Source organism: Antedon mediterranea, chromosome 11 (genome assembly GCF_964355755.1).
Source record: "Antedon mediterranea chromosome 11, ecAntMedi1.1, whole genome shotgun sequence".
In the NCBI taxonomy this organism is placed as follows: domain Eukaryota; kingdom Metazoa; phylum Echinodermata; class Crinoidea; order Comatulida; family Antedonidae; genus Antedon; species Antedon mediterranea.
The window spans coordinates 4,380,384-4,591,093 of record NC_092680.1 but is presented as its reverse complement, the minus strand read 5'-3'; the positions used below and the strand labels follow the sequence as shown (position 1 = coordinate 4,591,093).

General features: G+C 32.9%; 8 protein-coding genes across 11 annotated transcripts; 3 read left to right on the top strand and 5 right to left on the bottom strand.

Moving 5' to 3' along the window:
* Positions 1–12,113: 12,113 nt before the first annotated feature.
* On the bottom strand, positions 12,114–17,566 carry LOC140062234 (uncharacterized). The gene is made up of 3 exons (XM_072108355.1): positions 17,506–17,566; positions 14,117–16,989; positions 12,114–13,991 (listed from the first exon to the last, which is right to left on the bottom strand). The coding sequence occupies exons 2-3, from the start codon at positions 16,961–16,963 to the stop codon at positions 13,962–13,964; spliced, it is 2,877 nt and encodes a 958-aa protein (XP_071964456.1). The 5' UTR covers positions 16,964–16,989; positions 17,506–17,566; the 3' UTR covers positions 12,114–13,961.
* An 828-nt stretch (positions 17,567–18,394) lies between these two features.
* Positions 18,395–21,569, top strand: LOC140062715 (high affinity copper uptake protein 1-like). The gene is made up of 5 exons (XM_072109032.1): positions 18,395–18,552; positions 19,048–19,251; positions 19,907–19,979; positions 20,452–20,623; positions 21,089–21,569. Exons 1-5 carry the CDS (start codon positions 18,550–18,552, stop codon positions 21,288–21,290), a joined length of 654 nt encoding a protein of 217 aa, XP_071965133.1. The 5' UTR covers positions 18,395–18,549; the 3' UTR covers positions 21,291–21,569.
* Positions 21,570–23,477: 1,908 nt separating this feature from the next.
* On the bottom strand, positions 23,478–79,238 carry LOC140063103 (dystrobrevin beta-like). 4 transcript variants are annotated; one of them, XM_072109541.1, is made up of 17 exons: positions 79,052–79,238; positions 56,261–56,365; positions 52,339–52,419; positions 51,842–52,055; positions 50,981–51,066; positions 50,461–50,615; positions 49,022–49,121; positions 47,798–47,964; positions 33,704–33,828; positions 32,035–32,115; positions 31,340–31,430; positions 30,369–30,656; positions 29,582–29,816; positions 29,249–29,317; positions 28,793–28,952; positions 26,338–26,480; positions 23,478–25,936 (listed from the first exon to the last, which is right to left on the bottom strand). In XM_072109541.1, the coding sequence occupies exons 1-17, from the start codon at positions 79,092–79,094 to the stop codon at positions 25,914–25,916; spliced, it is 2,166 nt and encodes a 721-aa protein (XP_071965642.1). In that variant the 5' UTR covers positions 79,095–79,238; the 3' UTR covers positions 23,478–25,913. The 4 variants fall into 4 exon arrangements, with proteins under 4 accessions (XP_071965642.1, XP_071965639.1, XP_071965641.1 ...); XM_072109538.1 differs by having other exon boundaries at positions 26,342–26,480; XM_072109540.1 differs by having other exon boundaries at positions 26,342–26,480; positions 29,249–29,314.
* A 3,067-nt stretch (positions 79,239–82,305) lies between these two features.
* LOC140062743 (monocarboxylate transporter 2-like) lies at positions 82,306–92,264 on the bottom strand. The gene is made up of 6 exons (XM_072109068.1): positions 91,949–92,264; positions 85,060–85,356; positions 84,132–84,430; positions 83,493–83,718; positions 83,017–83,160; positions 82,306–82,575 (listed from the first exon to the last, which is right to left on the bottom strand). The coding sequence occupies exons 1-6, from the start codon at positions 92,076–92,078 to the stop codon at positions 82,340–82,342; spliced, it is 1,332 nt and encodes a 443-aa protein (XP_071965169.1). The 5' UTR covers positions 92,079–92,264; the 3' UTR covers positions 82,306–82,339.
* A 2,213-nt stretch (positions 92,265–94,477) lies between these two features.
* On the bottom strand, positions 94,478–101,753 carry LOC140062742 (uncharacterized). The gene is made up of 4 exons (XM_072109067.1): positions 101,678–101,753; positions 98,226–98,936; positions 97,494–97,587; positions 94,478–96,352 (listed from the first exon to the last, which is right to left on the bottom strand). Exons 1-4 carry the CDS (start codon positions 101,682–101,684, stop codon positions 95,704–95,706), a joined length of 1,461 nt encoding a protein of 486 aa, XP_071965168.1. The 5' UTR covers positions 101,685–101,753; the 3' UTR covers positions 94,478–95,703.
* A 1,066-nt stretch (positions 101,754–102,819) lies between these two features.
* LOC140062570 (uncharacterized) lies at positions 102,820–118,011 on the bottom strand. Its single transcript, XM_072108837.1, has 6 exons — positions 117,836–118,011; positions 116,117–116,403; positions 115,820–115,895; positions 105,742–106,152; positions 104,482–104,584; positions 102,820–104,063 (listed from the first exon to the last, which is right to left on the bottom strand). The coding sequence occupies exons 1-6, from the start codon at positions 118,008–118,010 to the stop codon at positions 103,403–103,405; spliced, it is 1,713 nt and encodes a 570-aa protein (XP_071964938.1). The 5' UTR covers position 118,011; the 3' UTR covers positions 102,820–103,402.
* Positions 118,012–125,625: 7,614 nt separating this feature from the next.
* LOC140062891 (uncharacterized) lies at positions 125,626–139,742 on the top strand. Its single transcript, XM_072109278.1, has 7 exons — positions 125,626–125,746; positions 127,729–127,878; positions 129,774–130,054; positions 131,470–131,536; positions 135,647–135,706; positions 136,359–136,458; positions 139,305–139,742. The coding sequence occupies exons 1-7, from the start codon at positions 125,677–125,679 to the stop codon at positions 139,615–139,617; spliced, it is 1,041 nt and encodes a 346-aa protein (XP_071965379.1). The 5' UTR covers positions 125,626–125,676; the 3' UTR covers positions 139,618–139,742.
* Positions 139,743–203,412: 63,670 nt separating this feature from the next.
* On the top strand, positions 203,413–210,352 carry LOC140062633 (uncharacterized). Its single transcript, XM_072108932.1, has 4 exons — positions 203,413–203,436; positions 204,257–204,346; positions 205,295–205,464; positions 207,937–210,352. Exons 3-4 carry the CDS (start codon positions 205,302–205,304, stop codon positions 208,944–208,946), a joined length of 1,173 nt encoding a protein of 390 aa, XP_071965033.1. The 5' UTR covers positions 203,413–203,436; positions 204,257–204,346; positions 205,295–205,301; the 3' UTR covers positions 208,947–210,352.
* The last annotated feature ends 358 nt before the right edge of the window (positions 210,353–210,710 follow it).

Below are 210,710 nucleotides of genomic sequence, written 5' to 3'. Positions count from 1 at the left end.
AAATTCATAAAATGCAATGCTTGCACTTTCCTTCTGATTTGCAGGCTAAATTATATTAGGAAATGGACTATTTGTGACTTTGTATACGATTATATGTATTTGAATTTCAATGGCTACCATTTTTATTTTTGGGCGCCATTTTGGAACTCACCTTATATAATATTTCCTGAATCGGTTTTACTGACCTCAGAAATTCTTTATTCAGTACATTATTTGTCTATTTGTAACTTTTACAGCCAGAGATATATGATATACCAATTTACTGGCAGCCATTTTGGATTTTGGCCGCCATCTTGGAAAATCGGAAGATGATCGGGTGGCTCCTAGGCAAAAATCAATTAGTACGTCTAAAAGAAGCCTCATGCCAAATGTGGTGCTTATGTCCACCGTGTAACGTTTTAGTCGCTAAGCCACCTGACTACCACAGAAAATATGCTTTTCATGTTTGGAATTTCACAGAACAAAGGATTCTATTCACGTGGTAACAGTGAAATTGAAAACGCAGATAGCGTTTGTTATACAAAATAATTAATATAAACTTACGTTGCATATCAGTGCAGAAAATGTATGTAACACACTGTTACATAGACTTTTAAAAGCATTAATTGAGGGTAGTTTTGTTCATGGAGGTATTTATATTATATTTATATTTATACCATGGTTTGTTACTAGAGTAGGCCTACTTGGGGATATCATTTAATATCATAAAACCCTACCGGGCGATACCGGGCCTAGATTAGTAAGACCTCGAGTATACAACAACAGTAGGCCCTATACAATTTTTCTCATCGAGTACCGGATTTATGAATTCATGCCTTAGAAAAAACTATTATGCGCATTAATTCTCACCTAAATTATTGAAGTTTGATGACTAACAATAAGACCTCGAAAGAACAGATCTAAGACCTAAAATATACGAAAGGACATTGCTATTTGCACGGCGGCGCATGCAACGCGATATTCTTCATCGTTGAGGTTATGGAGTTAAAATGTTAAAACATACCTTGTGTTTAAGTTATCATTTTTGTTCTTTCTCTAAATCAATACACAATTTGATGTACACCGTAATTGGATTGCCTTAACATTTTGAGTATTTTTTTTAATTGACATAGAACAACTAAAATAACTAGTTAAAAAAAAACAAAACAAAACAGTATCTTAAAAGAAAATATAAAAATATAAGAGGTTAAAAAGTTACCTTTCCAGTTTAGTTCTTTTCACTAACAGTCTCTTCAGAAGAATGACTCTCTGTCACTAAACAGATTGCCCTCTAGAGGGCCAATTCTGTTTAAATTTAGGGTGATATCATTTCTTCTTTGTCGGATCCACATATTCTTCTATAATCCGATCTTAAGTGTTCGATTTTTGTCAATTATTATATGCCCATTTCTGTTTATAGCGTGATTACTGGTTGTGTTGATGCAAAATTCTTTTAACATATTTTCTGACTCTTTGTGATAAGACGAGGAAAGTAGGATAACCAAACCGTTTATATTCCTGATTGTATCTTTCTTTTTAGATTCTTCTGTTTGTTTTACTTTCATTTGCTGTTTAGTTTGTATAAATGGCCTTTTAGGGTATCCGAGTGCCAATGTGATTTATAATATTCTGTTTTCGGTCCCTATATTCATTATAATATATACGATCAAACTGTGTATCAAACAGCCATTTTAAAACAAAGAATATAAATTATACACCAACGTATAGTGTTTACAGTAAAGAAAATGTAACTTCTTATTGTGAATCATGTATTCAAATGCAATCAAAAGGAAAAATCAACAGTATTGCTAATAGTCAACATTGCAAAATAAATGTGTGAACTTGCTGAATTCGTTCTCACGATAAGCAGACAACGCCTTAAGCTCTGTCTACACTATCAAACTTTATGTGACAACAAGGCCATATACATGGCTGCAGTCGCGTGCTCAAGTTAGTGTTTACCGACCAACCGACCGACCGACATAGTGAGCTGTAGAGTGATGTGATGTGATGTGATGTGCCCATATATGGATATGATGATGTCATATCACTACCATATTTCGAAATATCAATACCATATTTTGTCAAAATATTTTGATAGTAGACAGATGGAACATTTGGTAGTTTTGTTACACATTAAACATATTGAAAATCAAAATAAAGCGAGCTTGCCCTTTTGTTCTACGCGAGGTTTACGTCCTCGCTGAGCTCGCCTGCGTTATCATTTGACAGATGTACCGCCCCAGTCATTGGTTTGTAGTTCAAACGTTTTCACAGGGACATTTTACTTTAAATAATATTATCACCGGTAAATAATATATACATTGTATATTATTCTACAATAGAAAGTAGTAAATTACATAAAGACATGTATGATTACGTAGGCACATACATAACAATAATACCGCACAATTAATTTTGTTTATTAATTTACTCCACAATTTCAATATTATAAGTTTTGTTTTAATTACTAATTTGATTTGCTTTTACATTCTATGCATCTTTATTGACATATGTATTCAACTCGGTTGAACTGATACCTTCTTTTATGTAATGTAATAAGTTGCTACATAGATTTAACATTTGATAACCATGCAATATTATGACGATGGCAATCTATAATAATTTCAATACAAAATATAATTTATTATTAAATTAATCTCTATCCTTACGTTGACCATATACATTATATTATAAACACTATTATATCCATATTGAACGAATCATCAAGCATGTTATTTAACATAAACTTTCTAGATTATTGAATATTATCTGCCATTAACAATGTGCATATCGATAGAACATGTGTGTAGATAGTAAATAACTAACATTATAAACTATTAAAAGCTGTAGCAACTTCTCAAACACTTGTCTGGGTGAAACTGATTGGTCTACTGCAGGTAAAACTGAACTGCAAAATTAACATTCATAAATAAAATTATTAAATAACACACAATATATTGTGTACGCCTATTCTGGATTTATAGGCTGGTTAATTAAAAAAGATGTGTTAAATCTCACCAAAAGAGAAAATACTAAAGCAAAACAATAAACAAAATATTACCTTTGATTTACTATACACAGTGTGATATTCATCTACTTTGTATTCATTCAATGGAGAAACATTGTTACTTGAGCCAACAAGATTCACCAGACACATCGTTCCATCCAAAGAACTACATCTTTCACATACTGGACCAAAAAGATACTGATCATGAAAGTAATCCGGATTAAATGTTTGTTTGATTATCTCTTCAATGAAAGTATGCATTTTCCGTAAGATATCGACTGATTTACTCGGGATTACTTTGGACACTGAAAGTTTTAATAGATTTCTATCATATAAGAAAATACTGCCAGAAGAAATTGTTTCAGTGTTTATTTGAAACAAACATGTTTCACTTGCTCTGAAATGTGCACAGTTATAATAGATCCTTATCCAATCAAAGGTTTCGCAGAATTTTGGAAGAAGTCGAAGAAATATAAACTCTAGTAAAAATTCACCAAAATCGAAATAAAATATGTCCGAATTATGATAATTATAATTAAATTCACATTGTTGTAAATCAATTTTGGGAAATTTACAAGGAAGACAAAATGTCCCAACTTGATCAACTTGATTAGTTATTGTAAGTGGAAACATCAACTGTGTTCCAACCAAGTACCGAATAACATAAGGATAAACTCTCCAAATTCCTTTCATTCGGCAAATGTGTTCTAATAACCTGCTATCAATAATCCCTGTTTCTTGTAATCTCTGCCAAAGATCAGACACGGCTCTGTTTCTTCTGTGTGGTTCAGGTACATTCACTAATAATTTCAGAATGTCTATTAATATCTGAGGATCACAAACAACATAATTCCGAAGTAGTTCATCAAGTTCATTGTATATGATATCTCCAGATTTATCAAAGAAATTCAGAAGTTGACGCATCTCATATTTCACAAAGATTTTGCTTGTCAAATTTAATTCATCTTCAATATCTTTTATATTCACAATAATGCACTGTCTATGTCGAAATCCATTTAGGGTGTTTTTAAATAAAAGATATTTGACAGAAAAGTTTTCGCTAAAGTATCTTAATTTCGTAAATTCATTATATATTCTTTCTCGCAAGAAATTAAGTTCTTTATCAAGATTGAGTGAGTTTTCAATAAAAAAGCAAAGTCGTCCACTTGGATGAAAAGCAAGCAACCTAGAAAACCTTTTGTAAAGATGTGCATTTACAATTTTCTCAAAAGTAGAAAACGCATTTTCATCACCTACACTTCCTCTTCTTGTTCCTACAAGAAACACTACAACATTCTCAATATCAACATGCATAGCAATAGATTGTAACCAGAATTGTAGCCGTTTAATGTATCTATCAGGATTAGAAATGGCTTCTACAGCGTTGAAAATAACCAAGTATACGCCTTGCTTTGGCATAAACAGATGGTGTGTATTATAGTACATTTCTTGTCCTGCAAAATCCCATAAACTTAGCCTGGCATCAATGTAACATTCGTTTCGAAGATCTGCTTGTATTGATTTTTTGATATGCACTACTGGTATTGATGACGTAGTTTTTACTTTAATGTAACATAACAACTCGTAGATAATAAATGCAATGATTGGCGCAAAAAATGAAAATAAGTTAAATAAATACAGTGATTTGGAAAGATTATTTCTATCACATAAATGAATTAATGTTCTTACATTTTCAAGTCGCCAACCACACATCTTTGATAAACACAATCCCGTTATAAAGCCAAACGATTTCTTTATAAAGTAATTTCTAGGTGCATACCCGTAAACATAAACCTTTCTAGCAGTTATAAGCCCGCATATTAATAGAAAGATTATTGCCGTAAAACAAAATATAATACATATGTTAACTATATCGTTTCTTCCTAAGTATGTTGCTGCAATGATACAGATTATGATAATTATTAATACAATAATATACTTCCTTCGACTAAGTACAAATATATATTTGTGAATGCTCCTAAAAATTGCAGATATAATAACTCCAGAAATTACCAACTCAAGGTATTTTATATTGTAAATCAACGATAGTTTTTCCAAAAAAACTTTAAGTGAGATAGTTGTCTGTTTTGGATGTACCATGAAGCACAATGCTAAACAGATACCAGTCCTTCCACCCGTACCCATAATCACACCGGTGAGGAACGAACCAATTCCATACATGCAAACGACCGTAACAGCAGTCACGTAAATCCATATATTGTACTGTATGCTTTGTAAATTTGTAAACAGTTCATTTAATTGTGTAGCGCTGTCTATAAGGACCATACATATTGAATATCCACAACCAAAGCGATATGCACTATGGAAATCACATATTCCCATAATACAAACGATGTATAACCACACGACTGGCCCAAAGCCGAAGGTAAAACCTCCAAAACACAGTATAACAGTAAAAGGAACAATATACAACAATAAGTAAAATGTGTCTTCCAATATTTTTCGGATCTTTCCTTGTGCATTATTTTCTACCAAACCACTTGATTTATTTTTACCCTGTTTAAGCACACGTGATACTGTCCACCACGCCGCTGAACTTTCATAATCTTCAAGTGGAGTGCTGGTCACTTCACACCATTTACTATTAACATCACTAACCTTCGCCTCAACGGTGTTTGTTTCTATTCCGATTGTACTAGGCTCTTCTGGTCGGAAATCTTTTCCCTGTAAACGTCTGCAAGTTGACGTTTTTCCGGCACCATGATCACCCAGTATAAGAACTTTGGTTCTGTTAAAAGGTACTTTTCCTTTTTCTTGAGCTTGTTTGTAGGTTTCTTTAATCTCAGTATCATCTGCTAAAACTCGCAAGTTGAAACTACGTTTGAAAGATTCAGTATATCCTTTCCAATATTTCAATATTTTGCTATCCATCTTATGGTTAATTTAAATTATGTGAATGAAATTGATTGCTGCTCGCCGGAAATCGTGCTTAAATAAAAAAAGGATACACTTTTATAATAATACTGAGCTGCATAACACTAGTGCTTGTTTTAGAATTGACTGTGTATCTCAGCCATAATAATTCATAAGTCGGATTTTGCCATTCATACATGCAATCGTCTATACTCTGTATTATAATCGTACTGTGTGTATTATTTGTAATCAACAAAATCAGTATTGTATTTTTAAAGTTCAGTATAACCTTGCCTGAAGAAAAATGCTTTAATCCTACCTGTGATTCAAGGACCGTGAAGTATACTTTTGTTCTTCTTTGTATTCTGTATATCGTTTTATAATACTATTGAATATAACTTGACAACATACATGAAGCATATAAAATACTTCCTCCCTTCACGTATGTCTTCTCCATTTTCCAACGTAACTTATCGAAAACTGATTTGCCTTAGCAAAATCTTGGTTTGATAGGCATATGTTAAGTTTGTAAATCACACTATTTCTCTCCACTAAGACTAATATTCTAATAACGTACAGTAAATACATTAGGGAGGTTTCGCAACCTTACGAATACGATAACGAAAACGGATACGTCATACATTTGTGAAACTTTTGAGCTGATCCCCATTTCATATTCGTAAAGCGTATTCGTGTTGACGAATATCACCAGTCATATTCGTAACTACAAAACGAGTATAGTTTTTGATCTATTTTGCACATTTTGCATTTGAATCAGGAATGATTCATGATTATAATTTAATTATACTTTTATTGAAAGTAATTTACTAAAGTAATTTACTAAAATGCCAGGTCGATTTTGATAAATAGCAGTTTTTAAGGTCCTCACTCGCTTTGCTGTTACGCTAGGCCTAGGCAGCCAAGCACCAAGCAACACGTACCTGCGCTTCGCTCAAATTTACCGCAGTCATATTTTGGAAGGCGCCCTCAATATTTCGTTGCCATGCGAAACAGATTTTTACTGGCTTACGAAAAACGAATACGTGTGCGTTACGTATCCGTTTTCGTTATCGTATTCGTAAGATAAACCTCCATTTTACACTCACCTGACTAATTTATCTTCAAATGTATCCTTTCAAATTTATTCTTTCAAATTCACTTGTTATATAACGTGTACAGTAAGTTGTATTTAGTAAATAAACTATACGTTTGTGTGTAACCATTCACAAGATAAAATCATTAATGACATATTATTGATTGTAATATCCATACAATCCCTCTACGGTAAGTAACTGCAATCAAATAAGTGTACACGGCGTATGTTATGGAAGATGTATTAATACTATGTTAGTAAACATCGGAAAAGTTAGGGTTATGTGCAATTTAGAATATACACATAAATCTATAATTGGAACTGACACCATAAATGTCGGTTGGTCGATAAACACTAACTTGAGCACGCGACTGCAGTCATGTATATGGGGCCTTTTCTTTCTATGTTTTGGTTTCAATAACAAGGTATTTCTAATTTGATGCGATGTTCAAACTATATTACTCATTATCATGATTTTCAGGGTATGCCATGTGCGATAAACCAGGTTAGAACACAATGTAACATCTATTTCTATGTAGGCCTTATATAATAAAAAAATACATTTTTAAAAAACACTTAACTCACCGTATTCTATACAATGTATCAAAATCGGTATGTATGATATACAACTGACCGCATATCTACAGTAGTGATAGGTACCAGCTAGCAATCTGAATACACTTAATTAGGCATTAATTCTCGAATCTTGACTAGGTGGTTATCGGTCTGCTACATGTAAAACTGAACTGCAAAATTAAAGCATTTTAAAACTAAATTAGCTTATGGCTAAAATAAAGTATTGATTGTGTGAACTTTACAAAATTTTACCAGAAGACTGCTTGTAGCAGTACATCCTCAGTAGTCTTTGTGTAATTGTTATTTAAACGTTATTAGAAACGTCACTGAGACCTAAAACATTACTGTGTCCAACCCCAATATTTCCATTCACTTACAATAAAGCCTACTACAGTAACAAAATTATGAAATGTTTAATATGTCTGTTTCAACTTAACAGGCTCCCATAACTAGGTCTACGAGGTCTTAAAAAAAAACTTTTGCACAAATTAAAATAAATACAATTACCTCTCGTTCACGATAAACTTTGTGGTATTCATCTACTCTGTATTCCTTCAAAGCAGAAACAGCTTTACTTATTGCAACCAGATTTACCAAACACATCGTTCCATCCAATGAACTACATATTTCACATATTGGACCACAAACATACTGATCACGAAAGTAATCAGGATTAAATGTCTGTTTGATTATTTCTTCAACCGAAATAAGCATTTTCTGTAAGATATTTACTGACTGACTCGGAATTTCTTTCGAAACTGAAAGTTTGATGATATTTCTCTCATATAAAAAAATACTATCTGAAGAAACTGTGTCAGTGCTTATTTGAAAAAAACATGTTTCACTTGCTCTAAACCGTGCACAGTTATAATATATATTATTCCAATCAAACACATTGCAGCATTTTGCAACAAGTCGAAGAAATACAAATTCTAATAATACCTCACCAAAATCGAAATAAAATATGTCAGAAGTACGATCAATATAATCAAGTTCACGTTGTTGTAACTCAATTTTGGGCAATTTGCAAGGAAGACAAAATGTTCCAACTTGATCAACTTTATCAGTAATTGTAAGTGGAAACATAATATGTGCTCCCACCAAGTACCGAATAACATAAGGATAAACTCTCCAAATTCCTTTATTTCGGCAAATGTGTTCCATTATTCTACTGTCTAAAATCCCTGATTCTTGTAATCTCTGCCAAAGATCAGACACGGTTCTGTTTCTTCTGTGTGGTTCAGGTACATTCACTAATACTTTCAGAATGTCTATTAATACCTGAGGATCACAAACAACATATTTCTGAAGTAGTTCATCAAGTTCATTGTATATGATATCTCCAGATTTATCAAATATGTTCAAAAGTTGACGCACCTCAAATATCACAACGTTTTTGCTTGTTAACTTTAATTCATCTTCAATATCTTTTATACTCGTTATAACTGACTGTCTATGACGAAATCCATTCAACGTGTTTTTAAATAATAAGTATTTTAAAGACAATTTTTCACAAAAGTATTCTAATTTCTTTACTTCAATATATATCCTTTCTCGTAAGATGTTAAGCTCCTTATCAACTTTGAATGAGTTTTCAATAAAAAAGCAAAGTCGTCCACTTGGATGAAAAGCAAGCAATTTTGAAAACCTTTTGTAAAGATGTGCATTTACAAATCTCTCAAAGGTTGAAAACGCCTTTTCATCACGTACACTTCCTCTTCTTGTTCCTACAAGAAACACTATAACATTCTCAATATCCACATGCATAGCAATAGATTGTAACCAGAATTGTAGCCGTTTAATGTGTCTATCAGGATTAGAAATCGCTTCTACAGCGTTGAAAACAACCAAGTATACGCCTTGCTTTGGCATAAAAAGATGGTGTGTATTATAGTACATTTCTTGTCCTGCAAAATCCCATAAACTTAGTCTGGCGTCAATGTAACATTCGTTTCGTAGATCTGCTTCCATTGATTTTCTAATATGCACGATTGGTATTGATGACGTACTTTTTACCTTCATATATGAATGCCACTCGTAGATAATAAAACCCAAAATCGGTGCCACAAATGACAACATTTTAAGCAAATATTTTGGAAGGTTATGGTCTTTCTCTAAGATAGTGAGATGGTTAAAATTGTCAAATTTCCAACCACACATTTTGCCAATATATATTCCAGCAATAAACCCAATCACCTTTTTTAAAATGTAGTGTTTGGGGAAATACCCATACGCCACAAATTGCCTTCCTAAAAAAACTCCACACAGTACAAAAAACACGAATGAAATAAAGCAAAACAAAGTAAATATGTCAACAAAATTTTGCCTTTCGAAATATATTGCTGTTATTATCAGCATTATGTTTAGTATAAATACAAGGAATAACTTTTTTCGACTAAGCGAAAATATTTTGGTATGCATAAGTCTAAAAATAACTACTAAAATAACTGCAGAAATTACAAACTCAAAGTATATTATATTGTGAATAAATGATATTTTTTCTAAAAAAACTTCAATAGAAATAATAGTCTGTTTTGGATGTACCATGAGGCAAAAAGCTAAGCAAATACCAGTCCTTCCACCTGCGCTCATAAGTACACCAACAAGGAATGATCCTAATTCATACAAAAAAACAACTATAACAGCAGTCATATAAAGCCAAATATTGAACTCAACGACAGGTTGCTGAGAAAACTGTTCGTTCAATTGTGTAGCACTGTCTATGAGTACCATACATATAGTGTACCCACAACCAAAGCGGTAGGCACTGTGAACATCACAAATTCTTGAAAGGTAAATAATATACAACCATGCAACCGGTCCGAACCCGAAAGTAAGTCCACCAAAACAGAAAAGTACAGTCATGGGAATATAATATAACAGCAGGTAACGTATGTCCTCAAATATTTTTCGGATCGACATATTTGCATCATTTTCAGATTGTTTACATGTCTTTGGTTGCTTATTTTTACCTTGCTTAAGCACACGTGATACTGTCCACCACGCTGCTGAACTTTCATAGTCTTCTAATGGAGTGTTTGTTACCTCGCACCATTTACTATTAACATCACTGACTTTTGCCTGAACCGTGTTTGTTTCTATTCCGATTGTACTAGGCTCTTCTGGCCGAAAATCTTTGTCTCGAAAACGCCTGCAAGTCGAGGTTTTCCCGGCACCATGATCACCCAGAATAAGAAGCTTTGTTCTGTTAAAAGATACTTCTCCTCGTTCTTGAGCTGTTTTGTAAGCTTCTTTAATCTCAGTATCATCTGCTAAAACTCGCATGTTAAAACTTCGCTTAAACGATTCAGCAAATCCTCGTAAGTAATTCAATCCTTGTTGTTCCATTTTACCAGACTATCTCTAACTTGGCTAAGTAGCATCAAATATTATGCTATATAAAATAATTCCGTATCACATTAACATTACCAAATAATAGCAATATTTCAATCTTTAACCCTTTGAAGGAAGACGCGAGGTTTCTACCCCAAGTGACTGACGCTAAATAATGTACCGGTATTTAAAAAAACTGCAATTGTTGATTTTATTTTGATGTGAAATGTTTTGGCCTTCCGAAAAAAAAAGCATTTTTTTTACCTAGGTCAATGGTCAAATTCTCAAAAAGTGCAATTCAGTTACTCCAAAAAGTCAACCTGAACATATACGGGCCTCGCGTCCTGGGACAGTAAATTACCCCGTATGGGATATGGGCCACGTCTTCAAAGGGTTAATATCACAATAAAATATCATTAACAACAGCTAACGTGTTATCAATCATAATTAGTTAGCATTTAGTAGTTCTTACCGTGTTACTTTGACAGTATTGTATTGTCAGTACCTCTAGATTGTATTTCAATAATGTTACTTGAACTGGTAATCGATTGCTTCTTTAAGTTCCTGATTCAGTGATTTCAAGAGTTATTCTAGGAAACGATCGAGTACAGTCGTCTGATTTTCGCTTTACATTTTTGTGTTACAGTATACTACAGTATTATAAAAATAATCTGTATACATTATAAACATAACAGACACTCCGAGTCAATAGAACAAAGAACAGTCTTACACTGCTTTAGTTTTATTGAATTCCGCAATGAGAATTACGTACGTACTCTCTCAATAAAGCTAATACCAGCATAAGTAACAAAGAAGCTCAAGATAGTGCCTTTAAAATTTATCTTTAGAAACTAAGTTTTACAAATTGTTGTTTTGTATACAATTACAGAGGAGAATCTTATAGACAAAGAGTCTAATATCGGAATCCAATGCTATCCAATAAACATGCAGTATATCGTATAACATATAACCATAGGCCTAATGGCAATATTTATTTATTTGGAATTACACCTTTAGATCGGTGGCACACTTAGCACAAAGGTGCATCCTTTACAATAACAATATAAAATATAACAATTAACAGAAAAGTAAAAAGGCAAAAGCAACTATCAACCCCTATCCTACCCCCCGCCCCCCCCTCCTCCAATTTACATCGATACATACAGTAGATCATTACTTTACACAAATGAATACAAACAAAATATAGTAAAGGTGTATTAAATAAAATCACCCGACTAAACACAGGTTATTACGTATTTATAAGACAATTGTTGAAATATAAATTTTGACAGGTATTGAAAGAGTGTTGCCCACTGTTAGTGTTCTTGTTCTTGGGGAAAGTCCCATTATGCCTTTCTCTGTAACTATTTACCAGACTAGGCGTAAAATCATTTCCATATCTAGCATTCACAGAAACTTTCATCATCACATCGTCATTTCGCGAAGACGACATGGAGTACGTGTGTGTCTCCACATCGTCAAAACGTAATATAACGCATGCGCATCATCTTATTTGTTAAATATTTGAAATTTCCAAAAAATCATATTCAAATATTTTCGGCTAAAACTAGTCAATCGGATAAGAGTATGCACCAAGAATTCTCGTTGTCAAATCACGTGAATTGTACGCGCTTGCCCAGACGGAGTTTACAAGCTCAAATAGTATACGTATGAAACGCCATTATGCCAAAATATTTATCTTTTTACTAATATCAAGTCCCAGACTCACACTATTTCAACGCATATCGTAATGATTTAATTCTTGTATTATTTTTTAACATGTCACGCTAGCTATTATTTGCTACTATCTCAGTGTTTGTAATGTATGATTGTTGCTGATATAATTGATTCTTTACTCAATACTCATACAAAAATCGATGCTCTACAATCTCCTTTTAAAGGTACCATACTCTATAGTATAAAGTTACAAAAGGAAAGCTTTTTATCAGACAAAAGTAGATTGCCCTAAATTCTTTAGTATTGTTATTCAACGTTTTCTAATAAGCATGCAGTAGATCTTACCATGGACTAAAAATATAAGGATACGCTTCAGTCTGACATGAAACGTTCAATTCCTTCTGCCGACAAACCGCTCGCAAAGTTATAAAATAAACAAAGGCTTCTTGATGGCGAATACGCTGTTAAGTTAAGTCGACAACAACATCATACAGACATTTCACAAGCAATCTGCTTCGATAAAATCAAACAATACGGCAGAAGCAAATGTTTCTGATAAAGAATTCAACTATAACGAGCCTACTACAGTACTGACTACCACTTCACTATATCACTAGGCCTACATGGAGATTCATGAAAAAACAGCTGCTTAGCCATATTATATTTAAAACATTATTAGTGTTATTATATTTGTTGTTGTTGTCGTAGTCGTACGGTGGAAATCCCAACAAAAAACTAAGTTATAGGTCGTTTGTATGATTTTTAATAATTAATGAAAACAACTGTACAAGACATGAAGCTGTTGGAAAAAATGAGCTTAGATCAGTTTCAATTGCCTATAGAGACTTTTTGTATCGCTTATCTGCCTTTTACCTTTTAACGTTAAAGGTGTGTATAAAATAAATAATGAATGTAGCCTACGTTTTGTATTCGTTGGATGGGGGGGGGGGGGAGAATATGTTTATGAATTAAAAGATTGACTCAATATAATATCAGGTTGATATTATACAAATCGGCTCCGCCTTGTTAAATATAGCAATATTTGAACTTATGAAGTATTCTCCGCCATCCAACTTATAGGCCTGTAAACATTCATTATTTGGATATTACTATATTGGGCACAGAACAGCAGTCACAGCAGTACACAATCCCGACAATGTATATTCTATACCAAGCTTAGCTATAAATATGCGCTGTGCTTTTATTTGACCAAGAAACAAAAATACATTTTTATAGTAGTCTATTTAATATTAGTTTTTTTTCAAACATTTGATTATTCGGTATCAAATGACATAAAATGGGCAAACTGATTCACTTACACCCTAATTATTATACAGTACCGCCTGTATGTAGGCCTAGATATCTACTCTGTATATAACTGATTGCATAGAAAATACATGGCTGTTTATTGATTGGCGCTTATTGGTCTCTACTGCAGGTAAAACAGAACTGAAAAAAGAAGAAAAAAGCATTTAAAATAAAAATCCAAATTATTGTCTGTTTAGGCACACATATACAGTAATTAAATTCATTGAAAGATGGCGTAAAAACAAGCAAAAAGTATTAATAGTTACCTCTGGTTTACGATAAACTTTGTGGTGTTCATCTGGTCTGTATTCATTCAATGCAGAAACATCTGTACTTATTGCAACAAGATTCACCAAACACATCGTTCCATCCAATGAACTACATCTTTCACATACTGGACCACAAACATACTGATCACGAAAGTAATCTGGATTAAATGTCTGTAAAATTATTTCTTCAATGAAAGAATGTATTTTCTGTAAGATATTAACTGATTGACTCGGAATTTCTTTAGAAACTGATAGTTTGATGAGATTTCTATCGTATAGAAAAATACTGCCTGAAGAAACTGTTTCAGTGTTTATTTGAAAAAACAATGTTTCACTTGCTTTGAAATGTGCACAGTTATAATATATTCTAGTCCAATCAAAATCTTGACAGCATTTTGCAATAAGTCGAAGAAATATATATTCTATCAAAACTTCACTAAAATCGAAATAAAATGTGTCAGAAATATGATCACTATAATACATTTCAAATTGCATTGAATCAATTTTGGGCAATTTGCAAGGAAGACAGAATGTTCCAACTTGATCAACTTGATTAGTTATTGTAAGTGGAAACATCAACTGTGTTCCGACCAAGTACCGAATAACATAAGGATAAACTCTCCAAATTTCTTTGTTTCTACAAATGTGTTCCAATAGTCTACTATCAACAATTCCGGTTTCCAGTAATCTCTGCCAAAGATCAGACACGGCTCTGTTTCTTTTGTGAGGTTCAGGTACATTCACCAATAATTTCAGAATGTCTATTAATACTTGAGGATCACAAACAACATAATTCTGAAGTAGTTCATCGAGTTTATTGTATATAATATCTCCAGATTTATCAAAGAAATCTAAAAGTTGACGCACTTCATATTTCACAAAGATTTTGCTTGTTAACTTTAATTCATTTTTAATTTCTTTTATACTCACAATAACAGAATGTCTATGTCGAAATCCATTTAACGTGTTTTTAAATAATAAGTATTTCAAAGAAAACTTTTCACAAAAGTATTTCAATTTCGAAACTTCACTATATATCCTCTCTCGTAAGATGGTAAGCTCCTTATCAATTTGGAATGCGTTTTCAATAAAAAAGCAAAGTCGTCCACTTGGATGAAAAGCAAGCAATCGTGAAAACCTTTTATAAAGATGTACATTTACAAATTTATCAAAAGTAGAAAACGCATTTGCATCACGTACACTTCCTCTTCTTGTTCCTACAAGAAACACTACAACATTCTCAATATCAACATGCATAGCAATAGATTGTAACCAGAATTGTAGCCGTTTAATGTGTCTATCAGGATTAGAAATCGCTTCTACAGCGTTGAAAACAACCAAGTATACGCCTTGCTTTGGCATAAATAGATGGTGTGTATTATAGTACATTTCTTGTCCTGAAAAATCCCATAAACTTAGTCTCGCATCAATATTTGTTTCATTTCGAAGATCCGCTTTCATTGATTTTCTGATATGCGGTATTGGTATTGATGACGTAGTTTTTACTTTGACATATGAGAATAACTCATAGACAATAAAAGCAACAATTGGTGCAAAAAATAAAAACAAGTCCAAAAAATACCGTGATTTTGAATGATTATGGCCATCAATTACATTAATTAAATTGATTGCATTTCCAAATCTCCAGCCACATATTTTTGCTAAACATATTCCAGCTATAAAACCAAAAGATTTCTTTAAAAGGTAATTTTCAGGCACATACCCATAAGCCATAATCTTTCTTCCTAATATAAGCCCGCATGTAAACGAAAATATAAGTGCAATAAAACAAAATAAAATACATATGTCAACAAAATGGTTTCTTCCGAAATAAAACGTTGCTGCAATGATAATCATTATGTTAAGTAATAATACAATAGTAAACTTTCTTCGACTGATTGAAAATATTTGTGTGTGAATTCTTCTATAAATTACTGTTACAATGACTGCAGAAATGACGAATTTAAGATATAGTTCGCAAATAAATGACAGTTTTTCTAAAAAAACGTCCATAGAAATAATGTATTGTTTTGGATGTACCATGATGCACAATGCTAAACAGATACCAGTCCTACCACCTGTACTCATAAGCACTCCGACGATAAACGAACCCAATCCACACAAGCAAACAATCATTAGTGGTGCTGTAAAATAAACCCATGTATTTAACTCCATATTTTGTAAATATTCAGTCTGCTCGCTTAATTGTGTTGCGCTATCTACAAGGACCATCACTATAGTGTATCCACAACCAACGCGATATGCACTGTGGACATCACATATTGTCATAATACAAACGATGTATAACCACACAACTGGCCCGAATCCGAATGTAAACCCACCAAAACATAGTATGACAGTAAAAGGGATCAGATACAACATTAGATAACAAGCGTCCTCCAGTAGCTTCCGGATTGATAGTGTATTTGTGTCAGACGAATCAAATGCCCTCGATGTCTTAAGTTTGCTCTGTTTGAGCACACGTGATACTGTCCACCACGCTGCTGAACTTTCATAATCTTCAAGTGGAGTGCTGGTCACTTCACACCATTTACTATTAACATCACTAACGTTCACTGTAACAGTGTTTGTTTCTATTTCGATTGTACTAGGCTCTTCTGGTCGAAAGTCTTTTCCTTGTAAACGCCTGCAGGTTGACGTTTTCCCGGCACCATGATCACCCATAATAAGAAGCTTTGTTCTGTTAAATGGTACTTTTCCTCTTTCTTGAGCTGTTTTGTAAGCTTCTTTAATCTCAGTATCTTCTGCTAAAACTCGCATGTTAAAACTCCGCTTGAACGATTCAGCATATCCTTTCAAGTAATTCAACACCTTTTTATCCATTTTCCTGGTACTGTATGTATATCTTTCTATAAACAAAGAAAAGTTCATAGTTCAATTATTATAGAAGAAATTAATTAGTTGATATGCCTATATTCTATACACCCTACAGTAAATGCAATTACGACGACCTGATGTAGAGATTATTATTGTTATGATCTGCAAAAAAAAAACTTAGTGTAGGCCGCATATTAGGTTCATATCTTTAGTAATGATAATATTTTATTCTGACCACACTCCTTTTTTTTCAAATATCTTTTTTTTTCAATAATAATATTACAAAAGAAATAAAATTATACTTCTTTCATGTATTCATCAGAATTCAACACAAACATTGTAATAGTTTTTAATACCAGACCCGAATGATGAACATTTACTTCCTTGTTGTACAGGTAGGCCTAACCGGATATATTCGAGGACTCAACAATCAATATACCTATGCTAATAAGCCTACATAACTTTAAATAACTGGTCCATTCTCTAACATACATTCGTAAGTTAATTTTTACTAAATTATTACAATAAAGGTTATGAGAATACTTTACCGATATGAAGATATTGATCGGTGTCAATCTTCGCCTTTCCACCCTGTCACGAAACGTAAATATATTCGGTTGTAGTCGACCTGCTAAATGACTGCGCCCTCTCTTTATACGCAGTAATAAAAAAATAGAAACAACATTTTATGAAAATAACATACCGTAAATAGATATTTTAAATAACAAAACAAACTTGTCGTCATCAACTCTTCGTCAAAATGGTTTCCTTTTCATGACATCGACTATGATTGTTCTTTGTAATATATATGCAGCATTTTTTGGTTGGTTTGGTTAGTCCTACCTATTTCCGATATTACCATCCGGTTCATGATATATTTCTTTAAGAGTTTTAACAAAAATGTTCTTATATTCCTTATGTTTTTCATTCGTACAATTCCGTCGCAATTGAAATATGAAACATGCTTCTATTTTTTTTCATGAAACATGAATTATTCATATTTTAGTATTCAATTTATTGAAAATGCATCGCTTTACCTATACGGTAAAGGAGTTGCCAATGGAGTACCAGAAATGACCGATGGAAGTTTGGGTCGCATAAGTATCGAGAACGTTTTCTATTTAATATGAAAGGTATAATATAGCCGCGGGACGAATGGTACAATAAGTGAGAATTTGGCATTAAATGAATTAGATGAAAAGAAACTAATTTCATAATTATTCAAAGTATTACTCTACTACTACTCTGGTACTAACCTGGGAACATATAGGCTTATTAAGCAAATAAAATGTAAGAAGAAAAATAAATAGACCAATAAAAGAATGAAGAACTACAGGTTGTTGTTTACGTCAGAGTAAATCACGTGAGCATTATCAACTGCTTAACATTTAGGTGTTCTATTATTGTGCTCGCATTGTCTGTTGCTTCTGCCGAATTGTATAGGTTTTGACACGGTATGTGCTTTCATTGTTTGTATTAGAATTACTGAGGCATTTTAAACTAAGCTTCAAAACAAGTTGTTATTAAAGAAACATACAGCCTAAAAACAAGAGTTAAACAATTTGGATTACGCATGATAGTAGACCTACAATATGGTAAGTTGAGTAATAGTTGGAAACTATCAAAATACTCTATTAAAGTATGAAGTTCATGAGGTTTGTTTTAAAATCTTAGGCCTGTGCGTGATCTCAGGTCATTTCCTTATGGCTGAATCAACAATGCTACATTTAGTGTTACGCTTACAATACTGTATGTGGATTTTACCTAAATGTTACATTAACCAACTCAGACTAAATATATATCAGACTTGAGTTTATGTATAGTTCTTACTTCCATTATTTATTTTCTGAGCCACTGCTGTGTTACAAAAAGTCAGGTCGGTTAGGTCTAACAAAATACAATAAAACGAAAAATTGCGCCATCAAAACAATGCAGACAATACTTTTGTGATCTGCATTGTCATGTGGTTAATTTTCCGACGATGCATTTCATTAATAATTATGAATAATTATGAAGACAATTGTTTGGTAGTACGAAATTCCAATACCCAGTACCCAACTTACAGGTTTATATCTTCAAAACTTTTTCAGCAAAAGGTGACAGAGACGATGCACATGATGTCCGATGAACCCGGACATCATAATATGATGACCACCGGCATGATGAACGGTGCACATGGTGGACACCATGCAATGACGACACACAACCACAACCTCCACCACATGGGAATGGCCACAGAGGATCATATGTCTCACGATCCCGGTTCTTCTGATCATTCATCTGGTGGTCACAATGTAAGTAACCATACAATATGAAAGCTTATGAGTTAATGATTGTGGAGAATATTTATATTTTATGATTTAAAAGATTGAATGTATCTAACGAGGCGGAGTCGAGTTAAATAAGACAGTCGACAGTTTAGTGGCAACAGTTTGGTGACTTAAATAAAAAGTTGTAGAAAGATGTAAGATTCACTATAGACAACTCAGTTTAATTGCGCATAGACGGAATGGTGTATGTCTTTTAATGTACAGTAGTATTCACAATATTAAAACACATATTTGTATTGGCCCGATATTTTCACCTCATGTAAGGTACTGAACACTATTAATCTCTGTCTACACTATCAAACTTTATGTGACAAAAAAATGTGATGTGCCCATATATGGACATGATGATGTCATATCACTACTGTACCATATTTGAGCATCAACTACCATATTTGGGCACATCACACCTTTTTTTTATGTTAAACTAGTTTGATAGTGTAGACATATAGCTTTAGCAGGTATTATCTGGTTGGACTCGAACTGTGGCGTGGCCATGGAATAATTATGTCCTTATTTAAAATTGTTTATGCATGCCACGATTGTGTACATTTTACATAGGCCACTGTATTTTATAATATTTTTATCTCATGTTCACTCCCATTTTTCTTGAATAATTCAGGGATATTTTACCATTGGCGAGAAAGTGATTTTGCTGTTTCAAAATTTCAGTGTAATCGAGGACGATATAGGAAGTAAGTAGTCTATCTTATTCGTTTTATTCATTAATTCTTCTTGAGCTTTCTACTAAAAACTTGATTTAAAATGGTGATGCTATATAACATTGAACAATAAGCGTCACGAACATCCAGGGACGCCGTTGTTTAATTGTTTGCATTCTCGTTCACAATTCAAAATATTATTTCTATTTCAGCAGCCACAATACACAAAGACTAAACAGGATCATACTGCAGCCATTACGTTCAATAGAACATGAACCAAGCCAGCCATTACGTGTACTGATAAATCCTATAATTTGGTTCAGTAATTGAAAGATTGTACACAAATGTAAAACATGTCAATATGACAATTAACTAATTTACGTTTTTTATATCAATTTGTGTTCTATTCAATTTTAAATTTTTGTTTATTTCCTCAATTGGTCTGATGTACTTGTTTTTAGTTTTGTTTTATTTTAAAGTTCAAAACATGTTTGTTTTGTTGTAGGTTTTATCGCGGCATGTGTCGTCATCTTTGTAATTGCCGCTCTCTACGAAGGTTTGAAGGTTTTCCGGGAAATACTCATTCATCGTTATTCAAAACAACGTGGATACGAAGCCACCGATCTTGAAAAGAGTGGAAGCATGACCCCGCTTGCTCAATTGGATGACGAATATGGGTAAGTATCGATTTATTATCAATATCTGGATAATTCATTTGGGTTATCGATTCATTTTTTATAGGCCTACCGTATTCTCTTTATTATTAGTAATTACACTTTTAATTTTGAAACTCTTTTGCGTGTTGAAGCATGGAGTAAAGAATCTTTACTCCATGGTTGAAGTATGTTAGGCCTAATTCCTGTGTCAAATTATGTTGGTCAAGTACGTTGTAGGGCTACTTTTACTCTATGTCTTTCTTAATATTGTAATTACCGTAATTACAATTTATACTACAAGTTTCAGGAATTGGTTATTCTTCTTTTGTAAATTCGACACTAGAAATATGTTGCGTAGCGGATCTATATTATTCTTAATTCGAGAGAATGTATGTAGATATGATCTGACTTTTAGTGATGAACTATAGATTGTACAGTATAAAAACAATACACTAAAAATTTTTCTTCGTTTTACTTCTTACACAGGTCAACAATGTGGAGTGCTTGGAACCTTCTACAGTCGTTGCTTCATATCGTACAAGTGACTGTGAGCTACATGTTAATGCTGTTAGTGATGACGTTTGACGTCTGGATCGGGCTTTCTGTTGTTCTCGGAGCAGGATTTGGACATTTCCTCTTCGCCTGGAAACGCAAGACTACAACTGACGTCAACGAACATTGCAACTAATTTGGTTGAATGAAATCATAGGTGATTTACTAAAATGTTACCAATACTATAAACATAATTAATGTATTTAAATAAAAGTAAATATTATCTGTATCAATTTAAATCATAATTCGAGTAAATATATGCTTGATTAATTTAATAGCACCGCTTGTTTTCTGTTTCAATGTATTCATGTTTCATATAATAGGTTATAAATTAGGCGTAGGCCTACAATGAATGAGAGTAGGCTACTACAATAATATCCAGATAAGAATAAAAGTGATACACTTATCGTGGCTTGCCATAGGTTCATTTTGTTGAGACTAAATACATTGCTGGGGTTTCGAAAATGGCCGAATTTCTGCCTTTTTATTTGTCGACTTGAAATGGTCAATGGCATTATAAGATGATAATATAACAATGTTATACGTACAAATAGGCCTAATAATTATACAAAATATTTGAAAAAAATCATTTTCGAAATTGGCAATTTTTTGACCTTTCCATATTTTTTTTACTGGTTACTATAGATATAGTTATGATTGACATGCGAAGACACATTAGTTGACTCTGCGCATGTGAATTATGATATAGTAAGCAGTTATTTCAATAAAATAAAAGGGTCGAAAATTGTCATCTAGACGGTTTTTTTTTTAAAATGGCCAAAATATCGTTTTTTTAAATTCAATTTGTATGCAATAATGTTGCCATATATGCGTATATACTGCGTTATCATCATCTAATAGAGTCCAGTACGCAGGTAAAATTTCTAAAAATGACGAATAACGCAATATATGCGTACTGTATATATGGCAATATTATTGCATAATAATTGAATTTTAAAAGTCGATATTTTGGCTATTTTTGAAAAAATCCCTGTACTATTATAGTACAGGGACATTTTCGAAAAATGACAAAATTTCCACCCTTTTATTTTTTGACAAAACTGGTTACTATGACTATAAGATGATGATAACTCAATATATGTGCATATATGGCAATAGTATTGCATGATAATTGAATTTTATAAAGTCGATATTTTTGGCCATTTTTGAATGGGAAATTTAAAAAAAATGGCCGATTTTCGACCCTTATATTTTTTGTGCTATCATAACCATATTTGACATAAATGGTTACTATAGCACAATTATTCGAAAAAATGGCAAATTTTCGACCTCTTTATTTTTTGTTAAAACTGGTTACTATAGCACAATTAACATGCGCAGAACCCATTATTCGTCTCTGCGCATGTTTATTATGCTATAGTAACCATTTATGTCAAAACTGGTTACTGTAGCACAATTGACATGCGCAGAACCCATTATTCCTCTCTGCGCATGTTTATTATGCTATAGTAACCATTTATGTCAAATATGGTTATGATAGCACAATTGAAATGCGCAGAACCCATTAGTCGCCTCTGCGCATGTTTATTATGCTATAGTAACCATTTATGTCAAAACTGGTTACTGTAGCACAATTGACATGCGCAGAATCCATTAGTCGCCTCTGCGCATGTTTAATGTGCTATAGTAACCATTTATGTCAAAAAATAAAAGGGTCGAAAATCGACCATTTTTCGAAAATTTCCCTGTACTATAGTACAGGAATTTTTTCCAAAAAAATGGCAAATTTTCGCTCTTTTTATTTTTCGATAAAACTGGTTACTATAGCACAATTAACATGCGCAGAACACATTAATCGACTCTGCGCATGTTTATTATGCTTTAGTAACCATTTATGTCAAAACTGGGTACTGTAGCACAATTGACATGCGCAGAACCCATTAATCGACTCTGCGCATGTTTATTATGCTATAGTAACCATTTATGTCAAAACTGGTTACTGTAGCACAATTGACATGCACAGAACCCATTAGTCGCCTCTACACATGTTTAATGTGGTATACAAACCATTTATGTCAAAATATAAAAGGGTCGAAAATCGGCCATTTTTCACAAATTTTCCTGTACAGGGATTTTTTCCAAAAAATGGCAAATTTTCTAACTTTTTATTTTTCGATAAAACTGGTTACATAGCACAATTAACATGTGCAGAACCCATTAATCGACTCTGCGCATGTTTATTATGCAATAGTAACCATTTATGTCAAAACTATACTATTGCCATATATGCACGTATAGTGCGTTATCATCACCTTATAGAAATAAAATAATAATATAAAAACAAATATAAAAAAAAGAAAGATATTTTGGTCATTTTTATGGCCAGATTTCAGTAGTATCAAGAAATATTTGTCTTGAGATTCACAATTTTAATACATTATATTTACATGTGTCCTGTACACAGATTTATTAAATAATGATAATTAAATTGGCGTCCTACATCATAGACCTACGTCTATGTATTCAAATAACACCCTTCGTACAACATTTATACATGGGTATCTGCTTTCTGTATAATTCCGTTTAAATTCAATATTAGTTATTCGTTACAAGCTGGTATGTATTATACAATTACAATTGTATTACATTCCTCAACAAATTTCCAAATAAACAAAACGTTTATTAGTCTCAAGGTTACTTTGATAATTCATAAATAAAAAAAAGTACATTAATAATAACCTACTGGGTAATTTATTAAATTTTTTAATTGCATTATTATTATGCCTAGTTGGCAACTGTTTTAAACGCCTAATCAGTAATTTGTCATCATATCTAGGCATAAAATCTGACAAATTTAATTTATAAAGCCATGATTATGAAATTGGACTTAACAAAAGCAGTACATTTGCTCTCAAACTAATAATAAACACGTATAACATGACATTCCGATCATTTTCGGCAGAAGCTGAAATGATATTTACATCTTTTTTTTAGTATCTGATTAAAAAAATATCAAAACGATTATTGCTGTTACAACTTAGAGCACACTATTACTAATACTAGCTGCTTACACAAACTCAGCACTTGCATAAAATATAAACAAAAAAATAACAAACCTTAAAACATACATGTAGTCACTAAACAGATATACAACTAAAAACACACAATGATGTTAAAACAAAACAATTTAAGTATATATTTAGTACAAAGGCGTTCTTATGTCGAATATTATTGAACTTATGATTATGATTTCTTTTATCACAGATGGAGACACTCCATTTGATTTGTATCCGAGTAAGGGATTGCCTACCATAGAAATAGTGACAGTCCTCATACAGCATGGTTCATCATTATCATTGCAAAATATGGTAATTTGTTTGTTTACCCAGCCCTGGCTTATAAGCCCAGCCTTAAGTTCATGCTCCATTGATTTAATGTAAATTTAGAGATGCTAAAGTTAATAATGATCTTTTATCACCCACACTTCGATTGCTTTCTTTAGCCCTACACTATGCTTTGTTTGATAGTTAATGTTTTAAAGTTTTTATATTGTTGCTTATTGTATTTTAATTCAATTTAAAGAGAACCCTTATTATCAATGATATTGGAAAACCGGTATGGGTTATCCTCCCTAAAGGTGGTTGATAACAACAAAATTAAAGTAATAAATAAATATTTTGGCCTGAAATCCATAAGGTCATCCCTATAAACTTAATTTACTTTGATAGTCGGTCAAGCATTTTATCTGCATTCATCAACAAGGATATTCTAATTATTTTACGTAGCTAATTCTACCTTGTTTATGCAAAATAACACTATAATTATATTGACCATTGATTCTGTTTTATGCAGCAGCTTTCTGCGAATTAAAACTTATTCATATATAAAAAAACAGATAAAATTATGAATACAATTACGGTATAACAAACGGGTGAAATCTATATATATAATTAAGGTATAACAGTACAAATTATGAATTTATATAATATGATTAAGGTATAAGGACAAAAATACAGTAGCAATAATTATTAAATTATGAGATTTATACAAATATATCTTCTCACTAGTCATATTTATAATTTAGAGCATTTTATATTCAACAGTTATTTTGTCAATTCAGTAACTAATCATCTAACTGTATTTTATATACACATTGTAATTCATTTTTACATTTCATATTATGGCTGGTCATCTATACAGTATGAACTAGCAGTTTATATATTACATTAAGTATTCAAGTATTTATTATTATGACATAGTATTCACAGTACTTAAAATTATAATTATAATAACAAAGTATAAAGATGATCTGTATCAGGGAAGAGTGAAACCGTAATACGTAGCCGTAACATCGGCAAGGGTTCTAGTGGTAGAATGAGTCTTCTCGGATAAGGTCTATAAACCATAGTTCCAGTGTACACAACTCATGTTTACTTTAAAGAACCTAGTACATCGTTGCAGACGAGTAGTGGTTACCCCGGTGTACTAGTTCACACACAGCCACAGATCACAAACTCATCATACTATACACTGGGCCCTCTGGGAGAGAGGTCTTGGACTAAAGAGGCTACCCAGTATAAAGATTAAATAATAATAATAAGCTTTCTAATCTTGGGTTGGTTTGGTTTGGATTTGCTGAAGAGGAGGCAGAACATTAAGATGACTCCTTCTGTTATTTCAAAGCAATTAAGTGTCATCTTTTATCTATCGGTTTATCCATCTTCTCATGTTATCTTCCCAGTGAGGGTTTGCTCCTTCATCGTCAGTTTTCATATTAGTGTCATCATCTGTCACTCCGTCATCGGTCTGTCTTCTGATATTCTGTAAAATTAACAAATATCTATTTGAAAATATAGCAACTTGAACACTTAGGTTGACCTCATAACCTAGTCATTATAACAAGGTTATGGAGAGTGAAGCGGAGTTGGCTTGGCTACCAATCCAAGGGTCCTGGGTTTAAGTCCTGTAAAGGATTTTTTCAAATGACAAATTACAACTCCACTCCCAAAGACTTTTAATAAGACTTTGTTTATGTAGAGCATCTTGTGTATACGTTTGTCTTGTGTATACGTTTGTCTTGTGAATGGGATTTCCACCTTTCAGAAGGTTAAGAATTGTGGCAATAGTTAAATTAAAAGTTAAATTGATATATTTGCTAAGCTTGTTTGATAATCTGACCCCCAACCAATATGACTCTGAAAACAATAAATGTTTGTACAAACCTACCCGTCCTGCATCTAAAAGCTCATCATCAGTATGACGAGGCAGCTCGTCATCTGTACGCATCACATATTCATCGTCCGTACGCACTATACTCTCATCATCTGTCCGGATGTATGAATCTGCATCGTCAGATTGTAGATATCTGTTCAAAGTAGATGTAACATTGAAAAAACACAAAACTTATAGACTCCTATGGAAGGTACATACTTTAATTATACGAATATTATGATTGTCAATTTAGACAGAGAATTAGGGAAGGAGGACTATTGAAAATTGTGATGGAAGGAAGATGACGGTAGATCAAGAGGAAGGAAAAGGATGCTTGATAGATTAAAAAATAAAAAGAAGAAGAATTAGAAAGAGAAGACTTTCATGGACTTGCAAAATGGCAGATGAAAAGGTAGACGAGGTATGTAGGTATTATGATCTTGTTGTTCAAATTAATTCAACTCTCAAGTAATTTATTCTATAGAATAACACCTTCTAATCAATAATGGCTGTTAATAATGAAAGAATCAATACTAGGTAACATTTAAAAATGATCAACAAGGGAACAGTAAATCAAAAAGGTATACATGCATATAACAAATATAATACTATTAATAAGTAACAGTAATACATATTGTTTTTTTTTATTATGATTGGGAGGCTAAAAACTAAATGTCACTTTCTCTTGTCTTCATAATATACTACTTTTATGAACTCTATTGTAGCAAAAATTGTTAGAATTTATATAGTTACTTCATTAATATTGTATAGTAAATATAATATCATTTTTACAGACATTATTCATAAATATAAAGGCTATTTTTATGCCAAACAATGTAGTTAAATTATCAATAGGTAAACAAAAATGGTATATTTACTAAGGTTTATTTGTTTAATTATTCAGTTCCAGGTAAATGAACCGAAAGGGTTAACATTCTTTTAAATAAAAAATCTAACAATAATAGATGTTAACCCTGTTGTATTTTGAAACAAACTGACATCTATATTAAAAATCTTAAACCATGCTAGCATTTCGTAGAAGTTAACAGTCCATACTTCAATCAAACAGTTAATATATATTAACAGTTATCAGTGCAGAGTTGTTAGCTGCATTCAATAATTAAATAAAGTTATAGATAATACAGTATCATTTTATATAAATTGTTGTTAGAAATAAAAATTAAAAAGTTTATTAACGTATTATTAACTTTAAAGATCACAGCAGTGTTATTCAAATTCTATTCCAATGCAGCCTACTATGTGAGGCTTGTGTGATTATCAATGCAACCCATGCCACTTACGAATCGGAAGATTGAGGATCAGAGCTATAAGTTCTCGTCTCTTTTACAAGATGTATTTCGACATAGTTTCTTATACGTCTCCTAGGACGCAAGACAACTCTACTCAAACAAAGAATTACCATAAAAAAAGAAAAGAAGCATAAAAAACATTTACTGTGTTGTACAAGAACTGTGTGCAATCGCAGCAGTATATAAATCTTGCACTAATATATAAATCATCAGTTATTCAATGAGAAATGAAGAAAGTGATCGAAGTTTATTGACAAATCACAAGTAATATTAGTATGAAGTATGAAATAGGTGCTACAATAGAAAACACATCATATGGCATATTATCAGACTGTACTGTACTGTACTGTACTGTACTATATTACTGCTGGAATTGGCACATTATAAATTCGTATTATATCATTATTATAGGTACTGTAACTACAGTATGTAGTAATACCAGGGAAAAAATGACCATATGACCAGATAGGAGTGAATTTCACTCTTCCCTGATTTAAATATTGTGTAAAACCATGCTTAAGTTTAATCACACCCTTTCTTTTCATTTTTATTTTCTGTAAAGATGCTTTATTGGAAAATAAAAAAAAAGCATTATTAAACCACTGAATATTTTTTGGTAAATTTCATACCAAGAATTGATTGATTGATTTTGATTCCTGTACGTTTTAGCTTTTTTTGTTGGAGTGGCATGCTTAATCAGCAACAGAAGCTGTTGGCCTCTTTTGCCACTCTTTGGCGCAATCTAGCTATTTTTTGTCTTGTTTTATTTGTATGAATGTGTTTGCCGACATTAATAAATATATAAAGAATGGATGGAAATATATTTTGCAATATGTGAAGTAAACAAAGCAATAATATTAATAAGAGTAAATTTTTGCTAAATATTATATTATAGGCTGCATGGAAATATACTTGGTCATATTATAATAAAATAATAATAATATAACAATTTATATAGCGCACATATCCACTAAAAGTGCTCAAGGCGCTAATCACAACACTGTTTGTTTATGCATTAATAAGGACACAATTTGTTTTTTTCTTTTTTTAATAGTTTACTTCCTCTCTTTGTTTTAATTTTCTTTTTTAAATGACACTGTCGAAGTCAAAACAAAGAATAATAATTAGTATTATGAATGATAGATTTGATACTTACGAATCAGATATGTTTGATGTTGGTCCTGATCTCATTGTCTTTGCATCTTTTCTCATGTTAATCTGTGCTAGAAAATCACCATCAGCCCTTCTGGCTCTGGGAGATGAATTCCAACCCACTGAGGAATCTGGTGTTTGAGGGCTGTTCCTTGTGTTGCTGTCTGCAAAGAAATATAATCATATTGGAGTGGAGAATAAACAACCTGATTTGGTTACGTTCTACGAATTAACAAATCTAAAAAGTGATAATTTATGATGATATTATTGTTATTCTATTTTAGTGTTCTCCGAATATAGAATCATGTCAAGCGGAACACCAAATTATTGGTATAAGATACTGTGATATAACTAAATCTACTAAATACAAATTATTCATTTATGGTATTTTAAGGGAAATCAATTTGCCTTGAAGCGTATTAAATGCTGAGATCCAATTGTCTCACCAATTTTAACTTACAGCTAGACTGCCTTGATCCATTGTTGACTTGCTTTGTGTCTTCATCTTTCTCGTCATCATCATCAGCTTCTTAAAAAATACAAGTTTTAGAAATTATATAAATAAAATGTATTTTTAAACAATAAATTTGTTTATAAAGCTTTGTTTACACTATCAAACTAGTTTGACAAAAAAAGTGTGATGTGCCCTAATATTGTAGTGATATACCCAAATATGGTAGTGATATGAAATCTTCATGTCCATATATGGGCACATCAAATTTTTTTTCACATAAAGTTTGATAGTGTAGACAGAACTTTGGGAGAGGCATTGTATAATAACATAAAACCTCACCAGAATTGAGCTCCTTAACCAGTGATGACATCGCGTTTGTAACAGAATCTGCAGCTACAAGAAGATCATTTCTTAGGTTTCTTGACGTCTTCCCCGAAGACGCGTCGTATGAATCCTTTCTGTCACTGTCACTTCCTATAGAGTCGGCTTGACTTGATACCGAGGAACGATGAGTAGGAGTTGATACACCAGGGCGTGGACTGTTCACTGGACTGGTCTTAGGTGATCCTTGATTCTATACAATTTAGACAAACAACAATTAATTTTAAGTATCAAAGTTTGGTATCAGTGATCTAAAGCTCTGACTACACTATCAAACAAAATGGGATGTGCCCATATATGGACATGATGATATCACCTCCATATTTGGGCACATCACACCTTTATTGTCAAACTAGTTTGATCGTATAGACAGAGCTTACACATACACATTGAGGATATTGACAAAACTGTGTTCAATTTTAAAGAATTATTTATCGTATCAAGGTTTAATTCGTTTGTGTATTAGACTATGTCAATCAACTTATAACCAATAATGTATGGGCAACTATAATTGTAATACAAAATATTACAACATATTTTAACTGACAATTACTGTAATTTAAAGACTGCAATATAATATATATATATATGGTAAACATAATCGGTAGTTGTCACTTCTTGCAGATGGTGTGACGCACCTTGAATTAAAGTATCGTGTGGATGATCATTGGAAGTAACATGCGAAAAATGTAATTTAACGTTTGACCTAAACATAATTATTGACTACTTAATTGTACTTCTATACCTTAAGAAGTTTCATGAGTCCTTCCAGTTGTACCATCAACTCTCGTCTGCTGTCCTGCAGAGCTGCCATTCGCAACTCCAGTTCATCCTTCCTCTGACGCAATAACCGTAACTCCGCTAGCAACGTGGGGTTGCGATGAAGACTTGTTGATTTGACTGCCTCTTCATGTTCTTGCTTTAGTCTCTGTATCTCCTTCATGATCTCGCGATTCTTAGCTTCCAGTTGAGCAAGCAACTGGCGTTGGCTGCGATTAGTATCTAATTCTGACGGAATTTCAGATGCAGAAACCTATTTCATAAAAAAATATCTTTAATACATCATACTATAAGAAGATCCATACAATAAGAACGTCCAATATTAGATTTCAGATAATTCACTTGTTATGCATAATTCTTTAAAAAAGATTGGATAAATTTGAGTAAAACAATTTTCCAAAAACCCAGATACAAGATACTAAAATGTCTCATTTCCAGGAAAGAAGGATTGCTGAGTATTGAGAAAGCGGTATGGTGTAATGGTAATGGATAAAGGACTATAGCATATGAGAGGCATTGGTTCGAGACCCTGCTATGCTATAATGTTGTATTGGCAAAATAGTTTACTCTCTTTGCTTCGTCCATTGGATAGGATGTAAAGCTGTTGGTTCTGGGTACTTACACATTACATTATGTGTAAAATACTATTAAAAAAAAGTAAGGTATAGTCGTCGAGTGTCCCACTGATCAAGGTGCTGGATCATTTTGGCCCATTGGGTGAACAGTAGTACTGACGAGGTTACCCATTAAAAAAAAAAAAATCACATTAAATAAAAAAAAAACCATTGAACTATTAAATTGAAACAAGAAAGACCAAAAAAACATCAACTAAAATATTAAAAAACAATTCAATCATATTAATAAACATGTAAAAATAAATGTTACTACAACTAAACATTTAGAAATATCAAACAAACAGACAATTAGGCAACTTACAGTGTTTTTAGCAGAAGCCAGACATGCAGTGTAGCGAGCTATTAAGCGATGCTCATCATCCAATCGTGTTGGATCACTTGTGTTGTTCAATCTGCCAGGCAAGAAATATGAATTATTTTTTATTCATGATGATATCAAGCACACTTGGACAATAATCATTCATTATTTAAGATTTTATCACTAAGGCAATTTAAAGAGGTTTTGCAAGGTTCAAAGGTCAATTCTAGCCTTTTGTTTGATATTTAAACTGTTGTAAATGTCATCAGAAAAATATTAAAACAATCATATTGAATTTTAGTTGGGATACAAGTGAATTACTGATTGCTTTTATTTTTAACAATCTACGAAACACTTTTGAAATAACTGTACTAATGATTTAAATATTGTTGTTTTGTGTTGAAAAGATTTACAATTTTACACATATTTATTTATTGTGTAACAATAACCTAAAGCTCTGTCTACACTATCAAACTTGTGAAATTAAATGTGATGTGCCCATATATGGACACGATGACGCCATATTACTGCCATATTTGGGCACCTCACACTCTTTTGTCGAACTAGTTTGATAGTGTAGATAGAATGCAACAAAAACATAAAAATTATGATTTTATTTTAATAAATTTATACCCCTTTTCTTTTACACATTCAAAAAAATATATGTATGGAATAAAAAAGGAAAATAACTGACTAACCTTTTTAATTCTTCTTCATTGGTTGATAACCTATTTTGATCAGCATTTTCATATGGTAACACTGTAGCTGGTGGAGCTGGTCTGTGTTATAAATAAACAATCATTAAATTAATATCATTTATTACATAAAAAAAAATTGCTTGAAATTGGTGTACCGCAAAAGCTAATTTTACTAATGTTTATTCGAAATGAAACCTTTAAAGATGTATGTCTCCAAAAACATGAAAAATGAAGATTAATAAAATCAGACTTTAAATATGCCATTTTGCAGTTTTAATAAAAGTTATTCACTTCTGTTAAAAAAAACTAATAAAAATAAATATTTAACTTATTAACTTATGTTTAATTTTACCCAAAAGACCAGCTTTTGGTCAAAGTGAATAACTATTGTGTGACATTAAAATGGCATATTCAAATAAAAAATTGAAGAAAAAAAGATTTGTAGGGGAAAATATCCTTAAATAATATGGTTGTTCATAGCAGATTCATCACAATTTTCTCATTTTTCACTTAAATATTACTGTAGAAAAACAATTTTTTAAAGGTTCATTCGCATTGTTGGTGAAAACAACCTTTCTGACTTTTACTGAATAAATAAATAATAACCGTATTGACCCAGGAACTTCTTTTTACTTTCATCAAGTACATTTGGCACAAGACTCCACACATGGGAATGACTTTAATGAATTATTAGAATCTGACATTTGCAAATATGCAAACCCCTTTCACTTGAGTAGAAACGAATGCATTGTACGGAAAAGTAAATTATATTAGAGGGAATCTAAATTGTACTCGTTTAAGAACTATGACATTTCAAAGTTTTTAATTTATTGATTTTGATTCTATGTGGAAATTAAAACAACTATAATTTATGATTTTAAAAAAGATATGGAAACAATTACCACGCCCAATAGTTCTTATGTTATTGGATAACTAACCAGTTTAGTAAGTAATTCAAATTAAATAGCACAGGGACATGTTTTGTTTCTTATCCATTGTGCAGACTTACTATATAGAAATACATAAAATAAAATGAATGAAATGAAATAATTCAAATGGGAAACAAGGTACCAACTTAAGCTCTGTCTACACTTTCAAACTTTTGTGACTACAAAAAAATGTCATGTTCCTATCAATGATGTCATATCACTACCATAATATGGGCATCACTACCATATATGGGCATATCACTACCCTAATATGGGCATCGCTACCATATATGGGCATATCACTACCATATTTTGGCACATTATACTTTGTTTTTGTTAAACTAGTTTGGTAGTGCAGACAGCTAGCTTAGATAGAGGGGTGGCAAATAGTTTCACACTCTCCTAATTAAAAAATGGTTCAGAATTATATTTATATTCTTCTTGATCAATTACATGTCATCAAATAGGCAGTTTCATTAAAGAAGATTTATTAGCTAAAACAAGCAAAAATGGTAAATGAAATTTTTTTAAATTTTCTAAAGCTCTGTCTACTCTATCAAACTAGTTTATGTGATAAAAAAGTGTGATGTGCCCAAATATGGTAGTGATATGCCCATAGTAGTGACATGACCATATAAATCATGTCCATATGGGCACATCACATTTTTGTCACATAAAGTTTGATAGTGTAGACACAGCTTTATACAATGTCTTTTAAAAAATCGTAAAAAAGCAATTACACAATGTGTGATAAATCCAGCGGATGCTCAGGTTCGTCTGGATAACGAGGCAAATTTGGAGACCGACTCGGGGAAGATTTAAACGGCTTCTTCAATGCTTTGCCTACTTTCTTTGCTGGAGATTTCTGAAAAGAGAATTTGAAATAAATAATGAATTTAGTAGACTTTATTCAGTGTTATAACTTCATCACGAATATGCCAAAATAAAAGTAAATAAACAAACTTTAACCAAGGCAATCTAACAGGATGTAGTATCGGACAACAAAGGGTTTACCTGTGGCTGCGACACAATCAGGTCCCCGCCCCCCTACAGACACCTCGCCGCAGAGAATATGTACATAGTACAGTGCTGTTCAGTAATTGGTATGTGTCGCATAGGATTAAAAGAATTCCTATCTTGGTAAGGCGAGCTCAGTGTCCTGTTGTTAGATTGCCTTGCCATAACCAACATAACAATTACCATTCATTTCTTTCAAGTATTGAGTATGAGGAGATTTTTTGGCGATGAAAAAATGCTGGTATTGAGACAGATTCAAAGGGAAAACTCCACCAAATGAATGTGCATTATATAGCAGACTGTAGCACATTCAATCAATCATTGCTGATAGTGCTGATTTTAAACATTTCAACTACATGCCACTAAAAGAGCCAATTCAGATGCTCTGTCCACAACAGTGGATGAACTAGTACAATTGGGTATTAAATCCCCTACTTATTTAAACAAATTACTAGATTCTTTAACACAGGAATTTTGTATAGAATGGACTTATAGGAACAGTTTATAGTCCTTGCAGACTGCGAACAGAACCATGCAGTTATACTTAGTCAGCCTTATATATTCTGGATTACAGTTCAGTGTATGATACTGAGTGTGACAAACTTTGAATACACTAGAATTTTGAATTGCAGTAGAGTATTGTGCTATCACTGAAATGTTTGCATGTACAGGAATGTCTTAAATGTAATTATAATAAATGAAATCTCATTTTCTATCTTGTTTTCTAATTACACAAACAATGCTAAAATCCATACAAAAAAAAAAACCATAACAAAATTCTCATCAGACTATTCAATTTGTATATCTAAAGAAATATGTTTATAAAAGACACAAACAAATGCGTCCCTTACTATTATGCTATATTCCTCTCACGTAATACTTGGTATCTTAGCGTGATTCAACGCAACGCAGCGACGCAAAGTGCTGTATTGCATAATTACAAGTGGGAACCGACGACAACAAACATTGCTACGGGAAATCAAATCAGACTGATTTCACGCAACCATGGAGTACACTGGAAAACATAGAACAGCATATAGCCAAATACATGGGGTAAACTCGGACAAAGTCTACGGCAACTTGACGCGCAACTAATCAGATTTGATTTCACGCAGGCGGGGGCAAACACAATTACGGGAAGGGCAATTTCTTACGTTGCATTGCTAGTGGGAACTATACTGTACATTACAGAAAATCATGTAAAATAAAAATCCCATGATAGAGAATTCAATTAAAGTTTTTTTTTTTTGCAATTGCCTTGCCTGTTTTTATAAAAACTTGGCAACACATACTAATTTGGTCCGTTAAAAATTACTGAATTTCATAGACAACAGTCTATACATGTTGATATCATTATCAAATGTGTTTCTGAGGTGTTATTGCATTTACTGATCAAGCGAGTCAATAATTCTTTCATTAAGACTACTAAAGGAAAACAGACATTAATCTTTAAAGATGTTTTATCCCCCAAAACATGAAAAATGTTTATTATAAGTCTGATTTAGTTAATCTTTAAAAGATTAACTAAATCAGACTTATAATAGGTTATTTTGTAGTTTTAATAAGTTAATCACTTCTGTCAAAAAAAAAAAAAATTATGTTTAACTTATAAAATGGTTAAAAGGGTTAAATTCAACCAACAATCCATTGGCAGTCGTTTTGCTTTAAATTACAGTTTTTTTAGGTAAATTAATTTTTTTTAATCCAATTTTTGGTCAAAGTAGATACAGTATTATGTGACATTAAAATGGCATATTCAACAACAAAAATGTTGGGAATATTCAGACAATCTTTAATAATGTTTATTATCCATTTAATAAATTTCCTATTTAGAGTGAGGGGTTCAATGTGTCTAAATTAATTTAAAACTGTGTACTGTATATAGTTCTATTCTTTGATATAACCTCACACCCTGAATTAGGCTAAATTCTGACTCCATAAGAAATATTTGGACCTCATTGGAAATAAGTCACAATCCTACTACAATCACAGCCTTTTTTTAGCTCTCAGCAATACAATCCCAATAAAAGTTAATTAAAAAAGAATAATTTAAACATTTATGAAATGCAATTAAATAGAGAATAACAAATAAATTCCACCACACTCTAATCATACCTTATAACTTTCCAATGAAGGCAATCCTTATAAATATATGTATTGCTCTACTACACGAGAGGATACTTAAAGTGTCAATGTATTGCAATTTAATTCCTTTTACTGTCTTTACTACTTATTAAATTAAAAGCTTTTTAATGATTTTCTTGTGGCCTAAATCCTCCAGCTACAATAGTCTAGAATAGCCAACGATAATTACTATTTACACAGTACATCTTTCAATACTATCAACGGTATGGTTCTTATTAACATTGACACTGTCAATGGCATGGTCCTTGCCACTATTCTAATAACAGTTGTGAAACCAAACACTTTCTCACCCTAATTACTGTAAAGGTGCCAATTTCAAGATATTGTATATTTTATTAATTGCAAGTGAGGTGAAGAAAAACAATACAGATATAGATAGAGATACAAAGATAATAGTTGATGATATGACACGTTAAGGTTAATTATGTAAATGATATCATTATATAGAAATAATAGGCATATCATCATCTCATACTGTAGATACTGTAGGTGCAGTTACATTATTCAATAACTTCACACAGATTTCATATCTTTCTTATTTTTCTACAATTTGTGACGTTTTGTCAAAATAATGCATTATTACTTTAAAAACATTAAACCAGGTAATTCCTTGTCTTAAATGTACATTCATTAATTGTCTTTCTGTTTTTGCCCGACTCTGTTGATACAAATTGGGGGAAACCAGGTATTTTCGCTGAAATGTTGGAGTCTTCCATTTGTTTTGGCCTGAAGTAAAACAAAAATGCACGTTGGGATTTATAGCGGGATTTATTTGTCACTTTTTTAACCGTTTAAAGACGAAAAAAGTTATCTCTATAGAACCATAGTATTTATTTTTACATTATATGTAGTTTGTGACCTTAAATTAAATTAAATTAGATCTAAAAACATAAGGAGTGGGACTTTAATAGAAAAAGAAAATAAGTGAATTCAATGTAGGCTTATGAAACTGAATCAAATTAAAAGAAAACAAATATATAAATATTTCAGTATCTGTCACAATGCATTAAAATTAATCCTAGTGCACAATTTATCTCTTTATTCACTTCTCCTTATTTGAATAACTAATAGCTTTACTGATTATCATTGATTAATTACACAATAAACCTATCAGGAAACAGTAATAAATAAAAATAAAAACACCTAATAAATACTAATGTGTATAGTACAGGATAAATTATTTCATTCTTTAGTTTGTATTGGCCCTACTTCTGTGCAAAAACAATGGGAAACAAAGCTATTTAATTCTATACAAACAGTAAACACATTTGCTGTAAAGCATATACTGTAGTAGCAATAGTACCATTCCTATTAAGGAGACACCTCAAGGACTAAAAAAAAAAGTGTCTTCCTGTATAGGGTTAGCTGTAGTGGTATTACATCCTTTCACGACAAAGAAGGGGTACTACTGTATTCTGAAATAGATCTGTAATTCAATTTCGTAACATTACAATATATAATATTTCAGAAAAAAATACAAAACTATAAAAGTAAATAAAATGCCAAGAATTTCAACGGCAAACTTTATTACTGCAGACGACTTTAAATAAAATACAAATATATAATTCAAAGGAATAAATTGAAAGGATTTTTGATGATTGTATTATTGATGACGAGAAGTCAAATTTATGATAATATGAAAATGACGATGATGATGATGATGAAATCTACAAAATTATAAAATAGCATTTTGGAATGTTTAGATTCCACTCTAGCTGCTAAGAAATATGAAAACGAAAAAAAAACCTGATTTAAATCTTTATAATTACCATTGAATCCTGTCTCTCTTATAAGATCCATATAATTTAAAAGCAAATTTCCCAATAATGACTTAGATCAAATGACTAAAAGTCCTGCTTCTGAGAAATATCAAAACTGGTATGTACAGCAAGAAACATGCAACGTAAAGATACGGCGAGCTATGGACACGTTGAAATTATGATAGCTTCACTTAAAGCAATTATCTTCAATTAAACTTACTCTATATCAAGTTAATACTCAGGTGACGCTAAGTGCTCTGTTGTATTGTGTCACTGGCTTGGATGTGATATTGACAAGAAAACAACAATATTGACATGTTGACTTCAAACTTAAAATATGAATATATTTTAGAAGGAATTATTCTAATATTCTAAACTGTATTAAAATTTGATTTATTTAATATGTAAATGAGTTATGTAAAGACTTGTACACTACTTAGTAAAAACACTATTTTGATGAAGCACTGCCATGGCCAACCAGCTAATAAAATAATTATATTCATTATATAGTTGCAGCACAAGTACATAAAAATATCCGAAATTACTGTAAATAATTATGTTGAAAAGGTTTAAGCACTTTACAATTATTCTAATTATTAATATATGATTTACCTATACAGAGCTGGAAAAGAAAAAAAACTAATATTTGCAACACCCTCCCCTCTACTAATTGTGTTTATTAATTTCTTATAGGACTTATAGGCAATTATCTGATTTGATGGTACAGAAACGAATTGTACAATGTATTCTTAAAAATAGAGAACAATATGCAGTACAATATAGACATAGATATATTTTAAATTTTGCTCCAATGTATTTACTGTACTCATCAATAATTGTAACTACGATCAATTTTCATAACATGCAATTTGAGATTAACTATACATTCCTTCATATCTATGTCAGTACACAGTCTTTTTACAACTAATGTTATATTTTGTATAATTATTCTTGCAATACAGTTGGTCTTCTACATGGATAATTTTTTTCAACAGCGAGCAATTACAGGATGGATAAACTATTTGATAATTTATAATTTATAGACACATAAGTCAGGATTGAACCCGGGACCTTGAGATTGGAAGGCAAGCATTAACCACCAAGCTACAGTTCCACTACAGTTGACACTGACATCGTCTATGTCAATGGATTATCAACATTATCTATGTCAAATGAATTTTGACAGTACTGATGAGTAAATTGTTAATAAGCAGATCTAATCAGTGAAGCGAGCAATATTGATGTCATTATGTAATTCATTTTACAATATTATAATTGTAAAAGTTCAAAGTTCACTTTCACATTCTGTATATAATTACCAAAAATGAATAGTGAAGGCAGGAAAATTGAAATGAACTTCAACCTGATTAAATAATTAGCACTATCAAGGAAAAACTGGTACTGTACTGTACCTGTGTACACAGTTCCCGAAAGTGGACAGCTGAGGAGTCATCACAATGTAGGCTATAGGGATAAAATTATACTTAAAATTCTTAAATATCAAATATCAATTTACTTAAGTGTCTAAGAGTGTCTTACTACAGTGCGATTAATTAATATGATAACCACTGGATTTTAATTTCAAAATGTACAGCCCCGTCTAAAGCTCTGTCTACACTATCAAACTAGTTTGACAAAAAAAGTGTGATATATAATATTTTAAAACACTATATAGATAAAATATATACTGTAATACTATACCTTGACATGGTGCAGCACACAATAATATTGCATCTAATGCCAATATACAGTGTGTGACAAGTATGCAAAACCAACTGATACAATTTATTAGTTGTAGATTTTGAGTTTATCAGCTTTTTCTTTTCATCTTAGCACTACTAATATGTTCAGCCAATCACAGAACACGCCTATACTAATTACTGAGACTGGTATCAAACTCAATCACCATGGTAACAACTAGTTAATTAGTGTTTAGTACTCCTTTTTTTGTGAAAGTCAAATGTCTAAGGTTAACTGTCCTGGAGATTTCATGGGTATAATTCTGGGTCTAATTAGGTGATCATTTTTAGAATAAAATGATCACCTATTGTTATTGTATAAAATCTTTATTATTCTTCTTTCTGTACACTTTTTGTTCGTCAAATATCTCAAAAAGTTGAATAGCAATGATCACAAAAATTTTACAATGTCTTTCAAATACTTTAACTTAGCCATAATAAGCTTTTCAGCGTGATCACTGACCCGTGACGTCACGTATACGCGATTTTGTGAAATCACATTATCAATCATATATCCATAATTCATTATCACATATTTAAGAAATTCACTACACGTAAACTTCAGGTCAAGGTAAAAATATTAGCAAATAAAAACGCACGCGCACGTATAGACATGCGCGTGAAATCGCGCGTTAAAAATTTAAAAGGCTCAAAATTAAGTTTTGATCAATTTAGAGCATGAATTAGGCCATTTGCGTGTTTCAAAAAATTACTGCGCAAAAACACGTTTTTGCGCGCGCGATACTTAAAAAGCGTAAAAATACGATTTTTTTGTAGAAATCGCATTCTACTCACCATCCTTAGTACATTCACCAAATTTGAGTCAGTTCCGACTTAAAATAACGCTATACGAGCACGTTAAAAATGACAAAATGCGCACATTTATTTCACAAAAGTTCTGAAAATGGTGAAAAATATGTCTTTTTTAAAATGAAAATAACTCTTCAGAATGCACGATGACACCTAAGTTTTTTAACTTATTCGTGAAGCCATTGAGTTGTAGATATAAATGTATATACACATTAGACGTAAAAAATGGTATTACGTCATCAAATGGCCACTTGAATTTAACAATTAGGATTTTTTTCCGTTTTGTTTAGGTTATCACATTCAATAGAGCGCATCTCCGCTATTTGACCTCGATTTTCGCACAAATTTCAGTGTGTGCTTGCTTAATTATTTATCTTTCTCATAAGTTGTCAGTGTTGTCATTTTGATGACGTCATCACGCGTAAAAACTTGAATAACGTAGGTCGTGTAATTTCACCTTCGCCGTAAATTTGAATATCTTACAGCTCTTCAGAATTGAAGGTTACCTTGACGATTATAATTTATTATGAAAGCTGATGAAATGTAGATATGAATTCATATAAAAACCAAGCGTATCAGATGTTGTGACGTTAACATATGGCCAGATGAAGTTAAAAAGTAGTTTTTTCATCTTTTTCGTCAAAGTTATACAAATTTCAAAGAGCGCGCACAGCGCTTCTACGTGCCAGATTCTCTTCCAATTCTTATATTTATTTGCTCAATTTATTATCTTTCGAAATTGTCATCTTTGAGTTTATTTTGATAATTCCATCATACCAAAAAATTAGAACATGATGTGTGTCCCGTAATTTCACCTATGCTACACTGTGTATAGATATACAGTATATACTGTACATATTGTATATGGGTGTTTCCATAAATAAAGGGGCCAAGGTGTGACATTAGGGTCAGAATTTCAAAGTGTGACATTCTAAGTCTAATAATCAATTCTAAATAGTATATCATGTACTTGAACTAAAAAAAAGAAGCAAAATACACATTAAATCTGTTGTCTCTATGTAACAGCATTTATATAGTATCAACATGCATAGCAAATTTCACGTGTAACGGAGACACCAAAATCACATTATCTACCCCTCTTATAAGTTATTATTAATAACCTAAAACTGTTTAAATTGGATTTTTAAATAGCTTTTGGGAACATCTTCAATGCAGAAAAATATTATTTAAATCACACCTTTTCAAATTTAAAAAATAGCTTATGAAATAATTATGCAAAGCCGTTAAAGTTGACTTAATTTCTATATAAAAGATTTGTAAAGTCACTGCTGTTTAAAAATTACATGTAAACAATACAGAAATGAACAGAATATACCTCAAGTATATACATTTACTAGCAACAAGTCAAATCAGGATCATACCTCCATGTGGAAATAAAACAATATGGTTCATGAAATATAAATGGAAGATTTCACGTGTAACGGAGACACCAAATGTTCACTTTAACTCGTCACAATGTTTTATGAAATGGTTTTGATATGCAGCCATTTTTAAAGTGTAACAAATGTGGTTACTACTGCATACAATTGATAAACTGGTAAAAATAGTATATCAAATACTATCTTTTAATCAATAAAACAATATAATTCATGCAATAAAAAATTGAAGTTTTCACGTGTAACAGAGACACCAAATAGTTCACTTAAATAAGTCAACAAGAACTACTACATTATTTTTAAAGTGTGACAACTGTAATTACTACTGCACACAACAAACTGCTAAAATATACTATTAATAGTCATTTACAGTAAAATCATTGAGAATACATTTGGATATACTTCGCATTAACACTCTTGTTCAATCATTAAAACGTATAATCTATATAAATTTACGTGAGGGAAAAATTTGGTAAATCGCGCATTACTTCTAAAATGTTTACTCAATGGTATATAAAGTTGGTTCGTACTTTCAGTGCTGATTTTAACCACCTGATGTAACCCTGTTTAATAATTTAATTTCAGTTATGTAATTTTTTTTTACGCTGAAATTACTGTATATTCGAGAACCGTCTGTGGGCTGATGTTTCTTTGGTTGGTCTTTTTGTTGATGCGGCATCTCTATTTTTGGGGTTAAATGCAGTTCTCAATTGGAACGGTAACATTGTTGATAAACTGCTGATCTGTATAGATGAAAAAAATGACAATGAAACATTAGATTTGCCCATCTGGGTTAAATTTGATTCATCATCATATAGAAATATAAAGTATATAATTAAGTATTTTTAATATAAATTATACCAATTTAAATAAAAATAAATATATCTATTATTATTATAAAATATGTTAGGCCTACTATACTAAAGAAAGTGTTTTCTTATCTTATGTTGATGGATTATAATATTTATTATTATTAATTATAAAACAATAAATGAACACTGTATATATTTGTCTTTCTTGAGTTATGCTCATAAATTGATTTGACTAAAACTATTGCTTTCTTTTCAGATTATTAGTTTAAAATATTAATTTTATTCATCAAATATTTATTATTATCATTTTATTATTATAATAAAATTAATATGTTACTGATAATTTTGTCTTAGTTATACTGGGTATAAATGTTTTTTACGTATTATTTTTAAATGTTGTAAAATGTCTGTTGACTTTATTTCTCATTCTTTTATAATTGTTTTTAAACCACATCGGGGAAAACAGTAGACTAGTTATAATGTTGAAGTCTATGGAATATATTTAAAACGAAGAGTAAATAAAGGTTCCCCATTAAACTAAGCGCGATCTCTTTGTAGGGAGCCGACGAAGCAAGCATGTGGGTTTTGGCCAACAAAATAAAGGTTCACCGAACCATGACCGAAATAATACCAGTCACCCAATTTGAGCACCGGGAGTCGCCGAGCCAGCAATCACGTTGGTTTTCAATAAAAATTAAAAAATAAAGGTCCATCAAACTGAACAGCTAAAAATAAACGCGATCTCAATTTGGAGGAGAATTTTATTAGCCAAGCACGTGGTGTTTCGGAAAACCCTATTAATAATCATCGTACATGGAGTATATACACTCTCGCTGTAGAAATACCGCCGGAGTCGCCGAGTCAGCTAAAAAATAAACGCGATCTCAATGTGGAGGAGAGCTCATTAGCCAAGCACGTGATATTTCGGAAAACCCTTAATAATTATCGTACAGACCTGTAGAAATACCAGTCACCCCTTTCAGCTTCGGAGTCGCCGAGCCAGCTAAAAATAAACTTATCGCAATGTGGAGCAGAGTTCATTGCCCAAGCACGTGGTAATACTATCCTATTACTATTAGGAGAACCTATTGTTCTTTGTTGTTTTGATTTGATTTCGTTCATAATAAATTGTTATCCACAGCCTTGCGTTTATATTATATGTAATTGTTTTTATCAATTTAAATAAAGTTATTAATTATTATTAAATTTATAAAACCTTAGTATATCTTCCGTAGATTGTAATTGAAACAAGTTAAATATTCCCTACACATCAAGTGAAATCGCCCAAATATGATAGGCGCGCATACGCGACAACCAAGTTGCTTGGACTCGCTCACTATAGTGGAGGGTATTTTAAATGTATATTATAGTAAACATTTAATTCATATTTTATCTTGTCGAATAGCAACGTTAAATAAATAAACAAAATTATGTACTAATATTACACATTATTTTGTGTAATATGTTTTTTATTATAACTGAAATGAACCAAATACAATTCTTTTTTTTCCTACTGTAACAAATAGAATAGTCAAAAACGACGAATTTGTTTTTATTCTGAAAGTGGTTGTAAACTATGGACTTTTATCCCTATTTCTTGTGACAATAATTAAATAAATTTTTATTTTTCTGTGTCATATAGAAGCAATAACCAAATAGCAAACACATAATGTAAAATTTAAAGATTTTATGGTAACTAATTGCTAATTATTTGCAAAATACTACACCAGTATAAGGTCTAGTACACTACGTAACAAGACACGGCGTATCTTCTACGATGTTACGCTGTAACCTGCCTAGTGGAAAATGTTTTGCAATTTTGCTCATTAATTTGTTAAATATTAATCAATTATAGACATATCTGTTCATTGGGTATACATTATGAAGCTGCTATGAGATAAACAACATTCCTACCACATTAAAACAAATATCAACTATATAGTATCAACAAACTACCAACGTAACCGTGTCTCATTGTGTATACGACACCCAGTTTTTGACTATGATGTTGACGTAGAGTACGAAGATAGTTTTGGCGTTTAATTTTCTTGTATTTTTCATTATAACCCACTATTTTCTAAATTCTAAAAACTAACAAAATAAAAATACACAAAACTTACATGCAATGAAGCGCGTAGAAGTTATTTACAACGTAACAGTTGAAACAACGTAACAGAGGGACACGAAAAGTCTCTACCGCTGTAACTCGAAATTAGCGCGGATCCTAGCGATGATTTTTTCGCCGAGACTTTAGTTCGCCTGCTTCTTGAATCACGTGACCTTCAACTTCAGAAATAGCTCTCGCGGCGTTTACCACCGATGGTCTATGAATAACTACGTAACGAATATACGAGACACGAAATGTTCTAAAAAAATAGTTTTTCGTCTGTAACTGACTAAATAAAATCGCCATTTTGTAGAACATTGTGTAAGGTAAATTTCAGTGATCTGTTGTAGTGAATGTAATTCGATTTTCGTCATTATAGTGGTACTTCTTGTGTCTGTTCACTAATAAAGATCGTACTAACAACGTAACAAAGTGAGACACGAAATGTTACGTTGTGATGCTGGACGTCGCGGACCGTTGTGTGGAAAACAAAAAATCGTGGGAAATTGTAATTAGCTTATATTTAACGTTGCTTTGTACTCTATTGTGATGATAAATAAATACAAAATAACTATTGCTGTAGTATATTTTTTAAACTCTGATATGTCAGTGTATTTAAATGTCACACATATTTTAATAAAATGAGCTAGACACCACGATATATTTTTTTTAAAAATCGTTTTTTTTTGCAATTTTTTTTTTCCAACATGTAATAGTATTAACCCATATTATTGTTCTATCATATGATAAAATCATTTTTTAAATAACTATTACCAATTTAGAGTAAACAGCAAACTAACTATCACCAATACTAAAATACCCACTGGCCCCTTAATTTATGGAAACACCCATATGGCATATAATAGGCACAACTCAGCGATATAAGATTATGCATCATGTCATAGGATGGCGTACATCAACTTTTTACGATCGTATGTTAACGTACATGCATGTTTAAAAAATGTTAATTTCATTAAAATGATAACAATGATCACCTATAATTCGTCAAAGTGACGAATTAAATTCTAGTTATCAAATTCTATTAATTATGAATAATATGATTTAATAGTGTGATTGGAATCATATTGGAACTAGGTGGTCCTGCTAGGCAGTTTAAATTTAAACATTCTGTGTAATTACTTGGGAAGGTCTAGACATTAAGTGAACTCTCTATATAACGAGGGGGAGTGTCTGGAAATATGTCTTGAATGTCACCAAAATAGTAGAACACCTATTAGGGGGAGACTTTCAGGACCCAACAAATTATCTCCTGTATATTGTCCTCATAGGACAATATATATTATATATATATATTTCTCCTCCTTCTTTTCACAGTAAGGTGTTCCCTTAATACACTGAATTGGGTGTCAAAGGGCTGGTTTTTACTATAATTAAACTTGTACAGACCTATTAACAAATGTAATTAAATTTCTAAATAAAGAAACACTATTATCTTTTTGTGATGTGATAAACTAGTAACTAGGCAAAAAAGTTTAGATGTGTAAAAACCTTTAAACAACATACGGTAGCTGTGATCTTGTCAATTACATAACTCCATAATATGTCTTTGGCAACTTTTAAATCTTCACTATAGAAACCATGTATTAACCTTTTTGCCTTTACAATTGTAAATAGTTTTATATCTCTTTTCTTTCTTTTTGTTTTTCGTTTATATTGTATTTTTGTTATAAATATGTTAATACTGAACCACTTTGGAAATCAGTACATTTGTATTGAAAGTGTATTTCAGTTTAAAGAAAGAACAAATAAATAAAATAAGCCCTGTCTACGTTATCAAACTTTAAGTATGTGACCAAAAAATGTGATGTGCACATATATAGACATGATAATGATGATCATATTTGGGCACATCACACTTTTTTTGTCAAATTATCATAGTGCAGACAGAGCTTTCGATTTCACTTTCTTGAAAACAAAACATTGCCAAGTAAAAAATTAGGATCAAGATTGTAGAACAGGTATCGCCAATAGAGGGGGTAATGATCAATATCAGGAACTTTCAACATGCAACGCTGGAATTTAACTCTACAATTTTTGACAATAGAGGGTGCTGTTCTGATATTTTAATATGTCTCACATGTACCGATATTCTTCTAAGATGTGACATAACAATAAATTATACATGGAAATTAAAAGATGTTCACTTTGTGAGTGCTATTCCCTTGAATATTATAAGAAAGCATGCTATAGTTTTAAGTGCAGAATTGAAAAGACTAAGAATAGCAATAACATGTAAATCAGTCCTAAATTCATAAGTACTAAAGATGTAGGCCCAAATGTTGGAATTGATTGTGTATTTTATGTGTACTACTGTATGATTTTTCACGCAGCTGCTCTAGCCCGCTACGTCACAAGAGATGAAAGCAAGCAGTAATATAGTATTAGAGACGTTTTTGCTAAAATGGAAACTCGACTATAATTTATAGGTCCCAGCTGCTGGACCCATAAAACGTCAACAAAAAATTATATTTATTCATGTATAAAAAAAGAAAATAATTGTTTAATTATAACTCAAAAACTATTGTCTGACAGACAATTTAAGTATTTTTGCTTTAAATTACATTTTTTTTCAGGTAAAATAACTAATATGTGACACTAAAATGACACATTCAAAAACAAATTTGAAATAAAAAATATTTATCAGAGGGACAATATATCTTTAAAACTGTTACGTCAATAAGCGAGCAGCGTTTTTTGTAAGAAATATATTATGTTCATCTTTTTAAATTTAGCATGCTGTAGGTTTTATATCTTAAAATGACAATATAAAGAAAGAATATGATCAATGAATATGGTATTAACATATTAAGGGGGAAAATCCCAATAGACCCACTAGGACGCAACGTAACGGCGTAAGCTCAACTCCAGCGAGTAGACCTGTGACAAAGTGACAGTTCTGAAAATCCATTGCTTGTGATTGGTCCAATCCTTTTAGTGTGCTTACAACTTTGGGTATGCATCTCGGTAGGAACCAAGAGAAAACCTAAAGTTACTAGTAAACTAAAGAAGAAAATACTTTCACTTACCCAAGATGTATGCTCTTTCATTTGGTGATCCTGAGTGTGACCTGCACATACGTTGCCTCTCCAAAAACAGTTTTGACAAAGTTGAAAGTTGGAACACCGTTGGCACTTGTATCGGAAGCCCATCATGGACTCGCGGTGGCAGTAGTTGCATTCAACGGGATGAAATACTTTGAAAAGACAAATATAAACATTTATAATTGGAGATTTCAAAAGCAATTAATAGTGAAATATAATAATAATCAGAGTACAAAAATAATAAATTAAAATGTTGCATAATGTTCAAAAAAGATTAATAATTGATTTACACTTTTAAATTGTGTTTATTATTAAATATAATATGTATTATTGTATAAAATTAACTGTAGTCTTGTAAACATACTCTGATCTTGTATACACAAACGGACATGTTAAAGTATTTGATGAAACATCAAAGACATAAATAATGCTAATATGGCAGTTGTTTGATTAAAGTATAAACAATTCTATCTAATAATGATATTTACATCGTAACCAAGAAATAAATCTTTCAAATTAAACAATCTGCAATAATAAATGTAAACATTCTCAAATGTAATTAACAGAAAACGTAACAGTATTTGAACTTGTCACTTAGGACAAGATAGGTTATCCACGCAAAATTATCGTTATTCATTTCATTTTTACATTTCTTGAAACGACTGCCTTTCTAGTTTATTATTAATAATAATACTATATGTATGTTACATGTTATCTTGGCTTATACCTTAAATTATAATAATTAATGCCATAGGAAAATTTCCTGTAAATCAAATTGTAAGTCAGGGGCGGTTGTGTCTGGGGTGCATTCTCCCTCTTTTTGACAGCTAAAATGAAATAATAATTTCGTGATATCTACTTTTGACAGACTATAGTATTATGTTAGCATTTCCCTGTTTGAAAAATCTTTCATTCGCCTTTGTCAGCACTGGAAATGGTATCATTTATTTTGTAGAGAATATGAGGTGAGTACCATGTTCATTCTGAACATAGGGGAATGGAGCTGTTAGGAGCTCATTGTACTTATAAAGCCTCAGCATTATGTGTTAGGGTGGCCAGTTCCTTTCCACACCACCTATCTTTTCAACCAGGTACTCATTTACAATATCTGAGTGAACTGGGAATTGAACCCGGTCTCTCTGTATGATAGTCAAGTGTCATAACCACTCGGCTACTTAACCCAAGAATATAAAGAGATATAAATGTTACCATTTTCTGCTGTTTCCATCTTGTGCATCAATGGTAACCACATAATACTCTGCGGTGCCTGCTCTCCCATGAACTTGTCAAGAAAATCATTTAAATTTATCTGATAAAAAAAAATATTGAATTAAATTTAAATTCAATATAAATTTGTGTGTGGTATAAACTGGTAAAATATATTTAACCATATTAAAATATAAAAATACTATTAATAGCAATAGATAGATTGAATCTTTTCATAAAATAAGACATTTAGACAACTCAACGTATTTTTCTCTTTGCTGTTCTTCTTCTTTCTATAATACATTGCATTAAAATATACAATTATTTTCTTGTTATATTAATTAAGAGGAGAATATTCATTAGCGACAAGTCATAACGGATATGCTAGCTAGAGAACTTGTTTTCTTAATTGTCAAAATAAAGAAATATCTATTTTTAGTACTTACTTGATTTAACAGAAAATATAAAGATTACATATATTATTTTTGTACTGTATGTTTGTTGGATTGATTTTGTATGCTTGTCTATATTATATTTATTTTAAGAATACACTTATGTATGAACATGGTGCCACTGTTGTAAAGGTTTAGAGGCATATTAATAGACACAAATAGTAATAGCATATGTCACATTGTTGCACTAGTAATGTATTCACCAAGGGTGCATGAGATACATTGTCAAATTAGTGTGGAATTACATTTTATGTCAGGTTTACATTCACAGACACAGTTCTCTTGATGTATCATACTCTCAGATAAAAGCAATGCATGTTTCATATTGTAAGGAACGTTTCATAAATGTGTTTAGGTAAAAGGTATTTTATTTTTAGCATGGATATTCAAAATACAGTTAATACTGCAATCAAGGTAATTAAATTCTCAATAACAGCATTAACCAAGAAAGACAATTAAACTAAATTTGTCAACAAAAAATCTCATTCTTTATACAACACAATTTGTTATTTAAACAAACTGTCCAACTGCTTATATGCATGGCCATTGTCGTTTTTTGTTTTTATCGAAATTCCACAAATGATGGGCTATGCTCGAAACATGTCGTGTTAATAAATTTATATTGAGGCAGTTTAACTCGAATTTTGAATATATTTTATATTTGTCAAAATTTCAGTTTAAAATAAATGGATGTGTGGACATTTCTTGAATTTATATATAGTTCATGTGTAATAATGAATATAAACACAAGGAAAAAGAAACCAATCCTATATAGAAAAAAAAACTCAACACACTGCATTGCAGGTGTAGTGGGACGGGAGTGGTATGGGATGTAGCATCAAAAGTATCTGATTGGCCGATGTGATTCAGCCAAATTTGATGGTCCCTTTCGTGACAATGAATGGTTTTTTTATTCTAGGGTGTGTGAATAACACAGTAACTAAAATGTAAAGAAGTTTAAAACAATTATTTATATTAAACAAAACTTACAGGTCCATTACATATTGCCTTTGATATGCTGTCATTGTAGCCAAATGATGGTCCCTCAAAGATAGCTGTTGGTATAGCTAATAGATACCTAATATAGTCATCAAACTTGGAGTGAACTAACATCCCAGATGGGTCAGAGATCTGCTTAAAAATATCTGAAAATAATATAAAAACAATAGAAGACAATGGTATTAAAGATATATTACTTTACTGAACAAATAATTGTTACAATGTTTTTGTTTTATAGTAAAAGTGAATAACTTTTAATTCAAACTGCAAAATGGCATGTATTATTCAAATGTTGATTTTATTCATATTTATTTTTCATATTTTGGGGAGCAATTTACAGTGTTGCATTAGTTAGAATGCAACACTAGTTTAGTTCCACTAAAAGGAAATATACACTTCCTATAAAAATAACTAGTTTGATAAATACAGCTTTTTTTGCATTGGAACATTGTTTAATTTTGTTTGACTTCCAACACAAAGGAGTTGATATCTTTAAACCATCATTACTTACACCTGAGTTTGTCTGCAAGCTTGCCAGCGGCCACCGTGCTGAGTAACACTTTCACTGCAAAAACTGGAATCTTTCCAGAACCATCTCTGTGAGAAAACAAAAATGAAAGTCAAATAATTTACTTGTATTGCTTTTAATAAGATTTTGCCATTTGTGACGAACTCAGAACTAGTTTTGTAGTCATGTTAATAGATTATGCAATACAGAAATATTTAAAAGTATAAGGTACTGTAGTATAATTATTATCTTCAAGCTTAGTTGGAAGCTGAGAAAATGCGGATTAGGCCTTCTACGGACAAATGGCAGCAAGTCCTCACTTGGTTCCACTGTTTATTCACTAATGCAACACTCTATATTTTCATGGAAGCAGCCATGAGATGATCTGGGTCTTTGTGGTTAAATAAAGTTAAGCTGAACTGACTCTCACTCTGCATTTGAGAAAGAGCTTTAACTCAATTGTTTGTTTGTAGGCAGTCTGAACCTAAAGGGTATACCAATATGTGTAATATTCTATCCTATTACGATGTGTGCTGGTTTCTATTGAATAATTTTACCCTTGCTGTAACATGTTAACTGCCAGTGACGAATATACTCGTTCATTCGCATGAGCCAGACTCAACTTTATCTTGTAATGTAACTCTGCAAAAATGCTGTTAACATGACCCAATAGGAATAGTGTAAACATTGATAGTGCTGTGTTTGGGGATAGTAGGAACTGTATTTTTGCTGTGGAAACGAAGTGTCATGGCTCTCTCTTTCTATTTCCTTCGCGTAAGAGACAGAACCAGAAGAAATGTTGTAACTCTGGCAGTGAACATGTTAAAACAATCACTCTTTTGTTTTGTTACTATATTGACTAACTTATCATAGGCAGCCATTAAAAAGCTAGTTAACATTCTGATAGAGCTATCAACGTCGATCGAATGTGTTGTTGGTAGTCTTTTGTTTAATTGATAGTAGATACTGGAAATCACATTCTCCAAACTGCTACGACTTAAGTCTTCAGAGATAGACATCTTGTTTAAACCATTCTCCCTAAATGATTCTATAATATTCCAAAGGTCAACTACATTTACTGAAAACAAGAAAAGAAAAACATGTAACTTTTATTAATGTACACTAAAACCCTTCTTCAGGACACTTCTATTCAGGGAACACCATATTCAGGGGACATTTTGTTGTGTAGGTAATATATTTTGAATATTTTTAATATGGTTTTACTGTACTGTACAGTTATGTATGTCCAAGTATGGATTTATTTCAAGAACCTCTTTGATTTTGTTTTAATAAGGAAGGTATCCGTTATTCCCAAATCAACTCAAGTTTATACGGTTACATTGTACATTCAGTTTACTTACAATTGCACTGTTTCTGAATAAACCTCAATTTGCATGCCGTCCGGTATGTGGCAAACTTTATGGCATCAAAATCTTGATTTCCTTTAAAACAAAATAAAAAAGAATGTTTATTTCATTATAAAAAAACACATTTAATGCTACAAAGTCTTCAAATGGAAACTGTAAAAAATAAAACCTACATAAAAGGTTAGAACATTTTTTTAATTACCAGAAAAACTCTTCCAGATGGTATTAGTCTAGACACATGGTAAGTCAACTTTACTTTACTTTATTGATGAATATGTTCCATAATAACGTTTTATAATGTTTTCACCAAACCATGAAAGCCCAGTGGTCCAATGATAGGATGTCTGCACATTAAACTGAAGACTTCAGGTTCGATTTTTTCTCATTTATATTACAGATTTTCTTATCTTATTATTTATAAATCAATTCCAAGTATATCACTTGGTGGTTTATAAATTGAATGTATAAATATTATGAAATATTTGCACACTAGACAAGCCAACTGACCAACGAATCACTAATTCAAAGAAAAGTTACAATCAATATTTGGAATGCAATTGCAGCCATTAAAGCCTCATTACAGAATAGACAGAAGACTCATTACCAGACATCACAATGTATGGAAATCCTTCAACTTTAATGAAAACTCAAATTATCTATCTTTACAGAATATAAACAGCTTTGAAATAAAGACTAATTTAAATTCTATAATTACATATACAAAATACAATTGACCAAATTTATTGATGCTAACAAGAAGAAATAAATTGAAAGCAAGAAAATCAACAAACGACAAATAATATCAGTAAAATTTGGTTCTTAAATGTGTAGTCATGTTTATTTTCATAATGGAAAAAAATACTGTAATGGACCTCTGTCTACACTATCAAACGTTATGTGACAAAAAAGTGTTATGTACCCAAATATGGTAGTGATATGGTTAAATATGGTAGTGATATGACATCATCATGTCCATACATGGCTAAAAATAATAGCGAGTATTCAGTATTCCAGAAATTCCAGGTGTGCTACGAACTCGTCAACATATTTAGGTGTGCTGTTTGTATCTTATAGTGTAGAAGAAGAAAATTACCAAATCTAAAGTTGGCTGTAAATGGCACACCTCAAGGCTATTTTACGTGTGCGAAGACGTGTTGTCGCATATTATACAGTACACCTCAAAGAACAAGGCCTGCCAGTACAATGTTATCAATTGTAATTTCAGTTCTAATTTCTACAGTTTATAAACTTTAAATACAAATTTATAGGCAAATTTCTAATTATGTATTAAAAATATCGTGTATACTATTACTATATTAAAAAATAAACCTGCAGTAAATTTTAAGAATGCTAATGTAGAACACGAAGAAAAACGTCAATCTGCCTTGAGGATAGAAGCCGATAAATATTTATGATAAATCAATAAAAATAGACAATGATGGAAGAAAGTAGCGAGTAACTACTGCAACTCAATTTAACGATGTACTCTGATATACTGTAATAATAAAGAACAAAGAACGGTATACTATGGATTGTGAGATAATAAATAAATTCCTGTCATTTGAAAGTTATTAAATTAAAGAAATGGTCTTCTGTAGCACGACAGACAGATGGACAAAAGCTGTCAAACTGAATGGATACCAAGAAACGGTGTAAAGACACCAATAAAGATGGCACCAATAACAAATACTTATAGTAAGATGGCACGATGAATGTTCCCACCCAGTTCAAGGTCGAAGCCACAAGTACGGTTGGTAAGGTTTCAACCACTTTTTCTCAGGACTTTGATACCCAGTGCCTTGAACAGAGATTGTTCCATTATCTTGCGAAAACCATACCATTTATTTTATGTGGCTACATCACTGCAATTGGATTAGAACAGCACAAAATAGACAGTTTATTGAGTCAACTTGGAGAGGTCTGCCCTCCATTGGGTTGAAATGGCTCTAGCAATGATGATTTTCAATTCAATTCAATTCAAGGAACATTTATTCACGTCCAAAAGACAAAAGTAACAAAAACAAAATGGCAAGTGATAAAACAAGAAAATGGACGAAGGCAAATCCCAAAAAGATTACAATCTTGTGACGGGATTGCCTTTACAAAATATTTAAATAAGAGAAGGAAAAAAAAAAAAAATATATATAAATAAAGAAAATAAATTAATTAGACAATAAAGAAATACAAAATATATATAAAACCAGTAGATAAAAGTTGGAATAAAAAATAAAAAAAGAACAGAAAAAAGTACAGCTGCATGGCATATAGCGAATATGATGACAATTGAATAATAAAGATAGCAAGTCACGGAACATGGAAAAAACGACCATATCAATCATATCGATCAGTAATGAGACAAAAGGTAATTTTTTATGTTATTATTAAATGAATAGCGGTTGGCAGCACAGGAAATTGAGGGGGGTAAATTGTTAAACAATAGAGGTCCAGAATATCTAATGCTATGTTGAAAATAATTGGTGTTATGGTTAGGGATATATATGTTATTTCTTGTTCTAGTATAATATTTATGAACGGTATTATTAGGAGCGAAAAGGTCGTTTAGATGGCAAGGGAGAAGTGAGTGAGTGGCCAAAAAAACAAAGACACCTTGCTGGGATAGGTTAATGTCCGAAAGTTTGAGAAGATTGAGTTTGGAGAATAAGTGGGAGGAATGTGACAGTGGATGAGCGCCAGATATAGTCCTGATAGCTTTTTTTTGTAGGATAGAGAGTTTAATGATGTTTGAAGGGTAAGTGTTGGCCCAGACAATGTTACCATAGCTCAAATAAGGAAGGATGAGTGTGCAATAAAGGGTCCTGAGAATATTAGTTGGGAGGAAGGAAGAAAGCCTAGAAATGATCCCAAGGTTCTTAGACACTTTGTTCTCAATTTCTTGGATATGGGGTTTCCATGAGAGAGAGTTGTCGATGATAATGCCAAGAAATTTATTATACTTAACAGAGGGGATTTCTTGATTATCAATAACGACTTTAAATGGGGACACATCAATACCTCTAGTCAACTGCGGGGTTCCGAATAGGATGTAACTACATTTATTATGATTGAGGGAGAGTTTGTTGGCAATAAAGTACTGGGACAAGGGGATAACGTTGGTATTAAAGGTGTCAAAAAGAGTTTGGATATTTTTGTTGGCATGAAAAACTGTAGTGTCATCAGCATATAGAAAAAAAATTTAGCAGGTTTGAGGTTCGGTGGATATCATTAATGTAAAAGGTGAACAGAAGCGGGCCAAGTAAGGAGCCCTGGGGAACGCCACAGGTGATAGGGCAAAAATTAGAAATAGAGTTAAAATATTTAGTACATTGGGAGCGGTTAGTGAGATAGCTTTTGAAAACGTTTAAGGCGGGTCCTCGGATTCCATAGTGAGACAATTTAAAAAGAAGAATATTATGATCAATGGTGTCGAAAGCCTTGGAAAGGTCGATGAAAAGTCCGATTCCAAATTGATTGATGATAATGATGTGTAATGATAAAGATGGATTAAGTACAGTATGATAAAGTGATAATAATTGAATAGGACAGATGATATTTTGATATTTAAATATAAATTTTAAAGAAACTTTTCACCAAGCAAGAATGGAAATGTTTTAAACGACTCAATGAAAAACTTGCAAAGGCAGATACGATAAACATTCCTTTCAACAATAGTAAAACGTTTGGTGTAAATAAATCCTAAATTTATCATATAAATAGAACAAAGAGAATAAAGATGATTGTTATAATATCAAAGAAATATTATATCTATTTTTATGAAAGTAATTATGAAATTCTAATCCAAATCAACAAACTCAATGACTATATGACCATGAATTATGTAAAATATGTAATGCGTCCTTTGCATTTCATCAATTTTCCATTTATTTAATTAATATTCCAAGCAATCTAGTATACTTACTCATCTCAGTTAGAATATGCTTAGGTCCACTGCTTTTCCGGCTATTCATGGTATCCGAGGAGTATGAACTGCTACCTTCCGTGCTATTATTCCGATGGATTGATCCTATGGGAAAATGAAACGTGACAATTATAGTTGGAGCACGACATCGCAAAGTTGTCTGCATGTTGTAGAGGTATACTGATGTTGTTACACTGTATAAGGTATGCTACAGAATGTTTCTATTAACAGCTCTATGGTAAATGCCAAATGATACAATCTAACATAAGATCCTCAGTCATAATTCAATGTTAATCTAACCATTGGACAGAAATACTTTTGGGTCCATGAAAAAATGTTAGAAGCTCAAGTAGTACACTTCAAAAAATACTGTTCGAATACCTTAAATTCTACAACTGTCAAAATAATATAAAAATATATAATTTACAAAACACTTAACTGATAAATTTTAGGCCTACTGTACCTTGATACATATTAAAAGTCATTTGGTAAAAATGCTGAGACATGGAGCTATATAAATCTAAAGATTAAAACTGTACAAATGCAAGGCGTCAAATGCAATGTCAGTCAAATGATGAGATTTTAATAAGAGATTCCCTTGTTTCTTGTACACAATACTCTTAGATATTTATAAGCGGAGGATCTGACTATTTCCTTTTTATTAATGACTGATTATTACATTGATTATAATGCATCCTTTCTCTTTAGGATGTAGTTTCGTTACTATGGAGATGAATAATTACTTGCATGATGTCGACTAATCAAGTGTTTTGTCATTGAAATTGTTGGTGTTTACTTGTATTTTGAGAAAAATGTCTCAAGACAATTTGCTGTTTTTATATCAATTTTCTAAACAGAAAAAAAAAAAGATATTGTAAAATGTAGTATTTATCGCTCACTGGTAATGTTAAATCCTTTGCTCAAATATGGTAGTGATATATGCCCAAATATGGTAGTGATATGACATCATCATGTCCATATGGGCACATCACATTTTTTTGTCACATAAAGTTTGATAGTGTAGACAGAGCTTTAGGCTTTGAGAGCAAGTCACTTCAGTCACAATACCTAAATACATTGCCAGCATACACTAAATTAGAAACTATTACCAGCTTTTGTTATGCAACTTTGTGAAAAGTACAATACTTGAATTACATTATAACAATGTATTTTACCAAAGACTTGTGTCCAAATTTAACCTAAATTTGGAGGTGGGATTATACTCATGCATGGGATTATACCAGGGAAGAGTTGTAATTAACACCTTACAAAAGTTTTACAAATGGACTGTTTTGGACATACATTAGAACCGACAACATCTATAAAGCGTGGTTCCCACTAGCGACACAACGCAAGGACGTAACGCAACGCAAGTGAATTGACCAATCACAAACGATGGCTTATTCGCTTGTGATTTCTAACTGTCTATAACTTCGCTTGTCATTGGTTAAAACGCTTGCGTTGCGTTTACCTCCTTGCGTTACGTTCTAGTGGGAACCAAGCTTCAGTATCTCACTATACATTCTCAGTCTCGATCACAATAGAATGGAGGTGATCATTTATGGCGCAATAAACTTGGTCAAACACATTTCTATTTTTATAATTTATGTAATAACATTATAAATTCAAGTAGATTGACATTCTTGTTACAATATTCTTTAAACTATAAATATAACGATTACTGCATGCAGCTGTGTTTCATAGCAGATTTCATATTATTAATTTTTTTGAGTAATAATCATATGAATACGACAGTATAGTATACTTTCATTAAATGTTTATTCATGCGTGAAATTTATGTGAAAATAATACAAACATAGTGGTGATGATGAAGACTTAGGTCATGTCTTAGTCATAAGATTAACATTAAATGAATGAATATAATTTTTTAGGCAATTTTGTTTGATTTATCAGTCAAAATACACTCATTCTACACTGTGGCTTCTCAACTTATGATTAGCATAGCAAATGCATGCCTTCACTTTCAGTTCAAATACAATCATTATTCATCCAAATCATCAATAAACAACACATATGAAAGGGACATGGAAATTCGGGGACACATTTGGACACAACACCGTGTCCCTTTAATAGGGGTGCCTCTTGAATTGGGGTTGGCTGAAATGAGATTAGTTACCAGCACAGTAGCAACAGTCACTAACATTGAATTGCCCAATATGCCATAGAATATACAGCATTCAAGAATTTACTATATTCTAAATGTTTTCGGCCAAAAACTGTAAACCTAACTTCAATGGATGTCGTCAACATTTTATTAATTCACATGAAATCGTTGTTCTGATTTTGAATCATGGGACAATTGCTACACGGTTATCTGCTTACTATTACTGCTTGTATGTGTATATTGGCCTTAAAGCTGGCAAGCCAATAACAGTCAGCCATCTCCACCTATTGATACTATGATATTGAACTGCGGTATAATCCATTCACAGGGTAGAGACAATCTAAATGTATTGGACAGTATCATCCTATTGACTTCCCTATCTTCACTTACATTTAAGGCCAGGTTTTATCATTTGGAAACAAGACTTGACAAAAGTTATTGTGCTAGCTACCAGATGCAATTTAATTAATTTGAACTTTCAAAATAGGTGGGAGAGTTGAAAATGAACGGTCAAATTAAAGGAATCCTTAAGCTCGGTCTACACTATCAAACTTTATTTATTTATTTTATTTATTTATTTATTAAAACTAGTTTGACAAAAAAAGTGTGATGTGCTAGTGATATGCCCAAATAGGGTAGTGATATGACATCATCATGTCCATATATGGGCACATCACATTTTTTTGTCACATAAAGTTTGATAGTGCAGACAGAGTAAAGAAAAGTATGAAATCCTCGATTCAAACAAGTGTGCATATTCTTTGCCTGTGAACTGTTAAAATTAACCAGCAAAGACCTTGTATAAGAGCTCATCATGTGTCCACAACTCAACATGCGGCAAGTGCTTCACTTGAAAAGGAGATCTGATTGTGCACTATACAGGGGCTTAACGATAACGCATGGATAACGAATTAAGACGCATAAAAAGTATGCTTAAGATGTATCACAAGTGAAAATAATGTACGAAAAAGAGGCAATATTTAATAATTCAAGGATTTTACAATATTTTAAAGTATCTACTTGTAGTATTAGATCTTGGAATGAATGTCACATTCTGTATGTCTTCAACAATACAAAATATATATTATATTCTAAAAAAAAAATGGTTTATTTACAAAATTGAAATATATATATTATCCATTCCTGTCAGTGACTTTCTGATTCAAAAGATAGCTTTCTCTAAACACAGTAATTTAACCTTCGCAATACTAGACAGGTTTTGGGTTTGATTTCCAGTATTCTATAAAATTAATTACTAAACAAAAAAAACCTTCTTAAAAACTGAGATTATAGACAGTGACACAATACATAATCACTGACTGTCCCTTATGTATTACATAATAAATAAGATAGAATTTTAGAGTATCATTGAAAGAAAGAAAAAACATCTTAAAAAAAGGAAAATAAAAAAGATCAGTTGTATGCTTCTTAAGATTGTTTAAGGAATGTTTTTTAACTGGTAAAAAAAAAGAGAAAGTTTTGGGGTCTGGTATTGGAGAGTACAGTAATATTGCAAGAAAATCATACATTAACCCCTGTCTACACAACAAATGGTCAAAAACAAGATTAGCTATAATAAATACATAAAAAGAAGAAAACCTTTCAGTTGAACTATTTTGATTTTGAAATGTGAATGCAGTACTATTCTGTTGGAACTATAAACATCATGGAGGGAGGAGATGACAGTGAAAGGCGTTAAACGTACGTTAAAAGAAATTTACTTTACGAAAAATGTCTTGGCGACATGAAGGTGTTAAAACACTTTCTGAATACTCATGAGAAAACTATTAACACATAAAACAATTTGTAAATGAACAACTATACCATTGAAGATTAGCAGTAACAGAATGCTGATTAAAAACATAAATTCACTTCAGTTTCGCAAGCAAATTCATAAATACAGTACTTGACCAATTAATAAATAATAATTAACATAAACAGAATGAATTGCAATTTACATGTTTTGAACTATAAACGTCATGCTTCTTCCTAAATCGACTGTTTTGGTCAAGCAAAACAAATGTACAGTAGTACTGTGAAATACTGTAAATGATAGTCAGGATTTGAAAAAAAAAGACTAGATTGGCAACCCACTGCTATTCCAGATAGGGTACTATATTATTGTGCACAACAGATTAAGTTATACAGACATTACAATCCTTTCGTTTTCCCGGGGGCTTCCTAAAATTTCATCAAATCTCCCAAATATTAATAAAATCTCCAGACGCCGCTGGTTTTGCTAGAATGTGCAATGCAACTTTCCGTAGATTGTTTTTTTGATGAGCTTTAAACGTGTACAATCTGTTAAAAACTTGTCAAACTCATTTAAATGCGTCATGAATTCTTCTGAACTCCTGAAGAAGGAAAAATATGGGAATTTAAGTATATAAGTAATACATAGCAAACCTTTTTTCAGGGTTTAGAACCTTTTTCTTTCATTCAGTGGACTTTTTATATCCCTTTTTTCACTTTCACTAGGGAGTCACCATATAAGTTATTACATTGGAAAACTACTAAAAAGTCTGCCTGGCTTTTATAGCCTAATTTTGAAAAATGTTGTATTTGGCCATTTTAAGGAAAATTCATGTTTTTTTATTGCGATTTCTGTTAACAATATTTGACAACCAACCAGATATTATATTTAAAACTCATGCCTGTACCTGAGCTTTAAGTAAGTCAGCATAATATAATTATATTTTTTTTTATATAGACTAGGATAAAATAAATTAAAGTTAAGACCATTTTTGGATAAACTCTTTCATGCATGATAAATGACTTGTCTATGGTGACAAATGAGCATAATCTTCTTAATAGAAACATGATAAATTATGTACAAGTTGTCATGGTTACGACAACATTACATTAAACAATTTACGCCTTTTGTAATGAAGTTTGTTGAATGTTTACAGTAGTTAGTACAGTACTCATTCACATAATGCATTATCATTAGAAGTAATATTAAATTGGCTCAGAAAATAAAAATGTGCACACAAAAATAAATTATGTATTTTGCGTTATTGTACCTTTTTTTTCAAATAACTTCAAATGCAAAAATCTGCTTTAAAAAAAATGGAGACTATTTTTTCAAGAGTATCATCAAAATTATGATCATTTTCATTTCATTTATTTGACAATAAAAAAAACATGAAAAACATGAAGAAAAAAAGCGACCTACAGACTACAGTAAAACTCAATGAGTCAGTAATAAAAAAATATATAAATTTGGTAATTATGAAAAGGGGACTGGAGACTGGTAAACTGTGTGTATTGGAGAGTGCAAAGGGATCTGAAGGAGATACAGTATACAGTACGTATTCTGTGTACAAACAATACAAGAATGGCAATGCAGTCTTTTTTCAGCATAATTTAAATCTTATGACTAAAACTTGATTATAACATAATAGATCAATAATAATCCAAGATACATTCTACAGTACATTTGCTGTTCCTAATAATTGTACATGATAATCTATAGTGATGTTAATTTAGTATTATATTGCAAACATTATTGATGATGAGTATTGTTCTTTTTTTTAGAAAATGGGAGAACATTAGAGATTTATTGATCGGTGTATAAATACAATTACCATCAAATTTAAATCGACGCCAGCGTAACGAGGTGTATTATACACACAATTTCAATGTCTTGGGTATTTCATTCATTCATTCAATCTTTTATTTCGGAAACTCTGGTCCATAGAAAGTAAAAAATTACATACAGGTATAAATGAAAATAAAATAAACAAGACTATAATTACTACTACTCATCTCAGGATGACATTCCACCTGGAGAGCATCTTCGACTTAACTAAGACTTAATTAAAATGTATAATAATATAAAATTCCACTTTCTTTAGTTGAAAATTATCATTTAGTTGAGTTTCTCCTTTCTAAATTTGATTAATAATATACAATAGTTCAAATTATGACTTCAATTCATATCAACAATTTATGTACATTTTTTTTAAATAATAAGAGAATACAGTACAGGTTTTTAAACAAATATTTTATAGGAGATATATGGTGACATACACACAAATTTCCATAGTAAATTGAACATTATATCTCTCAATATTTTATATATTTTACTTTATCATTGATAAAGGAAAATTATTCATTTGTGAAAGATTGAAATTTTTTTTTTTTTACTTTCGAGCATTCCATTTTGATCCAACTTTTTGGTCATGGTTGGTTAAAATGGTTTACTTAAAAAGAAACATATTGATTTTGGAAAGTAATTTTTGAAAGTGGAAAGAAGGTATAATTCTTCTAGGATCTTTAATTTTATATTTTGATTTTGTTTTGGTACATATCCCTGATATCAAAACGGATAAGCAAAACTGAAGGTCTGTCTACACTATCAAACATTACAGGTATGCTACAAAAAAATGTGATCGTCAATATATGGATATGATGATTTCATATATCTACAATATTTAAGCATATCCCACTTTTTTTATCTAACTAGTTTGATAGTGTAGACAGAGCTTAAAGAAAGCAAAAACCTCAAATGCTGTAGCAGCACAAATGATGTTGATTGCAGGTCATACTAACGAATCCCACATGGTATCGTTAGTTTCCATAATTTAAAAATACATAGAATTATTGATCATTGTAAGTGAACGCATTCTGATAATTATAACTGAACGCATTCTGATCACCATCATTTCCCTATTGTATTATATAGTCAAAGGCATTCATGCACAAATGATCATTAGACCTAAAACATAATGATCTTTTTCTGTGTCTTGTCTTTGTGAATGTTGACTTTAAATTACGGTCGTCTCCAGGCCTGGTGATAACTATAATGTCTTGGAAACATCAATGGCAAAGGTTTGAATGAACCTCCTTTTTCCTGAAGTGTCATTTTCAAACATGATACTAGCAGCAAAAGTGATCTATAGATCTACAGATTGTTGCTCCATTTGAGTGCAACAAATGAACACTAACTGTAATGTGAACATTGACTTTAAATTATCATCTCCAGGCCTGAACTATACAGTCAGGGTGTCCTGGAAACATCAATGGAAAACATTTGAATAAACTTCCTTTTTCCAGAAGTGTCCTTTTCTAACATGATTATTGATACTAGCAGCAAAAGTGAACTATAGATTGTTGCTCCTGTGAAAAAAAAGAGCACTACTGTAATGTGAACATTGACTTTAAATTATCATCTCCAGGCCTGAACTATACAGTCAGGATGTCCTGGAAACATCAATGGAAAACATTTGAATAAACTTCCTTTTTCCAGAAGTGTCCTTTTCTAACATGATTATTGATACTAGCAGCAAAAGTGAACTATAGATTGTTGCTCCTGTGAAACAAAAGAGCACTACTGTAATGTGAACATTGACTTTAAATTATCATCTCCAGGCCTGAACTATACAGTCAGGATGTCCTGGAAACATCAATGGAAAACATTTGAATAAACTTCCTTTTTCCAGAAGTGTCCTTTTCTAACATGATTATTGATACTAGCAGCAAAAGTGAACTATAGATTGTTGCTCCTGTGAAACAAAAGAGCACTACTGTAATGTGAACATTGACTTTAAATTATCATCTCCAGGCCTGAACTATACAGTCAGGGTGTCCTGGAAACATCAATGGAAAACATTTGAATAAACTTCCTTTTTCCAGAAGTGTCCTTTTCAAACATGATTATTGATACTAGCAGCAAAAGTGAACTATAGATTGTTGCTCCTGTGAAACAAAAGAGCACTACTGTAATGTGAACATTGACTTTAAATTATCATCTCCAGGCCTGAACTATACAGTCAGGGTGTCCTGGAAACATCAATGGAAAACATTTGAATAAACTTCCTTTTTCCAGAAGTGTCCTTTTCTAACATGATTATTGATACTAGCAGCAAAAGTGAACTATAGATTGTTGCTCCTGTGAAACAAAAGAGCACTACTGTAATGTGAACATTGACTTTAAATTATCATCTCCAGGCCTGAACTATACAGTCAGGGTGTCCTGGAAACATCAATGGAAAACATTTGAATAAACTTCCTTTTTCCAGAAGTGTCCTTTTCAAACATGATTATTGATACTAGCAGCAAAAGTGAACTATAGATTGTTGCTCCTGTGAAACAAAAGAGCACTACTGTAATGTGAACATTGACTTTAAATTATCATCTCCAGGCCTGAACTATACAGTCAGGGTGTCCTGGAAACATCAATGGAAAACATTTGAATAAACTTCCTTTTTCCAGAAGTGTCCTTTTCTAACATGATTATTGATACTAGCAGCAAAAGTGAACTATAGATTGTTGCTCCTGTGAAACAAAAGAGCACTACTGTAATGTGAACATTGACTTTAAATTATCATCTCCAGGCCTGAACTATACAGTCAGGGTGTCCTGGAAACATCAATGGAAAACATTTGAATAAACTTCCTTTTTCCAGAAGTGTCCTTTTCAAACATGATTATTGATACTAGCAGCAAAAGTGAACTATAGATTGTTGCTCCTGTGAAACAAAAGAGCACTACTGTAATGTGAACATTGACTTTAAATTATCATCTCCAGGCCTGAACTATACAGTCATGGAGTCCTGGAAACATCAATGGAAAACATTTTAGGAATAAACTTTAATTTTTCCTGTGCTCTTTTCAAACTAGAGATTTAGCAGAAAAGTGAGCATAGATTTTGGTAAAAATTCTGACTTGGTATCTAGTTTGACAAAAAAAGTGTGATGCACCCAAATATGGAGTGAGTGGCCGAGCGGTTAAGACAGTGGAACCGTAATTACGTAGCCATGACATCGGTTCTGGTGGTAGAACGAGTCTTCTCGGATAAGGACTATAAACCGTAGGTCCAGTGTACACATCTAGCTCGTGTGCACTTTAAAGAACCTAGTACATCTTTCGAGACGAGTAGGGGGTTACCCCGGTGTATTAGTACATTACAGCCACTGATCACCAACTGGGCCCTCTGGGAGACCAGTCTTTGACTGAAGAGGTTACCCAGTATAAATATACATTCAATCAATACTGTATGCCTAAAGCGTGGTTCCCACTAGCGACGCAGCACAAGGACGTAACGCAACGCAAGTTAATTGACCAATCACAAGCGATGGCTTATTCGCTTGTGATTGCTAAACTATCTATAACTTCGCTTGTCATTGGTTAAAATGCTTGCGCTGCGTTTACGTCCTTGCGTTACGTTCTAGTGGGAACCAAGCTTAAACATGGTACTGATATGACATCATCATGTCCATATATGGGCACATAGCATTTTTTTTGTCACATAAAGTTCAAGCTATAGTTCCTAGTTGTTGGTTATTGTTTGTAGGAATTGACTATTTACCTTTCTAGTCTGCTTTCCTTTCCATTAATTTTTCCAGTTAAAAAAAATTTTCCATACTTTTTATTAGCATGGCCAATGAATATTTTCTTTTTGTTTTAAGAGAAATAATAATAATATTTAACCATTTTAAAAACTTCTCAATTACAATTGTTATTTGTGGTACCTTGTAAAGGACCAAATTCGGGTCTTGGTTGGGTCAGTATCTGAATACACGTATCACAAAACACGAAAAACGTAGATAGTATAAAACTAACTATATCAATGATGAAAACTATTAAATAAAATCCAATAATCAAGAAAAATGACAACCACTTCACCTTACTGGGGATGAGGTGAGAATAATAGTTTGTTACATTTTAACGCCTAGGAATAGAAATGTGATCAACTGAAAAATCATTTTAGTGTTTAAATTATGGATTATAATAGTGTGATCCTATTAAGGTCATACTAATAACTACGGTATAGGAAACCTACTGACTGTACATTACCAGCTTGCTGAAATATTATAAATCTCTATAGTCAAATTTTGTTATGTGGGTTTACAGTGATTTTAAAATTAACAATTAATTTTAGGTAGTTGGTTGTTCAAAGTTTCAGGAAAATGATGGTACAGTATATCCTTATGTTTATAGATTTAAAAAAATTAATGTGACTAATTGCATCCATGATATCAGTGTCAAAAATATGTTTTTCATTACAAACAGTACAGTAGCACTCAGTAGAAATAAAATAAATTAGTACAAAATACAGTTGTTTAAAATCAACAATTAGAGCATACATTAAGTATGACCTGAAGATGAACTCTCATAGATAATAAAACATCCAGTTATATAAACCACCCTAGGGACAATGACTCAACTATAAAAATAATTATCAATATAATAAAACAAATAAAAATAATTATAAACAACAATCATACTGCACCTTCATTTAATAGGAAACAGGAAGTGAAAAAGTAATATTAGATTTTAAGCAAAAAGATATACAGTACTGTACCGTACTTGATTTTAAATTAAAATGGCAATTATGCGCTGACTAATATTTGTCTTTGGGGTACAGTACACAGTTATTCATATAGTCTGTAGTTTAAGAAAATAATGACAATCTAATGATATGATACAGTTTTTATCTTTACTAGAATGGCGCTTAGATTTTTGTTTTAGTACACTACTAACTATACATTTTTGTTACCTTCCATAACAATTTTCCATTTAAAATAAATTCTTTCTTAAAGTAATTTATAATTATAGTTTGAAGATGTTCTATTTGGGTGGATTCAAATGATCATGAACCCAAATCTCAATAAACAATACTATGGAACTACTGTAATAGCAACAAAAATATGTACAATTTGCCTATAATATATAATATCTACAGTATCTATAAAGAATGATTACAGTTTTACAGTACAGTACTTGTTTGTTGTTTGTTGAATACAAATGATCACTACTACATGCATCATCCATAGATGGTTTATCAAAATGATCGGAATTGTACTGGGAAAGTTCCACATTTGAGAATTAGCTGCCATCTTGGCTCCAATATGGCGACCAAAATGTTGTCTAAATTCCCACACATTCGCTACATTTTGTTTGTTGCACACATCCATTGTACTGTATATGTACAGTCAGATATTATATACAAGATAGATGTAATGTGTACACAATTATTTGATTGCATTGTTTGGATATACAAAAAGGGAAACATCATATTATGATGCTATTGTTTTGTTTATGAATGTAATTAGTAATGCAATTACTGGAAACAACAAGTACCATCAACCTTGGCTATCCATCAATTAAGAACACCCGACACTCGTTAGAAATTAGAATACTGTAATTATGAATTTTGATGATATTCAACCAAAATGTATAGCTGTATAGATTTGTTTTAAAAAACCTGTAGAATTAACCAATACAAACAAATATTCTCTATTGTATGGATGATGAAGTATGACATTTTGGAGAGATTTAGTATGAGCATACTATTACTAGGCCATATATGGTCATCACATTAACATGTCTGTACTTATATAATACAATTACTTCTCCTAATGTACTGCACTATTTCGCTATTGTTTGAATTACAAATAATACATTTTTCTACATTTCAAAAATATACTGATGACTCAACAACAGCACAGCAACACACAATGGACAAACCAACCTAGATTTAAATCAAAGCCAAGCTAATGTTGCCAATTCATTCTGTATAAATCATTTATTTTATTGCTCTAAATTTATGTGAGCATACCGACAGTACTAGTATGTTTAGAATAGACAATACATGTCCTTAGATGAAAATAATATAATTTCAGGACATTAGATATAACATTGACAATAATAGAAATAATCTAAAAAATACATCAGTTGAAAATATCATATTATATTACCTTACCATTGTTTTCGGGGTCGATTTCATATATACATTCGAAATCTGCTATCATTTTCATATATTAAATCCGAGTAAACTGTATATTCCAATTATTGTGTATTGTTTAGGCCTCTTTGATGGTACTACCACACTCCTACTTCTACGACTCCTCCTCCTTCTCCTCACAGCCTCATCATCGTTGTCTTGCTTGATATCAATTGGCATAAACCTACTGTAGCGTGCATTTTAATAATTTGCTCATTTGTGAAACGACTGAATGAGCTGACTCGTTGGGACTAAACAGTACAGAATGTTAAATCAATAGCTTCTCTGTATCTCAACTGTTATAATGGGTTTCTTCTACTGGTAGACGGATCATTTCAATACTACGCCATCCACAATCAACACACACAATCCGTTAAATTAGCATGACTACCATCGCATAATGCATTTTAACTAAATTACCTAACACTTACTACTTTATTCAAAGAATAAATAATAAGCTGTTGGATAGATAAAGGGTACTCTGTACAATTAAATTCTCAGACCGGCATTGGAATAACGTTGCTCAAGAGTTGATTCAGCATTAAAGAAGAAAGTAACAAAAGAAGGTTATTACGCAAATTTTATGATGAAAATTCAAATAAGCGTGTGTATTGAATTCAAAAACGTTATTATATAAATTGAAATATAGTAATAAAATAGCATAGTTAATAATTGAGAAATACAGGTCAACAGTGTTTCCTTCTCATGTAGAAGGTACAAACTAATAATCATCAAAAACATGAAGTTACAAAACGGTAAAAACGGTACAAAATGGCGCTATTAAATACAGCAACCTACTTAAGATTGGTAAAAAAAATCAATATTAAAAATGTTAAATCCCTCCTTATATAGTTCTGGTGATGGAAAAAGTCTTCTTGGAGGCCTAGAACACATGACCCATTTAAACTTAAAAAGCATCCCTGATAAGAAAGGGATTTCCCCAATCTTCCATTGAGTCCCTCATTCTGATGGCATGCTGATTCCTAATAATACGCTTATAATATGATCATAAACGATGTTGGTTAATTTGTGGACACACAATCACAAAAAACGAAAATTGTAAAACATTAAAAATGTTTGAAATACTGTATTTTACGATGGATTTTTTTTTTTTTTTTAAGCAATTTAAGGTTTAAAAACCTATAAATGTCTAGTGTAAATTGGGAAAATGGAATAAAAATTTCTCCCTATTCTATATAATTGAAAATTCTTCTTTTATTTCTGAAACTAATAAACCCTTCTAACTATTGGTAGAGGGTCATTAACCTCACTTAATGTATACTTATTACATATTATTATTATATTATTTTTAAAAAATAGGAAGAAAATTAAAGATACTATTACTAGTGAGAATTTGATACAGTACAAATCTCACTTACTTGTTCATCAGCTATATATTCATTGATTATTCAACTGTTAAAACTCACTTTTGAATAATGTATTAAATATGAGCCGCAAAGTGGTTTCTTAAGCTCTGTCTACACTATCAAACTAGTTTGACAAAACAAGTGTGATGTTCCCAAATATGGTAGTAATATGCCCAAATATGGTAGTGATATGACATAATCATGTCCATATATGAGACATCTTAAATAGACAACTGTCTAGGTCCAAATCTTAAGATATTCAGAGGAGATTTGAAAATTATGACGTAAAGAAATTGTACTTAAATATTAATGCATTTTACTGTTGAAAGTGGTTTAGTTCAGAATAGTGTCTCAACTTAATTTAGAATTCTTTGTAGTTTTGTGCAATGTTAATAATTTTATTTGTAGTATATACAATATATATTTTTGATTTTTTAAACATACTGTAAGTGGAGCATTATAACTTTATAGAGAATGTGGTGGGGAGAGGGGGGAGGGGAGAGGGAGAAAGAGATAAATAAGCATCAAACAGTATACATTACGAACTTCTGTCTGATTTGATATTAATGATGATAATTGGTAATGGTATGCAAAACAATATTTTTGAATAGGTAACAATTACAAGACAAGAAAACTAAACAATAATAATAATAATGAAACAAGTGCCTATTATTGTATGATTGTTTATTAGAAAATGTTAGCTTTATTAAATTATATACACAAAAAAAATGTTTGTTCTTGCATAAATTTTAATTCATTAAAAAAAAGGTAAAATATGATGTGAGTAATCTTACTAATTTTACTATGATGTGCTCAACTGCAAATTTTTTGAAAAAGTAGATGGTACAAAGTAATAAATACTGCAGTGTATAGTAATTCAGAAAATAAAAACAAATATATTTTGAGCCATAACAACTTAGTATCAGAGATCATCACGGCTATAACGAATTTGACACAAACACATAGGAATATTCTAATTTACATTTTTACATGACATGAACTTTGCGTACTGTTATGCATGGATAATTTACTTGTACTATAGAGGGTGACAAACATCTTTCACACAGGATTCCTTTGTTACATTGAAATAAATTATTAGTTAAAAATAAAAGAAAATAAGTATTTAGATTTTTTTATTTAAAAAATTCAATATTAGTATTTAATATCAATTACATTGTAGTATTATAACAACCATGGATAAAATGTTGAGAATTATCATAATGAAATGTAATTTTGTAATGATAAACATGTAAAGAGATCAATTTTGTACTGCAGAATTACAAAAATGATCTCTTCTCCAGAAATGGGTTTTAGAAACAACAGGTAATTAATATTATTACAAAATTGGGTAAATCACACTAATATAAATTGAATTTGCATTTTTCAAAAATCTAATAATGGAGACAATAGGTTAATAAACTTGACAATGATTAATTTTACAAAAGTAGTGTGAAATACATCCTTATACTGATAGCACTTTAGTAGCCTATAGTAATCAACCACAACAACAACATGATAAAAGATGACCAACATTGTATATCATTATTGGCCAACTAGCGCTAAACATGTGCTAAACACCTAGGCGCCTAGGTGTTTAGCACATGTTTTGTCTATTTGTTTTGTATTTGGAAACAATTTAAATGAATATTGAAAAACTATTTAAAAAAAGACATTTATGTGTCCACTATTTTCATTTCATTTTCTAAAGAGCCACCGGATATAACTGCTAGTGTTATTCACTACTGAAAATAGCAAAATTATTTATTTTAAGTTTTTAATTTATGTACGTAGCATTTTACTAAATATATCCGAAATACATGCCTGTAGCTGAGCTTAAAATTGATCCTTATTGAACTGTTCACCAACTCAACAATTATTAGTACAATAAATAAATTATACACTAAAATATAAAATACAAACGAAAGAGTAGCAAAATTTAATATTATAATAACAATATAGGTTACTAATTGAATGGCAAACAGTAAGAGGAAATTGATCCTTGTATTAATGGCACCCAATAGCTGACACAAATGGGTTCATCAACCACGACAAAATGCAATATCAAAATAAATGAAAATAAAAGAGAATCAATAGCATAATTTCCTGTCAAAAGTGCTAACGATTTCACTGAATTTACCAACGAAGAATGGCGCGCTATAAAAAGCGCCGCTCTCTACGTCAATAAATATAAATTCAGGATATTATGAGTCAGGTCATGTCGACAACAGACGTACGTACGTAGGATGTGAATTAGGACTCTGCTGCGATTGACTAAAATAATTATAATTTAAATCTTGCATTCGTATCATATTGACGATATAAACAAAAATAGACTTTAAGGCTGAATTATTTATCTGCTGGATGGAATGACAAAATATTTCAATTTACTGTAGTATGGCTGATGCATTTACTTGTAAATTTAAATTTTTAGCCCATAAAATAAAAATAAATATCTTTTATTTTCTGTCTACCACCAGTGCAAGTTTTTTTAAAATTATTTATCTACTGGATGGAATGACAAAATATTCCAATTTAGTATGGCTGATGCACTACACTACAGTATGTGTAAGTTAATTTTTTAGCCCATAAAATAAAATAAATATTTTATATTATATTGTCTGCCAGTGCTAGGATTTTTTAATAAACATACAGTAATTAATAATTCAATTATAAAGTACAGTACAGTTTTTTTTATTCTCTTTTTCTTTTTTTTACAAAAACTTCAGTTATAAATATTATATTATTGTTAAATTTTACATTAATTATGTTAATTTATTCAACTTGTATCCTTATTTGGTCATTTTAGAGGTTTCTCAGCACTAATTTATGTAATGGACAACATAAATGTCAAATAAACACATGTATTGTAACACTGAGTCTGCATTAGACAGATCAATTCCACATAATTAGATTATACAGTAATGAATCAAATACTTAATTAAAATAACCTAAGACACAATGCTACATACTACACCAGTGTCAGTTATTGTTGATATTGCTGAGGCAATCCAATTTATTCAAGTGATACACTATCCATGTTAAGTCAATAAGTCATGACACATTGTATTATCATTTTTGTGTTTTTATTTGAATAGCATTATACTGTATGAATAAACCTTTGTTAAGGCCTCTATTTAGGGAACACTTTTAGGACCAACAAAGTTTTCTCTTAAATTAGATAGGTGTCCCCTGAATGAAGGTTGGCCGTAGTGTAAAAAACACATGTACAGTATTTCTATCTAGATTCTTTAACAGAAAAGTGTGTCCTTAATAGGTGTCCCCTGAATAGAGGTGTCCCGTGAATAGGTGTCCCCTGAATATTAGGTGTCCCGTGAATAGGTGTCCCCTGAATATTAGGTGTCCCGTGAATAGGTGTCCCCTGAATATTAGGTGTCCCGTGAATAGGTGTCCCCTGAATAGAGGTGTTCCGTGAATAGGTGTCCCCTGAATAGAGGTGTTCCGTGAATAGGTGTCCCCTGAATATAGGTGTCCCCTGAATATGTGTCCCGTGAATAGGTGTCCCGTGAATAGGTGTCCCGTGAATAGGTGTTTCGTGAACAGGTGTCCCCTGAATAGAGGTGTTTCGTGAATAGGTGTCCCCTGAATAGAGGTGTTCCGTGAATAGGTGTCCCCTGAATAGAGGTGTCCCGTGAATAGGTGTCCCCTGAATAGGTGTCCGTGAATAGGTGTCCCCTGAATAGAGGTGTTCCGTGAATAGGTGTCCTGTGAATAGGTGTTCCCTGAATAGAGGTGTTCCGTGAATAGGTGTTCCCTGAATAGAGGTGTTCCGTGAATAGGTGTCCTGTGAATAGGTGTTCCCTGAATAGAGGTGTTCCGTGAATAGGTGTTTCCTGAATAGAGGTGTTCCGTGAATAGGTGTCCTGTGAATAGGTGTCCCCGTCCCCTGAATAGAGGTGTTTCGTGAATAGGTGTCCCCTGAATAGAGGTGTTTCGTGAATAGGTGTCCCCTGAATAGAGGTGTTTCGTGAATAGGTGTTCCATCAATAGAGGTGTCAATACAAAGTACTAATAAATCAAATTTCCATGAATAGGGGTGTTGAAAAGGAGGGGTTCTACTAAACCAAATGTTATGTAATGTGCACATAGTACTACTGCAGATACTGCAATCCGAGTGTAATATTAATAAAGCCAAAAAATTACACATGAAGTGGGAATGATGCCTTATTACTGATTCCTATTTGTCTTTGTGAATGCTCATTGTGAAGGAAAGATTGCATCTCTCTCGAAATGTTATTCTTTTTTATTGTCTACTGAATAGCCTATTATTTTTTCCATAAAAAGAATTACAGATATGCAGTAATTTTAAACAGGCTCAATGTAAATTTAAATTGGCAATCTCTGTGGACATTTGAAAGTAGTCTGAATCTAGAGAAGGTACAAAAATACATTTACAATCAGAAAGCAGAACTGTTTGATTTTTCAACTCATCGATTTGAGATTTAAAACACATGTCAATACAACAAATTACAGTACTCCACTTCCTCTTAAAAACAAAGGTAATGTGGTGACCATGTACAGTACATTCCATGACCAATTAAAAAGAATAGAATTTTGTTGTCTGTAGCTAATACATTGACAATTATTAATGGGCAAACCATTTTGACCAATGGCCAGTAAAACCCATGATGGGCCTGTAAAATCACCAATACACCAACTGGCCCATCGGTTTTGGTCAGGTCAATTTTTAGAAATTTCATACTGTATGAAATTATACCTATTTTCCTAAATTTACAAAAACAATCCAAGGTTTTGTTAAAACTACCACCATATCCTCGGGTATAATCCCACTTTGGGTCTACTTTATGTCTAAGTTTCACAAACTAAACAATGTATTCCTGGATATAGTCCCAGTATTGACTTTTGTTCTGGTTGTGTGTCTCTATTCAGTTCATATGCTTTGCCTTTCCAATCATTTTTTCATGAACCGGGGTTTTCTTGGGTATAGTCTTCACCACAAAGTCGGCCCAATTGCGTGTCCTAACAAGGTGGGATTATATCAGAGGATATATACGGTAATGGTTTAGTCAATTTGGATCAGTAGTTAAAATTAACCTGAAGGACTACACCTACTTTTAAAAGAAGGAGATGGGATGATTTTAAAATGTGAGGCATGTTTGCAATTATTGTACTGTAGAATGTACTAAAACTGCTTTGTCGATAAATTATTGTCATTTTAACAAAAAATGTCAGCTGTAATTTTTCTTATTACTGTATGGAGGGTTCAAAATCTATTTTAATATCCTTTCAATGTTAATGATGTGTCATAGGGCCCCTTGAAAACGCAGTGGTATACTGAGACTGCTACTACAAAAAGTACAAGAAATTGAAAAAAGGTAAATAAACGACTTGAGAAAGAAGCATAATGTTGTTTGTATGTATATATGTAATGTAAACTCAAAAACAATAATAGAATACAACGGTACATACAGACTACAATTCTCATCCTGTGTTGCTTGAAAAAATCAATGACAACCATTGATTTTAAGATTGATTTTCATCAAGTCAATACGTATTACGTTTATGCGTTACATCGGTAAACTAACACTCATACATAAGAAATTCGTTTGAACATAACATTAATTGCGGTATTTAATGCATGAATGTTGTCAACTATTACTGTCTAGATTATGTACAATAAGACTCGCCAATACATTACTATTATAATGTTTATTTTGTGTTGTACAACCATGAATAACGTCGTACCTGTGAAATACTACACGTTTTATAATGTATTCATACAATATCTAATAGTTAATACTGGAAAACAACGTCAATTACCCTACGGTATGCACTGTCATTAATGCTAGGCCAACTGTGTCATGCCGATTTATTATGGATGGGCGGTTGCACCTATGTTGAACACCGGTGAAACCTGATATGTAGCAGCCTGTAGGTAGCTATGCGGGTAGATAATTGGCCACTGAACTGATTGCATGCACTAGATGCACTTTATTTCCTACCGAGAGCTTTCAGATCACCTGTTCTATAAATACCACTTACATCTTCAAGAATGCTAGTGGATGCGGAGATAAACAAAGTCGTTTTAGCCGAGATAAGCGCTTGAAATACACGGACACTTACTACAGAGGAAAAGATACAAAAAGCATTGGCTTCGACTTCAAAATATCTATCTGTACAAAACCATGTTTTTCTATTAATTCCTCTTCACTGTACTTGCCCTTACTTTTATTTTTACACACAGTTCTAAACCTTTTCCTGCCTCAACTGATATCATTTGGAGTATTAGAAAAACTTTCATTTTGAAAAGAAAAAAAATTGTAATGCAATAAAATTTAGAGTAAAAATGTATCAATAGATTTAAGAACGTATTAGACTATTATTACATGTGTTAAAAAATATATTTATCTCATTCTCACTCATCTAAAATAGTATTTTGTTACCCAAAAAATGTGCTTGCGATTTCTTCACTACAGTATTAGAAAGAAAATAAAATAAAAATAAAACAATCAATCTTCATACTGTCGGCCTACCGTATGGTTTTTGGAAGAGAGACAATAGGCGTAATTACCAAATTGCAGTAATTACCAAATTAACATGTTTTTCACTTTAGACTTACATGAACAATAGAATCAAAATTAATGTTTACTTCATTTTTCTTGAAATTGAATCAAAATTATTGATTTCAGATATTCAGATAAAGTAAAATTTTTCATTTAAATCTAAAAATGTTTATCTGATAGAGGCTACATTTAAATAATTAGTGAGGATACTGTAGGTTGTAACCCTAAATAATATGAAATAAACTAAGATATTAAACATCATAATAAATAAACCACTGTTAATTACAGTGTCATCAATTAGTCCATTTCTGCCAGAATTTTGTGGCCAGCTTCTTAAATCATTAATTAATGAAAATTCACAACCTACAGTACTGTAGTGTAAGATCTTTGAAAATCTAAAAAGAGACAAATGTTTAATTAGGAGTAAAAAACAACACAGATAATGCTTATCTTACCTGGAAATTATTATCAAGACGTAACCATTAAAGGTAGATGACATACGACATGCAAATGTTATCCTCCGAGGCTGTATTACACTAATACTTTCTTTACATTTTCTACTGAATACACCCATCTATAACGAACGTGTACAACATGATACAAAACACAGCGCCTTGTACAAGCCTCAAAATAATATCCAGAACAAATACGAAGTTTAACTCGCAGAATACATTATGAATTCTTAGAGGATCTAGTTGTCATAGTACCAAGATTTCGTTTTTTTCAATTTACGAATATGATGAAATTGACGATAATAAATTGTTGAAAGAATTCATGAAAAATGATAACAACCTGTTATGCTAGCCATATGCTACATGATCTCTCAATGTTTTATGGTCTAACGTGACAGACTGAAAAATCATTACATGCATACATACTACTAAATACTAAATAATGCTTTTTTTTTATAGTAGCTAAATTTATTTTTAGTTTAATATTACATCAAGTGCATCAAATGTCTACAGCAGTATTTAAAACAATAATTGTTTATATCTTCTGTCTATTAAAATATTATTGTGTAATACAATATTTAATAATAATTTTTTTTTAATTAATAAAATAAATTTTTTTTTTTCATTTACATTTATTTTGAAATTCAAGCATAAAATGCTTACTTTTTATTATTTATAAAAAAAACTGTGTTGTACTGTTAATACAACATTGTTACATCTGCTGATCTGTGCATCATTTATCAGTGTTGATTAATTGGTACTGTAAAGTACAATGTCATAAAATGTATTTAGTTGATAAAGGATGATAATAAAGAACCATCAAGAATTTAGTCATTCAAGAGTTTAAGATAAAAACAATTAGTTTATCAAAATTATGAAATAACCTAGTAAAGCAAGCAATGCTGACTCAGGTGACCCAATACTGCACACATACAAGTCTGTAAAGTACTGTACATGTTACCTACAGTACAGTATAGCATTAATCTTTAAAAGAGATAACCGAAACAGCATGTTTTCAAATAATTATTTTGGTATTTTATTTATTATCTAAACTGTAATTACAGTATTAATTAATACCATTAATGGTATTCTATAGGTAACATTATTCTGCTGCAAAGTGTATAGGTTTTACTGATTATTAGTTGTCTATCTAATTGTAATATAGTATTTAATTTTAAACACAAACATATTGCATACAGTCTATATAATAAAAAAAGAATATGTTCTGGTCAAGAGGGACACAGAAGCATTAACGCTTTAAGTTTAAGTCTAAAAATCCAGGTAGATCCAGGTAGGTACTGTAGATAATCTAAAGTACAGTAACCCCTATTAAGATAAAGTACACATTTGAGATCAAGTGTCTCCTTGTGGCCCAGCATAGTGTATCTCCTAAATTGGTGGCCAACCCTTAAAAACCATTATCCCTCGTTAGTGTCTTTTTAATATGGGATCTCACAAAAGGCAATCCTATGAAAGAGGTCCATTACCAACACATTAATGAATATGTAGTTTGTAATCCAATTCAAATAGGAAGCATAGTGATATCAAGTATGCAGAGAATGCAAAATATGGGCTTTATGGATTCAGTTATCAATTAGGAACATAAACAATTTTGTGTTAGCACATGATGCTTCTTTAATGGCTACAGTAGGTTAGGTTTTAACCAAATAAACATTTAAGGTTTAAATGGTTTTAAAGGAAGCTGAAAAAAATCAACTTACACTTAGATTAATTTTATTCTAAATAAAATGGGAAAATTATTTGTGACGATTATCATCCAATACCAATTATCACTGCTGATTTTCTTTTTTTGGGGGGGGGGGGGGGGGGTGGTGGTGGGGGGAAGAAACGTAGAGGGTTAGTTACATTCACAATAATTGTTCTATTTCACGGAACGGAAAATGGCGCACACTGTGTTGTTAAATAATAGAAAATCATGAAAAAATTGAACAGGCCAGTATTTATTACGGACAAATGAACAAGTGTGAATCTTTATGTTCAGTTTTTAAAATGGTGTAGCCGATTTATAGGAGGCGGCCGTAAACATTATGTCTAAGAAAAATAAATTATTGACCTTAATGATCACAGTCATTCTTGTCCTCACCATTACTTATTACCTATTTATATTATACCTAGGCCAGTCTCTAGCCTGTAAGAGGCCCCTAACTAGTCTATAATTATATATCCTAGGCCTATATATTTTGAGCGATGGTGCCTTTTAAACGAATCAAAATGAACATGATTGATAAATATTTCTGTTGTGTTGTTGTAATGGCTTATTGATATTTAATAATGATGGATGCTTGTTAAATAATTATCCTAATTATAGTAATAACAGCTTTTTATACTGTAAGGCCTAGGCCTACAGTAACAGTGAGTGAAGCCTTAAGGCTTACGCTAGAAGTAGTAGTGGGTACTGCCTAGGCCTAGATCCCTAGCTCAGCAGGGGCCTAGCTAGGCCTGGCCCTATAGATTATAGGCTAGACAAGGCCTAATAGGCCTAGGGCCCAGGCCTAGCTAGTAGGCCTACTACGAAAGGCAAGTTCTTCGTCTAAATTTAAAAAAAAAGGACTTACCTTTAGCTCCAGAGCCTAGGGTTTTATCTCTGACTTCAGGCATTGTATCTCTATTTTTAGCTCTATTTATAAGCAGTGATGTTTATAAAAGACCAGCAGCAAGGAAACACTAAAATCGAGGTAAATAAACCAGTTTTTTGTCTCACAAACAAACCGATCCTCTTTTTTTGTTTTCTCTTTTTTCTATTTTCCGATCACCCCCTCTCTCGGCGACTGAAACAGATATGATATGCTGCCCTCTATCAAATAATATTTTTTAATTGCCCAAAAATCAAGAGGCATTGTATTATACTAGATGGCACGCTCGCTTCGCTCGCGTACCATCTAGGTCGTGCCCACAGATGGTTCTCGAATACACAGTATTTCCAGCGAGAAAAAAATGGAGATTTCAAATGTACGTACCGCAGGACTATAATACATTGTCGTTTACAGAAACGAATAAATATACACAATGATTTATGTAGTCAACCAAAATTAGCACCCTGGGAATTACTTCCGAGAGAGAAACAAAATGAGTCAAATTTTTTTATTTGGACTCATTTAAACAAACCCAATTTGTGTTTTGTATGTAACATTAAGGGTTGAGGGATGGGGGAAGAAGATAGGTACAAAGAGGAAACATTTTAAAATATATTCTTATCCACTCAGTAACGAAATATTGTTTTTAATGTTTTATAGGCCTATAAATAATATACCACTAAATACAGTAAAACATTTACGATTTAATACGGTACTTTGTTAAAACTCTCACTGTCATAGTCGATTGAAATAGTAAAGTACATGTAACGATACACCACTACGACGTTTATATATTTTTAAATTATTAATTAATACAAACGTTGAGAAGCAACTGTCAGTAATAACGTTTATTTATTTGTATATTATATGTTTATAATCTAACAGTAGGGCCTACCCACACTCACAGTAATAAAGTTTATTTGTATATATTTTTATATTACATCTAACAGTACCAACACTCACAGTAAGAAATTTGCGATTCAAATTGCGATCAAAAGTGGTTAATACCTTAACAGTATTGTACAGCATTGCAATACTATTTATGTTTATTCTCCAAGGGGGCCCATAAATCTAAATCTATACCTTTATGGTTAAACCAAATAATTTGGAATGTTTATTTGTATATTATATGTTTATAATCTAACAGTAGGGCCTACCCACACTCACAGTAATAAAGTTTATTTGTATATATTTTTATATTACATCTAACAGTACCAACACTCACAGTAAGAAATTTGCGATTCAAATTGCGATCAAAAGTGGTTTTAACCATTAAAATACCTTAACAGTATTGTACAGCCAGGGAACTCCCTGGTACAGCATTGCAATACTATTTATGTTTATTCTCCAAGGGGGCCCATAAATCTAAATCTATACCTGTATGGTTAAACCAAATAATTTGGAATGTTCCATTCATCACAAATCAATACATTTGTAAAAACGTATATTAAATGTATCAAAATAGTATTTTTTAAAGAAAATCGGCCTGTCTTCAACATTATGATGCTGTACTCGAACTGTTCAACCGGTTTTCAGCTATTAAAAACAATTACCGTAGGAGGAGATAGGAAAATGCGAAGCCTCCTCGCATTTTTGTGGCGGGTATTTTTCAAGATGGACATCCATTAGACAGTGTATACCACGATCGGAAAACACCCCTATTTGGGGCAAATCGTTGAACCTAAATTCGTTTTAATCGTCAATAACTAATTATCTAACTTAATTTAATTAGTAAACAGGGTTACATCAGGTGGTTAAAATCAGTACCGAAAGTACGAACCAACTTTATATACCATCGAGTAAAAATTCTAGAAGTAAGGCGCGATTTACCGAATTTTGCCCTTACGTAAATTTATATATAGATATATAATTATATATTGGTATTTAGAAGTCAATTTCTGATAAACTGAACGAGTGTAAAAATCATATCATTATTTATCTCAAAATAACACAATATTCGTAGTAAAATGCTACACTGTGTAGTCTGAAATGCATGGTCTATTATGCTTAGTTGAACAGAATAAAGCAGTGACATTGTTTGTACCTCATGAATGAAAGTCAACGGCAAGTTCAATACAGCATAGGCCGCGCCTATGAACAAACACTGTCTTTAAAAAATTCAACTCGCTCCCCACCTTTTACACACAATTGATTGTTTACAATGACTATCACAACCATAATGTAAAAGAACCAATAAATACGGTAAAACACTTTCTGACTATATGCTCTTATCAAAGCCGAGATCTTGACGCTTCGTAACACCCTAATTGATCGCTATCTCGAGGTACAATATTCCATTATTGTAATATCTAGCTGCATCAACAAATGTTCTCTAACACTTTTTGAAGAACACATCCTTCCAAAAATATATTCAACACCAAAATGTCAAAATTGTTAGGAAAAGTACTTTGCGAATTGTGTTTTTAACTGGGATAAAATATGGCAAAGAATATAAGATAGACTGCTCCAAGAGACTCAATTTAATGTACAATATGGAAAAAGGTGGAATTAATTATCCTCTCTTACTTACAATTAAATATTACGACAACAGACTTCCACATAATCTTTGAGTTCGAATGCAAAAATAAAACCCATACGAAATCCATTAATAACATTATAGCTATTACTAAACTTTGTATTTAAAAATTTGTATTTGGTTGTAATAATGATATGTTTCAGATTTTGCACTGTGAACTTAGAATTCGCAAATACCCAATCGAAGAAAATCAATAGAATTTTTAAAAGAAACTACCAGCAAATTTGTTCTGATCATTAAGGGTTAAGACAATTCTGTAGTGCATACTCCAATAACCGAAGTACTGCCTAGTTGAATTAATGATCTACAATCAACGATCGAGATTTAGAATTTATATGAAGATTTATTTATTATCATTAACTCAAAATAATGTATATATGTATTTAAATGTCTTGGAGTAGAATTGTGGTGATTTGTAAACAAGGTGAAAAATCAAAATGAAATAAATGTGTTTGTGGATATGTAGATGTGGGTATGCACGCACGCATGCATGCATGTGGATGATGTGCCCATTAAAGCCAGCCTCGCAAGTAAACCGTATATAGTCGAAGATGACATGAATACGGATGATCATGCTCTGTATTTTGAAAGTATTATTGTCTTTTTCCGTGTCACTAATTTTGAGCAATTGATGTCAATTTCCTTCTTTTGGACAAATAAAATAAAAAAACTATGATCTATGAAAATCAAGTGTAATACTTTATTATTTTATATAAAAAAATAATCACTTTGATTTATATTACAGTAACTCGGGATATTACTTCTTTTGAGTATTCTGTTGGTTCTTCTTCTGATCGGTTTACTATCATTTGATTGTATTGGCAATCCGTATTTTCGTTCGAATTTCTTCTTATCATATTCTTCTTGTTCAAATGTACCGCAGCGAATAAAAAAAATGATGAACATGCGTAGAGTGCACAACAAATGAAGAACGCACTATTGTAGGATCCTTTGATGTCATACACATTGTCTGGAAAATAAATATATAATACAATATTATTGTAAAAGGTGAAGTATTCTCATCATCCTCATCGCCGTATTACCACCAATCCACTGTGAAGTGTGAGCGGGCGCGTGAAGAGCGAATTCAGTGAATGAAATTGTTTTGTGCGATTATATGTTAGGTAGTCGCTGCAAACACGGATAATGAACTGTATTGTCAAATATGAGACACCAAGTGCCCTCTTTAGACCATTCATTACGACAATACTCCTCTAGCCTATTTAGTGGAAATTGACGATTCACTGCGGCCGTTTAATTGAATTTCGGTACACAATATTGTCGTAATGCGTCTTTGTTCCTTACATTTTTCTTCATAATAAAAGAAACAACTAGATGAATGACTGCTGTTTTCTGCATATTACTATGTATGGTTATATATTTCACTCAATACCCCCTTTGAAAATCTTACCTGTGATATAGGGTGCTGACAAAGCACACATTCCAAAAACTAGATATACTAGACCGACACTCTCGACGCTTGAATGTACTGGAGCAATCTCAATAGGAGCTGAAGCAATCAACACAAAGATAATCCCACGAGAAACACTAAACACTGATGTAAATAAGTGTAATAAAAAAGATGAAAAAAATAGCTCAATCAATATAATTTTACCAGTACAATTTCTATGACATGTAAGATAAATCGAACACAAGCAATGGGTAATTGTAGGCATGTCTACACTGTGTTTAGAAGTACAACTGGAAATTAAGCTTCAAAAACCTCGTTAAAAGGAATTTGTCATTATATTATTATTTTTAGATTGGCGCATAATAAATGGACGTTATTGAATAATTTATGTTATAGCAACAGATAAAATCGCCTATGGCGTTTATACAATGATAAGAAATTATCGAAGCAATTATGTTAAATTAAAACATATTTACCAATTAGTATAACCATAATAACTGTTGCGTTAATTGCGTATGGCAGCGACAGCATTGATGATGCTGACACAATGTGACCAATAGCGTACAGTGACGTAATGGAGATCGGCAACCATTGCGATAATAATGACACAGATACTCTGGCAACTAAGTCACCAGCACCCATTGTGCTTAATATTAGTGAAGTTTGTGTTCCACTCAATCCAGATTCTGTCAAAAAACTACCCTGAGAAATCAAAAAAGTAAGTTATATTATTTTAGGTGGGCATGGGCGGTCATGTTTTTGTTTCTCACGAACATTTTCCCCCGGCCTACTTCCCCTCAAAGTTTCCCCACTTTTTTCCCATTTCCCTTTGACTTTGGACACTTGTCCCTAGACCACTTCCCTGGACATAACATCGCTCCAGACATACCTCGCCCGCAAACATACCCCAGCTTGTTTCATCTTTGCTGCTTAATATTTTAATGAGGGACTATCGCGCCCTGGAGAAAAATAGAATGTTCACAAGCAATACTGAATACTGGTACTGTATATGGGCGTCGTCAGCAAAATCTTGGAACTATGACATGATTGGTACAAGGTATTGCTAAGTAAAGAAGTCACCATGTGACAATGTCACATATATACAAAATACTTACTATGCTGACAAAAGAAAAAGTCGTTGCAATTCCACTCATTGCGTATGAACATACCAGGCAAAGAAAGGCGGGTATTCTAACCATTTCAATATACTTCTGAAATAACGACATGTTTCTTCTTGTCTTATTTTCTTGTTTTTGCGTTACTATATTACGAGGAGTACCATTGTCTTTTTTCTCTTTGAATAATGACATGCATGGAATACATACTATTGCGAATACTCCCGATAAAATGCGTAATGATATACGCCACTGGAATGTTGTGTAAAGCCACTCAAGACACGGTGAAAACAAAACCCCTGTAATATATAAAAATAAACATTCATAAACATTCTTAACACAAACTAAAAAACAAAAACAAAAATCTGTAGTGCTCTTGGTTGATTGACAGCGAGCGACATCATTCTTCAGCTGAGGTCCACTCAGCCACTTTGGCATTTTAGTACACAAACAGAAGGAACAAACATGGTCATATCTTAATTCAACAGAATACAATCGGAAGGGATGTTTAGACAAGGAGATACACAGATGTCCACATACAGTTAGGATAGTCATTGATCTCGAAATGGCTACATTGATACGAATTAATGATATTAATAACATTTCTGAAAAAATAATTTTATATAATTTCTCTTTATTGTTTCACTCTTTTTTAAACATTGTCTGTCTTTGTATTGTAAATTTAACGTTTTTATGTAATGTCTTTTATGAATGTCTTTAATCAATTGCTTGAAATATATACCTGCTTTTTTTATCCTGTCTAAATATGTTTTTTTAAAATAAATAAATAAGTGGCATTGTTCAAATAAAACACTATGTATTCTGTAAAATGTTATGGAGTTCGAAGTATTTTGCACTTAGACAAGAGAAATGATGATAAATACGGCAAAAATCCCCCATTCAAAATGCTTTTGAAAATATACTTTACCTATGCTAGAAGCTGTCATTGTTATACCGATACACCTTGTCGATTTGATACCTTTGTAATATTTCACTATCATGTCAATTGTCACCAAGTGAATAGCATTGCATCCAAAACCATACAGCACTCCATACGTCAAACATAACATCCATATTTCTTGTACAAACGACGATGTTAAGAGACCAACACAGCATAGTGTTATTCCTAGAAATCCGGCTGGCCGGTCTCCAAACCGCTGAAATATCCAAGTTACAATTAATGACGATACGGCGTAGAAAGCAATAGATACTGATCCCGGCAAGGCTAGGTTAAAAAAAAAAGATTGTTGTTAATGCAAATGATGTTTTTTTTTTTAACTGAGGAAGATTGGGAGAACTGAAGAGGATTGGACAAAAATGAAGAAGATTGGAAAAAGGAAGAAGATTGTGGAAAGATGACATGGAATTGGAAAGAGAAATGGAAAAACTAAAGAGGAATTGAAAAACTATAGAGGAATGGAAGACTAAAGAGAAATGGAAGACTAAAGAGGAATGGAAAAGTAAAGAGGAATGGAAAAACTAAAGATGAAAGGAAAAACTAAAGATGAAAGGAAAAGCTAAAGAGGAATGGAAAAACTAAAGAGGAAAAGAAAAACTAAAGAGGAATAGAAAAACTAAAGAGGAATTGAAAAAACTAAAGAGGAAAGGAAAAACTATAGAGGAAAGTAAAAAAAGAGAAATGGAAAAACTAAAGAGGAATGGAAAAACTAAAGATGAAGGGAAAAGCTAAAGAGGAATGGAAAAACTAAAGAGGAATGAAAAAACTAAAGATGAATGGAAAAACTAAAGAGGAATGGAAAAACTAAAGATGAAGGGAAAAGCTAAAGAGGAATGGAAAAACTAAAGAGGAATGGAAAAACTAAAGAGGAATGGAAAAACTAAAGATGAATGGAAAAACTAAAGAGGAATGGAAAAACTAAAGATGAAGGGAAAAGCTAAAGAGGAATGGAAAAGCTAAAGAGGAATGGAAAAACTAAAGAGGAATGGAAAAACTAAAGAGGAATGGAAAAGCTAAAGAGGAATGGAAAAACTAAAGAGGAATGGAAAAACTAAAGAGGAAAGAAAAAACTAAAGAGGAATAGAAAAACTAAAGAGGAATAGAACAAGGCCAACGGCCATTAAGTCGCGTGCTACAATGCATAGTGATACCGGACCGACAGACAGACCGACAGACCGACAGACAGACCGACCGGCATAGTGAACTATAGAGTCGCGTCCATGCGACTAAAAACTAAAGAGGAATTGAAAAAACTAAAGAGGAAAGGAAAAAACTATATAGGAAAGAAAAAAAAGAGGAAAGGGAAAAAAAGGAATGGAAAAACTAAATAGGAATTGAACAAGGCCAACAGCCATTAAGTCGCGTGCTACAATGCATAGTGATACCGGACCGACAGACAAACAGACCGACAGACAGACAGACCGACAGACAGACGGACCGACCGACATAGTGAACTATACTGACCGAAATTACTGAACATGTTTAAAAATGTTGAAATGTTTAAAAACATTTATATTTTTTTAATTTACACGTGCGTAGCCTGTCACTTTTGACGTGCTCGTATAACGTAATTTCGAGTTGAAAAGTAAGTCAAGAAAACAGAAATCGGGCAAGAAGAGTGCGCAATAACATTTAACGCGCAGTGCGCGCGCAAAAATCTGCGCACTCATGGCAATTTTGTAAACGCTTAAAATTGCCTGAAACGTACTCTTATTTCATCGAAAATAAATTTTGAAAATTTTAAGCGCGCTTACGCATGTGTTACATGCGCTACGCACGTAATTGTATTGCCATATGATGATTTATGCCCTGAAATTTATGAGTACCAAATTTTATTTAATTGTGATTCATGGTTGTTAAGATATGATTACAAACGTGATTTCGTTAAATCGTGCGTAGACCGCGTAATTTTTTATTGCGCACCGTGAAAACATAACCACATCGATTCCTGGCCATAAGGAATATTCTGTGAAAAATTGACTTAGCTAGATTAAACTGATATCAAGATAAGGTCATAAAGCGATAAAACGCATAGTGATACCGGACCGACAGACAGACAGACAGACAGACCGACAGACAGACCGACAGACAGACAGACAGACAGACAGACCGACCGACCGACATAGTGAACTATAGAGTCGCTTCCACGCGACTAAAAACTAAAGAGGAATGAAACAAGGCCAACAGCCATAAGTCGCGTGCTCTCAGAAAAAAATGAACTTTCAAAAAGTAATGTACATCAAAACAGTTCAAAAAGTACAGAAAATCGATAAAACGCATAGTGATACCGGACCGACAGACCGACCGACCGACATAGTGAACTATTGAGTCGCGTCCACACGACTAAAAATTAAATAGTAATTGAAAAACTAAAGAGGAATGGAACACGGCCATATACATGGCTGCAGTTGCGTGCTCAAGTTAGTGTTCACCGACCGACCGACCAACCAACTGACCGACCGATAAGTGAGCTGTAGAGTCGCGTTGCACGCGACTAAAGACTAAAGAGGAAAGGAAAAACTAATATATAATATATATATATATATATATATATATATATATATATATATATATATATATATATATATTTTGACAAAATTTTCTGTTAGAGCAAATAGGAATGTATATATTATGAACTATTTGACACCAAAATTAATACTCTATGACAAGCGGTTACAAAGTTATAGACTAATTAAAATGGCAGCCATTTTGGACGCCATCTTGGATTTCTCGGAGAGCACAAGGAGGATTTTTCAGGACTTTTAGTATGATGTTCCAACCGTAGTTCTGGACCTTTCCTGAAAAAATTAGCTTGTTACCAGAAATGTCCGGGTCTGCCTATACTTATGAACTAATGCTCTTGGACTATAAATATGAATAGAAAAACTAAAGAATTGAAAAATCTAAAGAGGAATGGAAATCTTAAGAAATTTTCCTCTGCGATTTGTGGATATTTGAATAATAATTGATATTAAGAAGAAATTCCAAAATGACATTCAAGCGTGTGTGTCTAATACAACCGATGTAAGTGTGATTCTTGAAGATAGTGTAGAAAACTATTCTCATCTCAGAGCTGTACTTGATTTACATGCGCAAGTTCAGAAAAAAACAATTAGGCAAAAGGAAGCTAAACCATGGTATACAGATGAAATTCGATCTGAAAGGAAAATACGTCGTCAACTTGAACGTAAGTGGATGAAATCAAAGCTTCTTAAGGATAGACAGGAATACTGTGACCAAAGATGTATTGTAAATGGACTGACTGAAAAGGCCAAGACGCGGTATTACTCTAGTCTGGTTAGTGACTGCACAGGTGATCAAAAGAAACTTTTTGATTTAGTAAATAAACTTTTACATCGTTCCAAGTCATCAGTCCTTCCTTCGTCTGTCTCAGATGAAGCTCTTGCTGAAAGATTTTCTGTATTTTTTATAAATAAAATTAAATCAATTCGTGATTCACTAGAAAATGAAAATACTGCAGAAGTTACAACTGCTTCTGATAAATGTATAAATATAAATAAATCTTATGATTTAACTAGGTCCATACAACTTTCTCAGTTCGAACCTGCAAGTGAGGAGGAAATTCTAAATACTGTCAAAAATTCTCCCTCAAAATCGTGTGCACTTGACCCGGTACCAACTTCACTGATAAAGAAATGTACTTATGCATTTATTCCATTAATCACACATATTGTAAATAAGTCTCTTGAAAGTGGTTCTTTCCCAGAGTCTCTTAAAGTCACTCATGTTCGACCCACATTGAAAAAAATATGATGATACTCAGATTTATATTTCTTTTAAACCTACAATGACACACATTGACATTTGTTTGGAACTGCTCCAACATTGTATCCATGAAAAACAACTTTCTTAAATTAAATGATGAAAAAACAGAATATATTCTCTTTGGATCAAAGCTGCAGTTGGAAAAACTGCCACCAAGTTTTATTTACATTGGTGAAACCCAAATAGACCCGGCTAGGCAGGTTAGAAATCTAGGGGTTGAAATGGATGCGGGTATGACTATATCTCATATCTCAAAAACTATTTCTACGTCGTCTTTTCACTTACGAAACATCCGAAGGATTCGAAAGTTTATTAATGAGGCAGCAGCTAAACAACTTGTTCATGCTTTTTGTCACTTCACGACTGGATATGGGAAACTCATTGCTATATGGGCTACCACAAAAACAACTCCACATGCTTCAGCTGATTCAAAATACAGCGGCACGAGTTGTTAAAAAACTACCAAGATATGCACACATATCAAATACCTTGGAAACTTTGCATTGGCTTCCTGTTAGGTACCGCGCATTGTTTTTAAAATATTACTCTTTGTTTTTAAGTCTATTAATGGCAAGGCTCCTGAATATATTTCTGACATGCTAGGCTGTATGTTCCCAGACGGAATCTGCGTTCTAGTGATACGCTGCTTCTACATCAACCTAAGTCTCACCACTCATGGGGAGACAGAGCTTTCACCGTTACTGCTCCTCGTCTATGGAATGCTCTACCGAGCTCTATCAGATTTTGCAAAACTGTTGATACTTTTAAAAAATTATTAAAAACACATTTATTCATTAAGGAAATCATGAGGTTTCTTAAAGTTCTAGAATATTGTATAGTATACTTTTTCCTGACCAGCATTATATTTGGGGTGCCTCTGTCTTGGTTGTTGTCTCTGAGCACCCGGTCGTCTGTGGCAAGGCAAATGTGTATCCTGTTCCTTTGTTTGGTCACCTAGGTAGGGGTCCGGGACCGCGACAGAACGAGAACGGATGGGGACCCTCCAAAGAAATTGCATTTTATTTGTCAGGCATTTGTATGATTTGTTTTATTTTTTTGAATGCGCCTTGAGCACTCTTGAGTCGTATGTGCGCTATAAAAATCTTGTTATTATTATTATTATTATATAATAAAAACAATAATAATAAACAAAAAAGAAAAGCAAACATGTAAGCGGTTTTTCCAAATAAATACACCAAAATGCAAATCCCAGGCCATTTTGTCCAACATACAGTTTTTTGGTTTTTGTTTTGCTATAATACTATTTTGATTTATTAAAAACAAACAAAAAATTTACAGGCCACGATACAGAATGTGTGTGATATTGTTTGTTATGATACCCTTTGTCATGTCGAACTTGTTATACAAAGTCGTTTGGTCTGTCACATCATTCCACTAAATCAATGTGTAATAGTTAATGTAATGAGTATATTACAGGTTGTTTTGGCTAGACTTTATAACAAAATAAACATTAATAGTAATTGCGTATACCTAATCAGTAGATGTAGGATGAACGTGACTTATCACATTGGTATAATCTCAGTGTATATTTACTGTTGAAAAGGATAAACAACATGAACTCACCTTTTCACGTGTTGATTGAATTTAAATGACCTATTGTGTATTAAATGCGATATGGCATTGTGGAACATAGTTCGTGAGCATGAAGTGTTGACTATACCTGTGCATAAAAGTCTCTTTTTTTTAAAGGAAATTATTATTATCAAATCCTCTCGAATGTGTTCATGTAATGTAGAGCTTGACAGTCGTAAGGCATTATTATTATTATATTTATTTATATTCATCTTTATTGGTGTAGTTTTGCCACCTTTTTGCTATTATTTTTCTAGTTTTCCATTTCTGTTCTCATTTTTAAAGTTGTCTATGTCAGCTTTTCCTGTTTTGACTCATTATCGCTATTAACAAAGGTTTAATTAAAAAATATTAAATTATTGTATTGAATGAATACTTAATTATACATACAGAAAATACACGATTTACATATAATATTGTTAAACATTGTGCTATTACTATCTATCTACTATGGAAACGATTTCAATACAAATTCCATCATTAAAAGAATCAATTTAGTACAGTAATTGGGCATGGTTCTCAGGGGGCAACGCAATCACTCAACTGGTTTGTGATTGGTCAACTAACTTACGTTGCGCCTACGTAATTACGTGCGATTAACTAGTAAGTTGCGTTTTTATCCTGATGGAATGGAACTTAAAATAAAATGTATTGGAAAAAGAACTAATCCTTTCTTAAGTTGTGTTTTGAAATAAGCACACTTTCGAAAAACTGGTTATATGCCTAATCAGGATCTTCAGAAGGGTAAAATTGGGTAGTGATGCACATGATGTAGTGAGGTCATTGTTTTGGACAAACTGATTTTGAAAGGACATCAAATTAACGTTTAGTGTAAAAAAAAAATTGTGTATAGGCCTAAGTATGTAGGGAATCAGGGCCATAGCCAACAACAGGTGCTCGCTCGTCTGAAATTTTCAATTTTAACCCCCAACCCTAATTCTCCAGCACAGATCGTATGTCTGTTGTCATCTGCGGCCTTGGGAATCAAGCTACCCGACATAGCAATACAATACTGAGATTTAAGAGGTTAAGTAAAGACACAATAGCAGTGGCATTATGTTGGATTTGAATTAGAAATTGCAAAGAAAAAAAAAACCTGGCATATACACTCCTTTTACAATAAATATGATATACCAAGTTCCACACTAATGCTTGGAATCTTAATACGATAAATGTTTCAGTCGTAGGCCTACTATGCAGTACTGTACGTGCTCGACCAACACACGAATATAAACGACAAAATTAGCATACGGTTTTCTACAGAATACCTTTACTATACACCATCCACTCACCGTTTCCCGCTGGCGCCACAAACTGATGCTCACTCTCCCCTCCCCAAACTTTCTTCATCACTGTTAAGCTTAACCAGTCCGTATAATGATATGATAATCAACTTAGATGGGGTTTGTATCCGTAGATTATAATATCAATATAATAACACACGCATATCGCCAAAACAAGTACATAATGTTAAGCCTACCTGCTTCTGTAGCTGTTGAATTAAAGCTTTCCTTTAATTGAATATGTAGTAGATTGTAGCTATACAGGTAACCGATTATGTTTAAATGAAGTAGAAACCCAGCTAAAACAATGAGAACGCCCCAATTCATGCTGTCTGCTACTACGACAGAATGCTCCGTATTAGCATCTCAACAGACTGCTGTATTTCACTTGATTACAATTATAGTAACAATCAGCATTTTCTATCAATTCTGTGATTGGCTGAAATAACACAAAGGCTCTATCAGATGAAAACAATCGATGCATATTTGTTTATTTCTCTATGCCACCGTTATTTTTTTTTGTCTTTAAAAGAATGTTTTCGAAAAGGGTTATTATAATATTATTATTAATCATCATACAGCTTCTTAGTTCACACTATATATAGTACACAGCGCAAGTGCAAACGTGCAGGAGAATTGTCAAGCTGCAGTTCGAATAGTCCACCGCTTGTAAAAATTGTCAAATTAATTGCGTTGCGCTTACGTCCGTACGTTGCGTTCTAGTGGGAACCACGAATGGACGAGAATGAATGACGGTGGATCTCATCAAATTATAATTTCATAAATTGTATATCCCTCTCACAAAAACAAAAGAGGATGCAGATAGGAAGGGGACTATAAAAAATACACCAATTTACCGAAAATATGAAAAAAATCGACTTTGGTTTTAAAAAGGAAGGGCCGCATTTACAACATTGTTGATTTCAAAGGTCAAATCATTATACTTCGAAACATAACGGTAACGGGACAGGTGCGGGACATGTCAAATGAACACTCCATAGCAATGTCAATAATGTTATGAGTGTTAATGAAATGAATGTGCATAACTCTAAATTTGTTTCAGGTATTTCGTAAATGATTAACAGAGATTGACGTATTACAAACAACATGAACAAGCAAAGATTGCATTGAACAAAAGATAAGAATAATATTAATAGGCCTTAAGAGTAGTGGAGTTATAGCTTGGTGGCTAACGTACTTGCCTTCAAATTCCAAGAGTAAACGGTTCAATCCTTACCTAGTGACAGCGTTGTAACTCACAACTCTTTCATCTCCACTCCCCCTAGGCCTAAAATGAAACTTATTTTAAAATTTTAAAAACTTATCTATCCCTGTAATTGGCGAGTTTCTCGCTGTTGGATGCGTATGAAAAAATACGTCAATATACAACTGAGCTCAATAAAAACAAATGAGATGGATTGAAACAGTACCAGCGACATACCAGTGATAAAAACAAAAACCCGACATAAAAAGTGCATTTACTAATTCGATGCAATTAACTTGTTTTTTATTTGCACATTCAAAATGAATCATCTTTGAAAAAAGGGTTAACGATGCTGACCTATCAGGATGTAAATCCCACTTTGAGAATTTAGAGTGCTGCGGTATATCCGTATCCCGTGTTTATAAGAATTTATTAATGTTAACTTGGTATTGAAATAAATCAAATAAAAACAAAAATAGAAACCTATGCAACAGCATTGCTAATACCCCAACTTATGTTTAGACAACGGAGAAATTGACGCCACTCAAGCGAGTTGACCAATCACAAGCGACAGTTTGAATAATCAATCGCTTGTGATTGGTCAAATTAAGTGTGTTGAACACAACGAGGTCATGAACTAAGCCCCTTTAAAAACGTGGTGCTTTAACAATGTTAGCATTAATAAACAATTTATATAATTTCAAAATCTTTAATGTAATGAATGTCACAAACCTCTTTTAATTTAGCAGCTATCTTGATAATGTTCTTGCTATATATTATAACGTATATTTTAAAATTTAATATTTGTTTTTTTTTAAATTAATTAATTTAAAACATCTGTACAAAGTAACATTATATTAGTATTTAATAATGGAAGTGGCAACACTAGACACAAATTAAGTAGGCCTAAGCATAGTCCTAGTCGTAATCTACGAAACGTGTATGCATTTTTACGAGACTACTTTTAATCGAAGCAGAATAAAAGCTTATTTAAACTGCATTTGTTCGTTTAACTTTTAAATTATGCTTTAGTTGCACCAATTTAATTATACTTAACAAAACCAAGCTTACCTTTCTTTAACTTTAAGAATGCGTTATACAAAAATGTTATAGTTAGGCCTACCATGTGTAAGTATGTTTATTATGATAGTATAGTTTCCATGACGGCAGCGCGTGCGCACGCTGTTCTGGATAAACTGCGCACGTCGCCTAGGTATATAGAGTATCACGGTGTGACGTCACAACGATAGAGAGCGCTGCATGGTTGCTAGCCAACCAAAACATGCGTTCAACGCTACAATGTTGATAAACTGTAAAGATCTGTATTTCTATCAAATTATGTATCTTAGCTTGATTTTTTTTAACTTTAACTAAATAAATTATTAAAAACAAATATTTAGTGATCTTTTGAAATTTTAGTTCGTTTTTATTGAAAATTATTATATATATTATGACTAATTCAATAAGACTATTCCAAACCATTGGTGACCTTGTTGGAGTCACTCAGGGCAGGTTGAACGCATTTTTGGTTGCGCTAGCAACCACCACTCTATCATCGTTATTAAATATTATAATAAATAGCAAATTATCATAAATAAAGTATATGTAGTGGCGCTATTTATAATATATGTTTATATACCAATTGAAGTACAGTTATTATTGCATAAATAATCTTAAACCGAATGGAAGAATGTAGAAGTGAGAAGTAAGATGTTATATAATCAAAATACTATTTTTTATCTCGTTTTTATTTTTTTTATCTTATCTCACTTCTAGTATTAGCGTTCACTATTATAGCGGTAGTTTCAGTAATTATAAACGTTATTAAATAGATAAAAGTACTACTGATAGTGAAGAGAATAACCATGTAGTTATAATACATCCATGGTATAACCGTCCCGAAACAACCTTTGCTACTGTGCATATGTTATATAATCATGCTTTCTCTACAAACACGCTGAATTTATACAAACATTAAATAAGTTTGTACATATTTAGGATGGCAATCTAATTTGACTTGGAATTAGAAAATGCATGATGGTCCAAAATACAAATAACGAATGATAACTATTTTCACGAGTTTCGCGATCCATTCTATTAAGCGAAGAATTGAATGGAACATATTCAAACTTGCATTCTATAATAGAATAAAAATATTGTCTCCATTAAACGATGAGTAATATACTAACTCAACTGACTGTGTTAGAAACAAAATGTATAACCCTTAAAAAGATTGCGTAACTTCAACATTAACTTGAAATATCGTTATAAATCTGAAATTTTTTTTTCTGAAAAAAATTCGCGTGTGATAATGCACCGACTTCAAAACAATGGTGAATCGGTGTTTACTACACTTTAATACTGTTCACCAAGTTTATTAAGAACAACAGTTCCTATTACTTATTTTGTCCACCTGCAGAATCACATGACTACAAAGACTGGATTTGATTGACTGAATTCACAAATCTCAGCAGACTAGTTTTGTCAAGAAGATGCATGTTGATATGACCTAACTTGCAGTTTTCTGAAGATGTTCAGCTGATCCATCACTAGCAAACGTTGGGAAATGATTCTTCCCAAACTCTAAAAGTTGCTCATCAAGTTGACAAACTAAAGTAGTTATTGGTAGTGTAGACTAGGTTTAATAATAGGCACATTATTATTATTATTTTGTAATGTTAAGATCCTCTGCCGATCGAGTAAGCCGTCAATAGATTAACATTTCGTTGTTGAAGCGTACATTCACGTTTATAGTTCTAAAATATGTTCTGTCGAGTGTGTAGTATTTGCTGCATCAGCATCAGTGGCATCGCTAAGTTCTGCACTTGTGTTTACTTCTCCAGACTTTACATCGTCATCACGTTGTATTAGTTTGTCCGTCTCTGCACTTAGAGTCGCAGCAGTCGATGGCTTTATTTCTTCTTCTTGATTGATGCTTTTACTTTCTACGGGTGACTTCTCCAAAGTTTTATCTCCTGCACTTTTTGTGTTGCCAGTATCGAGTGCTTGTTCTGTTCCGGCATTTTGGACATCAGTAGTATCAAGTTTCTTCTGCTCACCACCATCATCCACTGCACTTGCTTCTTCTGTTTCTAAATTGTTCACATTGGTGTTATCAAGCTTCTTGTGCTCAATATCAACTACTTCGCTTGCTTGTTCTGCTGTTTTGGTACTTTGGACATTAGTGCTATCTAGTTTGGTTTCATTATTCTTTTCTGGTAGCTTTTCTTTATCCACCTTGGCAGTATCGATCTGTGGTTTGGTGAAAGACGACATGTTGACGTTGTGACCATCTTCCACGTCCCTGTCTTCTTGGTTGTTTGTGTCGAATGTTTGAGTAACTCGGTGAGACCAGCGTCTCAGTCTCTCCCCAGAACCTATCATCGTCAATTGCTTTCTACATTATTTGAACAAATTCATAACAATTAGTTTCAATTTAATAAGTATGTAAATATAGAGTATTGTAATTGGTGAAATTGATTAATTCATCCAGACATTTAAAAACACTTCTTTTTTCTGGTAAATAATAACACAATTAAATAGTAAGCCTTTGGGGGGGGGGGGGGGGGAGAATTCACTATATTTATTTCCCGAAAAATGGTAAAAAGAGTAAAAACAAGGCCAACAGCCATTAAGTCGCGTGCTACAATGCATAGTGATACCGGACCGACAGACAGACCGACAGACCGACAGACAGACAGACAGAGAGACCGACCGACCGACATAGTGAACTATACTGACCGAAATTACTGAACATGTTTAAAAATGTTGAAATGTTTAAAAACATTTATTTTTTTTTAATTTACACGTGCGTAGCCTGTCACTTTCGACGTGCTCGTATAACGTAATTTCGAGTTGAAAAGTAAGTCAAGAAAACAGAAATCGGGCAAAAAGAGTGCGCAATAACATTTAACGCGCAGTGCGCGCGCAAAAATATGCGCACTCATGGCAATTTTGTAAACGCTTAAAATTGCCTGAAATGTACTCTTATTTCATCGAAAATAAATTTTGAAAATGTTAAGCGCGCGTACGCATGCGTTACATGCGCTACGCACGTAATTGTATTGCCATATGATGATTTATGCCCTGAAATTTATGAGTACCAAATTTTATTTAATTGTGATTCATGGTTGTGAAGATATGATTACAAACGTGATTTCGTTAAATCGTGCGTAGACCACGTAATTTTTTATTGCGCACCGTGAAAACATAACCACATTGATTCCTGGCCATAAGGAATATACTGTGAAAAATTGACCTAGCTAGATTAAACTGATATCAAGATAAGGTCAGAAAGCGATAAAACGCATAGTGATACCGGACCGACAGACAGACAGACCGACAGACAGACCGACAGACAGACCGACCGACCGACATAGTGAACTATAGAGTCGCTTCCACGCGACTAAAAAGAGGCATTAAACACCTTAATTCTTTAAAGAAAAGGCGAAAAAATAAACAAACTACAATATAAGTCAAAACGTATACACTAAACAGCAATATATAGAAGAAAACATCACACATTTTGAAAAACTCACCCAATATTTCCTTGACGTCCGCATTGGTAAACAAGGCATAGCAACATGACCAGGATCACGGCTCCGACACACGCAAACACGGGAACTACCCAATCTTGAAGAAAAACATTTTAAATTTGTTTGCTTACTTTCCTTATTAGATTGTATTGAAATTTAGACCTTGATTTTTTAAAGTTTAACAGAGACAATTTATGTATGTATGTTCAAATTTAGCGCCTTGAGCACTTTTAGTGGATATGTGCGCTGTATAAATTGTTATATTATTATATATTATTATTATTATGTATATGGAGACCCTTTAAACATTTTGAAAGCAGCACTGCTGACTCTTATGAAAGCCTCTGCATCTAGTATCTGCCTTAAGGGCCTTTCACACCTGCTCCGGCACGGTTCCGGTCCGGCGACGGCAAATCCAATCGAACGTCAATGTTTCGTTTTTACGCGGCTACGCGCATATCGATTGGTGCTTGGCCGCGTGGAGCGTCGTGAAAACGAAACATTGGCGTTCGATGCCGGAACAGGTGTGAAAGGTCCTTTAGAGATATTGGCTTATTCCTCGCCTCTGGCCAAGATAGCACTGCCATTGGTTATTGATAGGACCAGCCAATAGTAAACAGTCCTGGCTTAGTTTCACCCAATATTGTAAGACTGTTTGACATTGTCGTTCACGACAGACGTCGGGCATATTAAATTTAAAAAAAATAAAATTAATAATCTGACAGGCTAATCCACCTTTTTTGTACCACAATTGTTCTTCAGTTGACCCTTTACTACTTGTTGCACTTGCATATGTTTCAGTTGTGCCCGAAAGTGATGTAGACATTCGTACTGTCTTAGCAGATGTAAATGGTGGTGTTGTTTTAGATGTTGTAGATGCCTGTGTTGTAGATGCAGGTGTTCTGGATGTTTGCGTCATTGTAGACGATGTTGCAGAAGTTTGTGTTGTGGTTGAAGGTGTTGTATACGTTTGGGTTGTGTTGGCAGACGTGGTCAATGCTTGTGCTGTACTAGCATAGGTTGTCGATGCTTGTGTTGTGTCTAGAGGTGTTTCAGCCATTTGTGTTGTGTTAGAAGACGTTGTCAATACTTGTGTTGTACTAGCAGACGTTGTCGATACTTGTGTTGTGTCAAGAGGTGTTTCAGACGTTTGTGTTGTGGCAGAAGATGTCGTTGATGTTAGTGCTGTAGACCTATCCATCATGGTAGAATTTGTCATTGATTCTGTAGAAGCATTTGTAGACGCTTGTGTTGTGTCAGAATAATATGATGTAGATACTTGCGTTGAATCTGGAAGTGTCGTATACGTTTGAGTTGTTTCTATCGTTGTGTTAATAGTTTCTGTGACAAGTATGGTGTAATCCTCTGTCGCAGCTCCATATGCAGTTTTGATATAAAACACAATAAAAGAGAGGGCACCATACAAAAGTATTTTCTTGAATTGACCTGAGACACAATAGAAAAGAAAAAAGTATTATGTTTAATAATATACAAGAAAATCATCTAAATATTGATATTCAAGTGTGGTAATTACTGGGTGGATCTTCGTTTGTTATTTAGTCTTTGCTGTCATCAACAGTTTAATAATTGTCTTGCATTTAGTATATTTTGCCGTAGAAAAATACGCCATCTTCGTGGAATAATATTAAACTAGGTAGATACCTTATATTTTTTGGTTAAAAATCAGGACATTCTGGAAAATTAAATTTAACACGTCATTTAAAAAATATATATATAGGCTTTAATTAAGGTTTTTAAGGTCAAGTGTAGCCTTTTTGCAAAATACAAGGAAGTGTAAATGGAAATTAAATTTAATAAACGTTTTTTTTTTAAATTTGTGTTCACAAGGAAGCAGTGTAATTAAATCAGTCCTAATTGTAACAACAATAGCCAGCCAACATACACCTAGTCTGTTCTTCGTCGTGTGTATACTGTAAACTATAGTAAATAGGCGTTGAGATTGGTTTGATTTCCCACGGATAAATTATATTTTGTTCTGTTTTTGTTTTGTTTTCGAGCTGAGCTTCAACGTTATTATTATTATTATTATTATATTAAAAAGTAGGCAAACAGACTGTATATTTTGTAACAAGTCTCATTATTTATTCATCGTAACAATTCAATTCAATTCAGTTTCTTTATTTCTGCAAATGCCATCAAGGGCTAATATCCGCTAAAACATACTACATCATACAAACATAAGTATACATATTTACATTTAAAATTTAAACACATAACAATTATAGTCATTACTACTGTAGTTGTTATTATTTCAATTATTGTAATTATTGTTATTATGATTATTGTTATAGTTATTATAATAATTAATGTAAGTGTAATAAATTATAGGTTACATCTTAAGGGCAGTTTTAATGTCAAGCACAGAAGAGGAAGACACGTTAAGATGAAAAGATTGAGCGAGTGAGAGTGAGTGAGGTAGAGTAGAGCGAAAAAAACGAGTAGTATGTCCATCCATGTGATGTAACACATCAGAAAATTATAATGATGCTATAATAATAATTATATTAATGTTTAGATGTTAGTTTTAAAAATAAATAAAGAGGACACGGGTGTTGTACTTGTTTTTTTCTCCGGTGTTTTTATTAGTTAGTGGAGAAGAAAAATGTTTGTGGTTTAATAATACTAAGCAAAATAGAGTAATCTTTAAATCAAGGAATATGTATAGTAAAGGTGATGACGTCATGATGCATTTGATGTATGTAGTTAAGAATTCTAATTAATATACAATTGGTTATAGTAAATAGAAGATTTAAAAAAAAAAAAAACACTTTGTATTAATGTATGATACTAAAGGTTAGAATTATGATATCAATGAGGAAAAACAGAAAATAATGAAAAAAGGTAAAAAATGTTAAAAAAATTATGTAATGAAACATTGAATGAATAAAGGTGACGGTAAACTACAAACGATTGGGTCCATTGAGGCACAGTGTATTAACATACAACAAAATATTAACATTCATTGACTTATTTTCTACAAGTTGTTGATGTCTATCTCAGGATTTGGACCACTCCCTCTTTTTCGGTAAGTGTCTAAATACATTCTTCCTTTATTTTCAGTTTTCTTACATTATTTGTATCAGTAACTACATCTACTAGCACACCCTTCCGGTTCTATTTCCTTATTAGTTATGTCTGCGCCATTGAGTTAATAATTGTATTATGTGAACGAATTAAACATTATACCAATTAATTAGTATCATTTCCACCACTGATAAAATTAGTGGAGGGTCTATTATCATCAAATGCAATTCAGCATTCATTTTATTTTATCTGCCACGGAAACTAACCAAACACTAAATTAAATTGTCAAACATTAGATTATTTCAAAAAAATGAAAAAGGAAATAGACAAAATACAGTATATGTTGTACAGTGTTATATTCTTAACAGGCGAAATGCTTAATGATATTGGAAGGGTATAACATGTAGGCCTACCATGGGGGTTAATTAGCAACTCCCTAGTACATGTCATGCCCTTCCAATTGTATGTACCATACGTGAATATAGCCTACCAGAAAAGGTAGGGTTTCGCTGTCGACGAGGAGGAAACATTATTCCCATTATTATGGCCGATGTGTTCAGGCGTGTGAACCCATCCTTAGCTTTACTTGAGATCACTTTTGCAAAATGTGAACTATTTAAAAAATCAACTGTTGTTCTATTGCGAAAATTAGTACGTTTAGTTTTCGTTCTCCTCATTGGCTCCTCTTTATAGTCAAAATGAAATACAGTATATGATATAAAACGTAATGAGGCTAACATCACTTGATTTAGGCCACATTGAGACGAATAGCTGATAAAAAAAACTGTTAAAGAATTGTATTATATTGAGACTGTTTAGGCCATGGACCTAGGCCTAACCGAATTACAACAGAAACATTTTACTTAGTTTAGGTATGACATATTAAGGCCAATTTACACAGATGAGCGGTAACGGTAAGCGGAAAACCGCATAGCTTGTCCCACGTAGAATCTGTATCTATCCTGAGCGGGAACCTCTCGTCCGCTCCGCGTGGTTTGCAAATGGCTATAATGAATAACATATAGATTCTATATTTATATCACTGTTACCGGTCGTCTGTGTAAATTGGCCTTTAGTTACACTTTAAACGAACAATAGCACACTTTATCAATTAAATATACAAATTAGAAGCAATATCTCACCTTCCATTGTAGCTCACGTTCATATATCAATTAAATGGTAGTACAAGACTGGTATGTCGGACGACTCTGTCTATCACAACGTTAGATAATAAATGAAAAGGAAGTTATTCAACATATTCGATGCTACCTTTTATCCTGAATATTAAACAGTGTTTTTATTTCCCGGTTGAATATACAGTCTGTGAATAAAGTTATTGTAAGTTACAACAATTGCTTTTGTTGTGTGGTACCTGGTTCCTATTTTTAATGAATGACGAGTGACGGGAAATTTAGGCCCTGTATATATAATACATCTTGATTTCCGTAAATCCAAAACATAAAATAAATCGGTGGATAAATTGATTTCAACCTGCAATCATCATGTTAGTATAAAGGTATATACGAAATAATTGTTGTTAAAATGACTACTAGTATAGTGATGGATAAAAACACGATAATAGATCGTCATCCTGGCTTTATGTCATTACATTGCCGTCAGTAGATTTACTGTATATCACTGGCTGGACACAAGGATCTCAGAGCTTAAAGGACCAAGAGTATGTATAAGTAGCCCAATGCAACTACCTAGGGTTGGAGCACACATAAGAAGTGATAACCTGGGGCTTTGCGCCTTACGTTATAACACTGCTCATTGGAGGCTATTAAACAAAGGTGAATTCATTGATATCTGATTTCCATAATTTTTTGATAATCGTATGTTTTCACATGTGCGATATTGCAACAGATTACGGAACTGTATTTATCATGATTGATCAATACAAGCCTAACTATACTGTATGTAGACACAATATACAACGACCACAATGCGTTAGCTGTATCGCCAATACAATATGACTATTAGGGAATTTCCCATTGTTAAATCTTTTGTAAAGAAATTAATACATTCTACAGGTTAACGGTTTCAAGCGAACTTTAAAAAAAAATATAAAATGCAAGTGTTGCGATTCATATTATAAGAAGATGATATGTCATAACGTGACGTAAAAAAAGTTACGTCACCGTCATTTTCAGAGGGAGAAGATTCCATGTTTCTTACTAAGACGTAGGCCTAACTAATTCGCCCAGGCCAATCAAAATACTTTAGCACGTGGCGTAAACGATGATGTGAGTATAAACAGAAGATACAAACATCAGTATTTGTTTATGTGATATGGCTACCACACTAAAGCTCTGTCTACACTATCAAACTTTATGTGTAACAAAAATTGTTGCGCCCATTATATGGACATGATGATATCCATACCACTACCATATTTGGGTATATCACTACCATATTTGGGCTTATCACACTTTTTCTTGATAGTGCAGATAGAGCTTAAGAATATTGAGGTGCCTTACTTTATTACACCATAGACAATAATTGTCAACTTCGTCATTAAATACATTCATTTTCAATGTCAATAATATACATTAATAGGTTAATCGATAACCATTTCAATCAAAATGGACACTGTTAATAAGTAAAGTTAAAATCATCTCTATACAATGGTAATACAACATTATTGCGTTACGTAATTATTAATTAGAATAATTGCTGGCATGCTCAATAGGCGAAACTAATGTGCACCCATCCACACACACCCATGCGCTGCACTCGGTATTGGTGGTGGTGTGATAGAGTGGAACCGCCGATGGTCAACTTCGACACTGTTTTTACGCACAGCGTTCGAACATTGTCACCAATGGTGCACTACTGATACAAAACCAGTCATAATAAAGTCGCATTCAGAGAGTTGGCATGCGGTAAAATATTTCATAGTTTTTCGTGTTGTTCGCAACTGATCCCGTTTCATATATTGAGTTTTCAACCCAGTCCGTTTCACTCCGACAGACGTACGTGTTTTGGTTGCTGGCGGCGTTCTTATTCACGTATTCGTGATTTTTTAGGTTCTCATTTTGTTTCTTGAATAACGTAACGCCCTGTTTACGGAACTGGGCTTCTAACTCCTCCGCAATTGTCCGTAATGGGTTCGAATTTCTTTTTGTTCTGTTGTTCAACGGTGCGTTTTGGTACACATCGTCTCCGTTTTCTTTGGCCCGCAACCCTCGTTTATCGGTTTCCTGTATGTCCTTTTCCAGTATGTCTTCATACCTATGCATAGGAACCCACTGGTATTGCATTTCACTGGGAGTAGGTGTAAATCCTGGAAAAGCCGAATATTCACTGGTGGTCGATGGTGAAGGTGAGGAAGGAGTAGGTGTTGGTATTGGTGTGCAATCGTCTGGTGTTGCAGGGGATATGCCTACTGAACTTCCACCACTGCGTTTCGATCTGTTTGACGTCATAGAATCGCGTTTAGTTTCCTTACTCGTTTCTTTGCTATTGGCTAGACGCATACTATCTGATTGGTTTAGTAACATTGCCTTCTTTTGAAGATACTCAGGTCTGTAAAATACACAGTTTTGTTTTTTAACATCGTATTTTAATGATTCCGTCACCATTTAAAGAAGAATAATGTATTTTATCCACATGCGTGCTGTTATGTATTACAAACAAAGTGTGAACACGTTCACCGACCGAATTCATATACTGCCATGCACCATTGTCAATACCAGTATATTATTAGGGGCAAAACCAGATTGTTTTTTTACAATCATCATCGTTCAGGGAGATGACCACCTATCTGATAGGACAGTGATTAATTTACTATTATTAACATTGTGCCTAAAGACATAAAATAAACAATATATATTTATAATTTATATTTATTTATATAATAACAATCATCAACGTTGTCGTCATCGTCGTCATCGGAACTGACCATTCATCATTACAATACAATTAACATTACTACGGTACTTACGTGTTAACCCTGCCTATGCATCTAATCACCCAGGCAACCATAACAACGAGAAATACAAGAAATAAGCCTAACCCTACTGCTACAGCGACTAAAGGCAAACTCTCTGAAAAAAAAACCCCAAAAAAAACCAATGTAAGTTAACTCATAGTGAAACTAAGGAAAATTGGCTTATTTTTGCATAATGTATGTACTTTCATAAACTGTGTGTAGACTCAGTTTATCATGTATTGTAATCTTTGCAATGATGATACGCAGAGGAAACGGGCAGAACCTATAATGTGTACATGCGTAGAATGTGTAAATTAACTATGCGTAGGTTATTCTTTAAAGCAAAAGCAATGCACTACAACGGTTTAGTGTTATGTTCCTACGTTATAATTAATATTCTTCTTAGAATGATATGTATCCTTTTTGAAAAGCCCAATTTGATGGCATGTTGCTCTGTATAGATTAGGATATTTCCTTATTTACTAGATTCCAACAGTAGATGCTGTATATATTCTGGGCATCGATACTTTATCTCAAGTTTACGCCATAAATATAGATTATTCATTGTATACTTTACTTTATAGAGTATAATAATATATAGAGTAGTTATTATAACAACTATATATATTTCTGTCATTTGATTGGAGGATTGTGGATTACATGATACAAAATCAACTTGAGAGCAAGGTGTATTTATGTACAGTCGGCGGAAGACCAGGTGACACAACATCCCCTTACAGACAAAACACAACAGGTAGTAGAAAAAGAAAGTCTGAACATTGAACGTTTTATTGAGGTTTACGAACAGAATGGAGAATTGTACACACGAAATGTAATAGATAGAAATGAAGTCAGATAGATCGTACTCTCACAATTTTGTATTTATTTTTTTTAGTAATTTTGTGCATAAGATTTGATAATATTAATAAGCAACAGTTGTGTTTACAGAATATTATTATTATTTTATTTTTGACGAATCATGAATCATAGTTGCAGTGCACAGTACTATAATCATAGACTTTAGCTTTTCCTACCGGCACATGTTGAGGAAATTGAAATCTTGTATTATTTTAAAGCTACGAAGGTTGAGTCACTGGTAATGGCACACAATGTTACGAACCCAGAGAGGCACAGTAAACAACGAACCCAGAGAGGCACAGTCAACAACAACAAAACACAGTTATATTAGGAACTGTTTAGTTATATTATAACTGTTAATTGATCAATATTAACTTATCACTTATATAATTATGCATTTTTTAAAGTACTTACGTGTGAATGATGGAACATTTTCCTTTAGAAACACTGTTGTTAGTTGTGTAGATTGGATATCATTATCTTTAAATGTATCTTCTGTCGGGTAAAACCCACCAGGAACCAGTCCCCGATCAGTCGCTAGGTAAACATTTGTAAATCGTGGTCTTACTGTAGGGCGGCCTGGGCGTGGGACTGCAGGTCGGTTTGGCGGCGCAACGGTAGGACGTCTTGGAGGTACCGGTTTCACAGTAGGCTTTGGTTTTGGTGCTGGCTTTGGAGGAACTGGAGCCCTTGGAGGAGGAGGATTTGTTACTCTTGGTGGAGGAGGATTTGTTACTCTTGGTGGAGGTCGAACTGGAATCTGTGGTCCGTACGGTGGAAGGCCAGCATTAGGATTATTATTACCTTGTGTTGGATGCATATGCCCTGAAATATTTAAAAAGAAATACAATTTGTGAGAATAGAAAGTTATACGCTACTAACATATTAATGACTTTTGTTTATGTTTTAAATCTTCAATACTGTTTATATTAATTATAATAAGTGTAAAGATATACTAAAATAGGCTATACAAAATAATTATACAAAAAAAGAAAGAAATGCAATTGAAAATGGTACCCGTTACTGCCAACCACGTGACAATTGCAGTAATTGAATGGTTAGTGATAACAGGTGAACAAGACAACTACTAACAGAGGCAACATAATCAATTATATAGTCTACAATAACAGTGACGAATAAATGATATCCATTATGATTGATTTTGCCATGTTACCTGTTTTATTTTTGTTTTTAAGCAACTTGTAAAAAAAGGATGAAAAAAGTAGGAAAATGGAAAGGAGAAAATAATAAAGGAATTTTTAAACAAGATCCAGGTACCTTTTTATTGTAATGAACAGACATACAAGTAAAGAAATAAATAAGATGCTCTATCAATCGTGACCTTAGATGTCAGGGGTTATATATAATTGAAGTAGTAATTGAAGTAAACTTTAGGGTACATAAGCTATAGACAGTAACTAATTTACCGCAGGTTGTTTATATAATAGTCATCTACACCTTAAAAGATGTTGATAGTTTCTAGATGTTTTACAACAAAGTGGGTATGGATTATCAAAAAAGTGTTTAAATTAGTTCAAAACATGTTTAAATACAATTGCTTTCTATATCTAAGAGAGGTTTTCCAATGTTGTGATTTTTAATAAAATAAAAGTATATTTTTAATGATTACAATCAACGTTTTCCTATATAATTTTTAGAACTATCACATACGATCGATAGTTTAATACTTATCGAAGTTTAAATTCTAATACTAATTAATCTCTCGATTAGTTCTACTTCCGGAGAGATACTAGGTTAACCGACAACATGACACTTTCGTTTGTGTATTCACATCGAATCTGATAAAATAAATAAATTATTAATAAACGCCTTTAAAACACTTAATTTTGCTTAAAAATCGTACAATTGTTAAATGATTGATGATGACTTCAGATATCATATTTGTGCAACAATACACGATAATTATTTATGATTAATTTTGATGAAACTTATTTATAAAGCTCTGTCTACACTCTTTATTATTTATTTGTTGACCCATTTACCTTTGGATTGGTGACACTCACAACATTCACTATCAAACTTTATATGACAAAAAAATGTAATGTCATGTCACTACCATCTTTGGGCATATCACTACCATACATCACACTTTTTTTGTCAAACTAGTTTGATAGTGTAGATAGTAAGACATTAGTATGATTTCAAAGCTACTATTAAACCTATACTTATTATATTATTATTATTATTATTATATCAATATTTATAAAGCGTCAATTCAAAGACCGAGGTACAAAATCAAAGGCGCTGGGCATGTTAGTGGTCGAAAATTTGAGCAATTTTTTAAATAAGGCAACAGAAGAGCAGTGTTTAATTTGTGGGGGGAGTGAATTCCAGAGTGTGGGTGCTACAAAAAAAAACGACCTATGACCAAAGGTTTTAGTGGCTATGCGTGGAACAGAGAGTAACAAATCATCGGATGATCTAAGAGTCCGTCCAGGAACATAAAAGGTGATTAATTGACGGATGTAAGCAGGTTGGTTGAAAAGAAGTGCTTTAAAAGTAAGGAGCAAGATTTTAAATTTGATTCGATTGTCAATGGGGAGCCAGTGAAGTTCTCGAAGAACAGGTGAAATGTGAGAGCGACGGTTAGTGAACGTAATGATACGAGCAGCCGAGTTTGATTTGCACCAAAAAACATTATACATTATTTAGATGTACGGAAATAGAAAACGTGTATGTTTCGATACCCGTGTCTACTCGTTTCTATGTTCTATAATTAATTTAAACAATACATATTATATACTTATTATAGGTCAACTCTGATTGGTCAAAACATAAAGTCTGTTTCAAGTGGAGACAGTAATAATGAAACAAGAAATTCGATTAAACATTACAATGACGTTTAAGTAGCCACACCTCTGGTAGGTAAACCACATCTTCTTTGATATAGCAATAGTTTGTAATAAATATATCCGTCTGATTATATATACCCTATAAAATCTATAACCTATAAACTACCACGGACATAGTTTACGCCAAACACATATTAGCGTGTGCTTGCCTCTTTTATTTACTTTTAAAGATATAAATATAATAAATACATAATAGGAAATCTTTCTGAACAATTAGCCATGTACACATGGCTGCAGCCGCGTGCGCAAATTTGAGTTAGTTTTTACCGACCGACCAACTAACCATTCGACCGACATAGTGAGCTGTAGAGTCGCGTGCAAACGCGACTAAAAAGAAGAGAAACATGTTTTAACATAACTTGCTCGGCTGACCAGGAAAACTAGTGTCGTTTACTGAAATGATAATAGTTAAATTAATAAAACAATATTTCTGTCATTGTTTCTTACGTCCACATATACAACATTAGGGCGTGACAGCGAACAGTGACATCATTCCTGTCAATGTAAATTAGCATGAGGTTAGGCTCGCATGAGTAATATTATGTCCTAACATTCATTATTTTTAAACCAGTGCACCAGTCGCTTGGTTGCGTAGAGTATCATAGTACAATGACATCGTACAGTATGTTTTGAATTACATTTATTTGAAAAGTATTTTCATCATAAAAATACTTGAACCTCAACCAGGGAAAAGTGAAATCATTTCACTCTTTCCTGCTCTAATTGTCTTCATATTAAATAATCTAAATGACTCTTGTTAATTAATATAGACCATGTTATACAAGTAATAACTTGAGACAAAAGGCATGAATCACCTTCAACTCTAGATGCCCCGACAAAAAAAGCATCGTATCTTCTTTACATTTCAATTCCGTTGTTGTTGTCACTGGCAATGGACAAGATCACGTGGCCCCAAGGGTAAATCCCCACTATCTTACTAACAAGACGGTCGACACTGAATTGAAATACCAATCTCAATTGAATAATAGATAGCTAGGCTTTTAAAACACCTGAAGGGTTACACGTGCCTTGTTGAAGATATCGTTTGATGCTTGAAATTATGAAACCCAGGCCAGGGAATTAATTCGCTTGCAATTTTTCTAAACTTTCAATGCATTTTTCTACGATAACACATTTCAACAGTTAAGTTCAAAGCCTTTTTTTTATCAGGTTGATTATAGCTTTATGATATTTATGCTTTACTTTGATAAGAGCTTATATAGGTCAGTTGTTCTGTTTTTTACAACAAAATATTGAGGGTCAAAGTGAAGTTAAACATTCTGCTGAGGTCTTTCGTCAAAAGTGTAAGCACGGTAAGTAGCTTTTTCCGACAGGTTGAACTGAAGGAAACAGTAAATAAAAGAAACAATGCTAATATTTCAACAAAACAGGGGCTACTACTGTTAATCTTATAAATTTGAATAACCCTATGATACAAATACAATGATCATACACGCGAAGACTGAGGTGGAGAAGCTATGTGAGTTTGCAAAAAATGAATAGCAAAGTTACAAATCTTAATTGTTGCGGACACTCTGATTTGGAAGAAATACTGATTACGGATTCTTTGACAGTGAATGCCGAATAATCATTTTCAATTGTATTTTGTAACCTATTCGTAAGTATCTGTATGATAACTAAAATCAAAATATTAAGCATATTCATATCTTTCCATTCATTCCAAACTGCATACACAACTTCCTCCCAGTTGGTTTAAAAATAGGAAATAACGTCAACTAATTATTGAGGCACGCAACGCAAAGGTGAAGTTAAATTTACATTAAAGTAAATGGTAGAAATATCAAAACAATTATAAATATCATTATTAGTATTATTATTATAGTATCAAAGGTGTAATAATGGGAACAATGCATTGTAATTTATTTAGGCTATTGAGTTTATTTAGGCTATAATGAGTTTATTTAATTTAATTTTTTTTTATTGAATTTTAGTACGGCAGAATGTTTGCTTCACGAGAATATTTGGATGGTCTAATCCTAATTATTTTGTTTACGGTATACATAATTAATATTCTGACCCTAGTTTATTTTAATCAATGAGTGTAATCGAGCCGCAAAGTTGATGAGGTCACTGTCAGGAAATATGAATCACATGGTAAAGTGTCTTCTTTAAAACAGTTTTACTTGTTGAAATATATTCGTATCCAGTAATCCAAATATTGATACTATTTTATAGTTATAACAATAATGGTATTGTGATATATAGGCCTATTCACAAGATCATTTCTGACAATGAAATAGCACATGTTTTCCTATGAACAAATACTCATAAAGTTCAGTCTACACTATTAAACTTTATGTGACAAAACAATGTGATGTGCCCATATATGGACATGATGATGTCATACACAACCATATTTGGGCACATCAAACTTTTATTGTCAAACTAGTTAGATAGTGTAGCTTAAGTTTTAAAAAGCAACGATTACGTCTTGAAATTACCAAGTAATGATAAAGGTACTCTTGCGTGTACTGAAGTGGAACAATAGACAACATTAACAGGTTATAAATATTTACATTATTAATATCCTTGTAGTGATATTGCGGGGGATATGTCATGCCTTAGTCTCATAGTCACAACATAATTGTGCGTCGGATATGGCAGGATTACAATCTAGGATGACATTTTATACTTTTATTTGTTACTTACGACAAACCCTTAAGTAAATAATTCGGTTTTTCTATTTATCAAATAATACATCTACTAATGACTAATTACTCCAACTCCTTAGCTTATTTGTATTAATTTGGACCGTTAATCACACAGAACTTATTTCAACGAAATTAACAATATAATATAAAACAACAGCTCTACAGATATCAGATACAACATTTAGTATTATTAGTACAGTATATATTTTGAAATTAAGAAATACATTTAATGAAAATTTAATCCTACAACATTCTTAATAAACTCTAAAGTCAAGTATCAATTTCCTAACCTATCCCTTTGATACTTTGGATCCACGGGAATACTTTTACTTTCTAAGACATTCGTATATTAGGCTCTAAATATTTAGCCTAAAATATTATAACGTGATACAGAATATAATATACCTAACCCAATTTAATACTTTCATTATATTTAACCCAATTTGATACTGTCATTCATCTTTATAATTAAATTAGGAAGGAGTTAGGCTACTTATTAACAATTATTTTTAACATTTTTAAATGAAAAAAAAAAAAAAACGAAACAGTCTCATGCTAAGTATAAAGTAACTGACGAAGTACACACAAAATAAAATACTTGAAACTTACGGCATCAACGTTATAAAACAACATTATGAACATTGTATCAAGAAAATGGATGTAATCTTTATAACAAAGAATTAAGATCTTCAAGTGAAACTATGTTTTATTTTAAGAGGGAAATACGCTATAAATGTAAATACATGCACACGACCGTCAACTCTAAAGCTTTGTCTACACTATCAAACTAGTTTTACATAAAAAGGTGTGATGTGCCCAATGGTAGTGATATGACCAAATATGACCCATGTACATATATGGCCACATTATTTTGTTACATAAAGTTTGATAGTGTAGACAGAGCTTTATGACATCTTGAATTTTCCACAAAAATGTAATAATTACAATACAATAATTGTAAAACATTGGACATTTGCTACCTTTGGTTTAATCAAAGTGGATGTATGCGACATAAACGATTAGATTTAATTGAATTGAATTAATGTTTTATAAACTTTCTTGGCATGATTCCAAAACGGAACATATTTCTATTTGGTCAATTAATTAATTATATACTTCGGTACCTGTATAATAAAAAAAAACCTCACTGTAACCTTTTGGATTTGTATGTATTAACTGTTCTTATAAAACCTTGGATAAAACTAGTATTTGGTTTCAACGTAATACTTGGAAAAGAAACACACAAAAGACAAAACAACCTCACCTTCCATCTTGTTTTCTTGAAAATATGAAAGTTACTTGTGAGTTAGCTGCAATGACACTTGATCAAACGAAAGCTTTCTAGTAAGTTTAGTTCCTACAGTAGGTAACAATATGTGTACAGCCAAATCAAAACCAGGCATTTGTCGTAAATGTGACATTTTGAGTTTTAAAGATATTTGTACAGAGCACATAATTTGCTTTAAAATACTGAAAAAATTATTCAATTTGGTCAAGTATTTTTAGAGTTATGATACAATAAGTAAAGAAATACAAGTAAGAATTCATTTTTATTTAGCAGTGAAAAATGCATTCAAAGATCAACAATAGTTCAAACAGGAAGTTTAAATGTGCTGGCAGACAGCGACTCATGTTCACCTTGACAACGCTAACTTCTAGTATACCTATGACTTTGAAATTTAGCACAAATGTAACTAATACATTTTTCTATAATCATTGAAATTTTCAAAGAAATCCAGTAACATTAACATTGTCAAATGAGACTTCAAATAACTACATACGTTAGTAAACTTTTTTTTACTAAACTTATGTTATGTGTGAGGCTTGTAATAACTATAAATAAGTACTATTAATAAAGTGACAATAAAATACAACATATAGAAATGAACCAAAATTAATGATACACAGACAGTTGATTGTGTTTGATGTGTTTAAATTTATTTACAATTGGTACACTTTAAATTATAACATTTTGGTCATTTCAGGCTGCGTGTTACAACAGTATTATCATCTTTTGTGCCGGGTCTTTAAGTTTTAAATACATACATATTTTTCGATACAATTATTTCACGGTTTTATTCAGGGTTACGTTGCATAATAGAATACATGTGTCATGTATCATCAGAATCAAAGTCATTTTTGTAAAGTTATATTAAGCACCGTATCACCATTATTGGAGTTGTTTGAGAAGAGAAAGTAGCAACAGCATCACCACCACTGTCAAAACTATTGGTATACATTACAGTATTAATTACCAATCAAGATCTGAAAACAGAATGGAAAATTAAATTAAACTTTTTTAAACACATTTAAAAATCTTTTTTTTGGGCTAGGCCTAGACCAAGGTATGCTAGGTGGTTTTACTAGGCTAACTTGAGTACTAAGCTGGCATACAGTTCATCTCTTATCTTATGCCTAGGCTAGGCCTAATATTTTGATCAAAAGTGTTTCTGTGTTCACCAAACTGAGTGTGTCGCGCTAGAAAGTCATTTCGTACTTTCTAACCTCTTGTTGTTTACGATTCGCTAGCGAAGCCAATATTTCTACTTTTCATATTATATAAATCATTAAACTATTCTAGGTTGTTTTATTATTATCTAGGATGCATAAATAGCAAGTATAAATTAATATTGAATGTTTTTTACAGTAAGAATGTTTTGTTAAAACCTTACCGCTTCCTCAGTGTACTTTGAATAGCTGTTAAAGGCAAATTTAACGCTTCAATGACTTGAGCCACTCTGTTAGCCAATCAAATTGCCTGTTTCAGGATTCCGTAGCAACAAGACTGGTTTGCTTATACCAAAAGGTTATTAAAGAATGTGTTTGATTGGCTATACTATTATTTTACATGACCTACAACCTTTATCTTTGGAAAGATTTTTTCACGAGCTTTCTAAAAATACCACACATTAAGGGGTCTTCTCATAATCAAAGAGGTAAAAGTTGGTTAGAAATAGACACAAATTACAGAATAGAACTTGATTTTTTCACCAAAGACGAAAAAGGGGGTCTCATTAAAATGTTATTTTCATTGATTTATACTTATAATTTCTTTAAAATACCTAGATTTTTGGAATCTACGGTAAATTTTCTGTAAGATTATTTAAAAAACTAAAAATGGTCAAGATATAGGTTTTACACATTCAGAAGCATTTTACAGAAATCCCTTGCTGCCGACAAACGCCTGGTTTTGGTTTGGCGGTACACATATAATGAGGATCACGACCGACTCACTTAAGCGTGTGCTTAGTGACCTCGCGGAGTACAGTCGACTCAAGAGACAGACATTTGCTAGGCAGAGAGATCACATGAGTACAGCACATACTCATGAAAAAAGCACACTAAAATGAATTATACTTAGTTGGTCTCAGTGCTTTGCACAAATGCAACGGAAATCAACCTGAGTACACAATTAGATACTTCCATAGAACACTAACAACTGCTATCCGGAGAGTTTAAATAAGCTGAGTAAAAATCATTACAAATTAGAATAACGTAGTTTCGTACACAGATGAAAAATGAGGCATCGTAAGGTGGAATCTCGTACCCCCGAGAGAAATACATCGAGTGAACAAACTCGTTTGCCAGTACGACAAGTTGACCAGGCACGTTGACATCTTTTTCAATACTGTTTTTAAACTCGAAAAGATTAGGGGACAAGCGTCTAATGGTAATTGACAAAGTTTAAATTAGTAAGGTCTGATAGCATATTCTTTCACTTTGCTGTTAATTTTGAACCGTGTTTTCAATTTTCAGAAATCCATTGTTATGGTTTTAATTAGGCAAGTAGAATCAATTGATCTTATACATTTGTAGATAAATTCGTTTTCAATTATTTTATCTTTACATCGAACTATAAATAACACAAAAACTAAACGTAGGATAACTTTTTAGATCTGATGTTCTAATTCGTTATAAGTGGTTCTTATACATGGATCCAACATATTATTGACGGTATTTTATTACCTTCCATATATAAATCAAATATTTGTTTAAACTATTGTTATTGATAATGAAACTTTGTTGACAATACAGCTTAACATCAACAGTGGCTGAATCTCATAAAGTTAGATTTATATAAAGAACCACTGAAGTATTATCGTTAAAGCGACATATGCTTTGATTTAAAAACTTTAATCAACTTATTATTAAACATTTCAAAATTTCAATTTTTACCCGCTAAATGACGAAAATAATAGATACGTTATTTCTGTTTTTCCATCATAGCGCCCTCTAACGCTGAATTACTTCTGATTAAAGATTATTGAATCGGAAAATGACTAATGAACTTTAATTGACACTGTGCTTTTCAATTTTATGATAATGGAGGTTTCAAGTGCAAGGTTGATTTCTCAGATAACTTTTCGTTTATTTTATATCGAAATAAACATTATAATCTGATCATGTGTGTACATATACGGAGCATGTTGTATGTATGTACACAACGTGTTCTCTTGTACCGGATCTTTATGCAATGTGTATTATTATCTATACAAACAAAATAAACAGATCAAACAACTTGTATAGTAAAAGGGTGGAAAACTACATTTATAAGGCACAGGATAGTGGTCATTTGAGTTCGGAAGGTTGTTTCAGAAGAGGTCCTCAACATCAAACCAGGTCACATTTACGGAAGAAATGTTGATTGCTTATAATCAATTACGAGTGTTTCAGTAGAAAAGTTAGCCCTGTTTGTCTTTATTGTCTTTTTTATGTTAGTCAACCAGTCGAATATTCGATTTTTGTCTGGAATGTATTATTTTGAGCTCAAATATTATACGTATGAGACGCCATGTGTGCAAAAATATATTTTTTTTAAATAAATTAAAATACAGTACAAAGATTATAGAACAGTGTATGTTCTCAAACAATAAAACCTAAATTTACTACATTCTTCTATACTCAATAATAAAACTTTTAAAACTTGTTCATTTAATGTAATCTTACCTTGGATCATGAGGTAATATTCGTCTATTCGCACAGAATTGTATTCTATTGCTGTTACAACTGCTTCAAATTCAAGCTATAAAGGGTATAAATAAAATGTCATATATCTTGTTTGCTTAATAATGTTCACAAATTGTAGGTACTTTTGCAATATTTATTTTGAAATTGTAAATCAATCTTTTCCTTCTTCTGTTTTTTATTTCTTTATTGTTTATTTTATTGGAACTATAGTATAATGAATATTTCGATATGTGTATTAGATAAGATACTGTATATACAGAAAAGGTAAATTATTACCTTGAATGACTGTTCTGCATAAAATTCAATATCGATCTTTTTCCATCCAACACCAAACGTTATTCCATTACCAGTCCATATCATTTTTCCAATTGGTCTTCCATTCCTATATCCCATTTTCTTAATATGGAGGGCGCTCTGGTCTCTTAATTTAAAATAGTAAAACATGACGAGCCTAACTCGAGACTTGGATAGGATGTTATACATTGGTGTTTCAATGATCGCATTCACATAAGCCAATCGTTCTCGTGGCTGTTCTTCTCTGTAGCAGGCGCATAGATGTGTTCCTTAAATTAAATACAAAGCAACGTTGGTATTATATTAAGCTAAAGCTCTGTCTACACTATCAAATTTTATGTGACAAAGAGTGTAATGTTCCCATATATGGATACGATGATGTCATATCACTAGCATGTTTGGGCATATCATTACCGTGTTTGGGCACATCACAATTTTTTGTCAAAATAGTTTGATAGTGTAGACATACTAGTAGCTTAAGAACAAACAGCTTCAAGTCAGTTATATAAAGTTTAAGTTAGGTTATAATTTTTTAGTAAATAAAGCTGAAATAAAAAAAGAATAATAACTTTAATTGAAAACGATATCTTAATAATACGTCGAGTATGACTCTACACAACCCACTTACTTAAACATTATTATATTGTGACATAAGTCTATGTCCTTGAACATCCCAGGAATATAAGTCTAATCACTTTAAAATATAACATATTTTACAGGTATGTCGCCAAATGAAAATTAACAATCCAATTGGAGCATTACAAGTAGTTTGTACTTAAGCATTTCATTTAAAACATGAATTTATTAATTACTTAAATTACGACCTTGACTTATAAAATTGCTGTAAAACCTGACAACTCGGATGACCTTGAACCAGAAACAACATAGTAAATGTATTATGGTTGCAGTAAGAAATTAAAAATATCATATTTATACTTGACATAGAAATTTATATTTACGAAACGTCATCGTGGAGCTGTATTTTGTTTCTGTGCACTTCTTTTGTGACATGATGGTTAATTTGGTGAAGAAAAGTAAGGTTGTGGAATTGAAATGTGAAATATGAATGATGAAATGGAATATTCTTCTTGTTTGGCAACATGATGTTACATTTGAAGTAATTCTAAAGATTGTTATAGGAATAATTCTAGAAGAAAGCCACACATAGCATAGTGTCACTCGCCTTTCGACGAAAAAAAAAACTAAATATGATAATCATATTTCTTAATAAACGTTTTCTTTAATATGAAAAGTGACCATTTTATTGTCCTGTTATGTGTTTGCGTTTCTTTTGTGTTATTTGTGTTGTTTGTGATACCAGGGAAGAGTGGAATTGTAATTTTACTCTTCTCTGGAGATACAGTGTAATTATTATAATAAATGGGAAAAAATCATTTTTTTTCAATCTCACAATTTTTTCGATAATTAAAGTAATGTTTTTAGAATGTTATTTGATTTGAAAGAAATAAATGTTATTTTGAATTGAATCTCATCTAAGGGGAATCCTTACTATTGTTTTACTTTAACGGACTTTTAAGGGAACATTTAGTGTAAATGGACTACCAGATACATCCATGTTAAAACGAATCTGCGTTCTTACAAGCATCATATTAAGATGGAAAATCCATGGATATTGAGTTTAGTAGTGTTACACATTTGATCAGGTCAAGATAATCAAGGTGACCATGTCAACATTCTTACCTGTCTGGCGTGTTGGTATAGTACGTCCTGCAGGCGGTAATACAAGTTGCGACAATGTGTTCTGTTTGGTCCAGTTGATTAGATCATTGGTAGATTGTTTAAAACCACACATTCCAAGTTCACTAAAAGTACACTGGTAAACTGGAAGAATAAAAACATAATAAAAATCAATCATCGTGGACGAGAATACAGGAGAACAACATGAAATGCATAAACAAACAAGATCAGGCATTGTCATTTAGAAAAAAGAGTACTAGTTTTAAGTCGGATTGGAGTAGGATAGCCGAGTGGTTAGGACACTTGACTGTCATACAGATACACCCGGGTTCAATTCCCGACAAGTCCACTCAGCTGTAAATGAGTACCTAGAAAATATTAGGGAGAAAAAAAGGCGGCGTGGAAAGGAACTGGCCACCCTACCACATAATGCCGAGGCTTAGTACAATAAGCTCCTAAAAGCTCACTCCCCTACGTTCAGAATGAACACGGGATTCACCTAGTAGTTGAAAGTAGTTAAAAAACTGATGTTCTCAACACAACATTATTCACCTAAGAGTATTCTTCTAATAACATAGTGGAGCAGAAACATGGACAAAAAAGGTGATTGAAAGAAGAATACACAACTCACTCTAAAAGAATAAAATCCAACTTACCAGAATTAGGAAAATACACATTTTAGAACAAACTACAGAAATCAAATGGAGATTGGTACGCGACAGATTACAAGAATAAATGACAATATATGGACAAAGTTAGTTACAGAATAGCAACCAGAAATGGGAAGAAGATAAGGACGAAAAGAAGAGTGGAGAGATGACATTAGTTTTTGTCCTCTTCTTTTTTCACTAAACATTTTTTATAAGTGCATAAATTGTATTTTTTCTTGCTTATTTCAGTCATTACTATTTGTACATGTATATAGTTGTTCATTTGAAAGTTCAGACCTAAAGTAAAATTAGCTTAATGCAATCTCCACACACATTTTTTATCATTTATATATTTTTTTAAATGTATGTATTGTGTTATATTTTGTGTGAAATAAAATATGAAACTCAAACTGAAAATATATAAATCTGGACTCATTGGTCAATATAGTTTCAGGAACAGAAATGGTGGAAATACTCAAGGATGGTTACATCTTCAAGACAATAATTTTGTAAACATTAAAAAGAACAATACACTTTATCATCTATATTATACTTCTATAAACTACATATTGGTACTTTTAAATAAGGAATATACGGAAAATAGAAAATGGACATACCAAAAATGATAAACACATGTTCGTACGAACTAGCGCCATCTATAGTGGAATGTTATATTAAAGAACATTTAAACATTTACGCGCTAAAGTACATTATACCAGCGTGCATTATAAATAGGTTTTCTAGCATTTAGCAACATTTAGCAAAAAGTCTTTGATTCGTCCTTGAATTTTCAATCTCATTGATTCTCCAAAACCTAAATCTAGACTATACAAATCGTTAACAGAACAACGTAATAACTTTTATCTTTAGAACTTCTTAAAATGATTATTAGGAATGATTGCAAGTTTTTCTTCTGATTCTATAATAGTATATAGAAAGTACTGTTTTTTTTAATTTTTAAACTAATTAAGTTATATTGATATTTAACAATCTTGTTAATTATAAATTATCTATTAGGTGTGTTATAAGAAAATTAAAATAACTTTGATGACTTTACTGATTATGTCAATTATGGCAGGCTTTTCTACGAATAGAATCTATAAATATTTATTTTTGTTTGATTGCCAATATGTTTATATTTCATTGGCAACCGTCTATCTTCTTGACCTTTTGATGACAGTAACTCCTAGAAAGTTGTAAAATGGTTATTTCTGTATATGCCATCTAATGTTACATTCACAAGAGGAAACACTATGTGCTTCACACAAGTTGAAACAATCTTAGAAAAGGATTCTCGCTGGATTGCAGAAAAAAGAAAACAGTTTAAGAGAGATAAACAGTAACAACAAATGTAAGAGAAAGGTTTGTCTCAGACATACAGTATAATGCCGTACGAAAAGTCGAATAGAACTGAGTAGAAGAATAGACACTTAGATCATTAATCTCCTGATTCATACCTAATATGAACTCAGTACATACGTCTGCTTTTTAGTAACTCTGAGCATGCGCAAAAAAAGAATATTGTAGTGGACGCGTGAAACAAAATTATGATTATACACTTTACGTTACGCGCGATTCAAGAAGATGGATAAACTGAATTTCAAATGAATGAACACTTTTCTTTTTGACAAAATAAAAAAATTGTTTCAACTTGGCCTCATTAATCGTTTCAGTATCAACAAAATTTGGTTGCATGTTTAGCAAATCATATATCTTTACTACAATATTCACCCTTTTAAAAATAAAAAAATTACATCTAATTATTTGCATAAAGACGGCATCTGTGGTTTAGTGTTAATACATCCTTTTAAGTTATTCCGAAATTGATATCTTTATACAATTTAACACATTATTTTTAGATTACAATGACTTATTAAAATACACGTGAACGACATTTTATTAACTGTAAATGACATTAAAAACTGCGATAATGTTATTATAACAGTTTCCATTTTTAGTTCAACAAATAAGAAAATAGATTTGTGTTTACATTATTAATGTTCACGTTAATACTTCAGTCTGCTATCTAATGCTTATTATAGATTTGTTTTGTTGATTAGAAAAAAAAAAGAAAAGAAAACACGGATATAAGTCGTATTCGATATTTTAAACCATATTTTATGTTACAATGTATCCCGCATGAAGTTCGTAACAAAGTCCTGTTTAACTTTGGGGGGGTTTAGAAGGGATTTGAAAAAATGTATTACTGATATCGAATTCATCTAGACTATCTCTGTTTTTTTGTCTATTGCGTTTTTCGTACTATTAGTTGGGAAAGCCACTCGACAGTGTAGTTCTTTCGAACTGATCCACTTTTGGTTACCCGCAGGTGCTGATAGTACTTTTGTTCTGTTTTATTTAATGTTGCCGTACCTTGTTTATGATTTTTGTATGTTACCTGGAAATTGAATAAAATAAAATAAAATAAAATACAAGCTACAGTCTTTTGGAAACAGAAGAACACAACAACCGAAATGTTGAAATTATACTTTATTCCCTTTTGGTTTACCGCGAACATAACTTTACTCTTCGCCATGCAAAACAAAAATTAAATAATAAACAATATTCTAAATGTTATTAAAGTTTCAATTATAATAGTGGAAGGTTCAACTGGCAGTATCATGAGGGTTACAGGGCTGGGATGCATCGGTTCTGTCCATTCAAAGTTACCATGTGTAACTTAGACTTTATACTAAATGAAGATATGGTTACTTTGATAATGGAATAGCCTTTATCTATGCAATTTCAAACAGTACACCAGACATATTTTGAAAAAGTGAAAGGTACAAATAGTGCACAATTAGTACTAAACTATGACTGAATGGTGATAACAATGTGGACATTAGTTTTTTCTTCGAAAAATGACATATATAGGCTACCTCATTATTATATGATATAATCCCTGTGGCCTATTAATTATATAATCTTAGAAAAAATTCACTTCACTGGATTAAGTTCGTCGTAATCTGAAACCAGGTCAGACATGAACCGAAAAGAAAATCAGAACAAACTTGAAATTGCAAGTTCATAATTTAATTAAATTACCTTATCTCAATATTGAACAAAAGTGGTTTTTGTATATTGTTGAAATGAATGCAATAATGTATTAGGGCCTGTATGTATATTTCATGTGCACCAACACATCATAGTGATGGTGACAATATCATAGAAATACAGTATTTTTGTGTCCTGTTCGTCGACTCTCATATCCATTCCGTATGTTGACAAATGGATGGAGCAACGCGAGAAAACACAATACACACACTTATATATTGATCAAACAAGCAAGTTTGACCAATCACTTTTATTCACATGAGTCATACATATAAAAACAATGAATGTAAAATTGTTTGAAAAAGAAAATTAAAATTTATAATAAAGCCTACCTCACCTCTATCATGCAGTGCTGATTTGATTGGGAAAAGATTGTACAGTTGAATGGTTACCAATTAGGCATCCACTCATGTAAGGGTATATCTATGCATGTGTAGACTTAATAGAGCATAACATAATTATGATTATTATTAATGTGGAGAGTTCAAGTAGTTAGAGTATCGTTCATTCCTTGTACATATAGCATAATACAATATTGTGTTACCGATACGAATTATATAAACAAGTAATCAAAAAAGCTCAGATTGTGAGAAATGAAACTAATGCATAGGTCGTTCAAAAGGGCGATTTAAAACAATATAATATCGTATAGACAAATGTCCTTGTTAAAATTACAACCTCTCCTCACAAGGAAACTTAAAGAGATGGGGGAGTGGGTATTGTTTTAACAATACGTTCTATTCAAGAGACACTCAATCCGAGATTTTAGTTTGGTTGTTAAGCCCTACTGTATTTTTACTTTATGATGTTAATATACGTACCGGTCGAAGTTGAAGATGTTAAGTCCAGGCTAGACAAAATTACAAGAACGTACGTAAAAATCCGTGTGTTCATCGTGATTTGATTTCCTACACAATTAGATACGTTTGCATTTGACACATATATGCAGTTTCCACGTGCACCGATTGTTGAAGTTCGCCAATGAAGAACAAGTGAAATAAATTGATAGTATGAACAAAAACTATACAAAAGTTCTCATATAATCCTGGGAAGCTTAGAGCCAAGATAGTGAAAGCATATGCGGGATATGATAGCAGTAAATACAACAACCAATACTAACTCAAAGTTTGGGAAGGAAATTCAAGTTTATTACACCATCGTGACGTCATACACTCATATTCGACGGGTCGAAAAAGAATTTGACCTTACCCCTAAAGTTGGTTGTGACGTAGACAGAATGGAATCACTCATACTTGGCAGGAAATGTTATATTATGCATGCTAGATTTGCTTACGGATATTGCATTATATAAATTATAAACTTATGACAAATCTGCATATATATATTTAAAGATGGATATACCTATATCAAAAATAAACAAAGATTTAAAAAATACAGTACAAAATATATTAGTTTTGCGTCGCCTATTGGACAGGCTTATAAACATAATAAACAAAAAATAAATAATTTATTAATACAATTTAACATTGAAATATCATTTGACTTATGATTAGGAAGGATTGGTAATATTTTATCTGAACTTATTTAAAGAAAAAAAATTCATTTTTTAGATAAAAAAATTATGCAGACTCAGGCTAAATATTCTTCAGTAGTCTGCCTATTAATAAACATGATTATTAGTGTCAATATGAAAAGTGTAGGCCTGTAGAGGGTTCGTTATTTCTCCTAAAGTTCCATATACATTATTTGGAAAAATTTGGAAAAATAATTAAATGATTTAGATAATAGATGGTGATGAACATTTGCCGAACTACTTGCAGCAGAGGTATCTGCAAATGCGTCATTGATGTCGTCAATGGTGTAGACTACTGATTATAGATTATTGCTCTTCCGAAAGATAACATTGACTGCAAACCACATGACCAACCGAAACAATGAAAAAAAGCAGGCCATAAAGAATAGTTTTAGAGATTATTTAAAAATAAACATGGTACAGTCTTATTTATAGGTCCATGCAAATGCAATGATGATCGAAATCATGTGGAAAACTTCAGAAGAACCAGATAATGATGAAGATCTCTGAAAAAACTTGATGTTTTTATGGCCACCAAAGACAAGGTGGTTAAAAAAATAATTATACAATTCATTAATTGATACATAATACTGTACGAGAATCAGGTGATCAAGCTATTAACATGACAGGATTAAAAAAAATATCCAATCGGTGCAAACCTTTGACCAAATAAACCGTATAACCTGAAGAAATAAGAAATATTTTTTTTTGTCTTTTTTGTCGAGGCACAGCTAGAACTTTGACTTGCCTTCGTGCTTGTGATTGATGAGGTTCTTTTTTTTCACTGATTTAAAACTTAAACTTTTACTATTCCGTGAGCTGGTTAAATTGTGCTAATAGGCAAATTCACATAATTATTTTCTTTTCTTTTAGAAACTTTGTAGATGTTGAGTCATACACGTGTTCATTCACATGACAATGAGAATTTAAACGTTTCCACTCTTTGTATTTAATAAACAGCTGCAAAGCATGCGAGAAACCCGTCATTCAATGCAACTATTAATTCATATTACAGTCCAAAAACAGTTTAAACAAAATTAAAAATGTGTATATTATGAAATAGTACAAAACAAAAATCAACAGTTTTTCTATTACTGATTTTACAAATTTACCGCAACAAAAGTTTAACTTTTTATTATTTGTGTATACGAAATAGTACAAAACAAAAATCAACAATTTTCTATTACTGATTTATAAATTTACTGCCAACAAATTGAACAAAAATGTAAATTATATTTTAATAAACATAATAATAATAATATATAAATAATATTTAACCATTTATTTGTAAATAATTCCTCCACGATACAAGATAGTTCATGTATTAATTGTTTCGTTTATTTTTCATTGGCGCTTTAAAAAAGTTTACAGACAACAAGAATAATGATTACACTTTATGGCTAAACTTAGATTCTTAGACACCCCCCGCCCCCCTCCACACACAAAAGAGAAAACACTCTTAGATATAATGGTGGCTCAATACATTATATAAATAATATTATACACTTGGTATAACTAACAATGTTTTGTCCGTCAGTCTATACAGTTCTTTATCAACCATGTATTCAAATATTAACACATAAAACATATCGAAGTGTCACGTGTTCATTTGACTATCTTGTCTATTTCAATCCGTATTTCCTCGTCTAATTAATTCGTCATCTCATTTTCAGTTTTGATTCTCTGAAAATAGAGGGCGCTTCTTTGATATTATTAGTCTGAATTAATATTTCAAAGATAAACATATTTTACAATGACACTGTGTTTGCGTTGATTTGGTCAAGGCCTCAATTATTTATTAAATTGTTAAAAGAAGTACAATTCTGGTTAGCAAAACAGACGATGATGACGTTATTGAAAACGTGTTACCACGTTTATTTTCAAATAAACTCCAAGTTCTATACAAATGTATTTTATGTCAGTAGTACAGTAGTATTATATTAATGAATTTAATGATTCTCTCAATTCAAATCAAATCCAAACCTCATTTACATACTATCATACATACATTTCAGTCAAAATATGACAAATATCAAATGTACACAGTATTAATATTTATATAATGATTCTCAAAATAAATTCAATTTAAATCAAATCAAACCTTATTTAAATACATTTCAGTCAAAATATGACAAATATCAAAATGTACATAGTATTAATATTTATATATAATGAATCTCCAAATAAATTCAATTCAAATCAAATCTCATTTGCATAATATCATAAGTACATTTCAGTCAAAATATGACAATATCAAATAGCGGGAGTAGCCTACACATAATCAAATTAATTCGATAAATTCAATGGAAAACCGATAGAGTTTTAATTCTTGGCATGGCACATCTGGGGTACGGTATGTTTTATTTCTTATTACATACATTATGACTTTTTGCAGTATATGTGAATCGTTATAGAGGTTCCGTTAGCTTTCATTTTAAAATATGTTTGTTTCTGTTCATTGGTTCACAGGTCAAATCCTTATTAATGACTAAGATTCTATGACTCAAAAATGAAAATGTTCTAAGCAGCGCTACTCCAGTCCGATACACTTTACGCCGACATTAGCCCGGAAGAAGCCTGAACATAACACGCGCCTGATCTTTAAAATGGCTATCCGTTTACGGAGCTACTTTTTACTTCTTTCCATAACAGCTACCGGGGTACACCAATCAACAGGTAAGATCTTGTTTGCTACTTTTTTATGAACACACAGTTATATAGCAGCATACTACAGTACTAAACGTACGCCTTAAAGTATACATGTTAATAACATTATCTATACTGTTAGTATCAAGCCGCGTGGGCTGTGTTATCAATTCAATTAAGATAGCTTCTAAGTTTTAACACTGAATTGCAAATAGATTTATCTAGCCTAAATCTTAAGAGGAGAGGAGAATCGTGTTGTCAACGAAAAAAAAACCGTATCTAGGGATTTGAATGACATTTTGTTATGGTTTTCAAGATGTGCGTCGGATCTAAAAATACAGAATAGAATCCAAATACTTAATCTACTTTAGGTTTGAAATGTTTGATGATAAATAAGTTCAATGAAAACGTGTGTCAAGAAATAAATGACGGCGATTGTGAAAAAACTGGCCGACAGACTGGTTGACATTTGAAAGATAGAAGTAACAGACTAACATAATAATTAAATAAATAGAAACACACTTAATGCTATATTAATATTATACAAGTACAAAATACAATACAAGTACAAAACAAGTTAAAAATAAAAAAAAATCAATTTAATCATTTAGTATTACATTATATTGATTTTTGTAATCCACGTTAAGAAAAATGTACTGGGTAATGTAAAATAAAATACAAATTAATACAATCTCGGTAGTATACCATTGCTCATCAAATAAATATACCATATTTTTGCAAACTACAAGTCTGACTCAAATATAAAAACAGGTGCTCTATTTACATTCAAAAATTAATATATAAATAGAACTACTAAATTAATTTGTGCAAAAGTTATTACTGCTGCAAATATGTCCATTCGGATTAACACCATTTAAACTTTTTATCTAAAGTCACGGGGAAGTTTTTTTTTTCTCATTTATGGTATTAAAGATGCATTGTCCCCAAAAAACATAAAAAAATGAATGCAATTTTTCAGTTTTAACCAAAAACCATTGTCTGACTATTTAAGTATTTTTTGTTGCTTTAAATTACATATTTTTTCAGGTAAATCTTTATGAATAAACTATTACGTGACATTAAAATGGCATATTCAACAACAAAATTGAAAAAAAAAAAATTCTAATTTCACATTTTGTCATAATAATGGTCGTTGAACCATGTCAAACGTGACGCATAACGTGTGGGAATTACTGTACGTTTCTTTACTGTATTTCCGAAAATGTGGAAATTGTTTGGCAAATAAATGATATTCTAACATTGCAATGTTTTTATTTATTGTATAAAGAGAAAGTCCAAACAACTCTAATAATGAAATAATTCGTTTCGTTTCGTTTGTCCCATGATCTAGGTGGTCGTAGGGGCGTAGCAGACGCGATATAGTAGTACTCATCATACGCCAGATCTCCCAGCGCTGCCTACCTCCTCTCCGGGCTGGCGGGTTTTTTTGCTGGATGGCCGTAAAGCGTGATTCCCACTAGCGACGCAACGCAAGGACGTAACGCAACACAAGTGAATTGACCAATCACAAGCGATGGCTTATTCGCTTGTGATTGCTAACTGTCTATAACTTCGCTTGCCATTGGTTAAAACGCTTGCATTGCGTTTACGTCCTTGCGTTACGTTCTAGTGGGAACCAAGCTTAAAGCGTGATTCCCACTAGCGACGCAACGCAAGGACGTAACGCAACACAAGTGAATTGACCAATCACAAGCGATGGCTTATTCGCTTGTGATTGCTAACTGTCTATAACTTCGCTTGTCATTGGTTAAAACGCTTGCGTTGCGTTTACGTCCTTGCGTTACGTTCTAGTGGGAACCAAGCTTTAACATGTAATGACGAGAAAATTCGAGGATATTAATTATATGTATTAGTACATATTATTATGTATTAGTTAAATCAGGGACGAGCTTTATTCCTATCTTATCTGGTTTTAAACCATCGTTACATTTTAAATACGTTACCAAGCTCATAACAACCTTTATAATGTTCGTTTTTGTTTAATTCAATAGGCCAAAATGTATACTGTAATTTTGAAAACAGCGGAGCGTGTGGATACAGTAAAGCAAAGAACAGTTTTGGTTGGAAGAGGACGAAAACAGCAGATCTGTTGATGGCAGGAATTGATGAACCTCCATCCGGAGACCACACAACAGGAAACGGTTTGAATGCATCGTTTTCATTTTGAATTTGATATACAGCTCTGTCTACACTATCAAACTAGTTTGACAAAAAAAGTGTGATGTGCCCAAATATGGTAGTCATATCCCCAAATATGGTAGTGATATGACATCATCTTGTCCATATAAATATAGACACATCACATTTGTTTTTGTCACATACTGTTTGATAGTGTACACAAGGCTTAAAACATCCATCCAAAAATACATAATAAAAAATAAAACACAACATTATTTACAATTGTCGAGTAATAAAAAAAAAAACCATTTTTTATGGTTTTTGTAATTTGTTAATTTGAATTTTAAGCTCTGTCTACAATATCAAACTAGTTTGACAAAAAAGTGTGATGTGCCCAAATATGGTAGCGATATACCCACATATGGTAGTGATATATGACATCATCATGTCCATCACATTTTGTCACATAAAGTTTGATAATGTAGACAGAGCTTAACATTTTATTTTGTCAAAACAAAAAAAAACTTTGCTTGTGGCATCATCATGATCGACCTCTTAAAACCACATAAAAGTCCGGATATGGCAATGATCTTACGGTGGCGTCTTTTTCCTGTACACTAAACCAGGATCAATGTTTAAAAGTCGTTTGACATGCCAGGCTTACAGAAATCTCAAATTGTTCATATACACTAATTAATCTAAAACCACTTAGTAACGCTATAAAGTTGTCTCTAATGTCTAAGGGTAATTTAAATGTAGAACCAATGGAAAAGTATAAGGAAATGGTGAAATAGTATTATCAAAAGAATTGTTTTGTTTTCCTTTGAACTTTGTTAAACTTCAATTTTGATTTGAACTACTACGGTGATTGCAATAAAGTGTTACCGTATTGTATCGCACATGGCATAAAGCGTCGCACCATTTTTATTTTGAATTTTAACAATATTTTACGAGGGTGGTCCATCCAACCGAAGTTGATCATTAGGGACCTTCACAAAAATACAATATGACAAAACATAAACATGAGCTAACGAACCTACGTAACGTAAAGCATTGTAATAATCATTCCAATTTTAGTATATTAACTGACAATTCCAAATATCATATCAGTAAATACGATAAAATGATAACGTTACTTAGCGATGAGAAAGTTAATGATATTCACAAAGATGATAATATACTGCGGTGGTTTTCTAATTATAATCATAAAAACCAAATGGACTTTAATTTTTTTGTTTAATTTAGAACACGTCACGCCAATTACAGGATGGGTAATAAGCCATGATACAATATTTCCTAAATCTAATTATGTGGCTTTGGTAGACACGAAGGCACTGTAATGACCATGATACTATTACAGGACTTGAACCCTGCCCTCTGAGGATTGGTCACCATACATGATGGCAAAACCAAACTATACTTACTAATGATTTTATTTGTATATGTGTATATAATTATGCACTAATGAAGGGCTAGTGTTGCCCGAAAGCTTTTCTGGCTGTTTTACTTTGTCGTTTTGATTTAGTTTTTTTTTTTTTTTTGTATCTCCATTGAAATCTAGCCACTGATACCCACAGCATTGTTATTTTTTTAGTAATTTGCCGTTGGATTTATGTATATAATTATATGTTATTTTTTATTTTGATACATGTTGGGTTTTCAGATACAAACTGTGTACTCCTGCCTTCCCATCGTAATGTATACGATGGGGAAGATGTATTTGGAATTGTCTCGGTAGTTTGAGTTTGGTTGAAGGCATAGTGTAAACATTAGGTTCTGAAGCTGTCACCAGATTGATTCTAACCGACTATTGGCAGTCAGAAACCATTCCTGTCTAGGTGTATTAAACACTGATGACATCTGAATAATCTGGCGTTATTATGGTGATCATAACTATATATAAATATTTAATTTATAGGGCATTTTATGCACGTAACGTGGAGAAGTAAAAATGCGAATAAAAACGAGTTTACAGCGCGATTGAAGTCACCTTGGGAGGGGCATAAACAGGACTTTTTCACGTTAGAATTTTACTATTTCACAAGAGCTAAACAATCTTCAGATTGTGAGCTAAGAATACATATAAATAATATCAGAACAGAAAATAATACAATAGCATCTTGGAGACGTCCATGTACAAAAACGGACGGTCAGTGGTCCAGAGCAAGTTTGATTTTACATTCGGAAACTATGTTTCAGGTAAGCTATGCTAAACATCTTATAGGCCTGAAATAATATCTATGGTTGGCGATTAGTGTTGTGATTCTGTAAGTCATGAACACATTCTGGTATGGTTACTAAAACGCAAACGATTGAAATTGCGCGCCAATTTAGAACAAATTTTAGGATATTTTATTATTATTAGGCCTATATAAAAACCACAACAACTTACCAAAATTTAGAACACATTTTAGGCTTTTTTTTAAATTAAAAAAATCTGAAAAACAAAATTAAAAAAAAGTATTAGTATTGTCACAACTTGTTAAGTACCATACAGTCGTAGTGACATGAGAGCTGTTATATTCATCAAAGTTTGTCCAAGGCTCATGACTACTGCACAATTGATTAATAAGAGAAAAAAAAGATAATTTTTAGATAAAAAAAAAAGAAAGACAGATTAGATGTCTTCATGACATGACATTTTGCAGTTGTAATGTTTGGTATTTAAGTTAATTTCTAAGGTTTGTGCTCTTGTCACATTTAATGTTCCGTTATGTTGAGTTGATAGAATGTTAACGTTAAATTCAAAAGTGTTATGTTCCCAAATATGGTAGTGATATGCCCAAATATGGTAAGGATATGATATCATCATGTCCATATATGGTCATATAAAAAAATACTATCAAAACATAAATTGTGATAGTGTACAACATATCTTTACAATACAATTCTTTTATTTGTTAATGTTGATATTTCTTGTATAGTATCCATTTTATAATAAATATTTTATAATATTCTATAAATAAGCCTATTATTTTTTTCAATTTAAGTTTCTTCCCAATCTGCGTATGAACCAGGTCTAAATTCAAATAATTCAAATCTGATATGATTTTTTTGATAGATTACCGCGATTTTTTTTTAATTTAATTTTTTATTTTATTTTAAAACATATACATGACAAGATAACAGAAAAAAAAGTGATTTGAAAAAATCAATCAAATCAAATTAATAAAATGCGTATTACTTAGGGTTTAGATTTTTAATTAATACAGTAAATACAATGAAACAAATAAACCCTTATGTCTATGGTCCGCTTACTACAAATACACTCTTCATTTTTTTTCCTTCATTCTTCTTCTATCCAATCGTTTCAAACTAACTAATATGTATTATAATTTATTTATTTGATATGTACACTTATTCTCAGTCTCCTTCTATATCAGTTATCAATTGTATTATCACCATTCATAATCAATGTCTACTGGGAATTATGACGTCACTCATTGCTTTCTAGTGCCTAGTACATTTCCGTTCCTTTCATAGACGATACTTTATTTCATTTAGGGGCCTCCTATGACAAAAATTAAAACTGTTCATCAAATATACTAAAAAGGTAATATTACATCCTGTAAACTCACCAATGATCTTTACTTATGATATGTATTTGTTTTTAGATAATGTTTGAAGTAATATTTAGAGGAAACGCCGAAGTTGCAATTGATGACGTAGGCATAATATATGGTAGGTGTTCTTTATCAACAGCGCCACCAGTCAATATATTTCTGCAACAAGTATTTTTAATGTCGTTTCACTTAAATTTTCGAATTGACATGCGTGTGACCTACCGACACAATGATAATTGATAACCAAAGTTTATCTTTTCTCCGTTTCACATGACATTAAATTTGTTGCTGAAAACACTTCGAAATTAATGATATAAACAACCTTACATTTTAGAGCTTACTCTGTCAGATTACAGGTAATCCATTAACAGCATTGATGCATCTGCACATTCTTACGTGTACACACACATACATCTTAAAGCCCTTTCTACACATCAAAGTAGTTTGACCAAATGTGCGATGTGCCCAAAGATGGTACACATCACATTTTTTGTCACATGTAATTTGATAGTGTAGACAGAGCTTTAAGCTACATTTATGTGTTACGTAAGAATTTTCCATTTTTTTAGGCATGCAAGTGCAATGACCAGCCTTAAGCTCTGTCTACACTATACAAACTAGTTTGGCATAAAAAAGTGTGATGTGTCCAATTATGGTAGTGATATGCCCATGTTGACAGAACTTATAAGCTACATTCACACGTGTTACCTAAGATTTTGCCATTTTGTTTTTTTCTTAACGTATAAACAATTAGAAATTATTTTACTTCTAACCTATCAGTTGATAATGGTTGAAGATGTATTGTTCCTCAAAACTATGAAAAACAAAGATTAATTCACACAAATTTTGAATAGGCCATTTTGCATTTATAATAAAGACATTAACTTCAGTACAAAACAAAACGAACACAACATTTCACTTTATAAGAATATAAATTAAACGGTTAAATACGTAACAAAACACAATGGTCGGCAGACATGAGTATTTTTCTCTTTAAATTACAGTTTTTTGGTATCTGTACAGGTAAATAAAGATTGTTTTATCCAATTTGTGGATTTGTTAAATCAAACTCACAGTAATTACCGTATTCATTTACATTATAATATGATATGAAATAAAATATCTTTAACGCAATATGCTATGACTGGTAATTTTAAAGTAACAGCGCCAACTGTGTTGTATTTTCTTTAAGCTAAGTTCCCACTGTAAGGACGTAACGCAAAGACGTAAAGCGTAACGCAAGTAATTTGACCAATCAAAAGAGATGGATTGTCCTACTTTGTTTATATGGTCAACTCACTTGCGCTGGGCTCACGTCGTTGCGTTGCGTCCTAGTGGGAACCAATCATTATAATGATATACTACCTGGCGTGTTATACAAAATTCCATTATTTTAAAACAATGTGTCTGAACATACATACAGCCCGATCTCCACCGGTGCGATATCGTACTGACAGATATACTGATGGTAATGAAGTTACAGCATTATTATTAACTGACCAACAGTAATTTAGAATGAATTGCATATAATAAGCATAATCTATATGTATCTGCGTGACCTGTAAATGACATCCAAAAGATATTTTAACAAGTTTTACTGTGACAAATCATTAATATCAACGATACGCCTCGTAAACATTTTGTTTATTAGCACAATATGTAAATACTGTAGTAATAAGTACATAGTAATGTACACCTATTAGTAACTTTACATTGCTAATATATTACGAACGCTAATAGGTGATATGCGGTCATGAGTTTTGCCAAACTATGATGTATTGTACCATCGGATTCAAAACTGTAAATAGATTTCTCCGGTACATCAAGGATCAGATTGTAGGCATACCGAGTACTGCTGATTAAATGAAATCTAGCTTGATGGTCTTAAGTATATAGCCATCTAAAATCAGCGCAATCGCGATCGTATGAACACCATGATATTGGCAAAGGGTCATGGGTGAAAACAACTTCCGAATTTGTTTAACTTAAAATGAATTTTATGCAACAGGGCCTACGCTTTCCGTCATTGTCTAACTTAAAATAAACTTGGTGGAACAGGGCTTAGGTTTTTCAAATTTGTTTAAATTAAATTGAATTTGATGTAACAGGGGCCTACGTTTTCCGAAATTGTTTAGAATAAACTTGGTGCAACAGCCATGGGCTTACGTTTTCCAATTTTTTTTAAACTTAAATTGAATTTGGTGCAAAGGACCTTACGTCAGAGTAAGTAACAAAACATGAGAAGACTTTTATTCTATATAGACTGCGCTGACGTAAAACCTGTAATGCTGGGATATAGCATCATATACAAATAGCATCATAAGTGATATTTATGCAAGTCCGATAATTTCATATCAGTTAAAGATCATTGTACTTTTAACACTATTTCCTCATGTGAGCACATGTGTCAAATAATCCATTATGTTATGATACAACAATCTATATCATCATGTCAAATTTGACACTTGACACTAAAAATAGTTCTAAGACAGAAACAGATTTTCGCACTTATTTTTCTATACAATTAAGTATCATTTAGTTCTAATTTGATATACTAGATGGCACGCTCGCTTCGCTCGCGTACCATCTAGGTCGTGCCCACAGATGGTTCTCGAATACACAGTATTTCCAGCGAGACAAAAATGGAGATTTCAAATGTACGTACTGCAGGACTATAATACATTGTCGTTTACAGAAACGAATAAATATACACAATGATTTATGTAGTCAACCAAAATTAGCACCCTGGGAATTACTTCCGAGAGAGAGAAACAAAATGAGTAAATTTTTTTTATTTGGACTCATTTAAACAAACCCACTTTGTGTTTTGTATGTAATATTAAGGGTTGAGGGATGGGGGAAGAAGGTACAAAGAGGAAACATTTTAAAATATATTCTTATCCACTCAGTAACGAAATATTGTTTTTAATGTTTTATAGGCCTATAAATAATATACCACTAAATACAGTAAAACATTTACGATTTAAAACTTTGTTAAAACTGTGTCTGTCATAGTCGATTGAAATAGTAAAGTACATGTAACGATACACCACTACGAAGTTTATATATTTTTAAATTATTAATTAATACAAACGTTGAGAAGCAATTGTCAGTAATAACGTTTATTTATTTGTATATTATATGTTTATAATCTAACAGTAGGGCCTACCCACACTCACAGTAATAAAGTTTATTTGTATATTTGTTGATATTATATCTAACAGTACCAACACTCACAGTAAGAAATTTGCGATTCAAATATGCGATTAAAAGTGGTTAATACCTTAACAGTATTGTACAGCATTGCAATACTATTTATGTTTATTCTCCAAGGGGGCCCATAAATCTAAATCTATACCTCTATGGTTAAACCAAAAAATTTGGAATGTTCCATTCATCACAAATCAATACATTTGTAAAAACGTATTACATGTATCAAAATAGCATTTTTTAAAGAAAACCGGCCTGTCTTCAACATTATGATGCTGTACTCTAGCTGTTCAACCGGTTTTCAGCTATTAAAAACAATTATCGTAGGAGGAGATAGGAAAATGCGAAGCCTCCTCGCATTTTTGTGGCGGGTATTTTTCAAGATGGACATCCATTAGACAGTGTATACCACGACCGGAAAACACCCCTATTTGGGGCAAATCGTTGAACCTAAATTCGTTTTAATCGTCAATAACTAATTATCTAACTTAATTTAATTAGTAAACAGGGTTACATCAGGTGGTTAAAATCAGTACCGAAAGTACGAACCAACTTTATATACAATCGAGTAAAAATTCTAGAAGTAAGGCGCGATTTACCGAATTTTGCCCTTACGTAAATTTATATATAGATGTACGACAAAGTGCTGACATGGCACATATAATATTACCACATTGCAATGTTACTTTATATCCGATGTTCGGAAACATATCATACATTCATTCATGTACAATAATACTGTATACATTAAGAATCAACAAATATTATAACTCAAGTATTCTGTTTTTACAGTACCTTCGTATAGGCCTAATTATTAGATACGATACATTTCTCCAATTTTCTAATTTGGGTTGGAATTACCAAACTTACTTAGCAAATAATCATCTTAAGTTTGTTTTCAAAAGGAACACTGTTTACGTAATTTATGTAGTACTTAAAAAGAAGATAGGAAGAAGTCTATGTTTTACACTTAAAGCACATATCTATTTTGACTTAAGCCAAAATATTTCCATTTTAGATGATGTTCTAAGAAAGCCTTACACAGACGTTGCACATCCAACAGTAATTCTACAACCACGTAAGTACAAGTATCAAATTGACATTATTTATAACAATGTCAGTATAATTGGTATGTTGGATATCTAACAAATTATGTATAGTCATTCATTGACCAATCAATATTACAATTCTTATAAACATCGTCAGTTTTAATGGAAAGTTAATATGAGGCTTACTTTAATAAAGAAATAAAGGAACAGTATGATATTAGTTAATATTACTAGAAAAATAAACTAATCAAATGAGCAACCAAACAACATGTATAATTTATTTTTTTTATCCAGGGAATTTATTTTATAAAGATATGGATATGACAATATTAATGCGAATGATCTAAAGCTTGGTTCCCACTAGAACGTAACGCAAGGACGTAAACGCAACGCAAGCGTTTTAACCAATGACAAGCGAAGTTATAGACAGTTAGAAATCACAAGCGAATAAGCCATCGCTTGTGATTGGTTAAAACGCTTGCGTTGCGTTTACGTCCTTGCGTTACGCTCTATAGTGGGAACCAAGATTTAAAGCGAAATAAATGTCAATGTTTATTTTTTAATTATTAGTACTAACGCTATTTATGATGAAACAATATTTTATGTATAATACAATGATTAAAGAAATATGTAATTATCCTAATACAATATATTATATTATTTCATATTCTTATCAAACAGGTGAGACAACTGTGTCCATTATTTCTTTACTTCTTGGTATACTCAACACGGTGTTTGTTGTATGTGCCGTCGCATTTTTAATATACACAAAAAGACACGGGTAAGTACTAAATAAAATATATACCATGTATTTAACGTTTGTTATTTACCCAAAATGTACAGTCGATTTTAGTACAGTATACTGCAAATGCGGGACTGGCTTGAAAAAAATATATAAAAATCTCATAAGAAATAAAAGTAACCCATGTGAATGAAAGGTTGCAGTCAGAAACTTCACTTTCTGTAAATTGTCTCTATACATATATAAAATCACGTACGAGAATCAGGTAAAATTTAAGTGGGATAAATCTTCCAAATGTAGGTCTATTTTGTTTCTTTAGAAAAGAAAAAAAAACACATGACGAACAGTTTTAGGTTAACTGTCAGTTCACATTGTAGAAAATAAAGTGTACCTTTCACCCTATAAATGATGAGCTCCATAAAGACATAGTGATGCAACATATTAAGATCTTATGCTATGTTATGGCTTTATAATCTCTACTGGGAAAGCAAGCTCTTGAGTGTTATAGGTAACTTAATTCGCCGCCGATTTCAAAGGATGGCCTACTCAAAAGGCTGTTATATTGCAAACGACTTACGAATAGTGGATTCGTTGTATCATCAATAATGATATACGTAATATACGGGGTTTTATTAAGATTATCCTAGGGATTGCACAAATCTGTTGAGTACCCACTTAGGATCTGTAAGTGTTTCTTAGCAAAAATATGTTTTTCTTTTTCGCAATAAAAGTTGAAATAAAAATGTCATATGGCATTTTTTGATATTTATCTAAATATTACGACGGTTAAAGTGTGTGTTTAGCCTACATATTAAACAATATTTGTTTAAAAAGCTCATTCAGTTGTGACTGAACCCCCATGCTGCATTCACATTGCTACCTATGTCATTTTCTACAGCAGTATAGCGCGCCGATTAGTTATGGAAAGTAGTTTATAGTTAGTTGATGCTCAGCGTCACATTGGCACAGCGTGGTCCCTTTTTGTAATCTGCACCCTGTTCCAGCAAGCGTTCGTACTATTGGGGGTACTATCTTATCCATACATTGTGCGCATGAGCACTGACCATTTTCATCAGCTCATTACATCAATCTATTGGTTATCCTGCGCAATGTTGCACAGGGTTAGAGAAACACGAATAACTGCTATGGCAAACAAAAAAACACGCTGAACAAAATACAATAATGCACACAGTACTGAATATCTACGGAAAGGCATGGATCATATAAATCCACATATAAGTTTGATTCCTACTAGCGACGCAACGTAACGCAACATACGCAACTTACAAAAAAAAAATTCAATAATAGTGTTTTCCCTCGCTTTCGTGAAATCAAACCTACGATGTTTGGAGCACTTTTGCGTCTTGGTCCCCACTTTTTTTAAAAACCATATTTAATGAGGGTGATCCATCCAGCCATTGCTTACCATCAGAGGTTCAAAAGACAAACATATACACAAGATGCTCTACATAAACAAAGTCTTATTACAAGTCTTTGGGAGTGGAGTTGTAATTTTGTCCTTAGAAAAAATCCTGACATGTGACGGGACTTGAACCCAGGACCCTCGGAGTAGTAGCCAAGCATCATAACCACCAAGCCACAACTCCACTCACTTGTGATTACGCAATACAGCACTTTGCGTCAATACGTCGTGGCGTTGCGTTACGTTGCATCGCTAGTGATGGTTGGTTCCCACTAGAACGTAACGCAAGGACGTAAACGCAACGCAACGCAAGCGTTTTAACCAATGACAAGCGAAGTTATAGACAGTTAGCAATCACAAGCGAATAAGCCATCGCTTGTGATTGGTCAATTCACTTGAGTTGCGTTACGTCATTGTGTTGCGTCGCTAGTGGGAACCAAGCATTAGAACCAGGCATTAGTCTTGCGTTACGTTCTAGAGGGAACCAAGCAATAAGCAGCATATACTGTATCTACATACAGTCTTTGCAAACAACTTAAATGTATGATCCAACTGAATTACTTAAAACATGATTGATTCTCCACCCTGTTTATCACATGTTATAATATTAGCGGAGTATTAATCAAATTGCTAAGACATCTAATTGTTAACCAATATAGATTTAATTAAGATAAGTTTGAACCTTTTTAGCAAAAACAACACATATAGGAATGATGACATTTTGATGTTAAGTTTGTAAATACAGACGGTAACATAGATACATTAATCACATACATTAATTAAAAGATTGACAATGTTTGTAGGAGAAACGAGGATGCTAAGGCTATACATTATTAAGATCATTGACATTTGGTGATAAAGTCTACGTGACCTCATGCATGCTCGTGGTTCTGACGAATTACAAGCACTTTTCATCCAAATGAAATCATTATAATAACAGACCAAGAACTTTTAAAACTAAAACACACTATTTTAGTTCTTTGTATCGTTACATGACTCTTTGCGACAATCTTCAAACAGCCTTCAGTAAAGCTCTGTCGACACTATCACACTTTATGTGATGTACACAAATATGGTAGTGATATGCTTGGATATGTTATGGATGTGACAGCATCATGTCCATATTATGAGCACATCACACTTTTTGTCACATAAAGTTTTATATTGTAGACAGAGCTTTAGGAAATCCGAGTGTGTTTATTTACCTCGTAATGTTTTTTTTTCTTCCAAAGTTACTTTAATTAATTTATTATGTGACTGTAGTTTCATTTTAGAAACTTATTATAGAAATATTTGAATTTTTTAGGTAAAATCATGTATTCATTTCGTTTTCAATTCTCTTGCCCGAGTTTTGGCTCGAGCAAGTTTTCTTCACAAACATAATCTTTTAATAAAAGTTACTAAAAATTAAATATTTTGTTACATTGTTAAAATTAATATTAAGTTTGTGGGAAATTTTCAGCGGTCTTCCACGAATACTTGAGTACAGCGCAGACGGAACTTACACTAGCTTAAGACGTGATCACGCACCATCGAAACCAGTGACATGCGTAACGTACGAAGTACCTGCTGATAAGATGAAAGAAAGCAACTACTCCTTTGACATCCCTGCCATGCACATCATGAAGCGAGCAGACTCGGGTCTAACCGAAGACCAAGACGGATCCGAATGTGTCATCGGCAGTAGCAATTACTTAAATCTAACACGAAGTAATGATTATATATACCAAGTCGTTCAAAATGACAGTACTCTAGTTTCAATGCCAGACTTGTAGAAATTAAAGTTCAATAAATACTACTTTCTTAAAACTAAATCTTTTCGGTATTTATTTTTTAATACTTGTGAGCTGTTACTTGTATATAAATATAATAATTTAAAATTATTCTGTTCCAATATAAAAGTGGCCATGTTATGAATTGTAGCATATAAAATGAATTTGATAAATATTTCGATAATTGTAATTATACATACAGTAGTATATATTCATAATTGATTTCTTATTCATTTGGTCACTCATCAGTTTACAAATCTGAAATGTGATTCTATTTGTGTTGTAAATGTAAATAAAACATTTATATTTTTTGTTGCTGAATTAATTAATTTAATTATAATTGCTTAGAATTATCTTAAACAATGGATATGTTTGATACTTGTTATTATAAAACGTTATACATAATGTATGTTTTTTTTCATGTATGTAGTGTATGATGGAACCAACAAGTTCAGTTGTGTTCATCTTTTTACAGGGAAACATCTTCGGTGTAAAGCTTGGTTTCCACTAGCGACGCAACGTAAGAAAATACTTTCAATAATTGTGTTTGCCTCTGCCAGCGTGAAATCAAACCTGCGATGTGTGCAGCCACCGGTGCAGCAGCACGGTTGCGTCGTCGGTTCCTACTTGTGATTACGCAATACAGAACTTTGCGTCAATACGTCTCTACGTTGCGTCGCTAGTGGAAACCACGCTTAAAGCTTAGTTCTCACTAGAACGTAACGCAAGGACGTAAACGCAACGCAAGCGTTTTAACCAATGACAAGCGAAGTTATAGACAGTTAGAAATCACAAGCGAATAAGCTATCGCTTGTGATTGGTCAATTCACTTGCGTTACGTCCCTTGTGTTGCGTCGCTAGTGGGACCCACGCTTTAGAGAAGAGGGCCTAGTTATACACAAATCTGTTGGTACTTGTTCATTAAAATCAACATCAATGATAAAATCACAACCATTCAACTTTCTCAAAATAATTTAAGCAATGTATTATAAAGTGTGTGAGCTGATTCACGCAAGACCTTTGGGCACACAATTGTCTTGTAAAAGTGTAGGCATTGAAATAAGAAAATATGAATATTTCAAATCATAGTATCCCAGATAGATTTAACGACATATGAGAACGACTCACTGGTGCGTTTTTAAAAATGAAATTGTATCACTGGGAATTTATACATATAAGACAAATCAAAATAATATTTAAAATAAATCACGAATTTGAGGTGGATAATACCGTGTACCTGAGAAAAGATAGAAACGTGTATGTAATTTATTTCTATGGGATAACAAACTATGAATATTTATGATTATTTAACACGCTGTGCTATTAGTTGGTTTTGCTTTCACGCGATTAAAAAACTTAATAGTCCATAAAGAGAAAAACAAATTGGATTGAATGATTATCCTTGTGTTAATTCAAATTACTACATCAACTATCAAGTCAAAGGTGGTTAACAAAATGAAATTGCATTGTAAGAAATACAAAATGAATCAACTGTCTCTTCATCTTAAATTAATAAATTAAAAGAACCGAGACCGATACGGTAGAGTAACCAGTAATTTTTGCTATTTGTGTCAACTAAAAAAGGATGTTTTCCTAACATGAATTTTACGAGAATAGAATGGATTACGATACTTTTAACGCTCCGGTGGAGGGGAACGTTACCTGTAGAAAACTCTAAGAACAGGAACATCGGAAATCAAATAATGAATCTAAACAGAATATGGGACAATAACTACATTTTAAAGTGGGGGTTGAGGAGCAATAACAAAATACGCACAAAGTTTGCGTATATTTCCATTATTCACATATTTTGCAAAAAGCATAGCCCCCTCTATTCCACTTATTTTGCTAAAATATACGAGTATTGTACTATGATGCTCCTACCTTAATGGAATATTATCATGGTTAAAAACCTTCATAAACATAATAATGATAACAAGTCAAATTATGGCATAATGGATCCCTCTTTCATATGTAAAACAGACCTAATTTGGACAATTTGTCAGTAAGCTCTTTAAATTGGCTACTCTATTGACTATCTACTTGAGCGTTCTTTTTAGGTTCATCAATTAGCAATGGTACTTTAAATTTACATTACTAGATGGCACGCTCGCTTCGCTCGCGTACCATCTAGGTCGTGCCCACAGATGGTTCTCGAATACACAGTATTTCCAGCGAGAAAAAAATGGAGATTTCAAATGTACGTACCGCAGGACTATAATACATTGTCGTTTACAGAAACGAATAAATATACACAATGATTTATGTAGTCAACCAAAATTAGCACCCTGGGAATTACTTCCGAGAGAGAAACAAATTTTTTTATTCGGACTCATTTAAACAAACCCAATTTGTGTTTTGTATGTAACATTAAGGGTTGAGGGATGGGGAAAGAAGATAGGTACAAAGAGGAAACATTTTAAAATATATTCTTATCCACTCAGTAACGAAATATTGTTTTTAATGTTTTATAGGCCTATAAATAATATACCACTAAATACAGTAAAACATTTACGATTTAATACGGTACTTTGTTAAAACTCTCACTGTCATAGTCGATTGAAATAGTAAAGTACATGTAACGATACACCACTACGACGTTTATATATTTTTAAATTATTAATTAATACAAACGTTGAGAAGCAACTGTCAGTAATAACGTTTATTTATTTGTATATTATATGTTTATAATCTAACAGTAGGGCCTACCCACACTCACAGTAATAAAGTTTATTTGTATATATTTTATATTACATCTAACAGTACCAACACTCACAGTAAGAAATTTGCGATTCAAATTGCGATCAAAAGTGGTTAATACCTTAACAGTATTGTACAGCATTGCAGTACTATTTATGTTTATTCTCCAAGGGGGCCCATAAATCTAAATCTATACCTCTATGGTTAAACCAAATAATTTGGAATGTTTATTTGTATATTATATGTTTATAATCTAACAGTAGGGCCTACCCACACTCACAGTAATAAAGTTTATTTGTATATATTTTTATATTACATCTAACAGTACCAACACTCACAGTAAGACATTTGCGATTCAAATTGCGATCAAAAGTGGTTAATACCTTAACAGTATTGTACAGCATTGCAATACTATTTATGTTTATTCTCCAAGGAGGCCCATAAATCTAAATCTATACCTGTATGGTTAAACCAAATAATTTGGAATGTTCCATTCATCACAAATCAATACATTTGTAAAAACGTATATTAAATGTATCAAAATAGTATTTTTTAAAGAAAATCGGCCTGTCTTCAACATTATGATGCTGTACTCGAACTGTTCAACCGGTTTTCAGCTATTAAAAACAATTATCGTAGGAGGAGATAGAAAAATGCGAAGCCTCCTCGCATTTTTGTGGCGGGTATTTTTCAAGATGGACATCCATTAGACAGTGTATACCACGATCGGAAAACACCCCTATTTGGGGCAAATCTTTGAACCTAAATTCGTTTTAATCGTCAATAACTAATTATCTAACTTAATTTAATTAGTAAACAGGGTTACATCAGGCGGTTAAAATCAGTACCGAAAGTACGAACCAACTTTACATACCATCGAGTAAAAATTCTAAAAGTAAGGCGCGATTTACCGAATTTTGCCCTTACGTAAATTTATATATAGATGTTCACACATGGCTGTTCAAAGCTGCAGAGATAATTCATCAATGAAAAAGAAGTACTGTAATTGAGAATGTAACAATTCTGGCCGTGTAAACAAATTGAGCTGATTCATTGGGCTCCAGTTAGGTGAGTTGGTCTATTTAGTATTAATTTTCTTGGTCATTCATTGTATTCCATTATATTTTAAATTATAAACACATTGAAATCCTAATCTCTATATTAATATTATGTTAGTACGCATAGATATTAGGAAACAGTCGATCCATCTGTGTAGTCGACTGGATTAGACTATGGTATGTATGTCGATGTATGGTGTTCGAATCCCATGAACTTCTTTTTTGTTTAAAGAAATGTTATATCGATTTAACGCCTGACATTTCCGAAATCAAATAAAATAATAATAATAAATAGTAATTAAATGTCCCATCAAATTAAGATGAGATACGTACTCGTATACAAGTTAATCACGTGATTAGGATGCGTGACATGTCTGCGTCCAGGACACGGTATGACGTAATAAAAAGGACAACGGGAACCATTGATCACCAACTTCGATTGGCGTAGTCGATATCATTAATTGCGTTCCAAAGTATAATAATAAATATTCAACGCAGTCATGTTTAATTATTTAATAACTTTCGTTGCGATTTTAATTAGATTTTCTTATTAGGACGTGAAAGTGGACATACCTCGATCTTCCGATAGATCGTGCCTCATAATGTTGTTCATTTTTCCTGTTGTGATAGCACAACACGATTCGAGTGGCGCAGTGGGTTGGACGTTCGACTACTGTGATAGTGAGATCAAGGTTCGAATCCAACTCTCTCACTGCTTGTATCCTTAGGCAAGATACTTTACTTACGTTTGCCTCTCTCCACCCAGGTGTATAAATGGGAACCCGGTTAGATCAAGACAACTTTGCGCTGATTACTATAGCTGCATTATGGGAGTATGTTTCCATAGGTGTTTGATAAAAAAAAAATGACTGGGGTAATAATGTTTAGCATTAGGCGCTATATAAATCCAGGATATTATTATTATATGTGTGTGGTATGGAGATTTCTTGTTTAAAATATTTATGTATGTGAGTGTGTGTGATGAATGGTCACATGTCATATATCAAAACAAGCATTGACAATAAGCTCGGTTTGATTTCTGTCTTTTTTATAAAGAAGTTAAAGTTTTGCTTGCATCATGAACCGCCAAAGTATTTATAACCAAAGTAGTATTATAACGAATCTCGTGGTACGTTTTTATTGCGTTACAACACTACAAAAACGCGTTATCTCAATTATTAAAGAGTTTACAGGAAACCAGCAAGGAACGCGTTAATAGAACATGTTGTCAACCTATACTAACAAGTAAGGATCACAATTATGTTTGTCTAAACCGACGCGATGGTTTCAGATTTACCTTGTCATAAAAAAATTTAGTTGCTATCCTAGTCTTTAATATAACCTATACAGCAATCATACTAAATTTATATAAACAAATTAAACATAATGAATGTATAAATTCTCTCGTGAGGATACGTACAATTTACCTGTAGTCGTAGTTTGTTAATTTACGTTGATAGGAACGACATACATATGATCGATGGTTCAACACAGCGTCACTAGGCAACGGTAAACACACAACCATCTGATCAAATAATTATAAGACATTTGAATGAATTAAAATACAGTTTAATTTTAACAAGATAACGGCTGAAATTTGATTGATGTCGTGCACGTCAAGGAGCATGCGCCGATGGGAAAACACTTGTTAACATAATATTCTTTTATACATAATAAACAAACATAATATGTTGTTATTTGTCTATTATGTACCTTTTATGCACTAATTAAAGCACAACAAACTCAAAAGAAAACCTGTGCTTAAAATAATATTTACCTTAATCAAAGACATCCTTAAAATAAAAACAATATAAAGGGTAATACTGTAAATATAAATGTAAATTGTTACTAGTATAAATGTATTATTTTTGGTCCTCAAGCTTAACTGGAAACTGAAAAAATATTATTGATCTTTAGCGCCAATGCCAAGTCAACGTCAAAAGGCTACAGCTTTAGTTTGGTGCTATACATCACAATCTTAAAAAATACAGATTTTTAAGCGAAGTAGTCATTAATATGTAGTATGAATCGTTTAGCCCACGGCCATACACGGTATACCTCATTGCACGCCAACTATAAAATTGCTGTAAATTGAGCGGAACAATTACTGAAATTTAATATTGAATATAACATCTTGCAAAGTTTTGTGTTGTAAAAAAAGAGAATGTGTAAAACAATTTGTTGAAATAATCCTTCTAGTTCTCGGAAACAAATATAAAAGTTGTTATTTTAGAAATTTGAATATGAACATGTTTAGGTTCTAAATACATTCTAAACATGTTGTCTGTATCCAACTCAACATATCAGTGACGTGTTAAACACGTGGAGCAACATAAAGACACGTTTAGGTTTTAGAAGAGTGGAGGAAAACAACATATAGCTATAAACACGTTTAGGTTTCAAACACGCTAAACATGTAACTACGTGTTTAAAAGCTAAATGTGTGGAAAAAGTGGGTATACAATTATAGATGTTTAAGATTTAAACACTATTTTTACAGTGTAACACTGTTAAAATGGAAAAAAGAAGTTTATAAACAAATATAAATTATTTACAATCAATCAATCGTTCCCCTAACGGGGTTTTATTTCTACAATATTTAGGCCTCTGGCCCTTATATCTTACATACAAATCATACAATAATATTTTCTGGTTGGGTTGCAAAATAATATTTTCTATTTTCGTAAGCTAGATAAACAAAATTTGCTAAATCTTGGACTACTCTAGTGTTGCACATTAAAAAATAAAACTTATTACAAGGGAACGTGTGATAAAAATTAGGAATATATAAGTTTCTGAGTTCGGAATAATATGGACAGACTAACATAAAATGAAATTCGTCTTCAATAGAATTCATATTGCATAATTTACATAAACGGTTTTGAAGTGGGATTTTGTTCCATCTTCCCTTTTCTATTTCCGAATCTAACACTCCTAAACGAAATTTTGTGAGTATATTTTTACAGTTTTACAGTTTGTGGGTAGTTATGGAAAAGTATGATATTTATTTTAATAAAGCCAAATTATTATTCCGCTGTTGTTGTCATGTCGCTTATCCGTAGGGAGATGCATGCATCCTTGTATCTTAATTCCTTGCTCTCTGCTAAAACATTCAAGTCAAAAAATAAAGAAATTTGCGAATCAATTGGCGGCAAACTGTGACGATTTGAGGACAAGCTGAGTTACAACCATTAGAACTTCCAATTGACATTAATGCTGAGATTTTTTTGAACAGATCTGCAGTTAATTTTTTTCGAACGTCGATCGAATAATCAACGACAGGTAAGTAATTTCTTGTTGGATTTTTAACACGTTTTATCTTACTTCAATTGTATTACGTAAGGTAGATTTGTTTTCATTTGCATCACTAGTCCATGTCGGAGTATCTTATCACCTGTTATAGTGGGCATTCAGTGACAGCTAAGCATACACTATTGTAGAGGAAGACTAGTTACGTGACGATAACGTACTATTTCTCCATTAGCGCCAAACCGCAAACCGACGCCTTATACGTGATTGCTCATTCATTTAAAACATTTTGACAACTAACAACTGACCACTGTTTTCGACTAGAAATCAATTAAAACGTCTCAGCTAATGCATGTAACGTGTTAAATTTCCATATAAAAAATTAAGGCTAGCTCATTTTATTTTCAAAGAAATGCCATAATTTAGTATGCGAACATTTAAAATGTTCAACATTATATCATTTCATCTTTTTATTTCGGAAAAAGAATACAGAGTACAAAATTCTCCATAGTTCAAGAACCATTTACAAGTATCTACATTAGCATATTATAAAAATAAAGAAAAACAATATATATATATATATATATATATACAAATCCAAAGGCAAATTACTGAAAAAAATGACAATGCTGTGGGTATCAGTGGCTGGATCTCAATGGATATATATATATATATACATATATATATATATATATATATACATATACATATTCCGACGTCACATAGTAATAACAACGTATGCTAAATTTGAGAAGTAAAACAAATACTAATACAAGTGCATATCTCCCAATAATAAACATAAGAAGGAATGGACATTTAATGACGAATTTCGCAGTCGTGTTTGCATCATTTTAAGCGTTTCATTTCATCGTTCTATTATGAAATAACGTAAATGATAATTAAAAGGAGAAAAGGCTTGGGCTCACAATTATGGTATTTAAACAGTTCTAGGCCTAATTGCGTAACCTAATTTCGAGATATTTACTGGGGGAAGTCGCTGGATCAATATAGCTGATATTATATTAGTCGAGTCAACCAATGGAAGTCGTTGGATAAATATACGACTGACGGTAGGTTACTGGTAGTCTGGGTTCCAGACTGAGTTTTCAATTGATATTAGTAAAAAGATAAATATTTTGGCACATATGGCGTTTCATACCTATACTTAACTAATTTCCAGACAAACATCGACAAGCCTCGAAAATCGAAATAACTATAGACTTGGGGCAAGTTTAGGCTGCTGGTAGTAGTCACTGGACTTGCAAAGTCAATTAAAATTATGAATTATGATATCCTTAGGCCTACATTAATAATTAATTGCTGTATGAAATACTTACAAGACCACGCGACCTTTACAATTTCAAGGTAATACCACAAATAGATTATAACATGTTTTTCTCAATGTTTGAGAGACCTTTGAGTAATATACATTACTTCTAAATACCTCCATGTTTTTGAAAATAAACGGATATCTCAAACCCCACTAATGGACTTAATTGAGCCGGCCATTTAGCTATTAAATAATATAAACATTTACCCTCAGGTTAGTATGCAGTAAGTGTTTTCAATTCTCAGCAGCAAGATATTATGTTTCAGGTTCATGCATTTTACACCTCAATATGAAATGAAGTTAAATTGCTTGCGTTATTTACAGTTCATATTGCAATTATACAAACCATATCTTCGGGCTGACAATTTACAGAGTCTAAGAAAATAGGCATACGTTTTCGAGTGAACTAAAACTATTATAGACCGTACACTAACTCATATTTTATTGAACATAGTGTAACTTACATGAATTATTTATAAGTTACAACAAAGTCAGTAATTACTTTACTTTCACCATCAAGAAACTTGCAAAGGCAAAAGCCGATATCAATTTCCTTAAAAGAAATGTCTGGTGAATTTCTACATGTTCATGATTTTATCACTGAAAGGATACTTGTAAACTAATAAAACAATTATCAACTGGAACTTTAATAAGAAAAATAAATATTTTTTTGTGAGCGAACTTTTTAATTCATCTTTATGTTTCATACATTTTTACGAGATGTTCTCCAAATTAAATATTCTTCAATGTTACAATCGTTTAAAACAAACTGTGACCTCAATGGCTTACATTCCATGATGTAGTTAGAAGCTACAGCAAGGTATCTTCTACCTAAACTGTCTACACTATCAAACTTTTTCAAAAAACGTTATGTGCCCATAGGCCTATATGGACCTGATGATGTCATATCACTACCAAGCATATCACTACAATTATTTGCGTATATAATACTTTGTTGTCACATAAAGTTTGATAGTGTAGACAGAGCTTTAGTGGACGCAATTGTGCACAAATAATGGTACGCCAGTGGTTAAATTTTCAATGCAGATTGACGTATACAAATAATGTCAAATTATGATTCTTTAAACAAAAATGAAATATGCTATCTTAGGTGTTAGAAATATCTGTCTAGATAATGACGAATGAGAGGTCTAAGATGTCTTTATAGTCAAATCTATCTTGTTCGTCCCTAAAGACTAAAACTGATCAAAGAACATGAGTAATTTAAAAACAAATTATATCTTGACTTAAAACATATCCCGTTATGCCCATATGTCTTTATTTAATGCTATATTATGACAACACGTATCTAAATGTATTATATTTCAATAATTCCGAAAGAATATGTAATTGGTGTAATTTCAAACATTAATAATGGAACATGTTTGATGATGACATAAGCACATGCAATGTTGTGATAATTATTTTTTTTTTTAAATATATAAAAAATGGCTTTGTTTACAAAAGAATGCTTGTGCATCATTCGGTTAAATTTCCTGTTGCTTCCATCGTGGAAAAAAAATTGAATGCCGCCTACATTTTGGGCAAAAGTTTACTTTACATCGTTAAGTAATTTCATCAACACGTTTTATAAATGAATTTTGAGAAAAGAATTCGAATTCAGCCTATCATCTCTAATAATGAATAACATTCCATCAACGCGTTTATAAATGATGGACTGTTTTTCATTTAGTTATCTTAACTCCTTTTAGAGCATGCAACGCCCAGTTGGCACTAAAATCAACTACAAGGGTGTCGGTTCAGGAGAACAAACGATGGCCATCCAGCAAAACTCCGCCAGCCCGGATAGGTGATAACCACTGGGAGACCATGCTTATGCCTGAGTATCGTATCCCCTAATTCCCCTATATGGAAGGACTTACTGCACTGTATCTCATCTGCTACGCCCCATGATCCTCTAGGTTATGGGAGAACGAGATCTTAATGTCATATCTATGAGATGTTTTCCGTGCGATTTGTCCAATAGAAAATAAAACAAATAAATTAAATATTAACATTTCCTAGAAAATAGTTTTAACGGGTTACTATTGATATCACTGTCAATATTTCGCTGGTAAGAACGAGTTTTACTATTACGTTTGGTAACATTTTTATTCATATAGTTTGGTCGTAAATATTCTTAATTCAAAATAGATAAATTGATTCTATGAAACTGCAACATAACATGATAAAATTCAATACATTTGTGGGCAAAGTTGACGTCTAAAAGAGAAGCAATTCATGATTTATTGATATGAGTTTACTTAATTCAATCAATAAAACAACATGGGAACACGTGAGATTAACATAATACTGTATGTTATCAAATCAATATGAACTGATGTCATTGACCAAACCGCTTTCACCCATATGCATTCCTGTATAAATATTGGCCTATATATTTTCTCGTTAAAATGTGTATATCAAAATTTATGTTTCATTTCTTGTATGAAAGGTTATTTAAGTTTATAATGCCTCGGTCGGCATTATAAAATAATATAGGAATTTAATTAAGGTTTCTCATAAATCAGTGTATTACATTGATTCACGATTATCTTGGCAAGTTACTCCGAACACCATAACGTCTTTCTTTAGAAAAATGGAAAAATAAGGAATTTTGATTTAAAATATCTACTATTTATCACAAAAATATGAATGTTATGTATAAAATTTATATATTTATTTTATTTAGATGATCTTCAAGAGGCCCAGTATAAAACTAATTACCAAATTAACTTGCTTAAGACAATCTTGCTTTGTATTAAATGTGATTGAATGTTTTTTGTTTGTTTGTTTGGCTTTTCCAGCAAGACAAGTTTTAAAGATTTATTGTCCTCCTATAGGCCTAAACATTGGTTTTTTTTTTAAATGTTCTTGTTGATTATGTTATTTTAATTTCAAGTAGTAGTTTGACCATAACTAAACTAATAACAACAACAACAACAACAACTAATAAACAAAATTATTTACCTGAAAATGTAATTTAAAGCAAAAATACTTAAATTGTTTGTCAGACAATGGTTTTCTTTTGTCTTTTTAAAAGTGAATTAATGATTTTTATTAATCTTTATTTTTGATGTTTTTGAAAGACAATTCATCTTTAAGAAATGTTTATTTATTATTCAGTATTATTCTTTCACAAACGACACTGGCAATGTGGAATGTAATTAAAAAACATTATTTATCATTTTCGATTTTCTAATATAAGCTAAAGAGAAAAAAAATTTTGCTTGAAATTCAAAAAACACGTCATTAAACTGATTTACATATTCGAATATTAAACACCTATGATGAATTTTTCTGACAAAGTTAATTTGATTTACCTATATTATCTGACTGTGCACATTTCTCTTTTAAATGCACAATTGTTTCTAATTGAAAATGTTTCTAATAGTATTTGAAACAGATTGATAAGTATTTCTAAATTTATTGTCTGACATTGCAAACGTTCAGTTTCCATTGTACATATTGTGTATTCTACTTCTTTTACAAGATACAGTACAATTAATTATTGATGAATTATGATCTTAATTTTACCCATATAAAATAATTATTCAGACACGATGTACATTACATTTATAAATTTCAACATCCAACAATATTATTTTAGACATACTCATGTATTTAGAAACTACACACATTACATTATATTTTATTTCAAAGAATAGAAAACAAAGTCATACTTTGAAATCAAGTAAAATGACACCATGCAGAATGAAATACAGGTTATAACAACAAATATTTATCTAAAGCTCTGTCTGATTCTGAAACTAGTGTGATATGCCCAAATATGGTAATGATATGACGTCATCGTGTACATTATTATGGACCCATCATATTTTTTGTCGTATAACGTTTGATAGTGTAAGACCACCTCCATGTGTAGACAGAGCTCAGCGTTCCTTTATTTTGTGGATATTAAATTTGCGGAATTTATTTATTATCACTAAAGTTTGTTTTTAATTGTCAAAGCATCAGAGTTATTACGGTAACTAAAATTTAGTTTAAAACTTTTTAATAAAAGTATAACAGATACAAAAAGAATGAGACATTGACTGATCAACGGATTGATACAGAAATGACACAAATAAAAATATATATATAGATTGATATCAACATACATTTCTGGCTGTGTTGACCAAAGTAACAAGTGGCGTTTGATAACCACAGCCGGGTTTTAAAATTGAGAAATGTCCAAAAACCTGGCGGGGTAATGCTCATCCAACTGAGATTGGTACCCCAGAACCGTGCAGGCAAAAGTTTAAAAGGTCACTACTATGAATGAAAGAAACTATTACAGTGAAACGTGAATGAAATGTCTGATTAGATCTAAAGTAATACTAACCAGGTTGGGAAGGTGATTTAATACGTGCCAGGCATTTCAGCCATAGGAATTTAATCGCATGATCTTTAAAACGACTTTAATTGTTTAATCTTTAACTTGGAAACGAATCTGGTGTGACTCGACTTATCTACTAAAAATTATATATTTGCTAAAATTAATAGTAACCGAGCTGTCTTGTTAAGACTGAAAATGATGAATTCTTGTCGGTTTTTTTTTTTTTTTTGAAAATATCAATTCGTTTTTCTTTTCATTTCTGTATAATTTCTGACTGTAATATTCAATAATTAATAATTAAATACATTAATTTGCAAACTAAGTAGATTAGACAAAAATTCATTAAAACTCGAAAATGAAAATACAATAATAAATGCGCGATGGCAAAATACATTTCGGAAGGAGGCCAAAATAGGTTAGTAAGGGAAAGTGTTTGGCATAAGGCATAAACAAAACAAAACAATAAAAATGTTATTTGAAACAAGTGTATACTTAAATTAGATGCCTAAATAAGGTTATTACTGCAACCTAAAAAAAAACTAATATGCATCTGTTACAAATATTATATTTAACGAGCGTCAACACTATGATCATATGTGAAAACAGAAATATCAGAAAAGCACATAATAATGTAAAATATTAGGTTTTAGTCGAATAACATCCGGCTGAAAGTTGGTTAAATGATCTAAAATTCAAACAATTCATTGACTTTTAACACTGATCATTATTGAGCATTTATCGGTTAGCTTTGTAGTCCGAACTGTGATAGGTATTCGGATTTACTCTCGATAACATCAGATTGTATTATATTTTCAAGTTTCTAATGAAGCGATTTGCGCATCTAATTCGGTCAGTTTGTAAACATGTCTAATTATCATCTCACAATTTTAAATGTTTCCATTTCATAAGGCGAGATGTATAAATAGGAACACAACTATAATACACAACAATCTGACTTTAATGTAAAAGAGCAGTTTGTTTACACATTGACAGAGTAGATGCGAAGAATAAATAGATCGATTGAAACTCGAACGTTTACGTTAAACTCATTGTTGATTAATCTCAATCCAAACTAATTTTTCTAGAAACTAGAAATTCCGAACTACATCTTGTGCTATTTATTTTGTTTCATGTGTTGCAGTGTTTTTTTCTCTCTATTTTTGATCGATCAATTTTGTCAAACATGACGTCGTGAAAATTTACTAATTCAAACTAGAAAGCCACTCCGAGAGTGCATACCTCCGCCTACTGTAAAATTCTCCTACATAATATTTCTCCGGGAAAATATATATATATATATTTGTGTGTATTAAAATATTTGTGAAAATAATATTGTGCATATTAATGCTGTTTCTGATTTAGGCTAATTTCACAACAAGCATGTGTATGCGAGTTTGGTGTAATGGTTATGTAACAAGCCTTTCTATTAACAATAGCATCAGTTGACTAAGAATAGAACAGCAACGCGAAAATCAAATGAGTGAATTTGAAAAGAAATAAGGTTTTTATACTACTCTCATTAAAAAACGTGCACATTAAATCAAATTATGTTTTAAAATTACAAATCTTCTAGGCCTCTTGCCTAAATATGAAGTTTTTTCTCAATGCAATTTCAGTTTACTTGTTACTTTAAGACTGCTCGCCGGCTTTTGAACAATTCTGTCCTATCTTTTAACACTAGCAGGTCTGAAAAGTATATTAAAAAGTGGTCCATAATTGAGACCATGGTCCCAAATGGTCCCAAATTTATGGATTGGTCCTTGACCACATATCTATCTGAATATTCATTTTGGTAAAGATCTTGTAATTACTTTTTGAGTAATCCTGCTAACAAACAAACAGACAAACAAACAAACAGACAGATAGACAAAAACAAACACACACACGTGACCGATTACATATACCTCCTTGGCGGAGGTAAATCAAATAAACACACAAGTAATGCTCTCTCAACGTGGATTCGAATCAATTCGATCTCCGTACCGGCCTTAAATCATACATCTTGACCACAAATCAGCGGCGGATCTATATATATTTAGAGGGGTGTTGTGGGCGGGGGTTATGTAGGTACACGGAAATATGTATAGAAAATGACAGCGCAACCTACCAAGTTCACTCATTGATAAAATTAATGTAGAAGGTCAATATAGTCAATCATAGTATTGATCAAAATTCGATTATAGGTAAGATAAACAAAACTGATATAAGGGGATTAGGTGGAGAAGATCTTGCGCTCAGGCTTTGAAAGATTTGTTTAGTTAGTTGAATGCTTTCGTTTGTTTGTTCATTTCACGGTCATTTCTTTTCTTCTTTTAAAGTCATTTATCTTCGTATCTCTGTGATAGCACTAGTTACAATCCGTTATGCTTGATTGATATTAATGGATGACGTAATGCACAACCGGTCATACATAAAGCTTGGTTCCCACTAGAACGTAACGCAAGGACGTAGACGCAACGCAAGCGTGTTAACCAATGACAAGCGACAGTTCGAATAATACATCGCTTGTCATTGGTCAATACACTTACGTTTCGTTACGTCCTTGTGCTGCGTCACTAGTGGGAACCAAGCATCGAAGAGGAAGATATTTAACTAGTCGTTCATTACGAGTACAGATAAATGCTAGTAACAAGTAAGATGTGTTAATAAAAGTAGGCCATGAGGAATGAATTTAGTTGTTGTTTTTTGTACTTTTATTAGTATTTATTATTCATTATCAATCCCTTCAGCTAATCAATCGATGCATCTATATTCGTAATACAGTAAATATTCATTCGTTCCATATTTCTACTTCTGTTCGTAGTGTGGTGTTTACATTAACTAATAACATGCTCACATTAATTCATTATTCATTCATCTATTTGAAAGATATTTCCGTTGAAGTATTTATTGTTTGGTTAATGCATCGACCTGTTTGAACTTCCGTTTGTTCCTAATTGGTTGTACTGTACTTTTAATCACATTACTTAAACTAGTGTCGTCGCAGGTTTTGTTGTATTAAAGTCTTCGTAATGTTCATGTCATGCGGACTGCATTCTAAAGGGGATTGTTGTACAAACAAATCGAAAAGCGGTTCGGCTAAAACCGGTAGTGAGTAAATAGTGATGAAAATCTTAAAGTATGCTAAGTTCTTCGTCGATGAAAAGCTTCCTTTTCCTAAATATAGTTTGAATACAAATGTTGAGTTTCAAATGATCAGTCATAAGACCGGGTCGATTTATTTTATAATTCGATCAGTATAGTACAATATGTCATCACATTATATATATCTTATTATGTAACCTTGCTTTAATCTAAAGCTTGTATTATTTAACCATATAAATATAATCACTGACAGATTCCAGAATATGTTTTTTAACTTGATTGTCATTGTTGTTGTATTAACTGTTTTATGGTTGTTTTGGTAAGTTTTTTGTCATCAACCACGTACAAGCTTTAGCTTTTTGTTGATGGACCATTCCATTTATATTTTTGATATTTTTTTAATTTTCTCTTTGGATGAATAAATGAAAATGAAATGAATGGACGAATTCTTCATAGCATGTCGTCCAGATATCTCGCTCTCTGATACCAATTCTTAGACTATCGTCGTTTTACTCCCATTATCGTCCTCTGCTTACTTCCATTAGGTGCTTTGCTTACTTCCATTAGGTGCTTTGCTTACTTCCATTAGGTGCTTTGCTTACTTCCATTAGGTCCTCTGCTTACTTCCATTAGGTGCTCTGCTTACTTCCATTAGGTGCTCTGCTTACTTCCATTAGGTCATCTGCTTACTTCCATTAGGTGCTCTGCTTACTTCCATTAGGTCATCTGCTTACTTCCATTAGGTGCTTTGCTTACTTCCATTAGGTGCTTTGCTTACTTCCATTAGGTCCTCTGCTTACTTCCATTAGGTGCTCTGCTTACATCCATTAGGTCCTCTGCTTACTTCCATTAGGTCCTCTGCTTACTTCCATTAGGTCCTCTGCTTACTTCCATTATAGGTCCTCTGCTTACTTCCATTAGGTCCTCTGCTTACTTCCATTATAGGTCCTCTGCTTACTTCCATTATAGGTGCTCTGCTTACTTCCATTAGGTCCTCTGCTTACTTCCATTAGGTCCTCTGCTTACTTCCATTAGGTCCTCTGCTTACTTCCATTAGGTCCTCTGCTTACTTTCATTATAGGTCCTCTGCTTACTTTCATTATAGGTGCTCTGCTTACTTCCATTAGGTCCTCTGCTTACTTCCATTAGGTGCTCTGCTTACTTCCATTAGGTCCTCTGCTTACTTCCATTAGGTCCTCTGCTTACTTCCATTAGGTCCTCTGCTTACTTCCATTATAGGTCCTCTGCTTACTTCCATTATAGGTGCTCTGCTTACTTCCATTAGGTCCTCTGCTTACTTCCATTAGGTGCTTTGCTTACTTACATTAGGTGCTCTGCTACTTCCATTAGGTGCTTTGCTTACTTCCATTAGGTGCTCTGCTTACTTCCATTAGGTCCTATGCTTACTTCTATTAGTTTCCAAACCGTCAGTATCGAACTCCATCTTATTATTCAAAGTTTACTCCAGATGTGATGTGACCTGCCCATGTCAATCTCCTGAGTTTGATTGTTGTCATAATTTATTTTTTCTTTCGTTTAGTTTCGCAAACACTATTTTTAGTTTATGGTCTTTGGATGTTATATTGTGTATATATACATTATTATAAATTATGACAACAATCAAACTCGATCGCTACGTCTCGTGTTGTGCTGCAGAAAGTTTCTTTCCATGTTCGTAGTTGATGACCAAGTCTCCATATGCCATGATTTGCAGGATACATTTAAAGACGTTTTTTATTTAAAGACGTGGTAATGGGGTTGCCACATTGCTTTTAATTATCCGTATTTAATTCGTTAACTTACTACTTGGTGCCTAAATTTAGTCTAGGTGTGTGTACAATACTGTTTTTGTTGGCAAGAAAGTAAATTGATTGTAGACATACATGAATAAACTCCACTGTAATCACCTTTCATCTATCACAAATGTGATATCTTTTCTGTAAACAGATTATGAATATGAGGATAAAATAAATGACTTGTGTCCGTGCACTTAGGATGACATAACTAAAATGAATCTATAATCACTAGAAAGTAACAGAAGTGCTAATGTAGGACATACGTACAAACGATTATCCAAATTGTTCAGAACAAGAGTACACTGAAACTTTGTAATGAGGAGACATTTCAACGTGCGGCAGCATCGCATTGAGAGTGAATGTCCAAACTATAATCAACAAAAACATCAATAACATAACAAACTCGTAATAAACATCATGTAATAGGGATCAGACATCGGGGATGACAATATAATTAATGGGAACAATTAGTGCATGTAAAGGAATCAGTCAATCTGTCACTCATAACAACAACATGACATAACATGATTGTTGTGTTGATGTCTGTCCATTGCTTAAAAAGTAATGGCGACGAAAATGCATTTCCTTGTTAAATCATGTAAGCAAGATAAAATACGATTCAGGTTCGTCTATGCCTTAGTTCATGTCCGCCAAATCCTCCCATCTTTTATCAGCATATCATTCGCTTTACAGACAATGATTGAGTTAAGGTCTTAATGCTACTTTATGAGAAAACAAATCCTAGCAGACTATTATGTTTCTCATCCGGGCGACAAGTATCACATAATTATTATTGTAGTCTATCTTTCAGCAAGCAAGCAATGTTTGATATGTGTTCAATAAGTTGTTGCTTTATCTGATAGAATCGATTATAGATACGATAGTTACGTACATCACTGTTTAAAACTCCAACTTAAGGAATGAAAAAAAGTTGTCGAAGGAAATCGAATTAATTTCGCAACACACAGCATTGGCAGCGCAGATTCCTACACATTATATCACAGTTTGTATACATCCTCTGATGGTGAATAAATATTACGCCTAACTAATTTGGCGTTTTCTCCTAAATGTATAACTTGCAACGTCAATGAACATCGTTTACATATTAATGTTTTACCAGCGTAGAGTATATTGCTAATTTATTTTTTTCAAAAAGGTTTCCATATAAAAAAATATGATCTTTTTATGATTTTAAGTCCATATTAAACAAATCGTTCAAAATAATAACGTATAAATGTGATAAGCTCAATGGGTTAAACTATACGTTATGGTCTGTACATTTATGAAAGTCTAATGATATGAAAACACATACTTTTAACCTGTTCGGTTGGCTTCTTGGCCTAAGCTAATGATACATTATGTAATATAACCATGTTATTGAACAGTACAGTATCAGTATTATTACACAACTTAAATTGTGTCGATTAGCAATATCTGGTAGATCATTTATTTAGATAGGTTATTCAAAGACCTTGGCTTGTCGATAATGTATACATAATCGAACACATTTACCAGAGGTTTAGAGTTACTACTAATAAAAAAATACAATATTTTCATAATTCAAAGTTAGTAAATAATGCAGTGATTCAACTCTGGGTGACACAGGTTATAACTTTACATCAGCCTAGACATTTGTTTTACATACCTTTGCGTTACTTATTCTACGTGGTACACTATTATAAAGAGTATTCCAAAAAAGTGCAAGCCAGAAATAATGTTTTATTCTTTTTATGTACATATTTGATAGTGTATTATTTTGCCGTAACCACATTTCAATGATTGTTGTGTTCCTCTATAGCATAATTTGACAAAGTCGTGTAATCATAAATCACTATAAATTAAATAAACATTACTTTGAATTTCTTTATGATCAATTAGTCAGTCACAGTAGAACTATTAAAGGGACACCTTCCGTACCCAACAAAATCCCTTCAGGAGTGTCCCTTGAATAGAAGCTAGCAAAGTGTTAAAACATATATTTCCCCCGTTCATTGTACGGGAAAGTGCATTATTGTTTAGTGTCACAATGGAGAGTTTCAACTTATTTTTATCTATAACAAATATTATTAATTTCCAAAAATAGGTATCCGTTGAAGTATTCTATACTAGTTATTGGATCATCACGTGATAATTGATTCATGTTGCGTAAATAATCCATAATTAATAACATTTAATAGGGTAATTAGCTGGATAAATTAAAATTAGCTGATGGTGGTTAATGTGACAGAATCTAACTCTACTATAATCCTTCGTCAGTAAATCAATCTATACAAAGTTTACAATCATTGCGTTATGACACTGTTACTTTAAATAATGATTTGTCTTTTATTGAAAAAAATTGTGTGTAATACACGTAGAAATGATAATCTGTGTGAATGAGAAAATGCGCCAAAACCGATATACGAATCGGGAATCTTCACCTTGATATATAGAAATCATCTATATATAAATTTACGTAAGGGCAAAATTCGGTAAATCTCGGTTTATTTCTAGAATTTCTACTCGATGGTATATAAAGTTGGTACACACTTTCGGTACTGATTTTAACCATCTGATGTAACCCTGTTTACTAATTAAATTGAGTTAGGTAATTAGTTATTGACGATTAAAACGAATTTAGGTTCAACGATTTGCCCCAAATAGGGGTGTTTTCCGATCGTGGTATACACTGTCTAATGGATGTCCATCTTGAAAAATACCCGCCACAAAAATACGAGGAGGCTTCGCATTTTCCTATCTCCTCCTACGATAATTGTTTTTAATAGCTGAAAACTGGTTGAACAGCTAGAGTACAGCATCATAATGTTGAAGACAGGCCGATTTTCTTTAAAAAATACTATTTTGATACATGTAATATACGTTTTTACAAATGTATTGATTTGTGATGAATGGAACATTCCAAATTATTTGGTTTAACCATAGAGGTATAGATTTAGATTTATGGGCCCCCTTTGAGAATAAACATAAATAGTATTGCAATGCTGTACAATACTGTTAAGGTATTAACCACTTTTGATCGCAATTTGAATCGCAAATTTCTTACTGTGAGTGTTGGTACTGTTAGATGTAATATAAACAAATATACAAATAAACTTTATTACTGTGAGTGTGGGTAGGCCATACTGTTAGATTATAAACATATAATATACAAATAAATAAACGTTATTACTGACAGTTGCTTCTCAACGTTTGTATTAATTAATAATTTAAAAATATATAAACGTCGTAGTGGTGTATCGTTACATGTACTTTACTATTTCAATCGACTATGACAGTGAGAGTTTTAACAAAGTATTAAATCGTAAATGTTTTACTGTATTTAGTGGTATATTATTTATAGGCCTATAAAACATTAAAAACAATATTTCGTTACTGAGTGGATAAGAATATATTTTAAAATGTTTCCTCTTTGTACCTATCTTCTTCCCCCATCCCTCAACCCTTAATGTTACATACAAAACACAAATTGGGTTTGTTTAAATGAGTCCAAATAAAAAAATTGACTCATTTTGTTTCTCTCTTGGAAGTAATTCCCAGGGTGCTAATTTTGGTTGACTACATAAATCATTGTGTATATTTATTCGTTTCTGTAAACGAAAATTTATTATAGTCCTGCAGTTCATTTGAAATCTCCATTTTTTTCTCGCTGGAAATACTGTGTATTCGAGAACCATCTGTGGGCACGACCTAGATGGTACGCGAGCGAAGCGAGCGTGCCATCTAGTACCATTAATTAACAGTACGGGGCTTCCCGTCGTTCAAATCCGGTTGGATCACGACTATAACCTTGGCGTGGTACGGCGAAACTGCACTCCAGTAGTTCTAAAGTACTGCACATTATGTACACGCCAACACGCGCAGCAGCTGGATTGTGTTGTATGTATTCATTACAATTAGTATACTGTATTTTATAAACTTTACCGGCCCTCTATAGAACATCATGAATGAACTCCCTGATCGAATAAACGCCGGGGCCTATTTATTTCCTCGAATAAAGCCCCACCAGATGCATAAACATAATAATGTATACATTACATTATATACACATTTCGATTCGTAGTATAATTCATTGATTGACATACAATTTACCAAGCATTTTACTGTATTTTATCACTTCTCAATATTAATTGTGTTGTATTTTCATATCCAGGGTGTATTTATTTGATTATACATGTTACCATAATTATTACAACCAACAAAATAAACGCCTTCCCCGAGTAAACGCCTAGCCTACTTCGAATAAATAAATGAATTTGAATTGTTCTTCTTGGAATGAATAACTATATATCACCTGTAACTATACTGCCATCATTCGACAGTAAGTGATGCCATTATCTTAATTGTGACCTCAATTACGGCTGTTTAATTAATAATAGTAATGTAAATCGTGACACATTATCGAGGTCTCTACTTATCGGCACTACAAATATTTACATTTGCTTAAAGCTTCAAAATTAACATGAAAACTGATGTAAAACATTATATGTGAGAAGGAATGTTAAGCAACTAGAGGTATGTTATACATTATTGTAGTTCAGTCTATTTTCTAAATGTGTTCATATGATAAATAGGTTTAGTAGGCCTGCATTGTACATTAAGGTGATTTAATCTAATGGGTTTTTGTGAAACATTATATTCTGGGAGTAGCCATTATTTAAAGTTCTTGTTTAAAACTAAACTTTTTAATACGTTCATGCTTATACTTTGTTCTTCAAAACGACACAAGAAATGTGCATATTCGAATCAGGAAATATGGTATGATAAGGCTTCATTGATACAGCAGTATACCAAATACATAAAGAATGAAGACTGTTGAATTGATATATACATTAAAATAACGATAGTGAGGTATTTAATAAATAGGCAGACTGCCTTGAAATGTGACATGTTTATTAAATGCCTCACTATCGTTATTTTAACTCAAAAGTTCGGTGGAATCATTCATGATTTATCTAATATATAAATTACAAATGAAAAAGGCGAAGTTATGCCATTTCTTGATTGGTGAAATAGGCTGCAAATTGCCAGGAATTATAGAAGGAGGGTACAGTACGCCAACTGAGAAAGTGAGAGACCCGTAAGGAGGAATGAATACAGAAAATGGCAACCAACTATAGTGTCTTCAGTTACACAGTATGCGGTGGTGTTGCATTTTGAATAGAAGGACGACGAATGCTGACACTGAATTTAAGAAACTAATCCTAACCCTTCATGGTATCTGTCTCTCCTTGATCTGAATAGTACTCTAATACTTTGAATAAACAACTGTGACAACTTTACCACAAAGCACATTCATGAGTTTTATAGTGCATACAAGAGAGGCCTTCATCGTGATGTGGTTTTCTTTACTTGTTAAAAATCGATATAACTTGTTTCAACAGTTGTAAATAGTATTTGTTTTTTCTATAGTCTAGTATAAGGAAATATAGATTTGATCCTTATTAATCTTTGTGAAAATTGCTTGTAAAGAAGAAATTACATTTGAAATATAACACTATACTATTCTTATTAAAATATTAAACTTGATAGCGATTTTGTTCAAAGAGGAAATTATAACCTTGAAATAACACGAAAGATTGTAGATGACGTTTCATACACAGATCAATATTTTCTACAGGTTTTCCTTCTTCTTATTATGTCATCTTCATATTCATTGTCAGCATCATCATAGTCAGCCATGGTCGTCCTCTTCAGCTGAACGAAGGCCTAACAGGTACCACTTTCAGAGGTCATGTTCTCTCACTTTATGATACCAGTTGGTGTTTCAAAATTTTCTTCTATTGCTGTCTGAACTACAAATGTATTATTCCTTCTGTTGTCCAACGACTGTTGTGACCCGTCCATGTTCATTTCTAGATCATGTTCCTTTCTAGATTTTTTTGCAAATTTCCAGATGTTTGCTACTTTCAGTTTTTTTCTGTAGATCTGGTTAGTTCAGCACTTTCTTAGATCTTTTATTATTGAAACGATGCTACGTTCTACGCTGTATTTTTGTCCATTCTGTGATTAGTAAACTTTGCTCTGAATTCCCATGGCTGGATACATTCGCCCTTTCAAGCATAGTTATTTACAACGGGTAAGTAAGCTTTATGTACCGCTAACTTGGTGGGTAGATCCGGGTAGACCATCAACTACCCGGGTAAATAACAAGGCAAGAACTTGCCAATTGATTAAAAATTCAACAATTACCAAGATTGTTAGTAATGAGGTGATAAAAGATTCGGTTCATATGGTACAAGATGTTACTATTCTCCGAATAGTAACATCAAAGCCTAATGTGTATTGACGGTATCATATGCACATTTCTAAATGCAGTTATCAGATAGATTCTAACTATCGACACTCAGTTAGAAAGCGGTCAAGGTGTATTAAACCTTATATTGACAATAATTTTACTTTAACCTTTCACAATCCTATGATAAACTATGTGACAATAAGACACTAAAGCTCTGTCTACACTATCAAACTGTGACAAAACAAAATGTGATGTGGCCATATATGGACATGATGTCATATCACTACCATATTTAAGCATATACTACCATATTTGGGCACATCATACTTTTTTTGTCAAACTAGTTTGATAGTGTAGACTGAGCTTAAGACACTAAATCATGTGTTGGTCATTGAACAATAGATTGTCATATTATGTTATTGCAGTTACCAAAACTAGACATTTAACACTTCAAATTGAAGCTCTACAACGTAAATCATATTAGGTCTAAACTTACGAACTTCTCTATTCTTGGTAACTCCCAAGGCGTTAGTTACATTACGCATGAAACATCAACTTGCATTAATGTTCTGTCTGTCGTTAATTACTCGTTTATTATACATAATTATGATTTAGTTTGAGTTATTACTGATTATGCCGGACCACAGTACAATTGTCCAAACTAACTTACTATATGAAGCTCTGTCTACACTATCAAACTAGTTTGACAAAACAATTGCGATGTGCCCAAATATGGTTATGATATGCTTAAATATGGCAGTGACATGACATCATCATATATATATATGGCCATATCACATTTTGTATATGAGAAGCAATGCCAATGGTCGAAATACTGATAAGAAAAACAAAGAAAGATAAATGCACATCACCCTAGTACAAACTACTGTTAACAGATGTTGGTACCCATTATTATCAAATATAATTATCTGTTATCAAAACAATGTATAATTACATTGCGTCACGAGGGACGAATTACTCAATATTCACACGATCGAATCAAACCAACTCGGTATGAATAAAGGTAAGCATTTTGAAATTAGTATAGATAGCGATGACTGACAAAAGTAAATCTAGAAATTGATGTGATGAACGAGTTGCTTATGTTTCATCAGAGGCCCAGGACAGCAAAATCATATTGTAGAATAGTATTCCGGCGTATAAATCTAGGGTCTTGTTGACTAAATATTTATAAAAAATGCACTTGCTGCGAGTGATATCGCCTCTCATTCCAATAGGTTTATGTTAAATCACATGCAAATATATTATATTTCATAACAAGACAAAATGCTCTATTAGTGGTACAGAAATGTTTTGTATGTATACAAACGGAGATACATATTTTCTAAATGTTTCACCTTCCATAACTCTCTCATACCTCACTAGAATTTGTCACCTGCTTCAATCAAATCCTGCATCGCAGGCCTACCGGTTGTTAGTATACTTTACTATTCGTACTCGATTCATCGGCAGAATCTGAATAGATCACTGTGCTTGTCTACACATACAGCAATAATACATCACGCGAACACGAGTAATATACCGTCAATCCGATCCGATTTCATGGCAAAAATACGTATTTCTAGAAATGACGATGCATTCGATTCAACAACTTCACGAACACAGCATTCTGAATCGACAAACATATTATAATAATTGGTCGACTGAATAGCCGATTCCACCCGATTATCGGTACAGTGCTCTGTCCTAACCTACGGTCCCTAACTTTAACATAATACAGGCGTCACATGTGACACATATGACACTGTATATAACATAATTTGTATATGAAACTGAACATAATAACAAATGTAGAGAAGAGAACCGGGTGGACTAAGTGTTTGGAATTATCATAATATCCCCTACATACGGAACGAAAATTTAACCTTTTTTTTTTATTTTAATAATTTTTTTTTTAAACTGAATGTATAATCTTTCAATTAATGCTATGTGTAAGATAATGGAGTAATATGCAGTATGAATTTAATTTCATTTGTATGTAAATGGCCCCAGGGCTGTAGGGTGTTACATTTATGAAATAGACTACACGACGAATGTTCCCTCGGTGCTCAGTAATTCCAAACACCTGTTTCCTTTTGATTATTTAATTCTATCGAAATTTAAAACTTCACATTATTAATTTTTTTTTTCATCAAAAATAATATGTTTATAAGTTAAAACATATATTAGGATTCCCTTGGTAGGTTTTATACCCCGTCCTAAATTCACAACATTAAAATAATAATCCGCATTATGATATAGATTAAACCGAAGCATAATACTAGTGTTATGGGTCTGTTATTATAACATAATGCGGAAACTATGTTGGTGGAAGTCACCTGAGCGCTAAGCGACGTTGGTGTCGTAGTCCGTCGTATCTAATTAACTATACGAATAAAACATTAATTACCAACTGAAAATAACATTCCCTTTACAGAATGGAATAATCCACTGCTAAAATATATAAATGAGTTTTATGAAACATTCTAAATCTATTGATTTCTTTATGAATAGCAAGGCTTTGGCAAAATATTGGCGGTCAACGTCTCATCAACTTCGTACTGGGCTGGATAAAACTCAACACAGGATATGTTGTGTAGCAGGATTGGCTAGATTAGAAGGATAAATACTACAGGTGAGTTTACATCGTTATATCGGAAAAGCTTTTATTTTCTAAACATTTCTTTAGAGATATAATTTGTAACAAAATCAGCCTTTTATCAAATTCAAGGTTATTGCAAATAAAGTGTAATATGATTTTTTTTTTGCAATATACATTGGAGAAACTCTTCGTATTTAACAGAAACAAGTTTATATAAAATATATAGAATACTTTCCGACTGAGGTCTTATTGGCATGTCACTAAATAAACAACTAATGTTAAATGGTACGGTATGCTTATATATGACGATATCAATTTATTTTTTATTATCGATTTAATAATTTATATAAATATCATACTGCATGAATCATAATCATATATAGTTCATTTACTGAAATTGACAAGTGGTCGTTAATGAACTGGCTTAAGTGATGGAAAATCGAGTCTGAACAACATAATTGCGTAAGAAAATGTATGGTATTTGATTCTTAGATATCTTTAAATGTTAAGATGACGTCATTTTGTTTGTTCTTCAACGCTCCGAAGCCCTTCTGGCGTAAATCCATACAATGCTGTGCGCTTTTTGACACCGTATTCTCCTTCACCTATCACCCATAATTAATTAATGAATAGATGGCCTGTTACATGTGACAACGCAAGCAATACGGCACATTGCACTGCATAACGTCAATTCTAGCGATGTTTACTTGACATAGTCGTCATACAAACACATCGATAACTTATAAAATTTAGATACAATAATATTATTACATTTAAAACTCAAACTCCCATTTCTATTTCAATTTCCACTTTATAGATTCATTTTAATTAAGTCCTCCATTATGAGGTTGAACAAGCTACCATTTGAAAAACCAATCTTCAGCAAATAAAACAATAAAAATCAGTGTATAGCACATTCAGCAAATTCATATTTAAAAATGCATAAATTATTCAAATACAATCATGCAATATTAAGATATTCTTTTTTATAGAACTTATATACCGGATGGCATTATAAACACACAGATGTCCAAGTATTCGTAATATAAAATGTCTAAAGTTTATAACATATTATGCGCAGGAATGTCGAACAACTTAAATGTATGTGATATATTTGATTACTGTTCGAACATAACAATTATAGTTTGATTCTCAATTCTGAGGAGATCTGAGGCTGTGTCCGCAAAAGCAGTCCAATAATTTATCATCCACACACTGTCTTCTCATGCTTTCTATACATTCCATTAAGCCGTTGATTATTTGCTAGACCATTTCAAATAACATATATTAAAATGCTTCGCTGACAGTTTATTGGTCTTTAGTGACCAATATGTTATTGCATTTATGTTCGAAAGAAGGTTGAGAGCAAATATCGACCGCATACGTATTCTAGTGATCGATTTTGCACCAGAATTGATGCTGGTCTAAATCGACGAATGTCCAGAATTTGACTTTACAAAAAAAAAATACATTTATTTTGTGTCAAGTATAAGCTACTTTGATTTATCACAGACTGTAATGCCAAATAAATTGGTATTATATTTTTAGTCACGATACATATATATATTACAGCATTGTCATTTTTTCAGTAATTTGCCTTTGGATTTATTATATTAAATGTTATTTAGTTTTAATTATGGCATCATCTCTGCATCTCTTAACTTACTGTTCAAACTCGTCATATCGAAACTCAATTTAAACGTCTAAATGAGAACCGCGAACTCGTCCCTGCTAGAACCGTCCGTCTTCATAATCTTTCTGATATCCGTGAATTCCCGGAACGCGATATTTCTGTTCGTACATAAGTTGGGGATTCCTCATGAAACGTCACAAGATAAACATGAATATTCATTAGTCATATCCATAAGATATGACGTACGAAAACAAATCGCTCCCGGGACTTTAGCGAACGTTTCCTTAACAAGAGAGTCCACTGACAAATTTTACATAGATATATTACAGAAATCAAAACAAGTTAGACAAATCAGTATTAATCATAGTGGCTCACACTAAGCCTCCTAATTCTTTTTAATATCCACATTCCTAAACAATATTTAAACCCTTAATTGTATTAATTTCTATTATTTATATTTTATTAAATTTTTAAATTTTATTTATATTTTATTATTATTTTAATACTGTAAGTAGTTTATAATTAATTTATGATTATTTATGTAACCTGAGATGATAAAAATAACTAACTTATTTTATTTATGTAACCAAACTTCCAAGTTTCCGTTGTTTTCAAGGTTTGTATTTTTCAATCAACAAGATTGACAGCATGACTTAAAAAATTACATCAAAATATCGTTTAGGGCCATGAAATGCCAAGATGCATCACAGGAGTTTTCAATGCCACGCGTACAAGTAGGCTGTCATCAGAAGTACGATGTGCTGTAATAGCCATTTGCAAAAAATTAAGGTCGACTTTTATTGTTGAAAAAAAACCCACAACAATGACTTTGGCATATTACCATGGCATTGTATTAAAGTGTGCTTATTGTAATAATATAAAAGAAAACATTAGTTCATATCGTGTTAGTACGTTAGAATAGAATGCGTGTTACTAATAGCAAATTAACTATAACGGCCGTCAATAATGTGAGGAAAGGAAGAAAGAGAACAAAATAGAATAGAGGTCAAGTAATTCATGTAAACTGTCTTACCAACAGTATTTCAACTGTTTTCTGGTAGTCTTACCAACATTATTTCAACTGTTTTCTGGTAATATTACCAACAGTATTTCAACTTTTTCCTGATAGTCTTACCAACATTATTTCAACTGTTTTCTGGTAGTCTTACCAACATCATTTCAACTGTTTTCTGGTAGTCTTACCAACAGTATTTCAACTGTTTTCTGGTAGTCTTACCAACATTATTTCAACTGTTTTCTGGTAGTCTTACCAACATTATTTCAACTGTTTTCTGGTAGTCTTACCAACATTATTTCAACTGTTTTCTGGTAGTCTTACCAACAGTATTTCAACTGTTTTCTGGTAGTCTTACCAACAGTATTTCAACTGTTTTCTGGTAGTCTTACCAACTGTATTTCAACTGTTTTCTGGTAGTCTTACCAACAGTATTTCAACTGTTTTCTGGTAGTCTTACCAACATTATTTCAACTGTTTTCTGGTAGTCTTACCAACATTATTTCAACAGTTTTCTGGTAGTCTTACCAACATTATTTCAACTGTTTTCTGGTAGTCTTACCAACATTATTTCAACTGTTTTCTGGTAGTCTTACCAACAGTATTTCAACTGTTTTCTGGTAGTCTTACCAACATTATTTCAACTGTTTTCTGGTAGTCTTACCAACAGTATTTCAACTGTTTTCCGGTAGTCTTACCAACAGTATTTCAACTGTTTTCTGGTAGTTTTACCAACATTATTTCAACTGTTTTCTGGTAATATTACCAACAGTATTTCAACTTTTTCCTGATAGTCTTACTAACAGTATTTCAACCGTTTTCTGGTAGTCTTACCAACAGTATTTCAACTGTTTTCTGGTAGTTTTACCAACATTATTTCAACTGTTTTCTGGTAGTCTTACCAACATTATTTCAACTGTTTTCTGGTAGTCTTACCAACATTATTTCAACTGTTTTCTGGTAGTCTTACCAACAGTATTTCAACTGTTTTCTGGTAGTCTTACCAACAGTATTTCAACTGTTTTCTGGTAGTCTTACCAACTGTATTTCAACTGTTTTCTGGTAGTCTTACCAACAGTATTTCAACTGTTTTCTGGTAGTCTTACCAACATTATTTCAACTGTTTTCTGGTAGTCTTACCAACATTATTTCAAAAGTTTTCTGGTAGTCTTACCAACATTATTTCAACTGTTTTCTGGTAGTCTTACCAACATTATTTCAACTGTTTTCTGGTAGTCTTACCAACAGTATTTCAACTGTTTTCTGGTAGTCTTACCAACATTATTTCAACTGTTTTCTGGTAGTCTTACCAACAGTATTTCAACTGTTTTCCGGTAGTCTTACCAACAGTATTTCAACTGTTTTCTGGTAGTTTTACCAACATTATTTCAACTGTTTTCTGGTAATATTACCAACAGTATTTCAACTTTTTCCTGATAGTCTTACTAACAGTATTTCAACCGTTTTCTGGTAGTCTTACCAACAGTATTTCAACTGTTTTCTGGTAGTTTTACCAACATTATTTCAACTGTTTTCTGGTAATATTACCAACAGTATTTCAACTGTTTTCTGATAGTCTTACTAACAGTATTTCAACCGTTTTCTGGTAGTCTTAACAACAGTATTTCAGCTGTTTTCTGGTTAAATTCTATTTAATTTTTGTTCATACACACGAACACAGAAAAAAATGCATGGTTGTTTTAAGACCTGTGCTACGTAGAGCACAGATATTTTATCAAAAAAGCAAGTCTGTCTCTAGTTATAGCATACTTTGAAAAGAAACTACAACTTGGGAGTTGGTCGTAAAATATTGGATAAATACATTAAATAACGACCTTATTCGTGTCTTTTGTTTCTACAAAGAAACAATAAACAGACATTCAATACATTGATGTTTATAAGGCTATAAAAAAATTGAACATTTAAATCATACAACATAAAAATGTACATGCATAAAAACCATTAGGAAGTGAACTATTACTTCAGTTCCTCCATCCTCGTGTATAAAATAAAACAATATAACAACAAATGTCTGTTTTTTTATAGGGAATATATAAAGTGGTGGATTATTTTTTGTTATGGATTTATTTGGTCAGCCTAGGATATAAATTATAAATCTAAATGTGTACGGATTAATGTCGGCCTATTATCAAATTCACTACATTGTCTGCCAAAATCAACGTACATAGAAAGAAGTAAAGCAGTGCCAGTTATAAATGAAGTTCGCGTTATAGCTAAATTATAAACACTACTTCGCCCGCTATGTGTGTAAATGTACACGTGAAGTTCTCGGAAACTTTAGTGACTCCTTAAGTAATGTCTAGCCTGAGGTATGGACGAGTGAATGGAGTGTATAACCGATTTATGTTTGATACTTGAAACTTGGTAAACAATACAATTTAACCACACTCTGAAAATGTATGACGTATGTAAAATCATGGAAGAGAATAGACGTTTTATTTAATAATTATAATTATGAAAATTTGTTTTATATTACTATGACTGTCAAGAGAGGGCGCAAATCACGAGGGCGCTATCCCGGAAGTAGCTACATTAGGGTACCGAATCCGTATAATAACGCCGAAAGTGAATTGATTGCAATCGAAAACATGGATTGTCGTGCTAAAACACACAAGGAGAAATTCCGTAGGGTTCCGTCCCCGTCTAATGTTTTATCTAAGTTCTATTTACTTATATTGTTCTTATGTAAAAGGGTCCTAAAAAACGAAGCTACAGCTTTTTTATGCAGGATCCTTGTTATCAGTTGTATTGCAATTATGACGTAATTAAATAAATGTGGAATAAATGAAAAATGAAATGAAATTAAGCCATATTCACGAAATCTGTGAAATCAAACCAGGGTTTTCTGTTTTATAACACACGGACGTCAAACCATAAGAAATCATGATAATAAAAGTGAACTACACCCACGAAAGAGAAAAAAAAATCACGATGCATATATTTTCAATGGTGAGACGTCATCAACACAGAATATATGAAGTAAACTCTTTCGAATTATGTTCAATAAAAATAACTTCAGTCAGTTCTTTCAAAGAAATGAAATATTACAATAAAATTAAAGTAAATCCATTCAGAAATATTTCCAGTTAACTATCAAATATCTAATTTCGATAAAGTAATTCTGTTCACAAATTACTGGCCAACGAGTTTGCCTCGTTTTCATTTGTTGCTTTAAATTCCACTCAAGATAAATTTATTGAGCGCGTACCGAGGGTGATTTTATTTTCTCGACAATTAACTTTAAGTAGAAAATCTGTAGAAAATCTGTATTTCTGTAATGAGTTTTACACTAATATATTATGTGTGTAGGTATTTCATTTCTTACAATATAGTTATGATATCAAAATAATACGGATAGGAAATTTTACTTATTCACATCATTCTTTAGGACATTCGTACACGTATTTCAGGATATCAGTAGTATATAAAAGTTACCTGCCTAGGTTACATATATACTCAAAGTAACTTTGACCATAAAGAACATAGCTTTGAGACAATACAAATGAAATATTGGTTCAGGGTAAGGCTTGGTACGCAAGGACGTAAACGCAATGTCAGCTTGTTGACCAATAACAAACGACAGTTTGGTCCATGATTGGTCCTTGTGTTTGAATCTGTTGTAGGAACCAAGCATTAGGTTTGGACCGCACGATAGGGTTTTAAGTCGCGTGCAACGCGACTCTACAGCTCACTATGTCCGTCGGTTGGTCGGTTGGTCGGTAAACACTAACTTGAGCACGCGACTGCAGTCATGTACATGGCCTTGTTAAAATGTGTTCCACTATACATTCAGCGTTTTTTCATTGTAATTTTCAAAATAACAAACGTAGACTAATTTAATTCCTTATTTGAAATTTTTATCTATTTATTTTTGTTTTGTTTCGTGCTGGCATGCCTTAAATGTTGGTTCCCGCTTGAACTCAACGCGTGCATGCGTGGGAACCATTTTCTTATCATCAGATAAAATTCAGAAAAAAATCACTTTAAGCCAAATATTCTACGGATTTCATTTGTAATTAAACGGAACGGATTTAATTAACGACATGTCATGATAATTTGTGTTGAATGAAATCGTATCTTTTATGATATGGTGGTGAGAAAACCAGCTTCATTATTTGCAATTTTAAGTTTAGGCTCAAATGATAAGTCTGCAGAATCCAATCATAAATCATTTATTGAATTCGCAATAATACTTTTGCTATAAATCATTCAAGATAAAGGCTACCTAGCTTAGTACAACATGAGATTGAACCTTACGATTTAATACTAAGTCGTCTTTCTCGTTCTGAACAAATTTAATACTCCAAGAACGTGCTTATGGTAGCGTTTGATATTGAATGTATAAATGCATTGCAAACATCATTTAAGATGTAATCAGGTGTGAATATACATATTCGCATTATTATCATACAGTACACTTTCATCGACCCACGCTAGGCTAAAACATTCTACTTTCATTTGATATTTAGGTATTTATTTACGTCAAACTGCTGTGTATTAAAAAAAATGCTTTCAGGATTGAATTCGCGTCATTGATTATTAATCACTGTCTTGATTCACACTTGCAGCCAGCAAAAGTACGCCTTGCCCCGCCTTACCTAGACTCATTGCACCTCCACCTGCACCTTTGCAACTTTACCTTAACTCTACTCAACTAAACTCATTTCAATCCTACAATTTTACCTTATACCAAGCCCTTTCACCTGAACTTATCGCACCTGAACTTTGTAAGTTTACCTTACCTCAACTTAACTAAACTCATTTCTTTCCTACAACTTTACCTTATACCAAGTCCTCTCACATGAATCCATTGCACGTCACCTCACCTTACTAAACACCACAACTTTACTCACCTGAACTATTTCACCTCACCTCACCAAATACCACAACTCTGTCTCTCATTGAACCTTACCAAAATACCACGACTCTACTCATCTAAACTTTACCATATTTAATATGTGCTTTACGAATAATTAGGTCTATGCAATCTACAAGTTGTAGAAAAATCCAACATCCATGACATGAGTCTGAGCTTAAGTAAATCATGACATACCACGTGGTCATCCATCTTTCAGTGAATAATATCAGACTAAGTATAAGCTAAGACGCACTACGTCACTACAGACATTGATATATCGATCACCTGGTCTTATTATATAGGTATTACATATTGTGGACAAATATGATATTGCTTAAGTATCATTTGTAGATTCAGTATTAATACACTATTTACTATGTTTACTAACCGTCTATTGACGTACACGTATAGGCAAACAAAAAGTTTTATTTTATAATTTTAACATAGTAGTGTAGTACAATGCTAGGCTACAACAAACTGTAATTTGTCTTTATCGACACAATTTATGTATTTGTACATTTAATCAAGTTTATTTTTTTCCTAAAGGCCTAAAGTATATCTGCATAATATAATGGTTAGGCCTATTTAAAATGTAGGCATGTGTTGTTATTTGCCATTACGGTGTTGAAATAATAAATGTTCTTGAAACGTAATGCAATTAGGGCCAAATACCACGGTTGGTCCGAAAAATATTTAACATCACATTTGTAACATAAATAATACTATGATTAGTCATAATAATGTATTAGAATTTGCAATAAGATTAGCGTTTGGCAAGCAGATAGTGACGTCATTTTAATAAAATGTTCGCTTCTTCTTTTCTAATGTGAACAAGTTACCTGGAACACTAATATTAAACTTGAAAATTGTCATCCTCATCAAGGCAAATGTGTACATTTAAATTGGGTTAAAGAGGTTTCACCAAATTTACAACATGAATGAACTACATTAAGTGGTCCATGGGGAATTTATATCCGTATAATCATGGATTAAAGAATAGAAGGATATGCATCGACGGTGACATCAAACGATTTTACAACGCGCTTGCCAATACTAAAGCACTGCTGCCAATCAAACAAACACGCTCATTGAACTCCGTGTCTCTAACCGCGGCCCTCTCTAAAACGTTGCGAATCAACTGTTACATTTTTTGAGACACCAAAACGTAACCATGTAGAAATCGTATGCGCAGTCTGAATGTTCTATTGACATGTCTGCGTCGATGATTAATTGACAACAAAAATATATTGCTGAATAATTCTGTTTTAGTTTCATCACAATCGGACTACGAAAAGTTCACTTTCTTACGACTGGTAATTTTAAGTAGTTGGTAATATTAATAAAATATGCAATTTTTATATTTGAATTATCATTATTTGCCTGCCATCTTCTGTCATTAAAAATTGCGTTAATCTATAGAATATTAAATTATGCACTTGACCATGTATGTTGTTAGCGTGGCCGGTGTTCACCCATACAACAATCGTGTTTTAAATATATGGCTAAGCAGTGGTTTCTTCATAAATCTCCTTAATTATCGATGTGTTTATATTTAAATTGTAGTGCCTGGTGATTGGTTAGTGGTTATGTCATCCACATCACATCCAATCACCGGGTCTAATTGAATGAAAACAGCGATCCCTGATCCGGGAATGGCTGGCTATGTATAGTTGCGATTCGTTACCTAGCGGTCGTTTTGAAAAGTACACGCAGGGCAAACTTAATCACGAACAAACGAAGTACCTATTATTATTCACACAAGAAGTAAGACAACGGTAAGTATATAGATCATGATTACACGTTGTATCTACTACACTTAAGATTAGCCTAGGCCTACCTAGGCAGTATCAATGTCGGCAAATCATATGGTTTACTAGTAAGCCTAGAAGGCCTAGGCCTAGTATCCTTACTGATTTTGTAATTTTACATGTATGTAGGCTGAGACAACAAATAAATAGTTATTGTCTCAGATGTAGGGCTACTACAGGTCATAAAATGCTACTTTAATGTCATAAAAGCATTAGCGTAGATCAATCACGGCAGAAACCTATACTAATTACAATTATAGCATCTACAATTCTAAGCCAATAACAATATAGTATTGTTTTTATCTGGTATATTGATGAAGTAGGCCTACACTAGGGTATTCACAATAACATACAATGTTTTCAATAAACATTATACTCAGTGGCGTGAGGCAGAGGCCTGAAGCCACTTGTTTAGGAAACCTAAGTGGCCCTCCCAGTTTCAAAGATCAAGGCCTCGGACGTTTTTAGCATTTTCGACATATTTTATGCCTGTTCCTCTGGGCACTGCTCATGGGCCCCAAGCTTCGGTTTAGCCAGTGAGCGCACATAGCCGTTACGCCACTGATTATACTGTTCAAATATGTATGAATACATACAGTGCAACAAAGAACGCGCGAAAGAAGCGTAGTCAACAACAAGGTTAAATGTCGTTGCACATGTGCAGTAAACAATATATTAGGCACGCGACCGTTTCGTTGTTACCATGCGGTTAATTAAACTGTAACATTGTGGGCGGTCCGCGGTCTGTCGGCGAGAGTCAAGGAACCCTTGATCTCACGTCGATGCATATCCTTCTATTCTTTAATCCATGGTATAATGGAGAAACTTACCTTGATAGAGTGTGTCCATTTTGCGGATTTAAGACGCACAAGATAGCCACGTGACTGATCTTCTGAACATTCTGTATGTTGGTTAATAACGTTCCCCATGGATATACAGTACTAATGCTGTTTATCGTGCAATGCATGGGCATGCTATACAAACAATAACTGGTAAACCAACTGAATGTCATACTCGTATTTAGGCCTATAATAATGTACAGAACTGAAAACTCAGAAGATTGCAAGATAGCGCATAATATATATTTTCCAACGGTAACTGCAGAAATCAAAGTGTTCTCTCAACTAGGCCTATACTTAAAAAAAAATAAACAGATGTGTTTCAAACGAATGGATCCAGTTTCACAAGCTGAGGTTTATTCCATTCAGCAAAACGAACCTTTGCCATAACCTATTTGAAGTAAGTTCGTCTTCATTATTATTCACAACGTGCTCCTATAGTGCGATGCCTCGACTCTCAGATTTTTTTTGTGGGGGGGGGGGGGAGGGGTCGGGGGTTTGGCCAGAAAACTGCAAAACTTTCGGGATTAAAATCTCTAAATCATATCATATTGTGTCTGGCTATTTAAAAAAATTATTATTCGTTTAAATGACGAATACATTGAAAAGATGGTCGCTTACTAAATCGTGCGAGTTTCTAATTTGTTGGGATGAATATAGGATCAGATGAGGATTGATATATCAGCATTTTGAACTCATCCGTCTTAATCATAAGTCGTAATGAAGTGAAATAAAAGCCCATCGTATTATCAATCTGTGATCGGGTACTTAAACATAATAAGAAATATGAGGAAAGACAAGCCGTTGAGTAATTGGTCAAACGCTGAGAAAGCGGTACTTTTTATCACCACGTAAAATGCGCTCTTGGTTGTTAGCAATATTGAAACCATGAATCTACAGTTATGACAATCTAGTTAAAATGTACTAATGCTAATTTTTCAAGAGAAGCGCAACTGGGTCTGGTTAGCTTAATTGTTATTTTAATGAAAGTACGATTGATCAAAATTATCCACAATCTATAAGGCGCCCTCTAACAAGCAGACTTTCTAAAACTTTGGCAACATACCAATTACTGTAGTTAAAATATAATAATGAGGTCACGATTTTAATTTAATATCATGTACATTAGTCTATACATTCACATCACCAAGATGTGCATTACTAAATAAGAGTAAATGTTTACACTGGATTGTTGAAGGCGATATGATATTTTGTTAGAATTGGTTAAAAAGGCTTTAAAAGGTTATTATCATCAATCTCCTAAAACTATTATATTTGTTATGCGTTTCTATGTTTGCGCTTCTTCAAAATACACATGAAACAAATAAAAGAATTAAAAAACGTACTTAGAGCAATAATAGCATTATTAATAGATGTATTCATGGAACTGTGAAATTACTCTCTTCCTCGATTGTGTCTCATCAGCAAATTTATGACGACTAAGATATATTAATGTAAGTAATAATATCGGTCAATAGTACAATTACATTAATAACTAGCATTAAAACGGTTTAATGTTACACGTGTCGCCAACCTTCTGTTCCGTCGTCAAAATGTATATGTTCGGTACTTCCTTCATGTGTATTTTGTGACCCCCTAAGTGAGTCACAAAAAAAAATAGCCACCTGAACATCTTAGCAATGAGGTCAAAGTCTATCGCAGATGTACACAAAACATGAGATCTTAGATGATAACGGGATATGTGGAACATTCCCAGGCGCATATACTTCTTAGTATCACACAGGGGAGAAACTCCATTTCATCAGCAGGGATTACGACTTTCATGACTATAGAATACTCTTTCATCTACAAGACTATATACTGATAATTATACAATATTAAACGTCGTGTTTCTAGCAGCATGTGTTGGTTAGTGTATCAGGGGGTTATAGTAACACATGAGCCCTGAAGAAAATAATACATAATTTGATAACAGTTCAGTAACTCATGGTATGAGTGCCTTTTAACCAAACCCACTTTCATACTAGGAAATATGGTCATTCTATGGTTTTTATAACGAATTGATTGACTACTTGGTCGTAATAGGGTCGTATTGATAAACAAAATAATAGTCTGAAATGTACCACAACACCAGGAAAAAACCCTCTAATTTTCCCAAACGATGCACTGGGATATTCAAGGTACACACGAGCCAGATGTGTCGGGTTAACATGGGTTCAACCTCTTGTTTTCGAAACTTGGAAAGAAACGGTCTATGTGTGGACACAACCCATTCAAAAATATTTATCGGAACAACTGTAATGTCTTCATTCACTTCTCAATGTTGTTTATTACATACAAATTCCAATAGAAGATTATTGACAGCAATATAGAATGACGAAATACCCTACGGTAAACAAACAAACTAATACTAATAACCCCATTTCAATTTGTTTAGTTAATAATTATAATTAATGTGAGTTAAATGAAGATGCAAAACTAGTCATATAATTTTATTTAATTGTGGAAGTTTAACCTAAAGCTAGGTTTTCATCATCGCTTTCACCGATAAATTGATATATATTATCATTTAAACACTTAACATTCATGATTTATTTCTACTAACGAGTTTAATATATTTAAATCCAATTGAAGAAATACAAGTTGTCAAGATAAATCTATCTATATATGGTTGTTATTAGATATAAATATATTAAAATGTCGTGCCTCATATAATATATTTCGACAATGTTACACTATTGTATTACTCAAAGGTTAACTAACTTCTTCTTTTAAAGGAAATCAGTGAATTTCTTCTCATCCATGTGAAATCAGTTATTAGCTATGCATGTTTCTCAATACTTAGCATAACTCAGTATTTTTAACCAACACGAACTTTTTCGAGCGTGTCCGAAGAACTGAATTGCGAAACACCTGTTATTCACAAGCTTCAAACTTGGTAAACGTGCGTATACCGATGGTCGTTTGGTTCGTTCTATTCTACAGCACATCCGTCTCCGATCTACAAACAACGACGCGTCGTCGTACTACGTCGTTCCTTGTCGCGTTGTAGGAACAACGTACTGCACGAGTTGACCTGTCAAAAGCTTGGTTCGCACTTGAATGATCCGTCGCGTCGTCCTTACGTAACGTTCTAGTGGAACTCAAGCTTCAGGATCAACAGTGAGGAAAACCCGAGTTGGCTCGCAAATAAGTCGGGTATCTTAATTTATTTGTTAAATTAATTGCAATATCCATTTGTGTCTAAAAATAACAACATCTAGGCATACGACGATTTTGTGTGCGTGGTAATTTTGTATTTTGAAGGTGCGTAACATTTATTCCAAAGCAATAATGTCAGATGATTTTTTTAAATCAATTTTATAACATTTTGCACAGCTGTTTTATACAGTATAAAAAAATCAATAGTTACAAATTGTAAATATATATTTTACGGAATTCTAAGACTAAAATATCTAGTTGGAATATTCCTGCTTGGGCGTTTATGATTATTAATTTTATATTTTAACACTCTACATTTATGTTGCAAACACATGTCATTACCTCCGCCTTAAGCGTAGTTCCCACTAGCGACGCAACACAAGGACGTAACGCAACGCAAGTGAATTGACCAATCACAAGCGATGGCTTATTCGCTTGTGATTGCTAACTGTCTACAAATTCGCTTGTCATTGGTTAAAACGCTTGCGTTGCGTTTACGTCCTTGCGTTACGTTCTAGTGGGAACCAGGCTTTAGGCTTAGGCTGTCTATGCACAGCTTAGAGATAACATTTTGTCAATTGTGGGGATGGGAAGGTTTTTATGTACAGTAGGAATAAATCAATTGTGTGTCTTGTTTTATCTTTTACCAAGCTTTATGTTTTTATAGAGCCTCTACGCAACATCCTTTTTTCCTTTCTTTTTTTGGAAGTGATAATAAAAAAATCCGCTCTCCTTCCTCAACATCCCTCTTTACGTGCGCGTCAATTTTTGGTTGATCATGTCGTTAATTGCCATTACCACCTAATTGCGGTGCATAAAGCAAGCTAGAAATGTCAAGTATACATGATAAATGAATAATTCACCATAAATTTACCACAGAAAATACAATATTCAGGAAAGTTAAATGTTATAACCGAACTTGTACCGTTTCCAGTGAATGAAAACAAGCTTGCCTTCAGGGATGTGCCCGCATTCAGTTCAACCCATGTCATTGACTGTGTAAGCAAGGCAATAATTTATTCATATATTTGGAAAAAATGCAAATAGTTTTATTCAAAAGCTTCGTATATAGATACAAATTTTGTTATCGACTGACGTGTAAATATGTTTCTTTATGTTACAGAATTTCATATGCAATGGGCAAATGAAACTAAAGATAATAATTATTATATATTCTTAAATTGTTCATTAATACTGTAGGTTAGTTGACATTGTATTTCAGTTTTATCAAACCATACAAAATGGCTTAAACATACGCTCCGTAAAGCCCTATCTACATTGTCAAAAAAGTGATGATGATAATGCCCTGATAATGTCATATCAATATTACATTAGAGCATATTACTACCATATTTGGGCACATTGCACTTTTTGTCAAACTAGTTTGATAGTGTAGAAAGAGCTTGAGATAAGGCCGAGCAAAACAATGAAATGGTGGCGTGAGAAGTGGAGGAGACACGGAAAATAGAGACACACAACATTAAGATAATGGCTGGCTCAATAAAATTGAGCCAGAGAAAATTACTGGTTGTCGATTGGTATTATTTGAACTGCAATATTTTGTGAGTCGAACGAACACTGGGTCGATTAGGGTATTCTGTCGTATCCATCGATATGTATTCTGTTAATGTGCACTAGCAAACATTGTAATGATTGCTAGGCCTACTGCATTTTCCAGGGTGCACGCCAGAGGAATTCACAGTTCACAACCTCATTAAGAAGTCGATTATGATATTTACTTGGCTGGAAGGGTTTACGAATGTGTTATGTTATCCATGATGCGCACGGATAATGTGCTCAGGTTTGGGTGTCAGTTACATTAACTTCGTAATGATCCGTATAATTGCAAGGATTTTGATTCTCTGGAATCGAATTACATTGACAAGAATTCACAAGAATATTGATTTATTGGTGAATACAAAATGAATTCGTATAAAACAATATAAAATAATAAGTTTATAAAGTTTTAGTTTACATTTGAATTTGAATAACAGAAAGAAGCCTATAGAAATCCTATTAGGAAAACGGTTGTCCCCTTAAAGCTTGGTTCCCCCTAGCGACGCAACCTACGCAACGTAAGACAATTCCCTTCCAATTTTCCCCCGCCTGCGTGAGATCAAACCTGCGATGTTTGAACCACTGTTGTATATATCGTCGGTTCCCACTTGTGATTACGCAATACAACACTTTGCGTCGATACGTCGCTGCGTTACTTTGCGTTGCGTTCTTAACCACGCTTAAGGGATGTATCCTATAGATATGGGTTGATCGTATGTGTTAATATGTCCCTTAATAGTTGTGTCCCACAATATTTGACTACACACAATTATTGCAGTATAGTTTATACAGTACAGCTCACGACGTTTTATTTTCTGTGGGACATAATACCATATTCAACTATAATCAAACTGCGTAACAACCGAATTTGTTAATCAAATTATAGGTCAAGACATCTATAGCTTGGTTCCCATTAACCTTGGTTCCCACTAGAATGTAACGCAAGGACGTAAACGCAACGCAAGCGTTTTAACCAATGACAAGCGAAGTTATAGACAGTTAGCAATCACAAGCGAATAAGCCATCGCTTGTGATTGGTCAATTCACTTGCGTTGCGTTACGTCCTTGCGTTGCGTCACTAGTGGGAACCACGCTTTAGGACGCAAAGTAAGAACGTAAGCGCAACGCAAGCGAGTTGTCCAATCACAACGCGATGGATCATCGAACTGTCGCTTGTCATTGGTCATCTCGCTTGCGTTGCGTCTACGTCCTTGCATTGCGACATAGTGGGAACCAAGCTTAAAGCTCTGTGTCTACACTATCAAACTGTGTGACAACAAATGTGATGTGCCCATATATTGACATGATGATATCATATTACTACCATATTTGGCCACATCACACTGTCTTTGTCAAACTAGTTTTATAGTGTAGACAGAGCTTTACTTTAATTATTACGCAAAGCTACAAAGGGATAGTAGTAGCATTACAGTTTATTGTTGCTGACATACAGCACGTGCGTGCAGCTTTTTTATATTTGAAAAAGATAGGATAAATTATTACGGTTGTAATATATTATGTTGTGTCTTTGCTACTTCTTAAACCGATTTACGGGGACACCTACGGGACCCAACAAATTAAGTAGTCACTTAACATGGACGTCCCCTGAAGAGGCTGGCCGTAGTGTTAATACATTTTAATCAGTGTCCTCTTAATATAGGTGACCCAAGAACTGAAATGGTTCTATACTGTTTGCATAAATTAGTACGGTAATCGTTTTTAAAATGATTGTAGTTTTATTTCTCCATTCAACGTGAATTATGTTTGATGTCGTTATCAATAATTAATGACTTACTTATACAGTATACCAATAATAGCACATACTAGGCTTGAAATAAAAAAAGCTGTATCCTAGATATGGGTTGATCGTATGTGTTAATATGTCCATTAATAGTTGTGTCCCCTGGATAGGGTTGTGTCCCCTGGATAGGTTTGTTCCAAAACAGGGGTCCTACTGTAGAGAAAAAAAAGACAAACCAATTGTACAGGTTATGGTTAATATACAGTACAATACTAAATGAGTATACATGAAACATTTAATTATCTCGGATGTTTTGGTGTATCATATAGACTTTGCTTCTGACATGAAATGAAATTCAGCCCCAATTCACATGAGGGTTTGAAATGTCATTGACTATGTAGAGAATATCTATAACAGAAGACACTTTAAGCTCAACAATATTGCCATACTGTAGTACAACTTTACATAACGGGATTACCCATTGCAATCACCTTCATGTTCATTCTCAATAAATTATGTACGGAAATTAACGAAAATGACGGATGCGTAAGAATTCAAGATTCTCATGACATTTATTAATATTATGATAGCAGGATCGATATTAGGTCATTAATGTCGCTATTTATCGTAATACACTTGATTTCGTTTCACACGATGTCCTTGACTGATTACAAAGAGTATTCGCGTGAATGAGAGCTCGAGCGGCAGGCCGCAAATAAGAGCTCGGGCGGCCGGGCGCGAATAAGAGCTCGGGCGGCCGGGCGCGAATAAGAGCTCGGGCGGCCGGGCGCGAAAAAGAGCTCGGACGGCCGGGCGCGAATAAGAGCTCGGGTGGCTGGGCCCGAATAAGAGCTCGGACGGCCGGACGCGAATGAGAGCTCGGGAGCTTACAATATGTGCTCTCAAAAAGAGTTTAAGGAAAATATTTAACTTTTGGTAAAAAATTATACAAAGCGGCATGTTCTGTATGGATTCCTTCTAAAGCTTGGTTTCCACTGGTAACATACGCAACGTAAGAAAATGCCCTTCTAATAATTGTGTTTGTCTCCGCCTGCTGAAATCAAACCTGCGATCTTTTCAGAACTTAAGCACTCGACCAGCTCTCGACGGAGCTTATTCAAAAACGAGGATTGTTTCATGGATTTCCCATTTAGAAAAGAAACCATACCACCGGTACTCACCGGGGGCCGCATACAAAACCCCGGAGTTTGCTCGGCGATGTGTAAGGGGTAGACCTATCAGATGGGCTGGCCTGCTTGAAAAGAGTGATTTCGTATAAGGAATAATTGTCCTAAAATGAGCGTAAGAAACTAGTGTATTTTTACGATTATTGCTACAGTATATTATCAGTTGTTTAGATCATTGGATTACATCACATTAATGTCGCACTTAACGCACTGACATACTTAAGTGGGTCTGGCCATTCAATAGTTAAACGAATGTACGGCGAATAAAACAATATTTGACTACACACAATCATTGCAGTATAGTTTATACAGTACAGTTTTCACGTTTTATTTTCTGTGGGACATAATACCATATTCTACTATAATCAAACTGCGTAACAACCGAATTTGTTACTCAAATTATAGGTCAAGACATCTATAGCTTGGTTCCCACTAGGACGCAACGTAAGAACGTAAGCGCAACGCAAGCGAGTTGTCCAATCACAACGCGATTGATCATCGAACTGTCGCTTGTCATTGGTCATCTCGCTTGCGTTGCGTCTACGTCCTTGCATTGCGTCATAGTAGGAACCAAGCTTAAAGCTCTGTGTCTACACTATCAAACTGTGTGACAACAAATGTGATGTTCCCATATATTGACATGATGATATCATATCACTACCATATTTGGCCACATCACACTGTCTTTGTCAAATGTCGTTATCAATAATGACTTACTTTTATACCAATAATAGCACATACTTAGGCTTGAAATAAAAAACATTTTCTACAATTAAAAATATATCAATTATAAATTGAGCCATGTAATGACATAAAGGATAATTCATGTGTAATACGGCATGTCATTAATACAGCTTATAGTCAATGTGATAAATTTATGTTCCATCCCAGTGGAATTACGTGAACCATGTGACTAGATTTAGATGAGAGATGGGATTATTTAATAAAGTTCAAGTTTAGGCCTAACGTTTCCCACTAATCATCTTCCGCAGCTTTAAAATGTGCGTATCTCTAATAACATTAACAACAAAACCCGAAATATCACACATATTAATATTTATGTATTTGTTTTTTATAGGCTACTTGGTGACCTCTTATAGTACTTTGATTTTATGATATTATAACACGCTTGAATATATTCTTGCATTTGATTGGTTAATTACGCATCACGTGTCATTCGGTATTAGTTCGGTAGAAGGGACTGATTAATAATTAATATTTTACGAATATATACTTTTTATATTTATGTATTATGCACTTTTGCTTTCTGAATATATTTCAAAAATATTTATTATAGATAATTGGAACATTATAAATACATATTGATTTATGATCAACTTAGCTTCAACATTTCAAATTTCCAAAAATGTTAAGTGCGGTACTTCGTTAAAAGTGTTCATTTTATAATGAACATGAACTGTGACATTTAATTGGTTCTGTATTTTGTCATACAATTCGTTTACATTGAATAAAAGAAGTCGTTGGAACATGATGTTATTGTCAAATTAAACGGTTTTATTTCCTTCAAAAATAATGTATTTTATTGCAACGTTTTATTGTGATTGTAATGTTACTACTTCACGTTGGGTTTCTACAACAAGTTGTCAGCTTCGCTTTGCACAAAATGATTAGTATTATTCGTATGTTGTGACGACACCGACGGTTACTTTTTGTTTGAAACATTTTTATTACAATAAGAAAATAAAGCACATGATAAGAAAACATTACATTCTAATATGAATTTCAAATCCCCAGCGTCACATGCAATAAGATAGAATTACTAGTGCAGTAAAAACTTGATTATGTTTAAGAAAAGTGAATTATGACGGACCAGACATATCGTTGGCGGGACGTGTTAGTGGTAATTACGTACCGCCAGGGATCGTACGGAGCTGGCTAAAGACTAATAGCATTGATATTGACCATCACACGCAAAGCAATATCATAATCAGTAGTATAAAATCAAGCAGCGTTCCATACGCTTGTTGAACCATGGAAGAATTGTGTCCTATATTATTGAATGTTAGAACACAGCAACTGTTATAGTTTCATTATAAGACAACATAACTAAAAAAAACGGACGTATACAGGTCAAAGGTCAAATGAAATATAGAAATTAACCAATACTAATGTAGGTAGGTGTAGGTAAAAAATAACTATAAATAAACTTATTTACCCCAAGACACAGGTCAAAGGGCAAATGAAATATAGATATTACCTAAAGACAAAATATAGGAACAGAATTTAATCAAAGAGTAACAGTTGGAACACAACAACTATTGTAGTTTTATTATTGTTATTCAGAAAAAAGAAAAAGAAAAAAATAACTATAAAGAAACAGTTATTTATCCCACAAGACGTATACAGGTCAAAGGGCAAATGAAATATAGAAATTAACTAATACTAAAATGTAGGAACAGCATTTAATCAAAGAGTAACACCAAACAACGCACGGTTTGTGCTTTTAATCAGAATATATTGTGATAGTTTTCTCATTTCTACAAATTAATTACTTAGAAAACAATGCGAAGATAAAAGTTTCACCTAGCCATGGTATGAGATAAACTACCTCAGGGGGTCGATACATCATTATTCACACACTAGATGTGTGCGCGTTTTAAAAACAGTATATGCTACTAATAAGACAACAATATCGCAATGTATCACAATCAATTCAAATTGAGAAGCAGTAAGACGCAACGCAATGGCGTACGCGCAACGCATATTGACCAATCACAAGCGACATTTCGATCCGTCTCTTGCTGATTGGTGAAATTACTTCAAAAGTCTCGTTACAACCAGCAAACCAACGACAATATGCCTAAAAGTTAACTTAATTCAGATGTTAATCACAACAATGATGGCCTAAATAACAAGTAGGCCTACAGTACTTAAGATCAGTGAAGAGTGGAATTACACTTTTCCCTGACAATATGCAGATTCACCGGTATCGCAATGAACGCTAAGCTTGATACTGTGTGAATGACGTAACCAATTCTATAAATCAATCAAGCATAACGAAATGTAACTAGCGTCTTCGCAGTAGGAACCAAACTTTTATACTAAAGTTAGTTTACCCAATCATTCTCTTTTACAGCATATCAAATTCGTTTTGCTCTGTGGCCTTAACCCATATATGGATTATAAAAAACATAAAAGCGAAGTATTACAAATAATTACCTCAGACAAATCTATTGATCCATTGTTGTTTACAATTTCCATGATTAATTTTGCCTAAAAGGTTGCCACAAGGCATATAATCAATAAACTTCTAAAATAATATGAATAATAGTAATTACTAATTTCGACAGAATTGAGTTAAAGACTATATAGAGGTTACTAATATATGACATACCTTTACATGAGGAAAATTATAGCGGTTTTGACTATTGAATTATTACAGGAATTTGTGTCAAACCAATTACTATACTAATGCCATCCTTTCTAAAAAGTATATTTCGTAATAATGAAAAGTATACAACAAATTGTTGTTGCTATCTATCATAATTTTGTTTATCGTCTAAAATGAATAGTACATATTGGTAAATGTGCCCCACGCACACCACATCATCTCTCCTCAACTGTACACAGCCATCGTTTATTACCAAATATGAAACTTTCCATTTCATGACAGTCAAAATTGTATTAATGATTTCGGCAATGCCTTAAATAATACGATCTACCGGACTTAAAGACAATTTTGTTTTTGGAAACTAATTGCAAGAATTAGGGTTGTCTTACGTTTACAAACGACCCCCATTTTAATTATGTAAATTAGGCTTCTTCAAAATGTCCTATCATTGATTGTTATTGTTTAGGCTCCAAAGACTGCATTACCAGGGAAGAGTGATCCACTCTCCACTGTTACCTGGCATTACATACAAAATTATGTCTTGAAACTAGTTTGATTTAAAAATCTATTTCCCGTGCACTAACGCCATAATACGCATTCGATTCTCCATCAGCAGCAACAACGTAGCGGACACACATTCATGATGTATATCACAATACCCACAGGAACATTCAAATAGTATTAACAATAACTGTGCTCACAGCGCACAATATTACACTGATTGTCAATATGCTTGTCAGTATAGTAAATAGTTGACTGGAATGCGAAAATACATGACTTCCTTATACTAGAGTAACTAGTATACTACTAGATTTACCATTGTTTCGTCCTTCGGACGGGACGTTAAGCTGTCACTCCCGCAATGCAATACAAATGCGTATTACGTGCACATTACGCAGCAACGTACAAGATCATAACGAAACGAGTACGATATTGTCTCAAGGGGCTCTGCATGACTGCATGTCATGTGTAATGTATATATACACAACCCTATTATTCAATACATTAGAATTCGTAGTTGTTTCGCATGTACAAAGAGCTGATTCTCATATCAGTGCTGCATCCCCACATACGATAATTTTGTGGAATGAAATTAGTATGTATTACGAACATTTCGTAATAAAACAGTATCTAATATGTATCACAGTGGTGTCTGCATCATATAAGGGTTTGTTAAGGGTCAGATTATGGGCTATGATACTAGAAGACACGTGTGGGACACATGTGATGTTGTATTACGGAATATTTCGATAATTGAGTAATAACAGTACAGAGAATCGAATGTAGGTTCAACATAGCCAAAGGACTGAATGATGGTCATTGCATTAGATGATTTAATATACTGTACACTAACTATGAAAAATATCAATTTGACTAAAGGTTTATTTAGTGGCATCGAAAGTACTGGAGTCAATGGTTGCTCGTGCTATATATAGTAACTATATAGAATGAGTTGTCGAGAGAAACAACAATTAGCAAAGAATATGATTTATTTAAATTGATTGAAGCGAATCGCCTGATATTTATATACATTAAATACATGCACAGTTGACTGTATAGAAAGAACTGCATGATGATATAAACTATTTTGACTGTGTGACATTTCATGAAGAACAAGTTCTATATGCTTTACCTTATTTGGTGGTTACGTTTATACCAAGGAAATACTAGTAAAATACTATAGTATTATCATGTATTGACAACTGGGGTACATACTCTAAGGTAACGTCCTATAATTATACTCTAAGGTAACGTCTTATAATTAATAATCTTCTTAATTGCCTTTTGCAATTTGATGTATTTGTCTTTGTTGTTTTATTGTCTTAATTATGCCAAGCAAAACGACGAATTTCCATTTTAAAGTGGAACAATATCATTATTTTGATCTTGAATGTTACCCGTATACAAAAATGTACCGTAGAACCATGCTATAGATCATTTCAAATTCCCAGACATTAAGAGTTTAAACATGCTGAGAAATGGTTAATAATTTAGGCTAAGTACAATAGTAAACAAACTATTATATTTTCTTCTTTGATATTTAATTTCCATCCTATATTTATTAAGTTGTACATTACTACGTGTCATTTTTATAATTATAACATTAAAAGTTCATTTTCTTCGAAGCTTGTGACAAAAATTAAATAAAGTAAGCATAATCAAATGATAGTGCTAATTATTTTGCCATAAGCGCACAGATACGTCACGTTATATCGACATTTGAGAAGAAGAATAACTAAACACTAAAGATACATTGATATGATGGGAAAATACACGCATCAGACCTCAGAGACACAATAGCATTGCTGGCCAAATATTAATGTGTTTAGTTTTCAAGCACTTTATTGCGTATAGTAGGTAAATATCAATTAATTTACATTAATCGTGGTAGTTTCAACATCGTCGATGTGATTAGGTCTAACTTTTCGCAACGTAGAGATGAAATAGTTTATCTAATTATAAATGAAAAGGTCAAAATTAATTAAGATTCTGAAGAGTGAAATTGAGATTGTATTTGTTTGTACAGCTCTAAACTAAGACAGATATGCCACCCTCAGGGGAAAATGTTATTTTCATCGTAATGTATTACTGTATATTAATAGTTTAAACTATAAATAATGTTCGTTTATAGGTTTATAATTAGTGCGAGTTTATTAATAGCACGGGTGTCCTCGTGACGTTGTTTGACGTTGGAGAACATTAATATAGGCCTATAATGTAGAATATCGCAACAATCATAATCAAAAATAACATTTGAACTAATCGGTTCAAATCTGAGAAGCTCAAATAAAATCAAAAAAATAAAATGCGGAGCATCGACATCAACAATTCTATAGACTTTAGGACGTCTCTAGCTAGAATCCCTAGGCAAAAAGCAGGCCACTGAGTCATGTGTTCACCGCTAGCCTAACGGTATATGATCCTAAAATGGTTTACAGCCGGGGGTTCTCTAAACTACATTTTGAAACTGCATTAGCGCACGTGACGTATAGCCATGTATTTAACATGCCAATACGCAATATTCGACGAAAATTTAAATACAATTACAGTATAGTAACCATATAATGATGGTGAAACTTTATGGTACGTACATAACTAGACTTGCCCAAAGTCTGTGATTATCTCGAGGCCTGATTCAGGCTCATGTATAGTATACGTGTAAAACGCCATATGTGCCAAAAAGACTCCGTATGTACTGATTACATAACATTCGCAATGTATTTCGATTCATGTAACACGACACATCTAGAATTTATGAGGTTCTTCAAAATTGTAACTGCAGTCTGTCATCATTTATTTTTAAATATCAATTAAACATAAATGTAAAGTAGAGAAGATGAGACTAGACTATTCCATTTAGGAAGGAGAAGGTAGATTTTAGGAGAGAAAATGTCATTGTGGTAGAAAAATAGCAATAATAATCAATCAATCAATATAACTTTATATTACATAGCCTATGTAAATACGCGAACGTGATTGGTTGAAACTGCATCACATGACTACCGCTGCGAGGATCGTAAATCGTATATATCCTCGAGAACGATGATATTGACTGTGTAATTTTCGCGTAATAATCGTGTTCCCTGTCATTAATCATATAAATTCTCGAGTACGATGATATTGACTGTGTAATTTTCGTGTGCAACACTCGAGTTTGCCGATAAATAAACAAAAGTCATCTACTCGATCTTGAACTCGGGTGGAATTGTCACTCCATCGCAAGACAACGTTTCATCCGCTGGGCCACGTAATTTGCTTGAAGAAATTAATCTTCTAAACTATTTAAGCTATGCATACATAGCGCCCTCATTTGTTATAAGTCCACCCTAAATGTGATGAAACACCGTTTGTGATTGGTCAATACTCACGGTAGTAACCTAGTAACTAGTACGCGCTGAACATCCGGTGATTCGGCTCCTCGAAGATCGAGAGAAGACGAATTCTTTATTCGGTCTACCTGATTATAATATTATTATTAATAGGCTTATTGATGGAAATTCTTCTGTTAATTTAAACGACCTAGGCCTAAGTGAATATTTTATTGCCAAGGAATCATTAATTAGTAATTATCTGTATATTATTCTTCGCAAGGTAAGGTGTCTAGTAGGCAGGCTTGTTTTAAATACAATACAAATACTATAGGAGGCCTAGCCTAGCTTCACCCAACCCAGCAGACTTGTTCTTGGCTATATAATATAACAGATATTGCCTTTTATATCGGTTAAATATAAGATTTGACATCCCCTCGGGAATGATATTAAGTTCTCGGGGAATATATATTTCCCTCAGCTGGCGCTTCGGGAAATATATATTCCCTCGAACTTAATATCATTCCCTCGGGGATGTCAAATCTTATATTTAACCTCTAAGCAGTCAATATCTGTATAATATCAATAAAGAGATTTACGGAGCAGCCCAAGCGGAAATGTCGGCAGACTTTTCAGCGGAAAGGCAGTAATCATCATCATCAATATAACATTTCACAATATTAAAAACAGAATGATAGAAATAAAAATAGTAAAGGATCCAAGAACGATACGGGATCTTGAGTGGGATCTGACAATGGGCATAATGGACGGTGAAAACCGAGATAATCAAGAACAATGAACACAATATGAAAAAATATAACCAATAAAATTAAGACTTCGGATTAAAAGTGAGAAAAATAGGAGGAAAATGAAGGTACAAAATACTAATTATCAACGTGTTTCATGAGTCTTTTTTAAGTAATCAAGCATGTTGAAATCTAATAACAGAGAAGATATAATTTAAATATGTAGTTAGATAACATGAGGAAAAGATATGAACAGAAGATGTGTATGTAAAAAGAAGCTTAAACTGTAGCTTCAGATTAGACATGTCTATTTATATTAAAAAAAAAAAAAAAAAATAAACTAAAAAATTTATGATTATAACTCAGTTTATTTTCCGACAGCGGTGAAGCAAAACGTGAAAAATTCCCCATTTTTAAGTGGTTCCATTATTATTATTATCAATTGTTGCGAAGGTTTTAATATTTATAATAATAATCAAAGTTAAAGTTACCATAATGAAAGTAATGCAGAAACGAAATGCTATTGAACCGTAGATAGAGAACAGAAGAGATTCGTTAGTTCAATATAACTGTGAAAGCACATTGAGAGTTTAGCAAGAGTTCATGGATAATAAGAGATTACAATATCATGCACTAATTTTACGGTAGAATCGTTTGCAAAATTATGGCAATTGTTAATTATCCATGTAGGTATCTCAACCCAGAGATCAGTGACAATTCAAACTTCAACCATTACAGATTTTCAATCACGTGTTTAGCGATGTTAGGCCAAAATTTGCATTTCTGTTTGGGGGTACCCGTGTTGTAGACACAGAGCAGGAAAATGTGTGTTATCACATTGTTCATTGTTAAACCTAGATGACAGATTGTTTTGCTTTATGATTTAAACTTTATGAGACAGATTGGAGTCGTGTGTGTTGTGATCCACGTTGTTAAATACACATTACACGAAAGAGGAGAGAAACATTGCCGTAGAACAGTAAAATGACCTGAATTCTGAATGTGAAAAACGCTTTTACGTATTTGATAAAATCGTTGTATTGTATTCATTTTCTTCCTTACGGGTAAATTATAAACATTGGCAAGATATCCGGTTAAACGTTGCTTGTAGTAAATATGGTAATTTTTGCTAGGAACACTTACCGATGGTTCGTGCATGTTGTTAGTTAAGTAAGACCTACTTCGAAATCCAGAAGTGAATATTGTGAAAAGACAAAACTAGTTTACAACTTTACCAGAACCTCTATTATTTTCTTCTAAAAAAAAAACAAAAAAAAAAAAAAACCAACTGATATGTTTACTCGAATCATACAAAAAACACAAAATACAAATAGGCCGATACATATAACTACTGTAATAATTATCAGCTATAATTTTATCCTACAACAGAAAAAAAAAGCTATCCAGAAACACCCGTTACTAGGCCTACCACCGTGTACCGTAATAACATTTACGACGCGTTAGCGTTACATTGCGTCACAGCGTTTTATTGCACACACGTTTTAACACAAACAAGAAAAAATTCACGTTTTTTTTCTCCGCATGTGGTCATACAATTTTATATTGCGAGACATCATCGGTATTATACAAAGCCAGTCATTTGTCAAACATGATATATTTAATAACAGACCAAATGGGTATCGGAAATAGTTATTGGTTGTCAGAAATAGACTAACGCTTATTTAAAAATTGCCTAAAAAATACCTACGGTACCCAAAACAAATAAATAAGTTCAGGACTGGCATGCTAAACAGTTTATTTAAAGCCTTTTTCATGATAAACCTCAGAAGAACATGAAAGGGGCTACTTTTAACTTAGACTCTGTCTACACTATCAAAGTGATAAAAATAATAAAAATATATGGACACGATGACGATTGATCACTACCATTTTGGGCTTTTCAATACCATGATATTTTGGAACATCACACTTTTTGATAGTGTTAACAGAGCTTTATACAAATATCTGAACACTCTTGTTTCTCAATAAAGTCTAAACAAATCGAGTACATAAGCAAAGTAATAATGTCAAATAAATGGTTAGAAATCAGTCTTTAACCATGATTGTATTTGCTACTGAAACATCTAGTTTGTAACTAAATCAAATCGACACAACCTTGGGTTAATAAGTCCTAATAGAATAATATTGCAAATATCAAACAGGGGATGATTGTCATTGTTGAATCAGAGCACGTATACGATTATTTAAATAAAATTTACATTACAGAAGCTAAAATCAATTAAATAATACAATAAACATGAATCAATAACTATTATTATAAAAGTACGTTGTATGTCATAGGATTTAATGTACAATTGGCTTATGTCATCATTATCTAAAGCTCTGTCTACACTATCAAACGTTATGTGACAAATAAAATGTGATGTGCCCATGGCCATGGACATGAAATAACTACGATATTTGATAATATCATTCCCATATTTGGGCAATCATACTTCTTTTGTCAAACTAGTTTGATAGTGTAGACAGAGCTTAACGCACTGTTGCATTAATTCACATACGCTTATTGCTTCGCTAATTTTAACAAGCATTTCAATAGAATCATTGCATCTGATTTATCGAATCAACCTAAACCTCTGTCTTCAAGCTAAAATATTATACGTATGAAACGCCATATGTGTCAAAACTCCATCTGGAATCCAGACTAAGTAGCAACACACAACTATATCATGTTATTGTTATTCAAACCAGTTTTAAACTTCCACGATTAAATCCAACCATAGAGTTAATAATTATTTTTAACATTTTGTTTATATTATATTCTGTAACAATGATAGGCCTACTACGTATGCGGCGGCAGAGTAGATTACCGGATAATCTTAATAATGTAAGTTTTTCCATAAATAAATCATCATGTTTCATCTTATTAATTATGAATTGAATCAGAAATGTACGTTTAAAATCATGCTTCAATAAATACTATTGTTTTGTAAAGCTTGGTTCCCACTAGAACGTAACGCAAGGACGTAACGCAACGCAAGTAAATTGACCAATCACAAGCGATGGCTTATTCGCCTGTAATTGCTAACTGTCTATAACTTCGCTTGTCATTGGTTAAAACGCTTGCGTTGCGTTTACGTCATTGCGTTACGTTCTAGTGGGAACCAAGCTTTATACAGCTTTGCGTTCCAGATATTTTCTATTTATATTCATAAACCCAATATACGTTCATTGCAATATACATATAATTAATGTTACTGATTTAAATTCATAATAATTATATACGTCGATTTAATATGATTATTCTTATTAATATATTTAATTAGAAAGTAAAATGTAATCAAATTAAAAGGAACTTGAACGCGTTGATTTGATAGACGATTGCGTCACGAGGCACAATTCCCTTTTCAGCAATTGGCAGCTACATGATTTAATTTATTTTTTTTAAATATTTTAATACTCACCAAAACAAAATGTATCCTAAAACAAATCTGGAATAATTGTATAGGTAGAGGAATATTTTCCAAATCAAACCAAATCAGCGCAATTCATTGAAAATGTTATCTTACCTTAGAACTCTTCACATGGTTCCCAGGACTTGTTACAAATAGTCTCATAAAGCTGTAATGTAAAACGGTAATTGAGAGGTAAAATACAATGTTTAAAATAGAGTGTTGTATAAAAATGGCACTAACATTCGTAATCGTTAATTAAATCTTATTTAATATATTCAATGATATGAATCTTTATTGTTATATCATCTGATTTGACTACTTGGCGTTGATAGTGTGCTGTGTGCTCTTCACTAACGTAATCATACAGTACTAATAGGTCTTGATATTACTTGCGAATTTGTTCTAGTTTACTGAGCAAGTTAACTTGCTCAGTAGGCCTAAAGTTAAACTTAAATTATTACATTTAGAGTAGGGCAAAATGTCTGAATTCCTTTAGCTCCCTAACACACGTACTTAGTATTACAGAGATTATTTGATAAAGGGTACCCTTGGAACTTAACAAAGTGTCCCCTTAATAGATATCTTTCCCTCATTCCTTTCCCAGGAACGTGTCTCTTTAGTAGGGTGTCTCCTGAATAGAGGTGTCTCAAAGAGGGGTCTATATCATGTTGATCAGGTGGATTCAATATCTCGTTCCAACAATATTTACAGCATCAGAACGATGGAGGATGACAGAGAGATCAGTGACATTGCTATACTACGTACAGTACGTTTTATAAAAACTAGCGTGTGAAAACCTGTATTAACTATGTTTCGTGGTACAATGTCGCGTTATTTATTTACAATAAATATAAAGCGGACATTTACATTAATTTAACATTTTTTTAATGTTAAGTTAATCTATCTATCCATCTTTTGACGGGGCCTGTGTTAAGCAATACTTTCTTATTTATAATTATTTCGATAACTGAGATCAACAACCAAGTTTGACATTATAATGGTGTCGGGGATTACCCAAGATGGGGATTTAGATCCACCGGGGAAGCACACCTTTCAAGTTCATCAAACTGCTGCCCGGATGAAGACATTATTCATTAAACAACGTTTTTAAAAATATCACGCACATTTATAAAGTTACCTTTAGTATCCAAAAACAGATGAAATTCTTCGAAAATAACAAACACGATGCAATACTCACATGTTCGAACATTCCAATTCATTAGGTGAATATCCCATGTTCCTCCTTATTAGAATTATGCAGTTGAATGTAATACAAATTCATTGTACAATTATGTCATAAATAAGATATTCACTTTACTTTCTATTTCGTGTTGTATTAACTATATTGGTTTCGTCGGGATAAAGATGTTTTATAGAGAACAAATGAGAATTAAAGTGGCAGTATGCTATACTAATTATATTTTCGCTAATTAGACTAAAAGAAGATAAACAAACCTACGTTCCAAGTAATGGTATACAGTAGTAGCGATGTTTTGATCGTTTAAAAACAACATAGGTATATTGTAACCATCAACTGCAGTCCAAATTGTAATGGAATTATTATTATTTTGCATGTGTTGTTTATAACGTTGTTTATAACATGTCTAGAGATTCAAGTAAGGCTCTGTCTACACTATCAAACTAGTTTGAAAAAAAATTTAGATGTCGCCATTCATCATAATATTTGACTTATAGCTAATGTTTAACAAGAAAAGGTAAAGTGTATGTCTACCCTGAATATCAAATTGTCATACACAGCATCAGTTTAGGCCTAAACCATTTTCAGAAATGTCATACAACTATAGGTGAATACTTCATAGACTAACCAATATGAAATGAAATATGTATATTATTATTCATTAAAATAAAAATCGAGGGGAATTATTACACAAATTGGCTGTCTTTGTAGTAAAGCACGATGTAAGCAGAACGGGTTAAATTAATATCGTCACGTTCTGGAGACTGTTATAAATACAGATTGTTATTTTACGCTAATGTCTATTATTATAGCTATATGTTTATTGCGTTAATTCCAATGTCTGTATTAATTACACATTTGGTTTGGCAATTAATTAGGATATATATGTTTCAACCTAACACATAAACACGACAAGTAATGTTGTTATTATTACATACGAATAGATATAGGCATACAAGTTATAACGCACCTGAGTCTATCTTTACTATGATTGGTTAATCGTATCACGTGCCGTTATTATGTCTAATGCACGTTGAAGTGATATTTAATGGTTCTATTGCACGTTCATAAATTGTTAACATTTTGATCACTGTGTGCAACTCAAATGCTCCTCTGCTAAATTCCGAGCGCTGCCCTATTGAATGGCCTAACTTCCCGCTTTTTTTTTTTTTTTACAGTTCGTTCAATAACAAAATTAGAAAAAAAAAGTACGAGGGGATCCATTTATTGCTCTTTAGCTTTTTTATTATTTATTTCTTTGGGCACATGCCCTTCCGAGAAGACTTTTTCTACCACCAAAACATGAGCGAGTCGTCCACGAACCCATGTAGGTAAACCCCTATGACTAGCCTCTAAGGTTTGGGCAGAGTGAGAGTGAGAGAGTAACGTAGTACTACTTTGAAACAGTAGATGATGAACTATGAAACAAATAATGAATGTTTTGTTCGTTGAATATGGAGAATATTTCATTTATTGCAATATTCAATTCATAAACATAATATTATGTCATTAAAGAGTTTGTAATCTTGAAAACTTTTTCTGAAATAGAAGCTTACTCCTTTGACTAAGTGCTTCTGACCATTATTGTTGTATTCGCGATTGTCTGGCCTGTCAGTGTTATATTTCATGGCAGTATATCAAGCTATGTGGATGATAGTATTTGTTAAATTTTACTACGTTCGGAACGTGATCGTTTATTTTTTTCATTTTCATCTGAGAATTATTCTCTTCTCTTCAATTGTACTGTGACTTTTTCACGTCATGCTGATTGGGAAAGAATTCTCTTTAGGAAAGCTAAATGAAAACGTTTAACCTTTTTTGTTTTCTGCCCCTACTTTCCTTGTGAACTTTTAACTCTGTCAAATTGTCCCAATTTCAACACAAAGTCATGTTTTTTCTACGTTATGCCTACATTGATCATTATTATCATCCTTTTAAAGTTTAAGACAGAGGATGGACGTCACCCATCATTGCCTAACCCTTCTTATTTTATTATTACTGATTACCCTATTCAGTCAAAGACTGGTCTTTAAGAGGGCCGTGATGTATTAGTACACCGGGGTATTTTTTATTTATGTATTCTTTATACTGGGTAGCCTCTTCAGTCTTAGACTGTTCTCCTAGAGGGATGAGTTTGTGACAGTGGCTGTGTGTACTAGTACACTACTCGTCTCGAAAGATGTACTGGTTCTTAAAATAAAAAGTGCACATGAGCCAGATGTGTACACTGGACCATGGTTTATAGTCTTTTTCCAGGAAAAATTGTCATGGCGAGTGAGCCTCCAACCCGTATAACGGTTCCACTGTCTTAACCGCTCGGTCTGGAAAGAGGTACTAGTTTTTTAAAGTACACATGACAATTTACCGTTAAAAGCAAATATTTTAAAACTTAAGATTATATGGTTGGTTTTTTTTAAAGTACGTGGTAAAAAAAAAACAGTTATTTTTTAATCGAGGTAGAAAATGCGTTAGAATGAAACGAAAACGCATTATCTAAACGTAATATTTATTTTAACAGGTAACGCAAATGAAGTAAAAATCACGAAGAACCTGTAAAACGAATACACACATAATTTCAACCAATTCACTAATGAAAATCTGCTCTTTTAGTAACACGAATCGATAATAAATTACAATGACTAGAAAACGATTTAAATCGGCGTATTAACACTAGGCTTATTATACCTAAAATAAAGTTAATTAAGACGGCATGAAGAAAGTAACGTGTTATTTATACGGAATGTTTGGTTTACTAACCTGTTCATTAAAATGATATAATGTTGTTATTGCGCTTTTTTAGAATTTGCTGTACATTTCAATTGTATTAGTTTAATAACTAATAAGTACCTATAGCTAACGATTGAAACAGCTATAAATTTAGTAATAAACTGACCTATAAACTTAAACATGATGAAACTATCTATCATTTTGTGCACGCAAATGATACATGCATACTATAGCTGTGACGATAATTAACATAGATTTCGATAAACATTCTCCTAATTGCGTCATTACACTTATACACGAGTTTATTTGTCGCAACTGTACATACTCGTCAGAATTCATTATGGCCAGTTTGAAAAATTTACCTACTGACTGAATGCACTTGTTTGCGAGAGAATTCAGAAAATAAATCAGTATTTGTTTTCTATAAGAGCTTCAGTGAGTTGAGCGGATCGTGGCGAGTAACCCCGAGATGACGTCATAACAATCAGATTGTTGTTGTTAGCAGTCATCTTCAGTATTACGCTAGTCAATCAGAAAATCAAAATATATTTAACTCGAATTCATTATTTCATGCTTCGTGATTGGTAAATTGTTAACCAATCAGAGATAATCTTCTGTTGGTCCGTTACAAGCATTCTGATGGGATGAACGCTTGATATTAACTTATTCGTCTGCCATCCAGTCATTAGAAACCGAGTCGGAGGTGTGTATAGATGCTGACTTTTTACAAAATCCTGCGTTTTAAGAACACACGTTCACTGGATATTTAAGAGCTGCTGTTAGATGAACTAGTCTGTTGTCAGGAGTCTACATCAGGAAAATCCTGAGATCTGTGAACGTGTATTTTTATTGCGTTCGGTCGAGAAATTATATTACCATTCTCAGGTTTTACAAAAATGTAAGGTAGGATGTAAGCTTATCATGGAGGTATAAAATAATTTTATATTTATTTATAATTTTATTTTATACCACCATGATCTTAATAACGTTCAACTACTTTTTTAGTAAAACGTTTCACAAATCAAGAATACCAGATTAAGAAAATCGATATAGGCCTGAAGACTTAGTGAAGTGAAAATATTTTAGTCTTAACGATTATAGACAACGTCTTATAATAAGTCAAATGCTCTCCGGGTGGAATTGTCTCCTGAGATTACTTGTAGTAATTAGTCAGTACAGATTATGTGTGTTAATTTATATGTAATTTTAGTTTATATGGACCAGAGATTCTAAATAAAAGATTGAATAAATTAATAAATACGTCTGTTGTAATCAAAGTATGGTTATAATGTGTTCCATAATATTCCTTCATTTTTTGTACTAAGGTATGTGTAGTTTTGAAAAACAATAATGCTATTGGTTATTTTATTATATGAAATATGTTGGGTATTTAGCCTAGTCCTACAAGGTTCCCCTCTTTATTTTACTTAGCTGGTCCATTAAATTAACACATTGTACATTGAAAATATTTTTTATATTAAAGATGTTTAAACTTAAAAAGACAGAACAGAAATAAAATAAATACCATAAAAACTATTTATCTATAAATTCAAACATTTTCTGGAATGTATATTAACTCATATAGCTAATGGAAAAACCACATTATGCCAACTTATGTCAAACATTTATTAAGTAGCCTAATGTAAGTGCCATTATATAAACATTTATTATGTTATAATTTACGATGCAATTTAACAACACGAATTATACAGCAGTTGAAATATAATTATTCGCGTCTAATTTTAGTTTGCTTGGATTATACGCATACCTCTAATTAAAAACTAAACATTATTTATTATTGTTAGTATTATTTATTCTATATCACACCACAGTAGAATCTATATTAAGAGGTCAGCTTCGAGATCCAATGAAGGGCCGGTTTCAGCATAGGAATTTACGACAGAGTGAAACACCGCTCATGTAGTGTCTGTTGAAACATAATATTGACAGTTCGTTTCAAGGAAAAGTGTCCCCTGAATACTGGGATTGGCTGATGTATTAAAACATTAGCCGTAAAGCCTAGTTCCAACAAGAGACGCAGCGAAAAGGACGTAGATGCAAATGCAGACGAGTTGACCAATCAGAAGGGAAGCTTGAAAAACCCATCGCTTGTGATTGGTAAAACCACTTGCGTTGCGCTTACGTCGTTCTTGCGTTACGTTGCGTTTCAGGAAAAAGTTAATACATTAATACATTTTGTTACTGCATTGGCTGTTTGTTTCAGGACTAAGTGTCCCCTTTAAGCGTGGTTCCCACTAGCGACGCAACACAAGGACGTAACGCAACGCAAGTGAATTTACCAATCACAAACGATGGCTTATTCGCTTGTGATTGCTAACTGTTTATAACTTCGGTTGCCATTGGTTAAAACGCTTGCGTTGCGTTTACGTCCTTGCGTTACGTTCTAGTGGGAACCAAGCTTTATAAGGGTTGGCCGTGGTGCTTATATCAATACTTCACAACCAAGTTTTCAAATACACATGACTATCTTCACAACAAAAAATGAAGCGATAATAATTCTAAAACTGACTTTTACTGATTGCTTTTCAAACTAATTGTAAGATTTAACCTAATTTAAATTCTGGTTCACCCGACGACATATTCTAATTATTAGATACTTTACATCGTGTTACACGTAGAATGTCATTAAACTAATGACTATGATCATAAATTCTATCATCATAGAGAAATATGGCCGGAAACGGTCCTGGAAATATATTAACGTGTCAGTTTAATTAGTTTGATTAAAAACGCATTATTACATTTACTTAAAGATGTATTGTCCCCAAAAAACATAAACAATGAAGATTATTATTAATCAGTTTTTGTAGGCCATTTTGTAGTTTTAATCACCTCTGCAGAAAAAAACCCAATAAAATGTGTTCACTTTTTTTAAAAAACGACAAAACAAATGGTTAAATTCAACCCAAAACCCATGTTGGCTAGCAGCAAATTTGTATATTGATTGCTTTAGTTACAATTTTGAAGGTAAATACTTATTTTCGATCCAACAACAAGAAATTAAAACAAATTATTGTTCAGGTGTACAATATATCTTTCAACAATTTAAGAAGTAAGACAATCGGATACAATGTATTAAGCCTTGTCTACACTATCCAACTCTATGTCACAAAAAAAAACAAAAAAAAGGTGTGATGTGCCCATATATGGCACTGATACAGTATAACAACATTGTGTCCATATATGGGCACAATGTTGTTATACTGTATCAGTGCCATATTTGGGCACATCACACTTTTTTTTGGTCAAATTAGTTGATAGTGTAGACAGAGCCGTAAAGATAAATCGGTATGAGTGCGTGTGGGTAAGGGTTGTGACTCGTCCCCAGTTTCTTTTTAGCAAATAGTTCGATTATAGAACTCGTAAAAATTCACAAGTAAATTGCGAACTTGTTGTAGAGTCGCAAGCGCACAAATTAGTTGTAATGTCAGTAATTAATATGTAATCACTTTGTATGTATTTTGCATGATGACTTTTCTAATAAATTCAAATCAAATCAAATCAAAATAGTTGGTTTAACCTTTAAAAGCAATAAATGAATAATAATTATTAAATATTGAATAGTTCCGAATTCGGTTCTTCAAAACAGGTGAATAATCGTATTTGTGTCAAACGATACATATAATCCCACAAAGACAATGAAAATGTGTGTTAATGTTATTTTAATCAACGGAAGATTTCGTTTACTTTCTGCACGATAACACGAAAGTGTTGGGCATACATGGAAACAACAAAACGCGTTTGTCGCTGCGTTTAAAACGGTAACGGTAAACGGGAAACCGCGTAGATTTTTTCACGTCGAATCTGTATCTATCCTGAGCAGAAATAACCCGTTCGCTTCGCGTTGTGTGTAAATGGTCATAAGGAATAACATAGATTCTACATTGTTCTTACCGTTACCGCTTGTCTGTGTAAATTATTGGTCTTTAATCAGACGATGGGGACTCCATTCATATCGACAGCTACGTTTCTTTCATGTCATATCTTAGTTATAATTTCTAAAACGACATAGACATTCTCTCGTTCAACCATAAATAACGACGGAATGTCTAGCCGTCCTACATTGTTAGTAAATTATCATAATGACATCCCGTAATTTGATTGATCATGTGACACTAACAATACACCTGTATGTTGCATGTTCACCAATAATGACATCTATTATATAAAGAAATGTTTCATAATATACAGTCGCTCCTATTCATGTGGTTCAGAAAGTCGAGTATACCGTAATATCACGTGATTGCGGGGCGCCCTCGCAATCATCTTTTGACAGCGTGAGCATCTCATCCTCTTCACCTCACGCTGTCAACAGATTACCACGCCAGATTTTGGCTAAGTAAAATAATTTTTATTTTTACATTTTACCAGTCCCTTTTATCCTCCTACACTGGTAGGATTTGTGCCAACACACAACATACTTTGACTGAAATTTATCTCACACCTTATCTTACCCCCTTTTTTCCGAATTTTCGTACTTTTTGTAATTATGTTGTCTGGTTGTGTCCTAGGCCACTCATTCGTTTCCGGTTTGAGCGACAGCCTCGCTTTCCATCACGGCTTGGGTAATTCTTCCGGCTCCATACTTGGTCCACACCGACCTTTGTCTGACTTCCGAATCAGCCATCACTACGATAATACTGTTCTTTGGGGGGTACCCGGTCTAAAGATTAACGACCTAACTAATTTTGTAAATCGATTGGCAACATTCAAGCCAGATATCTTGATCATCGACCTCGGATCGAATGACCTCGTTGATTCGGATGCTTGGTCGGCGGCAAACTATCTCTTCGAAATTCTTTTGACTTATATTTTTCCCATCTGGACACCAATTCGGACTTCTCTCTGCTCACAGACGTTCCGATTATCTCACACTGGCCACCTCCCCCCTCCTTTGTTTAACGAGCGCATTCACGATTTCAACGGTTTCCTACGCGAGTTCTGCCGCAAAACTCATGGCCTTCACTACCATACCCATCCCGGCTTCTGGGCAAACCCCATTTCTCTGTGGTCAAATGATGGTCTCCATCCCAACTCCACAAATGGACGAAAAAGATATAAGGCGTCCCTAAGGTCTGCTTTAATGCACGGAGCCTCTTATGCTAACTCATGCCACTAAATAACAACAATATTATTATCTGTTATTTTCCCTACTGCAGTCACTGTGGACAAACCGGAACCGGATTTTGGAGAAAAATAAATAAATACATAATTAAAACGAAAAAACAAAACAAAATCCTCTCATCAAGGTTAGTATAAGCTGCCAGGCAATACATTGTTGACACCATTCATGCTAATCGAAACTATTTAACCTTTATAATTACATTCAAGAAAATTCCGGTGTTTTACCACTCATGCTCCTAAGTACAGCATTCATTATATGACTCATACTGGTTTCCCTACTACCACCACATAATTACTTATGCTAGTTCATTAACCCTACTACCACCACATAATTTCTTATGCTGGTTCATTACCCACCCCCACATTCGGCGGTGTTTTATCCCTCATGCTCTTAAGTACAGCATTCATTATATGACTCATGCTGGTCCCCCTACTACCACCACATAATTTCTTATGCTGGTTCGTTACCTACCCCCACATACGGCGGTGTTTTATCACAAGTACAGCATTCATTATATGACTCATGCTGGTTCCCCCTACTACCACCACATAATTTCTTATGCTGGTTCATTACCTACCCCCACATACGGCGGTGTTTTATCACTCATGCTCTTAAGTACAGCATTCATTATATGACTCATGCTGGTTCCCCTACTACCACCACATAATTTCTTATGCTGGTTCATTACCCACCCCCTCATACGGCGGTGTCTTATCACAAGTACAGCATTCATTATATGACTCATGCTGGTCCCCCTACTACCACCACATAATTTCTTATGCTGGTTCATTACCTACCCCCACATACGGCGGCGTTTTATCACTCACGCTCTTAAGTACAGCATTCATTATATGACTCATGCTGGTTCCCCTATTACTACCACATAATTTCTTATGCTGGTTCATTACCTACCCCCACATACGGCAGCGTTTTATCACTCATGCTCTTAAGTACAGCATTTCATTAAATGAATCGCGCTGGTTCTTTCTCTAACCCACCGCCCCCTGAAATTTGATGATATCCGTCCACACACTTTTCTTTCCATCTTCATTGCACAAAGATTTTCTTACAGATACACTATGTCAGGACGGAAAAGAACTAGCCAGAGGCCAAAAAAGACGGCACCAAAAAAGAAAAAAACTACACCTGTGCCGGTACCTGAACTTGACATAAATAAAGAACTAAAGGACATGAGGCATATTGTCGAAACCCTTGTAACTTCCGTGGCTGAGATTAGGGCCGGTAAGCCGAACAATCAGGACGAACCTCCCGGCAACCCTCTTTCTGAAACCCCCCAGCCAAATCCTTTACACGGAGACACCATCCCGCCAGCCAACAATGCCGAAGCCCACAGTCCATCTACCTCGTCAATGTTTGCGTTTGAGGACCAAGACAAGCTAAATAGTCCTTTTAAATTAGCCGAAGGCAGCGCAATCTCAAATCCCTTGGAGTTTTCCGGGGGGATTAAGGCCGGGGCAATTGTCTCAGAAAAACTTAAGGAGAAAATAATCTCCCACAAATTCATCGAGCTGCACGACCTGCTCGACTCAAACAGCGCAGCGGAAACATTCACGCTAACGTACACTGGTACATTCGAACTTGTGCCTAAGCCCAAACGCCGCATCTTAAACGAACACAACTGGCATCAGGCCTTTTGCGACTTCGCGACAATTTATTTGAGTAAACACCCGCAACACACGCAGGACATCTTTACTTATTTTAAGTATATTAAAGACCTCATGCGCACTCATCCAAATTCATGGTACTTTTACGACCGACAATTTCGAATGGCTAGGGAGTACACACTTTGCTCCTGGTCGTCGGTTCGAGCCGACCTCCTTCATAAACTTGACGCAACGAGCACACCACAAACCTCTAACCCATCCAGCCGTAGAGCGTCCACTCGGTTTCGGAACAATTTTCGTATCCCACTCGGCTTCTGTATCTCCTATCATAACCGATTCACTAGATGTGCCCAGACAAACTGTCAATATCGCCACTCCTGTTTTCAGTGCTCGGGACCCCATCCAATCCACAGATGTAACCGAACACCATCGCACCAAAACAACTTCACCAACCGACAGGCATACGGTCAGCAAACTTACCAACAAAACCAACAAAACAGCTTTCAACAACCTATTCGCGGCGCAAACCGCCCACTCTCTGAGCCCCATCCACCACTCCAAACTCGCCAATCATCAGGGCCCCCACAAGCAAAAAAATAGCGATGTTCTGCTCTCTCCGATAATTCCTTCTAGATTAAGTGCACTCCTATCTGGTTTCAAACACCACGCTTACTTAACCCAAGGTTTCACTCATGGTTTCTACCTTGAATTTAACGGACCTGAGGCTGCTTTTACAGCAAATAACTCCCCAGCTATCATCAACAACCCCGACACCTTCTCCAAAAAACTGACAAAAGAGATATCTCTGGGACGCATAGCTGGACCATTTACCCACCCACCATTTGACCATTTTAAAGCATCACCCCTTAACCTTAGAGAAAAATCCGTACCCGGAAAATTTCGTATCCTCCACAACCTATCTTATCCCTACGACACAAACTCTGTCAATTACAACATCCCTGAGATTTCTAAAACAGTTAATTACGAAACAATTGCCAACGCAATTGACATAATAAACAAACGCAATTACCCGGCATTCATGGCTAAGACGGACATCAGTGACGCATACAGACTAATACCTTTACACCCCACTCAATACCACCTCACGGGTTTCACGTGGTTAGGCCAGTTTTACTACGATAAAATGCTTCCCCAGGGCGGCGGATCTTCGTGTCAAATATTCAATAAGTTTTCGGACGGAGTGAAATATATCCTTACAAAAAAGTTACAACGGCCCAATAACGTGAAAATGTTAGATGACTTCCTCTTTATTGAAGACACACAACAACTGTGTGCGAAATCTTTGAAGACATTCAAGGCGCTTGCTGACCGCGTAGGCATACCTCTAGCACCGCACAAAACAATTTCGCCCACCACCACAATTTCTTTTCTTGGTATTGAACTTGATTCACAAAAAATGGAAGCCAGGCTCCCACCTGAAAAATTATTACGCTACTCCGTTGAAGTTCAAAACTTCCTCACACTTCAGTCAACTACTTTGAGAGCCCTCCAATCTCTAATTGGAAAGCTACAATTTGCCACCTGCGTTATACCATCTGGACGGGCGTTCCTAAGAAGGCTATATGCCCTGACGGCCGGTCTAACTAACCCATTTTCAAATATTCACCTTTCTGACTCTGCAAAGGAGGATCTCCAAATCTGGGCCGACTTTCTTAGCAAACACAATGGCGTTACCATTTTTTCACCCCCTCAAAAATTTGACTCGCAGCGTTTACATTTCTACTCTGATGCCTCAAAAACCGCATTTGGTGCGACCTTCCAAAAGTTCTGGATTCAAGGCCGCTGGCCGGAATCTTGGAAAATATTCGACATCATGGTTCTCGAAATTTACCCAATCTATGTCATGCTTTCGATTTTTGCAAAACAGCTAGCCAACACCCATGTAGTTTTCCACTGTGATAACCTAGCTGATGTATATGTGCTTAACAAGAAATCGTCATCAAACGAAAAGGTCATGATAGTGGTTCGCGCTATCGTCCTTTTGTTACTACTAAACAACATTCAGTTTACAGCTAGGCACATCCCTGGTAAGCAAAACAAGATATGTGACGCTCTTTCTCGTTTTCAGGAAACGGAGGCCATGCTAAAGGAGCACAGTATGAACCGCACACCGCTAAAGATACCAAAGTACTTACAACCAATCAACTTCGAACCACTAAACAACTCAAGACCCTCACACGAGAGCTAATGTGGAACTCATTAAGCAAAGGAACCGCTAGTAACTATAAAAGCAAATGGCACCATTTTAACCAATTCAGGAAATCACTAAGCCTTCCGCTACCAGCGACTCCACAGACAATTGTTCTCTATGTAAGTAAGCTGACTAAAAATGCACTGGCGATTTCCACGATTCGAAACTACCTTAGCGCAGTGTCATTCGTGCACAGGGCATCATTTATGGAAGACCCCACCACAAATCCAGCAGTCAGCATTTTATGCAGAGGAGTAACAAAACAAAAAACGAACTCTCCATCCAAACCGATCAGACTGCCGGTCACCTCCGACATTCTTGTAACGCTAATTGGACATATGCGAGGTAGCATGAAATCCAAATACGAATTTATTCTCTACAGAGCCTTGTTCATAATATGTTACTTCGCATGCCTCAGAGCCAGTGAAGCAGTAGTCTCCAAGGCCGCAGAACACACACTAATGCTAACCGATATCACAGTACATGCCACTAAAGTGCAAATAAACTTCAAATCTTTCAAACACTCTAAGCGTTCGTCACCTCCTTTCGTCTTGCACCAAAAATCTGGAAGTCCCATATGCCCAGTGAGAGCTTTGCAACGCTACGTCAAGATGCGACCACTGAAGGCAGGCCCGTTCTTCCTGCTTGAAAATGGAACACCGGTGAATAGAAAAATGTTTTCCTCGTCGCTAAAACAATTAGCTCGGCGTGCTAGTCTGGAACATACACAGTTTAACACTCATTCTTTCAGAATCGGTCGAGCTACTGACCTTCACCAACTGGGACACTCTCACCAAGACATTATGATTTTTGGACGATGGTCGAGTAGTGCTTTCAAGCGGTACATCAGACCGAACCACATAACTTTGTCAAATACAGCGTTGTAAACATGGGTGCTGGCTGGTTGGCATATTTCCTAAGCATGACTGGGTATTAAGCATCAAGCTTAAACGAAGTTGATACTTATTTTTTCAGTTTATTGTTTTACTTATTTCATTTGTGTTTTCTTTCGGTGTCAGCATAGGTTGCACCGCCAAATTACAATCATATGTTCAATCGGAGTCAACACGTTGCTCCAGGTAGACTCATAAGTTATTTATATCTTTTTGGTGTCAACGTGGTTGCACCGTTTATTAAACTCAATTCAAACGCGTACTGGAGTCAACACATGTTGCCCCAGGCAGACTGATGTTGATTGTTTCTATACGTTTTTCGGTGCCAACATTTGGTTGCACTGCCTACCTAATTAAAATGTTTAAACACGACTGGAGTCAACGCATGTTGCTCCAGGTAGACTCATAAGTTATTTATATCTTTTTGGTGTCAACGTGGTTGCACCGTTTATTAAACTCAATTCAAACGCGTACTGGAGTCAACACATGTTGCCCCAGGCAGACTGATGTTGATTGTTTCTATACGTTTTTCGGTGCCAACATTTGGTTGCACTGCCTACCTAATTAAATGTTTAAACACGACTAGAGTCAACGCATGTTGCTCCAGGTAGACTCATAAGTTATTTATATCTTTTTGGTGTCAACGTGGTTGCACCGTTTATTAAACTCAATTCAAACGCGTACTGGAGTCAACACATGTTGCCCCAGGCAGACTGATGTTGATTGTTTCTATACGTTTTTCGGTGTCAACATTTGGTTGCACTGCCTACCTAATCAAAATGTTTAAACATGTACTGGAGTCAACACATGTTGCTCCAGGTAGACTATGTAGATAGTTTCTATACGTTCTGGGTGTCAACATATGTTGCACCATCATGCTTCATTGTTTCGGTTTGATCTGAATGGCTCGTCATCGATTCTACCTGCACTTAATTTGGGCTGCTTCGTTGGCCCCTTCGTTGCCAACTGTGTTGGCCCTTTCAGAGCATCCCAATGTTCCTTTTTTATGTTCTCCTTTTACGTGCATGTTGCAACGATGACTTGCCATTCATATTAAATAACTTTTCAACCAATACTCGTTTCCTTGGTTTTTGTTTATCGGGCTCACATGTGTCAAAATCACGTGATTGCGGGGCGCCCTCGCAATCATCTTTTGACAGCGTGAGCATCTCATCCTCTTCACCTCACGCTGTCAACAGATTACCACGCCAGATTTTGGCTAAGTAAAATAATTTTTATTTCCCTCCCTCCACTCCCTATCTTTTGTTTTTTTCAATTACGATTTTGAGACATGTGTTTTGGCCCTTTCAGAGCATCCCAATGTTCCTTTTTTATGTTCTCCTTTTACGTGCATGTTGCAACGATGACTTGCCATTCATATTAAATAACTTTTCAACCAATACTCGTTTCCTTGGTTTTTGTTTATCGGGCTCACATGTGTCAAAATGTAATCTCAGTCAACAGTGCAAATTTTAAATTACGGAAATATACGGTACTATAACAACAACATTAATTTTATTTATTTATTTTCTAAGTTTCTATAATGCATTAATATTTTCTTTTGTCGTGTTTATTGTACTGTAAATGGTATTGAAATTGACAAGCACCCGCTTTTTTTTGTACTATTAAACAATGATAATTCTCTTCTAAGCTTAATTGGAGTATAATTTACATTATTTTGTATATAATAATTTATAATAATGTATAACGATGTTGATGCTTTAATTTAACTCACAGAGATAATGCAATTGATTAATT

What these genes read in the sequence shown, in the direction of transcription:
- LOC140062715 (XM_072109032.1), top strand. An exon ending in AATCGAGGACGATATAGGAA is followed by an intron (nt 19,980 to 20,451) that starts GTAAGTAGTCTA and finishes GTTTTGTTGTAG; the next exon opens with GTTTTATCGCGGCATGTGTC. An exon ending in CAATTGGATGACGAATATGG is followed by an intron (nt 20,624 to 21,088) that starts GTAAGTATCGAT and finishes CTTCTTACACAG; the next exon opens with GTCAACAATGTGGAGTGCTT.
- LOC140062570 (XM_072108837.1), bottom strand. Translation starts at nt 118,010, where the DNA reads ATGATTGATTTTTATTATGTTTTTATTCTTCCAGTTTACCAGTGTACT. An exon ending in TATACCAACACGCCAGACAG is followed by an intron (nt 116,404 to 117,835) that starts GTAAGAATGTTG and finishes ATTTAATTTAAG; the next exon opens with GAACACATCTATGCGCCTGC. An exon ending in ATGCAGAACAGTCATTCAAG is followed by an intron (nt 115,896 to 116,116) that starts GTAATAATTTAC and finishes TACCCTTTATAG; the next exon opens with CTTGAATTTGAAGCAGTTGT.
- LOC140062234 (XM_072108355.1), bottom strand. Translation starts at nt 16,963, where the DNA reads ATGGATAAAAAGGTGTTGAATTACTTGAAAGGATATGCTGAATCGTTC. An exon ending in AAGTTTATCGTAAACCAGAG is followed by an intron (nt 13,992 to 14,116) that starts GTAACTATTAAT and finishes TTCTTTTTTCAG; the next exon opens with TTCTGTTTTACCTGCAGTAG.
- LOC140062891 (XM_072109278.1), top strand. Translation starts at nt 125,677, where the DNA reads ATGGCTATCCGTTTACGGAGCTACTTTTTACTTCTTTCCATAACAGCT. An exon ending in TGACGTAGGCATAATATATG is followed by an intron (nt 131,537 to 135,646) that starts GTAGGTGTTCTT and finishes TTTCCATTTTAG; the next exon opens with ATGATGTTCTAAGAAAGCCT. An exon ending in AACAGTAATTCTACAACCAC is followed by an intron (nt 135,707 to 136,358) that starts GTAAGTACAAGT and finishes CTTATCAAACAG; the next exon opens with GTGAGACAACTGTGTCCATT.
- LOC140062742 (XM_072109067.1), bottom strand. An exon ending in ACAATTGTGGTACAAAAAAG is followed by an intron (nt 97,588 to 98,225) that starts GTGGATTAGCCT and finishes TTTTTCTTCAAG; the next exon opens with ATTGGGTAGTTCCCGTGTTT. An exon ending in GGACGTCAAGGAAATATTGG is followed by an intron (nt 96,353 to 97,493) that starts GTGAGTTTTTCA and finishes CAAATAATGTAG; the next exon opens with AAAGCAATTGACGATGATAG.
- LOC140062743 (XM_072109068.1), bottom strand. Translation starts at nt 92,078, where the DNA reads ATGAATTGGGGCGTTCTCATTGTTTTAGCTGGGTTTCTACTTCATTTA. An exon ending in TTCAACAGCTACAGAAGCAG is followed by an intron (nt 85,357 to 91,948) that starts GTAGGCTTAACA and finishes TTTTTAACCTAG; the next exon opens with CCTTGCCGGGATCAGTATCT. An exon ending in TATTATGGTTATACTAATTG is followed by an intron (nt 83,161 to 83,492) that starts GTAAATATGTTT and finishes TATTTACATCAG; the next exon opens with TGTTTAGTGTTTCTCGTGGG.
- LOC140062633 (XM_072108932.1), top strand. Translation starts at nt 205,302, where the DNA reads ATGTCAGGACGGAAAAGAACTAGCCAGAGGCCAAAAAAGACGGCACCA. An exon ending in CGTGGCTGAGATTAGGGCCG is followed by an intron (nt 205,465 to 207,936) that starts GTAAGCCGAACA and finishes TCTCGTTTTCAG; the next exon opens with GAAACGGAGGCCATGCTAAA.
- LOC140063103 (XM_072109538.1), bottom strand. Translation starts at nt 79,094, where the DNA reads ATGCCTGAAGTCAGAGATAAAACCCTAGGCTCTGGAGCTAAAG. An exon ending in CCTAGGCTCTGGAGCTAAAG is followed by an intron (nt 56,366 to 79,051) that starts GTAAGTCCTTTT and finishes ATTTTCCCATAG; the next exon opens with GATCAATCCATCGGAATAAT. An exon ending in TTAATGGCTGCCTATGATAA is followed by an intron (nt 51,067 to 51,841) that starts GTTAGTCAATAT and finishes GTTTTCTCACAG; the next exon opens with AGATGGTTCTGGAAAGATTC.